Source organism: Peromyscus maniculatus, chromosome 7, assembly GCF_049852395.1.
Source record: "Peromyscus maniculatus bairdii isolate BWxNUB_F1_BW_parent chromosome 7, HU_Pman_BW_mat_3.1, whole genome shotgun sequence".
Taxonomy (NCBI): Eukaryota; Metazoa; Chordata; class Mammalia; order Rodentia; family Cricetidae; genus Peromyscus; species Peromyscus maniculatus.
The window spans coordinates 96,850,053-97,093,693 of NC_134858.1; the positions used below are offsets into that span (position 1 = coordinate 96,850,053).

Sequence of the window (243,641 nt, forward strand, 5' to 3'; positions counted from 1 at the left end):
CTCACATAGGCTCACTCTGATCTTTCCTCCTTTGTCACAGCTCCTTTTCTAACTCCAGAGTGACTTGTACCACACCACCCTTCCTTTGAGACATCGTCTGCCTGTGTAGCCTAAGCTGGCCTCATTGCTCTTGCCTCAGCCTCCTGGGCAAGTTTTAGTTTTCCGTGTGGGTCACCACACCTGAGTTCTACTCTCTCTCAAGGACTCTGTGACTGTGCTGGATCTAAGAGAGAACCAGGAGCGATCTCTCTTTGTTAAGGTAGCGATCAGCTACCTTAATCCCAACTGTAACCATGATTTGCCTTTGCTGTTGAATCTAATACACCCACAGATGCCAGAGTTCAGAGCAGGGTGTCTTTGGGGGTGATCTCTCTGCATATTAGAGAAAGTGATTTGTTCTGGGGTCACAGTGAATCAGCAGCACAGCCGGAAGGATTCCCTCACGCAGTTTGACTCTAGCCTACACACACAGACGCAGTTTGCTTCCAGCATATATACACATACATACATACATACATACATACATACATACATACGTGTGTGCGTGCATGCGTGTGTGTGTGTGTGTGTGTGTGTGTGTGTGTGTGTGTGTGTGTGTGTGTAAGGGTTTCATGTGTCCTAGAATGGCCTCAAACTTGACAGGGCTTGATGACCTTGAACTTCTGATCCTTCTGCCTTCACTTCCTGAGTGCTGGGATTACAGACATGCGCCACCGTACCAGTTTATGTAGTGCTGGGGACCAAACACAGGGCTTCATGCATGCTAGCCACATGGCTCTACCAATTGAGCTACATAATGACCTTTTTATTTTATTCTTTAAAATTTTTTTACTTTTTAAAAATTTATTTATATATATGGGTGTTTTGCTTGTGTGTGTGTGTGTGTGTGTGTGTGTGTGTGTGTGTGTGTGTGTGTGTATTATGTGTGTGCCTGGTGCAGAGGCCAGAAGAATGTGTCAGATCCCCTGGAACTAGACAGTTGTGGGCATCCATGTAGGTGCTGGGAGTAGAACCCAGGTTCTCTGGAAGAACAGCCAGTGCTCTTAACTGCTGAGTCATTTTTTCCAGCTCCATGTTATTCTATTTTTTGAGACATGACCTTACTCTTTAGTAGGTTGTTTATGTAGCCTAAAACTTGTAGCAATCCTCCTGCCTCTGCCTCCAAGAGGCAAACCACCATGCCCAGATTACAGCCCATATTTTTTACATCTTTATTCTGTGCTTCCAGAACGTATGACGATGATATAGTGTTGGGATAATTTATTACAGCTTACACAAGACACCTTCTAGTTTCCCTCTACCCTTCATTTCACAAGCTATCATGAAATTCTCTATTACAATTTGGCTTCTTTCAATTTGCTGTTGAATCTAGAGTCTAAGGCCAGCTGGCTTGGGCTTAGACCCCAGAAAAACCATTCATTTGCAGTTTAGTTTTGGAATTTTGTGTGTTTGTTTTTTTTTTTGTTTTTCAAGAAATGGTTTCTCTGTGTACTTTTGGTGCCTGTCCTGGATCTCGCTCTGTAGACCAGGCTGGCCTAGAACTCACAGAGATCGCCTGCCTCTGCCTCCCAAGTGCTGGGATTAAAGGCTTGTGCCACCACCACCCGGCTGGAATTTTTTTTAAAGACAGGCTCTCTTATGTAGTTCTGACTGGCCTGGAATTCTTGGCCTCAAGATCCTCCTGGCTGTCTCCTGAGAGTAGAGACTAAAGGTGTATGGCACCACACTTGGCTTGGATAAGTTACTAAAGCTCTTTGTGCCTCTGTTTAGATAGTTGTAATGTAAGGAAAATAATAGCATATTGTAAGGATAAAAAGTCATACTTGGAATGCATAACCATAACCATATTTGCATTTTCCCAAGGGCTACCTACCCAGATCGCTGCTCTCTCTCTTTCTCTCCTTCTTTCCTTTCTTCCCTTCTCTCTCCCATCCTTCCTGCTTTACTTGAGAGCCAGGGTCTCACTATGCAGCCCTGCTTGCCCTGGAACTTGCTGAGCCCAGACTAGACTAAAACTTGGGGTGATTCTCTTGCCTCTGCTTCTCATGTGTTGGGATTACAAGCATGAGTCACTGTTGTGCCCGCCCACATTGCCTTTTTTTCCCTTTGGGTTTGGTTCTCAGTATTAAGAAAAATGTCCCCGAATTCTGGTTTCCACATATGCCCATGGAGCTCAGACCAGGACCAGCCTTCCAGATGGGCCAGGTCAGGCAAAGGGAATAGAATTTGCAAAAGCGATCTTTAGATCTTAGGCTATACTGATCCTGCAAAGGGGCAGCTGCTCAATGCGGCCCCATTCAGGTCTGTGTAGGCCACTCTGAAGGCCGTGTTCTAAGTTTCACACTGTGAGCGAGGCTACAGTGAAACCCCAAACTAGACCACTCCATGTGTAAAAAGGAAAGCTCATTTGGGGACTCAAACTTCTGGGCTCAGAGAACAGTGGGTGGCTGGAAAAGCCTTGTCACCTTGTCAGTTTTAAGGGGACAGACAGGGCCCATCAGAAGGAGAGGAGCAGGCAGGACAGCCTGGGAGTTAGCGTCTGCTGTTTGGGCTAATAGGCAGCTAGAGGCTTTTGTCCGAGGTAGTTGACAATTGGGGCAGATAAGCGAGGCAATGGTTTTCCTGTTAAAGAGAAACCTGCCTTAGGAGAGGAATGCTGAGTTTAGGTTTCTGTTTACACAATAACAACCTTCTGTTTATCCAGTCCGAGTCCTGCCTTTCAGGACATTGTCACCAGCACTGCCATTTTTGGGGCTTGCCTTGTACCTAACTGATACCACTGCAGATCTGCCTTCAGTGGCCTTTTAACCTCCTCTTCATCTATGGTCACCTAGTGAAGCTGTCACAAGGAATACAAAGGTTCAAAGATGAGACGTGTCCCATCCCCATGGGCACAGCATTGGCAGGAAGGCCTAGTGGCACATTTTCTCAGGGCAAATTTCACAATCAATTTGATCCTTAAAGAAAGTTGTGTTCAATTTTATAACAATTTTGGAGAATATGATATCTTTGTAGCTTCAGTATGTCTTATTAAAAAAAAAAAAAAAGACATTTGGGCAGATAGCATGTATCTTTAATCCCAGCACTCAGAAAGGTGCAAAAACTTTCTCTGTAAATTCCAAACCAGTCATGGGTTTTAGAACTGCAGGAATTACATAGTGAGACTGTCTCAAGAAAAATAAAGAAAGAAAAGAATAGATAAAAAGAGCTTGGAGCTGGAGAGGGCAGCCCAAAGGCAGAGTGCTTTCCCTTTCTCTTTCTTTCTTTCTTTCTTTCTTTCTTTCTTTCTTTCTTTCTTTCTTTCTTTCTTTCTTTCTTTCTTTCTTTCTTTCTTTCTTTCTTTCTTTCTTTCTTTCTTCTTCTTCTTTCTTCTTCTTCTTCTTCTTCTTCTTCTTCTTCTTCTTCTTCTTCTTCTTCTTCTTCTTCTTCTTCTTCTTCTTTTTCTTCTCTCTCTCTCCTTTCCTTCCCTCCCTCCCTCCCTCCTTTTTTTTTTTTGAGTCATAGTTTCTCTTTGTAGTCCTGACTGTCCTGGAACTCAGATCTGCCTGCCTCTGCCTCTGAGTGCTGGGATTAAAGAAATGCACCACCACCACCAGGCTAGGGCAGAGTGCTTTCTGTTACACAAGAAGTTCTAGGGTCAGTCCCTAGCATGACCACCCAAGCTACAAAAACATGTTCTTTCTTGGATCAGGTATAGGTTTATATAAAAACTGTAGATTGTTCAGAGAGATCCTAAACACAGCATTCAAAATCCTACTAATCCTTCTGTTTTGAGACAGGGTTTTACTAGGTAGCTCCTGCTGGCCTAGAACTCAATCTGTTGTCAAGGCTGGTCTTAAACTTGCAATCTCCTGCCTTAGCCTCCCAAATGCTGGAATTATGGGTAGGTGCTATTGTGCCTGGTTATTAACCTTATGTTATTCAGGCATGGTGGCTTAGCCTTTAAACAAAAATTTCAGCATTGAGGGAGGCTAAGGCAGAAGTTCAAGGTTATCCTCAGCTACATAGAGACTTGGAGGCCAACTTAGGCTATATAAAACCCTGTTGAAAACCTCAAATAATCCTCTCCAAAACCAACAAAACAAACAGAAACTAACTTTATGCTAGTATGGCACATTTTTCTAACTAACAATAAATTGGTATTGGTGTACATCAATTTAGTTTATTCTGATTTTTCTCAAGTCCTCTTTCTGATCTGGGGTCTCATTCAGGATACTGAATTTCCATTAATCCCTTATGTATCCCCAGGCTTCAGTTGGCTGAGACAGCATCTTCCTTTCCTTGGGATAGATGACCTGGCAGTTTTGAGGAGTCAAGAGCTTTGGGACTCTTCTCTTGGAGTCTGTCTAAAGTGGTTTTCTTGTTTAGACTTGGGTTATAGTTTTTTGAGGACTATCACAAAGGTCAAATCTCATATTCACCATGTCATGTCAAAGAACATACCATCAATATGACTGTATTAATCAGGGTTCTCTAAAGGAATAGGACTGATAGAATATGTATGTATGAGTGTGTATATATGTACATATATAATACAAACATATTATTATGCATATATTAAATACATACATATATATATTTATGTATGTATGATTTATGATGGTGACTTACAGGCTGTGGTCTAGGTAGTCCAACAATGCCAATCTACCAATGGAAAGGCCAAGATCTCAGTAGCTGTTTAGTCCACGAGACTTGAGGTCTCTACAGTCCCAATCTAGTGTTAGAGCCCTGGAGGATTCCTATATAGCTGCCGGTCTTCAATCTACATTGGAATCCTGAAGAAATAGGTTCTGATACCAGCACAGGAATGCCTCAGCAACAGAATAGATGGACTTGCTATCAAGAGTGAGAGCAAGCAGGCAAAAAGCAAAAGCTTCCTTTTTTCCATGTTCTATTATCTGGGCTACCACCAGAAGGTGCGGCCCAGATTTAAGGTGGGTCTTCTAACCTCAAATGACACAATTAAGAAAATACCCCACAGGCGTACTATCAGTTTGGGTTTTAGTGACTCCAAATACATAGTCATGTTGACAGCCATGATCAGCCAGCATAGTGATCTGGATGCTGGTCTTGGTCACCTGTCCCCTTCTTGGCTTTTGCAAGGTTTTCACAGTAAAGTAACTTGCAGTCTTGACATAGAGTGCTGTGGAATAATCCTCTTGTACACTGGAAAGATTTATCACTGGAATTGGTTTAATAAAACACTGGTTGTCCAGTAGCCAGGCAGAAAGTATAGGTGGTGTGACCAAACTAAGGATGATGGGAAGAAGGGTGGAGTCAGAGGATTTGCCAGCCAGACACAGAGGGAGCAGGAGATGAATGTGCCATGCTAATAATAGAGGTAGCACCACGTGGCAGAGTGTCAATAAGGAATATTGGCTAACTTAAAATGTTAGAGTTAGTAACAAGCCTGATATTGACCAAGCATTTATAATTAATATAAATCTCCGTGTGGTAATTTGGGAAGCAGCTGCCGGGTATTTGAGAACAGGCAGCCAGGACAGGAAACATCCGTTTACAGTAGTGTATGCCTGTAACCTTAGCCCTAGGGAGGCTAAGACAGGAGGATTGTGGGAAATTGGAAACCAGCCTGGTCTGGATGGTGAGTTTTAGGTCAATTGTCTTAGAACAAACAAAAAGAGCTGGTATGTGGCTCAGCTGGTAGAATGTCATCTAGCACATCCAAGCTCCTGGGTTTGATGCCCTGTGGTGGCACATGCCTGCACTCCCAGGACTTGGTGTAACAGGCCCCCAGACCCTAGCACAACTGACACAGAGATGGAAGTGGCGTTTAGCCTTGGAATCCAGCACATAGACAGTACCACCTGCTAAAACTCCAACAAAGCCCTAATCCATCAAAGGCCACAGTTCTGGGAAAGTACCTAAATGTACTAACCTTGCTTTTTGTCTTCTGTAGTTCTGCTCCTGGCTACTGTTCTTACTAACTGAGGTGTGTCCACCCAGATGTGGGGTTTGTTTTTAAAAGTTCACCCTGAGAAAGACTCAGGACTGCACTCGGGTCCTGAACACCCAATGTAGTCACTGGCTGGCTAATAAAGACTTTCTATTGGCTGTCTGAGTGGTCTTCTCTGGTGGATACCTCACAACATTTTGGGGTATAGACAGGGGGACCAGGAGTTCAAGGTCATCCATGACAGAATAATAAATCTGGGGCCAGTCTGGGCTACAGTGTACTCTGTCTTAAAAACAAACCTTCAAACAAAAAGTTACTTCCAAACTCGAAAGACCCATTGTTCCAGCCCACACCGCAGGCAGGGGAGTCTCTTTCTACCTCCTTGAGGGATATGCCTGTTTCTCAGGGCTGTGGTAACAAGATGCCACCCTGGTGGAGAAATTTGTTCTCATGATTCTAGTCACAGATGAAACCCTTTCAAACCCACCCCTACAAAAAAACAACAAAAAATTTTTCCTATAAATTTGAAATGTTTGTATATTTATTGTATTTTTATTTATTGATAAATAAAATGTATGTGTATTTATTGATATTTTACATTTTCCACAATTTCTTTCATAATTGAATTATTTTATTTTGAGACAGTATTCTAACTGCATAGCTCTGGCTACCCTGTGTAGACTGGAACTCACTATGTAAACCAGGCTGGCCTTGAACTTGTATAGGTGCTTGGCTTGCATGTATGTCTGTGTACCATAAGCATACCTGATATCTGTGGAGCCCGAAGAGGGTATTCAGCCCCTCAGAACTGGAGTTACAGATGGTTGTTAGCTGCCATGTGGGTGCTGCATGTGGGTGCTGTGTCCTCTGGAAGATTAGTCGGTGCTCTTAATGGCTGAGCCATCCCTCTAGCCCCTTCAATTGAATTATTTTTAAAGAAGATTTCTTGGGGCTGTAGAGATGGCTCAGAGGTTAAGAGCGCTGGCAGGTCTTCCCGGGGTCCTGAGTTCAATTCCCAGCAACCACATGGCGGCGGCTCATAACCATCTGTAATTTGATCTGGTGCCCTCTTCTGGTGTGTAGGCAGAATACTGTATACATAATAAAAAAAGAAATCTTTTAACAAAAGATTTCTTTTTAATTATGATGGGTATGTGCATTGTGAGTGCAGGTACTCAGGGAGTCTAGAATGGGGTGTCAGATCCTCTGAGCTGGAGTTAGAGTCAGTTGCGAGCTGTCCAACATGGGTAATGGAAACATGGGTAGTGGAAACCAAACTCTGTACTTAGAACACGAGCTCCTAACCCCTGAGCAATCTCTCCAACCCCCTAAATTATTATCATTTAAAAAATATTTATGTGTGTGTGTGTGTGTGTGTGTGTGTGTGTGTGTGTGTGTGTGAGAGAGAGAGAGAGAGAGAGAGAGAGAGAGAGAGAGAGAGAGAGAGAGAGAAAGTGTGCGTGCATGTGTGCTTGAGTGTGTGTGTACCACACACATGCAGGTACCCTCTGAGGTTAAAAGAGGGTGCCCCTGGAACTGGTGGCTGTGAGCCCCCAATGGTGTTAGGAATTAACTTGTAACATTCATAAGAACAGCCAGTGTTCTTAACCACTTAGCAATCTCCCTAGCTCCTTTATTATTCTTGTTCTTGGTTTTTTAGGATTTTTTTGTTTTGTTTTTCTCTTTTCTAGACAGGGTTTTCCTGTGTTACAGTTCTGGATGTTCTAGAACTTGCTTTGTAGACCTGCCTTTGCCTCCCAAGTGCTGGAATTAAAGGCATGTATCACCACCACGCAGCTCTCGCTCCTTTTTTTTTGTTGTTGTTATTTTGTTTTTTTTTTTTTGAGACAGGGTTTCTCTGTGTTGCTTTGGAGCCTGTCCTGGAACTCACTCTGTAGCCCAGGCTAGCCTCAGATTCACAGAGATCCACCTGTCTCTGCCTCCCAAGTGCTGGGACTAAAGGCGTGCGCCACCATCGCTCGCCTTTTTTTTTTTTTTCTTTTATGTGTATTGGTGTTGCCTGCATATCTGTGTGAGGGTGTCAGATCTTGGAGTTACAGACAGTTGTTAGCTGCTATGTGGGTGCTGGCAATTGAACCCGGGTCCTCTGGAAAAGTAGTCAATGCTCTTAGCCACTAAGCCACCTTTCCAGCTCCTCCACTCCTTTTTTATTAGCTAAAATTTCCCCTGTTTATTACTTTAGTTTTCTGTCTCTTAGCTCGACTAGAAGTTTTCCCCTGATAGTGCATGTGTAAACAACAGTGACCAGAATCGTTAAACTACTTGCTGTTCAGTTTGCCTGTTTTGATATCTGTTTTAGTTTTTCTTTTGCTATGTATGGCAAGAGCAACCCTTACTGAAGGTATAATTCAGCTCTCTTAGCAGACTTTTAGGGTAGAAGCCTAGGAATAGCCAGTTACCCTAACACACAATTAAAGAGATGAATAGTGGTGAAGGGTACTGAAAGGAGGTAGAGTTAATGGGACTCGTGACCTCGTGTCTGCCCTCAAGGGACTGTCAGGAACTTTGTGAGCTTTAAGGCAAGGCAAACAAAGGAGGTGGGTGGAATATGCACAGACCCAGAGACTGCTGAGCCTCTCTCCTCCAGATCATCTCACATGTTGAAGTTAATGCTATAGGTACCTGGAGGGATCGATGAGCTCATAAGAGGCTTCAACCTGGCTATCATGGCAACTGTCCTCATGGAGTGGGTGGAGATCTGTCCTGCAGGGCTCACCGATGTTTGGGGGCAGTTTTGGTCCCTTGTCATAAACATTTTCATCCGTGAGTTCTGTTACTCACAGAATCCAAGGTAACAGCAGCAGAGAGTGTGACTCAGTGTGCTAGTTACTTTTCTTGTTGCTGTGACAACATTCCTCACAGAAGCAACTCAAGGAAGGAAGAGTTCATTCTGTCTCATAGTTTGTGGGTGCATCCATCATGACGGGGAAGGCGTGAGGTGTCTAGTCACCATGTGGGTCCTGGGACCTGAATCCTGGTCTTCTGTAAGAACAACAAGTGCCCTTAACCACTGAGCTATCTCTCTGGTTCCTGGAGTTCCCTTTCTGTGTAGCTCCTTCCTCTTTGGGATTCTGACTCACTATATCTACCTTCTCAGACTTCCTGAATTCTGGTTTCTTTCTTCCCAGCTCCCTGAGATAGTCATGGTCTGCTGAGGATAACTCTTCCTGCTCTAGGTTCTAGAATCCAACTTAGTAGACATGTAGGGCAGTTAAGAGACTCACCCCTTTATGTCTGTTCTTTCTGGGATCACAGAGCCATGTTGGCTTTTGTGGAATATGCAAGGACAGAAGTTAAATGTGCTTTGTCCAGGTGGATTGTGAAAGGCAGGAGAGGATAAGTTTTAAAATTAAACTTGTTTTTCCTTATATGGTGATGATGTGTATGTGTATTTTGCTTACATTTATGTCCATGCATCATGTCCATGCCTAGTGCCCTTGGAGGCTGAAAGATCCCCTGGAACTGGAGATACAGTCAAGAGCCACCATGTAGGTTCTGAGATTCAAACCCAGTTCTTCTGGAAGAGCAGCCAGGATTCTTAACCGATGAGCTATCTCTCTAGCCCCTATATTTGTGATCATGCATATGTGTGTGTACCTGAGTGTGAGACTGTGCACATGCATTTGCACATGGCCTTCAGAGGCCAGAGTTGCGGGGCACAAGATCTCCTGGGACTGGAGTTACAGGCAAGCCCGAGCCACTGATGTGGGTGCTGGGAACTGAGCCAGGGTTCCCAGGAAGAAGAGCAAGTGCTTCACTCCTGAGTCATTCCTCCAGCCCCCAAAGGAGTTTTTCAAGTTCATGTTGGAAGCAGAAGATCCATCCTCACCTTCACTATTTCCTTCCCCTCATCTTTCTTCCACTCCAATATCATCCTCTCTCCCTCTGCCTGCCAATCCAGATGTAGAACTCTCAGCTACCTTTCCAGCACCATGTCTGGCTACATGAGGCCATGCTTCCCACCATACTGATAGTCGACTAAACCTCTGGACTGTAAGCCAGCCCTAATTAAATGTTTTCCTTTGTAAGAGTTGCTGTGGTCCTGGTGTCTCTTCACAGCAATAGAAACTGCTGGGGATGTCTTTCTGTTTGTTGTGAATGTGTTGCTCTGATTGATTACTAAATAAAATGCTGATTGGTCAGTAGCTAGGCAGGAAGTTTAGTATAGGCGGGATAAGCGGAGAGGAGAATGCTGGAAAGTGGAAGGCTGAGTCAGGAGATGCTGCCAGGTGCCGCCACCATGAGAAGCAAGATTTAAAGTACCAGTAAGCCACAAGTCACATGGCAACTTATAGATTAATAGAAATGGGTTAATTTAAGATAATAAGAACTAGATAGCAAGAAGTCTGCCACAGCCATACAGTTTATAAGTAATATAAGTCTCTGTGTGTATACTTGGGTCTGAGTGGCTGCAGGAGCCAGGTGGACACAGGAAAACTCCAGCTACAAGAAATCCTGACTAAGAGTGGGGAAAGCATGAGGTTTGGTCACATTGCATCCATACTCAGGAAGCAGTGAGAGATGGGTACTGGTGCTACTTTTGATTTCTCCTTTTCATCTAGTCTGGGACCCAGCTCACATTTAGGATGAGCCTTCCAACTTCAATTAATTAATCCAGTCTACAAACTTCATGGACGTGCCCAGAGGTCAGTCTCCTATGTGCTTTTTATTATTTTCCTGGATGATTTTAGGTGATGTCAAGTTGGCAATTATTAACCACCCTCATTGTCTTAGGGTTTTTATTTCTGTGAAGAGACACCATGACCACAACAACTCTTTTCTAGAAAAACATTTCACTGAAGGGGCTCACTTAGAGTTCAGAGGCAGTTCATTATCATCATGGCAGGGAGCATGGTGGTGTGCAGGCAGACATGGTGCTGCAGATTGAGAGAGACCAGCTCCCTCATTTCCCCCCAGGGTACTCTTGAGGAGGGAGAAGTGAGAAATATGTAGATAGAAGTATAGAGGAGAGATACAGTTAGAAAACACAGAATAGCTGGGAGGGGGGGGGGACCTGGATCCTAATCCACTGGTCCTTTCTGTCTCTACTAAAAGGCTTTTTAAAGGAACGCCGAGGGGTGGAGCAAAAGACCTTGCCCCAGCACAGCCAAGTGTAGACCATTCCAGACACCTGGTGACCATGCACATGGTCAAGCCATCCCCTAATGCAGCCCTACTGTGTAAAGCAAGTTCAGATCTCACTAGAAAACCTTTATGGGCTCCCACAGCAGGAGTAGCTGGGAGGCCTACATCTTGCAGACAACAGGAAGTCAACTGACAACACCAGGTGGTATCCTGAGCATAAGGAACCTCAAAGCCTGCCCCTACAGTGACACACTTCCTCCAACAAGGCCACACCTCCTAATAGTGCCACTCCCTATGAGATTATGGACCAATTACATTCAAAGTTTGAATGCACCACACTCAGGAAGAAAATGTAGGCCAAAACAGAGCTGGAGGTGCTAGGTATGGTGCATGCCTGTAGTTTCAGTATTTGGAGAGCAGAAGATCACCACAAGTTCAAGGCCGGCCTGGTCTACAAAGCTAGTGATTGGGTACAAAACTAGGAATTAAATGTAGGGGGAAGAGGTTGGCCTTGACTAGGGGGAGATGAAAATTCTCTGAATTTGGGGCTGTGGATTATTAGTGAGCCTAATTGTCTCAGCTTTTTTCTCTTCTTCCTTCTCCTTCAATGCTTCTTGAAGACAATCTCTCCAGGAGACTGCACTGCTCCCCTCAAGCCCTCCCCAGACTTGCAGATTTGGGGCTTCACCCCTACACTCTATCTTCTCCCCTCTGACCTATGTGTGGAAATGGTCAGAGGGCTTCTTCTGTCATGGCATGCCCTACTGAGCTGTCTCCCTCGATAGGCCTGGGGTTAATCATTCAGAGAGCAGCCATGCACAACCTCCTTTCTTTTCCTTTTCATTCATCAGTTCATCTTCCTCCAAGTTGACACAGTCTTGCTACCTAGGCCAGGCTGAACCTCTTTCTGCTGCCTCCCAAGCGCTGGAATTAAAAGCACATGCCACTACCATAAGATTTTAGTGTTTTCTAACTTTAATTTGCACATAGTAATTGGACATGCTTATGGAGAGTGGTGTGACATTTCAGTACAATGAGTAATAATCAGGTCAGAATAACTGACATTTCCATCACCTCAGATACCACATTTGTTTGTTGGGAACATTCAAAATCTTCTCTACTAGCTATTTTAGGTAAAAAGATAAAAATAAAAATCATGTGTTAGCTGTAGGTTAATTCAATATCACCGAAAGTGGTGACAAGAATTCTGGCTTGTTTTACCGTTATCTAGATAAAGGTATGCATAATCCTATTACCTGTCAGCTTTAAAAGTAGGTACATCCAAAGAAGTATGCACCTATGTGAACCAGGAAATAAGTGACAAATATAGCAACTTCCCTTGCCATTGCCCCAGCCTAGAAATGCTGTGTCCCACAGGAGAAAGGATATATAAATTACAGGATGTCCATAAAATAGTGCATTGTACAATGGTCCCAACAAATGACAACAGCAGCTACATCCCCATGGTAAACCTTGAATGCATTGTATCGAGTGAAAGAAGACCAACCTCCAAAGTCGGCAACGTCTTTCTAATGTAAGGAACTAGATGACTGACCGGAGAAGGGCAGAGAGGGCGGAGGTCCTGACCAGCAGGGAACACGTAGGGCTACGGATATGTGGGCACTGTTTTGATGTAGGCTCGAGTCACATGGCTGTTTGCACTACAATCCGTTGTTATTTGTATGCTGTTAGTGGTTTATGCACTTTGTGCCAGCTGCTATTTTTCACAACAGAAAAAGTGTACTTGGTGAGTTCCAAGCCAGCTAGAGGTACATCGTGGGTCTGTTTCAAAAAACAAAACAAGCCAGATGGTGGTGCCTTTAATCCTAGCACTGGAGAGGCAGAGGTTAGGAGGATCTCTGAGTTTGAGGCCAGCCTGGTCTACAGAGTAAGTTCCAGGACAGCCAGAGCTACACAGAGAAACCCTGTCTGGAAAAACCAAGAGGAAAAAAAAAACACCCAAAAATCTTTTAGCTATTTTAGGGTGTGCAGTGAATTAATTTGTATTTCCCTAATATGCTACTTTTCTGTTACTGTGATAAATACCATTTCCACAGCTACATCCAGAAGGAAGAGTGTATTTGGGCTTATGGTTCCAGAGGGAAAAGAGTCCATCTGGTAGGGAGGCATGGCGGCAGGAAGGCACAGTGTGTGGAACAGGAAGCTGAAGGACCACATGGCATCCAAAAGCACAGAGCAGAGAAAGCAAACCAGAAGTGAGGGAGTTTCCAAACTTTCAAAGCCCACCCCCAGTGATAACTTCCTCCAGCAGGGCTGGACCACCTACATCTCCCCAGACAGCACCATCAACTGCTCAGATACCACAAGCCAATGGGAGCAAGCCAGTAAGCAGCACTCCTTCATGGCCTCTTTATCAGCTCCTGCCTCCAGGTTCCTACAAGGCTTGAGTTCCTTCCTTAGCTTCCCTCAATGGACTATGATTCAAGATATATAAGTCAAATAAGCCCTTTCCTCCCCAAGTTGCTTTTGATCATAGCAATGATAATCTTAATGAAGACAAGTTAATTTAGAGCCCTTTAGATATATACTCAAGAATGGCACAGCTGGCATATGATAGCTCTATTTTTAGATTTTCGAGTAATCTGTGCTAACTGCTGTTGTATAATATTTTGTGTTCTGATAAATAAAGCTTGCCTGGCAATAAGAGGGTAGAGCTAGCCTCTGGTTAACCATAGAGGCCAGGCTGTGGTGGCACACACCTTTAATCTAGCACTAGGGAGGAGGAAGCAGGAAGATCAGGAGTTCAAGGCCACCCTGGGTTACACAAGATTGAACCAGTCTAAAAGAGAAACAGAGCCAGTTGGTGGTGTCTCACACTTTTAATACCCAGCACTAGGGAGGTGGAGACAGGAATACAAGGTGAGTGGAGACAGGATCTCAGTCTCATTCAGTCTGAGGATTTGTAGAGACGGGCCGACCCATTGGGTCTGAGATTTTGTAGAGGTACGAAGTCTCTGGTGGCTGGCTGCTCTGCTTCTCTGATCTATCAGGTTTCACCCTAGCATCTGACTCTGGACTTTTATTGTTAAGTCTAAATAGATCCATGCTTCAAACTACATTCTTGTCAGCTCTGTAAAAGGCTTTGGATCCTTGACAGTATATGTTTCCCGTGCTGAGATGTGAACCCATGGCCTCATGCATGCTAGGCAATTGCTCTACCACTGATTTATATTCTCAGCCCATTTGACAGGTTTTTTGTTTGTTTGTTTGTTTGTTTGTTTGTTTTGTTTTTCTTTTTTTTCTTTTTTTTACCTGATGATAGCCATTCTGACTAGGGTAAGGTATAATCTCAATGTCACTTTGATTTACAATTCCCTGATAGCTAAATGTGGTAGAATATTATTTTAAGGTATATTACTTTTGTTTAAGTTGCATTTGTTTAACTCTGTGAAGCTGTGTTACTGTGCCTGTCTAACACACCTGATGGTCTAATAAAGAACTGGTCAATAGTAAGGCAGGAGAAAGGATAGGTGGGGCTGGCAGGCAGAGAGAATAGATAGAGGGAGAAATCTGGGAATGAAAAGGATTGAGCAGCCAGAGAAGGAGGAGAATGGGAGAAAAAATTTCCCAGCTATCCATTTGTGATGGTTACCTCTAGTTGTTAATTTGACACAATCTAGGATCACCTGAGAAGACAGCCTTAATGAGGGACTGCTAGATGAGGCTGGCCTGTGGGCATGTCTGTCGGGAGTGATCTTGATTATATTTATTAATTAAACAGGTGGCACCAGACAGGGGATCTGGAACTTCGTAAGTGTTGAAAGTGAGTTGAACACAAGCATGCATGCATTAATCTCCTCTCTCCTTCTTAACTATGAATAGGATAAATATTTTCCCCTCTAAGTTGCTCTTGTCAGAGTATACTATCACGGCAACAGGAAACAAAACTAAGATACCATCTGACAGGAACTAATATCTAGAGTATGCAAAAATATTAAAATTAAACATCAAAAAATCATCCATACATGGGCTAATGGCTTGAACAGACAGTCTCACAAGAAGTAAAAGTGGCCTACAGATAGATGAAAAAAACATTCAGCATCCTTAGCTGTTGTTGTTTTGGCTCTTTTTTTGGTGGGGGGGCGCCACCCAGCTCCCAAATATTCTTACTTATGAATGCCTGGTCTCAGCTTGGCTTAGTTTCTAGTCAGCTTTCCTTAACTTTAACTTATCCCATCTACGTTTTGCCCCTGGGCTTTTCCTGTTCTCCTTCTGCATCTTACTCTTACTCGTGGCTTGCTGTGTGTGTAGCTGGGTGGCTGGCCCCTGGAGTCTTTTGTGGATCCATATGAGTTTTAGATTTTTTTCTTTTCTATAAAGAATGCCATTGGACTTTATTGTTTTTATTTTTTCTCTTTCTCTCTCTTTTAAAAACTATATATATATATATATATATATATATATATATATATATACTTTATATATAATTATTTGGTTTTTTTTTTTTATATTTTTTTTTTCAAGACAGGGTTTCTCTGTGTAGCCCTGGTTGTCCTGGAACTCACTCTGTAGACCAGGCTGGCCTCAAACTCACAAAGATCCACCTGCCTCTGCCTTCTTTGTGCTAGGATTAAAGGCATGCGACACCATCGCCTGGCTAAAAATTGTATTTTTAGACAGTCTCATGTGATCCAAGGTGGACTTGAACTTACTGTGTAGCCAAGGATAACCCTGAGCTTTTGATCCTCCTGCCTCTGTCCTCTGAGTGTTGGGATTGCAGGCATGTACCACCAGGCCCAGTTTGTGCCATTTTGGAGACTGAACAGGACACTGTGCATTTCAGACAAGTACACTGTGAACTGAACTCTGTTCCCAGCTCCTCCTGTATTACTTCTGATGATACAGTAACTTTCACAATGTCCATTCTGCTGATTTATAAATAGACACAGATATTTCCATCTTTAAGTCTTTCACCAATCATTTCAAGTTTTCATTTAGAGGCTATTCAGCTCCTGAGGTAGGTTTATTCCCAGGGACTTCTTGAGGCTTTTGTGAATAGGATGGCTTTTCTGATTTTTCTTTTCTTTTCTTTTTTGAGACAGGGTATGAAGCCTTAATTGGCCTGGAACTCTCTTTGTAGACAGAGATCCCCCTGCCTCTGCAACCCCAGTGCTGGGATTAAAGGTGTGCGCCTCTGTAGCAGGCCTGCCTTCATACATGTAACTGTGGGCCTTCCTTTACTGTGTTTAGGATTCCTTGAAGTGTTTCTGCAGAGCTGGCTTAGTGATCACAGGTCGCTTTATTTGGGGTTATCTCAGTGCTTTTAATTTGCCCACCCATTTGAGAACACACTTTTGCCAGACATAACAGTGTTGTGGGGGCAGTTATTTAATTTCAGGGCATGAAAGATCTCATTCTCTGTGTTCCTGGGCTTTAAGATTTTTGGAGAGAAGTCTAATGTCATTCTTCAGAGTTTGCCTCTGTAAGTTTAAAAAGGCCTTTTTATGTGCTATTCATGTATTTTTAAGTCATATCACTTTAAGTATAAGGTGATTTTAAAGTATAAAATTGTGTGTAAAGTTCTCTTCTGTTTGTGTCTGTTTGGGACACTGTGTCTCTTGCGTTTGAGTGTCCATGTCTTTCCCCAAGTTTGAATAATTGTCTGCTATAATTTCTCCAATTGTCCGTGCCTCTGGTTTGTATCCTAGCACCTCTTGTACCTCATGGGTTCTTAAGTTTGATCTTTTGACCATGTCCTCAGTGTTGGCATTCTGGCCCGCCCCTTGGGGACCCGCCCCGAGTAAATCCTCCTTTAAGGAAAGACCCCTCCCTTCTTCTTCCTCTTCCCCTTCCTCCCTTTCTCGCCATGAGGTACACACACCTCTGCTTTCCCTCTTTCCCTTTCCCTTCCTTTTCTCTTTCTTTCTCTCTCCCTTTCCCCCTATTTCTCTCTCTCTCTCTCTCTCTCTCTCTCTCTCTCTCCCTCTCTCATAATAAACTCGCCACATGGATGTCCGCTGTGCCCACATGGCATGCCTCAACCCGCCACAGGGCACCTTGGTCCAAGGCCTCCCATGCGCCGTATCATTACACCCAGGGTTTTGAAAGATATGTTCATATTTGTTTACTTTTCCCCCATGATTTGTCTCAATATAATATTTTCTCAGTTTCATCCTCCATCTCTAATCTGCATTCCTCGGCTTGGTCTGCCCACTGGTGATGCTTGCCACTTTGTTTTTATTTGATGAAGGCTTTCTCTTCCAAATGTATTTTGTTTTTCAAAATATGGATTTTATTTTTGTTCATGCTACTGAAATTCTCATCCACGTTGCTGACTTCATCATCTACTTTATCATTTGACTTTTTTTTTTTTTACTTCATTTAATTATTTTTGTTTGCTTTTTGAGACAGGTTCTTGTGTAGCCTAAACTGGCCTTGGACTCCTTCTATAGTTAAGGGTGACCTTGAACTTGTGATTTCCCCTGCTCTCACCCTCTGAGTCCTGGATTATAGGCATGTTTTTATGTGGTGCTGAGGATTGAACACTAGAGCTTTGTGCAAGCTAGGCAAACATTTAACCAACTGAGCCACACACATTCCAGGCTGTCAACCGGGAGTTTTAATCCTCTTTGAGGACATTATCATTTTGAAAACTAGTTGTTTTTGTTGTAGTTGTGGGTATTTTGAGATAAGATCTCACTGTGTAGCTGGCTTTGAATTTGTAGCAATCCTGGTGCTGGGATTATACAACCAGACTTTTAGGTTTTTGTGTGGCATGTCTACAATTTCATTATCTTTGAATTCATGCTGAGACAAATTTCAGGCCCAGTATACACTGAATCCACACCAACACACTGCTTTTCATTAAAAACAAAACTGAAACATGAGTCACCAGTTAAAACTACATTCCCACAGTGTGATCACAGGAAGATGTAATCAAACTGTCCTCCTGCTGTGTGCTGAGTTGGTGAGACTTGGGGAGGGGTGGGGCAGGAATCACAGGCTTTGATTCTAATAGCTAGAGCTCAACACAAAATGTTTTTGTATTTTTTTTTAATTGTTGTTTTGGATGTGATGCAAGACACTTTTGTACCAGATAAAATACAGCCATTCAAAGAAAAAATGTAAGCAAACCACAATATCCAAAGACTTGAAAACAAATGCAGCTGAGTTTGATGTCCCTTGGCTTTGAACTTTGTCTTCTCCTGGTTTTCAGGGGCAGCAAAGCAAAGAGAATAGCAGTTGGGTTTCTTAGCAAATTTGTTTCTTAGAGGCAGATTCACATGTAACCCAGGCTGTCCTTATTTAATATATAGCCAAGGATAACCTTTGACTCCTGATCCTCCTGCCTCCACCTCTGGAGTACTGGGGTTATAGGCATGTGCCATGATGCTCAGCTTGGTAAACATGGATGTTTTTAGTATGAGAGAAAGTATGTGAGTGTGCATGGTCAAGTGTGTGTGTGGATGTGTGTAAAGGTCAGAAGACAAGCTCAGGTGTCATCCCCAGGAACACTGTCTGCCTCCCTTGAGACTGGGTGTCTCATTGCCCCAGAGCTCATCAATTAGGTTAGACTGGCTGGCTAATGAGCTCCGGGGAATTTCCTGTCTCCATCTCTCCAGCCCTGGGATTTGAAATGTGCCAGCACACTGACGGTGATGGCTAATTTTAGTTGTCAACTTGACTACATGTGAAATAAAACCCAACTGCTGGGCACACCTGTGAGGGATGTGCTTTCCTTTTCTTTTCTTCCCCAACCACCTTTTTAAAATTTTTTTTATTTTATTTTAAGATTTTGAGACAGGGTCTCACTGTATAGCCCTCACTGTCCTAGAACTCACAGATATCTGCCTGCCTCTGCCTGGGACTAAAGGCATACACCACCACACCCAGCCATGAGGGATTTTCTTTCTTTCTTTCTCTTTCTTTTTCTTTCTTTCTTTCTTTCTTTCTTTCTTTCTTTCTTTCTTTCTTTCTTTCTTTCTTTCTTTCTTTCTCTCTCTCTCTCTCTCTCTCTCTCTCTCTCTCTCTTTCTTTCTTTCTCGACTTCCACTTTTTTAAAATAAAGATTTATTTATTTATGTATTTTATGCATGAGTGCTATCTTCATGCACACCAGAAGTGGCCATCAGATCCCATTACAGATGGTTGTGAGCCACCATGTGGTGGCTGGGAATTGAACTCAGGACCTCTGGAAGAGCAGCTAGTGCTCTTACCCGCTGAGCCATCTCTCTAGCCTGAGGGATTTTCTTAATCAGATTATTTGAAGCAGAAGACTCATCCTAAATCTGGGCCATGCTTTCTGGTGGCAGCCCAGGACACCAAGCCAGGCAGTGGTGGCGCACGCCTTTAATCCCAGAACTCAGGAGGCAGAGCCAGGCGGATCTCTGTGAGTTCCAGACCAGCCTGGGCTACCAAGTGAGTTCCAGGAAAGGCGCAAAGTTATACAGAGAAACCCTGTCTCGAAAAACCAAAAAAAAAAAAAAAAAAAAAAAAAAGGACACCAAGTGCTGTCCTCCCTTTCTCTGGCAAGTTTATCTCTCCTGTCTCTGTGGCCAGAATTAAATAAAGCTTCTCCAGGTTTACAACACAGACTGAAGACCAGCAGCTCTCCAGGAATCCTCCAAGATTAGTGTCCAACTGAGGAAGGGGAGCTTTGTGGACCAAACAGCCTTGGAATTCTAAGCCTTTCTGTAGTCAGCCATCACTAGACCTCCCAGACCACATCCTGTGAAACAGTCTAATAAATCTTTTTAATATATATGGTCATTCAATCAGCTCTGTTCCTTTAGAGAACCCTAATACACTGATTTTTTTCTTGTGAGTTTTTGGGGATTGAACACGGGTCCCCCTGAATGCAAAGCCTACTCTTTAACTAACTGAGACATCTCCACAGCCCTGATGATTTTTATGAATGTTTTGATGCAGGTGTGGGGCTCCACACCTGTCATCCCAGTCCTGGGGAGGCAGAGGTTGGAGGCCCAAGAATTTAGGGTCATCTCAGGTGTGGTGAGACTCTGTCACTCACAAAAGTTTTCGTAGGGACTGGGGATATGATAGTTGGTAGGATGCTTGCCTTGTGTGCATAATTGCATGATGTCATGGGCTGAATGCCCAGCAACACACACACACACACACACACACACACACACACACACACACACACACACACACACACACAAGAAAAGATTTTGGTACAGGTAGTATTTTGAGCAGATTATTGTGAAGACATCAAAATAAATGAAGTTAGAGAAAACCAGTGGCAAAGGCTCTCCACGTGTCCCTTTTCTTCATGTGTGCTGGCTCCTTGGCTTAGGCCTGCACAAGCCGTATCACCCTCTCTTGTCTCCTGACCCCCCGGTTCCTCTTTCCTGGTGTTGGAACTTGGGTCTGCCTCATGTCTGCCCAGTCTCTCTTGGATCGCTGTCAGTTCATTACAAAGTATTGAAGAGCGCGGGTGGTCATGTCTGGAAACCCTGAGTTTCAACCCTTCCTAGGCTACCACTGAGCAACTCCCGGAGCCTGGGGCGGTGTCTGGACAGGTGCTGCCCAGCAGAACTTGGGGTGGTGATGGACATTGTCTGCAGCTGCATCATCCACAGCACTAGCCACTGGCCTCAGGTGACTGTTGAGTACCTGGAATGTGGCCAGAGTTGCTGACTGAACTCTTTTTAATTAGCATAGGAAGTAATGAGTTTTATTATGGCATTTTTACCCACAAATGTCATTATACCTTGTTCTCTTTTGTTTCTCCCATTTCTCTGTTCCACCCCCACACCCCGCCACCCCCTCTGATTCCCTGCTCTTCCCAAGTCCCTCCTCCTCCACTTTCCTCTTTTTCATCTTCTCCTCCTCTGCCACCCTTTTTGCTTGTTTTTGAGACAGGGTCTCACTGTGCTGCCCTGACTGGCCTAGAACTTGCTATGTAAGCCAGGCTGGCCTCAGACTCACTGAGACCCACATGCCTCTCTCTGCCTCCTGGGTCCTGGGATCAAAGGTGTCATCCCTCTCAGCTGTGACTCCGCTTCTTAAATCCCTACGTAAATTGTTTAAGGTTGCTTTGGTTGAAGTGTGTATGAAGAATCTCATGCTCCTATATGTGACTTCCACAGGCAGAGGGTGTTTCATGGGAGCCATGTAAATTTAGTTAAAAAAAAAAATACTCAAATGGGGCTATGGAAGAATTTTAAAAATTGGTACAGAAATTAATTACTTTAAAAAACAAAACTACAACAACAACATCTGAAGTCTAATTCCATAGACTCCACTTGAAATTTTCAGTGCTTTGAGCATGAAATTGGGAGAAATAGGCAGTAAAAATAACCCACTTAGCAAGAAGCAGTGATCCTTCAACCCAGCAATACTGAGGTAATACAAAGGGGGTGCACGCGGTCCACTTCACTCAGGTTGGGCTCTCCCACACCGCTCTGCAGAGTTCAGCGCCTCTGTCGACAAGCTAAGTGCTCTCATGGGTGGTTTCTCCTCTGAGCAGACTCAAGAACAAAGCTCCTTGTTTCAGCTCCCAAGCACGGAAAGACTTAGAAAGATCGGGAGGGAAACAAACCATGCTGGAGCGTTAACCATGCTGCCTCTTCGTGAGTTTGCCTTGGGGGGCTCTACTCTGCCACAGAGACACCCACTCTGGTGCCGAGCTGACAGGTGGGTAAGTGCTGACTTTGAAACCTCGCCTGAAGATGCATCCGGTTTGATGCAGCCTGGCATTCTTGCAGTAAAGCTATTTTCTTTATGTCTGACATGGTCACTGTGAAGCCAAGTGGCTGTGGCCGCCGACACAGTCTCTTGGTTGGAAGGTGATGAAATCAGTAAACAAGCAAAACAACAATAACAGAACCCTGGATGTATCATTATGAACCACCTGCTTTAATGTAGAGGCAACCTACCTGCACAGGAGAAAAAAAATGAAGACATGCTTATTTGTAGAAACACATGGGATACAACACTGCGCTTCGAAGAAGATTACTGACGTGCAATGTCCTTGATTTGGGTCTCTACATTATCTTCCCTTTAAATTTAAAGCATTTTCACATCACTTAAAAGATGAATTCTGGGGCTGGAAAGATGGCTGAGAGGTTAAGAGCACTGACTGCTCTTCCAGAGGTCCTGAGTTCAATTTCCAGCACCCACATGGTGGCTCATAACCATCTGTAATGAGATCTGGCACCCTCTTCTGTATACATAACAAATAAATAAATATTTTTTTTTTAAAAAAAGATGAATTCTGGGGCAGCAAGAAGGCTCAGTGGAAGCTTGCTGCCAAGCCTGACAACCTAAGTTCAGCCCTCAGAGCCCACCCGCTGGAGGAGAACATCAGCTCCAGAAAGCCCTTCTCTGAACTCCACATGTGCATTGTGGCATGCAAGCATGCACTCAAACACCATGTAAGTAAAAATTTTAAAACTGTAACTTTTAAGATCCACATGATTTTTTTTTTTTCTGACCATTGGAATATTACAGTTTCAAGTAACAAAAGATAAAAATAAAAACACTGCAGACTAAATCTACCAGTATGTACAGAGTGAACACATTTAATTACCGCAGCCATTAGTAAGTCCTCTTCAGCTCAGAACTCATTAACGAGCAGTCACTGAAGGCTCTCTGGGATCTCCCTGTTATCCACAATGAGGGTGTGGATGATCCCTTCTCTCCTCTTCCCGCTGCTGACGGCCTTTATGTAGCAGTCATGGCTCCCAACACTGAAGTGTGTTTCAGTCCCATCATCTACAAACTCGCCCTAGGACAGCAAGGGGGGAAGCATCAGTGTTCCAGAAATCTCTTTGTCGGGGCACTAACACCATCTAAAATGGACTAGTGGTATAATGAGATAATATGTTGGTAAAAACATTAAGCGTTGTAGGCTCAGCATTTCAAACTTGTGTTTATACACCTTTATGATTCTGTTATAAATTGAGAGTTCCTTTCTTTCCTTGTAGTCATTCATTGTTTTGATTTTTGAAACAGGGTCTTACTCTGTAGCCAAGTTTAGGTTAAGCCAGAACTCACTGACCTCAATCTCTGGATCCTCTTGCCTCCACTTAATTCTGTCATTACAATGACTTTGATAGAAGTACTCTTATTATACCCACTTTACAGATGAGAAAACTGAGGTAGATGACTTGAAAGTGCCACTCTGCAAGGAGACTACTGTGGTGATATTTTATTTGTGCTCTAACAAATAAAGCTTGCCTGGAGATCAGAGGAAAAAGCCAGCCACTATATTAAACATAGAGGTCAGGCAGTGGTAGCACATGCCTTTAATCCCAGCACTAGTTAACCATAGAGGTCTGGAGGTCTATACAGACACATAGGAAGTGATAGAGCTGGGCAGAAAGAGGAAGTGATGTAGCTGGGTGGAGAGAGGAAGTAAGAGGGCAGGGCACAGAAAGGTATATAAGCGTGAGTATACAGGAAGTCGCTCTCTCTTGGGCTGAGGATTTCCTAGCAGTAAGAACTTGTGGCTGGCTTGATTTATCCCTCTGATCTTTCAGCTTTCACCCCAATATCTGGCTACGGGTTTTTTTTAATTAATAAGACCGTTTAGCAATTCTTGTTGCTAAATTCTTGTTGCAGATTACTCTGAACCAGTTCAAAATTCCACTTCCTTTGGGGATATAAGGTGGTTTATAATAAAATACACGCTTAGCAACAAAAACCCGACACCACTAAATCTATTGAGCACTTGAAATGTGTCCACTTAGAAATGAAATCCATAGCCTAAGTTTAAAATATATACCTGATCTGAAAGCCAATGTGAACCTATGAGTGTACATAACTCACTAGTAACTTCCTTTGTTGATTACATGTTAAATTTTAATTCCTTCCTTTTGTTTTTTGAAATAGAATCTTATTTTGTGGCCCAGGCTGACCTATAATTAACTATATGTGCCCTGGAACTCATAGTAATCTTCCTGCCTCAGTGCCCTAGTGTTCTCCCAGCCAAATGCTGGCTTTGCAGATATGAGCCTCCACCCTTGGCTTAATAATCTTGATAAATTGATTTATTAAACATTAAGATTAATTAACTTTATTTTTTTTAGCATGCCTGCTAAAATGTTAAAATCACACAGGAGACTCAATACTCATGGTTCACATTCTATTTCTGCTCAACAGCACGAATCTACAGAAAGAAGATGGGAAAAAACGGTGAAGAGGGAAGAAGAGCCTTAGAGTAGTGGTTCTCAACCTATGGGTTGTGACCCAGTGGGAAGGGGCTGAACAACTCTTTTCATGGGTGTTGCCTAAGACTCGTGGAAAACACAGAGCTATGCATTATGGAAAACACAGAAATTATGCAGTAGCAAAATTACAGTTATGATATAGCAACAAAAATAATTTTACAGTTGGGGGTCAGCACACCTTGAGGAAGTGTATTAAAGGATTGAAGCATTAGGTTGAGGAGGCCTTAGAGGATAGACAGAATTCAAGGAAACAGTGACCAATGCCTTAACACTTGTCTGTGCACAGGCTAGGGAGCTCACTTAGCATGTATAACATGCTGGGTTTGGTCTCAGCACTGAAAAATCAAACAGGAAATACACACACACCCTCCTCCACCCCCGTCCACACCCCTTGACTATGAGCATCACGGAGGCCAAGCAGCTAGAGCTCTTGAAGGGAAGGGAGATATACTGAGCACTGACCCAGGCACATCTTTGGGTGCAGAGATCCCTACCATGTTTATACTGAGGCTTGGAAAACGCTTTTGGAAGACAGAACAAGGGTTAGTCACACAATCCTGGTAAGTTGCTTCTTGGCTACTTGACAAGCATAACTTTGGTGCTACTGGTAGGGGGCACTTGGTTGTTGGTGTGTACAGACTGGGGCAGGCTGCTGGACTAGCTCACTATGCACTCTGTTCTTCAACTGGACTACAGTTACAAGAAGGAGACAACCAGATTACCAAGGACTGTTTTCCACACCAGTTTCCTGTCAGTTCCTATGGAACAAAGACATAGGTGCTGTGGATATCGCTCTGTATAAATAAAATGTTGATTGGCCAGTAGCCAGACAGGAAATATAGGTGGGACAAGCAGAGAAGAGAATTCTGGGAACAGGAAGGCTGAGTGAGGAGACGCTGCCCGCCACCGCCATGAGTACCAACATGTAAGATACTGGTAAGCCATGAGCCATGTGGCAAGGTATAGATTTATAGAAATGGGTTGATTTAAGATATAAGAACAGCTAGCTAGAAGCCTGAGCCATTAGGCCAAAGAGTTTAAATAATATAAAAGTCTATGTATTTATAAGTGGGCTGCGGGACTGCCAGGGCTTGGTGGGACCCGGAGAGAAACTCTCCAGCTACACATAGGTATGAACATGATTTTTACCATATTTAAAACCGCTTTCCCCTCAGTGGTAGGCAGGGAACCCTGAAGCTTCCACATGTTAGGTGAGTACTTTTCCCAAGCACTGAACCACACTCCCAGCCCTTAAAAACACATCCTTAATCCCATAAGAGCACATTCTTTTCAGTTGTCCCAGAGAATTCCTCGAGGGTGGAGGAGATGTGATTGCAAAGTGCTGACTATCTAGAGACTTGCAGGGGAGGCATGGAGAAGGAGGACCACAGGTCTGTTGTAGGCCCAGAGCAGGTACCTGACCACATGCAGGGTAAGGACCGCTCTTCTACAGGGGCCATATGGGCCTGGAGAGCTCCCTGCACCTCTGTACAAACAAAGCTTCTCTCAAGCAGGTTTATTCCGGGGAAGGGCTTAAGTTCTGGAGATAAAGCCCCAGAGACCAGGTTACACCCGCCAGGCTTAAGAAATGAAAAGGCACCCACTTTTGTGACTGTGGATTCCTACTTCCTCAGGGACAGAGAATTATGAGATCCAGTAGATTCGAAGTGATCAGCTGAGTAGTTCCCCCCAAACAACCTTTCCTCTCAGCAGCACCTTAAACTCTCCTTCCTACACCCGTAGTGGGAACAACCACACCATGTGACGAGAGAGAAGGTGAGCAGAGAAGAGAGCTAGCTGCTCACCACTGCCAACCTTGGTGTTCCTCCCTGGAGCACAAGCCTGAGCGACAAGGACAGCATTTCCTGTGTGGCCGGAAGACCTCAAGACCCAGGGAATTTCCTCACAGTGACTTCAGCTCCTGGTCCTGCATTCCCTGTGCCACCATGTTAATTCATTTCTGCTTGAAATTCACTCCTAAATTCATTTCACTCCAGGTCACAGGGATGCTGGCCCCCGACAGCAAAGCTGAGTACTTTGGAGCCTGGATGGCTTTTCCAGGATGCTTGGTCTCTGTGAGCGGGGAGTCTCTTTCCTCCTACCTTGACAACACTGGTCTACAAATTTCACGTGTCTTCTGGCATTTGTGACAGTGCCCTTTTGTAGTCTACCTCCACGTCATCTGACACTGTGTACATCGCTACTTCTTTAAAAAAAAAAAGCAAAACAAAATAAAACAAAAAACCCTCACTTTTTGGAAGGTACCATGCACTTTGAGGATATGTGCAAAGCCTTCCTACCCAAGTGTTATCTGCGGTCAGCAGCACTGGCAGCACAGAGGGTTGAAAGCCTATCATCAGCTAGAATTTGCCTATCATCAGCTCCCAGGGGACTGCTACACATGATTTCTAGAGGAACAAACACAGGAGGACAGCAGCTCTTGGGGGAAGGAACCTTTTCATGTGAACACTTGTCAGGATAAAAGTCTAACCAGGAGAGACAAGGTGTGGAGTGTGTGGCTGTGCCAGTTCAGACTGCAGATTGTCCCCAAACGCTCACTGCCCCAGGGACTGTCTGGAAAAGATTTCCAGAACTTAGAGTCAAAAGCAATTCCTATGATTTTTGGTTTACGAACATTACCTTGGTTAATTAGAAAATCACCAGAATTAGCACTTGGTTGTGGTGGCTCGCACTCGCACCCCTGATGTTGAGTAGGCTGAGGGGGGAGGACTGAGTTGGAGGTGAGCCTAGGCTACACATGCTCTAGGAATGACTACAGGCCGACTTACCGCTGACTCTATTATTTCACCGTTGCACCACACATCCATACTGTTTTTTTCTGTAAAAGTAACAACAGTTAAATGTCATAATTCTATAGTCAAAGTGAAGTTGTTGTATTTGTTTTCATTTATATGTGTATGGGTGTTTTGCTTGCATATATGTTTACCACATGTGTGCCAAGTGCCCACAGAGGCCAGAAGAGGATGCCAGATCCCCCTTAAATAAGAAAAGAAATACCATGATGGCACATGCCTGTAACTCCAGCACTCAGGGTATGTTTTTGCTTTTGCTTTCATCTTGGAACTGGGGATCCAACCCAGGGCCTTGCACGTACTTGGCAGGTGCTACACCACCGGCCTACATCTTCAGCCTTATGTTTTGTTTTGAAATTCTCCTTTGAATTGGCCCTTAACACCCTTCTTTGTTAAATAACGAGAGAAATAAAATTCTTCACATGTTTATGTAAAAATAAATTATTCTCCTGACAAATAAAACAAAACAAAAACCTTGAGGGTTAATTGACTATTGAATGATAATCTGCTCACATGGATGCATGAGAAAAAGAGAGCTCATGCATTCTTTCTCCTATTCAAATCTCCCACTTAACTTTATGGAGAGAATAATTAAATAGTCACTATAAAAATCTAATATGGCCTGCATAGGGTCAAGCCAGATGGGGTTGCAGAACTGAGAGGGGGAAGTGGACACAATCTCCCATCCCCAAACAGGAAGTGATTTCCAACTAACAACTGCTTACAAAGAAAAAAAAAAATCAGTTTTCTCCCAATGGCGTCTCACTGGCTGTATAAACCACACTTAAGGGCAGGCCCCACAGCCAGCAGTAGACAATCAACACAAAACATACTCAGTGGTGTTCTTATAGATTTGTTGTCTCATATTGCTTTGTCTGGGTTTTTTAAAAAATCTTACAGTCTTTTGCTTGTATACTATGGCTTCCAATTTTGTGTTTTTATTGATTTTGTTTGTGTGTTTCTCTATGTGTGTGTGTTTATTGTGATTTTTCCAATTTTTAAATTCTGCTTTGTTTGTGTTTTTTATTTACTTATTTGTTTTCTAAAGAAATAAAGCATGGAGTTGGATGGGTGGGGAGGTAGGGAGGATCTGGGAGAAGATGGGGGAGGGGAAACTATGATCAGAATATATTGCAGAATATATTTTATAAATTTTCAATTAAAAAAAAAAATCCTGGGGCTGGAGAGATGGCTCAGAGGTTAAGAGCACTGGTTGCTCTCCCAGAGGTCCTGAGTTCAATTCCCAGCAATCACATGGTAACTTACAACCGTCTGCAATGAAATCTAGTTCCCTCTTCTGGCCTGCAAGGATACATGCACGCAGAACACTGTATGCTTAATAAGTAAATAATTCCTTAAAAAAATCCAGCCCATTCTGCAGGAACAGCCCCGACTCACCCAAAACAATTCTAAAGTTCTCGCCATCCAAGTGCAGTACCCAGGTGTTGGTGGTTTTTGATCTGTTCTCTACATACTTTACGAAGCTTTTCCTCTCAATTTCCAGGATATATTTAAAAACATAACCTTTGTCAGAAAGTATATGTATGGTGGCTTTGGTTTTTGCAGCTCCAACATAGAAGGTTTCTTTGCCCACCAAATTGAACATCCACTCTTTTCTTATCTCTTCCTAGATGATAAATTAGAATAGATTAAAATATACAAATAGAGGGAATTTTAATATTTAACATTTAAGAAATAATAAAAAACTTCAAGGTGTTTGTGGTAGTTTTGTTTTGTTTTGGTTCGGTTTTTTGAGACAGGGTTTCTCTGTGGGACAGTCCTGGCTGTCCTGGAACTCGCTTTGTAGACCAGGCTGGCCTCAAACTTACTGAGATTTGTCTGCTTCTGCTTCCTGAGTACTGAGATTAAAGGCACGTGCCACTACCTCATTGTGGTGGTTTGAATAAGAATGGCCCCTATAGGCTCATACATTTGAAAGTTTGGTCACCAGGGAGTGGAACTATTTGAAAAGATTATAAAGTTTAGGAGGTGTGGCCTTGTTGGAGGAAGTGTTCACTGGGGGTGGGCTTTGAGGTTTCAAAAGCCCAAGCCAGACTCAGTGACTCACTCTCTTCCTGCTGCCTGTGGATCAGGATTTAGAACTCTCAGCTACTTCTCCAGCAGCATGTCCTGCCATGCCTGCTGCTATGTTGATAATGGACTAACCCTCTGAAATGGTAACGAAGCCCTAATTAAACACTTTCTTTTATAAGAGTTGCCTTGGACATGATGCCTCTTCATAGCAATACAACACTGACCAAGACGGTGATTAGAAGCCAATATTATTTGTACTTTATGAATTCATCATATCAAGTTTTTGTTTTGTTTTGTTTTGTTTTAATCATTTTTCTGTGTGTAGTGGCACCTAACTTTAATTTCAGCACCTGCGAGGCAGTTGAAGGTGGCTCTCTGTGAGTTTGAGACCAGCCTGTCTGCACAGTGAGTTCCAGGCCAGCCAGGGCTACTTAGACTCTGTCTGAAAAGAAAAGGCCATTTTAAATTTAAATACCAGGTTTCATATTCTTGTATGTAATTATTCTCCTGTAACTACCACTAGATTGCTTTATACAGAAAAACAAATAGGTGAAAAACATAACCGTTGTCAGAAAAAAAGCCCCAACTTTATGTATGAAGAAGTTACAAATTACACCAATAAAACCAAGTTTTGGGGCTGAAGAGATGGCTCAGTGGTTAAGAGTACTTGCTGCTTTTCCAGAGGATCCAGCACCCACATGCTAGCTCCCAACTGCCTATAACTGCAGGCTCAGGGGATCTGATACCCTATTCTGTCCTCAGAGGACCCCAGGCACACATGTGCTGCACTCACAAGCATACGGGCAAAACACCCTTACACATACAAATAAATAAAAAGCTTAAGAAAGCCAGCTGGTGTAGTCTTGCACACTTTTAATCCCAGCATCGGGGAAGCAGAGACAGGAAGCTGTCTATGAGGTCTAGACCAGGCCTGTCCAAATAGCCAGTGGTAGGATAGCCATAGAGAGATCCTGTCTCAAAGAGAGAGGGAGAAAAGGAGAGCAGGAGAAGGATGAGCTCTCTGTAGCACATTTTACAAAGTCACATTATGTTTCCCTACCTTCCCATCCACATATACAACTCGTTTTCCTGATGTGGTCCCATGTTCAAATTCAATCTTGTGGATTCCATCACTTAATATAACATCCCAAACAGCTACAACATCTGTCAGTTTCCTTAGGCTATAAAGAGGGCAAAGGAAATAAAAATGAAGCCATTAAAATGGGCTAAAACAGTAATGGAATAGCCAATTCATCTTCTTAAGATTTTTCTTTTCTTTTTCCCCTTTCTTTTTCTTTCTTTCCTTCCTTCCTTCTTTTCTTCCTTCCTTCCTTCCTTCCTTCCTTCTTTCCTTCCTTCCTTCTTTCCTTCTCTCTCACTCTCTTTCTCCTTCCTTCCTTCCTTCCTTCCTTCCTTCCTTCCTTCCTTCCTTCCTTCCTTCCTTCCTTCCTTTTTATTCTTTTTTGGACAGGGTGCTAAGTATTCCAGGCTGGCTTCAACTTACTATATGAGCCTGATGATCGAAGTTTGACCCCGGAACCCACGTAAGTGTGGAAGGAGAGAAATGAAACCACAAAGTTCTCCTCTGACTTCCACATGTGCTTCATAATACACACCCCAATACACATGTTCACACATCATTTAAAAAAAGTCTGTGGTTTTATGGGATCTGCAGTGGCTGTGTTCTTTATTTATTCAAAGTCATGTACCATAAATGTCAGCCTTCAGCTTTTCAAGTCATTGCTTATTTGAACCTGTTTTCAAAGGATACTGTCCTAGGCAGGCATGGTGGCACATACCTGCAATTCCAGCATTTGGGAGGTAGAGGCAGGAGGCTATCAGGAGTTCAAGGAGACCATGTCTAAACCAAACCAAACCAAACCAAACCAAACCAAACCAAACCAAACCAAACCACAACAACACAAAGACATTGCCCTAGCCAGTGGATGCACTGAAAAGCTGTAGTGTGCTCTGGTGATGACTGATGCAGTGGCTGGTGGCCTTGCCCTCCATGGCAAGGAAGACCTAAGATTACTGTGCAGAGTGACACCCTGTTGTTGCTGGGCACCTGGTACGGCCTCCCTACCATGTGTGAGAGAGATGAATGCTCCGAGGCCAGCCCCAGTGCCCTGGCTCCTGTTGGGTGGGATCTGCAAGCCCCGAGACAGGAAGAGTGCCAAGTTGTCTCAGTGTCCCCTGACCAATGCATATCTCAGTGGTCTGTTTGTTTCTTCTATATTCAGATACACTGCTGCTCTGGAATGAACCGGTAAGAGGCCCGTGGGAACCTACTCCATCAAGTTCACTGGGACCACAAGTGGCTTCTGGTACAGGAACGGAAGAATTGATCCTGACCTGTGCTGCCCCCAGCACACCAGTTTGAATGGCAGGAACAAAAAGAGACTCCATCTGTAAGCCACTACCCTTCCGCCTGGCAAAGGCCAATAATACAGGACCAGAAGGAGGCTGTCGATTGCCCTTTTTAAAAATTTTCTAAAATCTTCTCTTTAAATGCATTTATTTCAAGTATATTTTAGGCCCCCCACCTCCTTTAAAAATGTAATAATTAAAACAAACGACCAGGGTCTTGTGCATGCCAGGCAAGCACTCTAGTACTAAGGTATATCCCTAGACCTTTTGGGATGTTACTTTGAGATACAATCTCTCACACTTTCAGGGGTTTTTAGACAAGTCCCATGCTAGAGTCCAGGCTGGCCTCAGCTTCCTCAGTGCTGGGATTGCAGATGGAAGCCACCATTTCTGGCTTGGTTTTTCTTTTTCTTTTTTTCAATCTTTTATGTTTTCATCTTATTATTTTTCTTGCTTACCTTTTGTCTTGTTTCATATCTTTCAAAAGATTTGTTTATGTGTGAGTGCATGTGCATAAGTATGTGTGAGTGTGTGTACCTGTCAAGTGTCTCCTGTCACTTTCTATTTCTTTGAGGCAGGGTCTCTCCCTGAACTTGGATCTTGTGTTTTCTTATCTAGTAGAGAGCCAGCAACCCCCAGTGACCCTCCTGTCTGAGCTAGGGTTAAAGGCATGGGCTAGATGCCTGGTTTGTTACCTGGGCGTGGGGATCGGAACTCTGGTCCTGATGGTTACACAGCAAGTGTTCTTAATGGATGAGGCATCTCTCCACCCTTATTAGTATAAAGGGGACATATAGGCACAGGTATAATAACAGTGGGTGACTTTAATCAACCCAACTCTCATCAGAGATCATCCAGACTAAAAAGCATGAAGCTTCAGAGTTAAAAGGCACCATAGATCAAATGAACTTTAGAAACATCTATAGGTATTTCTTTAACATCAGTGGAATACATTTTCTTCTCAGTAGCTCATAGAATTTCTTTAAAACTCCATTTTCTAGGCCACAAATCTTAACAAATACAACAGAATCGAAGTAATTTCTTTTTATTCTATCAGACCACAATGAAGTAAAACTAGGAATAAGGGATAAGACAAGAGCAATAGACACTCTTTTTGGAGACAAAGTCTTCTCTGCAGCCCAGCCTGCCGAGAACTTACCACGCAGCATTTCTGCCGACCCAGTCTCCACATGCTGGGACTACAGGCGTGAGCGAACACATCTGGCTACCACGAGTACAGTCTTGACTATGTACTGGGTCATTGATGAACTCAAGAAAGAAGACCTATGTCAAGCGTGCCTGAAATCCCATCATTCAGAAGGCAGTTAAGAGCACTTGCTGCTCTTACTATTTGATACCCAGCACCCACATGGTGGCTCATAACCATCTGATGCCCTCTTCTGACTTCTGTGGGCACCAGGCACGCACATATATACAGGCAAAATGTTCACACACATAAAATAATCTAAACAAAATTTTAAAAAGAATTGATAAATGGGACTTTGTGATATTAAAAGCTCTGCACAGCAGATGCTGCAGCAGGGGAAAGATATGGACCAGGGGAGAATATCTACCGGAATTTCACCCAACAGAGGATTAATATCCAGAATATATTAAGTTTTCAATAGAAAAATCTAAAAGACCAAATAATCCAATCAATAAAGGGGAAAAGTAGACAATTATCAAAATACAGGGTCTAAAAAGTGTTTAATAGGGCCAGGCATGATGGTGAACACCTTTGTGACTAGTGCTGGCCAGGCAGGCTACAGACTGAGACTATCTGAAAGAGGGAGAAAAAGAGAGGGAGAGAGGGAAAGGAGGGAGGGAGAAGGGGGGAGGAGGAGAGAGAGGGAACACAATAAATACTGGTAAAAGAACTGTTATTGGGGATGTAAGGTAATGCAGCCACCACAGAAATCAGTATAGACTGTGGAGGTACTCCCCCCCCAAATAAAAACAGCAAAACAAAATCCCCCAAAACTATGTAGCTATAGGACTAATTATATACCTGAAGGAATTAACTCAGCATATGCTAGACATACCTATACACCCATGTTTATTTGGGCACTTGGTACAATAGTCACTATATGGAATAAGCCTAAGTGCCCATCAACGTGTAAATGGATAAAGAAAATGAAGTCTACATAAACACAGTGGAGTATTATTTATCCATGAAGAAGAATGAAATCATGCTGGTCCCAGACAATGGATAGGATTGAAAAAACAAAAACAAAAACCACAGGCTGAGGCAGAGAAACCACACCCAGAAAGACAGATGTTACATGTTGAATCTAAATTAAAACAAACAAACAAAAACCCAAAGCAAAACATAAGGCATGAAAGCAGAGACTAACTGGGAAAAGGAAGGGGACCAGCAGCAATGTTAATGGATGGGGTGGGGATGGAGCTCTGGGGAGGGATGGTCAAAGCCTTAATGCCCGCTGCTGGAGTCTCTTGATAGGGTAACGCATAAACCACAGGGAGGCAAGTTGCCTGGCCCCAGGGTCAGATGCTACAGAGGTGTGGGCATGGCCACCATAGATGGAGGGCTTCAAGCCGTCCTCTGCCCTGCAATCTGGGCTGTGGCCTCACCTGTGCATTTGTGGCCTATGGATCACTTTGCAAAGCAGTGTGTTGGGTCTGATTCCTCAGACGGCAAAGCCTTGCTCCTGCAGCGAGCTTGCGGACTGGAAGCTCTGGAAACTTGCGCGTGGAACAGTACAGGCTGCCACTCGCCGTCCTGCGTACTTGACCCTGCCGGTGTGACTGTTTAATCTAATGCTTTATTCTCTGCACAAGCTTTCCTCACAGCCTGGACCCCAGACATCACCAAGTCCCACCCTGTGAGCAATGCCCAACAACAAACGTTGCTAAGAGCGGTCTTCACAGGGTGCCTGGCTCCGTTGCTGGGGTAAAGTTGGTGGGCAAAACTCCGGGTCCCGTGCTGCTCTGAAGCCCGAGGAAGGTAAATCTGCTCGTGACATTGGTTCTCAAAAACTACTGGCATCCCCTCCCCTCCTTTTTTCCCCACTCCCCATCGTGGTACTGGAGATTGGGCCGATGTTCGCTGTCTCATAAATTGCCCAGATTGGCTTTGAACTAACTCCGTAACCCAGACAGACCTCAAGCTTGCAATTCTCTAGAGCTCATTCTTTATTTCTTTAAAAGTCCAGACTACTTAAGGTGGATTTTGTGCCCACATCTCTGTGTGAACTAGCCCTTGCCTTCTCTTTATTCCCATCCTTAAGGATGCAGGCAGGTTGCTTGTTGCTAGATGCGTTCCCAAAAGTCCTTCCCTCTGCCCCGACACATCTTTTCATCCATTCTCTGAACTTCCACTGTGTCAGGTAAGTTGTTTTTCTAATGTCTTTTATTTATTTATTTTTAATTTTAAAAATAGAGTCTTGGTGGCTGGAGAGATGGCTCAGGGGTCAGAGCACTGACTGCTCTTCTAGAGGACCCAAGTTCAATTCCCAGCACCCACATGGCAGCTCACACTTGTTTGTAACTCCAGTTTCAGGGGACCCCAACACCCATGGCAAAAACACAAATGCACATAAAAAATTATATATGTGTGTGTGTGTGTGTGTGTGTGTGTGTGTGTGTGTGCATATATATATGGTATTGGCCACCATGCCTAGCCAATCTTATTTAAAAAAAAATCGAGTCTTGCTATGTCATCCATTCTGACTTGGAATTCACTATTTTTTTTCTTTTTTTCTTTTCTTTTTCTTTCTTTTCTTTTTTTTTTTTTTTTTTTTTTTTTTTTTTTTTTTTTTTGGTTTTTCGAGACAGGGTTTCTCTGTGTAGCTTTGCGCCTTTCCTGGAACTCACTTTGTAGCCCAGGCTGGCCTCGAACTCACAGAGATCTGCCTGCCTCTGCCTCCCGATTGCTGGGATTAAAGGTGTACGCCACCACCACCCGGCTGCAATTCACTATTTAACTGGGGCTGGCTCAGATTCTTCATCCCGCCTTAGTTTCCCCAGTACTAGGATTACATCTGAATGAAGAATAGGCTTGGATAGTATTAGAGCTCAGGACATACCACCCCAAAAATATTACTGTACGAGAGTAGGGCATTCTGAAGATGTTTTTGGCATATTTTGAGCTGATTTTTGTATGTCTGTTAATTAAAAAAAAAATTACCGGCATAGCCACCTTATAAAAGTAATGAATGGTCCCCAGACAGTAGGCCCAACAACAGAATAGACACATTTGAAGGGACTGAGGGCTTCTGAGGGCTGAGCAGATTTGAGGGCTCTGGTCATCTTAATGCTGGTTAATGCTGGTGTCGTTTCAAAATTTGCACGTTGAAACCTGACTTCCAACGCAAGTATTAAGAGGTGTGGCCTTTAGGAGGTGATTAGGTCACAAGGGCTCTGTTTTCATGAATGGGATTAGTGTCTTTATAAAAGATGTGACAGGTTCCTTTTGCCTCTTCCACTGGGCGTATGTTTTGGAACCAGGTCCTGTTCTGCCTGGCTCAAAATATGCCCATCACTGAGATGAGTTTTGTCAGAGATGATTCTAGAAGCGTATGAAAACGAGAGGGCAAATTTTACATCTGCCTCCTTGAGTATATTAGTGACCAAAGTGAAGCAAACAACTTTTTTGGTTCAGGAGGGAAATGCTGACTTTGGCTCAGGATTCCAGAGGTGCCAGTGTGCCACGGCAGGGTCAGTGGGGTGGATGGAGCACTTTACACCTTGGTCTCCAGGAAGCAGAGCAGGCAGCTCACATTATGACAGACTAGAGACAGAGAAAAGAGGGTACAGGAAGAGGCCTGAGCAAGACAGCATCCAAGGACATGCTCCCAGTGACCTACATTCTCCAAGTAGGCTCCATTTCTTATTTTCCATCCCCTACTGATAAAACCATGATATACTGTGAATCATCGGGGGATTATTCCACTTATTAGGTCAGAGTCCTCATGATCTACTCTGGAAACATCATCACACTGAGAGTTGCTTCACTAATTCTCTAGGCATTTCTCAGTCCAGTCAAGCTGACAGTGAAGATTATAACCATCACAGAGAAGACAGGGTTTAGGAATATTTATAGACTGGAGCATGGAGAAAAGAGATTAAGGGCTAGGAAGTAATTGGTGGTTTAGGCCTTCATGATCAAACTTTAACAAGTACAATGTTTGTGATCAAACTTGAACAATTACAATGACCCAAATGTCAGCTCTGAAATCGGTGATTTTTTTTTTTTTTTTTTTTTTTTTTGAGACAGGGTTTCTCTGTGAAGCTTTGCGCCTTTCCTGGATCTCACTCTGTAGACCTGGCTGGCCTCAAACTCACAGAGTTCCATCTGGCTCTGCCTCCTGAATCCTGGGATTAAAGCCATGTGCCACCACTGCCCGGCGAAATTGGTGATTTTTAAAACCAGTTAAAAGCATGCAACCAGAAGCACATGAAGTAGGTTAAGTCTAGAGGGTTTAGTCTGCAATTAAGTAGGTAAAACAAGTGAGGCGTGAAGAATTTGGTTTCATATGGATGCAGAAATAAGGCACCATCTTTGAAATAGGCCAAACAAGTCCTCTCTTGACTCTCAATCTTCTGGCACTTTGGTCTTGGACTTCTCAGCCAGAACAAAGCAACAATTTCTGTGGTTTAGAGATTATCTAGCCAAAGAGTTTGTTATAGGAATCGGGATGGGTCCCATCTTCCAGTTTATTTCTGCAGCATGATGATAATGTATAGAAAGATTGTTCCAACATTTGGATTGATACGGCAGATAAACTTTAGAGGTGGTAAGTAAGTAAAGTCTGGGAGAGAAGACAGCTGACCAGAGGAAACAATCTATTGATTAGGTTAACAGATCTTGAAGACGATATGACTGAATTCCTCAGCAAATTGTGCCACAGAGATTCTGCTGGGAGAGCACTGCTTTGCACCTCACCTTGCACTGAGAGAGTCCTAATGAGGAAGACTCCACTGCAGCCTCTTCTTTGTTATTTGTTTTTATTTATAGATCAGAGTTTGTAATAAATGATTCCGGGAAGAATGAAAAGGGGTGGTGGTATACAGAGTGGAAGTTTCCAGAGCTGGGACAAGGGTGGCTGATCCCCCTCCCCATACATAGTTGTTCCTACTGAACTCCTTTTTAATCAAGTCCTTAATTCTGAGAAACAACTCTTGAGTTGGGAGGACTAGGAAATCCTGTTAGTGAAGGATAATATTTTCTCATAAAATTCCAGGAATCTAGCTACCTTTTATAAGACTACTAAAACAATCTGTGAAGTTCTTGCTATGTGCCTCTAGTTCTCACAGCAGCCCAGTGATTATATTCATTCTATTTTACACAGGGGCCCTAAAGCCCTTCAGAAGGTACAGGCTTTATATTTGGAGTTAGGCACATGGGATTTGGAATGTTTATATTAAGAGAACACATTTGTAGAAAAATATTGAGCTTGCAGAAAAATTTGGCCTTAATGCTTGGGGTTCATCACCCAAGACACACTGAAATCTGCACTGGAATTGGACAAGGTGACCCGGGGCTCCTCAGCTAGCTGATTCCTCTCCCCATAGTTTCTGGTATACTGGATTTGAGGAATCATCTGTGCTGTGTTTAGTATCTGTTCCACAGAGGCAGGACAGCTGTGGGAAGAACAGTCACTTCTTACCTGCCAGGACTACATGGCAGGAAATCATGTCTGAACAAAGCACCATGAAAGGTCTTGAACTTAAATATGAAACATTCTTGTTGCGGCTGATTGAGCTTTTGACTTTGTTCTGAGTTTCAGATTGCTTCCTTGTTTCTCGGGAGGTACCCAAGGGCTGTTCATCTTTAGAAGCTGCCTCTCACCAACACATGCTCACAGACACTACTGCCTTAAGAGAGAAGCTGGAAATACTTCCGTCACAATAGGGTATGTTTTTTCTGGAGCCTCTTTTTGGAATAGGTTGGCTGATTTTTCCAAATGTATTTTTTTAAATGGAGAATAAAATAAAAGGAAAATAACTATATTAGATGCCCAAGTATTTCAATTTTTTTTTTTTTTTACTATTACTCTCCCAATATTGGCTATGGACTCAAGGAAGAAGCATCACCACGTTGGAAACCACTTACAATTATGGTGCCCCTCCCCCCTTCCTTTCTGGAACTCAGGCTTTTGTCATTTGTGCATCTCCCAGGCAATGACTGATCAGGAGGCATGGTGTATCTGCAGATCTGTCTCAACAGAACAAACAAAAACTAAACTGGAGAAGTTTCTGAGGGAAAAGGAAGTATGTGGTTCTGGTTGTTCCTCATAGAAACTCATTTTAGTATGAATTTATCATGTTTACAACAGCAGAGACTAACTGGACCCTTTGAAACCTATTGAACCACTGAATTAACCAGTCTTAGAAGTCCACGCCCGCTGGGATTTCTGCTTTGTGAACTAAATCAATTGCTTTATTGTTTAAGACAGTTTAAATTAGGTTTTCTATTCCTGGCATCAGAAATATTTATAACCCAGGGATGTTTTGCCTATAGATGCAGTTAGAGCAGCTGGACTCAGAAGAATGGTAAAGTCACCCTATTGTTCTGGAAAAGCAATAAGATTTGTATTAGGGAGTAGAAAATGAAGCTCTGCCAAGCCCCTGTTAGTGTGACTACCCAGATATAGAAAGGGATGGGGAAGGGAGGAGGCAGGGATAAAGAGAGTTGGGACATGTTTGCAGGGATCTATATAGTTCAGACTCACAGTGGTTCCACCTGGCTTGAGAGCAGTGTTCTCTAAGAGATGTGCCCTTAGAGAGTCACCTTAGTGGATGTGTTAGGTCCACGGAGGCCCTGATGGGACTTGCATTTCCACAGACCTTTTGGAAAAGCCTGTTGTCAATAGCGACACCATGTGGCTATAAGGTGCAAGAACAATGATGTTAGAGCCCTGAAACTTGAGAGGTCTTCCTTCAGGTTTGTGGAAGGTGGACTTTCCCTTACATATTTTGGATTTCTTAAGCTCTATTAGTTTTTGAAGATAGTGTAGAGGGACCATAATTTTATTTTTTCTTTGAGACAAGGCCTCATGTAGCTCCCGGTGGCCTTGACTTTTGCTTTGTAGCCAGGGATGAACTTGAACTCTTGTTCTCCTGCCTCTTCCTCCTAAATTCTTGGATTACAAGCATGTGCCACCATGCCTGTCTTAGGCAGTGTTAAGGATCAAACCCAAAGATTCGTGCACTCTAGGCAGTCCACCTACTGAGTTACATCTCCAGTTACTGTTCCCCACAAGGTTTAGAATCAGTCTTAATTATATCTCAGTGGGCACTTCTCCCTCCCGGCTACACATTAGAATCACTTGGGGGAACCTTACAAACTCTGGACACGTGGGTCTCCCATTCCAGAGATTTTGATTTAATCAACCTGGAGGCCCGCAGATCAAGTTTTCAAAGCTTTTCAGCGGTTCAAACTTGAAGCAAGGGTTGTGCCTCCCTGGCCTTATGTAATCCTCCTTTCCTCTCCTGAAGCCGCAAACCCTTTACTAAACAGGCTTATCAGTGTCTAACAGGAGTCCACCTCCCTAACTAGACTGAGCATCTTCAGTCGGGCAGCTCAGTGCTTCATAGACATTTAAAAATGTTCATGGAGAAGATGAAATGCTATAAAGAAACGTTGACTGGAGTCACCCAAATGCCAGCTTATATATACACTGTTCTTAGCTAGGTCTGGAGAGTCAAGCGTGCAGACGGTTCCCGGTAAGGGCTCGCAGATCTGGCTTGAGAGGGAGCTGTAGTGAGCGCAAGCATCCAGTGACGGCGAGGCTGGCCCGGCCTCACTTTCGCTTGCGACTGCTTTGTGTATTTCTAGCTTCTCCCGGATCAAAACGAGACTCCACATTGGTAACCGAGTCTCTACCCGAAGGTGCGTCCTGGGAGTGTGTGAACTAAAGACCTGCCGCAGCAAGACTGTGTGGGTGGGAAGCCACGCCTCCGTGGGCGGAGCCAATAATAGAGCGCGGCGCGGACCCCGCCTCCCTGGCGCGCCAGGTTGGGTCTCCCGCCCCGCTGGGAGGCCATCGACTGCTTCGGTTCGATTGGTCAGCCTGGCCGCGCTAACGGTCGCGGAGGCGGGGCCCCGGCCGCGGGGCGGGCGCGCTGCAAGCTGCAGGCGGCGGCTGAGGTGAGTGGCGCTTGGGGTCGCCGAGGGCGTCGCGGGGTTCCCTTCTCAAGAGCACGCCCAAAGGTGTCCTCTCCGGAGCCCCGAACGTCTCACTGGCCAGCCAGGGTCCCCGGGGCGGAGTCGCCCCGGCTGCTAGGTGCGAGCTGGGAAGCGCGGGTGCAGGGGCGAGCGTAGACCACCCTACCGGAGCCGGTCCGACCCTGGTGCAGCTCGCTTCCCACTCAGCCCTGGAGCCCCGGCTCCTGTCCGAGTGAATGAGGTGAGCGACCGGCTAGGGGAGGCAGGAACTGGAGCTTAGACTCGTCCGTAGCACCGGCTGGGTTCGGGGTTAGTTGGAGGTCCTCGGGGCTGATTCGCTCCCGCTCGCTCTGCCGCGCTGTCAGGTGATAGCGATTTGGAGCCAAGTGCGAGACCGCGGAGCAAGGGTAGGTGTGTACACCTCCCTCCTGTCAGACTCATTACAAATTCGGGGGGGGGGGGCGGGGACTGAGCCTTTATGTAGAATCCACGTTGACTAACGTGAAAGATACCACAAAGCCTAATCAAGATTCCCATTACCATCCACACAAGCCACGACTCCGGCGTAGGGAACAGAGGACACCCTCAGGTGTAGGTCCTTGCCTTCCACCTTGTTTGGGACAAGGTCTTTTGTTTTTCTGCGTCCTACCCGGGACTAGCTAGGAGAGCTGCGGTTAAATCTTCCCTCCATCTGGCCACGGGAGTGCTGCGATTACAGAAGTCTTGATTTCTGTGGATTCTGGGGATTGTGTCTCAAGCTGCGCCTTTACCCACTGGCTGTCTCTCTAGCCTGCCCCCTTATTTGTAATCATACCTTTTAGCGCGGCAGGCGTTGGTTTCAACCTTCTGCATTGCATGGACTTTGGTTTTTACTCTATTGTTTAATGCACCTGCTCCCCCAGCTTCCCTTGGGAAAGGAATTGGATGAGACTTCGTGCTGCTTGCTGTGTTGATGAGGCAGGGTAGCAGGCAGTTTTTGCCTCAGCCCAGGACAGGCCAGTTCTGGCCTTTCTTGTCATCTGGGATGGAATGATCTGACTGAGATGATCTCCAGGCCTAACTCCCTTTTAAATTTCAGAACAGTAAAAAGCAAGCTGCAATATTATTGGAATAGAGTTATTTTCTCTTTAATTTTTGTGCAAGGTCTCATGCAGCCCAGGCTTGAACTCCGGATTTTCCTACTTCGATCTGAAATGCTGGGATTACTGCTAAATGCCACCACACTCAGCTAATTGTGTGTGTGTGTATCATACACACACACACACACACACACACACACACACACACACATATATATATATATATAAAATTTTTTGAGACAGGGTTTCTTTATGTAGCCTTGTCTGTCCTGGAACTAGCTTTCTAGACCATGCTGGCCTTAAACTCCCCGAGATCTGCCTGCTTCTGCCTTCCAAGTGCTGATTATAAGTGTGTACAACCACTGCCTGGCTATAAATTTTTAATGTGTGCTGTGTTTTAACAGATCCCCAGATGCCTACAGGGCAATTTAATGAACTGTTGGGAAGCATGAACTGTGCCAAAATATACTTTCCCCCACATGATGACTCATACTTGTAATCCCAGTGCTTGGGAGGTTGAGAACAGTGGATTCCTGAATCCAAAACTAGTCGAGGCTTCTTAGTGAGGTCCAGGTCAGCCCATGGCTGAAGAGTAAGACCCAGTCTCAAAAAACAGATACATACCTCCAGTTTTTAGGGTTTTCCCCCTCATTTTTCTTTTTCCTTTATCTTGATTCTTTTTCTCTCTTCTCTTCCTCCACCCCCTTCTTTTTTCTTTCCTCCTTTCTTTCCCCCTTCCATCTTTTTTGTTCTTCTTGAGACAAGGTCTCACCATGTAGCCTGGAACTCACTTTGTAGACCAGTTTGGCCTCAAGTTCACAGAAGCCCACCAGGATTTGCCTTGCAAGTACTAGGATTAAAGGCGTGAACCACCATAACCCACTAAAAACTTGTATTCTTTTTGATTATGTGTGTGTGCATATGTGCAGGTGTCCATGGAGAACAGAGAAGTTGGATCTCCTGGAGCTGAAGTTATGGGTGATTGTGAGCCACATGATAAGGGTACAGGGAATTGAATTCTGGTCCTCTGGACGAGAGTACATGCGCTTAGCCACTGGGCTATTCTTCTAGCCCTCCTTTTCATTTTTTTTTTTTTTTTTGTGTGTGTGTGTGTGTGTGTGTGTGTTTTTGAGACAGGGTCTTTCTATATAAGCCCTGTCTGTCCTGAAACTCACTGTGTAGACCAGGCTGGCCTCGAACTCACAGAGATCCGCTTGCCTCTGCCTCCTGTGTGCTGGGATTGAAGGTGTCTGCTGCCATGCCTGGCTTCTTTTTCTTCTTGGGATAAGGTCTTATAATGTGTAGCCTAGCCTTGGTCCTAGGATGAGTTTTTCTTTCTGAGATTTCAGGGTTTTAAATCTGTGTCCTGTTAATAGCCTGAGGTGGGGAAAAGACTACTGCAAATTATTGGCATATTTGCATTAATAGGTAATACTTTCAAGGCTTTGGTTAGTTTGTGGTAGTAGTTTGAAATGTGCTCCTGAGAACGCTTACAGATTTCAGTGTGACTAAGAACAGTTACAGAACTCAGAATCCTGGGGGAAAGCTTGGTCACAGGTGCAGAAGTACTTACTGCACTTCCTGCTCTTACTTGGTGTTCTCAGTACACTTGCCAGTAAGAATAACTCCACTTGAAGCCACAAATCAGAATGATGGATTTGGATATCCAGCCCATGTTTCAACAAAGCAATGGGAGGAAGGATAAGAGAAAAACAAGGGGAGGAATTTGATGAAGAACTTTGCACCATTCTTGTTACTGCAGTGTTTTTAGCCTTTGGTTCCATGGCTGTCTGTACCGTGGACACCTGCCTTGTTAACAACATAGGATCATTTTTAGTGACTGGCTGAATATTTTAAAGGCTTGTATCTTTTTGAAATGTAGATCAAGATCCAGTTTCGGACATGCGACTCACTGGGTGACCATTTTATTGAGATCAACTTGGATGACCAGGTGTAAACTGCAAGAGGAATCACTATGACTGAGGTATGGCTAGTATAATGGATGACTCTAGATTTTTTTTTCCCATTCAGGGAGATAGCAAACAAAATTTATTATTGGATATTGTGCTAGATGATAAGTTACATGTTTTTTTGTTTCCTTCTGACTACCTACCTGATAATCCTGCCAAGTAATATTCATAGTTGAAAGTCAGTAAGAAAACTGAAGTTCAACAAAGTTCAATAGACATCAACCCTGTCCTGCTGTGATGAGTGAGCACTACTCAATGCTCTTCGTGTATCTAGTGTTCTAATCTTTGCAAGACTTCTGTAAGCTACCTTTCCTCCTCCTCCACCTCCACTTCTTCTGTGAAGAAATCAAAGCACAGAGGGATTAGTATTCCCTGGTTGTGTAACAGAATCCCCAGGCAGTCTGGTTATATGCTAGCTTTGTTTTGGTTAGTATTGCTTTGACATTTTTTGTTTTGTTTTGTTTTCTGTTATGATTTGGCAAATCTATCTCAAGTGGCTAGATGGGAGCTCTTTTGCTTATATAGAAACCTTGGGTAGGTAAGAAGCAGTTTCCTCAGTGTTGGTAGCCTTGAGTTTGAGCCCTGGACTCTAAGCCTTGAGGACTAGAGGCTTAGGGCTCCAAGTTTTCAAAGCCTCAGAATCCCAACACCTAACAGCTACCATTATAGCTCTTGAGCTGTGGCTCTTAACCTGTGCTCTTGAACACTCCCAGTACCTGGACCTTGCAGTCCTCATGGCCCCAGCTCCTGCCTTCAGTTCTTCCTAGTCTCTTGACTTTGGCACTCTTGCTTTTATAATACACCAGTATCTTTTGTGGTTTTCATATCTTGCAAAAAAAAAAAAAAAACAATTTAAAAAACCAGATAAAAATATTTACTTGTTTATTATACGTGTGCCCACATGTTTATGTGACTGCACATGTGGAGATCAGAGGACAACTTGGTTGAACAAGTTGATTCTTTCCTTCTACCATATGTGTTCTGGGTACATGGACTCAAGTTGTCAGGCTTGGCCTCAAGTGCCTTAACTCATTGAGCCATCTTGTTGACCCCTAAGTTGCTTTTGTCAGAGTATTTTATCATAGCAACAGGAAAAGAAACTAAGAGACCAGTCATAGCCCACAGCTGCTGCACGATTTCTAGATCTGTCAATCACAAACCTTATATGTGCACCAACCATAATCCTCGATTAGGAACCATTCAAAAGCCGTATGTTGCACCAACCACAGCCTCTTTGCAATTATCCTGAGTGAGAATAGCTGCGGGCTAGTCAGAGTCATCTAGAGCTGGCCAAGGTCCTCTTGCCTGGAGTGCAGTCTTGAATAACCTTCTGAGGAGGGTGTTGTGATTTTAGAAAGGCCTCCAGAAGCAGGGGTTGAAGCGTTGGCAGCATTTGGTGGTTATAGTGTTGTCATGGTCTTTGCAATGGAATAGTTCCTTCAGAGTGACTGGACTACTCATAATAGCTTGATTGCCCTGACAAGTTCAGGTGGTCTTCAAAGATGAGGGGTAACTCCCTACTCAAGGCAGCTAGGCACAAAGGGTTTGACAGCTTGTCAGTTGAGAGGTGGAGTGGTTCCTTGCTAACTAAAGGAAACTTAAAGGATGCTTATAATAAAGACCTATCATGAGATTAACTTTCTTTCATTCTTCCTTTTGTTTGGTTTTTGGTTTTGGTTTTTCTTTTCTTCTTCTTTTTATTTATTTTTTTTTTTTTGGTTTTGGTTTTGGTTTTGGTTTTTGTTTTTCGAGACAGGGTTTTTCTGTGTATTCCTGGCTGTCCTAGACCTAGCTCTGAGACCAGGCTGGACTCTGCTGTTGTGGGATATTTGACTGTACAGTGAAACCCAGGAGATTGTATTAATAAAATCAACCTTGAATCAGGGGCCAGAGCCAGCAACTAGTTGACAGGAATCAGCTATAGAGTATGGAGACACACAGGAAAGAGTAGGGAGGGACTTGGAGTTTGGCAGTCTTTTTGGTTTGGGACAGCTGCCAAAAAGGAAGGTCAGCTGGTTCCTTCTTAGCCACTCTGAGTTAGCAGGTTTTCACCTCAGCATCTGACTTTCAAGTTTTTAATTGGTAAATAGAACAATAGAGACTTAGTTAAAAACTACGGGGTGGCAGAGCTGGTACGAGGCCTTAGGGCCACAGATGTAGTTAAAATATCAGTAGATTAAGATGCAGGTGTAAGCTGACAGAAAAACATTACCTCCCAAGTGCTGGGATTAAAGGTATGTGATACCACTGCCCAGCCAACTTTTTTTTTCTTCAAGACAGGGTCTCATGTAGTCCCTGATGGTCTTGAACTCACTATGTATCAAGAATGACCTTAAACTTCTGATCTTCCTGCCTCTACCTTATGTGCTGGGGTTACAGGCATGCTTTGATATGGGAAAGTCATATCAAATTTTATTTATTTATTAATTTTCATAATAATGAGTTTTTTTTTTAACCAATTAGTTATTTTGCAATATTAGGAATCAAACCCAGAATCTTGCACATTCTAGTGAGGCATTATACCTCTGAGCTATGTTCCCAGCCTTGCTTCCTGATCTACTGAAGGCGTTTTTTTTTTTTTTTTTTTTTTTTTTTTTTTTTTGTTGTTGTTGTTGTTGTTGTTTAAAAAAGTTATGATAGATGCAAGCATATTTGCTGGGCTTTAGTTGATTACTGTGATCATCATTTTTAAAGTTCAGATTGTCTTATTTTGGCTAGTGGGAATCTATCCAATAAGATTACCTATTTTTTTAAGTATGTATTTTTATTGTTAAATATTTTTTCTTTTGTTTTTTTGAGACAGGGTTTCTCTATGTAGCCTTGACTATCCTGGAGTGTGCTCTGTAGACCAGACTGGCCTTGAACTCATAGAGGTCTGCCTGCCTCTGTCTCCTGAATGCTGGAATTAAAGTTGTGCACCACCACTGCCTGGCAGTATTTTATTTTCTAATACAGGGTTTGACTATGTAGTCCTGGCTGGCCTGGAACTCACTACATAGACACAGACTGACCTCAAACTCACAGAGATCCACCTGCCTCTGCCTCCTGTTTCCTGGATACTGGTATTTAAGGTGTGTGCTACCATTGCTGGCAAGATTTAATTTTAATTGTGTGTGTGTGTATGTGTATGGTGTGTAGGTAGGTAGGTAGGTATATACATAGAAGTGTGAGTACCAGAGGAGGCCAGAAGAGGACACTGGATATTCTGAAGCTGGAGTTACAGGCAGCTATGTGATCTGGGATGGGTTTCTTGGAACTGAACTTGGGTCCTTTGAAAGAGCAACAAACACTCTTAGCCACTGAGCTTTTAGGCCAAAAGAGGGTGTTGGATTCCTTGAAGCTGCAGTTACAGGTAGTTGTGAGCTGCCTCAGTTCCCCTGGAAGAACAGCAAGTGCTCTTGACTGCTGAGCCATCTCTCTAGCCCTAGCAATATGTTCTTAACTGAGCACATTGAGGAATGGGCCAACCCCTATGTGAGTATCTATAGTCCCCCCTGATTAAAATCCACAAGGTCCCTCTGTTTGAGAAAGATATTGCTTTGACAGTGACTCCCATAATTTCTTTGCCTGTTGTAGGTAATAACTTTTTCTCTACTCTTTTTGTCCTGGCTGTACTTATTTTGGCTTTGCACTCAGAAAGATGTGAACCCACTGTGTTTGGTTATAGAAAGACTTATTCATTAGAAAGAAATGGTACTTGTGACTTCTTGGCAAGGATGCTGTCTTAGGGTTCCTATTGCTGTGAAGAGAAACCATATCCATGGCAACTCTTGTAAAGGAAAACATTTAATTGGGATGGCTGGCTTACAGTTCAAAGGTTGAGTTCATTATCCTCATGGTGGGACATGGCAGAGTGCAGGCAGACATGGTGCTGTAACTGAGAGTCCTGTATCTTGTAGGCAACAGGAAGTGATCTGAGGTGCTGGGCATGCCTTGGGCATACATGAGACCTCAAAGCTCACCCCCACAGTGACATACTTCCTAAGATCTCTTTCCTAATTCTTTAACCTTGTCCCAAGCATTTAAAGCTGCTAAATGGCATAGCACCAAGGTGTGATTATCAAATTCAAGCTGCCTTTGTAACTCAGCATATTGGCCTTCACTTGGAAACTGATCTTGGAAAATATTAATACCTCTAGCCCTATTTCATTGTTCTATGGCCCTAGCTTACTCTTTTCATCATGTTTGCCATTGTAACTGAGGACCAGCTTCCAATATTGCTGTTGCCAGATCTTTCCAGTCTTGGGGGATAATTCTGTTCTGAGTTGTCCATGAATTTAATATCTGCTTCACATAGGGTTAATGAATACCATATGAAGTGACTGCTTTCTTTCTTTCTTTTTCTTTTTTTTTTTTTTTTGGACTTTTTTTCTTTGTATTTATTTTATGTTCAATTTCTTTCCACACCACACATTTTTTTTTCTTTCCTTCTCCTCTGCAGTATTTTTTTTTTCTTTTTTTTACCATTCTTCCCTTCTGGTTCAGAGGCAACCTTTGACTTTTCTGGGAAGATCATCTGGATGTGACAGCAGAGCTCAGGTGTGGGGGGATCCCCCCAGGAGTCCTGTGGATGCCATGACACATGCTGGGTGCTCTGCTCACCTGGAAATGTCCTATGAACCAAGAATACCAGTGGAGAGCTAGTCGTTGTGCAGAACACAAACAAATTGTCAGCTGATTCATCTTGTGGGACTCCTGGCCTTTTGTGGTGTTTGAACCATGGTAACATTTCATCAGTTGCAGAGAGTTTCAGCAAGTCAGGCCGCTCTTCTTAGACTGAAGGGAGCTCTGTCCACTGGAGGTCTGTTTAGTGCCTCCTTCCAACTGCCAGTGTTGCGGTAACGCCCTCGCTACCACCACCCGTTCACCATGTCCGATCGAGGGGCTTTTTCTTTTTTCTTTAAAATGCTGGCCAGCCTTCCAAGAGTGTCCATCAGCTTGTCCCTTCTTTCTCGGATCTCAGTAGGGACTTCCATTTGTTGGGGTAATGCCCACGCTACCACCACCCGTTCACCATATCCGAGCGAGGGGCTGTGCATTAGAAAATAAGAGACAAGAGACAGCGGGTCATTCGCCTCAGCAGAATGCCGAATGCCAAATGCCCGACTGCTTTCTTAAATCTCCTCAAATCTAACATTTCTATAGGGTTCCATTTAATTTCTTAATGACCTTGGGGGTACCTGATATCTCCTGGTAGTTCTTGTATAGTAACTGGATAAACTGAGGTTGGTTTTCTAACAACTGTAGACGAAATTCTAAACAGTTTTTGTAAAATAAGAAACACAGAGCCAAATACAGAGGAAACAGCCAAAGAGATCAGAGCAATAGCAGCAGCTTCCCCCGAGAGAGAACTTCTTCCTGACTTGTCTTTTTATTGCCTTTCTGTTCTGCCTTCTTATTGGCTCTAAACTCAACCACATGACTTCCTCGTCACTGTCTGTTTATACAGACCTCCAGGTCTCTATGGTTGGTACTGGGATTAAAGGTTCGTGTCACCACACTTGGCTGTGTCCTTGACCTGCCTGCCATGTGATTGGTTTAAGGGCATGTGCTACCACCACCTGACTCATCTTATGGCTCACTTTGACCTCTGATCTCCAGGCAACTTTATTTATTAACATACAAATAAAATCACATTTCAGCACAAATAAAATATCACCATAAACAACCCTGGGCAGCAGCACCCTTTTACAGTTTTATCATGCGGTGGTGCAGTAGGTTCTTATCTAAATTCCTCTGTCTCTCAGTATTTTTCTTATTTTCATTTATAAGTATTTTTATTTTTATGTGCATTGGTATTTTGCCTGCATGTATGTCTGTGTGAGGGTTTCAGGTCCTCTGGAACTGGAGTTACAGTTGTGAGCTGCCATGTGGGTGCTGGGAATTGAACCCAGGTCCTTTGGAAGAGCAGTCAGTGCTCTTAACCTCTGAGCCATCTCTCAAGCCCCATCATTTATAAGTCTTTTATTTTATCAGTCCACTTTTCATATTTGGAACAGTTATTAAACCACTTTTCATATTTGGCACAAAACCCACTATGGCTATTAAGGATAAAATATGATGCCAGGCGGCGGTGGCACACACCTTTAATCCCAGCACTCGGGAGGCAGAGCCAGGTGGATCTCTGTGAGTTTGAGGCCAGCCTGGTTTTCAAAGCGAGTTCCAGGAAAGGCGCAAAGCTACACAGAGAAACCCTGTCTCAAACTCCCCCCCCCCCCCCCGCCCAAAAAAAATGAAGTATCAGACTGATAGTAATTATAATTGGTATTATCTCAATCTCAGTTAAGTCATTTATCTTTTCATTTTCTGCTTCTGTTTTCAAGCCATCTAAAGTAGCACTATGCAGGGTCCTAACACCCTGTATTATGGTATTTCTCACACTTAACTTGGGAAAGATTTTTCCTTTTAATGTTATTTAACTCTCTCCTTGAGGACTTCCCAGATGTCTTACCAAATCTCATGGCCTCTCAGTTTGTCTGCAGCTGGTGTGGTTTCTCATTTGTGTGGTTGTGCCTCATGATGGGTACCAACTGTTGTTTTTTAACAAAAATCTCAATTGTTCGATTTTTTTCAGTCAAGACTTGGGAGCCAGATGCTAGGGTCAAAGCCTGCTAGCTCAGAGAGACAGATAAAGCACCCAGCTGACCTTCTTCCTCAGCTGACATCCCCAAAGCCTCCTTCTCCTAAACGTCTCATACCAGACTCTCCCAACTCCGTGTCCCTTCCTTCTACTTCCTATGTGTCTATCTGTTCTTCTGACTCCCTCTTACTCTCTATGGTTTTTTTCTTAATCATCCTATGTTCATTTCCTGTCAACTGGTTTCTTGCTCTGTCTCTTGACTTATGGTTGACTTTATTTAATCTTGTTTACAATATTCAAGCAGAAAACTCTTGGATTAAAGGTATGTGCTAGGGCTGAACCACACAACTAGAAATGGGTTTTTCCAGTAAATAATGCAATTCAGGGTTCATAGTGTGATCAAATATCCTGCAACACATATCACATACTTCCAACATATAATGGCACAGAATATGCATTACTATTCCAAAATGTAGGGAAGGGAGCATAGTGAGGAAATACTGGACCAAACCAAGAATGAAAACCAGCTGGGCAAACTTCAAACTCTGTATCTCCATGTCTGATGTCAAAACACTCTTCAGATCTCCAACTCCTTTCAGCTTTGTTGACTGCAACACACTTCTTTCTCTTGGCCTGGATCCACTCCCTGTTAGCAGCTTTCCTGGGTAGATATCCCATAGCTCTGGCATCTCCAGCATCTTGGGGTCTCAGAGGGAATCCAGATTTCAACTTCACAGTTTCATGTAATGGCTTCTAGGCCTCCATTCAGGAACACCCTGACATATGCTTGGCTTCCGTGGCTTTCCTTAGTCGCATGGGCAAATCCCATAGCCCCTTTCTTCTATCCTTGATTCCAGAACCACGTGAGCTACCAAGTTCTGCTGCTTAGTGGAGCTGGAACATGGTCCCCTTGTTTAATTACATCTTCACCAACTTAGTCTTTTATTACCTAAGCTTGGCTCCTGAAACTTGCTCTGTAGACCAGCTGGCCTGGAACTCAGTGACCTCTCAAGCGGAGAGTGCTGGGATTAAAGGTGTGTACCATCACAACCAGCTCTAAGTCTTCCTTCCTTTAATTCCTTTTCACAAGTTGGAAACTTATGGGTGGGATCTTGCGGTCCCCACTCCCTTTATTCCATTTCTTTCTTTTTATTTGTTTAAGGATTTTTAAAAAATGTATGTGTATTGGTATTTTGCCTGCACGTATGTGTGAGGATGTCAGATCTTGGAATTACAGACAGTTATTAGCTGCCATGTGGTGCTGGGAACTGAACCCAGGTTAACACTTATTATCACATGACAGAGTCTGTACTAGGCTGTTTTGAGATTTCCTCTGCTAATGGAATTAATCCAAAATTCTTCACTTTAGCCTCAGGCAGGCTCTTCAGACAAGGGCAGAAAGCAGCCACATTCCTTACTAAATATCACAAGAATGATCTCTAGGCCACATATTAATATTCTTCTTCTCTGTGACCTCTTGAGCAAGGTCCTCACAGTTCATCAAATCACATTCAGCACCACTGTCTTCCATGCTCCTAATAGTGTGGTCCATTAAGCAGTGCTTAAAGCTTCTCTAACTGAAAGTACCAAAGTCTAAATTCCTCCAAACAAAATACATGATATGGCCTATCACAGTAATACCCCAGTCCTTGTTAACAACTTTTATCTCAGTGTTTCTGTTGCTGTGAAGAGATACTGTGACCATGGCAACTCTTATAAAGGAAAACATTTAATTGAAGGGGCTCACTTACAGTTCAGAAGTTCAGCCCATTATCATCATGGTGGGCATGGTAGAGTGCAGACAGACATGGGTGTTATAGCTGTAATTGAGAGTCCTACATCTTGTAGGCAACAGGTAGCGATCTGAGGCACTGGGTGTAACTTGGGCATATATGAGACTTTAAAGCGTACCTGCACAGTGACATACTTCTTCCAACAAGACCATATCCACTCCAACAAAGCTACACCTCCTAATAGTGCCACTCTCCATGAGATTTGGGGGCCAATTACATTCAAACTACCACAAATGCTTATTAACTCTATGATTTAAATCTGAAAGTAGTCTACATTTTTAAGAGGTAGAAAACAACAAGTACCCAAGCTACGATTTTGTCATTTTCCTTAATTTGTCTTCAACTTTGGAGGATCTCATTTACTTCTGCCAAGTGCCTGGAAGTACTATTAATTCAGGCTATGTCAAGGGACTGGACAATCTAGAAGAGGGAAGCCAGGTCTAGGTTAGTGGAGAGCTTGTTCCTTGGTTCACCCTTACCCTGAGAGTTAAACTCTTATAAGTCACAACTTTAAGTTTCCTTAGCTCTTGAGTTTTATTGAATGTCTATAGAAGAAAAGTAGCTTCTGGTTTTTGTTTTATTGTATCTTATAATCTCTTTCTCCACCCTACCTTTTTTTTTTTAAAGACAGGGTGTCTTGTTGGCCAAAGTGGGCTTTGATCTTGCTATGTAGCTGACCCTGAACTGTTTCTCCTGCCTGTACCTTCGGAGTGCTGGGATTATAGGCTTTTATCATGCTACCCCCCACTTAACGCAGTGCTAGGGACACAACCCAAGGCTTTGTCTGTGCTAGACAGGTATTGAGTGAAGTCCCTGAGTGAGTGAAGCCCTGAGTGAATGTGTATTTTGACATGAGCAAAAAGCCTGTTGAGGACTTGGAGACCAAATGGCCCATAGGAAATAGGTACCTCTGTTATCCTTGTGGGTCAGGCTAAAGAGGGTGGCAAAGCTTTCTTTGGGTGTTAGGAGTTGTAATGCTTGATTATGAATGAGTAATCAGTGTGCAATGACTAGCAACTGGGGCATCCTCCTGTATCCTTGTAGGCTGAAACCACTTACCTACAGCTAACCCTTCCCCCTGCGCTGTACCTAATCAATGCTCTGAGGTTCCAGGTTGTGGTAGTAGTACTAGAGAATCCCACCAGATCCTAGCTTCATTGTATGCATAGCTGTGTGTCTATCCTTTATTTCCTCACTACCCCTAGCCAGGTTTCCAAGACTCAAGTCTTGAGTTGAGGTTAAGGCAAAGCTAGCTACATTTCTAGCCTACTTCTTTTCAAGGACAAGTTTCTCAGCAGACCTATAATGCCTGGTTTACATATCATCTGGGAACCTGGAATGATTCTAGTAGTGACAGCATCACTACCTTCTCCCTCCTTGGCATGTGTAGTTGATTTGATGGTGCTTATAATTACTGTGCCTGCTCAGAAATCTTTCCTGACCTGGTCAGTTCTCCCTTCATACTTCCTGCTAGCTAGGAAAAGTTAGAAGTTCTAAGTTAAGCAATTTCTAGTATGATGCTAATGAATATGATTTTTCTTTTGCCACTGGAAAGTTTTATCTGTGTATTAAAGAAATCAAGGAATTCTTTTTCCCCCTAGAATGGTAATCTTACAAGAGTGATGATAAAGTAGACTATGAACTTTGTTTTTTGATTGATTGTTTTTTTGTGGGCCAAACAGAACCTCTGGTTCCTGGTTTCTGATATACTTAGAAATAAAGACTGCCTAATGAAGTGATCCTAGTCTCTCCTTGTAGCCCAGTGAAGGATAACAGTTCAAGAGCCTCACAATCTTTACAAAATATCTTGTACTGGGCATGGTGGCACATGCCTGTATTCCCAGCACTAGGCATGCTGAAGCAGGTAGATCTCTGAGTTCAAGGCCAGCCTGGTCTACATAGCAAATTCCAGACAGCCAGGACAATATACAGACACCCTGTCATTCGTGTGTGTGTGTGTGTGTGTGTGTGTGTGTGTGTGTGTGTGTGTGTGTTATTTCTCTCATTCTTTATATGAAAAACTAGAATGCTGTATTCCAGAGAGCAGTGCAAGATAGGGTTTATTCAAATAAATCTTGTATAAGCATACTATCTATGAAGTAAATTTTGATGTAAGGATAGCCTAATTTGCTCTGTAAAAATATTGGATTTTTTTCTTTTTCTTTCTTTTCTTTTTTCTTTTTTTTTTTGAGACAGGGTTTCTCTGAATAGCCCTGGCTGTCCTGGAACTCACTTTGTAAACCAGGCTGGCCTAGAACTTGGAGATACACCTGCCTCTGCCTCCCACGTGCTCGGACTAAAGATGTACACCATTACCACCTGGCTGTGGATTCTTTTAAATATATTTAAGTGTAAATATTATTTGTTTTGCGACAGGTTTCTACATTGCCCTAGTTGTCCTAGAATTCACTGTGTGGACCCGGAAGGCCTTGAACTCAGATCTACCTGCCTCTGCCTCCCAAGTGCTGGGATTAAAGTGTAGCACCACACTCAGTAAATATAGAGTGTAAGCATGAGGAGTAAGAAGGAAAGAGGCTCTCAGGAAAGAGTAAGATATACCTGAGAACATGGGTGTGGGTTTGTCTGAGAATGTGGACCTGCATATAATTTCCTTTAACTTTGTAGTTAAGAATGTCTTGGAAGTTGTGCTCCTCCTACCTCCACCTCCCACGTCCTGGGATTATAGGCAAGCACCCCCACTCTAGTTTTATGCAGATTTGGAGAATGAACCCAGCACTGTATGTGTGATAAACAGGCACTCTACCAACTGAGCTACATCCCCAGACCTCATTAACTTCTGTTGCACTTTTTCTCTTTCCCTTAGGGAACTCAAATTTTTTTATTGCCAACCTCTTCTTTGGGTTCTACAAAAGAAACGATGCCTCCAGCAGCCTCTAAAGCCCAGGACTCCAGTCCATTATCAAACAGACTCCTGATTGAAAAACAAGTAAGTGTAAAATATTTTAGGGCACTGTTTTTTCTCAAGGTATATGCCAAAAGAATGCTAGGTGTACACATAGAAAATTCTGGGTCTGGAGAGATGGCTCAATGGTTAAGAGCACTGACTGCTCTTCCAGAGGACCCGGGTTCAATTCCCAGCACCCACATGGCAGCTCACAACTGTCTGTAACTCCAGTTCCAGGACCCGACGCTCATGGCAAAACACCAATGCACATAAAATAAAAATAATTTAAAAAAAAAAAAAAAAAAAAAAAGAAAATTCTGACATGATTTTTTTTTTTTTTGCACTTATTTATTTTTGAATGTGGTGTACATGTGGAGGCCAGAGGAAACCTTGCAGGAGTTAAGATTTTCTTCTTCCACCATGAGAATCTTGGGACCAAACTTGGATTGTCAGGCTTGGTGGCAAGCATCTTTACTCACTGAACTTCTTGCTGGCCTGAAATTCTGACTTTAAAAAGATTGTTTGGTGGGATTGTCAGATGGCTCAATGGTTAAGAAGGGTATACTGCTCTTCTAGAGGAACTGAGTTCAAGTACAAGCACCCACATCATGCAGCTCCTAACTACTTGTAACTCCAGCTCCAAGGAATTCACCACCCTCTTCTGGCCTCTGCAGGTACCTGCTGCACTCACTTGAACATGCTGTCCCTCACTCTACCCCATCCCCAAACACACACACACACACAAGTATGTGTAATTAAAAATGAATTTTTTTAAAAGATTGGATAAATAACTGAAGAAGTATGGATTAAAGACAGTCCAGTATCTTTTTGTTTGTTTGTTTGTTTTTGTTTTTGTTTTTTGAGACAGGGTTTCTCTGTGTAGATTTGCGCCTTTCCTGGAACTCACTCTGTAGCCCAGGTTGTCCTCAAACTCACAGAGATCTTCCTGGCTCTGCCTCCCAAGTGTTGGGATTAAAGGCATGCTGGGATTACAGGCGTGCGCCAACATCGTCCAGCTCTATCCAGTATCTTTATTTCTTTAGCTTCCTCAATTTTATCAGTCTCCAGGAAGATTTGACATATAGCATTTTCCTTCTTTTTATTTATTTATTTATTTGTTTGTTTGTTTGTTTGTTTTTCAAGACAGGGTTTCTCTGTAGCTTTGGAGCCTGTCCTGGACTAGCTCTGTAGACCAGGCTGGCCTTGAACTCACAGAGATCCACCTGCCTCTGCCTCCCGAGTGCTGGGATTAAAGGCATATGCCACCACTGCCCGGCTGTGCATTTTCCTTCTTATTTGACAGTTTGAACTTTTTATTCTACTAATATTACCAGTACACTTTTTTGAAAATGCCATTTCCAGCATTTTTATTATTTATTATTTTTAAGATTTTTTTTTTCTGAAATTTTTAATTAATTTTTTTTATGTATTTTACATACCAACCTCTTCTCCTGTTCCCCCCCTCCCCTCCTTTCTACTCCCCTTCCTCAATCCACTCCCCAGAAAAGGTAAGGCTTCCCATGAGTCAACAAAGCATGGCATGTCAAGTTGATGCAGGACCAAGCTCCTACCCGCTGCATCAAGACTGAGCGAGACATCCCACCATTGGGAATAGGTTCTAAAAAGCCAGCTCAAGTGCCAGAGACAGATCCCTGCAAACAGACCAAACTCCACAACTGTCACCCACTTATTCTTATTGTCCTGATTATATAGGGGCATGGGGGACGTGTGTATATGGTTTCTGTGGAGGCCAGAGGCATCGAATCACCTCTGGAGCTGGAGTTACAGGCAGTTGTGAGGCACCTGGAATCCTGCCTATACCTCCTGCCTAGCTATTGGCTGTTTAGCTCTTTATTACACCAACCACAACAATACATTTTCACACAGTGTACAAATATCCCATAACAGTATGGTCATTTCTATGGTGCCAGCACAGGTGGTGGGTGGCAGATGGGTATAGAGATAGGAAGATTGCCAGGGTTTGCTGGCCACCAGCCTAGTTCAAGGTTTAGTACAAGACCTATGGTAGAAAGTGATAGAGAAAGACATTTAATGTCTTCCTCTGACCTTCACTTATGTACACACTCATGTTCATACAAAATACAAGAGGCGTCAGATAACAATGTGTATTGTTTGATCATATGCAATGTGTGACCATATTAAGGCTAGAACCTTTGTTTTTAATAAGTTTAGTGGACAGGCATTCTTTGAGATACCCACACAGTAATTTTTTTTTTTTTTTTTTTTTTTTGGATATCAGTGTTAATTTTAGTCCTTCATCCACCAAAGTAGTTCAGCTATGTGATCAGAAACCTTAAGAATAAGTGAGAAAAAATTGTGTATAAGAGAAAAGAAGGGGAGGGGAGTATAAGTCATAAAGAAAGATGTCTTTGGCTGTGAGTCATCATGCTAGGAAGCTATCATCAGGGTAATTTATTCCAGTTTTTCAGTTAATATTCTTTTAAAAAATTGTATGTGTGTGTGCCTGAGTATATATGTATGTGTAGGAGCCTGTAGAGGTGAGGTCAGAAGAGGCGTTGGATCCCTTGGAACTGAAGTTACAGATGGTTGTGATCTTCCATATGGTGCTGGGAACTGAACCTGGGTCCTCTGTAGGAGCTGTAAGTGGTTTTAAACACTGAGCAATCTCTCCAGGCTCCCTCACTCCTGCCCCCCTCCCTTTTGAGAGACTCTCTCAAAGAGTGTCTTTGACTATATAGTCCAAGCTGGCCTTGAATTAAAAAACAACTGTCTGCTTCCTGCCTTCTGAGTGCTGGTATCAAAGGTGTATGCCACCATGCAGAGAGTTGGTAAGTTCTTTTAAAAAATGATTTAAGAATTTATTAACTAGTATTTGCAGTTTATAGTTTATTTACTTTTGAAAAAAATTTTTCTTTTTTTGAGACATGGTTTCTCTATGTAGCTCTGGCTGTTCTGGAACTCACCCTGTAGACCAGGCTCGAATTCACAGAGATCTGCCTGTTCCTGCTTCTTGAGTGCTGGATTAAAGGCATGTGCCACCATGCCCCACTAAAAAAGATGAAATTCTTAAAAATTTGAACTTGAACAGAAATGAAACAACTTTAAAACCTTTAAAGGTGGAGCTGGAGGAGTGGCTCAGTGATTATGAGTGCTCTTGGAGAGGACCCTGATCAGTCCAGCACTACATCAGTACTCACAACTGCCTGTCTCTGCAATTCCAGGGCATCCAGCGCTCTCTTGGCTCCTTGCCCATATGGTTTACATAAAACTTATTCAAGCACACACATTCACAAAGTAAAAATAATAATCAAGTCTTAAAAAAAAAAAAAAAAAAAACCTTTAAAGATGTATTAGTAAAACCAGACTGTAAAAAGAGTCACCACCCTTATGGTGCTCACAGCTGTTTGTAACTCCAGTTCCAGGGAAGTCGATACCCTCTTCTGGCCTCTTTAGGCATCAGACACAGACATCCATGCAGGCAAAACACCCATAAACATACCAAAAAAGAAGATATCTTTATGTTAAAATAATAGAGCTCCATATTGTATTGCCACCGGATAGTTCTTGGGTACTGGGTCAATGGGCAAAAAGCAAGCAGTTAGATCTTCAGTTTCAGTCTCTTGTTTGCTCTTGTTTCTGGAATTTCCTAGTCATCTTATTGGGTGCCTAAGCCAGATGATAGAGATGGTAAGCCAGTATTTACTCTGCTCAGCCTTAGGAGTAGACAGATTCTCAGCTGATGCACCAGCTGCTTTTATCTCTGTGCTGTTATGGTTCAGAGTTCTCTGGGTATCTGCATGCATAGTTGAAGTTGCTGTGTGTGATACCTATGTTGAAGTGACTGTTGGCATTAGGTCTCATTTCTTTGATTTCCCTTGTCTTTGTTGCCTTCTTCCACTTTGTCTTTGGTGAAGAGAATCATGGTCTGTAACCCCATACATAGTCTTACTGGTCTGTCTTGCTCTCCTGCACCCTAAGTGTCAACAACCTCCCTCACTTTTTTCCTGCACAGGAGGGTTTTGGAATACTGTGGTTGACACCCATAGGATCTTGTGTAATGAGGTAGGAACCTTTACCTGAATTGTTGTGCTTTCTGATCCCTCCTTCTTTCCCAAAATCTCACTGTTCTGGTAATTGCATGGAGGACCCACATGAGGTGGATATAATCTATAATGGTTACTTCCTGTCTTGAACTGGAACTCCATAGGGCCTGTAAGGATAATGGAATTTTCCCAAGTTCCTGCCCTGAGAAAATTCCTCCCAGAGTCCTGGGAAAGACGCTACATATAGCGTGGGATATCTGAGGGAAAGGAATCCACGTACACTATGCTCTTTTGTCCATTAACTTTATTCCTCTAAGGCAAAATTTTATCTATACAGCTTCAGCCCTGTCCTCACATTTAGCTCCTCTCTTTGCCCAGTTTTCCTATCCTAATAGTTTTAGTAAGCTCCTATGCTTTTGAACTGATCTTCATCCTCTGTTCCTTCATCCTCCATCTATCCTTCCTGGCTCTTTATCCCTGGCCCTGATAAACTCTATAAGAGATCTGTTTTACCCTCTACAGAACCTCTGTCGTCTTCTCCTCTCTCTGGCCACAGGGTTCTGTGTCTCTTCTGGAATTCTGCTCCAGTCCTTACTGTACCTGGTTATGCAAAAAACCCTATTGTCCTCAGTCAGTTGCCTTGGAATGCCACTAGGCTTGAAGGCAAGAGACGTATGAACTTCATTTGCACAAGAAGCAAAGCCATGCATGTAGAGCCTGCTTGTCTTCTAGGCTCATCGGGGAGTTAGTTACCTAGAAGTTCCGCAGGTCTGAGAAGCTTAGCTGTTTGCCAAATGGTCTGTAGTATTTGGGCACACAAGAATTTCATAGCAGAAGACAGCTGAAATATTAAAAACTGGATAACACCAAAATATTCCATAATAAATGGCTTGCCTCTAGAACAATACCTTGAAATTTCTTGGTATAGCTTTAATATCCAGCTGAATCTCTATATTATATTCTTGTGGCCCACAAGAGGTCTGTAACATCTGCTGCTTCCCCACCCTTTCCTTTAACAAAATCAAACTTGAGTCTCTACTTCCAACACTTCTTCAAGGTTCTTTTTGAGATTGTTCTTCTTTATGGCAGTCTGTGGGGCACACACATCATCTTTGGTGTATTATCCCTGTTGATGAAACTATATCTATTTCTTTTTGTTTGTTTGTTTTTGTTTTTTGAGACAGGGTTTCTCTGTGTAGTTTTGGTGCCTGTCCTGGATCTCCCTCTGTAGCCCAGGCTGGCCTTGAACTCACAGACATACGCCTGGCTCTGCCTCCCGAGTGCTGGGATTAAAGGCGTGTGCCTGGTACCACCACCCAGCTCTGTATCCATTTCTTAAAGTGAACTGATTTGCCATCCCAGTGCCCTTTCCCCCTTGTTGATGCATGCATAGCTGCTTAAGGTGCCCAGCTTGGTGTCTGAGGGTGCAGAGGCAGAAATGGCTGCTGGGCGTCTCTTTCTTGCTCTTCAGGGTTGAGGTGATGGTGATTGGGGCAGGCTGTAGCAGCTGTGGCTTCTCTGGGGGCATGGTAATTAAGAGACTGGAGGCCTAGGTGTGGCTGTTCAGAGATCTCCCTGGACTCCTGTTATTGATCATAATTGTTGGTCAGTCAACAGAGGACATATATCAAATACCACAAGGCTTGAGGGCATTGAGTGACTCTATGCTGTGTTCACAAATGCCTTTCTTGCCTGCTCTGGGACTTTGAGGATAGCACCTTCAGAAGCAAGAAGAGGGACTTCCTGAAGTGGCCCAGTCTTGTCTGAATTCACAGTAAGCAAGATGATTTCCAGGAAGTATCCATGAAATTTCTAACTATCACAGAACATTAAGGTACAGGCTATGGGAGAAGAGAAGGCAGCACCAACATTGGCTGCTTCCAGTTATGCTTGTTCAGTGGGCAAGGACTCGGGGGGAGGGCTCAACTGAGCTCCTTCTGTAAATTCACAAAAAGATTACTCTGATATTAAATTGTAGTGAAAACAAAATGGACTAAAAAGCTGATGTTATTCTATGTTGGTGGAAATGGGAGGAAAGAATGAGTCCCCTGAAGCAGGAAGGGCACAGCTAACAACAGTTCTGTGGCCTTGACCCAGTTGGCCACTCATGCTCCATTTTTACTTTCAGTGGCCTTGGGAAGGTCTGACTCTATGTTTTCTTCCCTTTGATACTTGCTTGCAGATTTCACCAGCTGTCTACTTGACCATCTCTGCTTTTCTCATTTGTCTTTTTCTTGAGCTTCAGCCTCTGCTTTGTGCGTGTCTTGGCATCTCTTTCTTTTCTTTTAATGTACAGCTCGGCAAACGGTTTCGTGGTTTGTTTGTATACTGCTTGTTTGAACAGTTCAGGATCATCCTCTGCATCTGTAGGCTTTCCTTCCTTTAACTCCTGCCTCTTAACAATGTGCTCTCTTCAGCCTGAATTACATTCAGGGCTATCTTCTGTTCCTGATGCAGTAGCCCACTTGTAAGCTTTGCCCACAGCTTCAAAAGCCTTTTGTGCACCAACAGCAGCATCTTGATTTTTGTCAGGATGTACCAATATTATACAGCTGCAAAAACCTCTCTTTTATTTCATTATCTGTCACTTCAAGAATAACTGGAAAATCTCAATTGGGTTCACATTAAAGAGAAACCTGAACAGGTCAATCTCGCAGTGTGATTTTTGGATGTAGAACTTCTCTTTCTATTTGTTTAGCCTCACTGTAGAAGATCATAAAAGCCTCTCCTGTGCTACCTGCCCGGAGCCCTGCTTCTTTGGAAGCTACCATATTCCTGAAGCTGCTGTTTCCCAAGTCCAGCCCTCACATGACCTTGATTTCCTGTTTTCATCATTGTTAAAGGGATACTTGGTTCAGAGTTGACTAGTTTTAATTTTCAGTTGTGTCCTTTTTATAAGTAACTGTGTTGCAGCTCTGGGTTTGGTCCCAGTTTTGGCACCAAAATGTGAGTTTCACAACTCTGGGGGAAAGGTATCCTGACTGCTTGGGGAGTCAGGTGATACCTTGAGCTGCTAGGACAGCTCTGACGGCTGGAGCTGCAATGAGACAATGAGCCCTGGTGGGCGAGGTATCCAGGATGCTTTGAGCTGCTAGGACAACTCTAATGTCTGGAGCTGCAATGAGGCAGCCCAGCCCTGGGAAGGGAACACATTCTGACTGCTCAGGAGAGTCAGACTTGGAGCTGCTAGGACAGCTCAGCAGGGAAGGGTATCCTGACTGTTCAGGAGTCAGGTATACCTGGTGTGGTGGGGGGATGGTCTTCCTGCAGGATATGGCAATCCTGCTCCTCTCCAGGAGAGCTGCTGCAGCTGAGCTTTGCTCCACCCCCACTTAAGGGGGCTTCCTAGCAGAGCTCTGCTTCTCCAGCCTAAGATGTTGCTTCTTTTGCTTCACTCTGTGAAAGGGGAAACCCCTGCAGAAATATAGCCATTTCCTCTGGCTCCGGAGAAAAGTGTTACTTTTTCAGCTCTCCCTTGTTTTGTCCACTGAGGGATGTCTCAGCAAGGATCTTCTCTACACCAGTGGATGAATATCTTCACACCCAAACTCATTTGAGGAAGAGATTTATTTGGGAAGGAGCCCAGGAGAGTGGCTGCCTTTACCAGGGTGGAGAGAACAACCCACAACTGACCAGGCAGGGTGGTTTATATAGGATCTCTTGGGGGCAGAGTCAACCAGGGATTCGTCAGTTTTGTGGGCTAGGGGCAGAGATGGCCCTGATTTCAGAACCAAACTGTGTTTCTTTCACTGGACTTTTTTAGCTTTTTGACACTAATTCTAAGGCCAGGGCATATTTCTTTCACTGACTCTGATTCTAGGGACCAAGAGTGTTTTTTGGTACTGGTTTCAGAGTCAGGGCATATTTCCTGGGTTCTGGGTTTGGGGATAAAAGTATTCATTTCTCTGGCTCAGGTCCCAGACCCAGGCTGTGTTTCTTTCCCTGGTTCTGAGCTGCAGTATCAGGGTGGGTTTCTTTTTTTCTTTTTTTTTTTCTTTTCTTTTCTTTTCTTTTCTCTCTCTCTCTCTCTTTTTTTTTTTTTCCCCTGAGACAGGGTTTCTCTGTGTAGCTTTGGAGCCTGTGTAGCTTTGGAACTCACTTGGTAGACCAGGCTGGCCTCGAACTCACAGAGATCTGCATGGCTCTGCCTCTCGAGTGCTGGGACAGGGTGGGTTTCTTTACCCAGCCCCTTTTCCCTTTTAGTATGGCCTGATCTTATTCAATTACTTATCTATTTCACTGAAATGACCAGTTTTATTTTAATTTACCCATGAAGGCCTACATGTGAATATTTTGTATAATGTAATAATTTACTCATTTGCATACTTCTGTTGCTGATTTTAGTAAAAACAATAAATCTTTTAAAAATATAATTTGGTACATAAAATTTCATATTAAAACTAGGCATGACATACATCTTTTATTCCAGCACTTGGGAAACAGGCAATCACATCTCTTTAAGTTCAAGGCTGACCTGGTCTACAATTCCAGTTCCTGTCCAGCCAGGGCTTCGTAGTGAGACCCTGTCTGAAAAAAAAAAATTATAAGACCCTTTGAATGCTTGCTGGTCCATTTCCACAGGATCCTAGTCAGTTTATAGCATCCATATCATATGGCTTACAAATTCCAGGGACTGACACCTTCTTCTGGTTTCTGCTGCACCTCAATTTAATGTACTAATACCTACATATAGACAAGCACACACATACATCTAAAAATCAAAAATCTTTTAGAGGAAGGTTGTTTTCTGAAAATATAGGAAATTATATTGAAGGTTTTTCTTCACATCTTAAAGTTGTTCCTTTTGCTCTACTGTGATTATAGCAGGAGGAAGCAGAATGGGAAAGCGTAAATGGGCTGTTGATGACGCATGGCTTCAAACCTTTGTGTCTAGTCAAAAGAACCGATCTCAAAGGTAACTAGACCCTTTTCTTGCTCTGTTAGGTACAAAGCTTATTTTTCTTTGAAAAGTGTTTATCTTAAAATGGTCTTACTTTCTCTTTGTTTTTACCATTTCTATAATATACATTACAATGTAGATCTCATCGTTTTTGACAAACAGTCATCACAAAGAATGAGGCAGAATTTGAAAATGTTGATGGAAGAAACAACACGTCAGCAGAGCATGATACGGGAGCTCATAGAGAAGAACCAGCAGCTTAAGTAAGACAGTGGGCACGCCCCAGGATTGTTGGCATATATTCTAAACACAACTCCCCGAAGAGGATCCTGAAATTTCATTGTACTTATTTATTTATTTATTTTTCAGTTTATTTTACTTCTTATGTGTATGGGTGTTTCTGTCAGCAATGCATATAAGTGTACTGTGTGGGTGCCTGAACCTACAGAATTGAGAAGAGGGCATCAGATCCCCTGGAACTGGAGTTATGAATGATTGTGAACTACCATGTGGGTGTTGGGAATCGAACGTAGGTCCTCTGGAAGAGCAGCTAATGCTCTTAACCGCTGAACCATCTCTCTAGCCCCCTGAAATTTCATTTTTATTAAATGTAAAACATAAAAATACTTTTACAAGTAAATGGGTAAAAATTTAGTTGACTTTCAGTAGCACTTAGCATTGATGTGTAATGGTACCCTCTCTTCTATTACTTTCTCTTATCAGGTAGATGAGATTGGGTGTGTCAAGGGGCACAGCTACAAACCTGTTGTTATAAGATAGAAGTGTGGAGGCTGGGGTACAGCTCAGTGTTAATTATGCTAATGTTTGATCCTCAGTACCAAAACAAAGTAAAAAAATTAAGAATGTAGAGACATTTTTGGAAAGTAATCTGTTATACGGCATATACAATCTGATTTAATTTAACATTGAGGGAAGGAATTGTGTCTCTTAATTAGAAATGAACTTCAGCTAGAACAGAACCGAGCGGCACACCAGGAACATCGAGCCAATGACCTGGAGCAGATTATGGATAGCGTGAAATCCAAAATCGGTGAATTAGAAGATGAGTCCCTAAACAGGGTTTGCCAGCAACAAAACAGAATACAAGACCTTCAAAAGGAGCATAAACTGTTACAGGTATTGTATTGACTTATATATTTTCTTATTTGATGGTTAATATTGAAAATTCTTCATAGTCCCAGGTAATTTCCATGTTGCTTCCATGGTGTATGTCTGTGACAAAGGTCAAGGAAATCCAAATGCTTGAGGTATGTGGAAAGATGGTTAGAGGAAAACAATTTACGTTGGCATAGGACAGTAATGTTAATAGGTGAGCTTTTCTACTTAGCACCTCATTTTGAGATTTGTCTATAAGGCTGCATGTTATAGTTTCATGAGTATCCCTAAGAGATGCATGTGTGTGTCTATGTGAGTGTATGCCACATATGTATGGGTGTCTTTGAAGGCCAGAAGAGGATGTTAGGTTTTCTAGAACTGGAGTTACAGGAACTTGTGAGCTGCTGCATGTGGGTGCTGGGAACTGAATTCACATCCTCTGGAAGAGCAGGAAGTGCTCTTAACCACTGAGCCCTTCAGCATCTCATACTGCACTATTGCATAGCTCATTGTGCCTGCACAGGGATTTTCCTACACTTGTAAATGTCTAGCAGTCTACTTTATAGCAACCATAGTGTCATGTTTAGAGACATAGTATACTGTATATGGGTATCAATGTCTGTATAAATCTCATATTGCCCTGTAATGAGCTCAGATTTCATTGTAAATGTCTCAATCTCTATGTACATCCCATAATGAATATTGTAGAAGTCATAGTTATCTACAAAGAACCCCTAAAAAAATGTATACTTTATAATGTCATAATACTCAGCATACAACTGTTTCCCTATATTAAGCATATATTGCCCTAGACACAGCTCACAGTGCCTTCATAGCCCATAATACTGTTTGGAGTTTATGGTATTCTATATAGATCTCACAGTGCACCTGTATGTGGGACATTTTCTTAATTAGTGATTGATGTAAGAGGCCCAAGCGTATTGTGGGGGAGGCCACCCTTGGGCTCATGATCCTGGGTAAGAAACCATGCTGAGCCAGCCATGGGGAGCAAGCCAGTAAGCAGAGCCCCTCCATGGCCTCTGTATCAGTTCCTACCTCCAGGTTCCTGCCCTGTTTGGTTTCCTGTTCTGACTCCCTTCAGTGATAGACTATGATGTGGGAATATAAGTCAAATAAACCCTCTCCTCTCCAAGTTGTTTTTGGTCATGGTGTTTCATCACAATAATAGTTACCCTAACCAAGACAATAGAGCTTACTGGAAGCCTGTACAGATCTCATATTCACCTGATGGAGCTTAGAGTGCTCTGTATAAAGGGCATAGTGCCTGCTTAGAGCTCATAGTATCCTATACAGAGCTCATCATGTCTTATATGGAGTCATAATGCTCATGATTATAGATCCTTTTCCACCTGATGAAGGTTCATATTGGAAATTTATTGACTCCATGAAGTCTTATATAGAGATCATAGTTCTCATTATGGATCTCAGTGCCCTATATAGACTTTTAAGTGGCCTGTATAGATACCATATTTCTCTTTATGTGGTTATATTACCTTATACTATGTGTAATAAAGCCACATGAGCAGATAATAGTGAATTTTATACAGAGCATAGGTTACCCAGCCTGTGAGCTTCTGGGGATCCTTCTGTCTCTGTTTCCCATTTTGCCATACGAACGGTGGACGTATAGATGAGTGCTGCTGCACCTGGCTCTCTGCGGGCTTGGGGACTCAATGCAGGTCCTCCTGCCTGCTTGGCAAATATTTTACCCATTGAACCCTTACCTCAGACATATAATGAAAACTAAAACACTGAAAAAAGAAATTGAAGAATACACTAGATGATAGAAAGACTTCCTGTTCAGTTTATGGATTGGCAGAATTAGAAAGTGGCTATATTACCAAAAAACAGTTTCTATATCCCCATCAAAATTCAAATAACATTCTTTACAAAATTGAATAAACAGTTCTAATATGCATGTGGTAGCATAAAAGGCCCTTGATAGTGAAAGCAATTCTGAATGCAAAATAATAATGCTGGTGATAGTATTACCCTGGTTTCAAATTATAACTACAAAACTGTAGTAACAAAAACAGTTTGGTACTGTCACAAAAATATGTATATCAGTGAAATAGAATAGATAACCCAGAAATAGACTTATACCCAATTGAATTTTGGGCAAAGATGCCAATTACATACATTGGAGAAAGAGACAGCGTCTTCAACATAGTACAGAGAAACATGATATCCATATGTAGAAGAATGAAACTAGATCCTTATCTCTTATCCCATACAAAAGTCAATTCAAAATGAATCAAAGACTTTAATAATCTAAATTGAAACTGTTAGAAAAAGAAACCTTAAAAGTAAAGACATAGGCAGGAACTTTCTGAAAAGGACTCCAATAGTTCAGGAAATAAGAGCAAGAATCGACAATAGAATTGCATAAATTTTCAAAGCTTCTGCGCAGGAAAGGAACCAACCAACAGGATGAAGAGACAACCAATAGAAGGGGAGAAAACTATACCAGCTGTGAATGACTATCTAGAATATATAAGGACTCAGGAAGGAACGGTGTCACATGTCTTTAATCCCAACATTCAGGAGGCAGAGGGAGGAGTTCTCTGTGAGTTCCAGGCTAGCTAAGGCTACATAATGAGATCCTTTCTCAAAAAAGCACAACAAAAAACCAAGCCCAAACAGTCTAAATAAGTTGATAAATAGGCTAATTAATGAACAGACTGTTCTCTAAAGATTGAAGTACCAGTGACCTGTAAATAGACAAATAATGGTCAACACCCTTAGCAACCAGGGAAATACAAATTAAAACTACATTGAGATTCTATCTCACCCTAGTCACAATGCCTATCATTAAGACAAGTAACAACAAATGATAATAAGAATTTTGGAGAAAAGAAAACCCTTACTGAAGGGAGTATAAATTAGTCCAGCCACTATAGAAATCAGTATGGAGGTTTCCTCAAAAACCTAAAAATAGAACTAACTTATAACCCAGTTATACTCTTCCTGGGTATATATTCCGAAGACTAGATTCATGATCACAGAGACACTTGTACATCCATGCTTACTGCAGTAGTACTCATAGTCAAGCTATGGAATCAGTCAAAGTGTCCAAGAGATGAGTGAACTAAAAGTGTGTGTGTGCATGCGCATGCATCTTGAAAATTGAAGCCAGACTAGGGGAATAAAGAACAGTGGGGAAGAGGAAAATAAAGATACAGAAGTGAGCATGGTCAAAATACATGGTATACAAAGATGTTCTTGTGAATCTCATCACTTTAATGAATATATGCCAAGAAAAATATCAACTTCAATGATTACTTCTAGATTTTGAAGAACTTACATATTGAGGGGAGACTGGCATCCTCATCACTTAGCTGTAGAGGTCATGCTTAGTTTCATGGAAGGCCAAGGCAGAGGATGAATTACTACATATTTCATGTTCACTAGGAGATGAAATGTTACCAGTAACTGAGACTATTTCCTCTTTGAGGGTTGTTAAGTATCAATGAGTTTGACATTTTGAGCAGATGACCATGTGCTTAGCTATGAGTGTTAGGTTTTGAAAGTGATGTCTTTTTTTTTTTATAAATCTAAGGCACATACTGGTTATAGACCCTATTCTGAGTTTATAGTCTCCCCCATTGCCTGGATGTCTAAACTGACTACGTCATTTGCAATCTAAAAATCATTAAAAAAAAAATCTTAATTTTCATTTGTGATTCTCTGTCTCTGTCTCTCTCTCTGTCTCTCTCTCAATCTCTCTCTCAATCTCTCTGTCTCTCTGTCTCTCTCTGTCTCTCTCTCTCTCTCTCTCTTTGGTTTTTTGAGACAGGGTTTCTCTGTGTAATAGTCCTGGCTGTTCTGGAACTCAGTCTGTAGACCAGGCTGTCCTTGAACTCACAGATATCTGCCTGCTTCTGCCTCCTGAGTGCTGGGATTAAAGGCATGCACCACCGCCGTCCAGCTGTTTTATGGTTCTTTTAAAATATTTACAATATACAATTCTCTTGATTATTATTTTTATCTCAACTTATTATAAGGTAGGCATGGTAGTCCACCGCTATAACTCCAACAATTAGGTGGCTGATAAAATAGGATTGCAAGCTGGAAGCCAGCCTGGGCTATGTAGAAACCTGGTTTCATAAAACCATTGAAATAGAAAATCACATTACTTTATAGAGATTCTTAAAATCTTTATTTATTATGAAGTCTTGAATGCATATAGTTGTCATAGTTTCTTCATTTTATAGGTTTTTCACATTTGTGACATATTAATATTTCTTGCATCAGTTTTTAAACAGCCTTGATGAGATTATTGAATGAAACAACTCAGTGGAGATGGTGACATGGATAATAATAGAACAGTACGTCCTACATGTATAAATATAATTATGGATTTACAATTTGCTTACAGATGAAATGCCAGCACTATAAGAAAAAACGAATGGAGCAAGAAGAGACCATTGCTTCTTTGCAGAAGGATATCTACAGATTCACCAAAGAGGAAGAAGAGCGTGTTATCACTCAAAACAGAGTGTTTGCCTATCTCTGCAAGAGAGTTCCTCACACAGTCTTGGATAAACAGTAATGCCCAGTACATAGGATGATAATAGAACTAGGTTGATTATTTTTCAGCTGATTTTATCTTGTCAGTTCCTTTATCTTTTGCTAGAGAAGTCTCATTTTCTTTTGATTTTTTTCCAGTTTACATGTGTGTGTGTATGTATGTATGTATGTATGCATATGTGTGTGTGTATAAATGTAATTTTTTCTTAGAGTATTTTGAGAAATTTATTTATTTATTTATTTGGTTTTTCAAGACAGGATTTCTCTGTGTAATAGTTCTGGTTGTCCTGGAACTCATTCTGTAGAACAGGCTGGCCAGGAACTCAGAGCTCTGCCTACCTCTGCCTCCCATGTGCTCAGATTAAAGGCATGCACCACCACTGCCCAGCTAAATTTAATTTTTTTTTCATTTTAAATATTTTGTTATTTTAATTATGTGTGTATATGTGTGTGTGTGTGGGGGGGGGTATGTGCGCATGAATGCAAGTGCCCACAGAGGTCAGAGGTGTGAGATCTCCGGAGCTGGGGTTACAGGCAGCTGTAAGCCAACTGATGTAGGTGCTGGGAATTGAACTCAGGTACTCAGGAAGAGCAGTATGTGTTCTTAACCACTGAGCCATCTCTCTAGCCCTAAACTGCACATTTTATTTTATGTGTATGGGCGTTGTGCCTGCATGTATGTATGTGCACCACATATGTGCCTGGTGCTGATATGGTGCCATATCTGCAGTGGCCAGAAGAGGGTGTCAGACACCCCTGGAGCTGAAATTACAGACAGCTGTGAGCCATCATGTAGGTGCTGAGAATCAAATCTGTGTCCTCTGAAAGAGCAACCGGTGCTCTTAACCACTGAACCATCTTTCCAGCTCCTTAATGAATGAATTTAGATATTTTAAAAATATTAACCATGAATGGGTATGGTGGCATATGCCTTTAATCTCAACACTTGAGAGGCAGAGGCAGTTAGATCTTGGAGTTCTAGGCTAGCCAGAGCCATATAGTGAGTCCCTGTCTCAAAAAAAAAAAAAAAAACAAAAAACAAAAAACAAAACAAACAAACAAAAAAACCAACAAAAAAAAACCCCAAATAAACAAATTAAAAAAATGTATCAGTTTTGTTTTTGTGTGTGTGTGTTTGTGTGTGTGTGTTTGTGTGTGTAAGAGAGAGAAGGAAATGGGAGAGGGGAGAGAAAGAGTGTGAGAGCACCTGAGTATATGTATGTGCATCATATGTATGCAGGAGACTTCAGAGATCAGAAGAAGGTGTTGGGTCCCCTGGAACTAGAATTCCAGGCAGTTGTGTGAGCTACCATGTGGGTGCTGGGAATCAAACCCAGGTCCTGTGTAAGAGCAACCAGTACCCTTAACCACTGAGCCTTGGGCAAATATTTCTGTGGCAAATTGCCAGAGGTAGGATTATTGGAGCAGCAAGAATATGTATTTAAAAAAATTGAGACATATTTAAATATAAATTAATATATACGGCTTAGTGTAACACTTGTTTCTGGCAAGAATGATTGAAAAATTTTTAAGTTTGCCAGACAATCTGTACTTACTTTTTAAAAAGATTTTATTTTTACTAATGTGTTTATATTTATTTGAGTTTATGTGCTTGTGAGTGCAAGTATTGCCAGAGACTAGAAGCCTCTGGAGCTGGAGTTATAGAAGGTGCTGGGAACTGAACTTGGGTCCTCTGCAAGAGCAGTATACACTTTATTTCATTTTATTTTATTTTGTTTTAGGGCTGGTGGGATGACTCAGAGGTTGGGAGTGCTTACTGTTCTTGCAGAGAACCTGGGTTCTATTTTCAGCACCCAAATGATGGTTCACAACTGTCTAGCTCCAGGGGATCAGATGCCCTCTTCTGGCCTCCATGTGCACTTGAATACAAATTGTACATACACACATAAATAAGTATTTTTTTTTTCAAGACAGTGTTTCTTTGTTGTAGCCTTTGCTGTCCTGGAACTTGCTCTGTAGGCCAGGCTGGCCTCAGATTCATGCAGATCCACCTGCCTCTGCCTCCCAAGTTCTGGGATTAAAGGCATGTGCCACCACTACCTGGCTAATAAATCTTAAAAATTTTTCTATGTATGAGTGTTTTGCCTATATGTATGTGTATGTACCACATGTGAGCCTGGTCCCTGTGGAGGCCATAAGAAAGTGCTTGATCTCCTGGAATGGAGTTATGCATGATTGTAAGCTACCATGTAGGTACTAGAAATCAAATGGGTCCTCTGAAAGAGCAGCCATTGTTCTTAACTATTGAGCAATCTCTCCAGTCCTGGAGTATGCTCTCTTAACTGCTAAGCTATCTCTCTATTCCCAGTCTGTGCCTACTTTTATCATTATAATTTGAAATTATATAAAAGAATAGTTAATACTACCTTTTGAAAATAATTTAACATGTTTTTTGTTTTTTAGATTGCTTTGTCTAATTGATTACTATGAATCTAAACTTCGAAAATTCCATGCACAAAGGTATAAATAATATAATTTTAAAGTAATTCAGGATGAATATTATCCAGGAACAAATTATGTTCTGGAAGTCTGTATATCATTATGAAATTCTTTTTTAAATGTAATATTTTGTATCCTCCAAGAAGTTCACATATGCATACTGTCTTGGGGTTTGTGATGCTGTGAAGAGCACATGGTGATGGCAGCAGCTCTTATAAGGAAAACATTCAATTGGGGTGGCTCACTTACAGTGTCAGAGGTTCAGTCCATTATCGTCATGGTGGGGAGCATGGCAGCGGGCAGACAGACATGGTGCTGGCTACACCCTGATCAGAAGGCAACAGGAAAGGAAATAGGCTATGACACAGGGAGTATTTTGAGCATAGGAGAACTCAAAGGCCCACCCTAACACTGACACACTTCTTCCAATAAGGTCACACCTACTCCATCAAGGCCATAACAATGTCTCCCTTTGTGGGCCATTTTCTTTCAAACCACCACACATACAGTGTTTTATTTTTGTATTTTTAAATTTTTTTTTGCCTATGGTGTATGTTGGAAATATTTACCCTCCATTTCTTCCCAACAAATTTTGGTTTCCCCTCACATCTTCATGCTGAAATTCTTTTAATAAAGCTCTATAAGACTGTATTTTACTGCTTTGGTAAATAATAAAAGTGTTATTTCCTTTTATTTTGTTGAAGCATTATGTTATTTAGCCACTGGATAGTAAGTACATTCATAAAGTATATAGACATAGTACATTGGCAGAATAAAACCTAGTTATGCAAATTTAATACACCAAAGATAGAATGTCAGTGAAAAATTGGCATATAGCTGGGTGTGGTAGTTCATGCCTGTATTCCTAGCTCCCTGTATAGTAGTTAGAACGTTGAAGAAGTAAAGGAAACAGGATAGCCACAAGTTTGAAGCCAACCTGGGCTACATAGTACATCCCCAGCTGGCTTGAATTAGAGTGAGACCCTGTCCTGATACTGTACTTGGGAAGATGTGTATTAATACTCATGTAAGTAAATGTAAGGCATAATGGTGTGTGCTATAATTGTGAGGCAGGTGGGACAGTGTGTGTGTGGCAAAAGGAGAGAGTAGTGAACGGTAGAGGAACGCGTAAGATTTGCATATAGACTGCAGAGTTTTCAAAAACAGATAAGATAAAGGATTTTTTGGTTAGATGAATACACTAGCAGGAAGAGTAGGTGTATTTAGGAATGCTAAGTAATCTAAGAAGCACAGGGTAGATGAGGTGTGCTGTGCACTGTGTATTGTTACCCAATTTCACTCTACACTTTTTCTTGAAAATTTTTTTAATGAATTGAAAGTACTAGAAGGAATAAACCATATGCACAGTGTATTTTTTTTTTTTTTAGACCTGGAGTGTTCTATTTGTGTTTTGTTTGTTCATTCAAACAAGTGTTTTTCATCGCCTTTGTGTCCCATGACAAAGTTTTCTGGTCCTCACACATTCTAAGTAAGAGTAAACAGAGCACTCTTAAGATTAGGTAGTGCTGTGCTGTGATACTATTTGCTGTAGACCAAGTAGGAAGTTGGGGTTTTTAAATTCACGTTTAAGTTATTAAGAACTTACTAGATTGGCTTAATATTTGCTAGCTGTTGTTTTCTTTAAGGATATATTTCCATAAGATGCAGTGTGTTTGTCTTCCCACAGGCAGTGTAAGGAAGAAGACAGTCAGTCAGAAGAAAAAGACTACGGAAACCTGGATGCCTCACCAAGTTATAAAAGCCTTCTGATGGTATGGAGACAGAGAACTGATGAATACCTTTTTATAAAGCATTTTATAAATCCCCTAGGAGAGTTACTTATTTTACTGTGAATTGCATTGCAGTCATTACAGAATCAACTCAAGGAATCAAAATCCAAGATTGACACACTGTTAGGTGAGAAGCTGAGCCTCCAAAAAGATCTGGAAAACAGGTGAGAGAAACTATTTTTCTTTACCTTGTAGAATATTGGAGGAATGATTCTTGCCCTCTTACTCAAAAACTCAACCCAAGTACTTGACAATCCTGTATTCCTTTTGGTTAGTTGTATTTCATGGCAAATGATGAAAGGAATAGGAATCTTTAGGCAAGCAAAGGAAATGAGAAAATAGGAATCCATGTTGAGGGTAAAACTGGGTAAGAACTTTGAGGAGATTCAGGGTTTTCTTGTGTTTGTGTGTTTATATGTGTGGGTACAAATGTGTGTGCAGTTGGGTGTGCATGTCTATGCTCATGCATGTGGAAACTAGAGGTCAGCCTCAGATGTCATTCCTCGGGATCTGCCCACCTTGTTTTTTGAGACAGGATCACTTCTTGAGACATACCTGGAGCATGCCAATGCCCAGGTTCAATTCCCAGCACCCACATGGCAGCTAACAGCTGTCTGTAACTCCAAGATCTGATACCCTCACACAGACATGCGTGTAAATACCAATTTTATTTGCATACCAATGCAAATAAAAATAAATTATTTTTAAAAAGGATCCCATCTTCCCAGATATGTCTAGGTTTGTGTCAAGCTGACAGAAGCCAGCCATTACAGAGGATGATATATTCACCAGAAACAAGTTACATATTAGCACAAAAGTGAATAAAGACTTTAAATATGAAATTATGCAGAATAAATCAAAATGCCTACCTAGTAAATACCTAAGAATTAAGGATTTTCATAAGGGGCTGGGGAGATGGCTCAAGAGATAAGAGCATTGGCTATTTTCCAGAGGAACAGGGTTTGATTCCCAGAACCCACATGGTAGGTCACAACCATCTGGACTCCAGTTCCTGGCGATCCATTGCTGCCTTCTGGCATCCACAGGTACCAGGCACACATGTATATGGATGCAGGCAAAACACCTATACACATAAAATTTAATTTAAAAGTAATTTTAATGTTTATTGATAACACAACAAGATTTATTTTTTGTTTGCTAAATATTTTTATTCTTTTCAATAAATTTAATGTATTTATCATGATTTCTTCTTTACAGGCCCACAGAACATGAATTAAGACTTTATAAACAGCAGGTGAAGAAACTGGAAAAAGCCCTTAAGAAAAGCATCAAGTAATTACATTTTGTCAAAGTTATAGCTTATAGTTGGGTCCTGTATTTTCTTATTTGTTTTTATGTCTGTGCGCTGTTGTGTATTATAATAAAGCAGCCTTGGCTTGGAATTGCCAGACTGATGAGAGATGTGATAATTATAAGTATTTTTGAGCCAGGCATGCTAGCATGAACCCATAAATTCCAGCACTGTGGAGGCCGAGCAGGAGGATCACAAATATGAGGCTAGCCTGGGCTATGGAGCAAAGCTCTGTCTCAAAAAAACAAACATAAACAATAAAAAGGGCTATTTCTGATTCTAACAGTTTAAAAGCCATTTGGGTTTGGCTTTATTTTTATGTTATATATTCTTGAGAATTTCATGCATTCAGATATTGAAATACAATCATATACATTATTCCCCCTTTACAACTCCCTTCTCCTTCATGTGTCCCCCAACTAACTTTGTGCTTTAAAAAAACAAAACAAAACAAAACAAAACCTGCTAAGTCCAGTTGGTGGTACCTATATGGGCATGGGTTTGGTTTGTCCACTGAAGCATGGAATCTTCTTGTTGTCCACATCCTCAAAAGGAATGATTCTCTCCCCAGAATCCTAACTACCAGTAGCAGTAAGAGGTGGGGCCTGGAGATCCTCTAGCTTGTCTATGCTGGACTCTTGTCTGGCTTAATTTTATAACCACAGGTGCTTTGAGTTCCTAACTGATCATGTCCAGAATAGAGAATTTCACAGCACCTCTCCATCATCGCCTGGCTCTTCCATTCTTTCTGCCTTGTTCCTGGAGTGTGGGAGTGTGTGATAGGGCTGGGCATTCAGTCTCTTATTCTCAGCACTTTGGCCAGTTATGTTTCTCTCCATTGACTGCTGCCAACTACCAAAAGAAACTACTTTGGTCAAAGCTGAACGCATCCCAGTTTTATAGGTATAAACATAGATATTTAGACAGCATTTTGACAGCAAGATCATTTATCAAAATAACAATGACAGGCTCTACCCTAAGGCCTATGACTCCTGAGTCATGGACTTTTGATAAGGATTAAAGTATTAGGCATGAAGTTACCTCTTGTGGAACAGGCCTCAAATCCAACCAGGAAGCTGTTATCCCATGCCACTGTTGAACCAGCAGACTTATCTTCCCTGGTAGGTCAGTGCTGCATCATTCAAGGCCCAGCACTGGTTAGCACTGACGTCGTCTCTTTTTCAGAAGCCTACATAGCACCTGTGGCTCTATGAAAGCTAGCCTGCATTAGGAAGTTTCCTGGTTGGTCTGAGCTTTTTCTGTATGTCCTGCAGTCAAAATGTATTGTGTCTTCAGCAGGAGGGTTTTTAGGATCTTGCCAAATAGTTTAGTGAGTAACCAGGGGCTATGAGCATAGCCTGTGTTGTTTTGGAGGCCTCTAGGTCCTCTCCCTGACCATTAATTCCTAGAAAGTATCCCATGTCTTCTAAGAATACACCCATGTATTCCAAGAGTGTCATGGTCCACCCATGCAGGGTATTTCCATTTAAAAAAATTTTAAGTTGTAATTTCAAACCAGCTAGTAGGCTTCCAAAAGGCTTTTTCATACAGCTTTAGTTTTAGTTAACTTGTTTTCTCTTTAACCCTACCTCCATCCCTACCTGACCCCTTAACACTCAGTAATTCCTCTCTTCTTTTATTTCACATATAATCCTTTTGTCCCTCCAATTTTAAAAACTGGGTTGTAAGGTAGTAGACTTCCATATGTGTTTTCATGTACCCTTTACTTGGGTCAGCCTTCCTCTCTAGCTCCTTGGCACTCCCATATGTGTGCCCCTCCCTGATGAAGCCTGTGTGCCCCCATTATTCCACCTCTCTACTTTCATTTCACCTATGATCTACTGTCTTCTTTCCATTAATGTGTTTCCTTCAAAAGACACCTTTCTAGTTTTCTGGCTTCCACTTACATTTCAAGTTAAATACACAGAAGGTTTGAAGTTAGGAACTGCATATGAGACAGAACATATAACACTTGTCTGCCGGGTGGTGGTGGTGCACGCCTTTAATCCCAGCACTCGGGAGGCAGAGCCAGGCGGATCTCTGTGAGTTCGAGGCCAGCCTGGGCTACCAAGTGAGTTCCAGGAAAGGCGCAAAGCTGCACAGAGAAACCCTGTCTCGAAAAACCAAAAAAAAACAAAAACAAAAACAAAAAAACACTTGTCTTTCTGGGCCTGGCTTGACTTTATATTCACCTCAACTGAATAAAGAAAAATAGGAAGAAAAGAAAAGAAAAAGATTGTAATAGAAAATTATCGCTAGAACTGGAAGAAATTGCAGATAGCAGAATCTATTTATTAGAGCTAGTCACAATATGAAAATTTTTATGCTAATTTTTGTGCTAAGAATTGAACTTAGGGCCTTGAGCATGCTAGGGTAAATGCTGTACCACTGAGGTGCCTCCCCAGCAAGATCTGAAAATCTTAGTAAGTTTTGTTACTTAAAAACTAAAAGTACCAGAAAAACACACAGTGTACCAACCTATCTACCATCTTTTTGTTGTTGTTGTTTTGTTTGTTTTTTTTGAGACAGGGTTTCTCTGTGTAGTTTTGGTGCTTTTCCTGGATCTCGCTCTGTAGACCAGGCTGAGCTCGAACTCACAAAGATCTACCTGGCTCTGCCTCCCGAGAGCTGGGATTAAAGGCATGAACCACCGCTGCCCGGCCCTATCTACCACCTTTAACTCTTTTTTCCTGCTTTGAAAAGTGAGGTCTCGGGGGTATTTCAAAATGATTTCAAGTAGTGATTCTATTTCCTTAAGATTATCTATGTGTATTCTTTGATTCAAAAGACTAGGACTTAAAGTAATTTGTGACGCTTTGGGATGGATTATTTTGAAAGCTGTTAGTATCTGCATTAAATTTGCTAATTCACCTGTGTTATTAGTGTATATTGTTTCAGTTTCATTTCCAGTGATAGCTGCTCTTTCTGCTCTTCATGGTACACTGTCACAGGGAAAAGGCAAACAAGGCAAGGAGAGAGTCATCGTGTATCTATTTACATTAAGGTTGGGGAGAAAAACTAAACAGAAGTCTAGGGGAAGGTTTGGAAAGGTTACATTTATTCAGTAAATATCCTTTCCTCCTGTTGCTTGGTGATCTGGCTTCCCAGGAGTACTTCCTAGTATCTATGGCATTCTAGACATTGGAGTTACAATGCCAAATAAAAAAGGTCCCTGACCTTGTGGAGATGGCATGAAGGGAGGATGATCATGAAAGAATGGACAAATAAGACAATTTCAATACAGCATAAATACAATAATAATGGTGGTGATAATAAGGGCTAGAGGGATGGGTTCAGTGTGTAGAAGCACCATACACCTTATTATGGTGTGTAGCAGTAGAGTTGTTCTTTCACCAATTAAATAATTGAAAGGTGGTAAAGGATTCAAAGTGTAGCAGAGCTAATGTTTTTATCAAAGCAAAAGTAGCAGGTGAGAACAGACTCTTCAAAAGGAGAGGTCCTGGAGTCTGGAGTCTGCAGGCTATCTTTGGTAGTGCTTGCTCTTTTGTATTGAGTCAATTAGCACCTCCATTACCAGTTTGGCTGGAAGTCTCTGACAACACAGGATGGTTTTCAGCTCAGGAATTGGGTGATGGACTTCCATTAGTTGGGGCTCTGGATCCACAAGGTATTGAGACATTGCCCATGTACCTTATACTCTCTGCACATGTCTTCACAAGTACCTGTTCTCTGATGTGAGGCATACTGGAATAGAAAAGTTAATTTTTGGCTGTGGCCCCTCCTCTACAATATCCAACATCCATTTTAGGATATGCCAATCTAACATTATCCAGGGCTCCTCTTCCCTCACTGTCTACCTAACAAGGGAACTACCTAACTCCTACTTTCTTCATTACCTGTTCTCAGGAGGGGATTGGTCATTGCTGCTTCCAGCTGACAGAATGGGCAGAGTTATAAAGCAGCAGTCAGGGTCCCTCCAGAGGAGACCTATCTAGGAGCCCATAGCAGAAAGTTCCATGTAGTGGTGGATCATCCTTTGTTTTAGTTCCTGGTGGTGATAGCTTTCTTTTGTTGTCCTATGTTCATGGTATTTGTGGTGGCATCTAAAATCTATATTAAGTAAGATTAAGAGCATTATAATGAAGCATCCATTGTATCTCAGGTAAGGTCATTGATAAGGGAAATATACATGATAGCTAGCCCCAGAACCTTGGCGTGGTTGGTCATGGGTGGGTGTTAGAGTAGTTAAAAAATCATCTGGAAGTAAAGCAGAGTGATTTTAGGAGTCATCCTGAATTATGGGACAAGTGCACCACAAACTAAGGCAGGTGCAACAAGACCAGTGAGATACAAATGAAAAGCTACAGCAACAGTGGTACCTGTACGTGCTGCTGTTTTGCACTCAAATGAGTTTATCTTTAGTTGGAAGGTGATTGAAGAGCAGCTTAAGGTCCCCCAGTGGCTCTCAGGAGTAACTGGAATGAGGTAGTCTTGGTCTCAGGATCCACTGCTAGCTTAGAAGTATCAGGAGAGGCAGTCTAAGGCTTGAGACTCATGTGAGGGATCCATGCGTTCTGTCCTGCTGTTCATAGGTGAGGATAGAATAACAGGATATGGGTGAGCGAGACATCTATTGTCATCAAGAGTTTTAACTAAGTCCCCAGGGTAGAAGGGAGATCTCTGTTGTTTCTCTTGAGAGAACCCATCTTGAAGTTCTTGACAGTATTTTCTGGGATTTTGCTAACTGGATAACATGGGAAATTAGCTTGGCCATTTCTGGGTTCAGCACCAAAGCACTGGTAAGAAATGGCCTGCCATATAGTGCCTCAAAGAGGGTTTAATTTTAATTATAGTGATGAGCCCATCCCTAGCTTCTGGTATTAAAGAATATTGCCTTTGATGCATAAAATGGAAAGGGTCTCTAAAATGAATGACCATAGGAATGATGGTCCTAGCCTTCCCTAATAATTCCCCATTTGTCCATGCTGTTTGAACAATTTGGATTCTATTAGCAGCAGACAATAATGTTGTCTTGGGGAAAGAAGTTTTACTTTGACTTTGGCCAGGAGATCTCTTTCTAAAGAGCAGCAGGAGTTTGGGGGATTACTAAAAAGAAGTGACAGGCAAGAGGTTGGGTAGATAATGCTTAAAGGGCTGGCTCAATAATCCCCAACTAATAGCTTTTTTTTTTGGAGGGGGGGGATCAGAGATGAGAAAGAATGGGAGGACTAAGAATTTTGGGTTCCTGTGTTAATGAATTGATTTGACCTTCCTCCATTGTAAAGAGTTCCCAGGACTCTTCAAGCTGGATTGATCCTTATTGATTGGGAGGGCATCTAATCTAGTGATCACCCTTACAAAGAGGTCCTGGGGGAGGCTTTTGTCTCTGAGAGCATTGTCAGGAAATAGCCTTCCTGCCTGCATAAGAAATGCATTCCTAACATACCTACTTGTGTTTCTTGAGGATTCACCTGCATGGCTATCAGCAGTTTCCCATGATGTTTATCCTTTTTGTATTTCCTCTTGGTCCCATTTATAAGAAAATTAATGTAGTAGTTTGGATGAAAGTATCCAATGGCTTGTCTGATTCAATCACCAATTTTTGGAGTTATATATATGGCTAATGAAGTCAGGCATTTATCATTTTGGATGATCTCTGCCTGTGATCCTGGTTCTATATTAGTATATATTTTATAGTCTCTTGAAATCTTTGGAAGAGCATCATGGGGATCTCCTTTCCTTCTAACATACTGTAGTCAGTTGGGAATAATTTTAGGGCTTAATTGCTGACTTTCTGAGACTTTCTAGGCTGCAGTAAAAGAGCGTCCTTAAATCCATTCATTCCTCTGATCCTCTGGATTGAATTTAGGATTGGATTAGAACTGCCTCATCACCAGTGGGAAAGTTGAGGGATATCATTCTTTCTGTGGAGGTATAAAAGTCATTCCCAGCATGGATGTCCTAATCTATCACTCATCTCTCAAGAAATGTTACAGTTTGTTCTAACAACAGCATGCCAAATCATAAAGTTGGTTTACTCGTCAAAGGTTTGGACATACTGAACGGAGCCATCAATAAAGCTCCCCAGGTCTCTTTTAGTTCAGACAGAGAAAAGGAGCCATGCACATAGGTTGTCCCAGATTTCCCTCTGTAGATCTGCCTAATTGAAAACATCTCTTGTGGAAGAAAAGGGGGCAATGTACTGTGGCTGGCCACCAGGGGGACAGTATTTCCACACTGGGGAGGGGTCTGGTCTCTCTAAAGGGCTGCAGATTGGGATGAGTAGTCAGAAGACTTGAAGGGGTGGAAACAGTCATGTTGGGCAGTTCATGAGTTTGGGGATTTGGATACTTTGTAGGAGGTTAAGACTTGTTTCTTGCCCTCTGGCTCCTTTTTGGACTAGAACATTCCATAGCTAAAGTATAGGGTACATTTTACATGATTGGGCTGATTTAGGTGATCCTTCAAGTAATAGGACAATTTAACCTACGGGATCTCAGTTCTTTTTCTCTCTTGCTTGCAAAACAGATTGAGTGGAGTGATGGTATTGTAGTTTAAACTGCCTCTGGAGGCCAGGATTCCCAGTCACTTAGTTAGGCCTGGGTAAGGGAACCTTTTCCTTAAGACTCTGAGGGTCAGTCTTATCCAGTTTTTTAGGAAACACAGCAGGGAAGAATTTGATGTGATTTTGGATAGGGTCAAATCCATCTGAAAGCAACAGCAAAATGGGAACATTCCTCAGAGACACCTCTCTTCTAACTCTGCCCTGTGCCTGGAGGGATGCCTCTGGCCTAGGAGACCCCTCATGTTTTTAGAAATTACTTCTAACTTGTGATCTATTGGAAGGAACTTTTCCAGGGACAGTATGGATTACATTTTATATAATGCATATTTAAAGTTTGCATACATGTGCATGAACACATATGAGTAAAAAGAGGTTTGGGGGAGGCCGGCTGGATCATTAGCTTAAGTATTTTAATCTATCTAAGAAAGCATTTTTTTTTTTAATCATCTTGACTTTTTTCCCCTTCTTTAGATTACAAGAGATTATTGGTCAAAAAAAGGTTGATGACATGGAGAAAAAAGATGAGCCCCCCAAAGACAGCCGTCAACAGGCTCTAATTGATCAGAGATACTTTCAGGTATTGAATAGCTGATGAAGAGACTGGTGTTTGTGATGATTTTTTGTTTTACTGCAGTATAATTCATTATCATTTGGTGAGAAATATTTGTACAGACAGCTCTTGGGATCTGTGATGCTTACAGATGCCTAAATCTGTAAAATCCCTTATGTAATGGCATTGTGTTGTAGCTTAAATGTGAAATGTCCCCTATAGGTTCATGTGTTTGAACATGTGATCTCCAGCCATTTAGAAAGGTTGTGGAGCCTTTAGGAGGTCAAGCCTTGCTGGAGTCCCTGGGATCAGGCCTTGAAATTTGATAGCTTGGCTCCACTTCTTGTTTACTCTTTACTTCCTGAGTATGGATGCAGTCTCCAGCTCTCGCCACCATGCCTTCCCTGCCTGCTGCCATGTTTTTCCATGGACTGTATCCCTCTGGAACTGTGAGCGAAAAAGAAACTCTCCCATAAGCTGCTTTTTACAGGGTATTTCATCCCAGCAACAGAAAACTTAAGACACATAGTGCAAGTAAATTGGTTGCAAAAAGTGAGTTTTGCAACTCTGTGTGTTTGGTGTCCCGGGTTTTGGCACCAACAAAACCCGGGACACCAAATTTTTTAAGTAAATTGGTTGCAACAACTCTGAGGGAAGGTGTCCCAACTACCTGGGGAGTCAGGCAACACCTTGAGCTGCTTAGGACATCTCTGACGGGTGGAACTGCAAGGAGACAGTTCAGCCCTGGAGGGTTAGGTTCCTGGACACCTTGAGCTTCTCAGAACAACAGCTCTGCCCTGAAGGTATCCCGGACACCTGGAGCTGTTTAGTACAGCTCTGACAGCTGGAACTGCAAAGAAGCAGCCCAACCCTGGAAGGGAAATTTTTCTGACTTTTTGGGAGAGTCAGGCCTAGAACTGCTTCAGCAGGGAAGGGTATCCTGACTCTTCTGGGAAAGTCAAGGTATACCTGGTGTGATGGGGGATCTTCTCCTGGAGAGCCTCTACAGCTGAGCTTTGCTCAGCCCCCACTTAAGGGGGCTTCCTAGCAGAGAGCTCTGCTTCTCCGGCCTAAGATGTTGCTTCTTTTGCTTCACTCTGGGGAAGGGGAAGCCCCTGCAGAAATGTAGCAATCTCCTCTGGCTCCCAAGAAAAGTGTTATTTTTCAGCTCTTTCTTGCTGTGTCCACTGAGAAGATCTCAGCAAAGATCTTCTGTTCAGCTCCTCCTTGTTCTGCTCTTTCAGCTCTCCCTTTTTTTGTCCACTGAAGGATGTCCCAGCAAGGATCTTCTCTATGCCAGTGAATGAAGATCTTCACACTCAAAACTCTTTTGAGAAAGAGATTTATTTGGGAAGGAGGATTCCAGGAGAGTAGCTGCCTCTACCAGGGTGGAGAGAACAGCCTTTTTTTCTAACTGACCAGGCAGGGCAGTTTACACAGGAATTCTTGGGGGTAGAGTCAACCCTTGGCCCAGGGTTCTACTATCCTGCTCTGTGATTGGCTGGTTTCACAAGTCAGTTGGCCAGGGGCAGAGATGGCTCTGATCTGACTGAGCCAAACTCTATTTCTTTCTGCCCTGATCTGGGCTATCTTTCCCTAGTTCTGGGCTCCAGGGTCAGGGTGCGTTTTTTTAGCCAACCCCTTTTCCCTAAACATAGTATTTTCCTATAACCCACACACATCTTCTCTATAATAACTACTGTTATAATAACTATAATAGTACAGTGTAAACACTATGTAACTATATTGTTTAAGATTTTTATAATTCTTTACTCTCCCAATTTAAGCTATTTGCCCTTTTATTGTTCCACTTGTTGTTGGTGGTATTATTATGTAAGTGAATCTTCAAATCTTTGCATGTCTTTGATTTGGTTGAAATTATCTATGTGATGTAAAAAAATAACCTACTGGTTTTATAGACAGTTTATTGAATAGATGAGCAATTAAATCTAGTAGTTTATTGTATGAAGTTAGCTTGCACTTAAACATTTTTTGGTTCCCCATAGGTTTTTGTCTGTCTGTCTCTTTGTCTGTCTGTCTGAGACAGGGTTTCTCTCTGAAGTTCTGGGCTGTCCTGAAACTTGCTATGTAGACCAGGCTGGCCTCAAACTCACAGATATACATCTGCCTCTGCCTCCCAAATGCTGGGATTAAAGGTGTGCACCACCATACTTGGCCATAGGCATTAAAATTTGAATTTAATGACTAACATTTTAAGCACTAAGAGTGTATTTTTAAAGTCCTTTAGCTCCTCGTGTCAGTTAGCAGAGCAGAAGTACATATGAGCGTGTGCCCTTTGATGAGCCACTTTTCCCACCCGTCCTTGCCTTGCTCAGTCATGCTTGTTCTACTTGCCTTCTGTACACATTGCAGTCGGCAGTCCCAGACAAGTGTTTCCCTCTAGTTTGCTGACACGACATTTTTGTCATATGTCATTTTCTGTTCATGCATACATTTCTTTCTGGATTCTGTAGTCTGTCCCATTCCTTTAGTGATTCCAAGCTCTTCTGCAGCTTTATAGTAGGGTTTTATATTAATGTGAATAAATTAAAAAATTTTGAGCCCATTTGCTCTTCTGGATGAACATATATTAAAATAAAATCCCATTAGGATGCATTGAAATGTGATTTTTTATTAATATTTGAGAAATGATAATTTATAATTTTTAAAAATATTTTTATTTTATAATTAACTTAATTTCACATATCAGCCACGAATTCCCCCGTCCTCCCTCCTCCAACCCCCTGGCCCTCCCCCCAATCCACCCTCCATTCCCATCTCCTCCAAGGCAAGGTCTCCCCTGGGGAGTCAGCCCAGCCTGGTAGACTCAGCTGAGGTAGGTCCAGTCCCCTCCTCCCTATATCAAGGCTGAGCAAAGTGTCCCAGCATAGGCCTCAGGCTCCAAAAAGCCAGCCCATACACTAAGGACAGGTCCCTGTTCCACTGCCTGGGGGCCTGCCAAACAGTTCAAGCTAGTCAACTGTCTCACTTATCCAGAGGGCCTGGTCCAGTTCCATGGGGGTTCCTCTGCCATTGGTTCACAGTTCATGCATTTCCACTAGTTTGGCTATTTGTCCCTGTGCTTTTTCCAATCATGGTCTCAATATCTCTTGTTCATACAATCTCTCCTCTCTCTCGCCGATTGGACTCCCGGAGCTCCACCTGGGGCTCGGCCATGGATCTCTGCATCAACTTCCATCAGACACTGGATGAGAGTTCTATCATGACAGCCAGGGTGTTCGGCCATCCGAACACCAGAGCAGGTCAGCTCAGGCACTCTCTCGACCATTGCCAGTAGTCTACAGTGGAGGTATCTTTGTGGATTTCTGGAGACTGTTGGTTCAGCTGTAAAGAGTGAGCCAAGCTAGGAAAATGTTAGCAGCTACTGGATTGTATATGTCGGCTTGATTGGGCTATACATTGCCCAGATACTTGGTTAAACAGCGTGCCAATGAGTGAATTGGTAGACGATAGATTGTCCTCCTATGGTAGGTGGATTTCATCTAATCGCTTACAGAACAAAAAGGCCCAGGGGGGATTTCTAATGCATGCTTTTAACATGCTTTGTTTGGTTTTGGTTAGTTCTCCTACCTTTAGATTTGAACCAAAATTTCAGACTTCTAGGGCTTTGGGACTACAGTTCTGGGTCTCCTCTCAAATTGTTGACTGATAGTCATGGGGTTCCATTAATTTCATGAGCCAATTCCTTATATGAAATCTTTTTTTAAAAATATAGCCATCTCTCTCATATGTGTGTATTGCATTTGATCCTTCAAGAAATTACACAGCGTCCCCTTATCTATACACAGGAATACACTTTATGTTGGTGTTGTTTCTCTGGCAAAGCCTAGAACACTGTTTAACATACACACTAAAGTTTTTGTTTAAGATGTTGGTTGTTGTTTGTTTAATTTTGTTTTGAGACAAGGTTTTACTATGTAGTCCTGGCTGGTTTGGAACTTGCTAGCCAAGCTATACTTGAACTCCCAAAGATTCTCTTACCTCTGTCTCTGGAGTGCTATGATTAAGGGCATGTGCCACCATGCCTGGCTTATTTTAAATGTTTTATAATGAAAAGTTGGGCGGTTTAAAACAATCCATTCAAACCTCAGTCAAAAAGTATTCTAGCTTATTCATACCTAACCTGTTCTATGGTGTGGCCAAGGGGTGTGATCTGCTTGTTCTCATCACTCCATTGTTTCTTCTGGTCCCTACTAGTTTGGCATTTCAAGGAGTGGCAGTCAAGGGTAGATGGTGGGTGAGAAGAGAGTTTGAAGGTGCCTTTCTTTCTTTCTGGTGCTGCTATATTATAGCGCCGGTGCCCTTGGTGGGGCTGACGTCCAACTACGGCCTCTGCTTTTCTTTCATGGAATGTGTATGTGTGCATGTACCTGTTTAGTTCTCTCCTTTCTCCTAAATAGGGACCTTTAACAACACAGCATTTATTTTGTGGGCAGTGCATTTTACCACTGACTTCTTATGAACTCCTCTTCTCCCTTAGGTACTGTACTGCTGTGGTCCTCCAGCCATAGACAATTTCTTTTTTATTTTCATGAAAGTAAAGCTTATCTCTCTTGCAATGTTTTCAGTTGGCCTGAGTCTATTCTTACCCTATCACAAGAAAAAGGGGCAGGTTTCTCTTGCTGTTCCTTTCTTCTTCTCCATTGTGGTGGTCACAAATGGCCTTTTATCTTTGCTATGTGACAGACATCTTCTAAAACTAGTGACTTACAGTGCCCTTTAATAGTGTCATGCTTGGACAGTAGATAGTCCTGTTAATATTGGTGATAAGTTGATGGTGAATCATTAGAGCTCTTCTTGTGGCAGTTGAGTGAATTTTTGTCTCAGTGATGGGAATGGATGGGCCTGCGTAGTTCGGCCTGGACTTGGCCACATGGCCGCAGCAGAGTGTAAACAGTGATCTAGACTACTTAAGAACTTTGCCCCGCTTTGGCCAGTTGTGGTGGTGCACACCTTTAATCTCAGCACGCAGGAGACATGGGCAGGTGGAACTCTGTGTGTTCCAGGCCAGCCAGAGCTGTTAATACTGTCTCAAAATCCTGTCTTGAAAAAAACAAAAAACTAAACAAACTTTTTTAAAGACCGAAACTGGAATGGCATTCTTTTCAGTAAATTCTGTGGATCAAAGCAAGACCCTAAGACCAGCCCAGATTCTCTACATTTTGATGGGAGAAACTACAAGTCATGGTGCAAAGATACAACAAAGCAAGGACAAGAAATAGCTGCAGTCCTCTTTATAAATAACCTCAACGTGTGCATACATGTATCTAAATCTGATGTGAGTGTCATGAAATTGCCCTGTGATCTTCTGAAGCTCAGGTAGCATCAATCCCTGTGTCTTTTAGTTCACCTACTACCTTTCTGACATTCAGTGTTGCTGAAAAGAGGACTATCTCCTTGCTTTGATTCATAACTTGGAGAAGAATATTATTTTTTCAATTAATTGATATTACTAGATGAGTTTATAATAGACATGAAATGTTGAAATACTTAAAAATGAATACGAAACAAAAACGTCCTTATTAACAAACATGAGAAGTCAGATTCTCAGAGCACCTGCCTGCTGTAGCTTGCTTGGGCAGACAGGAACAGCAGTGTTTCCTCCCAGCCCTAGAAACTCTGTGCAGACACTCGCAGAGAGTCCTGTCTCGGGGATTTGTAGCATTTGTTAAGAATTATTGGACTGGCTGGCCAGGACGTCTCTGTAGAATGTGTGGGGCTTAATTAGTAACTATCTTTACTTTAAATTTCAACTGAAGTTGTGAAACAAATAGAAAGCTCCCCTTAATACCATACTTAGCTTAAATATGAGGAGACAGAAATAGGGGAACATTGAGACTTAGATAAGGATGTCTAGTCTGTGTGGATTATAATTATTGTGTGTGGATTATAATAGATAGTAGCTGTTTTCAAACCTAAATTATTAAAATTTTATTTAGTTTTCCTTAGAATTTGTACATCTATGCTAATGAGATTGCATTACCACAATATTTATGAATGTCTGAAAATGATGTGCACTCCTGTTTCACATACCTCACTGTGTCAGACTCAGACATTTGAACTACAAATACTGTCCATGTTTACAGGTGCTGTGCAGCATCAATTCAATTATTCACAATCCTCGAGCTCCAGTAATTATTTATAAACAGAGCAAGGGAGGAGCCCAAAACTTCAATAAAGATATGGTTCAAGATTGTGGATTTGAACATCTCGTTCCTATAATAGAAATGTGGGCAGATGAACTGACATCCTTAAAGGTAAGTGGTTGAATATTCTTTACATGTTTTGAAAACGTTGAACCTGGCTTTTGTTGTTCTTTAACTATAAAGCTAACAATACTTTTCTAAAATTGGAGTATTGCTGCTTACATATTTTGTTCTGTTTTGTTTTTGAGACAGAGTCTCACTATGTAGTCCTGGCTGGACTGAAACTCTCTATATAGAGCAGGCTGGCTTTGAACTCACAGATACCCACCTGCTTCTGCCTCCTGAGTGCTGTAATTAAAGGCGTGCACAACTGTGCCCAGCCTTACAAATTGTCATCCTGTGAGTTTGTTGTTATTGTCAAGCTTGCCTCCTCTAAAGTTCCACCATAGAAAACTTTTATTAGACTTCCCTCGTTGAGAATCTGTAGTGGATCCTTGTTTGTGTGTCTCGGCTCATCCACATCCTGCCATCTCCCTCCTCCTCACACCTGTGCTCACACCTGTGCTGCACACTTCCTGACCGCGGCACGTGCTCAGATGCAGTGTCTCATCCTTATTTTCATCTTAACTGGGAATATTTTTCCTGTCTTCACATTTTATTTTTCTTTCTCAGAACTGAGTTTATTTCTGTGTTTGTCTAATTGCCGGGGAAGGTGACAGTCAACTAGCAACCAGGAAATTAAATGTATTCACATTTGATTTATAGATCATTGTATATTCTCTATTGTGTAACTTGAGTTTATTACATTTTTCTTGATTGGTTTATTGAGAAGTGATTTGCTATAAAGCTAATAGTATTGCATTTCTGTGCCTTTAAAACTTTAGATTTTTTTTTAATAACTAATATCATACAAAATCCTGCTATAGTTAATGGAGATAGGATTTATCGATAGTATTTGTCAGCATTTTGTCCTAATACCCAAAGAAACTTGTTAAGAGCAAGTGACCTTCTTGGGAACAAAAAGTCTTATTTGTTCCTATATGCCTCAAAGATCTTCATGATACATTAGTGCTCAATTAATATTTATTCAAATTATCCAGAATAATTATAGCCCCAGTCACCTAGAGGTGGGTTTTTTTTTGTTTATTTGTTTTGTTGTTAGTCTTTTTTAAAAAAATACTTTATTATTATTATGTATATTTCTTTTTTCTTTTTTTAGTTTCTCGAGACAGGGTTCCTCCGTGTAACCACTGTGGCTGTCCTGGAACTCATTTTGTAGACCAGGCTGGCCTTGAACTCACGGAGATCTGCCTGCCTCTGCCTCCTGAGAGCTGGGCTACCACCTAGTGTTTTTGGTCTTTTTGAGACAAGGTCTCTATTATGCAGCCCTGGCTGTCCTGAAACTCCCTGTGTAGACCAGGCTGTCCTCAAACTCACAGAGATCTGCCTGCCTCTACCTCCTGAGTGCTGGAGTTCAAGACATGCACCACCACACCTTTTTAAATTTATAAAATCATATCTGTATACAACTCATGAAAGAATCTTGGCAGTCAGCCTAACTTTTATTTCCCTTTTTCTTTAAGGTTCAGACAAAGCTACATAATATATAAGCATTTTTGATTGAATGACAGTGCTGGATTAATTAATATTTTATATGCCTGAATTTCTCTAGTTTGTTTCTCAGAAAAGAGTGAAATAGAGATGACTTGTGGAACGGTGGCATTTCCCACTCACTGCTTGGCAGAGAGTTCTCTCTGCAGAAGATAATAGTGCTAACCACTTTTCTCCTTCTCAGAGGAGTTAGACTAGAAACAGCCCTTGCCTTCCCAACAGAAGGGAAAGACTAGATGAGAAAGTGACAAAGGAAGAACCAAGTTCATCGACACGGTCATTTTTCTATGTGAGATAATAGGGAAAGTGTTACAAAAATGTGAACATAAAGTCAGACCAATTGAGAGACAAAAATATGACATTTTAAATAAATATGCAGTATATTGTCAGAAAAAAAAAGAATGTCATAAAGATGGACACCTGTGGTGAAGTACAAGCCAATGATATGGATGACTTGTACTCCAGGAGACAGCTGGTAGAAAGGAGATCACTGATTATAGCCCCCACAAAGGCTTAGCAAGAGGGCTGAGTTGTTGCTACTGTGTAGTTTTCTGAGTAGGAGGAGGCAAGAAATTAGAATATTGTAAGGACACTTGAGGCAATTGGCTAGAATTAGTTTCTTCTGCCATTAAAGTAGTTCATGGCCTTTCATAGTGTTTCTAATATTTACAATACAGATTCAGGAGCCATCTTAGAAAGTATGTGCAATCCTTTGATGCCTCTATGGAGAGTTCTTTATAATGTAGAACGTTCTAGTTGGGACAGACATCTCCCCAGTTAATATTTTTTCCCTTAGGTCTGATTCATGACTTAAAAGAGAACCATGCATTTGGGAGATAAATAGAAAAGAAATGTAGCAATTCATATTATAGAATCCTACATGTTTGCCTATTTATATTTTGAGACAGGCCTCATTATACAAGCCTGGCTGGCCTGGAACTCACATGTAGGCTGACCTTAAATTCACAGAAGTCTACCTGCTTCTGCCTCCCATTCTGGGATTAAAGGCATGTGCCACTAGGCCTGGTCTTATTATATGTTTTATTTTCAATTAGTATATAACCATACTCATGTGTGAGGGGTAGCATAGGTATTTCAACACATACAGTGAGTAGGGTCGGTGTTAAGAATATCAAAAATTCTTGGTCATTTAAAAATAGTTAATTTTTGTGAGCTTTAGTTACCCTACTATGGTATAGAACATCACAAATTATTTCTCTTATCCAACTGCACCCTGTGACTGTTACCCATCCTGTCCCATTCCTTTTTACTCAAACCCTTCTCAGGCTTTGGGAACCACTATGAGACTAACCTTAGAAACTCTGACCTATAAGTAAGAACGTGGTATTTATGTCTATTTTATTTCACTTAACATAATGTCTTTTAGTTCTGTAAATGATAGATGTCATTCTTTTTATGGTTGATATCCATTGTATACATGTGCATGTTTGTATGCACACATACATACACTATTTCCTTTTAGCCATTCATCTGTCGTTAGACACCTACATTGATCCCATATCTTGGCAATTCTGAATAGTGCTTCAGTAAACATGTGAGACCTGGCATTTTTTTTGACATATTATAGTTTCATTTTATTTGTATACATTCCCAGATGTAGGATTGTTAGGCTATGTGGCAGTTTTATCTTTAGTTTTTTGAGGAACCTCTATTACTGTTTTACATAATGGCTGTAAAACTTTCATTCCCATCAATAATAAATACAGGGGATTCTCAAAAGAAGTCAGTCACACATGGCCACTTACAAAATTTCATTTACATGAAATGCCAAGTGTAGGCAAATCCATAGCAGCAGGAAGTGGATTAGTAGTTATAGAGGCTGGAGGATAATAGAAAAGGACTTTGAGTGGGTGTGGGGTTTCTTTTTTTATTTTTAAAATGTTTTATGTGTATGAACATTTCCCCGCATATGTGTTTGTGCACCACATGTATGTCTGGTTCCTGTGGAGGTCAGAAGAGGGTGTCAGATCCTCTGGAACTGGAGTTATGAATGGTTGTAAACCATCATGTGGGTACTGGGAACTGAACCTGGCTCCTCTGAAGACCAACAAATGCTCTTACTACTGAGCCATCTCTTCAGCCCTGGGTGTGGGAGTTCTTCTTGGAAGGTGGATAGGTTCTGAAATTAGACAGTGGTGGTGTTTGTACCACTGTGAAAAGATGAAAACCATCAAACTATGTACTAGTAAAGGTGAATATTATGGTATGTAAATTTCATCTAAATGTGCTACAAAAATATTTAAAACCTAGGTTAAGGATATGCCTCAATGGTAAAGTATTTGCCTTGTATTTATGAGGGAAGGCCTGGGTTATCTCCAGCACTGATAAAAATAATTTTAAAAAACAATGTAACTACTTAGGTAACATTATTGCTTAAAGCATCTAGACTTGTTTTATATTGACAATGGTATTAAAATATACTGATAATGGTTATATAGCCATGTATTTTTAGACCACCTTGATTACTATGTTATTAGTGTTACAGTACAAATTATTTTATAAACAATAATGCATGTGCTTTCTTTTGTTGTAAAGGGTTTGTATAAGTCCTTAAAAACGCTGTCTGCAGAACTGGTACCTTGGCATAATTTAAAGAAACCGGATGAAAATGAAGGTGTCAAAGTAGAAGATCTGTTGTTTATGGTAGATACCATGCTGGAAGAGGTTGAAAATGAGAAGGAGGTAACACTGATACTTACATAACTGTTTCCATCTTAAAGGCTTATATTAAATATTTAATATTATTTCAAGTTGTGAGCTATCTTTTTCACCTTCTCCTTATAGAGCAGCAACATGCCAAACTTTCAAACTTTGCAAGCTATCGTTTCTCACTTCCAAAAGCTATTTGATGTGCAGTCTTTAAATGGAGTCTACCCCCGAATGAATGAAGTGTATACCAGGCTTGGAGAAATGAACAACGCTGTGAGAAACCTCCAGGAGCTCTTAGAATTAGGTGATGACCCTTGCCATTTTGGCACTGATTTAAGAACTGTTCCTAGTAAATTAACAAAAATTAGGTGTGGGTTTTGTTTGACTTGTTGTGACAGTGTTGCTTTGCTCTTACTGTAGCCAAAGCTGACCTTGAACTCCTGATCTTTGTCCTATACCTCCCAAGAGCTCAGGTTGCTGGTGTGTACCACCATACCCCACAAAAGTCCGTTTGATTAAAAAGCAAAACAGCAACAACAAAACCACAAAAAACAGGGGTAGGGATATAACCAAGTTGGCAGAGTACTTGCCTAGCATGCATGAACTCTGGGTTTGATTCTCAATACTGCATAAACAGGGCATGGTGGTGCACCTATAGAATCCTTGCACTCAGTAGATGGAGGCAGGAGGATTAGAAGTTCAAGGTCAGGGTCTGGAGAGATGGCCTAGTAGTTAAGAGCACTTGTTGTGAAATTTTTAGGACTGGAGTTCATGTCCCAGCACCCCTCTAACAAGCCAGACATCTCCCAAATCCCTGTAACTCCACACAGAGTTACAGAATCTAACTCCCTCTTCTGGTTTCCGTATGTGCAAAAGTACTCGCACACACATACATACATACATACATACATGCATATACTCATCCATACACATGTGCGAATCTTTTTTTTTTTTTTTTCCAAACAGGGTTTTTCTATGTAACCGTCCTGGCTGTCCTGAATTTCTATGTAGACCAGGATAGCTTCAAACTCAGAGATCCACCTGCCTTTTACCTCCCAAATACCGGGATTAAAAGTGTGTGCCATCACTGTCTAGCAAATCTTTTTCTAAAAGTTTAAGACCCTGGCTTAAAACAACAAACCCCAGGGTTGGGAAATGACTCAGTGGTTAAGAACACATTCTTTGCAATCATGAGTACCAGACTTATGATTCCAAGCCAGACATTCCACAAACACCTGTTACTCCAGCTCTGAGGAGAATGGAGACAGAATTGTTTAGGCCCACTGGCTTCCAGCCTAGCTAAGAAAGATTCCAGCCTAGCTAAGAAAATGTGAACTCCAGGCTCAAGGAGTTAGTGTGTATTAAAGAAATAGTCAAAGGGTGATAGAGGTGAATACCCACTGCTTTCTTCTGGCCTCTGCCTTTTCAGAGGTACACACAACCATATAAACGTGTGTAAACAAAAAAAAAAAAAAAAATCTTAATTCCTTTCTCCCACCAAAAATAGAATTAGTAACTGAAGTAGGAAATGTTAAATGAGTATAATGATTTTGGAAAGTCTTTTTTTTTTTTTTAATATGTTTTCATTTCTCTTTTGCAGACAGTTCATCCTCATTGTGTGTGGTGGTCAGCACAGTTGGAAAATTGTGTAAGATAATTAATGAGGATGTGAATAAGCAGATTAAACAAGTATTAGGACCTGAAGACCTACAAAGGTATTTGTTAGAAATGTATCCAATATGCTTGAAGTGGTGAAAAGTAAAGACTTTCAAAGCTTTACAAATTACTTATCAGGAGTGATAATTTTTTTTTTTTTTTTTTTTTTTGAGACAGGGTCTAGGTGTCCTGAAACTCTATATAGACCAGGGTGGCCTTGAACACAGAGATCTGCCTGACTGCTGGGATCAAAAGTGTGTGCCACTATGCCTTCTAAAAATAACTTTATAACCGTAAAGAGTCATCCACTCTTGGAGATAAAGAAAATGTCACATGTACTCAAGATAAAAATTGTTAGGGCCTATAAACTCACATAGGGCAGTTGAGAACTCTAGCAGAAACTCACTCCCAGGGGAGGTTATATGTAGAGAAATTTAAATCTTTATAATCAATTCTTGAGTTGGATTATAACTTATAATCTGTTTCTGGGACACTACAAAAACTACTGAGTAATTAGTAATCAATTTTTTTGTTTAGATATAAATATTAAGGATTTTTAAAAGACTGGGCACCATTAATATAAAATGTAATATTTAAAAAAATATATATTATGGGGCTAAGGTAGATATAGAGCTCAGTGATAGAGATTGTGTTTACCGTGCATGAAACTCTGGCTCTCTCTCCAATAACTCCTACTCCAAAATAACCCCCCTGAGACATTGTAGCTTTCAGCAACTTTCAGCAACTAATTTGATACTGCAAAATATAGGGAAACACACACACACATATCATCATCATCATCACCACCACCACCACCACCATCCATATAATTCTGAAATTTTCCCTGGAAGAACCTTTATATAATCTGGCAGTTGAGTCTTTTCATATTTTTTTTTAAGATTTATTTATTGTGTATACAGTTATACAGTGTTCTACCTGCATGTCAGAAGAGGATATCAGATCTCATTATAGATGGTTGTGAGCCACCATGTGGTTGCTGGAAATTGAACTCAGGACCTCTTGAAGAACAGCCAGTGCTCTTAGCATCTGAGATCTCTCTCCAGCCCGAGTCTTTTTGTATTTAATGCTTTTCACTATTGATCTTTCCCCTCCTTTCCACTGTTTTACTGACCACTGGTATTTAATGTTTAGTAGCATACTGGGTAGAGAAGCCTATTTTTAGCAAATGTTCTAAAGATGCTTTTTAAAAAAAAAATAGGAAAATGGTATTAGATGAATTAAGATCTTAAAAAGAAAGGATTACTGTAATTGAACATTAAGTTTATATTCAATTTAACAGGACCGTTTCTTCCACTTTGAAAATGTTCTGTCTGCAGCTACCTGTTAACAATCAAATGCAAAAAAACCTAAATTGGAAACTTTTGTAAACTGTGTCTTTTTTTTAAATAGCATTATCAACAAATTAGAAGAACATGAGGAGTTTTTTCCAGCATTTCAAGCTTTTACTAATGATCTTCTTGAAATCTTAGGTAAGACCTGTTGATGGGGGCTAAATTTTTCATCTTAAGATGTCAATGGGTATGACAGAAGGGTGTTCATTAGATAATGGGTTTATGTTTACCTTAGGTGTTTGGTGGAAGTGTCTAGAAAGTTTTAACTGCTTTGCAGGAAAAGTTGGTTAGGATTAATTCACAGAATAGAAAAAGATATCCTATAAAGAGTTAGGAACTATCCTTTTCCTTTCTTATTAAATATTTTATTTATGTGTATGACTATTTGCCTGCATGTATGTATGGACAGCTGCCTGTGGAGGCCAGAAGAGGTGGCCAGATCTCCTGGAACTAGAGTTACAGATAGTTAATTCTTGTTGGTGCTGGGCACTGAACCCAGGTCCTCTTACAAGTTACAGCAAATGCTTTTAACTGCTGAGTCATCTCTCTCTAGCCCTGTGAGTCTATCTTGTTTTGGGACTTTCTCATGAGAAATGGCATTATTCTGTGAGACTCGTGGCTCTGTCATTGTTTATAAACAATGGCCAAGCAAAATAAGCTAGGAAAATGCAGACCCTGCCACTTGGAACCTGTTAGTAGGGATGGTATCTGGATAAGGGAAGGTATTTGCTTCCTCAGTGAGCAGGAGCTTTAGAAAGTGAATTCTGGCTTAGGATCACTGAAATCTGATACCTTAGAAGAAAAATCAAACTCAGGAAGAAGCCGCTGAAGAACCTGAACTGCTTTGTCTGAAGATGCAGACCTGGATCAGCCGCGTCCCTATGCTTTGTTCTGGAGTGCCACACACCTCTAACTGAACAGATCTCCCAAAAGAAGGCCTGAGAGCACTCCACTCTGAAACTAAATCAAGAAGGAACGCTGTGTTCCTTCAGAAGAAATCAATTCCCAAATCCTCAGGTGGAGGGTGCATGTTGGGGCCCATGTTGGCTTACTCACATAGCTGTGCAGATTTAAGAGGTACCAAGAGATCATAAACACGGCCAACTGGATGCATTACCAAGACTGTGCTGCTGATAAAATGAGTGCCAGAGTTGAGGGGACATGGCAGATCCCTACGAAACACTGGTGCAAAGGAGGCACTGGTCATCTGCTGTGCTTGGAGAAGACTCATGTGCACGAGAGCACTTACTGCTATTGCTGCCCTAGGGTTTGAATTCTACATGTATAGACTTCCTTATTTTTATGAACTTTGAATAGAGAAAAGTCACTCTTTATAACTCTTTGTCTCTTACAGAAATTGATGACTTGGATGCCATTGTACCTGCAGTAAGGAAATTAAAAGTACTTTCATACTGAAAACAAATCAAATCCTTTTTACTGTGTAAATTGTATTCTTAACATTTTAAGTATTTGAAAGGACTGATCCTGAAACAAGATTCTAAAATGCATCAGCTCTCAGAATTCATCCTTACCATTCGGTCATTATCAATACCTATAATTTTCATTTTTTGATTACTTAATAGAAAGTAACTGTTAAGTTATTAAATTAGTAGATTACCTTTAGATCCCTTAATCATTTCCTAAGCAATGCTTGAATGTTTTAAAATGTAATGGTTATTTTAAGGAGAGATTGTATATAACAAAAGAGACTCAGGGAGAGATTGCAAATTATAGAACATTGCACTTAAGTTCAAGGTTTAATTGCTTTCTAAGCCCAATCAATAGGAAGCCACTGCTTTCCAGGCGAATATTAATGGACATATTCTATTAAGATACCTTTCAAAGCAGAAAGAAAAGATGCTGTCTTTGTATTAAGATAGGAAGTTAATCATGAGGTGAAATAGATGATTAGGTAGACATCTTTTAGAGAAAATGTATCTTTATTTGCAATACTGATGTAATGTACTTTTATGAATAAATAAAATCACAAATAAAATTTTTGTAAAGAATTTCCAAATGGAAGTGTTCTTAGTGACTTACTTGTATTGCTCATAAATAATGAGTCATATTATCTTCCTAGGCTGAGACTTCCTTGGGCCATGGATTCCTCCTTACTGCATTTTACATAAGAGTCCTATTCTTACTGCTTTCTGCTTATTCTCTATCTCTATATTCAGTATGGTGGGGAGCAGTGTTCTGTATGACATCCATGAACACAAGCTACTCTAGGCTACCCTGTGTCCTCCTTTAAAAATGCCATTCTTACTGGTTGATATGACTTATTATTTCTAGGAAACAGCATGGGAGTATGGAGAGTGCCAAAAAACAGGTATCCAGATCCCTTTGATGACATAAAACAATACCTTAGGTTCTTTCTTACTTTAGAATTCTTTGCTTTGTTAACCTGTTGTTAAATTTCTAAATCCTAACCCAGTGGTTCTCAATCTTCCTAATGCTGCGACTCTAATACCGTTCCTCATGTTGTGGTGATCCCCAACCATAAAATTATTTTCATTGCTACTTCACAACTGTAATTTTGCTACTGTTATGAACCATAATGCAATTATCTGTGTTTGTTGATGGTCTTAGGCAACCCCATGAAAGGGTTGTTTAACCCCCAAAGGGGTCGTGACTCACAGATTGAGAAACCACTGTAACTAACACATAATCAATCTATAGAATGTTTTGGTAGATTTGTTAGAAAAAGCATTTGGTTATTTATTCTGAATTAATAAAATTACTCTTAAGAAATTTCTGTGAGGAGGTTTGGAAGTCTTTTTAAAAAATTTTAAAGGATTTACTTATTTTTTTAAGTGTGTGTGTGTGTGTGTGTGTGTGTGTGTGTGTGTGCGCACGTGCACATGCATGTGTTGAGTGCAGGTGCCCTTGGAATCCATAAAGGGGTGCTGGATGCCCTGGAGCTGGAGTTACCCGCAGTTGTGAACAGCTCAATGTGAGTACTCGGAACTGAACTCTGGTCTGAACTATCTTTCTAGCCCGAAGGCTGGAAGTCTTGACAATGTGTGTAATGTGTATGTGTGCATGCACATGTTTGAGATGGGTTGTCCTGTATTCCAGGTTGGCTTTGCACCCACTATAGCCAAGGCTAACTTTGAACTCCCGAACCTCTTTCATTCATAGCATTCCCAAGTCCTAATGTTATAAGCTTGTGCCACCATACCTGGCCTTAACAATATTTGGGACTAAAAGAAGACTTTTAATCATAACTTTTAATTATAAGTTTATAACGGGGCTAGAGAGATGGCTCAGCAGTTAAGAGTACTTATTCTTGCAGAGGATCCTAGTTTGGTGCCCAGCACCCATGTTGGGTGACTCACAACTGCCTGTACCTCTAGCTCTAAGGGGGTCCAGTGCCTCCTGCCTCAGGCCTCCATGGGCACCTGTACTCATAAAAAATTTAAAAGATTATTAATCTAAATTGTGGTGGCTAGTTTTAATCTCACAGTTAACTTTTGGTTTAAAACAGAAGTTTTTAAATCCTTTTCCAGAGGACAGGGGGGTTTTGGAGGCGACTTGAGGGCCATTAAGGACAGTCATACTAATGCAAATAGTTTTAGACCCTTGTTGTCATGTCTACCTTTATTCAATTTTAATTGTTTAAAACTATAGAAGTACTACAGTGATTTCTGGTTTATATACAGAGCTATCTAAATATAAGTATTCAAAACATACTTGTTTGGAGACAGTTTTGATGTATAATTAACATAAGAACTATGCGTGAAGTCTACAATTTGGTAAATCCTGGTGCATCCCGATGTTTGCAGTGCTGCGGTGGTTTGAATGAGAACATCCACCATAGGCCTAGGATTTGAACACTTGATCCCTGGTTGGTGTCACTGTTTCGGGAGGTTGGGGAACCTCTGGGAGGTGGAGCCTTCCTGGAGGAAGTGCATCACTGGCAGCTTTGAGTATTTCTAATCTTGCTCCTTTCCTGTCCGTTCTCTCTGCTTGTGCTTGCATTTTATGATGTGAACTCACAACATCCTGCCTGTTGACACCATGACTGCTGCTGGCTGCCGTGCTTCCCCAGACAGGGCTTCTCTGTGTAGCTTTGGTGCCTGTCCTGGATCTCGCTCTGTGGACCAGGCTGGCCTCGAACTCACAGAGATCTGCCTGCCTCTGCCTCCTGAGTGCTGGGATTAAAGGTATGTGCCACCACTGCCCGCCTTGAGCTCATTTTCTAAGTACATATAAATAGAATTGATAAATTATCTTAATATCCCTCTTTATTGCTATTCATGTTCACTGTCTTGACCGTGATTTTGTTCTTTTTTTGTTTTCATTTATTATTGTTGTTTTGTTTTGTTTGAGACAGGAACTCACTAGGTGGTCCTGACTGACTTGTAACTCAGATCTACCAGCATCTGTCTCTTGAGTGCTGGAATTAAAGACATGCACTACCATGCCTGGCTCTGTTCATTTTTAAATTACACTTTTTAGTGTGTTACGTATGTGTGTGCACACACATGTACCACAGTATGCACATGGAGGTCGGAGGACAGCTTGCTGTCAGTTCTCGTTCCACCTCGTGGGTCTGGGTACCGAACTCAGCCATTACCACCTGAGCCATCTCGACAGCCTGATTTTTATCTTAATAGCAACTAATTACTTTATTGTACTAACTTTTAAAATATGTATAAATTATACTATCAAGTGTAATTAAATGGTTGTAAAGTCAACACCCATGTAACAACCAAGAAATAGAGCAGGTGGATGGCTATCTCACACTTCCTAAGATCCTAGAGGTCACTGTCATCCTGACTTTGTTGTTGTTTTGTTTTTTTTTGAGACAGGGTTTCTCTTGTAGCTTTGCGCCTTTCCTGGAACTCACTCTGTAGACCAGGCTGGCCTTGAACTCACAGAGATCTGCCTGGCTCTGCCTCCTGAGTGCTGGGATTAAAGGCATGCGCCAGCCACCACCACCCGGCCTGACTTTTTTTTTTTAATAATTGATTTATTTTTATGTGCAACAGTGTTTTGCCTGTGTGTGTCTGTGTGAGGGTCTCCTGGAACTGGAGTTACAGACTTTTGTGAGCTGCCATGTGGGTGCTGGGAATTGAACCTGGGTCCTCTGCAAGAGCAGTCAGTGCTCTTAACTACTGAGCCACCTCTCCAGCCCCCATCCTGACTTTTATGTCATTCACTTCCTTATTTTTTTTTTTTTTAAAGAATTGGGAGATTTTCATGAGCATGCCTGAACCAATATATTTGCCTCTTTTTATAAAAATGTAGCTATAGCATCCATGCTATTATTCAGTGTTCCTTTTGTTCAATGTTATGATTGTGCTGGGCATCCATGTACATTAGGTCTAGGCCATTTGTTGACATTGCTATAGCGTATTCACCTTTCTGCTGTGCTGGGGATTGGCACTGGAGTGGTTTCTAGGTCTTGGCTATAGTGAACTGTGCTGCTGTCAGCACGTGTCTTTATACACACGTGCAAGTTTTCTAGCATGTCTATCCCCAACCAAAAATGCTGGATCTCAGTGGCAATTGCTTCTGTGTACATAGGGAAAAAAAAATCAGTATCTACCCTGAACTCTATACAGCTCCAAATTAGGGCCGCATGCTTTCTTGTTCTCAGTATAAAGAGGGGAAGTCCCTGAACTGGGTTAATTAATCAGTGAGATACACTCAGCTTATTTATTTATTTATTTATTTATTTATTTATTTATTTATTTATTTATTTATTTATTTTTTGTTTTTCAAGACAGGGTTTCTCTGTGCAGCTTTGCGCCTTTCCTGGAACTCACTTGGCAGCCCAGGCTGACCTCGAACTCACAGAGATCCGCCTGGCTCTGCCTCCCAAGTGCTGGGATTAAAGGCGTGCGCCACCACCGCCCGGCTACACTCAGTTGAAAAGGAGGGGGATATATGTCATCTACTTTAAAAGCTAATGGTAAGGCAAAGGCATGCAGACTCAGAGGAAGGCCTCGTCCCTTTACCATAAAGGAATGTGCTATTCATCCTAGGCCCAGGCCCTACGCTGCTGCTTTCATGTCATCAGTTTCTGAGTGTTGGAGTGGGAGAGTGGTTCAGGAACTTCCTGTGAGCACTGAGTGAATGGTTTAAGTTTTAAAATTCCCTTCAAAAATACTTGAGACAAACCAAGTACTATACTGTATGGTACCCAACCCTTTGACTCACCCTGATTGTTCTGAGGAGGGAAGGGATGTTGGCAGTGGAGGGCCTCCTCACCTTCTTCCACAGCTCTTGTGTACTGTGTTGGACTTGGTGGCTGCAATGACCCATGGCCAGGCTGAAGAAGAGCACAGAAGTTCCCAGTGGACATATGGCCTGGGGCTAATTGAAAAATGGGGCTCAAGGAATCCTGAAGATCAGCAGGAGAGGCATCTGGGATGGCTCTCTTCTGACCACTGGTACCTGGTAACCCAGAACCAAATGTCATGTGGTATGGAACTCTGGGTATCTGGGGGAGATTCTCATGCTGGCATCTATCCCACTCTGATGTCATAGACCTTGCCATTATCAGTACAAAGTAAGTGATGTTGAGGCTTAACATGCTTTCCTACTCAAAGTCTCCTTCCTCAGCAGGGTGCCGTCTAATCCTCTTGGCACAGTGTCCAGCACTCTGAAGTGCCTGGTGCATCTCAAACCTCTGAAGCTTTCCTTGCTATCAGCTGTGCATCACAGGAGTCGCTGCCTTCTTGAGGACCTCTTACACCTTGCATAGCAGCAGCTCATTCACTGACCATTCCAGCAATTCCCTTCTATCTATTTCTTCTCATATTCTGTCTGCCTCTCAGGTAGCTCACTGTGTCCCAAGCTGTCTACAAAATCTTGACAACCTCAGTCCAGGATGGTTTTTATCAGGTGAACCAGTTGACGACAGGCTTTCTTTAGTTCACTATTTGATGCTATGGCTTCAATATCCTGCAAATGGGAAGAGTTTAGTTCATCCTCAGGAACCTCAGCCATGGTCAAGAATCAAACCATTTATTCTCCAAGTGGGCTGGCAATAGCACCCACCAGCTTATGTGTGTGTTACCCTGCTGTTGAGTCTTCTACCTGACCAAAAGCAGCTCCAGCCAATGCCACTGAACTAACTTTACAGCTTGCTGTCACTCAGCAGAGGTAAGCAATCCAGCCTAACTAGTCATCTATTCCTCCTGAAACTACCAACAGAACTATAGACAACCCCAAAAGAGAGAGCCAGGAGCAGGAAAGTACCCACATCCTAAGAAAATGGGTGAGTAGCCTTGCCTCACAGTAAAAGTCTTTGCTTAGAAATTGGAATCGTACATGTATAAATGAAATGGTCACAGGTCTCACATATTCAGTCAGCCACTAGAAGCCTGCCTGTCCAAGCTGACACAGTTCCTCAGCTCTCCACAGTCCCAGGCCTCTGCACTTAGCTGCCTGATTTGGTTTCCAGCCTAGCTGATGTCAAACGAGAACCTGAGATGTCTGTCTATCCTTCTGTGTATCCTTGTTGGTTGGAAAGTGGTAACTGTTCTAGGAAGCAGTTTCCTTTCTACTAGACCTGTGAAAAATCTCTAGGGAATTTTGGAAGTACCTTCCAATTCTTCATCTTTCCACAAGGCTTGAACAACATGAGGGCAAACATTGCTAGAAGAGCCACCTTCTCAGAATGAGGCCCTCCAGGGGTTCCATGGTATCTATAAGCAGATGGAATGGAAAGAAAAGAATGTTCCTATCCACTTGGTACCCAGCTTCATTCTCTTGAGAGTTCTTGGTCTACTGACTTGTACTGAATGTGCCTCACTCTGATCAGCATTCTCATCTCTGTGTGGTCCTGACTGCTTGGAGGCCATGACTTGGTCCTGTGGGGTCATGTACATATGGCCAGAGTGCTCTGGGAGGATCCCATCAGAAGCAGCCTCTGCTGAGTCCATGTCCGGAATGAAAGGCCATGATGTGCTTATTTTTTGCAAGGCGACTTCTTGTGGGTTGTACGTCACAGATGTATGTTTGGATGCTTAACAGGGGTGGAAACTCCTCCATGACCAGCACTCAAGCCTGAGCTCTATAAGAGCTCCCTTGGCTCTGCCTTCCCTCACTTAGAAATTATCTTTTCAATTTTGATTTCATTTTTCAATTGCCGAGAGCTACAGGTGATTTAAAAATATTTGTATTCAGCAATCTTGCTAAAAACATTCTGGTCAGTTCTAGAATTCTAGACCTTTGGATTATTTTAGATTTTACATGCATGATATCCTCTGCACTTGTATGCTGATTTTCTAGACTATATGTGTATATATGTATATATATACATATATGTATACACACACACACATACACACACACACACACACACACACACACACACACACACACATCCAGAATGTCTGAGTTGTAGGGAAGGTGTTGTGTGTAACTACTTGGGCTACATAATGTGCAACTTGAGGCAGCACCATTTTTGTGGATAACAATGTGAATGGAGACTTTAGTGATTTTTCAGTTACCAACATTAAATATAAAAGTGGTTTGTGTTACACAGTTACTTCTTCTTTGCCTCACAACATAGGCTGCAATGTGGGGTTGAATAGAAGCATCCTTTTCTTAACATGTTGTCTGCTACAGTTCATATAAATAGAATAGAATAGAAAGTTTTCTTGGGCACATCGCTTTATTGTCTTTGTTTTAAGTGGTTCCTATTGAAGCAACATATATAGCTGTGCTTTTATTTCAAATATTGTTTCCTAGTCTAGATTTTAAGGGTGTGCTTTATTGTGTTACAAATGAGATCTTTTGACCATCCTCTTTATATTTTCTATTATGTTTTTCTTCATATTCCTCTCTCCTTATTGGGAAGTGGTTAGTTTTTCTTCATAAAATCTTCTTCACTACTGATTTGGAAGTTTCATATTTCAATTGTGTTTTGGTTGCTTTATTTTGTTGGTCATCATAAAATTTTGAATATATACTTTGTTATCCAATAGACAGAAGTCACATTGTGCATGAAAAATTAATATAAGAATTGCTAACTAGTAAAAGGTGTTTGACTACTAAAAGGGGAAGTGGTAAAGGAAGACTCTTAAGGGTACTGAGCAACTTGAAAACTTGAGAAAGCAGATACTACCTCCAGAGCTAAGGAAGAGCCGACAAGCAAGGAGCTCAGCAACATAGCTAAGCACCTCTGCTGGGTTGACTCAGACCTCAGGGGCAGCTGCTACAGTACTACTCCATCCACTTAGCTAAGAAACTGAAGATAGTGGACTGTTGCTAACACAGAGGGCCATGGCTGTGGTGGCAGAACCTGAAAGCATGGGCTACCAGTAAATTATGCCCATAAACCATTCAGCTGAAGAACACTGCTCATCAGAAGAAAAGCTTGCTATTGCAGTTGCCCTCCATTGCCCTCTGTTGTTCAAGTCCAGCATCAGTGCTACTTTAGAGATGATTTGAGGCTGAAAGGTAGAAATAGCTGACCTGACCACCCTCACATTGAGAACTTATCCTCTTAGGCTCTGCTCCCACAGCCAAGGCCTCTGTGTGAGCAATAGCCTGCCAGATAGCCATGTATGCCTGTTTTAAGATGTATTTCTAATTGTGTATACATGGAAGTTGTGTGTGTGTATGTGTGTGTGTGTGTGTGTGTGTGTGTGTGTGTGTGTGTGTGTGTGTGCGCGCGCACGCGCAGGTGAGTCTAGTAGAGAGAGGGTGTCAGATCCTCTAGAGCAGTGGTCCTCAACCTTCCTAATGCTATGTATGACCCTTTAATACAGTTCCTCATATCGTGCTGACCCCAACCATAAAATTCTTTTCATTGCTACTTCAGAACTATAGTTTTTCAACTGTTATGAATTGTCATATAAATATCTGTGTTTTCTGATGGTCTTAGGTGACCCCTGTGAAAGGGTCATTTGTCCCCAAAAGGGTTGTGACCCATATGTTGAGAGCCACTGCTCTAGAGCTTATAGAGCCACCTGTGAGCTCTGGTCTCTGTAAGATTATGTGCTCTTACTGCTGAGCCATCTCTCCAACCCTAGTTTTATATTTTTGTTTGGTTTTTGAGACAAGGTTTTTCTGTGTAGCCCTGCCAATCCTGGAACTTGCTTATAGACAAGACTGTCCTTGAACTCACAGATCCACCTGCCTCTTTCTCCTAAATTGTTGGATTAAAGATGTACGCTGTCATGCTTGGCTCTATTTTTATGTTTTACTTTATCTGTAGTTTTTCCCATGAGGACTTGAATACTTTGTCAGCCTAATTGGTATGTTGCCCTTCTTGCTGATACCTTGTGATCATCATTCAGTTTGATATTCCCTAAGCTTCATGTCTGTTAATAGCAACCATAAGTGTGAGTTTTGTGCTTGGTTATCAAGGTTCCACAGGGTTGCAGGTTCTAAATCAATTTTCTAGTTTTGGGGTGTTTTTATACCAGCTTGACTGTCAAACTTTACACTCTAATAGCAGAGATTAGCTGTTCTTCATGCTGCTGCTAACTGGTCCTTGCCCTCATATGGTGCCTCTCCTCTGATGCATACTAAATTTGCTTTTCATGCTGTAACCTCCTTTAACTCCTGCACACTGCTTCAGTTTTTTCTCTTTATATTGTCACTAGAAACTTCACCTGTGACACTTTTAAATGAACCATGTTCATTGTTTAACTAGGTGTACTTGTTTGAGAATGTCCCCCCATAGCCTTAGATGTTTAAACTCTTGGCCACCAGTTGGTGGCGCTGTTTGGGAGGTTTAAGAGGTGCAGCCTTGTTGAAGAAAGTACTTCACTGGGATCCAGCTTTGAGAGCTTAAGGCCTCAACCTACTTATAGTTCATTATTTCTGGTTAGTGCTTTCAGTCCAAAAGTTGAACTCTTAGTTTCTTGTTCCTGCAGCCCTGCTGTAGCCTGTCATTACAGAACCCTCTAGAACCATTAGCTAAAATGAACTCTTCTTTAAATTGCTTCATTCATGGTGGTTTATCACAGCAACAGAAAAGTAAGGAATATACCAGTTCTTCATGGGCTTGAGGGATGGTAGGTTTTCCCCCATCTGCCACCATCAGTTTTGGGGTGGCTAAAATTTATATGGTACATTCTTTTTGGTGCTTTTCCCTTCTGTTTAGGAAGAAATAACAATGTCATCATGAGGTAAGGTGGGTATCTTTTATTGTGAAAATTTGTTATTTAAAATAGAAATATCAGGCTGAGGAGTTGGCTCAGTCATAAAAGGGTTTGTGTTGCAAATACAAGGATCTGAGTTTGAGCCTCAGACCTCAATGTTAATAAACAATAATAATGATAATACAAATAATAAAAACAGGTATGGTGGTGCATCTTGTGTTCCCAGCACTGAGGAGGTTGGAGATTTGGACCCCTAAGGTTTACTAGCCAGCCAATCTAGCCTACTGGATGAGTTCCTGGCCAGTGAGAGATCCTATCTCAAAGAAAAAAGGGGGAGGGGCATCCTGTAGTCCCTCTTTTCACACATATAACACACACACCCACACTAGAAATATCTGCAAAAACTTTATTATTCATCAAGTAGTCTGTAGTTCAATTGAGATATAAACTAAAACATACATTGTAGTTGCTTAGCATGTGACCTAGTAGAGAGCTTGTAAACACCACCAAGAATTGTTAAAATGAAAGTGCTACACAGGAAGAGGCCATTGCAGTAGGTTATGGAATGGCCATTGGAAAAGACGACACAGCATCTGGACTGCTCTGTTCTCAGGATGCTGCTGAACACACATCTGCACAGCAGCAGAAACCAAAGACCAGGCTAGCTCACATTTGATAGGTGAGTTAGAGCTATGAATATTACACACTATAATAAATAACAAATAACCTACAAGTTAGAGTGAGCAAACACTACTATCTCCTTCGTTGAGGCAGAATCCTGCTATTTAACCCAGGTAGGCCAGCCTCAGCCTCCCAAGTGATAGGATTCCAAGTGTAAGCCACCATAACCAGTTGGAATGTTGCTGGTTTTTTTTTTTTTGTTTTTTTTGTTTTTGTTTTTGTTTGTTTGTTTTTGAGACATGGTCTCACTTTGTAGCCTTGGCTAGCATGAAACTCACTTGTAGACCAGGCTGGCCTTAAACTCACGGAGGTCCACCTGCCTCTGCCTCCCAATGCTGGGACGAAAGGCGTGCGCCACCATACCCTGCTCTGTTGCTGTTCTTTAGATCGTCAGAGAAGAGCCTGTGAGATGATTCAGTGGGTGAAGGCTTTGCTGAAGGCCCGACCAGACCTCTGTGAAGGTGTTAGAACCAACTCTGTCACAGTTTCCTGTAACCACCACACGTGTGCCGAGATCCATGTGCGCCCCCTGCTTACATCGTACTCAGAATAATAATAAATAGAAAAGAAACACATCATTGAAGACAACAGGAAGCGGCAGGGAGTGTCGCCTGAGTGAGTGAAAGATGAGGGCATGACCTTGACAATCACCCAAGAAACAGAACAAAAGTCTGCTCTTACAAACTGAAATGTGTAAAAGGCACTTTTTAAATATTCGATTTACATATTTTCCTTTTAACATGTATATTTGGGCGACCCAGCCATCTCTTAGAACAGCAGGTCTAAGTTCAAAGTTGTCTAAGGTAAATACAAAAAGCCCCCTTTTCTCCTAGACTGTTCTGCGGCCTGCAGCACCCAGAGTTCAGATGTAGACCTGGGTTTGTGGCTAGGCTTCAATTCCCCAGAGGTTTGTCCCTAAGCCTTCCCAGAGTATTTAACTTGGGATACTTAAGGATATCACTCTAACATTGTTGCCCCTAGAAAATACACTGTAGCTTCAAGTCAGAACCAGGGGCAACTGTCTAGGCTTACAAACATCACAGGCAGCAGCTAGAAGGGCTTTGGCAGTGTTAAATCTGGGCAGTTTTGAGTTTGGTCACTTTTTATTTCCACAAAAACGTGCCCCTCTTTGGTCAGAACTGCCCAGGATGCTCTAAGATGCTCTAAGAACAACTACCCCAACCCTGGGATGGAGACAGGGCATTTTTCTTGCATACCTTCTGGCAAGTTCTAAATGAGATGTGAACAATTACTTATCAAGGTGAAAAGTCAGTCACTACTGAGGTTTTGGTACCTCATTAGATACAAATACCATGATTTCTTTTTGGATTTGAACTCATCAAATTAACAGAAATAGTTCTTTTACATGACCCCTGCTTTACTACCCAGTCATGCAGTCCATACAACATACACTCCCATCAAATGTATGTTCTTATTTCAATAACAAAATACACACATACACTCTCTAACATATTGGTGATAACAGCTCATCGTCAGCTTCTGGGCTGTCCATCTGGAGTCAGCTCATACCTGTAAGACAGTCGGGTTTGGACTTGTGTTAGGAATGAGAATGTGCGGCTGCAATAAGACAAGCAGCATGGTCTCTATGGAGACAGCAGAACCAACTGTCTGGGAACTGCTGGTCAGGATTAATTCTGCAGTTACAGAGGGCTGCAGGCAGACCTGTACAGTCTGTAACACCCGAGGAAAGGCATCACTCTCTCCTTCTATTGGAACCCAGAGCATCTGAAACAATCCTGAAAGGGAGAGAATTCTGGAGACCAGGGCAGCTGCCTGAGATCGCATCCTCTATAGTTCACGGTGATAATGAAAAGGCACACTTACCACTGTGAAAAGCCCTTAATCAGATCTTCTTTTGATAAGTCGATCAGCACCTAAACAACCACAAATATTAGCACCATGTTAAATGGGAACACTCGGGTAAACTGGGCTGAGTGTGAAAGGTCTCAGCTTTCAGCTGGTTTTTTTTTTTTTAAATGTATCCTTAGAGAAATACACACACACACACACACACACACACAAAATAATATATAATTGTACCCACACATGCCCCATTTCCCTCCTCTAGCTCCCACTAGAGCACTGCCATATGTCCACATCCCAGCTTCATGTCTTTTTTTTTTTTAATAACGCACTAAATCCAATTAGTGCTGTTCGTATGTGCATAGTGTGGAGCAAAGGCAACCTACCAGCGGCCATGCCCCCAAAGAAGAAGGAGTCCCCCTCCCCGAGCAGCTACTGACTGCCAGCAGCTCCTCAGCTGTGGGTGGAGTTCTCTGAACCCCTCCATCCATCCATCAGGGTATTTTCCTTCATCATGGAACCTTTCCAGAGAGAATGCAAGCACTAGCCTAGTGTTCTAGAAATAACTATTCCTACCCAGCACTAGGCAGGCAGAGGCAGGTGGAACTCTGTAAGTTTTGAGGCCAGCCAGGGCTATGTAGTGAGACCCTGTCTAAAAAAAAGAAAATAAAAGAAGCTGTTCCTGTTTGGGACACAAATTTAAGACATTCAAAGAATATCTTCAAGAATTACAGATATTTTAACTTTCAAGTTTATTTATAAGTATTATAAAAAAAAATGTACCCATAAAAATGAGCATAATACCATCTGCTTCATAGGCAGAAACTGTCAGTTTCATAGAAGTAGGAGTTACAGAGATGAATACAGAAGGTAGTTATTAAAACGTAACTACAGGGGCTGGAGAGATGGCTCAGTGATTAAGCACTCTGGCTGCTCTTCTAGAGGTCTTGAGTTCAGTTCCCAGCAACCACATGGTGGCTCACAACCATCTATAAGATGATATGATGTCCTCTTCTGACATGCAGGTATACATGCAGAGCACTCATGTATAAAATATAAATAAATAGTTGAAAAAAATTTTTAAACATGTAACTAGAGTACTGTATGAATGCCATGGAGGAGTCTTCTTGGTACATTCCTGGGATTATATTTCCTCCTATTTTAAGTGAAATTCTGTTACCATAGAAATCTTGATCTAATGCAATCCAAGTTTTATTTAATGATCTATTTATAAAAATAATAGGTAATACCAGAGTAGATGCCACATACTTACAGAATATTGAATTTGGATATTCTCAAGATAGTTAAAATAATGTCTACACATCGGTTTATATTTCTGTGTTAGGTTGGAAGCATGTGAAAACAAAGTCCTTTCAAGGAGGCTATCCCTCCTTATGGCCGGCTCTAGTAGGAGCTGGAATGATTCCATCAGGTGTTAGGACACAAGGAAATGACAGCTACTTACTTTCCCCAACTCCTTTCTTCTGTGTGAGCCAAGAGGCCTACTGTTTTTCACTGCAACATCCAGTGACCTCTTCTGTACTTCTTCCATGGGAACAAAAAATTCAAATCTTTAAAAGCCAAAACATTAAAAATGAGATTTACATGTAGTCACTTTTGTTGAAAACATAGTGTTTCTTCCACTTCCCACTAAAACCAGAGCTGTCAACACTTAAAAGTGACAGAATCAGCACTGGCTCCTATGCTCACGGTAACATGTCATCTAGATCCTGAAGTGTCGAGACTGCCTGTGAGGAGCCTCCGAGATGGCTGTTTGGAGTGTGTTGCGTCCCGACTCTACACCAAGTGCAGTTTTACTGTTCTCCTCATGTGCACCAGCCAGAGGAACGCCTCACCCCGCTCTTCTGACCGCAGAGGGCAGGATGCTTAGGAGGTAGGCTTGCTGGAGTTGCATGGAAAATGACGGTGTCCCTCAGAGGCCTGTGTACCAGCCTTGTCATAAACAGCCTCCTCAGAAAGGCACCTGGAACCTTACTTCTAGGTTTCTGTTTAGGGTGGGGTTTACTCACTCTGCCTTCAGATAACCCTGGCTTTCATCTTGTAATTTTTAGAGAGAATGACTAACAGATTGTCTTCATAGTCAGATGTTCCCTCTGTGTTCTTTGTAGCCATTTTAACATCTTTGTATAGTTCTTTCAAGGCAGTGCCCACTTATATGGCTATGGATGGCATGCCGGGCATAGTGTTCAGTGAATGTTGGATGAGCTTTCTTGCAGTCTTTCTTGATGAGGGTAGACATAGACCAAAGAGGACTTGGTTTCAGCCTTTCAGAGTAGTTATGATTGATTAGAGTAAGAGGAAAACAAGTCATGTTCCAAACCTGACTACAAATGTCTTGTCTTAGGATTGCAGAGGAGGAGACCAAGAATACAATGGTTCAGTGTTTAAGAGCACTTGCTGCTTGTGGTGGTTTCACAGAAAATGGCCCCCAAAGGGAGTGGCACTATTAGGAGGTGTGGCTTTGTTGGAGGAAGTATGTCACTGTGGGGGTGGGCTTTGAGGTCTCCTATGTTCAAGTTACACCCAGTGAGACAGACCACTCCTGTTGCTTGTGGCTCAAGATGTAGGACTCTCAGCTCATTCTCCAGCACTGTCTGCCTGCACACCACCATGTGGCACCATGATGATAACAGACTAAACCTCTGAAAATGAAAGCCACCTCAATTAAATGTGTTCCTTTATAAGAGTTGCCATGGTCATGGCGTCTCTTCACAGCAGTAGAGACCCTAACTAAGACACTGCTCTTGCATAGGACTGAAGCTCAATTCCCAGCATCCACATCAGGTGGCTCAAGAGCATCTATAACTACAGCTCCAGAGGGTGCAACACCCTCTGCTGGACTGTGCAGGCACTACTACAGATGTGGAAGACACATAAATAAAAAGAATTTTAAACCGCTTGCTACCACTGGACTCTATCATCCAAAGCAAGAATGTGCTGAGAGCCTGCCTATCAGTTTGTCCTTAAAGATGTAGACAAAGAGAAAGGATCTCTTTTGCCTGCCAACTTTGTTATATTTCAGGAGGGAAGACAGGCCAGAGATCTGAGAGTATGCACCATTCCACCACTGTGAACATCTGAATGTTTATCCTCTTAAGAACAGCAAATGTGAGCAGCTTTGATCACATTTTTTGGATAAACTACCCTAGCAGCCCTTTCTTCCCACTAAAAAGTATATAGGGGCTTTTGTGAGGTCAGACCACATTGTCCTGTTCAGCTCAGCCCCCAGGTTTCCCCCACCTCACCCCCGATCTGGCAAGCTCCAGCATACTGCCAGTGTTTGGTGCTCAGTACTATGAGAATAGGTGAGGTCTGCTAAGCCCTGTCCTACTCACGTCTCATCAAATAGAGGCTCCAGCGTCTTCCGCTTTACTGAGGTCTTCTTCCGACTTGCCCACCTCCTTTCTGGCAATAGGTAGATTCGAACATAAGGATCAGCTCCACTGCTGGTACAGCGTGTCAGGTTTCTGATATGCAGAGAAAAGGGGCCCCTAAGTACTCATTTGGGAGAAGGCTGTACCAGCCACTGGGGAGTAGATGGGCTAGAGGACTAAAATCCTCTGTACTCAAAAGGCAAAAGCCAACAGAATTGAAGAACAAGATATCAGCTGTGGTTTTGTTTTTTGAACACACACATTTTTGTGCTGTCTGGGATAGAGCCAAGTATTTGTACTCAAGGAAGTTGGGGGTTCCTGCTTAGAAAGACCTACTTGCCATTGGCCACCCCAAGACAATATAGATGCTCTGAGCAAAGCCCTTGACTTTTCAGCCCATCAGTACCAACAAAGAATGGCCATTCCACATACCCCTTTGGGGATTTTTGCCACCAATGGCCTGTAGGTCCTTAAATGACATTTTGGAATACATGGCTCCTGCCATCACCCTAAGCAGCCCTGCCATATGGTCACCTGATACTTCCAAAGGGCCTCCCCAGTCCCAGAATCTCTTTACCTGCACCTGTTGATCAGCACCCTGAGACAGTGTCGAAGACACACATAGCGCACTGTGAGCTGAATCTCACCCAGCTGTCGCTGACTAGGATCCCCATCTCTGTGGGGGGAAAAAAGGCTTGTCACAGTAAGAACTGTCCCTCTCCTTCACCTGAAGATGGAGAAGGATGGTCTATGTGAGGAACACAGACTTGTCTGGGTCAATAATTCTCTTCAAGGTTCCATCCAGTATTCAGTGTAATTGTCCTACTTCACAGCAGAAAGCATAAATAAACCCTGGAATGGACTGGCCCTTATGTCATGATTGCTTGTGGGGCTTGAGGGAATTGGGATTTTATAATGGTTTCTTCTGTCTTGTAGGGTTATAATGAAGACTGAATTAAATCAGATAACATGCTAAGTCCATAGGAAGGACTTAATAAATGGTGGCTACTTAATGTAAGTCCACATTTCTAAACTCTTCACGTTATCCCACTGCACTCAGAATTCAGGAAAAGTTTCTATGAAAGGAATCCTAACAACTGAAGTCATTATGTAGCCAGAGCTGTAGGCAACAGAAGGGCTCTCGCCCTCATCCTGTGTTCTTCCTATTAGTCCAAGCTGCCTCTTGTAAAGACATGTTGTGAGAAACCTGAACATGCTCAGGTCTGTAAGTTCCTATCTACTCTTCCATCCAAGGACCTACTTTTCATGCAAGTTATATTAGAAAAGATCAAGCAGAGAGATGCATACTCAATGTTGAAGCTGACATCTGTCATGTCAAAGCAGGAAGAGGCCAGGGAGTTGAGTGAGGACATGCTGGGAGCCAGCCTTGTTGGTGGCCATGCGAATGGGAAGGCAGGGCGGCTCATGGGTCTGGGTGACTTGATGGGCCCTGGAGAGTGGGGGCCTGGGACAGTCAGGAAGATGGTAGCTGGGGTCCTCTTCTTCCCCATGGACTCACAGAGTCCTTTGGCACTGTCCTTGCCTTTGGACTCCAGGCCTGTCTCTTGGGGCTCAGGCTCATTGGTTGTGGTGGCAGTACTGGTGGTATCAGGGCTCTTGGAGGCTCCCTTGATGTCAGAGGCGAGGTCCGAGGCACATGTCACATCAGCAAGGCCTTCTCCCTGGGCTGGGGCCTTGGGATCCTGGTGGGTGGCCACCTTCTTGATGAACAGCGGGCCTTTCTTTACAGCATCAGGTCCAGTATATGGGCTTCCCAGTTCTCGCTCCTCCACACGTAAGAACTGGAAGCAGATGACAGGGTTGTTTGTAGGCGGGGCCTACCACCTTCCTCCTTCCCCTTTCTCCTCAGCTGTCAATCAACAGGCCCTTTCTAGGGAATTCTGTTTCCAGAAATGAATATGGGACTGAAATCTCTTCAGTAAAAAAGTAATCTAGAATAAAAATTCCACTGAGCAGCAAAGACCAATTAACAAGAGGTGTCTGTCTCAGCTTGGATTCCAGTTAGAGGGAAAGTCTTCCCCAAACTACCATCTATAGGACCATCCTCAAGAGTTTCTAGTTCATATTCAGACTACCTATGGGTTTTAAACCCATTAAATTAACATAACAATGGATTTAGATTTGTAGATGCTGTGGTACTCTGCTGGAGACAAATCTAAACCTCCCCAGCAGAGAGCAGCCTTGATCTAGGTCATCAAGGAACACTGATCACATTCATGAAAGCCACAGAACAGTCACTCTGAAAACACAGACAAGAGATAAGCAGCAAAATTCATTGCCAAGATCCTTTTGTGGATCATAGTGTAAAGACTGGGTTGTGGTTGTAGACGATGTGACTCCCTCAAACCTTTTTTATGATGTCATGTTATTCATCTAACATGGAAAAACATTTTACTCCCAAACTCCCAAAATCTTCAGACAACAGAATTAACAGATTACAATGTAAACATTTCAAATGACTAAGGATGGAATGGGAATGTAGACATAAAAAAGACCAGGTGGATTTGGAAGAGAGGAAATTAAAGATGGAAAAAATAATCACTATTAAAATAAAAACCATACTGAAAAAGTAGTAAGCCAGACATAGCAAAAGGCGGTGATAAGGAAGATGGTTCTGAGGAAATTAGCTGGGAAGAGAAGGTAAAGTTGAGGCATGGATCAAGGCTAGAAGAAAAGTCTAGAATGGAAGTTCTAGAAGGAAGGATTAAACGGATGGGAGAGTCAGTGTTTGAAGCAACAAAGAGATGATAGCTGATACATTTTTATGAAAACATCTCTTGGCCCCAAAGAGACTGAACTTTTGGCAGACCTCGCAGCAATGTTAATAATACCCTTGAGATCGTTTAAGGCTGTACTCAACCTGCTATCCAGCTGTGCACTCAGCCTGTTTAAGTTTTCGTCCCTTAATGCAACATAGGAAAGAACTCTCTGAGGTTATCTTTAATGTGTTAACCCAATGCATAGATGAAGAAATAGACCTCTCTCCTGACTGCTGCAGTCAACAGATACTCAGTGCCGAGACCTGCTCCACCCCAGCCCCCGAAACCCCCAACACACACACACACACACTGAGAAAGCAGACATTTACCCGAAGCACCAGCCTCATAGAGATGAGGCTGTCCAGGCCCGAGTGATCCAGCTGGAAGCGCTGCTCGAGGGTCAGGTCAGCACAGGGCAGGATCTGGCACAGAGGAAACTCCAGCACTCCCAGAGCACACTCCAGGTCATCATCCAGCACCTGGGCAGTCACAAAACCAGGGCAGAGCTGAGCCCACTGTGCCACCACTGCCCTCTGGTCCCAGGGAGCTTCAGTCAGTATGCACTATGGGGCAATTAGCCTCTGGTGCTATTCGGCAGACGGGAATGGCAACAGGCCAGACCTTGTACCTGCCTGGAGTCGAGGGAAGGGAGTGACGCAGAGTAGAGGTGATCATGGTCTGCACGAGGCCAGTCTGGCATGCACCCAGAGCCAGCTGGGCTTTGTGCTGCTGTATGGTAGGGCATTTAAGCTCAAAAAAGATCCCACCCAGCTTGACCACGTGTAGGTCATGCGCTCTGGGGCGGATGGTGGCTTTAGCCTGTCTGCTCATGTGAAAAGGAGGTCATTCTTCTGCAGAGCTTCTGTAAGGGTTCAACTCTAGCCCAGGACCCCTCATACTATGTAACTGTACAGATCACTGCGAGGAGAACTAAGGGAAGTCATGGTTTGTCTTCCACGGTCTCCTTTGTGACGACCTTGGGCACCAGGCTCAAGGGGCTGAGGGGTCGTGGGGCCTCATACCCTCCCACACACTAGGGTGACTACTGGTGGAACTGCCCAAGATACACAGGACACTCTCTCCTGTCCTCGGCCTAGACAGTTCCCAAGTGTCCCCAGAGCCCAGCTTCATGCAAACCTTCAGGCAGAGCTGCTCGGCTTCCACGCTGTGCACAAAGAAGGAGAACACCTGGTTCCATACAGGGTCCTTGCTGTGGGGACAGGTCTGAGGACAGCAAAGGAGAGATCATCTGAGGGCCGGGCTGGGCATACTCTGCTCGGTGTGATCACCAGCTGCCACAAGGAGCCAGGGGACAGTTTGTGTGACATAAAAGGCATGGCTTTAGACCCTGCCCCAAGGCAAACCCTAACTCTGCTGCCCCATCCTTGGTGGCGTCACTTAGCTCTGCAGTGTTTAGTTTTTGAATGATAAGGCCACCTAGGGAGGGGATTCCGAAGGCTTACTAGGCATTCAGTGTGGGAGAGTCCTTTCACTCCGCCTCTTCTTAAAAAGGGGGTGGGAGCACCATTTCCTTATCTCAGGCCTACAAATGAACTGCCTTACCTTACTTGTAAAGGTCTTCTTGCCTACAGATAGCTTGACATATGAAGAAGGGTCTCTGCTGGCCTTATTCTGTAAGGGGGAAAACCCACAACGTTGAAAGTAACGTTTTCAGGGGGGCCCAAGACATCCCACCTTTCCCCATGCTCCCCCTTCCCCCAGGCATGTCAGTAGGTTGTAGGGCAGCCAGTGGCTCCTGTTGGGGAAAAATCTGCCTGGTGTCCAAGGCTGCACTATGTCATGAGCACTGTGCAGGACTACACCTGCGGAGGAACCCCCAGCTGCTGACCAAAGACCAGAACTAGAACAAACATGTCCAGTTCCACCTCCCACTATGCCCAGGCCCTCCACCTTCTGGGTTCTTTTTTATAAGATGGCAACCACTCTTGCCCAAACAAGGAAACCTGGAATCCATCACTATAGGACTCCAGGATAATGAATCACCAAGCCTAGTACCCTGCACAGTCGACCCAGACAGGCCCAGGCCGTAGTCACTTCAGGGAAAAGGAGTCAGGGTCTCAGCTGTATTCACTTACCTTGGCAAACCTGGAGAGTTTTTTGGCTCGGTATTCACCATTCAGGTAGTCAAAGGGGTTTCTCTGCGGCACAAGAATGGGGTTTAAGTAACACGTGGGCATCTGGCTGGGGTGAGCGTAAGGCAGACGGGCACCATGACTCACCGGCAGGTTGCAGGCATTCTCTAAGTAGACCACAAGGATGGCAGTGGAGTGGCCGCCATGGTCCTGCAAACAGACACTGCCCTCACTGAATACTCCCAGAGTCGGGAGGCAGGCAGGCAGGTTTTGGAAAAGTCTACCCTGGGCAGAAGGAAGCCAGCCAGCCCTCAAGCTAACAACCCAGTTCTACGTTGCCTGAGAACACAGCTGCGGCAGGCTAGGTTAAAGTTAGACACAGGGGCCGATGTCCCAATGAAATTGGGTTGCAGGCCCTGACACAGAGCTCTAAGAACCCCATCTTTCCTGAAAATGAAGTCCAGAGGCTGTTTACAGAGAGGAGCTGCCCTGGTGGAGAGAAGAGCCTGACTGACGTGTTCTCTAGGAGATGAGCAACAAATGGAGGCTCCCTCCCCCTACACACAGTAGGCAGAAGTGGGGTGTCTCCTCTCCTATCTCTAATTGAACCATCAGGCAGAAATGGCCTCTTCCTTCTCCTCCTCTGCCTGCACACAGTAGGTAGAAGCGAGTCTCCTCCCCCTGAGAATCCTTTGTGCGAGGGGGCCACTGCCACGCACTCACCTCCATCATCGCTTCCTGGTCCGTGAGCAGTGAGAGCCACTCCAAGCGCAGGTGCAGCCTCCCGCTGGTTGTGTCGTTCAGGACAAACCACTGTAGGGCAGGAGAAGGACAGGAAAGCTCAAGGACGGACATTGCCACCGAGAGTTCGGGACTGCTTAGTGTTGAGACTAGGGAGAAAGGTTAACCAACCCCACGAGGGCACAGCGGACTCAGCGGGACCGGCAGATGTGGGGTAGAAGTCGTACACTTGGGGAAAGGAAAACCCAGGTCCAGCCCACCTTCCTCTATAATGTGACTTCCCTTGCTGAGTTCCCTCAGTCTATGGACATTCCCCAGGGAAGCATCTTCTAACTCCAACCCTAGGGGGCTCCCTGCAGCCATCTGGGCCTCACCCAACTCTTGCCCTTAAGAATGAGTATGGGCACAGCCCTGCACAGAGGGGACATATCACACAGGGCTGAAGTGACCTGCTAGAGCCATGCACTGAAAGGGATGTCCCTGGAACCCCCCCCCCAGGGGGTACTGCTGGGAGGCGGGGTGGGGGGAAGCCACCTCTACCTCATCCACCACTCTGTTGGTCATGACATCTCCAAGGCAGATCTGCAGGCTGGAAGACAGGGAGAGGGTGAGCACAGCAGTGGCCAGAGCAGGCTCTGGGGTCCACACTGGACTCTGTCCTCAAATGACTGGATGTGGCCACCGGGACAGAGGTCTCATCCATCCCAGGCAAACAGTGGGGGATGAGCTCAAGAGAAGGGCTGGGCTAGCTAACCTTATGCTCCACTGGACTTCCACTGTGGGGGGGGGGGAGGGGAAGCGGCTCCCAGCCCCAGAGGGGACAAGCAGAGGTCTGCATTCATCACCTCTGGGGTTTTTCAACAATACAGCTGTTGGCATGTGGAGCGGGGTGATTCTCCATTGTGCAAAACTGCCCATGCATTACGGAATTTGACTTCCTACCTGAACCTGTGCCATCCGAATGCCTGAGGCATGTTTACAGCCAGATGCCTCTCTGGCTTGAAAACTGGCAGCAGTGCCCTGTAAGTGGCACTGACTGATGCTCTATGTATGAGGAAGCCAGGAACTCCCATATCACAATGTTCCCCTAGCCTATCTGAGCCAAACCCACCCTGCAGGTCCTGCCAGCCAGAGGGAGGAGGCAGTTCCCGCGTGACTCAGAAGTGTGCATGCATTCAGCGTGGACCCGAACTCAGCCCTGGAAGGCAAGCGTCACAAGCCTCACTTTCCACCTGCAACACTACGAAAACTGTAGTCCCACCACGAAGAAACTAGACATGATCAGCACCCGGTGGTGAGCTGGTCTTCATTTACTTGGTCATGTTTAAACTTGTTATAACTCCGCACTCAGGGTCACACACTGCCCGCTACAGGGGCATAGGAGGCGAGTTGTTTCTTCTCCCGCCTCCCGCTCTGAGGAACGAGCAGCTGTGCCACCCCCTCATGCTCCTCTACAGACACGGGCAAACATGCATCCTGGGCCCTCTTGTGGGAGGCCGGATCCAACTGCAACGTGTCCTTTTCTACTCAATAGCATACCGTGATGACCCCAGTCACTACACCAGGTCTACACCGAATTGTTTGTACAGAAAGGCAAATGTATTCAAGCATTCAGCTAGTGTCTTCCATGGGAGGGCATTATGTGGCCAGGGAGACTTTGGTAGTAAGTGTTTTAAGGGCTAGTGCTTTTATAGGTGGTTCCTCAAGGTGGAGCCTGTCTAGAATAAAAGAGAGTGAGATTCTGCCAAGCAGCCCCCCAGGGGTCACTTCCATGGCCTTGAGTTCTGGGTATCGGCACATGGGGAGTGATGAAGGCTCCTTGAAGTAGAGCGCCATCATCATGCCACCTGCACACTGGTCCAAATGGGACTCTCAGAGTGGACATGAGCCCTGGGGGTCCTCTCTGTACTACCGTTCTCCTCCAGGGCCTCGGCCAGGGCTGGAGACACCTGGGGAGTTTGTGCAATGCTGGAGCAGATTGCCGGGTGCAGTCACTCTTGTCACAGTAGCCATCGAGTTAGAGGTCACCAAGCAGTGAGGCCTGCACCTTCTAAATGCCCCCCAGGGTCCAGCCTTGTACCCCAAGCAGTGAAGAAGCTCCGAAGCCCAGATCCCCACTCCTCACCTGCCCAGGAAGTCATCCTTGTCAGTGTCCTCATCATACAGGTCCACCTCCAGGTCCTGGCCAGGCACTTCGTACACCATGAACTACAAGGACGGAGAAGCACCTTGTCCTGCAGGACTTGACTGCTGAACCAGACCTTACAACCCACAGACAGCCCAAGCCCAGCCTAGGACCCTGGCCTTGCGGGTGCCTCAGGGCTCTGCCTATCAGGAAGCAATGCCCCTCCCCTGCAGGCGAGCAGAGAGAGCCAGATACAGCACAAGTATGCTCCAGCATGGTGCCCAGAGGACACTGGCTGCCATCTGCTCTGCCTTGTCCTGCCACATTGCCCTCCCCCGGGGGCTGCGGGACACCAGGAAACTAAGCTTCCCTTTCTCATCCTGCTTCCACTGCCTGGGACCAGATGTAGTGGAGCATGTAGATGGTGTTATAAGGGAAGGGCAACTAGGAGGTGGCTCTGAAACATGTGGCTGACAGGCTGTGGGTTCCACCCATCCAGCAACAGGGGAGGCTGGGAGCTGTGGGCAGAACTGCCTGTACCCTGTTCTGGTGGGGGAAGGGCACTGACAATGGGGTCAGAATAGCCCACCTGTGAGCTTGCTAGACAGGGAAGCAAGAGTCACAAAGACCCACCTGCCCATTAGCAAGTCTCTCGCCCTACCCATGGTTTCCGTATTGGGCCCTGAGAGCCACTGTGCTCCTCACAGCCCAGGGTGAAAAGCTCACCTCAAACACTTCATTCCAGGTGGGGTTCAGGTTCTTGTAGATGGTCCTGCTCTGGCAGTGCTGCAGGCCGATGCTCACCTTGGCGTACGGGTCTGACTTGCCTCCCAGCCCCAGGAAGTTGTCCTTTTGGGCCAGCTTCTCGGCCTCCAGCAGATGGACTCTGATCACCCCCTGAGAAACACCCAAGCCCCAGGTCACAACTGCCTCCTTGACATGCCAGCCTCAAGTCTAGGATCCCAGGGCCAAAGCCACCAGAGGTCACTGCTGCCCCTTCCAGTCTAGACAGAGACGGTAGTCAGAGACAACAGTGACCTAGCCGAGGCCACACAGCAGCTGGTGGCAGGGTTCGCTGCTCTGCCCAAGGCTCTGGCCGTCCCACACCGTCTTCTCCAGACTTGACATGAACGGCTGGTTTGGCCGAGGGTGTTTCTGTTCCTCCTCCTTTCAGCACTGCTGTGAAAGTCGTGCATAAACTGACTGCCAGGGATCCTGCGGGCAGCACACTGTGGCCCTGTCTGCACTGCCGGTAGTTCCTATGTGTATGAATGCCTTAACCATCACCCACCACAGGGCAGGCCCTTCCCCCACACCCCCACCATTGAAAAGAAATGAAAAACAATTGGGAAAGTCGGTTCATGAGTCTTAGGGTATGCCTCTTTCCTAGAACAATACCTTTTAGAATATCAGTTACTACGTACACATTTTCTTTGATCTACAAAACAACTTTGGGGAGTCTATCCATGGGCACACGGGGAAAAACATAAAAAGATCTGTGCACAGGCTGCTCCTTGCACTATTGTTTGTAGCAGCAAAGTCCAGACACAGCCTGACTGTCCATCAACAGGGCTGGGGGGGGCAGTGACAGGACCTCCCACACTGAAGCACGTGCAGCCATCAGCAGGAATCTGGAAGGCTCTAGCTGTACTGTGGCAGCAGGATTCTGTGATATAGTTAGCCATAAAAGCAAGGAAGGGAAATAATACACTAACATCAAAGAAATGGGAGCCACAATAACTACCACTCAAGGCCTTTTCTACTGTAGAAGCTTCTTAAGACAGACAGACAGACACACACACACACACACACACACACACACACACACAAATGGAGTTACCCTATAACAGTACAGTGACAATGTCCCTACCATACTTCACAGGCCAAAATCCAGGTGCCAGGAATGGGTTACCTCTATTGGAATTGCTGGCCTCACAGACTCCCAAACATTACAGGCTATTGCCAGTTCTCTTGGTTACCCTCTAGAACTTGATAAGACCCTTGAGGTGATTTGAAAGAAAATAGCCCCCAAAGGGCATGGCACTGTTAGGAGGTGTGGTCTTGTTGGAGGAAGTGTGTCACTGTGGGGGCGGGCTTTGAGGTCCCTTTTGGTCAAGCTTCCTACAGTGTGATTTTCAGTTGACTTCCTGTGGCCTACATATCAAAATGTAGCCAGCACCATGTCTGCCTGCACACTGTCATGCTCCCCACTATGATGATAATGGACTGAACCTCTGAAACTGTGAGTCACCCCAATTAAATATTTTTTCTTTCCAAGAGTTGCTACAGTCATGGTGTCTCTTCACAGCAATAAAAACCTGAATTAAGACAGAAGTTAGTACCAAGGACTGGAATATTGATGTGATAGGCCTGACCATTGTTTGGAGGAATTTGTACTTTGGTGCTTTGAGTTTGGAAAGCAGTGGGGTGCTTTAAGCACTGTTTAATGGGACATATAGTAGGAGCATGGAAGACAGTGGTGCGAAGAGTTATTTGAACTATGGGGGGCTCACTCAAGAGGTTTCAGAGAAGAATTTTAGTATATTGCCTAGAGATCATCTTTGGTGAAGAAAATGGCTGCCTTTTCCCTTGTCCAAAGAGTCTGCCTGAGGCTAAAGTGAAGAGTTTTGGATTAATTCCACTGGCAGAAGAAATTTCAAAACAACCTAGTATAGACTCTGTCATGTGGATATTAGTGGTAACTCTAATGAAGGTTTATAATGAGGAGGAGTAAGCCAAGCAGGATAAATTACAAAAAGTAAATTTTAAGGAGAAAGAGCACCAGGAAGTGGAATGGAGCTGAGTCCTGTGTTCAAGGAGATAAAAGGATTAAGGAATGAAATAAAGGGAGTGGTGACCTCAGGGCAAGATCCACCCAGCTAAGTTTCCAACTTGTGGAAAGAAATTAAAGAAAAGCTTAGAGCCTGGTGTGGTGGGGTACAACTTTAATTTTAGCACTGGGAAGGCACAGGATGTCAGATCACTGAGTCTGTGATAAGATAAAAAGGGAGATTATGGAATCTACTTTTAAAAAGGGACTACTTGTTTTAAATAGGATAAGTAATGAAATTTTTTTTGAGTTTATCAAATGTTACTGGACTGGACATTGTTACATATTAATGGAGTTTTTTTGTCTGAATCTATCAAATGTTAATGGACTAGACATCGTTAATGTAATCTTGACTGTGTATATTGTACATACTTATTGGATATAGTTTTTCTTGTAATAGTTATAAGCTTTTTTTTTAATTTTAGACAAAAAGAGAGGAAATGTGGTGGTGGTATGTTCCCCAAAATATTGTGTACCCTAATAAACTTATCTGGGGTCAGAGAACAGGAAAGCCACTAGATACTTAGGATAGGCAGTGGTAGCACACACCTTAATCCTAGCATTCAAGAGGCAGAAATCCATGTGTTCAAGGATACAGCCAAGCATGATTACTCGTGCCTTTAATCCCAGAAAGCGAACCTTTAATCCCAGGGAGTGAGGCAGAAAGCAGAAAGATATATAAGGCGTGAGGACCAGAAACTAGAAGCATTTGGCTGGTTAAGCATTTTAGGTTTTGAGCAGCACAGTTCAGCTGAGAGCCATTTGGATATGAGGACACAGAGGCTTCCAGTCTGAGGAAACAAGATTAGCTGAGAAGTTGGCCAGGTGAGGTTAGCTGTGGTTTGTTCTGCTTCTCTGATTTTCCAGCATTCACCCCAGTAACTGGCCTCAGGTTTGATCTTATTAATAAGACCATTTAAGATTCCTGCTACAAGTCTGAGGCCAGCCTGGTCTACAGAGCAAGTTTCAGAACAGTAAAAGAAAAAAATCTGGTGAAGATGTAATTGGAACAAGGGAGACATGTTTCAGCCCTAGCAAGCGGCAGAACTTGGCAGCTTCGGCCATGTGGTTCTGGCTTTAGAGTTAAGAATAGAAGAAATCATGGAATAAGGCCACTGAGGCCAGGAATGTGTCAGGGGCGTCCCTGAATAGAGGCCTAGTAGAGAGGCCATTGTGTGAAGCTGTGAAACTGAAGCCTGGACTGCCTTGGAGCACCCAAGATGTTAGAGACATGGGCTACCTGCCGAGGAAAGCTGCTAACAGGGAGTGGAACCAGCCCAAGAAAAAGAAGTGTGTTGCAGTCAACCCTGAACAGAGTTGGAGATCTGAAGAGTGTTTTGACATAAGATGTTGAGATGTAGAGTTTGGAGTTTGCCCAGCTGATTTTTGATCTTGCTTTGGTCCAGTATCCCCTTGTTATGCTCCCTGAGTTTTGGGACGGTAATGTATATCCTGTGCATTATATGCTGGAAGTATGTGATCTGCCTTTTGATTTTACCACCCCCCCCGGGGGGGGGGTATAGTTAAGAGATTGCCATGCATCTTAGCCATACGTCTCAGAAGAGACTTTAGACTTTGAAACAAGTTTGAGACTGTCATAGACTGTGGGGACTTTTGAGGTTGGACTGAATGCACTTTTTGCATTATGGTATGACTATAAGCCTTTGAGGGTCAGGGAGTGAAACTATTAGGAGGTGTGGCCTTGTTGGAGGAAGTGTGTCACTATGGGGGCGGGCTTTGAGGTCTCTTTTGCTCAAGCTTCCTGCAGTGTGACTTTCAGCTGACTTGCTGTTGCCTGCAAGATGTAGGACGCTCAGCTCCAACACCACGTCTGCCTACATGCTGCCATGCTCCCCATCATGATAATGGACTGAACTCTGAAACTATAAGTGAGCCACCCTGATTACATATTTTCATTGTTAGAGTTGCTGTGGTCCTGGTGTCTCTTCATAGCAAACAAAACCCTAGCTAGGACAACCCTGTTGCAGAAAATATCATATATGAGAGTCATGGAACATGGAGAAAGCAGGCTGGTACTGAACAGGAAGCTTCATTTTCTACTGGCTAACTTTCATAGTGCTATCCATGCTACTGAAGGAGAAAAGCAATCAGTTTTCCCAGCTCTGAACCCTGAAAGCTACAGTAAGGACTGGCCTGGCAATACATGGCCACTGGTGCCAACAGTGTCACAAATATCATAGGTGTAAACCACCCACTTTCTGACTGAACTTAAAGGCCACTCCACAAGATGAAATCCATACCTGGGACCATGATTGGTTTCAAGACTCTATAGTTAGACAGGCCATGGCTCCAGGGGACGATTCTGCTAAATGAGTATAGTATTAAACCTACTCCCAATGACTTGTTATACTCATATATTAGAGCATCTCTCGGCCCTCATCAGAGAAGCTTCTTTTTGCAGTAGATGGTGATTACTTAACACAGAGACCCACAACTCACCAAGGTGCAGAAAATGAGAGTCTAGAATGCTCAGCCCTAAATGGGACGTCTATACCACAACCCAGCTCAGGGATCATTGTGGAAGAGGAAGTGGAAAGATTGTAAGAGTCAGAGGTGATGGATGACCACAAAGAAACAGCATTTTCCAGACATCACGGGGAGCTGCACATATGAACCCACAGTAATGTGACAGCATGTCCAAGACCTGAGCACGCTCAAACCAGACAAAACTCCAGGGAGACAGAAAGGCAGGTTACAGCCCCTGGTAGGTTAATTCTCCTCCTAGTAACTATCGATTGCCAGGAGCTCCTTAGCTGGGAGTGGGCCTTCATGGCTTTGGTGTCCATCCCCCCTCTCCAAAATACACTATATGAAATCCTCAGAGAACTAACCAAAATCTAAAAAGAAAAGTAAATGGGGACTATGAATATAAACAAAGATGTACACACATGACTATGTGTGTGTGTGTCCACATTTACTAACGCTCAAATACAATGGAAAGAAAACCATTACTTAGGTGGGGGGGGGGGGGGGTCAGGGGTTGGGGGAAAGGAAGAAGAGGTCGTGAGGCTCCTTAAGACACAGTTTTGGTATTGGCCTCTAGAAACACACAGCTACATTCCATAATTGTAGAAAATTGAAAAGTAAAACTTGAAGATAGAGAACAGAATGAAATAGATGTACATATTCATGACCAGTTACCAGAAACACACAGAAGCTATCCCCAAAGAATTCTAAATGTGGCAAATTGTCAGGCCATGCCTAGTGGAATATTCACGTTTTGGGAATGACATGTTTTTAGGAATTCTTACATGAGTGAGACGGTGTTTACATTGTTACGGGGCTGCTGCATATGCAGTGTGGATGAAAGCCAGTGAGCTGCCATGGGAAGACGGGGCGTCCATGCTGCCTCCCCAGCCACCCCATGTCCCCGAACTTTGTGCACTACAGTATGTGTCTGGCTGAGCATGAGCAGAAGGTCTGAGGCTTTTCACCTGGCAGAAGGTAAAATGGAGATGTTTTCCTCTTCTAGAACCCCCTAACTACAGCCCCTTAGTGCTACTTTTTGTAGGGCAGCCACAGGGCAATCTCCAGGGGCTTCGTGGATGGACCCCAGGAAGCTGGGGAAAATGGGCTCAGAACCCAAAGAATTCCCATCCTGGTTCAACCAAGAACCTTCCTTCTCTGTAGATCCCAAGGTCCTTTCCACACTGAACAGAGTCAAGGGAGCCTTCCTGAGAGAGGAAGGGGGACCTCAGGTGTCATGGAGTGCTTACCCACAGTTCCAACTGTAAGCTACACCGGGGACAGGGACATAGTAAAACTACATGGGTGCTGCCCCTTCCCACCCTTCCCAGCCTCTGTGGCACCCTGTGAAATGGGTTGCCATGGCCTCAAAAGAGAGCATGAGGATTGCCACCAATGAGCACTGTACAGAACCCAGCCCTGGCCAGCATCCCTCCTCAGTGGCCCGATGCTCTGGAGCCAGCCCCCAGTACTCACACAGGGCAGAGGGAAGCGCAGGTTGGTTACATCCAGCCCCTTCTTCACAGGCACAGTCACACGGTTGGGCAGCACCAGGTGGGCAGCGATGAGGTCTTCCAGCAGGCTGTCTGATACCTCACTGAAACATCGGGCACGGCTGGCTATGGAAGGTGACATTGCTTCCCCATGCCACCTGCCCTTGTACCCACCCTCAGTGCTGGCACTGAGTCCAGCTTGGCAGAAGGCTCCACCAGAGGCAACGCTGATCTCTTCCTGACCAGCTGCTTGGCACAAAGCAGATATACATTCCAAGACGTAGACATAGTGACTCAAGGAACAGCATCCTGCTTGAACTCCCCCCTCCCCCCAAAAAAAGGCCCTGCTTTGTTCCCAGGCAACACAGAGCACTTTAAGTACAGATCCCAGAGCCTAGGTCAAGATTCCCATTCATACTCCCTGATTCCCTGCCTCAGATGGGTGTCCCCATCCCTTGACCTCAGCGTCCTGACACAGGGCTGCTAACGGCTGTACCTGCAGGCGATGTGAAGAGAGTGATGGGTACAGTACTGAGAACAGCGCTGAGGCCACAGGAAACAAGACCTAACAGCTGGCCACTGAAGCCTTTCTCTTCCTTGACCCTGGCGACATTCTCTATTCCTTGACTCACTTTCCCCCACAAGAGGACAGTACACAGAACAGGACTAGCACACAGTAGGTGTGCAGAAAGTCTTCTTTGAATAACAGTGCATGACTGCTTCAATGGGACATCTTTATCAACCCCCTTGCCAAAGTTCAGGGACCATCATGGAGGAGGAGGGGGAAAGACTGTAAGAGCCAGAGGATGGGGCAAGTTAAATGCCGACCCCTGGACGGGACATGGTGATCATGCTCATGAACTCAGAGTAGCTGTGGTTACCTGCACAGGACATACACAAGATCAAAGCAGCCAAAATGTGAGCCTAAAGGGGAGGAGCTCTCCAGGCCTCACCAATAACTGAGCATCTACTGGCAATGGACAGCTGCTGGTAGAGGGAGACCCATTCTTGAGGGTGTGGCCACTGGTAGATTTTTCCATGTTTCAGTAGATGGATCCACAATCATGCACATATAGTCAGCATTAATTGGACTTCATAGGTTATTTAAAACACAAATAAAAAGAGGACATGGAGTGTTGGGGGGCCGGGGAGAGTTAGAGGAGGAAGCGGATGATGGATAGACTTCATTGTATGCATGTGTCAGAGGGGACATCCCCAGTGAGCATATGTGTGGCCCTCCTTGAGGCCTGGAGAGAGAGCCGATAGCCTTCCTGACCAGTCCAGCTGACCCTGCCTCCTGGGAAGGAAAATCCAATGACACTGGCACCCTCCTCTGCTCCTTGAGGGATGCCTGGTATCTGAGGGCTGCCTGCACCTGGCCTGGGGAGCTGGGATCTCCCCTAGTCCTGCCCTTTCTCGCTGGCCTCTGCTGGAGAAAATGCCCCTTCCCATCTCTGTGCATGTCAGCCATGGTCACAGGGGCCCCCTGGGCTTCTCACTACACTGGAGTGGGGAAGGGTGAAGAGTGAAGACACTCACCTGTGTTCCACACACAGTATGATTCTACCACACATATGTGCGTGTGCTCTGGGAACCTCAAGACAAAGAAGGCCAGCTCCTCAGTCTAGCACTGAGCAAAGCTCTCAACAGGAGTGTATACACCTGTCCACAGGTTAGCTTTCTCCAACCACTCATGAACACACACACACACACACACACACACACACACACACACACACACACACCCTGGTACTTGCCCCCTTTCCAGCTTCTTATGCAGGGGGGAGGGGATGTAGCCTCTGTGCAGCTCACAGCACTATTAGGACTCCAGGGAATGCCCCCACCCTCCTCTACGCACCCAGGCACTTACTTGATACCTGGCATGTCCAGCAGGTTGGTCAAGCCTGTCCAGTTGATCTGCAGGTGCTGCAGAGGGCAGAGGGCAGAGGGAGGCTGCTTGGCTCAAGGAGCTGGGAACCCAGGGCTGACACCTTTTCCAGACTCCTCATACCACCCAAAGGGAGACCCTGTATGCTGGGGTGCCCCTGCTGCAGGGTTGAGGTAGAGAGGATGTCTCTCAGCCTGCCAAACCTGCCCTGGGGCATGGCAGAGTGTCCTGGGTAGCTTTGTCAACTTGACACAGCTTAGAGCTACCTGAGAAGCCTCAATTGAGGGATTTCCCCGACCATACTCATTGTAGGGGGTATCTTGATTGTTAATTGATATAAGAGGGTCCAGCCCACTGTGGGTGACACTATTCCCTTGGCCCTGCTGTATAAGAAAGCTAGATAAGCATGAGACTAAGTGAGCTAGCAACCATCCTCCATGGTTTCTGCTGTAGATCTCTGCTTGAATTCCTGCCCCGACTCCCCTCATTGACAGACTGTTACCTGTATGCTAAAATAAACCCATTCCTCCTCTAAGTTCTTCTGGTCAGTGTTTGAACACAACAGCAGGATGAAACTAGAACAAGAATCCAGCCCTTAGTTTCGGCTGCTCAGGCCTGCTGCTTCATGCCAGGCCCACCCTAGAAGGGGGCTGTGCCACCTGGCCAGGCTGGCCTCGCCTCAAGAGCCCAGGTTTGTCTCAGCTCCATTTCTGAGGCCTTGTGACCCTCTTTCAGCTCAGTTTCCTCATCATGGGCAGAGCTCAGTCTAACTCCTTGGGTTGCCTTAAGGACCAAATTAGGTTTGGGCCATAGGAGTCCAGCTGTGGTGGGTTGAAGCAATGTCCATTCTCAGGGTAAATCCCAGTATGTAAGGTCCAGTGTCTGCTTATGGAGAGCACCAGGCCATCCCCAGGTTTTGGACTCACCGGCTTTTGAAGGAAGAATATGGTCACAGCTCCCACAAAGGGCTTGTCCACCAGCAGGGGCTCCAGGATGATACGCAGGGTGCCCTGCAACTGGTAAGCACAGAGAGCTGTGAAGGACCGAACATCTTTTCATGCCTGCCACTCAGCTCAGTCCTTTGGGGGCTTCATTATCACTCATGCTACCTTCCCTCACCATCAGGACTACCTGCCTAGGTCACTTGCTATCACTGAAGGGACCACAGTCCATGTCCAGTGGCCCGAACACAGCTATGACCTCACTGCTGGCCACCAAAGGCCAGGAACTAACTGCACTGTGGTGTGTGGGCAGCTGGGGTGGCTGGGACCCAGAAGTGCCTTCCAAGTCTGCACACAGCTTCTACAGAGGGGTATTTCCACCTCTCAGGCCTGCCTGGGTCTCAGCTATGGTTCCCCCTCACCTTCCCAGGCAGACAAAACCTTTGGAGACTGGACATACGGGTAGCTCTAGAGCCCAAGGCCCAGTGGGTTAGTGAAGCCCAGCACCACTTGCTATGTGACCTCACAGCTGGTCCCATGTCACCAGCCCATGTCTGGTACCATTGTGTCCTTCACTGCAGGTTCCGGTGTGAGCTGATTCCACTTCCCTGAGCCCACTGCGGGGACTGGAGTAGCAGTCATGGCATCCTCACTCACCTGGATGCCGTTCACACCTGCTCGGATCTTCTGAAGCTCCACGCTGATCTCACAGTCCCCAATGTAGCTAAAACAGGGAGGGTGAAGGAAGAGGAACGGGAGCGGGCGGTTGGTTCTACTGCTCAGAGCAGGCAGGAAACTTGCCCAGTGATGCACAGCCTCAGCCCTCGTTGCTGGCCATCAAGTCTCGGTTATCACTCAGCATGTCACTTTTCCCATAGCCTCAGGTTTTCTTGGTCCCTCCCAGACTCCTGCAGCTGGATATCCTCTTAGGCATATCCCTACTTCTGTCTAGGAAAGCAGTGTTCTGTGGTACAACTTAGCCCCAGGGCACCCAGGGATGAAAAGTGTTGCTGGAGGGCTTCTCTCCAGGTTCCCCAAGCCCTGCAGTCCCACAATCCACATATAAAATAATCACTCAGACGCTTATATCACTTATAAACTGTATGGCCATGGTAGGCTTCTTGCTAACTGTTCTTTTATCTTAAATTAACCCATTTTTATAAATCTATACCTTGCCACGTGGCTGGTGGCTTACCAGAGTCTCTACATGCTGCTTGTCCTGGCGGTGGCTGCAGTGTCTCTCCTCAGCCTTCCGCTTCCCAGAATTCTCCTCTCTCCTTTTCCCACCTACTTCCTGCCTGGCAACCTACTTCCTGCCTGGTCACTGGCCATCAGTGTTTTATTTATATATAGAGCAATATCCACAGCAGAAAAGGCTGGACTTCTGGTAAACATACTGTTCCTCTACTACTTCTGGATTCCTGACCAAGCGCACACATGCACAGCGCCCCCAGCTTCATCCTGCCATCGCCCCTAGTTGTTGCTAGAGGTGGGGTAGGTGGTAAAGCCTTGGAGACAGGACCAGCCCCTGGCAGGTGATGGGCACTAAGGAGCCCAGAATGGGTGCCTTTGAGGGAAAGGTCAAGAGACTGCCACAAGTCTGAAGGAAGCTAAGGGGAGATGATTGTCACACACCTGCACATATAGGCATATGAGCCTATTGTCACAGACCACAGAACTCCTTGGTCAGCACGTAGAGGCAGAACAGTGTGGCCGGGGTGCCAAGCACCACCTGAGAGGCCGAACTATTCATGTGAGGGTCTTGTGACAGAGTGTCTGGGGCCAGGGGCACTTTGTGGTCCGCCACCAACCCAACACAATGGAGACGAGAACCATCGTTTCTGGCCAAGGAATGTGAGGCTCTGGGAAGGAATGACAACCACAGGGGCTAGTCCTGTCCTCTAACTCACTGCCAGCGCCCCAGCACCTCTGGAGAGACTTACTGCTTAAATCTCCCTTCCTGGCCCGTCAGGAGCCTCACGGGAAAGGCACGCCCACGCCCAGTGCAGTGCGCAGCCCAGGGAACGGCCACTCAGAGCTCTCCCTCTCGTTTTCCTGACGTGCCAGAGGCCAGCTCTCCAGACGGCCTCTCAGCTCTGTGCTCAAAGCTCCCTGGCCTCGCCACAAGTGCCTGCCTCCTGGCGTCACCCCGGCTCCCTCTAGCCACCTCCTCTGCAGAGGCTGCGCTGACCCTGCAAGTGGCCCAGCTGTGGCTTGCAAGATGCCAGGCTCAGGCTGAAGAGAGAGCCAGGGCTGGCTACTTGGGGCCAGTCATCCCCCATCCACTTTTCTGTACCCCACCTTTTCACAAAGACCTGGGTCTCAGCACAGAGGTGCCGTGGCCTAGGAAGGCTTTTGTACCCCAAATCAGTACGTACACAAGCCACTCCCTCTTCAAGCTGCTGTCTAGAGGTGCCCTGCCTGTCCCCCAAGACACCAGGACTCACCAGATCTGCAGGTCCAGGGTCACTTTCCTCCGGTTGCATTTGTCCGTGTGTGCCTTGACGCCGTTCACCTTGGGGCACTGCGGAAGAGGACAGAAGGGCCGTGGGTCCCCTTCTCGCTTTCCCTTCCCGTCATGGCTATTTACCAGTATCTACTCTATGGGGCCTTAGCCTGGAGAAGACATGGGGCAATGGGACCTAGCTTGGCCTCAGATGCCCACAGCCTAGCCCCACGATAGCGGAATGGGAGGAGTCAAACAGGGAACAGCCACTCCTGTGGGGGGAGGGGTGGGGAGTAGCAAGGTCTCCTAAAGAGAGTTTAAGGGGAGTGTGGCAGATGAGGAGGAGCTGGCCCCACATGGTGACGGCAGGGTCACTGACTCAGGGATCCCATCCCTTCTGTTTCATCTCCCCTCTGCTCACTGTTTTCTCGGGTACTCTGGTTAGGACTAATCAAGAGTAAAAACTAAATTTCATTTGCACCTGAATTAGTAATATGCATGTCAAAATGCTGAGATGAAAAGTTCACTGACATCTGCTATGTAGTTTGGAGTGCATTTTAGAGAAAGATGGATATAGAGACAGATGCATGGATATATAATAAATCAAACACAGCAAGATATCAACATCTGTACAATTTATACAACAGATCTGTGATGCTCATTGAATAATTCATTAAACATTTTATAAGTTTGAAAATTTTCACAATAAGTCATTGGAAAAAATTCAAACAATTCCACAAGGAGGATTCCATTAAATTTTCTATTTACTCCACAGAAAGCGGCATTTTAAAATGTATTATTGGGGCTGGAAAGATGGCTCAGTGGTTAAGAGAACTTGCTGCTCTTAGAGAAGACCAGGGTTTGGTTTTCAGAACCTATACAGTGGCTCACAACCACATGTAACTCCAGTTCCTTTGGCACGTGTGTGGTGCACACACACATATACAAAAACTCTGAAAATGTACCATCCTTTGAATAGATTCTCAGAATATGGAGTTCATTAAAAACAATGTTTTTTTCTGCACCTCTGATTTGTTTTCTCACATCTAATTAATGTTCATTTGGTATTTTAGACTTTTTGTGGTACCTGGAATTGAACCCAAGATCTTCCATGTGTTAGGCAACTTTTAATTTTACATTATTATTATTATTATTATTATTATCATTATTATTATTATTATTGGAGTTTCTAGAATTGTAAAAGTTGGAAAGGGCACACACAGCCGGGCTCTGCCCTGGCTCACTGAAAGTGTGGTTTGGGGGAGGGGTGCTATGCTCAGGGACTGCTGGGAGTAGAGGATTGCCTGGCACCTATGAATGTTCAGCTACACCAATACCTCATCTTCAGGGACAGGTATTAGGGCACCCACTATATGCCAGGCAGGATAGACCTGGTTCAGGCTCACAGTTGGACAAGGGCACTAGACCAGAACATGGCTTCCATATGTGGGACATTGTTCACACAGCTGTAGAGGCCACCTGAGGTCTGGTCTGTTGTTCATGCCTCACAGCAGCCCTTAGAAATGGGTCCCTTCCTTTTACATGGTAGGAAACTGGAGCTTAGACAGGGTAGGTCACTGACCCAAGGGCGCTGTGGCATAGAGAATGCTAAAGACATTGGCATATGTGACAGAAGAGGGCATGCCTGAGCCTGTGAAGGTCCTGGGAGAACTCCACAGTCAGTCAGTCAGTGGAGGGAGGGGAAATGGGAGGATGAGGAACAGAGAGCAGAGGGGCAAGGCCAAGAACAGAAGGCCTTGAAAGGACAGGATGGGGAGTAAGGCCAGGCACCTGCAGGGCTAGGACATCTGGTCAACCTCCTGGGGTCAGTGCCCAAGGAGTGGCCTGGTGGCGTAGGCTCTGCTCTAAGCTCAACAGTGTGAAATCCCTCTGCTCTGCCTGCCAAGTTCTTCAAAGGCAATTCAAATAGACGTCTTTCAGGATGCCTATGGTCTCCATAGAACAAGCGTGAGCTCCTAATACCCTGAACTGCCATTGTGTGTGGCACTGTCAAAAACCCCTAGGCAGAGATCACAGGTGACACTTGGGGTTAGCAGTTACAACTTGTTCATCTTTCTATCCATCTGGCTCCCTCCATGCATGTTTCTAAAATTTCTAGAAAAAGAGGAACTATTTCCCTCAGCTTCTTTCTGCTCTCTGGCCCTGGTTTCCTTGGACCCTGGAAAGCTGGGTAGGAGGACAGGAGGCAAGAGCTGTGCACTGGGGCGGACAAGCTGGGAAACCCAGGCAGGGGCTAAAGGTCTCTGAGGCCCAGTGGGGTCCTCAGAATCAAGTGACTGTCCTGGGTGGGAGGAACCAGGAAGAGAGGACAGAGAGAAGACTGCCCAGCAACTCCAGGCCGACCTCACTGAGGCAGCACCAACCTTCTGTCCAAAGTAGAGCTTGGTGAAGGTGAAGGTCCTGAGGTGGACACTCTTCTCTCGGATCTTGGGCTCTAGCTTCTCCCGGATCTTGTTCTCCATGATCATGCTCAGGTAGGGCCAGATCTGCGTGATGATCTGCACATAGGGCCAGAGGCCCGTGGAGGTCAGGTCTGGGGCCCAGACTGCAGATCCTCTGCACCTGGTCCCATGGGTGGAGTTCACATTCTTCCCGTTGCCTGCTCTCCAGCCTCCCACCTACCCATCAATCCATTCTGCAAACACTCAGGACAGCAGCAGATCCCACCACCAGGCAGAGGTTTAGGCATATTTCACAGCCTAACATGGAAACACACTTCCGTTTAAGTCAGTAATACAAAGCCCTAAATACACCCTTGCTCTGCATTGCACCTTATATACAGTAACAGATGCTAACATTTTAAGAAAAAATGACGAGAGAAGAGATTGATAAATTGTTTCCTGTGGGTATAATTTCTACAAGCCAGAAGAGGCAGACTTTGGTCCATTTCTGCACCAGGATGAGTCATAGGGCTGGTCTGAAAGTCATGTGTGGGACCAAGTTCCTCATGATGCCAGGGCCTTATGTGCCCATGCTCTAGTCCTTATGCAAATACCAAGTGTACTTACATAAACCCAGATGGTCTAGCCTACTACACACCCAGTTGATTGGTACAGCCTGTGGCTCCTAGGCTACAAACCTGCCCAGCGAGTTACTGTGGTGAACATTGCAGGCAACTATGACACAGTAGGCGGTGTTTGTAAACAGAACCAAGCCTAGAGAAGACGTGGCTGAAACTCTCAACTGGAAATGTTCAGCTCCAGTTACAATCCATGGGACCACTGTAGTATTTTGGTTCATTATTGGCAAAAAATGATGTTGTGCAGACACGACTATGCAACGATCAAATTTTGCCAAAATGATACTGGCACAATATTTTTATTTTTTTATATCGTGTGTGATATGTATTTGTAAGCATGCATGCGTGCTTGCACTATAACGCTCATGTGGAGGTGAGAGGACAATTGCAGGAGTCTGTTCTCCCCTACCTACCATGTGTATTATGGGGATGGGCAGGCTACCTCACTGGCAAGGCACAATGTTTTTAACTGACCTCTGGACTATTAGAGTTTCCTTTTTACCAGTAACGTCCACTTCCCATTGCAGCAGGGGTGAAGTGAAGACGTTGGGCGGCAGGGGCAAGTGACAGCAGAAGCGGGGGCCGTGGGCTTAAAGGTGCCCCCCCCACTCTGCTCCTCCCCATAATCATGGCAGAGCCTGAAGGTGATGGGACCCAGGGCTCATCCTTTCTCAGAGGTCTCTCCCACACCATCTTCCTGTGTTCTCCGATGCTTGTGGCATCACCCTCATGTGCAGTTCACCTCCACAGCTGCCTCCGTCCTCACCCTAACAACTGCCTCCATGGCCATGCGGCACTCAGTGAAGGTTCAGCCTCTGCAGTAATCAGGGCCTGGCTGGCGCACACAGGAAGGGCTCTGTGGAGTGTGTCCCCAAGGCCTGGTACCCAGCTCTTCACCCCAGAACTCGGGTCACTCTTCAAGCAGTGTGCTGTTTCCTCTAAATTCTACCTGGAGGCCGGGGCAGTCTTTGATGCACTTGGTAATGACATTTGCAGGAATGTGAAAATATCAACCGTGGATCAACAGCTGTCAGGAATGCCAACACCTGACCTAAGTGCGTTCTGCTGTGGACCGAGTCTCCTCCCAGGCTTAAGTCTGAGTCAGGAGCCTACGGGTGCGGGCTGCAGGGGACCCCTCACAGATCAGGCCAGGAGGGTGGGACCCAGGCTTCTCATCTGGAAAGTCAGGGTTCCTGATGCAGAAGGGTCAGAAGGCAGGACACGGAGCAGCTAGCCAGCACAAGGGGGATTCCCTTAGATGATCTTCCTCTAGTCACAACAGTGACATCATTGAACCCATACTCACCATGGGCTTGGGCAGAAATCATAATCACTCCCATTTTACAGATAAGGAAACTGGCTCAGAGATGTTGGGCAAATTGCCCGAGGTTGCACAGCAGTGGTTTTGTAGCTGCACTGGGAGCCACATGGAATCCAGATGCTGTCTAATTAGTGTCTTCCTTTCCTTATAAAATAATCTTGAGAAGAAGGAAATAGGGTTGTTCTTTTCTCTATAAATTTTCTCTGTACTTAAAAAAAAACTTTTCTCCTCAGTCCAGATATTAATTTAAAGCTTATTTAAAGGAAAAAAACCTTTAAGAAAACTCCTCTGTGAATGAACCAAGGCAGGAATGTGTCACTCATGCTCGGCAGTGGAGGGGCATCTCTGCCCATCCCTGGCAAGGGAAGTCCAGGCTGAAGTTTGGGTCTGCACAACACTCCTGTCGGGGTTGCTCGGGGACTCCCATGCTGAGTAGCAAACGGGCTGCAGATGAGGACGCCCAGGGCCTCAATGAACCCAGCTCTTCCCGCCCACCCACGGCCTTACCTTATTGGCCCACTCCACACGCTCCACATCTGGGAAGTGTATCTAGAAAAGAGAAACCCCAGAGGGAATTAAGGCAGGAGCCACGTGCCCCCAGCAAGAGGCTTGGCAAGCTTGGTCCTGCTGCCTGGAAGGTGGCTCGGTGAGTCCCCACCCCTGGCTTCTGGGTAGGTCACCAGGGTGCCCTCAGCATCCACTGCACACCTGGTCCTGCTTTGATTTCACAGGAGAAGCCAGCTCCACAGCGCCTTCTAGGAGGAAGACAACCCCACCCCCAGCCCGCGGCTGCTTCTCTTCCCTTGGTCTCCAGTCCAGCTATGTGGAGCTCTGGAGGCTGCTGCTTTGCACATGCACTGGGCATCCCCAACTCCCCGGGGTTAGTAAGCAGGTTTGCACCGTACAAATTTCATTTATTCATTTCAAGGAGGCAAGTGATACACTTTATGTTATAAAAAAAAAAAAAAAAAAAAAAACATAGCCGGGCGGTGGTGGCGCACGCCTTTAATCCCAGCACTTGGGAGGCAGAGCCAGGTGGATCTCTGTGAGTTCGAGGCCAGCCTGGGCTACCAAGTGAGTTCCAGGAGAGGCGCAAAGCTACACAACAGCAGATGAAGAACTTAGCTAAGTAAAGAGAAATTCAGAATTTTATCTGGAAATGCCGCCACTCAGTGACAGCCACTTTTAACAGGGTGCCATTTTCGATGGCCACTGGGGGATGGCTGTCATGAAATCCCTGTCCTCTCTCCTGTCCTTACTCTCAGGAGTCCCACCCAAGCCTCCCTCTCTCCAGGAAAGAGGACCCTCAGGTCTTGTCACACAGCCGCCTATATTCCTCTAGGTCCCAGCCATTCTTCCTGCTTCTGGTGAGCCAAGGGGCCAGTGGGGATAGAGGGCCATTCCTGGTGAGCCAAGGGCCAGCAGGGATAGAGGGCCATTCCTGGTGAGCCAAGGGCTAGCAGGGTTAGAGGGCCATTCCTGGTGAGCCGAGGGGGCAGTGGGACTAGAGGGTTCCAGGCTGCAGGCTAACGTCCATATGATTTGCCTCAACCCTCATGGTATCCCCTGCACCTCTCAGTCCAACCACCCACCTTCCCACAACGGTCCTGCACATGCCAGTTCCTGGGGTGTCAAACAGCCCCCCTCACCCACCCCTGTTCTCTTGTTGTTTCTCACTTCTGGGTTCCCAAGGTAGAGGACAGATGTCCCTCTTGGGTGTCTGATGGTTCTCCAGTGTAGAACTCAGTGCACTGTATGACAGCCCATTGGTCTCCTCTTCTCTCCTTAGCAGCCTGGAAATGTATGGCTCCCTGCTGCAGCCTGCCCCTAGCATAGGAATGTCTAATAAACATGGAATGGAATGACATGGAAGAACACTGAATGAATGCATGCAAGCATGAAGGTAAGCTTCTTGCTCTCCAGGCTCAGGCTGATGAAGGAAACAGGTGAGAACAGACCACCTGGGCATGGGGTCAGGACTGAGACAGGAGGAAGGGACCAGGAGAGTTCAGCTTCAGTCGGGTCCTTACTGGCACAACTTCTTTGCTGGACCATTCCCTCTCCATCCCAAGCTACCATACTTCCTGCTCTGGCACACTCTGGGTGTGGATCCTTCCACATTCCCGGCCCAGGTGGGTCTCCATCCTTGGGAGCTGAGCTGTTCTGCCTCTGGACCCTGGAGGCCGATCCAGTTTGGCAGGTCCAACGCTGGCCACCCGTGGGAGCTGGTCAGATGTCGATTCCTAAGGCTGGCACCTCCTGAATCAGAGTGTGTTGGGGCGGGGCCCTCTGACTTATTTTTAACAAGTTCCTGGGGTGATTCTGGAGCAGTCAGGGCTGGCTGTGAGATATCAATGCACAGCCCACGCTTTGTGTTAAGGTGACCCACACCCATCCTGAAAGAGTAGGAGCAGCAAAATGAAGTTGCCATGGTCTCTCTCAGCTTACCAAACCTGCCTTTGAGGCTCTCTACCAAGAGGCTTCTCCACCAACGGTTTGAACCCCCACCAAGGACAGCAATTCAGTCTAAGAAAAAAAGACCACCATGGTGTCCAGTTTGGCACATGCTCCTAGAAGCCTCCTCAGCCTGAATCGACCCTGGAGAGCCGACACACAGGAGCCGATACTCTGTGCCCAGTGAACAAAAGACAGAAGTCTAACACTAGCAAGCTCTGATGTGGGAAAGCCAGCCAACCTCTTTCCCCGTCTTTCTGAAGAAGTCTCTACCCATGCCAAATTCTCAAGGCTATCCTGTTTTTATCTGTGGCTTACAGAGATCTAGATCTTTAACTCTCCTTGGAAATTTTTTTAATAGGGTAAGATAAGGATATCATTCTATGTTTCTCTGTCCTGCTTCCCCTAAGGCAATCTTCCACGACCATACAGCAACCACACACACACACACTCACACGCACGCACGCACACGCACACACACACACACCCTTTCTATGCACCCTGGAGTGTGTTTCTAGTCAAGCTTCAGTCCCATTCGCTTTTTTGCCTGTTCACACTTTCAGTTACTATGTCTTTTCAAAATGACCTGCGGCAAAGTGATGATCCCCGGTTGCTTTTATCTTCCGGACTTATGTAGATATTGGTAATGCATTGTTAGTCAGCGCTGCATGACTGTGATAAAAACACCTGAGACATCCGCCTCACGAGTCCCAGTACACCGGTAACGTGCTGTACTAGCTCGCTTCCACTAAGCCTCCTCACTTTACAGGCTTCATCACCTTCCAACCACACCCCGATGGAGACCAAACTTTTGCCACAGGGCTTCGGGGGTGTCTACATCAAACCACTTCGGATCCTTGCTCTCCACAGGGACAGTGACACTGTGCCACAAGAAGTTCACACCACCGTTTATCACGTTCCTGTTTAGGATCATAAACCTTTTCTATAAAATTCTATATACTTTATCAGCTAACTGTGTGGGTTTTGCAGTTTAAAAAGTGTTTCTGAGAGACTTTGCTGACAATTTCGAATAATTCTAATTGTTCCTTGATATTCCTAGGTTATTTTCCTAGGTTATTTGTGTTCTCTCTCTCTCTCTCTCTCTCTCTCTCTCTCTCTCTCTCTCTCTCTCTCTCTCTCTCCAGGGCCTCATGAAGCCCCAAACTTGCTACATGGCTAAGGCTGGCTGTCAATTCCTGACCCTCCTGTGTCCTGTGTCCACCCTCCCAGGCCAGGCATACAGATATACACCACATTGGACTTTCTCCTGGGTCACTGACATATATTTACCGTCTCCAGTAGCATTCTTTATTTTTCTTCCTCGCTGTCCTTGTCTTTGTATATTCCCTGTACTTTGCCTAATCAGCCAGGGCCTGTGTTGATAAGCATCGGTGGAGAAATGGAGCATCTTTGCCTTGGCTTTGGCCTTCAGGGGAAGCTCCTGGGGTCTTTTTTATAAAACACATTTTACTGTTGATCTCAGGTCAGCACGTGTCAGAGTTGGGGAAGCTCTCCAATCTATGCACTTCCATTCTGCAAGAGCATTTAGGATGATATTCAATACCTTCTTATGTCCACTCAGATGATCATGACTTTTCACGGTTATTCCATGATTGTAGTCAGTTTAAGTGACAGTGCTTTTAAAACAGCCAGCTCTCACCCAACAAGTGGGGAACCACGCCTGATACTGGAAACACAATCAACTACCTGGAGCTGTGAAGTCATGGATCTTAGAGAAGAACCTGCAACTTAGCTAAACTGAACTAGACTAGACTAGACTAGACTAAACCAGCATAATCCCTAACTACATTCTAAATATCTGTCCTTATACCCACAGATACGTGTAGTCTTCACCCTTCATCAAGGAAACTTCTCTTTGCAGCAGATGGAGACCATCACGGGAAATCACAAGCACTCAAAATGTAGAGTTGTGGAGCCCAGTCCCAGTGGATACATCTATAAAACAACTCCTGCACTTAGTCAGCGGTCATTGCAGAAGAGGAAGGGGAGAGACTGTAAGAACCAGAGGATCAGGGAGTTTGCCTAGGGATTGTCTCTCCTGGAATGTCAAAAGCTACACCCATCAAGTCTCACCAACATGATTATCTAAACACAAGCTGAACAAGGACAACTCATAGACATGCTAAATTGGACAGAGGAAAGCCCATGATGTCTCCACCCTACCAAAGAACCACAGGCAACTAAGGAATGCTGGGAGCTGGGGAGATAGTCTTCCCCAGAGAAGATCACATCCACTGATTATCCAGTCAACTGATTATCCCTGAAAACATATACATACAAGAAACATTATACAGACTAAGAGGTTGTATTTATGTGTTTAGAAATATATATATATACGTGTATCTCTACACACACACACACAGACAGACACACACACAAAAACAACAACAACAATTAAAGAAAAAGAGGCTGTAAATTGGAAAGAAAGCAAGGCAGGAGAGGTACATGGGAGGGTTTGGAGTTGGAAGAGGAAAGGGACAAGGATGTAATTATACTATTATAATATTTTTATAATTATAATTTTTAAGGAGAAATAATTAAATTTAAAAAATTAAAGAAAAAAATCTAACTCTTGGGATAAACTCCTTTTGGTGTTATGTTTTACTTGTGCCTTATATTCATGGGATTCAAAGTGATGCCTAAAAATTTTTTTCTCTTTTTCTGTGTGTGTGTGTGTATGAGAGAGAGAGAGAGAGAGAGAGAGAGAGAGAGAGAGAGAGAGAGAGAGAGAGAGAGAGAGAAGAGAGAGAAAGAAAGTCCCAGAGAAGGTATATGTGTGCACATACATGCAGAAGCCAGAGGCTAACATCTGACATCTTCCTCAATCTCAAGACAGGGTCTCTCACTGAACCTGGAGCTCATTGATTCAGCTAGATTGTGGGTTCAGTTCCCAGCACCCACACAGTGGCTTACAACCATCCCTAACTCCCCCCAGGGGATCTGATGCTCTCTTCTGACCTCCCTGGGTACCAAGCACACAGATGACGCACATAATGTACATATGAAAAAAAACACATGTAAAATAAAATGAATTAATCTAATACAAAATAAATATATAGATTTGAGATTTCTATAGTTCCCTATCACTGTTTTCTATCATTTCTTTGTGGTATGAACAAAGACGGAACCTATTGGTAATTCCTCTGTAGGCTGGAACATGATTAATTTCTTTGACTGTTCCATGGGTGACTGTTATGAATGATGTCTTGCTAAAATGTTTTGCCTGGTGTTTACTTTTGGCTTGGCTGGCTCTTGTCACAGAGGGGTAGACTAGGATTTCCAACCCCACTGCTGGTCCATCTACTTCCTCACGCCAGCTGCCGACTTCGATTTCAGCTCTGTATTGTGCAATCACTGTGTCCATGACGACATCTAATTATCGCCCTTTATGAGCGTGTGTCAGCTCCTTGCCTTCAGACTTGCATTAAACTCCACTTTGGCTAACACGACAGCTGCTCTTCAAGTCTGCTTTAGTTGCCAAATTGCTCGGCTCTCTATTTTTCCTATACTATTCTCAACATTTAAAAAGAAAGATTTCGAATTGTGTAGATGTATGTGTGCAGGTGGAATATGTGTACACGGATGTCGCGTCTGAGGAGGCAGCAGAGAGTTGGGGTTACAGGTAGCTGTGGGCCACCGGACATGGATGCTGGGAACTGAGCTCAGGGGCCGTGCATAAACAGTAACTTCTCATAACTGTGGTACTCTCTCCAGCCCTCAACCTTTTTTTTTCCCCTCAAGTTTTTCTTTCATTAGCTTATGTAAAATAAACTTTGGAGCTGGCAGGATGGCTCAGTGGGTAAAGACACCTGCCACTAAGCCTGATGATCCGAATTCAACCTGAAACTCATGGTAGAAGGAGAGAACTGATTCTCCCAAGTTATCTTCTGACCTCCACAACAAGTTCACACATGGAGGTGGGGGGAGGGGGAGGGAGCACACAAATAAGTAAATAAATAGAAATGTAATTTTAAAAAGCCTCTAAAAAACAGGTTTCCGATGATATTTGTAATTGTCCTTGCTGTTTCTTTCTCTTCCTCCACAACCTTCCCTCCCTTGTGCTTGCTCACCCCGAGTCACCTTCACTTACATCACGTGTGCCTTTTATGTCCCCTCCCCTTTCTTAACCCTCCCGCTCCCGCTCATGGACTCCTGTCACAGTCTACACCTGCTCTCACAAACCTTCATTTGCATAAATACAAACATTGATTGTCAGGATCCACTCTGAGACAGCACGTGCTTTTTGTCTTCCTGAGACCAGGTCACCTCGCTTAACAGCTTCCAGTCCCACCCATGTCCCTGCAATTCTAATAATTCCATTTTCCCTAAGACCTGAGTAAAACCCCATTGTGTACATACGCCACTTTTTCCATATCCATCACCTGTCGGTAGGCTAGATGTCCAAGTTGGTTCCATTTCTTTGTGACTGCTCTCCCCTACCAGGAAGCCTTCAGACTAAAGACGGGACCTAGCTCTAAACCTGGTCAGCAGCGCCGATCCAGAATCTGGGGAAGGCCTGGGTTCCTGAGATGAACGAGCTTTTGAACCCAGTTGGGATCAGCCATTGGAAAGCTGGCTTTCCCAGGCAGCTTTTGCCAAGGTGCCGGCAGAGCTGACCAAGGAAGGCTAGCCAGGAAGTGGAGCACCAGCAGCCTGAGCACTTCGGTCACCATGGAAACAGCAGGGAGCCACAGCCCAGGCTCAGGAGCCATTGGGCACTCTCTTGACATGTTTAGGGGCAGCAGAACCCACAGGAAAACATCCCTCACCCCTGGGCCTTTTCACAGCAAGGGTTTCATGTGTATCTCCCCTGAGCTTGCTGAAGCACCAGGATAAGGTCTGGAGAGATGATATTTTAGTTTTTATTCTTACCTGATTCTCTCTCTCTCTCTCTCTCTCTCTCTCTCTCTCTGTGTGTGTGTGTGTGTGTGTGTGTGTGTGTGTGTGTGTGTGTGTACGTGTATGTGTAAAAGCCACATAGCGTGGTCTGGCAAAGAGACCCAATCCGAGCCTCTGTTTTGTCTTTTCTTACTGAGGAACAGAAAACAGCAGAGGAAGATGGCATCTCAGCATGAGACAGTCCTAAAACCACAGAGGGATGATAATATGCATTGTCTTTCTTTTATAGTTATGTAACATCCCTAAGTTCAGTCTCTAACAATGAAAACTGAAATTCTCCTTCACTATGCCCCCACTTTCTCATCTGCAGAATGGGTTCAATGCTGCCCCTTTTCGTGATTCCTAGACAGACTAAATGGGATAGTGCCTACAGGGTGCTCAGGACCCTTTATGACGTGGAGGAAGTACCCCAGAAGTGGCAACTGGTACCAGAAGTCATGAAAGCCTGTCCCTGGACTGTGTGTCCCCGTCTGTCCCACCCAGGATCCAGCTGAATATCCTGGCTGCTGCACTTTGAGGAACACCACTGACTGACAAGGGGAGAGCGGATAGAGAGGGGAGAGCACCCAGTTCTCTTAGAGGAGGAGACACAGTTGGTGGTTGCGCTCCTGGCTCTGCCCATTGGCTGAGAGATCTGTGCCCCAGACACACACACAGTCACTGACAGGCTAGCCCACAGCCACAAGGGCCGTAGGAAACCCTGCCCAATGGAGGTGCCACACAGTGAGGCCCGGCAAAGGGACCCAGTGGGAGCCTCCATTTTTTCTTTTCTTTCTGAGGAGCAGAGAGCAGCAGCAAAGGACGATGTCAGCTCAACGCGGGACAGAGTCCTAAAGTCACCCAACTTCTCCAAGGCTCCAGGAAGCTGAGTCTCCTGGATCATTCCGGAAATGTTCTCAGACATTTATATAAAATCAAAACTGGAAATTTCCTGGGAAGCTCCTTAAGCTGGGGGTCTCTGCTGAGCCCTCAGGAATTCTGATTCCGGAAGGCAGACCACGGCACCTTTACCAAGAGTTCCCCTGCCATGGCTCTGATCTTGGTGGAAGGCAGGAAAGAATGAGGAGGCGCAGCTCTCCTGACTGCGGTTGTGGGGGAGTCTCCTTGGACCCCAGAAGGAGGAAGCTCCTCTGCTGCCTCTGGCCATGGCTCCCTAGTCACTGCCTGGGTCTCCAGCTCTCCTGGGTGATACTGCTGTCACTAAGAGCTTCTCTGGGCCTCAGTTCGTTTACAAAGGTTCTTCCGGGAAGAGCTGGAAGGTAAACCCTGGAACATTAATGCTGTGATTTTGCTTGGCTCTGGGGCTGCCCCTCCACATGAAAGGTGGGATACCCCACCAGAAAGAACTAATGGAAAGTGTGGCCAAGAGCTTAGAGGAGCAGGCTCTGGCCCTGATCTTCAGCTCTGGGTTCTCACAGGGTTGAGCCTGTTCATTCCTGCTCCATCCTGTACCCGATCCAAGGATATGGAAGTGAACCTACTTCTAAGTGGGCCAGGGTGCTGGCCTGCTTCATCCCCAGAGAAATGTGTGCATTATCCCCATTGATGCGCCTCAGGCAAGAATGTGTCCCTAGAATAGGCCTGGTACATGGCCCAGCTACTAGGACCATTCCTGGGGTGCATTCGGAAGTCAGAAGGTCAGAGAACAATTTGAGGGAGTCAGTTCTCTCCTTGAACCATATGGGTCCTGGGAATCAAGTTCATGTCATGTGATCAAGCCTGGCAGCCTATGCCTGACCACAGGCTGGTATTTTTACCAATGACAGTTTGGCCAGGGACTAGAGGAAACAGGAGCTTAAAGAGAGAAACTAAGTCAGCAAGCTGAGGTTCAAGTCAAATCCCCAAGCAGACAGAGCCCACCTAAGACACTGTGTCCATCGTTAGGTAGAGATGTCTGAAATCTACCTTTAGGAACAATGAGGTTCCAAAGCAGTGAGGACACAGAGCCCGGAGTAACAGTTAGATCCCACCAGACACACTACAGGAGCTTTGGGCCACTGCACCCTCTCAGGAGGAGGCAGGGCACTGGAGGTGACATCACTTAAAGGACTTTCCTGTACACACACACACACACACACACACACACACGTAATGGCTCAAACTGATGCTGCTGCTACCCCCATCTCATGCTCAGATGAGACGAGACCCGCACATTTTGGGTACTGTACAGAGATGTCCTGCAAAGGCTGGCCCTCAGGCTGCCCCGTCTGGGACCAGAGGCCACACCCCAGGGGCTGATCCAGTGGCTTTCCTAGGAAAGCAATCCTCTTTTACTAATTTTTCTCACGAGGCAGCACAGTCTCCCCCTTTTTGTTAGGAGGCAAATATTTAGCCATGAAAACTACTTCCATTTTAACTTTTTGTTTTGAGACAGAGCTCACTAAGTAAGTCCAGGCTGGACTCAAACTCTCTGCCCTCCTGCCCCACCCCCCTTGAGTCCTGAGATTACAGGTGTGCGACACACCTGGCTGACAACTACTTTTAAATTGCCCCTTTCTGCTTTAAATTACCCTGCTAAACATGCTTTCAGAGAAATAATTGCCCTGCCAACCTGTCTGGCACTATCCTGTAATCCACAGGATCTTAATAACACACCCAGCTAGCAAACTGGTCTAAACCAGCTAGGCCCAACAACAGAAAGATTGATCAGCTGGAACTCCAATAGTGGCCATCAATGACCAGAGAGATGCCCAGCAGCTTGCTAAGGATTAGGGCTCAGAGCTGTCCACAAAGCAGGTTTTCTCATACGCAATGTGTACATGTTATGTGTGTGTGCATGTGCATGTGTAGGTTAACACTGGGTGTCTTCCCCACCTCTTTAAACTTGTGGATTTTTTAGTATTTATTTAATTTATGTGTATGTGTATGTGCCTGAATGCATAAATGTGCATAGTGTGCATGCTGGCACCCGTGGAGCTCAGAAGAGGCCTTGAGTCCCCTGGAACTAGAGTGGCAGACGGTTGGGAGCTGCCCTGTGGGTGCTGGTCACCGAACCCAGCTCCTCTGCAAGAGCAGTAAGCACTCTTAACCACTGAGCCATCTCTCCAGCCCCCACTTCATTTTTTGAGACAAGGCTTCTCCCTCAATCTGAGGTTCACCATTTGACTCCCCAGCAAGCTCCAGGGGTCTACCTGCTCCACCCCAGCACAGGGGTGACAGCCATATCTGCTGCCAATCTCAGTTTTTACGTGGGTACTGAGGCTCTGAGCTCAGGTTCTTATGCTTACATGGCAAGCACTTGACCTACTGAGCCATCCCCCAGCCCCAGAGCCGCTTTCCTAGGAGACCTCAGTGATAGTGTAAGTTGCTAGGAAGGTCTATGCTCTAGACAGGTTTGATAATACCTAGAGGTTAAAAAATATTATTTTCTTGCTCATTAGACTAATAAAGGCCGAAAAATAATAGTCACTGAGGCTGATGAGGCAACAATGAAGTGGATGAAAGTCCTTTTAAAATGTCCTTAAGTTTTAAATGGACACAGTATCAAACTGCCTTCTGTGTACTTATCTTTATACCCATAGCTCAGTAAAATTCTCAGCCCTCATCAGAGGAATTTCTTGCAGTGGGGAGCAGTTAATACAGAGACCCACAACTGTCCAAGTGCAGAGAGTGAGTGTTGCTGGAGTGCTCAACCTTAAATGGTCATCCACATCATCCCCTCTTATCCCCAGGGTTTGGGGACACCGCAGAAGAAGGGCAAAGGGATTGTAGGAGTCCAGCAGCGAGAGCTGCTGCACACGGTGTCTCTTGAACGTGACAGGAACACTGCCCTCAAAGCACACAGCCCCTGCGGTGGCCTGAACAAGACCTGCACAAGATCAAGCTGGTCCAAGCTGGCATGGATGGGGAAGGGGGTCAGGAATCCTACCCCTAGCTGAGGAGCCATTGGAAGTTGAAAGCTGCTGCAGCAGGCAGAGTTAGTTTGCTTCAGGGGTATTGGCATGCTCTAGTGCAGTAGTTCTCAACCTGTGGGTCGTGATCCCTCTGGGGGCATTGAATGACCCTTTCATGGGGGTCACCTAAGACCATTAGAAAATACAGACATTTACATTATGATTCATAACAGTAGCAAAATTACAGTTATGAAGTAGCAATGAAATAATTTTATGGTTGGGGTCAGCACAGCATGACCCTGTATTAAGGGTCTCAGCATTAGGAGGGTTGAGAATCACTGCTCCAGTGACTGGTCCTACAATCGTGTATACAGGCAGCACCAACTAGATTTCATGGCTCTCACATCTCATCAAAGAACTTTCTTTTTGCAGCAGACAGAGAAAACAAGCGAGATCCATAGCCAGATGGATCTTATGTAGAGAATAAGTGGCCATGGGTGCCAAATGGGACATCTATACCATGACCTAAGGCTCAGGGAACATTGTAAAAAGGGGGCAGGAAGATTGCAAGAGCCAGAGGACAAGGGCTGCTCCACGACAGTTTCTTCTGGACAGGACAGGGATGTTGCTCCCATGCCTGTCAGTAATATGGCTGCCTGCACAAGACCTGCAAAGAGCCAACGTGGATACAAGAAAAGGCCCAACCCTAGACAGAGAGCTAGAGGCAGCCAGTGGCTGCCGAGGGAGGGAGAACAAGTTTTGTTTTGTTCTTTTTTCTTTTCTTTTCTTTCTTCTTTTTTTTCCCTCAAGAATGAGACCCCAATCCTAAGGGATCAGCCTTAAACACATGCAAATAAAGGCAACACTAATTGGACCCATTAGGGTGTATGTCTCTGTGTGTGTGTGTGTGTGTAAGACAACGAGGTTATGAATTCAAGAGGGGTGTGGAGTTGGGGAGGGACAAGGGAGAAACTGGACGGGGAAGAGAAGCCCTGAGCCAGGAGCTGAGGGAACAGAAGAGCAGCAGCAGCCTTGCCTTAAAAGAGATTCAGTCTGGAGGAAAGTCAGACACACTCTGGAAGGTGCAAATCAGTGTGGGAGCGAGGAGGTGGGAGCACACTGAGGGAGCCTGAGCCCCAGAAGCCGGACCTGAGGGTAATTCAATGAGCTGGGCCTGCGGGTAAGCTGTGGGAGACTCAGACCGTAGGTCACAGGGAGAAACTCCAGGCAGTCCTAGGAACCTTAGCTGGCCATATGGGGCGGGGGGGGGGGGGGGGGGGGGGGGTGAAAACTCACCATCGATGTTAAAGAAATGGTTAAGGAACTTACGGTATAGTCACATCGTGGAAGGCATAGTTACTAACGGTGTTCTTAGACAGTGTTTGTGATAGGCTAAGACTATAAAAAATGATGGTGCTGGAGAGAACGGCTCAGCAGCTGAGAGTACCGACTGCTCTTGTAGAGAACCCAAGTTTGACCCTTGGCACCACGTGGTGACTCACGACCACTGTAACTCTAGTTCCAGGGGACCTGTCACACCATACTGATCTCCAAGGGCATTAGGCATGCACATGATACACATATATACATACAAGCAAACACACACATCAAATAAAAATAAATCTTCTTTTAAAAGAATATTTAAAAATAAGGAAAGGTACAATTGCTTTTAGCTTTCACATACCATCCATGCACATTAGGGTACACAAGTAGAGTCCTATATCTCCGAGTGGAGGACCCGTGTGTTTTCTAAGTATATCTTTTGTACCTTCCACATACATTTGCTTTCATAGCTAAGAAAGCCAGATTTTTGAACTAGTTTATAACCAGTATTAAAATATTAAGCAGTAAACACAAAAGAAAAACAAATAGTGAGTGACTACTTGAAAAAGTGTGCAACATCCTTAGCCATTGGGAAAGACAGATTAAAATTACTTCCAGATTCCACTGCATGCTACTCAGAATGACTGTCATCAAGACAAGTGACAAACGCTGGCACACGAGGATGTGGGGAAAGAGGAAACGTATCCACCGCCTGTGGGAGGGTAAACTTGTGCAGCTACTATGTAAATCAGTGGGAAGCTTTCTTAGGAAAAACTAAAACTAAAACTACCATGAGTGGCAGCTGTGACCTCTCCTGGGTCTACACCAGAAGTAGGCAGACCACAGTAATATTTGCCCATCTATGTTTATTGTTGCAGTGTTCACAATGGCCGGGAAATAGAATTTGCCAGAAGGACAGATAAAGAAAGCATGGTACATATGTGTATCTGCAGCCATAAAGATAAATTCAAGACATTTACAGAAAAATATGGAAAACATTATGTTAAGTGAAGTAAGCCAGACTTGGACAAATACCACAGCTTCTTTTACATGTGTAGTTTAGATTTAAAATTACACATAGGGTATATGTAAATGTATGTACTGGTATGTGTGGTCATGAAACCAGAAGGGGGATCATGGCGGGGGAAGAGATCTTAATGGAGTGGAGGAAAAGGGGATAACAGAACACACATGACATGGGAGCAGGGTGCCGGAAGTAAGGGAACCAGTGAGAGGGGAGCAGGGGCCCCACGGGAGGGCAGAGGGCAGGCAAATGACGAGGACAAAGTAGAATGACACATATAATAAAAGGACACAACGTATTCTAACCTTAAAAATCTGAAGAAAAAAAACTTTGAAGGGGATTTTTTTTAATTAAAAATAAACATGTGCAAAGGGGTGGGTGGGGGATTATGGGATTCTGAAATGGTCCAGAGAAGTTCCTGGGTTTCAAGGACAGATGTCACATAGGCTTCTTGGGCAGGAGTGGCCCTGTCTTGGTGCAGAGATAGAGTGTGTGAGACCTAGACCCTGGGTCTCTGTGAGACTAGAGGGCCAAAGCTCATGTCCTCAGTTGGAGTACAGGGTGTGTCAAAAAACGTTGCTTTGTCCCTATAGCAGGTCCCATGGGAGTTTGGGGGGCGGGCAACCAGGCATATCTTTAATCCTGCCTCAATATTTACTGAGGAGGAGGAGGAGGAGGAGAAAAAATTTAGTACCTCTGGTACCTGTGAGCAGCTCTGTACTGAAGTTCTAGGTTCCCAGAGATTAGAAATCCCTGGGGCTCAGCAGGGAGGAGGCACTGTGTGTGCAGGGAGGAGGTGAAGATGAATCTACTACCGTTTGGATTTGAAGTGTCCCTGAATAGGCCCACGTGCTGGCGGCCTTAGTCTCCAGGGCAGCAGGGTTCAGAGGCGGGGCTTTGAGGAAGTGACCGGATCATAGGGGCTCTGACTTCAGGAATGGATTAATCCCTGGTAGATTCATAGGTGACATTACTGGGAGATGAATGGAAGCGTTAGGAGGCGGGGCCTGGATGGAGGAAGGAGATCACTGGAGGCATGCTTTGAAGGATGTGTATTGTCCCACCCCTTCCTCTCAGGGTGAGTAGCCTATGCCACAGGCTCCCACTGCCAAGATATACTGCCTAACCTTTAGCCTGAATTTCATGGATCCAGAACCACTGAGTTAATGAGACAAAATAAAACCTTCCTCCAAAAACTGTTTCCTAAGGTGTTTGTCTCAGTGATAAAACTACCCCGGAAAGGTAGGCGTGGGTGCTCAAACCCTGTTCACCAGTACAGCTGGATTGTGGCCCTCACACTGCAACCCTCACAATGCTTCATGAGGAAGCTCATACTTCCTAGAGTTACCAGGGACATTCCCACAGACGTGCCACCTCTGCTTGCTTCTGGGGTGCTGCATCAGGAGCCTGAGGAAGTTAGCAATCAGCTTCCGTTCCTCTCAGTCCAGTGGGGAGGGGCCTGCAACAGGGGAGGGCAGGGGCTCTTCCCACCCACGGCACTAATCTGCCTCTACCATGTGACCTCCTTGTCACTCAGGTCTTCGGGCACCCGCTTGCAGGAGAAGTTGCCCCAGACACTCCTGTCCGAGCATGAATCAGGACTTCTAAATGAAGGCACGGGCAGTCTCAAGTGGATTTGAATTTTGTGAAATACTGTCTTAGAATCTGCATCTTAAGTGACCAAACCTGTGGGAGGCTTTGGGCCCAGGGTCCCCCACCCTCACCACAGTCCTCAACTCTACTCCATAGTGCCTCTTCTAGGAAGGTTTTCTGGGCCATTCCCCACCTGCTCTAGATCCCTCCCCGAAACTGCTCAGAACTTTGGACTTCTGATATGTCTTAGAATAGATTGTTCCCTGGGCCTACGTCCCCCCACTGCGTGATGGTTCCTCAGAGGCAGAGACCATGGCACACTTAGATCTGTGGCTCATCCTGCAGAACTGGGCCTCCACATTGCAAGCCCTCTATAAATATCTGCTGACTGAGTAGAGGATGAACACACAGATACCTGAAATCCCTGTGCTGGGCTTGGAGGAAAAGGACACACACACGCTGTCACACTTATTGCCCAATCCCGGCCTAGGACTTGGTAAGCCCGTGAAGCATCACCAAGACATGAAACAGAGACACAAAGGACACGACTTAGCCCTGCTTCCTCTTCTCTCCTGAGGACAGGCCCAACTCCAAATGTCTTGTATGACTTCTTAGGGCTGTGGACAGCCCCCTGGTTCCACATGGCCCTCAACTGCTTCCATGGCACTGGCTGCAACATCAAGTTTGCAGGCTCATTTGAGAGTGCCCAGGATCACTGCATTGACTTCCTCTCATTAACAGAACCATCAGGGAGGACAGGGAGGAGTGAGTCCTGGCCGGGGGGAGGGGGGGAGGGGGGAACGGACGACGGCTCCATACTCCTCCCACAGTAAGAATGCCTGATGGTCAGCCCCAGAAAAAGCAGCACTCAGGCCCCAGTTGTCTGTCTGACTGGCCAGCAGGGATGCCGACGAGGGACAATCCAGCGATGATGATGCTGCCTCCACACATCCATCACTTTGAGTGGGTGGGTCGTCTTCCCTGGCTCTTAAACGTTGGCATCCCCAGTCACATGGAGAGTGAGTAAGAAAGATTAAGGAATAGGTCCTGGTGGGGGTGTGTGAAAGCAGAGACAAGCTGACTTGGGGTTGGTTCATGGCTAAAAGGCGTCTCCAGATGGGCATCTCCTACAGGTTCATTATTTTCAGAGGCTCAGAGGCCCTGAGACAGGTATACCCTGATGAGTGCTCGCAGACCTCCAAGTCTCCGCCTTCTCCCTCTTCACACCGGCACCAACCTGCCAGCAGTCCCACAAGGGTTAACTGTCCCCGACAAGGCTGCCAGCTGATTGCTATCAGCTGGCAGTAACAAGCTGAGCTAGACCCAGAACCACAGACAGACAAACTGCCAGTGTTTCCCACAGCTCTTTCCACTCTCTCCCCTGCCTCAGGCTGTTTGCCTACCAACCGGCTCTCATCCCTCACACACCTCATCAGACTGGGAACCAGGGGAGGCGTTCACCAGATCACTTCACTCTTTACCAAAGCAGAGCCAAAGTAAATACCTGATAAATACGGCCCATGAATGGCTGAGTGAATGCCCTGGAAATGGGGGGACCAGTGAAGGCCCACTCCTATGCTGTGGTGACTGGGGCAGGGTGGCCGCGGATGCTGACCCCATGGAGAGTCTTGAGGACAGAGCGAGAAGGCCCTGCTCTGAAGGCCACTGGATGACGACTCACTGTGGCACTGCAGCTGGGATCCCCAGAACCACAGGGCAGGCCCAGCAGGAGCCTGGCAAAATGAGGTTTCCCTGAGGTTCTCTGTGCACCCGTCCCCTCCTTCTCCGCTGGCTGCAGTCAGCCAGTTCCCAAAAGATACATTTCCTACTTCCTACAAATGTAACACTTGTCCATTAGTTTAACATTGGGCAAAGGTCCTCAGGAGGCTCAGAAAACTGAGGATCATAAGGCAACAACTCGTGATTGGACCGAACAAGTGCTTTATTTTGGTAGTTTTGTTGAGATAGGGTCTCATGTATCCTAGGCTGGCCTCAAACTTGCTATGTAGTTAAGGCTCACCTTAAGGTCCTGATCATCTTGTCTCTATTTCTAGAGTGCTCAGACTTTTATAGGTGTGCCTGGGTCTGGACTTGGGGTTTTCAAATATTTAATCATTACAACCAACACATGGAGACAGAGCTTTGGGGGTTAAGCCAACAGTGTGAAGGGTTTCCTGCTTGTTTTGTGTTACCCTCCACACTGCAGACAGGGCTCCCTCACTCCTTGGGTTCGTAAGTGGTATGTGCTCCTATTCTGAGGCAGGAAAAGAGGAAGTGAGCAGAATATTCAACCACACGGGCCTCAGCTTTCCCACCTCGTCCCCCTTGAGGCTGGTCAAAGGGCCACATTTGCATCAGGCTGTGCATCCTTCCCAGGTGTTCATGGGAAAGTAAGCTCTTTAGCCTTGTTTCCCAGGGTCCCCAGGCATGGTGATGACCCCCCAACTCTCTAAGGCAGAAAGCACCCTGGACCCCTAGGTTTGTCCCTCACTCTAGAGACCACAAACAGCTATCGTTCCTCTCCAGGTCACTCCTCATCACCTCCTGCTGTGCCCACTACTGCCAGGTTCAAATCATTTCCCCAGGTGGGTTGTCTACCCGGGCTTATTCCTTCCTCCTTTCTGTGGTGTCTTTCAGACCTTTCCATGGGCACCTTACGAGGGTTACAGCCTTCAGAATCTGACCCTGTCTCTCTCAGCCCTGCCCATCAACTCTGACCACACACGTTAAATAGGCCATGCACACACTGCTCCTCAGGGCGCCCAGTCCATCCCTCTAGGCTACGTTCACAAGTCTCTCTAGGCCTACAGAGCCCAGCGTAGTATCACCACCACAATCCCAAAGCTTACCTAGGATCTGGTTCTCAAAGTCAGCCAGCCACACCAGCCAAGGGAGTCTAGAAAACCCAGGCTGAGGTTAGACCTTTCCTGAGACCCTCTAGAAGGCAGGAGGCTGCAATCTAGGGACAACCTGATGTGAGAGTCAGTAAGGTGTCCACTTCAGGCCTCTGACCCCCTGATGAAACTATTCAGGCTCTTGCTTTTGACTTACCCAGGACCTCCATAATAATTTCCTATCATGTGCCAATCTCCCGAGACTGGCATCTCTAAGACACCATCATCTTCCTCTGTATGCCCCATGGCCAACTAGATCAGACCTGTTCCCATGGCTTCTACTCTAGGAACATCCTAAAGTTTCACAGTGTGTACTCTTATCAGCAAGCATTGGGGCCCCTCAACCCAAATACATTTATTTATTCATACATACAAAGCCTTGGTGCTGATCTGCATATTAATGCTAGGGGATAAATTGAACCTCCTCTCCCAAAATTTGCATGTTCTGTCCCCCCAGGACCTCAGAATGTGACTGCATTTAGAGAAAGCCTTGACAGATCTAATTAAATTAAAATAAGGTCATTAGAATGGACTTGAATGCCATGATTCCTGTCCTTGTATGAAAAAGAAACACTTGGAAACAGATACATGGAGGAGGAGCCTATGAAGACAGAAGCCATCCAAAAACAGAGAAGAGAGCAGCCACAGAGGAAATGGACCCTGAAGATATGGCTTCATCTTGAACTCATCGCCTACAGATTATGAGACACTAACAGACTATGTTTCTGTTGTTCAAGCCACCACGTCTATGGTACTTTGCTTTAGCAAACCACATACAGCAAGACTTAATTTCCAAATGAGTATCAATGGGCCATTCTAACGTTTTCTTCTCAAAACCCCGCTTTAGAGGCTACTATCTCAGGCAGGTACGCGGCACTTAGGTTTAGCTGGGTTTTAGAGTTCAGGCCACATGCAAAACATGCAAGCCAGAGGAAACGAGGAAGGAGTTTGGGACCTCTGCACAGCTCTCCTGTGAGCCTGAGCTACAGGGAAGCAATCTGAGGAGCAGAAGCCCCCAGCACCAAAAGGGACAGATCTGTCATACAACAACCCTTGGAAATGGACTCCTTTGGACTTCCAATCCTAAGGATTGCCCAGTGTCCGTAGGCCCCACTCGAGGAGTTAAGCTGCGGGTACAGAACTTGTTTTTAAGTGAGCCAGGTGGTTCTCAGAACCAGATGCATTTGAGAAACCATAGCCAGGCCAGCCGCCACCAGGAGGCGGGTTTGTCCCTGGACTGCGAGCGTACACAAGGCCTGCGCATCCCCATGGCATAGGGAGGGAGAGGCCAGTGGTCCGTGCTGCATCCTGGCCGGGCACCTCCAGCCTAGCGGATCACTCCTGCCCGCCCTCAGCTGAAGGCAACCAGAGCCAGCTGCTCCTGTCGCTGCTGTGTGTGTCCATCTATGTGTCACGCCCTGCGCTAGTTCTTTAAATCAACAAGCGAGTGAAAGAAGCGCCTTCTGTTTCCCAGTAACTTTGCGGAGTCCTGGACGCCCTGTTTTTTACTCCTGGGTGTGGCCCGCCCCAGACTCTTCTCTGATGCCGCCGAGCTCTCACAAGAAGCCCAGGTATGCCCCTCCCCCCAGCGCCCCCTCCGAAGCCCACAGCCCTCCATCCAACCAGGCTCACCCAGGCCGGCAGGTGCTGACCCCGCAGCTCGCGGCTGATGAACTCGCGCTCGTGCTCTAGGAATTCGAAGGCGGCCTCCAGACGCCCCAGCTTCCCGCGGCGGTTCCGGCGCCACCACATCCAGAGCAGGGCGCCAAGCAGCAGCCAGGTGACGCTGAGCCCCAGGTAGCCTGCCAGGTAGACCGGCGCCAGGTAGAAGAGCACGCGCGCCACGAAGCCGTAGAGCTCCGGCAGCAGCTGGCCCGACAGGCGCAGCTCTGGGTTCCGTGCCCGCTGACCTCTCTGCCGGGCGTCGGGGCTGCGGGGAGCCCTCGGGGCGCAGGGCTCCTCCGCCTGCATCTCGCGGACGCCGGCTTGCCCTCTCCAGAAGCTTCACCCCAGCTCAGGTTGGAGCACTCCTATGCTTGGGCACATCTGTCCTCACCGCAGGAGGACTCCGCCGCGCGCCGCTCCTGCTCTGCCAGCCTCTCTGCGCTCGGAGCTCGGGTTCTCCCCGGCCCTGGACAGCTGAGTCTGGGAATAAGGCCAGCTGGGTGGAGCTGTAGCAACCTGGGAAATCCGGAAGTCTCCGCCACCAGGGGCGGGCCCAGGTGAAAGGGGGCGTGATCATCTTGATGTGGCTTTGAGGGCACCCTGGGATCCCAAAGTTTGTCATAGATATCAACAGTAGGGGTGCAGCTGCCATTTGGGATGGGCTAAATGCTGCTCTACGAATGGGCCCAACTGGCTTACCATGGATAAACATCACCTAAAAACTGTTCCATAAACACAGTATTATCTGGACTTGTCCCTGGGTATTACAGACCCTTCACAAACCAGGTCATCACCAGGGTGGACCTAACTCTGAGTCTGGGACCTCCAGCTGGTCTTCAGAGTCTGCGATGCCGCTCTCTTAAGCTATCTGTTAAGCCTGGACTCAGCCTCCAGCTCAGTCAAGCTGAACTTGGGACCCTCCTGTACCCCTCATCCTCAGCACCACTTTCGAAACCCTTTCTAAAGGGGAGTCAGTCAGTCTGGGTCACCATTCCCGGCACCCAGAGCTTCCAGGAGCCTGACCATCTTCACTCATAAGTCATTCTCTCTCGGTGCACCCAAAGAAGGCAAGTAACCCGTGAGTGGAAAAAGAAAGAGGAAGCAAGCCCTGAGGTGCTTGGGAATCAGTGCAGCCCACAGCTTCCTCGTGTCTGAACTATCAGACCAAGAGGAGCCTGGATCCCTAGGTTCAGACAGTGAGTCACCTTGTGGATGGCACACATCGTAGGCCATACAAGAGATCATGGCAACGACCAGATGGTGAGACAGAAGTGACAGCAGTACAGGCTTGATCTGAAGTAATCTCCTTCTCTTTGGAGATTGAAAGGCTCAGCCCAATGAACCATCAAAAGATGACGGCGTTCTCTTTCTTGAACCTCCCCACCTCTCTTCCCTTCCTCCTCCCTCTGGATAAAATGACTTGCTGCAAGGGGTCATAGAGATGGCCCCTTGGTTAAGAGCATTTACGGCTTAGGCAGAAGACCCTAGTTCAGTTACCAGCACCCACAACAGGCTCACCAAGTTCATATAACTCCAGCTCCAAGGGATGGCCTCACTTGCTCCTGCATTCATGCGCACACCGACACAAACATACACATAATTTAAAATTAAAAATAAATCTCAAAAGAGGTATTTGTTGCAGTAAGGTGTTACACCAAAGGGTGTGTTCCTGGAGGTAAACATACCCAGATCCTCCTCTTCCCTTCTTGGCCTTCCTGGCCCCAGACTGCTCTGGAAACCAACAAAAATTCTGCTCCTTCTAGTGCCTTTGAAAAGCCAACTATATTCAAACCTTATTAAAGTTTCTGAGAGTCTTACAGATAAAGGCTGCTGAACACAATGTCCCCCAGTGTTTCTCCAATTATTTACTGCAGAACCCATTGTCATGACATGTCTCTTTTGGTTGGTCCAGGTCAACAGAAGCTAAAGACATGAGGATATGTATTAAGGATATAGAGCTGTCTCCAAGAACTTGAGGTAGAAGGAACTCACAGAATTCATAGATTGGGAAATTACCTGCCAGCACTCTGCTCCTCACCCTGTAGAACACTGCACTCCCCAGTGTCCAGCTCCTCACCCCTGTAGAACACTGCACTCCCCCAGTGTCCAGCTCCTCACCCCTGTAGAACACTGCACTCCCCCAGTGTCCAGCTCCTCACCCCTATAATACACTGCACTCCCCCAGTGTCCAGCTCCTCACCCCTGTAGAACACTGCACTCCCAGTGTCCAGCTCCTCACCCCTGTAGAACACTGCACTCCCAGTGTCCAGCTCCTCACCCCTGTAGAACACTGCACCTCCCCCAGTGTCCAGCTCCTCACCCCTGTAGAACACTCTGCCTTCCCCAGTGTCCAGCTCCTCACCCCTGTAGAACACTGCACTCCCCGTGTCCAGCTCCTCACCCCTGTAGAACACTCTGCCTTCCTCAGTGTCCAGCACTGTAGGCAGAGGTCCAGAAACAGTGCCCAGTCCTGCTTAGACCGCCGAAATCCTCAGGGAAAGGATGCACTGCCATTCCCGACCCCCTTTGCTTTCCATGCTGGCCAGGCCCGTGCTGTTCCACCTGGCTTAGCATGTCTACAGAGAGTGTGGGAGGGCACACACATGAGGGAGGCTTGCGGTTGGAAGAAGTATTGGTTGTGTGTGGAATGGACACTCACCAAGACAGGTGTCCAAGGGGAGGCCTGTGGACATCCTTTGGGATGCCACTGCCATCTGCATTCTTCTCTCTGTTCCTGAAGACACTAAGTTCATCCTACACCAAAGCTTTCGGATTCCTCTCCCCAGAATGGCCGCCTCCTGAGTCTTCCATACAGTATGTTAGAGTGGTGAGAATGTTAGTAGACTTCTTTTTCTTTTCTACTAAACCCTGTTTATGATGCCAATAAATTACTTTCATAAGTTAACTATATGAGACTATCGAGAATATTGCATCTAAAATCTTATCTCCCCCTGCCCACCCTGGGTCAAGTTTGTGCTGAGAACATGGCTGATGTTCCTTCTCTTCACCTGGATCTTGTTACAGTGTCCCACGAAGGCCTTCTGGGGATTGGTCACAGCACACTCCAGGGAGAATCATACCTTCCAGAGCTTGTGCCTGTGCTCATTTGAGAGACCATCACACTATCCACCAGCTCCTCAGAAAACAGCAGCGTAAATGGTAATTGGCTATTGTTATAGCTGAGGTGTGGCCTCCCAAAGACTAAAGACCTAACCCTGGGTGAGGGGAATGTTCCTACTTGGAAATAACCATTACACTGAAATCAACTCAGAATCAGGCCAGCATATGGTAAACTCTAAATCCAATGACTAGTACCCTTTTAATAACAGGGAAATTTGGGGATGGGAATGAGACTCAGTCAATAAAGTGCCTACTGTATAGACATGAAGACCTGAGTTTAGATTCTCAGCATTTATGTAAAAACATAGGCACAAGCAGAAGGAGTCTATAACCTTACTGTTGCGGGCAGGCAGAGACAGGTAGGTCCTTGAAGCTCAGCCAGCCTAGCCAAAATCAGGAGGGAGGGCCAGGAACAGCAGCACATACCTTTAATCCCAGCATTCCAGAGGCAGAAGCAGGCAGATCTCTGTGAGTTCAGAGCCAGCCTGGTTTATATAGTGAGTTCCAGACCAGCAGCACTATATGAGGCCCTGTCCCAAAATAAATAAATAAATAGACAGACAGATAGATAAGGTGGAAAGTTATCAATGAAAACAACTTAACTCTACCTTTTGCTTCACAGGCACACATGCGCAGGTACACACACACAAATAATTACACATACACCTCCACACACCAGGGAAATTTGTGCATAGAGACACAAAGGAAACATTGAAAGGGAAGCCACATGGAGACTAAGGTTAGGCTGGAGTGATGCAGTTAACAAACCAAGGAACAGATGCTGTCAGCACAACACAAGATAAAAAGCGAAGAACGAGACCCTGGTCCCAGGCTACCAGGGTCTTACAACAATATTTAAGGCTCCTAAATTGTGTAACTTTGCAGCACAGTCCTCTGAAAAGGGCACAGCCACTTACTAGCTGCCAGGGACTGGTCCAGGCACGGGAGGTTCTAGATGAATGGGATGGAGAAGATGCTGTCCCTGATAGATGACCCACAGTAAATATGGGTAAGGGAAAGGACAGTGAAGCCTGGGTGTGAGCTAGAGAAGCTGGAACAGAGAGCTGCTTTAGCCAGACTGACTTGGAAACGGTTCCTCTTAGAGCTAGCATTTGAGTTGAGAACTAAACACGAAATATGAGTAAATGTGTACATGCAAGCCCGTCATTTAAAAACCTTCAGTGTCTTATCAAATTGTCTCTCCACTGGAACACGAAAATAAAACATCCCCCGTCACGTGTGTGTCCTTAGTTTTGCATCCTACACGGGCCTGCTTCTTTGTGGTGTCCTCACGGTCAGGCCAGGCCTCCTTGAGGACTGTCGTGTCTTGGTGCCAGGGTATCAGCTTAACTCCGGAGCCAGCTGGGGAAGAAGGGTCTGGACGTGCAGGGCTAAGTCCGAGTTCTGGCGCTTCCGGACTCTGGGCCCATGGAAAAGATCCATGATTCTTTGCTGCTCTGCTTCCTCATCCTTTACGTGGGAATGATTGTAAAGCTTGAGTCACAGGGTGGCTGTACTGTCGAGAAGCCGTGCTGTAAGTAAAGCGTGCTGGGCCTACCGCACAGCTGGGGAAGTTGGCAGGGGAAACTTACTTTGTCTGAACTGTTTGGTTTTTGAAACAGGAATGCATTTGTGTACACTTTTTCACAGTTTTTAAATTGAGTTAAAAATGCACAGAATACAATATTTACTCATTCAAGTCACTTTTACATGTTCTGTTTGAGAGAGTCTCCTGTAGTTCTGTCTGGCCTTGAACTCCCTTTGTAGCTGAAGGTGACCTTGAATTCCTGATCCTTCTGCTTTTACCTCTGATGACTGGATCCCAGGCGTGCACCACCACAATCAACTTATGCTGTGCTTCCGAGTGGGGGATGAGGGTGGGGGTAGGGTAGGGGGACAGAGGGGTCAAACCTAGGCCTATGACCCACATCCTCAGCCTTTACGTGGCTTCACCTGGTATACAGAGCTCTTGCGCTGTGGTTCAGTCATCAGCATATCCAGTCTCCACGACTCTTATCATCTTGTAAACCTAAACCAATTATACCCACTACAAAAATGAATCCTCATCCACCCCATTGCCCAGATCCTGGTGTCAACAACTTTCTGTCTTTGGGACTCTCAAGGAGCTAGGTGCCCTGTACTAAGAGAACGCTTTCTCTCTTCTGTGACTGGCTTGTTTTGCTCAGAGTTCATTCATACAGTACTGGTGTCAAGAAGTCCCCTTGATATAGTGTTTTGTGTTTTGAGATTCAGTTTGACCATATAGCCCAGGCTGGCCTCAAACTCTTGGATTTAAGACACCTCCCCACCTCAGCTTCCTGAGTAGCTGGGGCTCCAGCATGCTCAACTACACTCAACTCGTCCTTCCTTCCTGTTTTATTATTATTATTATATTCTGGCCTTCCTTTTTTAGAAATCTTTTTTTTTTAATTTTGTTGACAGATTTTTCTTCAGGCTGCCAGCTCACAAGAAATGACACAGAGACTTATTAATTATGAAAGCTCAGCCTTAGCTTAGGCTTGTTTCTAGATCATATAACTCTAACCCATTTCTATAAAAATACCTGCTGTCATGTGATTCATGGTTTTACCTCTCCTTATGCATGTCCTGCTTCCTCCTCATCTAGCTGTCAATGTCCCTTTCTTCTTCTCAGAGCTCTCTCTGTCCGGAAGTCCTGCCTATACCTCCTGCCTAGCTATTGACCGTTTAGCGTTTTATTAAACAATCACAGCGATATATCTTTACACAGTGTAATAAAATATATCACAACATAATTTTTATTTTATATGCATTTGGTGTTTTGCCTATGTGTATGTCTGTGTGCGGGTGTTGGATCCTGGAGTTACAGACAGTCATTGTGAGCTGCCGTGTGGTTGCTGGGAATTGAACCCTTGTCCTCTGGAAGAGCAGTCAGTGCTCTTAACCACTGAGCCACCTCTCCAGCCGCAGCCTTCCTTTTTAAGGCTAATAGTTTCAGTAAACTAATTATAGCTTTCGTTTCTCAACCCACTCGCCTAGCTAATGTAAATGTGTTCTAGTATCCTCAACTCTACACTGCAGGGGCTAAAATAACTGTTGAGGTTCTTCCTGTGGCTGGGAGCAAAACTGACCTCAGTCAGCAGCCCTGGTGACCAGCAGAGACTCTCTGTTTGGGGTCCCTCTCACACACAGGTGTCAGAGATGGGGCTTTCCATTTCCCACTGTCTAGGCTTCTCTGTTTTCCAGTCCGAGCCTGCTGCGCAGCTGAAGATCGCTCCTCGGATCCCTGAGTAACTGTTAGGACCCGTGATTGTGTCCCATAGATCCCCCCAGAGCTGCAGACACCAGTGTGCTGTGTCCAGGGTTAACTGTGTCCAGTGGGGAAGGCCGTGGGACTCTCAGGGAATCCATACAGACCCTGGAAGAATCTGTAGCCACCTTTCAGAGCTCTTCGAACTTTTCTGTTCTAAGAACAGTTTCATTTTACTAATGAAGGGAATAATGAAGTCCTATTCAATCTAATATTAAAATTCTTAACTTCTGTCTGATTTAAAGTCCCCCTCTCTTTTTGTACGACCACCAGCTCAGAAATACGGGGACATTGGCTTCCCCTCATTCCTAAGTGTTGTTTTGGAGGCTACAGTAGTCATGATTCTCTGGAGAAATAGAACCAGCCAGATATATAGAAATTCATGATCAGAAATTCATCCATGTGATTATGGGGCCCTGGGGTCCCACGATCTGCCATTGGCAAGCTAGGCACCCAAGAAAGCCAGGTGTGTGGTACAGTTTGAGTCTAGTGCCCTGTGGACCAGAGGATGTGATTCTCAGTCCAAGGGCAGCAGAAGACAGATGTTGTAGCTCAATAGTCAAGGGAGATTAAGGTCTCCTTCGTCAACTGCTGGGGCTCTTCAGCAAAAGGCCATTTGTTCTGGTCAGAGCATCAAGCCCAGGCTAATCTCTTCCCAAATCCCCTCACAGAGATACCCAGAGATAACATTACAGCAAATGCCTTGGTACCCTGTGATCTACTCAAGTTAACCCCTAAAGAGAGAGCAGAGATGAAGAGTGTGGTTTGGTGGGCTGTGGTGTCATTGGTACACTGCATTTACAAGTTGGGGTCACCCAACCCCCAGCACAGGCTCTCTTTCCTGCAGACAATGCCTCCTCCAGTTCTCAGCGAGGCTTTCTTTCTGCCTCCCTGCTTTTTTTTTTTTTTTTTTTTTTTTTTTTTGCCAAAGTTGGTGATTCCCTCATAAGTACCCCATCTTATATGGGGTTCCCCCCCCAACTCACAGGAAATATGCAAACATCATGTCTCCTGCTTAAGAACGCCTTCACAAAGTATGCCGCTAGACAAGGGGGGCTCTGGGCACCCTACCCAGTCAGAACTGCTTCCTGTGGCCTCTGCCTGGAAGACCCCTTCACGACCTCCTTCCTTAACTGGAGGAGGAAAGAGAACTCAGTCAGGCTGGGAACCTGTGCTGGGTGGCAACAGTTTCCAACGACCTCATGACCTCTCTTCGTCAGAAAGGAACCTCTTGGTTTCTGGTAGTGGTTATTTAAATGCATATTAATTACACAAAATCATGATCTGCATTGTGACATTTTAATACATGCACAGGATGTACTTTGGTAATATTCTCTGCCCATCTCTTCCCGTGTCTCCTTGGTCCCCTCTGCTTTTCATCTTTTTTTGTGCCACACAGGAAAAGAACACGCGGAATGTTTGCCTGATTCAGGCACATTTCACTTAACATGATGACCTCCAATTCCATTCATTTTCTGGCAAACAATACAGTTTCATGCTTTATGGCTGAATGATGCTCCATTCTGTAAATGTTCATTCATCTGCTGGTGGACACTCAGGCTGTCTCTGTAACTTGGCTGATGTAAACAGGGCTGCAATAAACATGGTTATCTCTATTGTAGGCTGACTTTGATTCCCCCGGGAGCATACCCAGTGGTTGTATAGCTGGGTCACATGGTAGTTCCACTTTTATTTTAAGGAATCTTCATATTGATTTTCATAATGGACTAATTAAAATCCCCATCAATAGAGTATAAAGGCTCTTTCAGTCTCCACATCTGACAGCATTTATTGTTGTTTTGTTGGGGTTTTTGTTTGTTTTGCTCTTTTTTTTTTTTTTTTTTTTTTGAGACAGGGTTTTTCTGTGTAGCCTTGACTGTCCTGAAGCTTGCTCTGTAGTCTTGAACTCAGAGATTCACCTGGCTCTACCTTCCAAGTACTGGGATTAAAGGCATGTGCCACCACTGCCCTGCTACAGCGTTTTTGTTTTGTTTTGTTTTTGTTTTTGTTTTGTTTTTTTTTTAATTTATTTATTATGTATACAGAAGAGGGTGCCAGATCTCATTACAGATGGTTGTGAGCCACCATGTGGTTGCTGGGAATTGAACTCAGGACCTCTGGAAGAGCTGTCGGTGCTCTTAACCTCTGAGCCATCTCTCCAGCCCTTGTTTTTGTTTTTTGAGACAGGTTTTCTCTGTGTAGCTTTTGGAGCCTATCCTGGAATTTGATCTGTAGACCAGGCTGGCCTTGAACTCACAGAGATCTGCCTGCCTCTGCCTCCAGAGTACTGGGGTTAAAAGCGTGTGCCACCATTGCCTGGCTAAAATAGGTCCTTCTCTCACTCTTTTTTTAAGATCTATTTATTTTTATTTTATGTACATTGGTGTTTGCCTGCATGTATGTCTGTGAAGGTGCCAGATCCCCTGGAACTGGAATTACAGACAGTTGTGAGCTGCCATGTGGGTGCTGGGTATTGAACCCTGGTCCTCTGGAAGAGCAGTCAGTCCTCTTAACCTCTGAGCTACCTCTCCAGCCCCCTTGTTTTCATCTTTTTAATGATAGCCATTTTGACTGGGGTGCCACGGAATCTCAACATAGTTTTGACTTGTATTTCCTTCATAGGAAATGTAAAGATGTTGAACGTGGGTTGGCAAAAGGGCTGAGTAGGTAAAGACACTTGCTGCCAAGCCTGATGAGCTGAGTTTGATCTCTGGGACCCAAATGGTAGTGGGAGAAAACTACTGAAAATTGTGTTCTGACCTTCACCGTGGCAAGTACACATTCATCCACAAACACACAAATGTACTACCAGATCTCACAGGTGTTGAACTTTGTTCAGATATTTACCATTTGCATTTCCTCCTTTAAAAGTGTTTGTTCAGCCACGTGTAGTGATGCTTATCTGCAGCCTCATCACCCAGGAAGCTGGGGCGGGAAGATCAGAATGCAAAACCAGTCTAGGCTATGTGGGAGAGACCTTGCCACCAACAGATGGGCCAGGTCTGTTCGTTTCATTTGCTCATTCGTCACTCGGGTCGAGCATTCCTTTGGTGTTCCACTTTTTAAATCCTTTCCCTGCGCTGGAGGAGGATCCCTAGCAAGGGTTTTCTCCCATTCTGCAGGCTGCCTCTTTACTCTGCTGACATTTCCTTTGCCAGGCCATGCAAGCCCTTCTTACACTGACCCAACTCCATTTGTCAGTTTGCTGTTATTCCCCAGACTGTTGAAGGCCTATTCAGGAAGTCGTTGCCTATGGCTCTGTTTCCAAGTGTTTCCCTTGTGTGTTCCTCCAGGAGTTTCCAGGTTTCATGTCTTGATCCATTTTGAATAGATTTTTTTTTCTTGCTGTAATCCTTTTCCTTTCTTAAAGACCGATCACAGAAAATACAAACAAACTCCCCCTCGGTTATTTTAACTGCCAACCCCTCCTTCCCACTTTTTGAACTTGCTTCTTGTGGCACTGGCCGAGCCCCATGCAGCCCAGAATCATCACTTCCCTCGGACATATTATCACTCAGGTCACTTCCATCATGCCTGTGGATGCGTTTGTCTTCATCAATGTCCAGTGACTCGTTTTCAGCCAAAGTGATAGGAGGCGAGGCCGTTACGGTTGGTGATGGGACCGGAGGCAATGGTGACGCCGGTTCGGGTGCTGAGGCTTTCACAGGGACACTGTCTGGGTTCTGCTCAGTGTCCGCTTCCATTTCACAAAGCCCAGCTGAACCAGTCTGACACTTAGCATGTAACGTTTCACCACTTGACCCATTTGAGTTTTGTTCCGAGGATAAGACACTGGTAGATTCCTTGGGAGCAGCAAGCATAGCTAGACTCTTGCCAGCTTCCTCTGTTCCCACTTTCTTGAGAGGGGCCATTTTATTTCCTTCCCCATCAGAGCCAATTTCTTGGTCCTTGGGTATCTCGTCTCTTCTTGAGTTTCCCTTTGGAAGATCCTGTGCGCGCCTGCTTCCCTTCAGAAGCTGGTTATCTCTAACAGGCACTAAGCCAACTTCAATAAGGACTTGCTCCTGCTGCACCACCTCACTCCGCATGCCTGACCTCTCCTTGGTACTCTCTTTTCAGGGAGAAGACCTTTTGGTGACTGGTTTCACTTGAAGAGGTGGCTCCATGACAGCAGGAGGCTCCTTCTGAACAGATCCCATGTGAGGAGGCCCTGTCTGAGCAACCTCCACCTGAGCATGGTCCAAAGGACAAAGCAGCCTCTTCTGACAATGTCCCTGCTGAGACTCCATGGGAGGAGGCGGCTCCATCTGATCAGGCTCCATGGGAGGAGGCGGCCCCATCTGATCAGGCTCCATGGGAGGAGGAGGCTCTATCTGATCAGGCTCCATGGGAGGAGGCTGTTCCATCTGAGTAAGCTCCATGGGAAGAGGCTGCTCCATCTCTGGAGGCTCCGTGGGAGGAGGCGACTCCCTCTGAGGAAGCTCCAGGGGAGAAGGCAGCTCCCTCTGAGCAGGCTCCAGGGGAGGAGGCAGCTCCCTGTGAGGAGGCCCCAGGGGAGAAGGCAGCTCCATCTGAGCAGGCCCTGTCTGAGCAATATCCATGGGAGAAGGAAGCCCGGGCTGAGTAGAGCCTGTAGGGGTGACCACCACCTGAGTGAGCGCAGGACCGGAAGAGACTTCCTCCTGAGCCAGCTCCATGGAAGGAGGCTCTGCCAGAGCCGTCTCCTTCTGCGTCTCCTGAGCAGGTCTGCTGCCTTTCTTACTTGATTTACCTTTTTGAGGTTTCTTCTTTGCACCTTTTTTAATGGAAGTATTTTGCTTTTTATTGTCCCCCTTAGTCTCCTCCGTCTTGCTGTCATCCTTTGGCACCTCGGTACTATTTTTGGATTTTTTTAAATGGTGTCTGGGTATGTAGCTCAGGATGGCCTTTAGCACACTATATGGCCTAAGCCAGATTCAAACTCATAGCCTTCTTTGACTCAGGCTCCTGAGTGTCAGAATTACAGGAGTATGCCACCATATCCAGCACTGAGAGTGCATTTTATACAGTATGTGAGACGGCTCTATGTTCAGTCTTTTCTATACGGAAACCCAGTTTTCCAAATACCATTTATGAAAGAGGCTGACTCTTCTTTACTACGTTTTGGCTGCTTCATTGAGAATTAGATGGCTGTAGGTAGGTACTTGGGTTTGTTTATGGGTTTTCTGCTCTTTTTCCGTTGGCCTCTATTCCTGTTTGCTTTTCTATTGTGATAAAAACATCTGACCAAAAGCAATTTAAGGAAGGGAAGGGCTTATTTTAGCTTACATCTCCAGACACCAATCTATCACTGAGGGACGTCAGGGAAGAAAACAGGCAGGCACTGAAGCAGACCCCACAGAGGAACGCTGCCTTTGCTTCACTGGCTGGCTTGCTCAGCTCGACTTCTTACACAGCTTAGGTTTATCTGTGAGGGATGGTGCCACCCATAGTGGACCCTCCTCAACAATTACCAAACAAGACGATTCCTCACAGACGTGGGTACAAGCCAACCTAACTGAGGCAGCTCTTCAGTTGATGTTCCCTCTTCCCAGGTGAGTCTAGGTTGCATCAAGTTGACAATAAAAACCAAACAGTGCCTTGTGTGCATGCCAAGGTGACACTGGTCTTCCTATTACAGTTCTGTGGCATACTTTAAAATCAGGCATTACAATACATCCAGCATTGCTCTTTTGCTTAGAGTTACTTTGGCTCTTTGAGGCCCTTGTGCCTCCATGTGAATTTCACTTTTTTTTCTAGTTCTGCAAATTATTGGGATTTTGATGGAAATTTCATCAAATCTGCTAAGATCACATTTAGTAATGTAGCCATTTTCACAATATTAATTCCACTGATTCATGTCATTCCATCTTATGTCTTTTCTAACTTTTTTCTACAGTTTTCATTAGAGAAATCTTTCACCCACATTGGTTAGGTTCACTCCTACATGTTTTATTCTTTCTGAGGCTATTTTGAATGGTGCTGTGTTACTTATTTGGGTCTCAATGAGTTTGTAATTGGTACATTTGGAAGCCTCTGGATTTTTGTATGTTAACGCTGTATCTTGTTATTTGACTAAACTTCCTTTTGAGGTCTGGAAGGCTTTTGATGGACTCTCTAGGTCTTCTATGTTTTAGCATCTGTGAGTAGCGGTGTCTGACTTCCTCCTCCCTCGTTTCTACCCTTTTCATTTCTTTCCCATGCTTTATTGCAGTGACTAGACCTCAAGCACTACACTGGATATTAGTGACAAGGCACCAGCACCTGTTTTATTCCTTGTTTTAAAGGACCTGATTGTAAAGGTAATACTTTCAGATTTTGCCCATTCAGTGTGATGTGGTCCACAGGTCTTCATATATAGCTTTTATTGTGCACTATATTACTTTTATTGCTTTGCATATGTTGAATCATCCTTGCATCCCTGGAATCTGATCTTTTTTAAAATATTAAAAGGGGTTTTATAGAGATATCAACAAATACAATGTTTAATTTATATGCTATGACCTTTCTAATGTATTATCAAGTTTGGTTTGTATTTTGCTAGGATTTTTGCATCTATGTTCATCAAGTACATTGGTCTGGAGTTTCCTTTATTGTCACGTTTTGGCATTAGGTCAATGTTGGCGTCATAGACTAAGTTTAGAAGTAGCCACTCCATTTCTAGTTTATAGAAAGCTTGAGGCATATTGACTTTAGTTCTTCTTTAATAGTCCAGTAAATTTCAACAGTAAATTTTTCCATCCAGGGATCTTGCTTGTTGAGAGACTTTTAATTACTACTTGAACCTCATAACTTGTTATTGATCTATTGAGGCTTTCTCCACTCTCCCGATTCAATTTTGGCCGATCATACGCACTGAGAAACTTATTCTTTTCTACCCGATTTTCCAAATTATTGGAGTGTGAATTTTCAAGATAATTTTTAATTATTCACTGGATTTCACTGGGGTCTGTTGTAATACACACACACACACACACACACACACACACACACACATAGACACACACACACACACACACCCTTCCAACACTTCAACTTGAAATATTCATTTTTCACTGAAAATAACCCACAACAACATACCCTAATGAATTGACTAGAGCCCATTTAAATAGGTTTTGAATTTGTTCCTCAATTTGTCAGTCAATCCAAACACATGACTATGCTTAAACATCAAGCTGCATTGATGAAAACCTGACCAGCCCATGCTGCTATTCATTGACAAATGCAACTTTAAAGAGTTATGTTGCTGGAGGGCTTCTCTCCAGGTTCCCCAAGCCCCGCAGTCCCACAATCCACTTATAAATAATCACTCAGATGCTTATTATCACTTATAAACTGTATGGCCGTGGCAGGCTTCTTGCTAACTGTTCTTATAACTTAAATTAACCCATTTTTATAAATCTATACCTTGCCACGTGGCTGGTGGCTTACCAGAGTCTTTACATGCTGCTTGTCATGGCAGTGGCTGCAGTGTCTCCCCCCTCAGCCTTCTGCTTCCCAGAATTCTTCTCTCTCCTTGTCCCACCTACTTCCTGCCTGGCAACCTACTTCCTGCCTGGTCACTGGCCATCAGTGTTTTATTTATATAGAGCCAATATCCACAGCAGAGTTAGTTTAGTTATTATTGTATGGGTGCATGATGGGGGGCATGATGCTGCAGTGCATGTGTGGAGGTCAGAGGACAACATCTGGGAATCAGTTCTCCTCTTCCACTGTGGGTCTGGGGCTCGAACTCGGGTTGTTAGGCTTGAGTGGCAAGCACTTTTATCCACTGAGCCATGGTGCTGGAATTCATAAACAGAATCTTAAGGATTCCACTAAGAACTTCTTTATCATTGAGAACAGGCATGTTTATTATAAACCGAGAAGGCTTGGTACTTCATAGCAGAACTGACCACCAGTACATGCAGAGGTACCTTTGACGGTCTCTCGTGTTACACAGAAACAGGATGAATAAAGGACCTACTTGTTGATGCAGCAGGATTCAGCTACATCCTTCTGGAGAGGGGGATTACTTACGTTGATTTTCATTTTATGACCATCATCTGCGTGAACTCTTCATGATTCACTGTCCATCTCCATCAGCTTCCTTGTCTCTGATGATTTCTCATTCTATTGGCTTTGCTATCGCATCTCATCACATGACATAGTTCTGCTGCACTGGTGTAAGCATTTCCGTCACTGCCAAGGACTCCGAATGCCTCGAGGTTCTCTTTTTTCTCTGTATCTTTTGCTTTTCCAGCTGTCATAGTAAAAAAAAATCTGAGAAGTCCACGGTGCCATTCATTATCAGCATCTGCTTCCTAGATCATATCCTGCAATTCAGCCCCTTTTGGGTTTTGACCATGTGACCTCGTGACAGTTGGCGGTTCCTTTGTGGCAGCTGCACCATCGCTGTATTTACTGGATCTGGAGAGAGTTTCTTTGTTGGATTCTTCTTCAGCCAGCTGATCAGCCCTGGAGATAGGGGAGGATGGAGGAGCTAAGAGTGAGGGTGGCTGTGCCAGCAGCAGGTATATGATGGTGGACATCTGTGCTGGTGACGGGAAGACACAGGGTCCGGCTGTGTCACTCTCTTGTGCTGTGCTGCATCCTGACCCCCAACAGCAGCACAGAGTCCCTGAGAATCCCAGCACTATTCTTTGGTGTTGCTGGTGATGGTGGAGATGGAATCCAGGGACTGGCGCATGCTAGCCAAGCACTCTTCAAATGAGCTACCCCACTCTTGAAATGCGGACATGGCCTTCCAGTGGCCTGGCGGACAAACAGGGTCTCTCTTGGCATGGGAGCTTGATCTTGCATTGGGTCCTCTGCTGAGAAAAGGCTACTTTTCATGTCATCATAGCTCCTTATCCTTTTAATAAACCGCCAGGTTTGTTAGCATCGAGTTCTACTGTTAGTATTTATTTTCTGAGCTTTCAAAAATTATATTTTAAGTAATTTATTTTGTATAAGTATATGTGTGTGGACCCACATGTGGAGGTTTTAGGGCAACTTAGAGGAAGGGGTTCTCCCCTTCCCATGTGGGTCCTAGGGATCAAACCCAGGTCATTGGGCTTGGTGGCAAGTACATTTATCCTTATGCTGGCCTGATATCTATTTTTATAATGGAATTTCTCATTTACTCTTTCTGCTTGTTTTGCTAGATTTCAGTATGAAGCTGTTTCTCATTTTGTGACATTTTGAGAGGCATTCCCTCTAGTCTGTTAGTTTGAACTGGCAGGAGATCTTTAGGAAGTAAAGCTCAGCTGCAAAACCATCTAGGAATGATGCTTTAGAGTGTGATAAACCTTTAACAGGATTCCTGGGCTTTCCTAATGTTCTTAACCAGTCACATTTTCTCGCTCTTTCTGGGCCATGTTTTGCAGCATACACCTTCCCAGAGACCCCTTCCTCTCCCTGTAGATTCTTAGAAGAATTACCATGAAGGAACACAGTGATGCTTCTGCCTTGTTCCCCGTGGCTTCCATAACACATTCCCAGTGAGGGCTAAGGGCAGCGGCAATTTGCTTCCCCGACGGTGGTCAAGGCCAGACATGCCAAGTCCAGGTGCCAAAAGGACCAGTTATTTGTTTTTCTTTAAATGATTTTGGTTTTATCATTACTTATGTGTACATATGGACATCTGCATGAGTATATGCCACATGTTTGTGGGTGCCCAAGGAGAGTAGCAGAGGTCACAGGAACCCTGGACCTGAAGAGTTACAGACAGTTGTGAGTCACCTGATGCAGACACTCCAAACCAAACTCAGGTCCTCTGGGAGAGCAGCAAACACTCCTAACCACTGAGCCATCTCTCCAGCCCCAAGGCTAGTCCCTTCTGGGGCTCCAGTCTGTTCCCACCTCTCTTAGCTTCTAATGGGTCTGGAATTTCCTGGGGTTCCCTGACATGCAGATACATCACTGCAATGCCTGCCTGACTTTACAAAGCCCTTGTCTCCAATCTCCTCTCCCGTATCCTATAAGAACAGCAGTCATTGGACTCGAGGCCTCCTTGAAATGCAGATGCACCCATAAGATCTTCCATTGCGTCTACAAAGACCTATTTTCAAATAAGGTTACATCCACCAGAGGTTAGGAAGTGGGCATATGTTTGGCGGCCTGTAGTAGTTTGACTATGAGATGTCCCCACAGGCCAATGGGTGGACGCTTGGTTCTGAAGTGGTGGGCAATGTTGGGAGGGTCTAGGCACTTCAGGAGGCGGCAGCTGGCTGGAGGAAGTAGGCCACTGGGGGCAAGTCCTTGGGGACCTATCTTCCTTTTGCCTCGTGTTTGCCATAAGGTGAGCAGCTTCTACCACACACTCCCTGCCATGATGTACTGCCTCACTACAGGTCAGAAACATGGGGCCAGGTGAGCATGGCCCGAATCCCCTGAAACTGTGAACGAAACAAGTCTTCCCTGTTTTCTGAATCACTTTTGTCCTGCATGTTGTCACAGCAAGAAGAAAGCTAGCCACCGAGGGCTGCTGTCCAACCCACAAGCATTTGAATTTAAAAAGAGCCAGGGACCAGGGATACAGCTTGGTCAATAAAGTGCTTGCTACACAAGCATGAGAACCTCAGTTCAGATCGCCAGCACTGATGTAAACATCTGGATGTGGTAGCTTGTGTCTAGAACCCTGCTGCTGGGGAGTCGGAGTCAGAAGGCTCCCTGAGATTTGCTGGCCTGCTCAGTGTAGCTGGACAGGAGAGCTCCAGATTCAGGGAGAGACCTTGTCTCAAAAAATAAAGTAAAGACTGGGTGGTGGTGGCACACACCTTTAATCCCAACACGTGGGAGGCAGAGGCAGGTGGATCTCTGAGTTTGAGGCCAGCCTGGTCTACAGAGGAGTTCCAGGACAGCCAGGGCTACATAGAGAAACCTTGTCTTGAAAGAAAAACAAAACAAAAAATGTGAAGAACAACTGAGGTAGACACCCAACCATATAGCCTCTATATGGACATGGACATGTGTGTACTTGTATGAACATGTGTCTATACATACACATACATAAAAATAAAATAAAAACCTGTATTGAAGCTTCTAGTCTGGTTAGAAGATGGCCCTTGAGCCATTTCTCAGACACTAAGTCTGTCTTTCTCTCTTAGGACATGTGTGCTGATTTGAGGGACAGTTCTGAGCACTTGGAAACCTTTCTTGGAAGTGAGCAGTGGGAAGGGACCCCCGTGACACTTCCTACGGGAGCTTACCTGGAGATTTTACTGTGAGCTTCCGAAAGAGTAGATCTGTGCGCCTCCTTCCTCAGGGCATCACGCCTCTCCCTTCCTCACCTGCCTTCTCTCCTCTCCCCTCTCTGTCTCATTGCGACCTCCCCCAGCCTTGAAGGGACAGTATCAGAGCAGGATCACATTATCTGATCATTTGTGGAGTGGGCTGTCATAAGTCAGGGCTCTTCGCTAAGCAACCATAGCAAAACAGGACATCTTCATCAAGATTGAAGGCTAAAACCACAATAGTGTTCTGTACGATTATGGAAAAAATGCTTAAAGCTATGTCAGACGGGGCAACACATCCTGGCCAATTATAAGTTAGACTGCTGGGGTGTTACAGAGCAGATTCACCTGTCTGTGGAAGGAATCGTGCAGATCCCAAAGACGGGCCCTGTGCCACTCCAAGGGTGCTACCCACCTAGCTTCCCAGACTCACTCCAGAGACTAGGGTGCAGTGGGTCTGGAGAATGTCCCAGGAATGTGGCCTTTGTACCAGGACTGCACTTTGAAGGCTGCTGATCCAGACTCGGACCTTAGGAATCTTTCTCTAAAGCCCCATCCTCGGAAGTGGCCCGCACCAAACACTGTGAAATACTGGGTTCAGAGTGTGCAAGAAACCAAAGGTCAAGGGGAATTTGGAGCTGTCGAGGTGGAGGAGGGGTCATCTGACTGAGGAAGGCTGAATTCAAGGAAGATGCTTTTTCCACAAGTGGAATGTAGAATTGTGTGAACAGAGCCAAGAGACAGGCTGCAAGTCTTTCTTGGGGACCTCAGGTTCCTTGAGCCTACCTGGAGAGCTCAAGCAGGTGGAGAAGTCTCCAGAAGGCATATGAAGTCAACTGTGAGGGACTGGAGCTGGTCCTTAGGCACAAAGTGTCCAGAAGAGCCAGGCTAGCCTGGGGTGGCAAAGTTTAGTTCCAGAAGGCTGATGGACCGGCCCTTGGTCTGGCGATGTGACAAACATTTGCTACATACATGGTGGACTTGAACTCCAAATGCACATTTCTCTGGTACCAGCAGCCCTAGAAGGTTAGGAAGTCCCGTAGGGCATGGGCAAGAAAGGAAGTAGGCAAGCTGAGGTTCTTGCACGATTGCGACACCTTGAGCACTGCCTCGGAGCGGAGGGAAGAACTGCGGTACTCTGGAGATGGAGCCACAAGGCTCTTTTTCGCTCTACGATGGCGCCCTCTGGTGGTGAAGAGGGGCACCGGCCCAGCTTCCTGGGCTTTCTTAACCCGCCAGAGCGTCAATAACAGTGATACTAGAAATAACAACTACAGGGTGCTGAGAAGCTTCGGGGGCACATGACCAGCATAGTGCGTTAGGTTCTTAGAAAGCATTAACTTGTTTAAGCCCCACATTAACACTAGATGTGAGTAGTCATGTGACTCCAGTCTCAGAAGAAGGAACCCAGGCCCATAAAGTCATCACAGCTGAGCGTATGTCCTCTAGTGCTATTTTGGGGTTGGCAAGGAATGGAATCAGATGCACCGAGGCTCCCATTTAGCTTTGCCACTACTAGGTTTGTGACATCTGGGGACTCCCAGGTCTTTCAAAAGAGATTATAACCCCCAGAGCTGGGAGAATGCTGGAAATGAAGCTTTTAAGATATCCACCAGCCTGTTATATTGATGTAGTAGTTAGCTTTTTAACCATCCCCAACCATGGTTCCCTTAGGTCCCTGACATACTTTGTTTTAGGAATGCAAAGACCATATTTATTAACTGTGCATCTCTGATTATTTACTAGGCATTTGAGGGGTAGAAAATTTTAGTCAGAAACCTAGATTTTACTGGATTGATTGATTGATTGATGACTGATTGACGACTGATTGATTTGAGACAGGGTCTTGCTATGTAACCCTGGCTTGCTTGGAACTCACTCTGTGGACCAGCGTGGCCTCAATCTCAGAGATCCGCCTGCCTCTGCCTCCTGTGTGTGCCACAGCACCCAGCCTACACTTTATTTTTCTAGACAGACTCCCCACCGCACCAGGAGCCCCACTTCAGCTACACTGGCTGGCCAGTGAGTTCCCAGGATCCTCTTGTCTCTGTCCCAAAGACAAACTGAGCACAGTTCCATCAAAGATCACTCTGGAAAACCAATGAATTTCGTGGGATTCCTTACAGAGCTTAAGTGAGGTGTTACTTACAGAGGTGTGGACGTTCTTCCTTCAATAGGCCACACCTGGAAGGTCTTTACCCGGCAGGGATGAGGGCTTCCTGTAGCCACATGGATGGGGTCCCTTCCCCCTTGGGCTTCCCTGCCTATCTACTCTAGCTCCTCTCCCAAGGTCACGTGCAACTAAAGCAGCATAGCATACAGCAGGTGGTAGACAGCTCAGATGGGTCTTGTGGCCTTCCGCACCCATCCATGAAGGGGTATAAACAGTTAACAAGCCAGCTGGGATAATCCTTTTGCAAGAGGGTGCAGCTGAACTTCCCAAGATGGCGGCTAATTGGCTCAGCAGATAGTTATGCACAACACATACACCCCCCTCCCCACTTTTTACATGGGTGCCAAGGATCCAATCTTGGGTCCTCATACTTACAAAGTGAACTTTTTTCTTTCAAGCATCTCACCTTGTATCCTGAGTTGACCTGAAACTTGTTGTATAGCCCAGGTTACTCTCAAATATATGATCCTCCGGCCTGGGATTATAGGCATGCATACATGCCTTTGAATTCACTTTGTAAGGAGAGACGGCAGGAGCTGAGCCCCAGGATCCAGACAAGACAGGGCAACTGCTTTGGGGTCTGGGGAGTACATATTGTTTTCATCCTGGGATCCTGGCTGGCACTTAGAATTTCCATGCATCAGTCGTTATTCTGAAAACATATACTAAATTAAAACTTGGCAATAGCCTTGTAGCCTTAAGAAGCATCCTTATCATCAGCTAAAGTGTGACGACCAAGCTGAGACATGGGGAGGTTGGGCCACTTGGCTAAGGTCACCAGATGGTGGCATAGCCAGGCTAGACCTAGGCAGCCTGTGCACTGGCCACCACCCCACACGCCCCAGCATCAGCAACACTGGGGACTCAGCAACGCCAACCACAGAGGGAACCAAAAGTCTGGGCTGAGTGGAGAGAGAGGAATGGCCCTGTTGACAAACAATGGTCAGAGTGCCTTGCATCCCAGGTGCCGTTCGAGCTAGCAAAGGAGCAGAGCCAAGCATGTCGTGGAAAAAGGTCAGCTGAGAGGCCATCTTAGGGCCTGCGCGTCCTCAGCAAAGCTCAGGGGTGGTTATGAGGGTGGGTTTTCTTTGTGGAAACTGAGGCAGGAGCTAACTTGAGGGAAGGGGCTGTGGGATAGAGGCAGATTCAAAGGTGACCGTGAGATGGTGACCTTGGGAAACTACTTGAAATTTGCAGCGACCTTGGGTCTGCCACAAGCTAGGGGCGCTGGGGGCAGAGAAAGCATGTTTCCGGGGGATTGGCTAACTTACAGTTCTCAGCGGCTCAGACGTGGCATTACCTGTTATTTTGTTTAAAAAGCAAATGAAAGCTGATAAATCCAAGCCGGCTGGTGGTGTCACATGCCTTTAATCCCAGCACTCCAGAGGCAGAGGCAGGCAGATCTCTGTGAGTTCGAGGCCAGCCTGGTCTACAGAGTGAGTTCCAGGACAGCCAGGGTAGTTACACAGAGAAACCCTGTCTCAAAACAACAACAACAACAACAGGCGGCTAAATCCTGTCTGCGTTCTAACTACCCCCACCCAGAGGAGAGGGTGACAGTTGGTAGGGCTCTTGGCTATGGGTGGCTCTCTAGGCAGAATGCCAGAGGCCTGGAACATGTTTACGGCCCCTGGACCTCACTGATAATGCCATTCACTGGGGCTTCGCGACCTGGACAGTCTGTCTTGGTTGGCAGGACAGTGAGAGGGACAGAGCTGGAGGTGGTGTCCAAGGCCACGGGGAGGGCTGCCCTGGGTGGAGGTCCAGCGCAGACACTGGAAAATGACTGTCACTGGGGCTCAAATGCTGTCATGAGTCACTCAGGGGGAAGTTGGGCTGCATTCAGCTCCCTTGAGAAAAAAAGCAAGGAAGTGTGACACACATTGAAAGCGTTCCCTCCAACCCGGGTGAGATTGAAAATGGGTGTGGGGAGACAGCCTGGGCTAGCTCCATTTCCAGGCTGGCAGGGTGGTGGGGAACAGAGCATAGGCTTCAGGGGCAAAACCGGGTGCAAGTCTAGGCTCAGTCACTCCTGCCTGTCCCTGGCCTGTGGCACCTATGTCCCAGGGTGGTCATGAGGACAGGAGGTGGGTGCAGAAGTGGGACCGTGCCTGGCTTACAGGAAGTACAGCACAAACAAGCACTCTCCCTGTGTGTCCCGTGGGTTTGCTAATTCACGGTTCTCAGACAAGCAGCATTATCGTTACCCAGAACCTGCTTTAAAAGCAAATTAAAGCTGCTAAATCCTAAGCCTGTGTGCCAAAAAACCCCTACCCCGAGGAAACAAGGACAGTTGCTAGGGCCTGAAGACCGGCAACTAATTCACAGGGTTATTAATAATTCATAATTATTAGGATTGTTACTCGAGAACAGGATGAACATTTCATTCTTAACACTCGGGTAAGCTTGGCCGAGACCTGTGCTAGACCTCATGGCACACCAGCATCCAGAAAATTCCTTGCCTGAGCAAACTGGAAGCTTTAAGTCTCATTTCGCCCTAAGAAGAAATTGTGGGATGTGGCTTTAAAAAAGCAGCGGCACCAAGAGGGTCTGAGGGGAGGGAGCTTGATGTGGGGGAGGAGCTTAGCTGAGAGGGTCTGGAGGCCTGGGTGGTGGCCTTTGAGAGGCCATCTCAGGGCCTACGAGTCCTCAGCAAAGTTCAGGGGTGGTTATGAGGATGGGTTCTCTTTGTGGAAACTGAGGCAGAGGTTAACTTGAGGAGAGAGGCTGTGGAATGAGGCAGATGCTGAGGTCTCTATGAGATCGTGGCCTTGGGAAACTGTTTGAAATTTGCAGGGACCTTGGGTCTGCTGTAAGGTGTAAGAGTGCCACACTTTATGGGGCAAAGGAGGCACATTTGAACTACGATGGCTTGCGTTTTAAGGCACGGAGGACAATGACTATCTGTAATAATCACTGATTTATTTTATAAACATTAGGCATCACCATTGTGCCACCAGTTTCTTCTCTAGGCCTAGGGACATAAGAATGTAAGGAATATAGATAAACAAATGAACTACCACTGCGGTTTGTGAGCAGCCTCAAAGGGGGGCCGCTGTAACGCAAATAAAATAGTTGCCTTTGGAGCTGGGAATCTAGGTCAGTGGTAGCATTCTTGTCTAGCATGCACAGGTCCTGAGTTCAATTCCCAGTGCGTGCGCGCGCGCACGCGAGAGAGAGAGAGAGAGAGAGAGAGAGAGAGAGAGAGAGAGAGAGAGAGAGAGAGAGAGAGAGAGAGAAGCACCGTGGAGAAGGAGGTAGGTGAGTCATGTGGGTCACACACTTGGTCATGAAGGGGGAACTGGAGAAAGGCAGCTTGACCCCTCCCCTCCTGCAGGATGTCGTGGGAGGGCCTGCAGGGGCAGAGTTGCTGGGTCTTCACTCCTTTCATTTCCCCTTCCTGTTCTCTGAGGCTGTGAAACTGCCTGAAGAGCCTGGCGTCGGAGAGAGAGCTCCCAGGCCGCTTCATCTTCGCCCTGAGCAGTACCCTCAGCTGGGAGACTCCGACAGCACGTGAGTGTCCTGAACCTGGAGGAGTGCACGCACAGCTGTGGTTCTGCATATGATTTCAAGGTGTCCGCCACCCCACCTGTAACCCCATGAAGTCAAGGTCAATAACTGTAGATGAATTTCTTTCTTTTTTCTTTTTTGGTTTTTCGAGACAGGGTTTCTCTGTGTAGCTTTGCACCTTTCCTGGAACTCACTCTGTAGCCCAGGCTGGCCTCGAACTCACAGAGATCCGCCTGGCTCTGCCTCCCGAGTGCTGGGATTAAAGGCGTGCGCCACCACTGCCCGGCCGAATTTCTAAACAGTCTTATTAAACAAGAAACACAGAGCCAAATACAGAGGTGAAAGCCATAGAAATCACAGAAATAGTAGTAACCGCCAACTAACCTTAGCTCACCACACTGCCGTAGCTTCCCCAGAGAGAACCAGCTTCTTCCTGTCTAACCTGCGCCTTTATTGCCTTACTGTTCTGCCTTCTCATTGGCTCTTAGCCCAGCCACCTCACTTCCTCTTCACTGCCTGTCTGTACAGACCTCCAGGTCTCTATGGTTGGTACTGGGATTAAAGGCGTGTGTCACCACGCTTGGCTGTGTCCTCGAACACACAGAGACTCTGCCTGCCATGTGATTGGATTAAGGGCGTGTGCTACCACCACCTGACTTTTGTTTATGGCTGGCTATCCATGTCCTCTGATCTCCAGGCAAACTTCATTTATTAACGGACACATAAAATATCACCACATTTCAGCACAAATAAAATATCACCACAAATAACCCTTGTGCTGGGGTCTTTGGTTCCAGAGGTTGAGGGGCCCTTGATAATTAGATGTGGGAAGCAAAGAGGAATGACCTGAGCATCACCACCCACTGGGACCACAGCTGCTTTGCAGATAAGAACAGCCCTGCAGCTGTTTATTTCTAGCTTTTACTCTTTACCCACTCCTGTCTCATTTGGTGATTTGCAAACTGTAGGGAGCATTGGAGTACCATGAAGGCCTTGTCAAATACAGAGGTCAGGGCTTCGGCTCAGCAGGCAGTCCGGGGTGGGGCAGGATAATGGACAGTTCCAATCATTAGCCTGCTGATGCTGAAGCCACTGCCCTGGAGGACACTCTGAGAGCACTTATCCAGGATCTCTCCTCTGTTCTTCAGCCCAGGCATAGGTCTCAGAACCAAACAGAAAGACGATTGTGTGGGCGTGGTCGGCTGCACCCTGCACTGAAAGCCCGTGTAGTTTCTTTGCTTATTGTGAACTCAGCCCCCCTTTTATGCTTAAACATTCACCTAAGCGTAACGATGAGCTATTTGGCATGATGTTGGAGCCCCAAAAGCTGCAGAGAATGAAAATCCTAGGAATGAGAGCATCTGTCACTTGCATAGAGTGTTCTACCCTTTATTTAGACGCTTGAAGAATTCCCAGCTTGGATGGCAGATGGTGAGATTTCACTTATCTGCAAGACCATTGACTTCTTGTTGTTTTGGGGGTTTGGGTTTTTTTGGGTTTTTTTTTTTTTTTTTTTTTTTTTTTTTTTTTTTGATTTTTTTGTTTTTTGTTTTTGAGATAAGGTTTTACTCTGTAGCCCTTGCTGGCCTGGAACTCACTGTACAGACCAGGCTGGCCTCTAAACTCAGAAGTTTACCTGGGCTTCCTGAGTGCTGTGACGAAAGGCATGCACCATCACAGCTGGCCATTGCCTACATTTAAAACACAAACCCAGAGTAAAACAACAAAAGCTGGGAGCCATGTCTGCAAAGTCTTCCTGTAACTGATGATTACACTCAATGCCTATGGGAGGACACTCCTGAGTTCATGCTGTCGCTAGGCAGATCTTGCAGCGGTTTTCAGTCCGGCCTTCCCCTAGCACAGTGGTGCCAATGCTCAGCCTTCCTAACGCTGCGACCCTTTTATACAGTTCCCCATGTTGTGGTGATCCCCAACCATAAAATTACTTTCGTTGCTACTTCATAACTGTAATTTTGTTACTGTTACGAATCATAATGTAAATGTCTGTGTTTTCTGATGGTTGTGGGCAATCCCTGAGAAAGGGTCATTCTCAACCCCCAGAGGGGTCATGACCTGCAGGTTGAGAGGATATGGTGGAGCTTGGCCCAGAGGCAGTGAACCTGGGCTGAATTTCTTCTAGGGCAATGCTGCTCAAGTCATTGTGCACACGAAGCCCCGAGATCTTGTCTAAGACCTTGGGGTTGAGAACTGGAAGCAAGGAGCTGGGTGAAATAGTCATGACGGGTAGTGGTCAGGGATCCCATTTTGAATATAAGAACCATTTCCCACAGAAGACAGAGGGGCAGGTGGCGTGCGGCTGAGGAAGTGGGTTCTACAGGAGATGCCCCCATGGCCACCAGTGGGCTTCCTCCATACTTGAGGTTTGGCTAACCCAAGGTCATGCTCTGGAAGAGTTGAGTGGGTAAAGGACTGAGTGATAGATTCACAACACGCCCCCACGGTTGGGCATGCCCGGCGGACCTAGACACTTCCGCCTAGCCAGCGTGACCAGGACCCCGTGGCTTTGCATGGTTTCGTAAAAACCATGTGATCGATGCGCATGCGTGGAGTAGCCACATGAGCCTGTGTATGCATGCGCCACCCAGCCTTTATAAGCGGGCGCCATATTCCCGGCTTCCCTCCTTATGCTCATGTGTCTTTCTAACAGGCCTGTCACGTCTGTCTCTCTCTCTTATCTTAATAAAACTCTTGTTAGTGGATTCTGTCATGTTTCATGACATTTCCTCGCAGGGTAAGAGCGCCGCCAACTCGCTAACACCGAGGAATCACAAAACGAGGCGTATTTGAACAAGAGGAAATAAGACAGCATTTCTCTTTGTTTCTTTATTAATAAGTAGAGATACACAAAGACTCGATAAAAAGTTACATAAAAGGCTCAAGCATCATCAAGATGTCCAGGCATCACTCATTTCACAACAATGGCCACCTGCTAATACTGTCACTCAAAGGGCTCAGTGTTTCAAGTATCTGGCATTCTAGGTAAACCCCAGGCAATGTGGAGTCTCCACCCAGGTGGGCAGCTAAAGGAAGGGACCCCTCTGTGGCTCTGGACTTAGCGTAGCAGGTTCCAGGGGCTCTGAGGTTAGAGCTGGCATGGGTCAGTGGGTCCCATCTCCTGGCAGGCTACACTAATTCAATCAGGTACTCTCCACAGCAAGAGCCATGGGGAGGTGGGAAACTCCTAAGGGAAACATCCGGATGTCCCAAGTGGCAAAGTGCTTGTGAAGGAAGTAGCTGTGGCATAGCCCCATTCTGGGGGAGAGGGGGAGAAAAGGAGGTGTCAGAGTAGTGGGAGAAAATCGGAGCACACAATAGAGAGGCAGGGATGAGGGGATTCCAGGGAGTGTCAGAGGATATGATGGGAACACAGGTTTCTGAAAAAACTAGAGGGAGCCTCAGAATGACTACAAACCCACCTCAGTCCTGGCCAACCAGGTTTCCAGGCTTTCCCTGTTGGCTGGTGATGGAAGTGCGCTGAGCTTTCTTTATTTTACATGGCCTCTCTGGAAACTCTGTCGAGGGGCTCACTTCTAATTCTGGAGCGTTACCTACCCATCTCACTTATGGGAGAATGGGATTCTGGGAAATGAAAACTTACCAGGAGCCCTGAATCAAGAGACTGCAGAAAGCCAGATGTTAGCCAGTTTAGGACGTGGGCAGGTTAGAGTGGAGGCCCTGGATGATGGGCCTGGATGCTCTGCCTCTTCCGAGAGGGGCAGGAGCGCTGGGAGCCTCCCTTCTAGTTACCTGTGTGACTCGGGGCTTTGGTCCAGGCAACTGCTCTGCTTCCGGTGAGAGCCCCTCTCAGCCCAGTGGAGACGTAGCTCCACAGAGGCGGGGCGTGCTCGAGGCAGGTGGTAGGAGATGGGGGGCTCTCTGGCAGTGGCTGCTGCCCTGAGTGCAGAGCCTTCTGACTCAGCATCCTGTGCAGAGCGCCCTGACCTCGCTGCTGTCCTCTCTCCGGGTGGCAGCAGCTATGGTGCGACTCAGGGCGCCTAAGGCTGGAACGAGCCTGGTCCTTCTAGTGTTGAAAAATTCGTAAGTATTACAGGATCTGGGAAATGGTGAGATACCTCATTTGGAATGTTCTTTGGTATCCTTTGTAGGAATAGAAAAAGTGGGGCGGGCTGGCAGTTTGACAAGCACGAAGTTTGACCTCTCGCTAGCAATCATTTCCTCCTGCCGCAGAACTGTCCCCTCGATGGGGCCCTCTGTGATGATGACCCTGTGCGTGAACGAACACCTTAGGACTTTCCGGACTGCAAAGGAATCACGAGGTGGGACATCCACTGGGTGCTCACTTTCCTTGGATTTCTTTCCATGACTTTCATTCTCCAGGGTGGCCCAGCCACCTGGCGAGGATCCTCTGTTTTGCACAGTGAGCTGGCAGATGCGCTGCCTCCTCTTCTGACCCTCCCACAGGGTGTACTTCATTCCTGCTGTCCTCTCCATCCAGTTCCTAGCTGGAAAAACCCAGTCTTTACCCCACCAGCAGAACCAGAGAGGGAGGGGTGCATCGTGGGGGGGGGGGTGTCCCTGCTGAAATAAGTGTCTGGACCATGTCATCAGCTCACTTTCCTTTCCCCTTTCATCTGAGACAGAAGAGGGCGATGGAGGTGTGCACCAAAAGAGCCCTATGGCTGATGCCAAAAGGCGTTTACTCACTGGCTGGGCTTATAAAGGTGGCTGGTGGTCGGCTGACTCAGAAGGAAATGGCTTCGGGTCCCGGTGCTGCGGTGATAACAGTATTGCGTGCTTTCAGTTAAGAGCAAGCCTAGAGCAACAGCTTTCTGGATGGTGTCACATTCACCTCCTTGCACATGCCGCTGTGTTTGTGTCACAGGTGTGAGCAAGCAGGAAGGGACACATCTGAGAAGCCCAGGGCCCTGTCCACATCTGAACACAGAATCTACCCACCACCTAAAAAGTAAATGAACGCTTTTGCAAAGCCAGCCACTTGCCTCACCCGCTCTCAGGATAAGGAAATCCCCTCTGGGGTGAAATGGTCCCAGCTAGCTCTCACTTGCGTGGCTGTGGGGGCAGGGGTGGGTAGCAGTGAGGGGATTTTCTTTTCTAATCTCTGCTTTTTCAACCACACCGAAGTCCTCCAGATAAATCCATCTCCCTCTCTCCAGTCTCTGGGGTCTGTTTGCTTCTGGGTTTAACTCCGCCTCGGGCTTCCGCCAAAGCCTCCGCTAACTTCCGCCATCCCTGTTGTTCATCCTGGATGGAGTTTGGCACTGCTAAAATCTCTCAGTTAAAAAGACAAGAGCACTGTTCCAGACGCTAGCGGAGAGGTCTGCCGAAGACTTCATCAGGCAGTGGGCACAGACCTCTTTAATAAAATAATCATTACTCAAATAATTTAAAAATCTACAAAAAGACATCAGAGCTCAGACACTGGGGACAGGGCGGGGGAGGAAGCTTGTTCATGGCTTGTTTGGTACCTTGTGTGTGGATCAACACTTCCCCAGCAAACCAGCCCTATGTACTTAAACAACACACCCACCAAGAGGCTGGGAACTGGGCTTAATCAACACACACAAGGAAGGGCTTGGAAGCTGTGGCTTGTCTCCTGGGAGCAGTGGCAAAGCCAGACTCTGTCTGCTCCTGCCCATCCTCCCTCGCTTCCTTCCTATGCCCAGAGCCAAGGGCTGTGGTTAGAAATGGTTCTCAGTGCAGTTAGGCAGTGGGCCGGTCCCGGGGGCTGGCAGTCCATGGTTGCTCTGCCCAGGGTCTCAGGCAGTCACAAGATCACACACTGAAGTTTGTGAGTGCCAGTGGCCCGGTCTCCTCGCCATTTTGTTTTCTTTTTCTTCTTCTGGCTTTTCTCTGGAATCTGTTGCCTGGTGAACAATGAAGGACGGAAAGACAGAGTCAGACCAAGCTTTTCCTCCTCCTCTGTCCCCTCTCGATGACGCCTGGGTTGGAGGCGAAGAAGGCCTGCTCTGGACAGGCCTAAGGTGGAGGGTGCTGCTGTCCCTGGCCACCCACGGAGACCAGGCTGTGAAGCATCTCTTAGTGTAAGAAGACTGGGAGAGGAAGGAAAGGGGACCCCAGAGTCACCTGACTAGAAATCAGTGACACTGGTTGCTGGCCAGATTTAGTTAGATCGTAAGCTTTATAACGGAGTTGGCTTCTGTTTTTCTATTTTTCATATCTTAGATAAAACAACTGGTCAACTGATGTTCTGCGAACATTTCCTAGGTCTAGAGGGTGCCTTTGGTACCACCGGTCCACAAGCAACACACGGCAGCTCGGTGAGCACCTCCCTTCCAGCACACCGGACTGCGAAAGTAAACACCGAGTCAGAGCTGCACGGAGGACTAATGAGAGGTCAGGCTGGGCGGCCTGAGGGCCTATGGGCGGGGTGTGCACACGGCAGGGGACCAAGAGGTGCCGAACAAGGGGCACCATGACAAGGTTAGGGCTGAGTCACAGCTGACCAGCAGCCGCTGAGTCACCCACATAAGGTGCTGCAGACGGGGGTTTAACTGTGGGGAACAGTAAAGGTTTAGAATCCTGACTGGATGGTGGCAGGGAACACAGCCAGGAGGCCACTTCGGTCATCCGACATAAAGTGAGTAAGGTCTTAAAGGAATGGTCGGTCACGAGTGTGTCTCCGGGCTGCTGCTGGCACTTCAGACCCACAGGCTGTCAATCTGGGAACACACACACACACACACACACAGTCAGTCTCTCTCTCTCTCTCTCTCTCTCTCACACACACACACACACACACACACACACACACACACACACAGTCTCTGGAATTTGAGCCCAGGAACCGTAATTGGTTGCTTTGGGGCACAGAAGGCAGGGCCTGGTCTTCGCTGTGTAGGATATGTTGAAAGCTCAGGGTTCTGAGGGTACCAGACACCTGATCTCCACAGCATGCCTACAGCCTCCACACCACCACCCCATTATATCTGGGGGCGGTGGAGAGGTGGAGGTAAAGGGCAGGAGGAAATGCAAAGAGGTACAAGAAATGGCCAACTATAGGCTTGGAACTGGCCAGGCTCCTGGCCCAGCACAGGAGCTGTGTTCCTCTTGTATCCAGTCACAATATGGCTTGTCCTCTCACCACAGAGGCCACCAGGGAGGGCAGAGCTGTCAGAGAGGGTACAATGCTTACCTAATCACTCTGACGAGGTCATGGAAGGCTTTGTCCACGTTGAGAGGCGGGTCCTTGGCACTGGTTTCTATATATGGGATCTGGAAGGCAAAATGCATCTTGGTCAACCTGGCACCGTGACCCACAAAGCCCTCTTCGGACAGAACCCCCACAAGGCTCTAGGACTTCTTTCCTTGTCAGGCTGGAGAGTATCACTAATGGCTTTTCTAACTCCTTCATGTTCTCTACTCACAGAGATACTTAATAGCTCCCCAAAATAGAATCGAGATAGTCTTTTTCCACTCAAGAACAAGCTGTTTCGCTTCCCACACTGCGGCATACTGTGATCTTCTTCATTCCTCTTTTGGGGGTGACCTCTGACCTTTTCCCTGGGCTCCTGCAGTGTGACCTTCAGTGGGTAGGCTGAGGAGAAGTGTGCTGTGAAAAGTGCTCTGGACCTTGGTCACCCTGTTCCCTTACCCCCAGCTCTCCAGCCCAGCCCCACTCTTGCTGGCTCTGTGTCTATGAGCCTGGGGGCTCAGCAGCCACCTTTACCCAAGGTGACGGGGAGGAGCCCGTGGGAGCTGTGACTGCCACCTCATGGGCCACATCCATGCCATGCCTTGGACAGGCTGAGTGGAACAAAGGCTCTGGGAGGTTAGGGTACAATTCTGGGTCCCAGATAGGTACCCCAGGGAATCAGGAAGTGCTCATCCCTCCACATACTAACATGCACTGGCCTCCTGGATGGGGAGGAAGTAAGATGGCTGAGGTTAGACCAAAGGACTTTGCTACTTTCCATAACATTTATTTTTGCTGATCACAGACTTAGTGCCTTTTATTCTAATACATTGAAAGAAGCTAACTACAGTGAAGAAAATAAGTTATTGGTTCCTCAATGCATGGGGAGAGTGGCAGAGCAAGCTGAGGGGTTCGAGCCGTTGGTGGGAAGCTCCATGAGTTACCATCATGTGAGGTCAGATGTCCACACACTGCAGTGGCCCCAAGCACAGGTCTTAGTGTGGTGAGAGACACACAAAGGGCCCGGCTCAGGCCTTCAACATTTATTTGAGCCTCTGATAACCCTCCGCAGTGGGATGGCTATTTGGCTTCCCACGTCTCCCTATTCCTGACTTTGCTGAATTAACCCTCAGAGGTGAACGCCATCCTGCAGCATGAAGCAGAGCTCAGGATGACATGCTTGCAAGAACTCCACATTGCCAGGCCAGTGGAGAGTCAGTGAGAGCCTTCTACTTCCCGACTTGGCCTCCCATGGGCAGCTGGGTGCTGTGTCAGCTTTGGAGCTTCTTGTGAACTGGACACCATGTTTAGTCATGGCAGGCATCCCGGATAAGGACCAAGTAGAACTCTACCTATGGATCAGGACATCGGGAAGCCCTGTACACATGCAGAAGGGAGGCAGGAAACCACCTCCAGCCAGAGCCCCTGGGCATCCCACACTCTCGGGAGTTCGGCAGTCCTCAGCATCTAGGGGACTCAGAACACATGGACCCGTCTTTCTTTCTCTCATTCCATACCCAGTCTGTGAGCAAATGCTGCTGGTTCTTAGAAGTGCAGCCCAACTCTTGCCGCCCTCACGCACTGCTCAGCCTCATGTGGGATGCCGGGCATTCCCTGCATGATTCTGTTCTTCTTTCCCAGTGGACTACCCTCAACATGTCACAGGAGAGAAGCTGCTTGGCCACATGTCACACCTCTCTCTGAACCATCCAGTGGCTTTCCTCCTCTGCCTCCATAAGAGCCACGTCTCCTTAAGTCACTTCTCTGACTACTCCCCTGCATCCACCTGCTTAGCCACAGTGGCTGGTTTGCTACCTTGCAAACTCCAATCTCAGGGCTTTTGCACAGATGATTTCCTTTGCTTGGATGTTCTTTTCTCAGTTATCTGTCTGGCTGTCCCTTTGCCTCCCTCCTTAAGTCCTTGCTGAAATGGACCCACCCCACCCTCTTCCCAGTCCTGATCTCCCTTCCCTAGTTTGCTTGTTTCTAAGAATGTGTCAACTTCAGACAAACTAATTTACTTTGCTTATTGCCTGTCTCCATCATAAAGGTAAGTACGGAAAAGCAGGACCTAGGATGATAGAATTAATAAAGAAATAAATACAGAAGACATGCAGGCAAAACGAGCTCCCAGCATGCCTTTCTCTACATATAGGGTAGGCCAGTAGGCAGAGATGGGGCTACCTTGTGAGACTTTCTTTCCAGCTAGCAGGCAGGACCCCAGGAGGCCAGTACACTATGTCAATATGGGACTGGGGAACAGAGACCTGACCCAGAACTATCCAGAGAGCAAGCACATTGCAGTGAACTCAGAAAGCTCACATGCTTGTGATAGGGTATAGCTGGAACAACCTGTGTTAATGTTTATCAAGTGGGGATAATGATGCCTATGGCTGTAAGGGTAGAGGACTTGATATCCATGCTCCCCCAGTACAGTCCTGGGCGTGGGATGGGCTCAGTGAACAGAGCAGATCACAGTGATTCAGTATCACCAGGTGCTGGCTTGTGAGGCAGAGGAGCTACCACTTCTGCACAGCCCCATGCTGAATAAATATACAGTACCTCAGCAGAGCAGCCTTCAGCCTGGAGTACACCAATACCACAGCTTCTGGGCTACTCTGAAGAAAGCTTTCCACCCCCCACCCCAGAGCCTCTTAGGGCTGCAGAGGGTGCTTTCTCACTGGCCTGCTGCTCATTTCAAATAATATCCCTTCACATCGCACCCTGTGGCCTCTCTTCAGAGCCTAGTGCACAGGAGGAGGCCTTAGACCAGCACTGCAGGAGGGATGACATATGAACTTTCACACATAGCCCTGAGGCCCCAACACACACACACACACACACACACACACACACACACACACACACACACACACAGACATGTGAACACACACACCTACATTGTGTTTGGTCGCCATTTCTTTTCCTTGCTCCCTGGTGATTTTCCTCAGATGCATCAAATCCACCTTGTTGGCCACGAGGATCATTGGGAATGACTCCCTGGGAAGCAAGAGAACAATAGCCAAGTGAGATTCATCCTCCTGCACCACCAACTCAAGGTGATGCCAACTGGACCTTATGCCATGCCACCCCCTCAGTGGGTCTCCTCTCTTCCAGAGGAGACAAGGGCTTGAGGAGGAGGAGCCTGGGATCTGTTGCAAGGCTAGTGTTGAGGCTGGCCTGAGGCTGTGGGTGAGGGGCTGAGGGGCCTGGCTTCCCAGACACACTCCTCCGCTCTCCAATGCTCTGATATACAAACCATGCAGGGTTATTGCAGCCCTCAGGCAGGACACAGGAAGAGCACCAGGGACAGTGGCTGGTACTGCACAAATGGCAGCTGCAAAATCAGAATGGCTCACAGAAGAGGAAGTGAGGGATAGAGAGGCATGCACCATAAGCATCCCACTGACATGTGAGTCAGGCAAAACATCAGCCCCATGGCATTCTGGGCAATATTAGATATTTTCATATATATATATAACCTGTAATTTGAACCCCCCCCCAATGCTACTTTTTATTTCTTTGACTAGCAAGTAAATTAAGATTTCCCCACCCCTGGACCACTTAGGGTGTCTCTTTTGAGGTCCATATAGCCATGGGCTGAATGCACATCAATCCAAGGCTGTTTGCTCTGCGTGCACGTGGCCCTCTGGCAGGTGAAGTGACAAGTCCTTTTCTGTGGAATGGTCATTGACTAGATTTCTCCATCTTTATTGGGATTTCATCAAAGCTTGCTGTTTTCCTTCATTTAATTTTTCCTTCTGCATCGCTTCTTTGACTGGCAGTGTTAGATGGGCTTAAGACAGACACTAGGTGATTTAATTATGTTACAGAGTGTGAAGAAAAAAAAGCCTTTAATGAACGACTTGTAAATCTTGTAGTCAAATGCAATTTAACCAATTTCAGTGTGTTCTGGAGGAGAAATTCACTTTTCTTTGTATATAATACAATTCGGTTAAATTGGAGTTGGAAAACAAAGACGTTACCAATGACTCCTTTAATGAGAGATAGTTTATGGAAATGAGAGGGGCATGGGACTTGGAGCCTTGGGATCAGCTTAGCAACCAAGAGTCAGGGGAGACCTTAGAGGAAATAACGGGAGATCTGTAGGGGGAGAGAGGGGGAGGGAGAGAGAGGAGGGAGGGAGGGAAGAAGAGGAGGGGGAGGGGAACAGAGAAGAGGGCAGGGAGGGAGAGGGAGGAGTGTGCTTTCAGAAGCCAGGAACAAGAGTAGAGAGGCCCTGCCTGCTGCCCTCACCTGTCCTTGACACGCAGAATGAGCTGGTGGAAGCGGTCCACGTGCTCGAAGCTGGCCTTGTCGGTGACGGAGAACACGATGAGGAAGCCATCCCCAGTGCGCATGTACTGTTCCCGCATGGCGCTGAACTCCTCCTGCCCAGCCGTGTCTAGAACTGGAGAGGAATTAGGTCACTCCGGGGCTGCCCTTGGCTCCACCGCAGCCACTGTAGACTGTGGAACCCCAGGCGACCGCGGCAGCTCAGCCCCAGCTGTCCTCACAGGACTTGAGCCACCTCAGGGGCTGCTTCAGTGAAAGGCTCTGCCTGGCTCATTTCGGCCCCTGCGCTCACTGGACCACAATTCTACGGCCCAAGGACAAGCCTCAGGAAGTCAGAGATCAACTTTCCCAAGTCCCTCTGGGGAACCCCAGAGCTGGGCTTGGATTCCTCATTCAACCCTTACAAACTGGGGTTCCCTGGGGGTGTGCCTGATTCTCAGCACCTCCATTTCCTCCTTCACATATATAGAAACAGGGCCTCCACCTTGAAGCCCTCAGGTGGGGAGAACGCCAAAGAAACCAGCCCAGTCAAGAGGGCCTGTCTGAGCCCTGTGTGGGCAGACACCATGCAGGCCTTGAGAAGGGGACAGCCTCCGGGAATCAAGGTCCACATCCGAGGATGGCAATGGCAGGGAGGGGCATCTGGGGCAGGAATCAGGTGGAGCTGGGGAGCTCTGCCACCCTCACCCCTCCCACTGCCTGGACCCCTGATGCTCACTCCTCCTTCCCTGACATACAGTGCTCCTGTCTAGTTGAGACCTAACCCCAAAAGTACCCGCGTTGCATGTGAATAATTAAAGGAGTGTGAGACCAGGCAATTTTGTCTATTAATTTAAGAAATATCTGAGCACCTACTATATGCCAGGCAGGTTATAGGACCTTTGGTTACAGAGTAAATGGGGTCAAAATCCAGTAGCGAAGCAGATAAACAATTGAATGGCTGATATAACTTTACCAGAGGTAAATACATAGTATAAGGGTCAGTCTAGTTAGCTGAAGGGTGGTTGCAGCCTTTGTTGTCCTTCTGGATAGGTCAAGAAGCTACCTCCCAGTAGGTGACCTTTGAGCAATGACTAAATCAGAGCCACATGACCCCAGGGGCATCATTCCAGCAGAGGAACTACCCAAAAAAACTCAGAGGTAGAGGTGTGGCCAACAGCTGATGGGCTGGGGGCTGAGGGGCAGGTCATGAGAGTCTGTTACCCTATGCCCTTCCTCATCCTGAGCATGATGGGGCCCAGTGGAGAATGTGGGCTAAGACATGATCCAGAGGACATTGTGAAAAGGCTAGTCCAATGCTAGGGGGTCAGGGGACAAGCCACCAGTGGGGGCAGGGAGCTTTAGGAGGCTTCCGGATAATCCAGGCAAGATGTGATGGGCAGTGGCTGGACCACGGCTGGGAAGAGCAGCGACAAGATGCTGAACACTTTCTAAGACACAGCTGCACTGAGGATGCCGCTGGGCCCTGAACTGAGCAACTGAAGTAAGGAAGCAGAGCTGGTGGGACTCGGTTTCTCACACGACCTGCATGAGAGGACTTCATGCAACCTCTCAAGTCAGATCCTGACGAGAAAGAGGGGAGAGGTGGACAGGTGAGAAGGAAAGCCACAGAACAAGGAGTCTGGGGACCCCAGGATTCTACTCCTAAGGTAGACTGGATTCCTCTTGTTCTGCCTTTTGTCCTAAGTAAAACCTACTCTAACTGGCAATCAAAAGTGCTATGATTTGGCTTATGTGCATGGGAAGAGATGAATTTGAGAGCGGAAGTCATGATACTAATATTGTAGTTAATATATTCACAGACTTTAAGGTATATACTATCAAAAAAAAAACCTAGAGATCATTCAAAAATTAAAACTCAGTATGAACCTGAAAATAAAAGAGACTCCCCTGAAGCCAGACATGGGGGCATACACCTGTAATCCCAGCACTTGGAAGGTGAATGCAGAAGGAACAGGAGTTCAAGACCAGCCTATGCTACATAGGGAGTTCAAGGCCAGCCTCGGCTACAAGACAGTCTATCTTCAAAACAACAATAACAACACAAAAACCCTCTGGAAAGAGAAATGCTCATATCTGACATTGCAGGAACATTACCATGCTTTCTAAAAGAATTCTTGGAAAATATAAGTCATTAAAGTGAAAACTAAATCTGTGGAAGAGAAAGTTGAGTGCATTATATATGGTAGATAAGCAAACATTTGAATGAAGAAAACACTTGTTGCTCAATTAGAAGACTGGAAGCCAGGCTTGGTGGTCAGGTCTGTAGTTGGAACTTTTCCTGTGTCCTACTGGTGTAGTTGGCAGGATAAACACACAGAGGCTTATATTAATTACAAACTGTTTGGTCTATGGCTCCGGCTTATTGCTAGCTAGCTATTACATCTTTAATTAACCCATTTCTATTAATCTATGTATCGCCACATGTCTGTGGCTTTATCTGTATTCCATTACATCTTGCTCCCCTGGCGGCTCTCAGTGTCTCTTCTGACTCTGCCTTCCTTCTCCCTGTCTCTCTGCTTGGATTTCCTGCCTGCCTCTAAGCTGCCTTGTCACAGGCCAAAGCAGCTTATTTATTAACCAGTGGTAGCGACACATATTCACAGCATATAGAAAGACCATCCCACAGCACGGGTCTGTTCTCTCTGCTACTTATGAGGCTGAGGCGCTAGGATGGAAGGCCCTGCCTCAAAATAAATGGTAAAAAGGGAGGCTAGGATATAAAAAAAAAAATTGTTGGGAAGAGGAGGGAAATACTCATTTAAATTTTTTAAATTATTTTTATCTTGGAGAGTGTGTGTGCGTTTTGTGTGTGTGTGTGTGTGTGTGTGTGTGTGTGTGTGTGTGTGTGTGTGTGTGTATTGGTATGTTCACATGAGTGCAGTACCCAGAGGCCAGAAGTAGGCATCAGATCCCCTGGAGCCTAAGTTACAGGCTGTTGTGAACTCCCCAACATAAGTGTTGGGGACTCAACTCAGCTCCTGTGCAAGAGCAGTACATGCTCTTAACCTCTGAGCTGTCTCCCCAACCTCCATAATTCTGGTCTTAATGTGATGTCCTTATTCTGGCAATGGTTAAAGGAGATTTAACCATGCCTGAAGTTTCCTTTGTTTGGGAAGAGGCTACAGCTCCTGATTATATCCTGATGCTGATAGAAAAATACATGAAGGCATAGTCTTATGTCTATCTGATACCTCTGAAAAAGAGAAGTAAAACCTCAGACTTCCTAGTCGTTAGAAGAGCTAGAGGGAGAATAAAGCATGGGGGTAATATGCAACAAAGCAAACCAAACCTAATACAAAGTAGCTATGAAACAAGATGGCAGGAATCAGCCTATCAAAATGTCAACGACATTCTTCAGAGAACTAGAAAAGAATCCTAACACTCCCATAGGAGGCAGCTCTCAAAGGTAGAATGGGAAAGTGTACGTTATCATTGACAATGAGGGAAATGAAAATCAGGCGTTTACTGAGATCCTCTTACCCCAGTCAGAACGGCTGTCACCAAGCAAAAGGCACCAAACGCTGGCAAAGATACCAGGAAACATGCACACTGCTGTTGGAATAGAAACGGGTGCTGCCACTAGGAAAATCCATGGAAACTGTTCAGAAGTCTAAGAAGGAAACTACGGCATGGCTCAGCTATATCACTCCTGAGTACATGCCTGACCGAGGCTAACCACCACCACAGGACCACTTAGGCATGAAGAGGAACGGAATGCTGTCGTGTGCAGAAGAGTGCAGAAGTGTGCAGAAGAGTGGAAGCAGAAATCATCCCCTTAAGCGAAATAAGCCAGATTCAGAAAGATGAATCTATGTGGAATCTATATTAAAATCTATATATGAATCATATGTGGAATCCATATTTCAAAAAAAAAGTCAGGAGTGGTGTCACACTCAGGAGACAGGCAGGAAAACTCTGTGAGTTCGAGGCCAGCCTGGTCTATATGATACAGCGATTCTATCAATGTGTGTGTGTGTGTGTGTGTGTGTGTGTGTGTGTGTGTGTGTGTGTGTGTGTGTGTGTAAAGGAGACAATTTGGAAAGAGAAAAAAGATAGGGGTGGGGACAAGAGAGGATAACGGGAGTAATTATATACATGTATGAAAGTGTCATAACAAGGCCCATTATTTTTTTTACAATATATACTAATAACATTTAAATAATAATTATAGAAAATTATGAGTGATCAAAGCACACAACCTGATATACCAGTAATTGAATGTAAAACTGAAGACACAAATGACTGAAGTTATTCTCGGCCTGAGGAGACATGCACCCGGGAGGAGGAGGTGATGCTGAGCTGGGCAGCCTCTGCTTTGACACACACACCTGGAAACACCTGGGACAGACCCCAGCCGTGTCCTGAAGGTACCCAGCCTATGCCCTCAGGAAGGTAACTGCCTGCTTTCCCTCTGCTCAGGAAGGTAGGAGGCCTCTGGGGACAGAGAGTCTTACTCATTGTGGGGGAAGAGGGGTTCTGCCGGTGTGTGCAGACGCAGGCTGAGCGAGGAGGCAGAGTCTAGAGATGGAAAACACCAGTGCAGCGGGATCTGGTGGAGGCTGCTCTAACAGCTAGTCCCGCATGCTAGCGTTACACAAGTCTCAGGGGGTGGGCAGCCAGCACAGAAGGTGTCTCACAGCCAGGGTCTCTGAGGCCTGTCAAGACTGCCTCCTTTCCTTCTTCCTCCTTTTCTTCTTCCTTGTCCCCTTCTCTTCTTCCTTTTCCTCTTCCTCTTCTCTCCCCCTCTCCCTTCCTCTTCCCGTCTCCCTCTCCATTCCGCCCCCCCCCCCCCCCGCTCCTTTCTTCCTCCTCTTTATTCATCTAGATGTGGGTCTGGCCACCTGGATTCAGACGAGCTGCCCAGATTCCAAACACATGCTGAAGCTATGACTTCCAACATGGAAGCCTCTTCCTCGCTGGCTGTCCAGGCTGCCGTTGGCTCGGTGGCAGCCCTCTGAGGTCTCCTCCATGGGGTGGGGGGGGTGTCTCATCTCTGACCCCCATCTCTGAAGCCTTCCTCCAGTGTACGCTCTCCGTTGTTCATCTCTGTGTCTCTTAGCCTGGCTCAGCGCTACGCTCTGCAGTGGAATAGCAGAGACCGAGAGCCAGGCACTGTTCCCTCAGGTCTTCCCCCAGACACAGCTCCAAAGAGGACTCAAAAAGGTGCGCAAAAGTACAAGGTACACCCCCTGACTCAGGCAAGAAATGCCCTGACCTTGGTGAAATGGTCCTTTCAGCTTAAAGGAAAAGTGCTAAAAACTGACTTTTCGACTTTCAGTGATGGAGGAAACAAGGGTTCCAGAACACAGAACAATAAAGACAGTGACTTCTAGAGGTGACACATCTGCCGGACCCCATCCAGAGATTGCTGCCTTCCCGCACTCCCCATGCCTGCCATGCAGAGGGAGGAGGATGAAGCCTGTTTCTCAGGCAAGTCAGGTAGGGAAGCCTGTGCCTTCCTCGCTCTAGGTCTGCATTAAACCACATCATCTCACCGAGCGTTCAGTGACAGGCTCGCTCCTTCTTGTCGGAACTGTGCGCACTCTCTGGGTCGGGTGTCTAACAGGGCAAGACCCGGTGCCTGGCAGCAAGGCTGGGTGCACCAACCATGCACTGTCCCCAGAAAGGGGATTTTTTTTTTTTCTCATTTGCAAAGCACTGGCAGGCTGTGAAAGCCAGGTCACCTGGGACGCCCTCCAGGGAGGGAGCCTCCAGCTGGCTCCCTGGCCCTGGGGGAGGGTTCCCTTTGGCAGTCACAGCAGCTTCCTCAACAAGATGGCTAAAGCAAGCAATATTCCACAGCCGCCAGCCCCTGGGGACGCCTGTTCCTGACGCCACGCTATTGCAGCCATGGTGCCTGGAGAGAGGGGAAGGTGGGGAAGGTGTGTGTGAGGCCCAAGATCCCCTGGCTTGGTGTGCAAATTGTAGGTGTGAGTGCCCATTCTGGGAAGATGCTCCATGACTTTGCAGAGTTCTCAGAGGAGCCGGGGATATTCATACTCTGATGCTGCTCTCAGCGACGGGAATGTTAACAGTTTGAATATAAAATATGTTGAAGGCTTGGCTCCAGCTGGTGGCTCTATTTTGGGAGGTGGTGAAAACGTTCAGAGGTAGGGCCTAGGTGGAGAAAGTAGGCCACAGAAAGGACTCTCGTCTCTGGCCCCTTTTCTCCTTCTCTCTCTCTCTCTCTCTCTCTCTCTCTCTCTCTCTCCTTCCTGGCAAACAGCTTCCTACTCTATATATTCCTGCTATTGTGATGTTCTGCCTTACCCTAGGCCCCGAGCGATGGAGCGGCCAGAGTGCCGACCAAACCCTCTGCAGCAGTGAGCAGAATCAGCCTTTCTTCCTTTTCAACTGTTCTCTCGGGTATCTGTCAGTGACGAAAAGACTGACGGACACAGAGGAGAATTATAGAGGGCAGCAGAGGTCTCAGTGACTTAGCCAGAGCTCAGGAGCATCACGGGAACAGAATGGAGCCTGGAAGTGGCCCTGGTAGTTGGGAAGAAAGGAGAGACACAATGCTGGCCCACAACCCCATCTCACAGCTACTCTGGGAGGCCAGCCGTTTAGAGGTTAAGAAACTGAGGTAAGCTGAGGGGGGAAAGCTTCAGGCTGGTGTGCTAATGAGCCATGGAGTAGGTCGAACTCTATTCCTTATGACTACCTGCCTATGAGTGAGATGCTAACCGCAGCATGGCCAAACCTGGTAACAGGCAAGAAGAAAAGGAAGGGTAAAGACAGACACCTGAGGCTGGCGTCATGGAAGGCTTGAGGCTCTACTTCCTATACCCACTCCCAGTTGGCTCCATCACATTCCCCCCAGATCTACACCTGCCCCTGGGCAGACACGCAGACCTGGGAAGAGAAGACACAAGGATGCGCTGGCAGTTCCCTTTTTAGCAGAGTCCTGAGCACTAAGGAGTTTAAACACAACCAGCACCAACTAGTTTCCTGTTCCCCTGTTACCACTACTTCCTTTATTCTCACCTCCACTCTCATCTCAGAAACGAAGCCTACTCACAGTTCCCCCCAAAACAGCTCACCTCAAGTCTGTGGACCCATCATGCACTGCTGGTGGGATGTAATGTTAAACACACGACCCCAAGCAGTGCACCTAGGAGAACTGAACCTTGAAGTCCACACAAAAGCATGCAGCTGAGTGTTCCCAGCGACACCATCCATGCAAGAGCCAAGAAGTGAGGACAGCCCCAGGAACCAATGACAGATTGAGTAAAGCTGTGTATCTATCTGTACACCAGCATGTCACCCACACATGAAAGAGAAGAATCTAAATGCCTGCTGCAAATCACTGAGCCTTCCAAGCACTGAAGCCACTCATAAAAGACTCACGCTGTACGATTCCACGCATACGAGACCTGCGAGCACATAAATACACGGGGACAGAGAGTAGACTGGAGGGTTTGAGGTCTGGGGGACGGAGGATGAGGAGTGGCCGCTCATGTATGAGTGCTTGTTGGGAGATGGAATCGATGGCTGTAATTCTAGTGATTAATAATTTGTGAATCAATTGGTGGTTTATGGACACACACAACTTTGATAGGTATGCTAAAAACCACAATTATTTCCCTGTATCTTCCCCCCCCCCCCCCCGGTGTGTGTGTGTGTGTGTGTGTGTGTGTGTGTGTGTGTGTGTTTTCCTTTTTTTTTTTTCTTTCGTTGTTTTGAGACAAGGTTTTTCTGTCTAACAGCCCTGGCTGTCCTGGAACTCATTTTGTAGAGCAGGTCTTGAACTCACAGAGACCCGCCTGCCTCTGCCTCCCAAGTGCTGGGATTAAAGTTGTGCGCCACCATGCCCAGCTGTGGATTATACCTTAATGAAAAATATATGAGAAAAAAGTCAGCCTCCCTCCCCTTCTCTGAAACCCATGCTCCACCCCTCCTCCCTGATGGTGGATACCTGTCTATGTGTCTAAGTCCATCACTTCCTCTAGGCAACAACTTGATTCTACTCTTTCTATGAAAGGCAGCTCATATTTGACGAGTCCAAAATTGGTCTCTCGAGTCCCAGTCCCATTCCATAATTTATTTTCTCTTCCCCCATCCCATGTCTATTCACCATCCACAAACCCTGTGGTTCCTCCTCAAACTATATCTGGAATTTACCCCTCCCCCACAGCCCTAGGCCACCACCTCATCGTACCCCACTTTTATCCCTCTACACCTGAGCCAGAGCAAGCCTGAAACCATCCGTCAAGTCACATCCCTCCTCTGCTCAAAACCATCAGTCCCATCCAGTCACCTCCTCCACTCACCTACGAGTCTCCTTTTTATTAGCTGTGCAGAGCACCTGCGTCTACTGCAAGACGAGTTCATCTCATCCTTTAGCTCCCTGCATCCCACCTGTCCTGGCAGAGCTGTCAAGGATGAGCAGGAACAATCTTTGCAAGGCCCTTAGCTTGGCTTGGAGCCAGCAAGGAAAGTCTGGTCAGTAGCTTCTGCTAGCACAGCCCTAAGAGCCAATCACCAGCAAGGAAGGATTTAGCTATGCGAGAGCTCTCTACCTGCAAACCCTGCCCCAGTACTCTGGACATCAAGGAGCTCCAGGCCATTGGAAGCATTTGTGCAGGGATGGCTCACATAGCCAGGAGAAAGGGTCATGTACAGACCTGCAAGGCTGGATTCATCACCTGAGGCCAGGGGCCACATTTGCTCCCACAGGGAAAAGGGGAAATTCCCCAAGTCCCTGTCTTTGGGAAAGAGGGCAAAGGGTAAGACAGGCCGGCTCTGACTGGACTCGGTTCTTGGTCAGAGAGCATTTGTTGTGCCCACTCTACTGCTGGCCATGGGTGGCGAGCATAAATCACCACGGGACTAAAGTCCTGGCCCAGAAAAAGCTCTCGATAAGCATTCCAGTTCCTTCCTGCCCTTCCCATGTCCTCCTCTCTTCCTGCTCTCCAGAAAGAATGTGGATTCAAATGTTCAGGGAAAATCCAGGTCCAGGCCCCCAGAGAAGACAAGAGTACTTGTGTCTAGTTTTGGGGCTGAAGCCAGTGTGGAAATGTCCTGGCTCCTGAGGGTGCCAGAGGACAGACGGCCAGGCTTTCACTCTTCACAAAGCCAGTCCTTGCTGAGGAGACGGCAAGGAACAGCAGGTTGTGTGCCTGGGCCTGAGAGCTCCTGGGCAGGAAGGGGTCTGGAGAACAGCTCTTCGCTGTTTTGTGGCCATGGAGGCTCCAGAGGCTGGCAGGGAAGAGAGTGAGTTGCAGCCTCGTGGGGAGGGGAGGCCAAGGAGCACTTGCTTGTCTTGTAAGTGGACAGAGGCGTGTGTCCACAGCTATTCTGCACACTCAAAGCTTCTGCCAAAGTAGAAGTCAACATGAGAGGGTGGAGAACACGCCTGGCAGGGGCAGGAGGCTGAGGCCTGGCTCTGCCATGAGCCAGGTATGGTTCCAAGCGCATTACTTCTCTACCTGCATCGGGTGTAACATACGGGGGTGGACATGAGGAGCTCAGCAGCCTCCAGGCTCTAACCCAGCAGAACCAACAGGGACACGGCAGTGCTGAGGCAAAGAACTGAACAGAGGGACCCAAAGAGAATTACAGACCATTCCTAGCAGTCAAAAGAGGACTTCCAAGGCCCAGGTGTTTATTGTCAGAGGGAGCGACACCAGAAAGTGGCACACGGTGCAGTGAGGTATCATTCGGCTTTGAAAAGGAAGGAAAGCCAGTGCTAAGTGAAGCTATGAAGGAGTCAGATATGAAAGGACAAGTATACAATCCCACCGATCCTTAGCATGTGACGAGGCATGCAGCTGGCCACATTCAGGGACAGGAAGTAGAATGGTGAATGTCATGGACAGGGTGAAACAGAAGTCAGTGTGTAACAGGTAAAGAGTGTCTGTGGGGAGAGATGAAAAGTTCTGGAAATGGGTGGTGAGGATGGCTACAGAGCAAGGATAATGAACTGAAGAGCATACTCCTGTACATTTAAATGTAGTTCCAATAGTAGATTCTATTATATATGTTATATAATATATTATATATACCTATATGTATCGAGAGAGAGAGAGAGAGAGAGAGAGAGAGAGAGAGAGAGAGAGAGAGAGAGAGAGAGAGGAGAGAGAGATAGGTGTCAACAGAAAATCTCAAGCATACAACTCTGTTTAGGGCTTCCTGATTCATAAACTGAGAGAATTGGAATGAAGTGAGCCACACAGGTACGAGTCATGGTAAGGAAGGGTCCAAAGGCAGAGACCAGAAGAGAAGCCAGCCAGCCGGGAGGAGGCACTGAAGAGAGACCTGCAGTCGAAGGGTGGGCAGACTGTGCAGAGGAGATGTCCCCAGTCCTGACCGTGGGGTGTGAGATGAGGGTCTCAGGCCCTCGTGGGAAAGAATTCAGAGCCAACTTGCTCCAAAACCCAGGGGTACACAGACTTGGGATGAACTGACTTCTCTTTCCATTCTCCAGGTTCTGGGAGGACACTGAGAGTGTGGCTCCTTGAAATAAAACAAGAAACAGGTTTGTCAGATAGCAAGAAGCCTGTGGACCTCCTTGGAGCAGAACCTCCCAGGGCTCCTCCTGAGTGTGCCTACATATGTGATCACAGCCATTGGAGGCAGAGCATAGGAAGACGGGCCAAGGGTGGGATGGAATCCTGACAATCCAGCCATGTACCTTCTCCCTGGGGGTTCAACTCCCACTCCCAGGAGGCACCAGAACTGGCTATCACATTGGAGAAGATTCTCCTGCCCAACAGATGATGCAGCCTGTGGTGGTCACTGGGTATTTGAGCCAGTGCTGAGTGTCAGAAGCTCAATGTATCAGTCAGTCACTAGCACTGTGACCAAGTCTCTGAGAAAACCAACTCAAGGAAGGGAGGATTTATAGTTCACTGACCTTGGTTTTGTTGATCATGGGCCTGTGCTGAAATCAAACATCATGGCGGTAGGACTATGTGGAGGACAAAGCTGTTTGTCTCCTGGTGGACAGGAAGCAAAGAGCAATGGGAGTGGGGGCTGGAGACTAGGCAGAACTTTCAAAGACATACCTCCTTCCAACAAGCAGCTCTCACCTCCAAAAATATTGTCGCTAGCTGGTGGCCAAGCACTCAACACATGAGCCCATGGGAGACATTCTGTATTCAAACAATTACACTAACCCTATTTGCACCTGCAACAGCAGCTACCATGACAGTGTTTGTAAGAAGTAAAGAGTGTGTCCATGGACTTTCCCGAAGTAATGTTCAATGACATCATCACTACCATGATGATTCCCAGCCTCCCCCCCCCCTCCCCCATCACTGTCACTACCATCGTTGTTCACACAGCCATGCTTTTGTCCTCCCTCAGCCTGGAACAGGGGAAATCAGAATCCAGAGCACCTGGATATTGGCTAGGTGTGGAGCAATTGAAGGCATCTACCCCCAGGCTTGACACATCTCTAGATGGTAGCCAGCAGGGAAGCAGGACCTCAGGGTGCTGGTTGCCCAGGAAAAGCCTTGGCCCTCCCAGGCTTGCAAACCTCCCCAAAACAGACTGGCCCCCGAAAGGTTCAGTGTTATGCCCAGGCCTGAATGTAACAGGCCTCTGATTAAGGTTCGCTGTAGAAGGGGGTCATCCTTTTAAAAGCCGTACTCAGGGGCAATGTTTTAAGCCCTTTTTTTAGTGGGAGATCTCATGCTGCAGAATGTGGGCACCTAATATCTATCCTCAGGGATGGCCTAGGTGGGTAATGCCATACGCTAAGTGTGTTGTCTTGTTTGACGTCACCTTGACATGAGCTAGAGTCGTCAGAGAGGAGGGAGCCTCAGCTGAGAAAATGCCTCCATAGGACTGGACTATAGGCAATTTTTTATAGTGATTATGGAGGGCCCAGCCCATTATGGGTGGTGCCATCCCTGAGCTAGTGGTCCTGGCTTCTATAAAAAAGCAAGCTCAGCAAGTGTGGGGAGCAAGTCAGTAAGCAGCACCCCTCCATGGCCTCTTCATCAGCTCCAGCCTCCAGGTTCCAGCCCCCATTGATTGTTCTTGTCCTGACTTCCTTTGATGATGGACTGTGATGTGGAAGTGTAAGCCAAATAAACCCTTTCTTCCCCAACTTGATTTGGTCATGATGTTTCATCATAGCAATAGAAACCCTAAGACACTAAGTCAGGCCTGGTGTCACTGATCCAAGCTTCTAAAGTAATGCCGCAGCCATGTTTCCCCTGTCTCTGCTGCTAAGAAATGTTATCACAAAATCTAAAAACACTCTGGAAAATACTTTTTCCCCCTCAGAAGCAAATGCCCAGAGTTACTTAGAAAAACATTAAAGAAGCTTACTTGGCAATAAAAAGAAATAGCATTAACTGAGCTTGTACAAAGCAGTGTTCTTTTCTGTATGTATTATGCAATATTTGTCTGAATGTTTTCTGTGGAACACAGCCCAAAATGAAGTGCCAAAAGTGGTTCCTTGGGAAATCCTAGCAATATACTCTACTAATGTACTCCTAATATACACTTGTACAGTAAAGGGTTTTATAAGACCTGCAGTATAGAAACTTATTTCTACTTATTTAACCAGTCTATCCTAAGGTATGATATATAATCCAATAAATAATGCCTGCAATTATTTTAGAAGGTGAAAACTGGGTGCAATGGCATGGACCTTTCACCCCAGCACTCTGAAGACAGAGGCAAGCAGAGTTCAAGGTCAGCTTGACCTACATAGTGAGTTCTAGGCTAGCCAAAGCTACATAGTGAGACCTTATATAAGAGAGAGAGAGAGAGAGAGAGAGAGAGAGAGAGAGAGAGAGAAGAGAAGAGAAGAGAAGAGAAGAGAAGAAAAGAAAAGAAAAGAAAAAAAGCAACTGAACAACAGCAAAGAAAACGCATTAATGGGGTCCTTGAGATGGCTCCGTAGATGAAGGCACGTGCCTGATGATCGACATTGATCCCTAGGAGCCACATAGTGGAAGGAGAGAACCAATTTCTACAAGTCATCCTCTGACCCCCACACGTGTGCTGTAGCCAAGGAAAGCACTCACATGCGTGTGCATGCATGCATGCACTAAATAAAATGTAACAAAGAAAGTGCATAAATGTAATTTTTTTGTTTTAATAGTTATGAGTAGTTTTTTTTACTAAGAATTAAGAAAACAAAGAAAATAATGTAATTAATCTCGATCAAACCTGTTACTGCAATACATTGTTCAGTATTTGATAATTGATTTAAAAATATGTACTGAGAGAAATAATAGGAGTGTGTGAATACTAATGCAGATGTCTTGGTCATGGAAGATGTCACCAATAAAGTGACATTTAATAGGCTATGAATATAGCTCAGTTGATAAGGTACTTGCCTACTATGCCCGAAGGACTGGCATATATATACCTATAATCCCAGAACTCGGGAGGCAGAGGCAGGAGGATCAGAAACTCAAGTTCCACCTCAGCTGCACAGCGGGTTCAAAGTTAGCATGCCATACATGAGACCTGCCTTAAAACAAAAGGCAAAATCCTAATGAATTATTTCTGCAGTATTACTTTCATACTAAAGTTAGATAAATAAATTATAATTTAAAAATGGTCTAATATCCCTCAAGAACATAACATTTCCCCTGGCAAATGGAACAAAATTTTTTAAATAATAAAAACTAATTATTAGTAGTACTTGGGAGGCTAAAGTGGAAGGATTACTGAGCCCAGGAGAAGGAGACTAGCCTGGGCAGAACAGCAAGACACTCCTCTTCAAGGACATGAGAACAAGAGAAACACAAGTCCAAAGTAAGAAAAGAAGAAAGAATAGGTATGAGTGAAAAGTGGGTCTAAGTGCTAGAAGTGAATGGGTGTAATGCTAGAAGGGGAGAAGACCACATGCAAATTCCTGAGTAGGGACATACCTGTCTACCTGTCGCCCAGTGAAATGATCAAAACCTCAGGCTGCAGACAAGTCCCCAAAGGCTGGTGTGTTTTATGTATGATGCGCTTCTCATACCATAACATGCATCCCTCCAGTGAAGGATAAGGATGCTGATAAACGGTATGCAGGTGCCCGGCACAAGGTCCTGACGGTCTCAAGGTGCAGTGCAGAGAGGAGAAAATCAGGAACGATGAAAGCCATTTTAATATGACTGGAGGGCCAGTTGCCAAGAAGCCATATCAGTCCTAAATGTCTATGAAGGGACAGCTGTCAAGAGGATACATCAGTTCCAAGCATCTATGCATTTAACAGAGTGTTTTAAAAAATGCACCAGGCAAAACCCCAGCAGAAAATAAGGAATTTACAATTACACCCTGACATGCAACATACCCCTCTTAATAAATGACAGAACAAGTGCTCAGAAAACCAATGAAGATACAGAAGACTCGGACAACATTATCAGTCAGTGTGATCTGTGAGGCACTCACAGAACATCCCACCCAGTGATAGCAGACTCTGAGAACATCTATAAAGACAGCCCATCTTCTGGGCACTGAGACAAGCCTCAAAAAAAGACTTCAAATAATGTACTCTATGTTCCCTGACACACTGGAATTAAAGATCGAGAACAGAGAGATCTCTGGAAAAGTCCCAAATTCTTGAAAACTAAGTAAGATACTTCTAAATAACCTATGGGTCACAAAAGAAATCTAAAGAAAAATTAGAACTTGATATGAATAGAAATTAAAACATAGGCCAGTTGCAGTGGCTCATGCCTTTAATCCACCCAACATTTGGAAGGCAGAGGTAGGCAGATCTCTGGGAGTTGAAGGCCAGCCTGGTTTATACAGTGAGTTCTAGAGAGCACTAAATAGTGAGACCCTGTCTTGGAAAAAAGGAAGGAAGGAAGGAAGGAAGGAAGGAAGGAAGGAAGGAAGGAAGGAAGGAAGGAAGGAAGGAAGGAAGGAAGAAAGAAAGGAAAACATATGTTACAATTTGTGGGGCACAGCTAAAGGAGTAATTCAGAGAATTTTATAGTGCTAAACAAATATCCCAAGAAAAGAAAAAAAATGACTCAACAACTCAGCTTGCACTTTAGGCACTGAGAGCAATGTGGAGCACGGTGGTGTGTCCCTGAGTCTTGAGTATTTGGGAGGCTAAGGTGGAAGGATCACTGAGCCCGGGAGAAGGAGACTAGCCTGGGCAGAACAGCAAGACACTCCTCTTCAAGGACATGAGAACAAGAGAAACATAAATCCAAAGTAAGTAAAGAAGAAAGAATAGGCATGAGTGAAAAATCAATGGAACTAAATGAGAATACTCAATGGGTGTAAGTGCTGGCTCTTTGAGAAAATCGATACTTATAAAACCCAACCCTGTCTGATCAGGAAAAGGAAAAAAAAAAGATCCAAAGTTAACAATATCGGGAATGAGAGATGACATCAGTGTAGAATCTACAAGTATTGTAAAGATAATAAAAGATACTATGAAAACCTTATGCCAATAAGTTTGATAACTCTGATAAATGGAACAATTTTTGGTGGGGAAAGGGAGGTTTCGAGACAAGGTTTCTCTGTGTAACAGTCCTGGCTGTCCTGGAACTAGATCTGTAGACCAGGCTGGCCTCAAACTCAGAGATCCACCTACCTCTGCCTCCCAAGTGCTGGGATTAAAGGTGTAAGCCACTACCCCCTGGCAAATGGAACAATTAAAAAAAAAAAAATCACAGACTACCAAGTTTCACTGAAAACTCAAGAAGTGACTCAATGATCCTACGTCTATTGAAGACATTTAATTCATAGTTTAAAAGATTATCCATAAAACTTGCAGTCCAGAGAGTCTTGTCAGTGAATTCTACTGAACACGTAAGAAAGAAATTAGAAGAGGTTTACTTAAACTCTCCTAGAGAAACTGAAAAAGAAGGGTTAATTCCAACTCATTCTAGAAGGCCAGAATTACTTTCATACTAAAGTTAGATAAATAAATTATAATTTAAAAATGGTCTAATATCCCTCAAGAACATAAACCGTTTCTGTATCAAATTCTTTCCAACTGAAGCCAATGGCACATGAAAGGACAGTTCATCATAACCACGTGCTGTTTACTTCAGGGATGAAAAGTTAGCTACGCATCAGGGAAAGGGCCAGCAAGATGGCTCAGTGTCGAAAGGCACTTGCTACCGAGCCTGGTAACAGAAGTTCAAATCCCAGGACTCACATGATGGAGTAGAGAATGGATTCCCCCAAGCTGTGCTCTGACCTCCACATACAGGCTCTGGCACGTGCCCCAGTCTCCCCCAACACACACACACACACACACACACACACACACACACACACACACACACACATACACACACACACACACACACACACACACACTAAATAAAAGTAAGTAAAATGTTTTCAAAAATTAGGGGGGAGATTTAACATAATTTGTCACATTAGCAGACTAAAAAAGAAAAGCCATGTGATTATCTCAGCCAGAGAAGGCATTTGACAACATCTGACATCTGATCCTGACTGAAAGACTCTGTGAACTAGAGGAAGGAGCTTCCTTGTTCTGACAAAGGGCATCTCCACCAAATAAATATATACTTAACATCAGATTGATGCCAAAAGACTGAACACGTCCCTAGGATAAGACGAGGATGCCTGTTCTCACTGTGACAACTCAGCACAATACTGGAGGCTTCAGTCACTGAAATAAGGCAAGAAAAAGAAATAAAGGCCATCAATCGGAAAGGAAAAGATAAAACTGCCTTTACAACAACATGATCATCCATGCAGAAAGGAATCTCATAAAGAGCCACTAAAGCTAATAACCAGTGGGTTATATGACTAATATATAAAAACCAATTATATTGGAGGAGGTCAGGAGGCACAGGGAATGTGTATGTGGGGGGGGAGTAGATTTCAATAAAGTATAATGACATATATGTGTAAAGTGCCACAATGAAACCCATTACTTCATAAGTTATCTTAAACTCATTTTAAAAATTAGAAATTGTAGCCAGGCGGTGGTGGCACATGCCTTTACTCCCAGCACTTGGGAAGTAGAGGCAGGCTGATTGAGTTTGAGGCCAGCCTGGTCTATAGAGAGAGTTCCAGGACGACCAAGGTTACACAGAGAAACCCTGTCTCTAAAAAACAAAACAAAACAAACCCTAAAAATTAGAAATCATTTATACTTATATATTCTTGCAGCAAACAATTAAAGCTGAAATTAAAAACATTTATCATAACATCAATGCAGATGTAAGTATAAATCTGACAAAATGTACATAAAAGACCTACATATTCAAAAGTACAAATCAATTGAGAGATCAAGGAAGACCTAAATAAACGGAGAGAGACAGTGTTCACAGGTTAAAAGGCTCAGCATTGTCAGCTAAGACATCAGTTCTCAAGACTGAGGCTATGGTTCAGGACTATGCCACTTGCCTAGCATGTGTTAAGGCCCCAGGTTCAGTACCGAATACTACAGAAATTCCTTCAGGTTGTACACAAATTCTACACTATCCCAAGCAATATCGGAAATTTTGCCTGACTCTATAATTCATATATTCATTCTCATGGCTTGACTACTAAGCTGGTTATAAAGCTGTAGCTGTTAAGGCAGTGGTACGTTGTCTTACATCAGATCAAAGACAGACTACGCGGGGAATTGGTTCTCACTACTGGGACAAAGTCAACTGGGAGCTGGAAGGAAGAATCTTCAACAAGGAACTCCGGGAGATTTGTTCCACCCCCATGCCACATGCAAAGTGTACAGAGTAGAGAACAAAATGTAAATGAAAAACCCAAACAATTAAACTTCCAGGAGAAACCATGAGAAATGCTGTCATGACCTTGGGTTAAGCAAAGATTTCTTAGACAAAATACCGAAAGCACACTCTGTGAAAGAACTAATAAACTGACGTCATCAAAACAAAGACATCTAGTCTTTGAAAGAAACGGTCAAGAGGATGGAAAACAAGACACAGGCGGAGAAAAATATTTGCATTTATCTGAAAGAAACTTGTGAGTCAGCAGCTTTCCAGGCTCTCCTCTAGACCAGCATCTTGTGATTAATGGGCTTCATTCAGGAGAGAGATGTGGACAATAGAAAATCATGGCCAGTGGGAATCTAGAGCAGTGCTCTCCAGCTTCAGCAATCCTGACAGGGTGTGCTAAAAACAAGCCATTGCCCTCCATCCTTGGAGTTTCAGAATGAGAAGGGACCTGGGCACTCACATTTCTAGTACGCTCCTTGACCACCACACTTCGAGAAACACTAACTTTGACCAGAGTAGAAGTACAATGCCAGATGCAAGATCCCCCAACAAAGAGACACTTCCTAAGTCAATGCTGGTTATTTGGAAATCATTTTTCAGGTATTTTGAGTACCTCCTATTCTTGGGAGCTCTTTCTCAGTTTTCCTTAATAAAATCTAAAAAAAGAAAACTTCTGCTTTCCCACTTGCATTAGCTTGAAACTTCTGTGCCTGCTCATCAGAGCTTCTACTCCAAGAAGCAATTCCCAGCACAGCATTTGTGAGCTGGCAGGATTCTAGCCCTGCCTCTTCATTCACTGTCCACTTTTGTTACCACTAAGGTCTTTAAGCACTCTACCAAGACCTGATCTCAATCTAGAATTCCCCCTGGAAGATTCATACTGCCTTATAGCAACCATTCCATAATAACAGCAAGCAGGAAACCATGTTGCTCCACTAAAGCCTATCAAATTTCCCTGATCCTCCCCATGTAATAAATAACCCACCCCACAGGCTGCCATCCGGTCTTACCATCCAAAATGGCCCACTGATTGTCAATCTCTGTATGCTTCAGGTACGAGTCTTCAATGGTGGGGTCGTAGTCAGGCACAAAGATCTTCTGGAAAAACTGGATGGTGAGGGCACTCTTGCCCACACCTCCGTCTCCCACCACTACCAGTTTATAGGTGGGGAGGTTGTCACTGGGAACAGCGCTGGTTGCCATGCTTCTGGTGGTCAGACCTAGGGAAGAAAGACACATGGAATGAGGCAGGGGGTGGTCTTTCCCTCTTGAACTAGGGCAAAATATTCATGGGCTTTCTTACCTGAATTTGGGGGAAATATTCATGAGATTGGTTCTTATAAAGGAACACAAACTCCCAAAGGTAGATGTGAAAGTGAAGCAAGGCAAAACAACGTGTGTCACACACGGTCCTACTACCCAGAGACAATTGCTGTTCAAATGACCTGTTCACCATTATTGACTGCACAGCCACTCCATGCCAGGTCTGGTCTGATTCACATCACACCACTGGTCTTTAATGAGTACAGCTGCGTCAAGGGAGTTCCTCTACACCTAGCCTCTGCCCCAGAGCTATTCACGTAAGCAAGAGAGCTCTGGGCCGAGCAGGGACAGAAGACACAAAAGTTCACCTTTCCCACATCAGCCCTTATCAACTAGAACATCTCTTATCAATTGGAATGCTCTGCTGAGAAAGAGCTGAGGCCTCGGAGCCCGGAGGACAGAAAGGCTGTTCGAATTTCACACGCCTGTGCTCTGGGAGACCCCTTCCAACTCAAGTCTGCCATCCTGGCCTTCCATCTTCTCGTGCTTTATCATGCTACAGTCATGCTGGTATTAAAGGCAATCTCATCCATCCATTTAAGCTGGGACACAGGGAAGGAAGGAGGGGATGTTGTGGTGGTTCTCAGTCAGGGACAGTTCTCTTCCCTACCAGGGTATCTGCAGTGTCGGGGTATCTCTGGGTATCACTAGCACCTAGTGAGCAGAGGCCAGGGATGTTGCTTAATATTCTAGAAAGCACAGGCCGGCCCTCCCCAGCAAAGACCTGTGGGAGGCAAGAAGCTCCCAGCTAAGGCAAAGGACAGAGCTGGAAATGGGGGTGGGTTCAGGGTTCTGAAGAATGATGAGGCCTTCACAGGCTAAGACTGACTGTGACAAGGTGACAGAGAGAAGTGAAAGGTGGCCTTGGAAAATGCTGTCACAGAGCGCCCCAAAAGAGAGGCAAGCAGGGGTCATGGAAGGAATCCTCGGAAAACCAGGAAAGAACACAGTGCAGGCTGGCAGCAGAAGTCACACACGGGTAAGGAAGAACGATTTGTAAGAAAGAGCCAGAGGTGGTGGCTGACTTCAAGGAGTGCATTTTCCAGACACATTGGAGCAGTTGCACACATGAACCCACAGCATAGCGTCAACATGCACAAGACCTGCACATGCTCAGGCCAGGCAAAATCCCCGTGTGGAGGGAGGCGGGGGAGGGGGGGGAGTGGGTGCCAAATTCCACCACTGGTGAGAAACTATTGGCATTTGACAGCTGCTAGGAGGAGAGTCAGCTTTCTGGCGAGCTGACCACACACTGGGGCAGACACCATGCCCGAGAGTAGTTGGGGGGCACAAGCCGGACCAGAAAGAAGAAAGAGGAGGAGGGTGAGGAGGAGATGCTCAAAAGCTGGGTGGGTAGGAGGGGAGGGTAGAGAGGGTAAATGTGGGAGGAGCAGAGGGGGAGCAGGCCTTCCTGCTGGAAGGCCACTCCCAGACAGCCTAAAACACCAATGCTAACCACCAAGGGAGTAGAAGCTTGCTCCTGTCTCTGCACAGATGAAAACCCCCCGGTGCTGCTTTGGGGAAGAGAGAGGCTCAGGGGTGCAGCTGGTAGAGAAGGGTGGGGAGATAGCGTAACCCCGAGGACAAGGGCCTGGGGTTCCTGCCACTACCACTGTGCCCTCCAACCCCACCCTGAATCATAGTTTTCTTCTATACCAGACTAGCGGCTATTTTGAGAGGTTTTTTTTTTTTTTAATAATTATTTTCATCTCTACAAGGTCTTCAACTCTAGGCTGTGACAAAAAGGGTGTTAACAAAAATGTGGGTTATGTGGCCATGTTGATTTGCATGTGGCTAAAGGACAGGGCTGCTGCTGGATCCTCTGCAGTCACTGAAACCTGATGTTGACATTTAGGACTCCCCCAGAGTGTAGGGGAAGTACGTGCTCTTTTTTTTTTTCAGGCAGGAAGAATATAAATCTGCTGAAGCTGGGCTGGGAATATGCTTTCAGAAATGGATCAAAATAAAAAAAAGGGTGCACCCTCTTGTATACTCCGTCAGGTGAGAATTTATTGCCTTAGCCTTCCTGCTCCAGGGATTACAGGTGTGCACTAGCAAACCCTCTCACACACATACTGACAAGCAAACATAGAAACAAAACCAAAACAGGATGGTTAACAAACCTAGGAACAGTTTTATACTCTATATGGAAAAATACCAGACCTCTCAACAGCAAAGGTGTGGGGCCGCTATCCCAGGAAGGCGCGCATCCATGATGGCTGGCCCAGAGGTGGATCCCAGCACAACAAGGCTTGATTTCCTTTATCTGTTCTCTCTCTGTCTCTCTGTCTCTGTCTCTGTCTCTGTCTCTGTCTCTCTCTCCTCTCTTCCGCACGCACGCACGCACGCACGCACGCACGCACACAGTCAACCCTCCTTACCCATGAGTTCCATATTCATAGATTCAGCCAACCATGGGTTGTAAACATTTGAAATTTTATTTGGGGGAGGAGTCTTGAAGATCTAGAATGGCCACTCTGATCTTTGTTGGTAAGCACGATGGAGAATCAGGTGCCCATGTGGCACTTAGGATGGGCTGAAGGCCTTGGGTGGGAAATCACAGGTTTTTACACGTTTAACTAGCAAACATGGTCAGTGTTTCCAGAAGCTGGCAGGCAGGCTCCTGGGAACTGTCAACAGCGCTAGAGAAAAGACCAAAAACCGACAGCCCCTCAAACAAAACCAACCAACCGTTACTGTGAAAAAGAAACTTAAAGCTCCCTTCCGGCTTCTGATGACACCTGTCTAGAAACAGAAAGGCTCCTCCCCTCCAGTCCTCTAGACTGTGCGGCCAGCCTGACTGATGCTGACCTTCTCAAGGAGAGGCCTTGAGAAGCTGCTGCACCCGAAGCCCCCTTGGTCTAGGAGGACTGCACTGGGAATATAATCTGTTGCACTCTTCATCCAGCCTTCTCTCAGCGCTGGATGTTGGATTTCCACCCCTGTATCACAACACAGCCATATAGTCTGTATATGCTATAGCAAGAAAACATTTCTGCATGTGAAAAAAATTATTTGAGGCTGGCTCTGTAGCTTGGTTGGTAGAGTGCTTGCTTAGTATGTGCTAAACCTCTAGCACCCATAAACTGGATGTGGTAAAGCATGCCTGTAATTCCAGCACTGGCAAGGTGGAAGCAGGAAGATCAGAAGTTTAAGGTCATCCTTAGCTACATAGTAAATTGGAGGCTAGCCTAAGATACACGAGACCCTGCCTCTAATTTTTTCTCTCCTGACATGTGTAGACATTTTTCTTAGAGTTATTTCTTTTTTTTTTTTTTTTTTTTTGTTTTTTCGAGACAGGGTTTCTCTGTGTAGCTTTGCGCCTTTCCTGGAGCTCACTTGGTAGCCCAGGCTGGCCTCGAACTCACAGAGATCCGCCTGGCTCTGCCTCCCGAGTGCTGGGATTAAAGGCGTGCGCCACCACCGCCCGGCTTAGAGTTATTTCTTAAGCAGTATGATATCATTATTTATGTAGCATATTTATTGTATTGGGCACGTATAATGCAGAGGTGATTTAAAGTGTATGGGGAGGTGCTATGACATTTTATGTAAGGAATTTGAGGATCTACAGATTTAGGTATCTGCCAGGGAGGGGTCTTGAAACCGATGCCCCACCATACCAAGAGATGACTGTAAAAGATTTGCATAGTGTGACAATCTGACAGTGTTAAAATGTCCCTCACAAAATAAAATGTTCAGGGTACCTGAAAATCTTCTTTCTACTTTCATTTAAGTTCTTTGGGGTGGAGTTGGATGTGGCTGCAGCCCCAGAACCAACCATGAGCTACCGCTTCAGTTGGCTGAGCCACCACATACAGGGGCCACAGGAAGGACAGACATCCTCTTCTCTGCCTCCGGGTCAGCAGGGCCTGATGCCACTGTCCCTCATTAATGACTACTGTCCTCTCCCCGGTGGACAACGATGCTAGGCCAGCACTCAGGTGCTTGCTGGGGAAAGAGACACTTTTCCATCCTCCTCTGGAAGCCACATGAGCAAGCAGCAGTAAGCAGTTGGGGAAGGGTGAGGAAATGAACCACTTCTGTGGACTATGGTTTTCAAAAGAACACAAGGTAAGATGCACACTAGCAACAGAGGACAGACACAAGCTTGCCCTTCGAGTCAGAGTTCAGACCACCCACAGCAAAAGCACCTGGGGTCTTGCTATAAACAGCCTCCCTTTGCTACGGCAGCTGGCAGGAAGTGGTCAGTTGAGGGGCCTCTCCTTTTTATAGTGCTCTGACCTCGGGACTGAAGCGCCCCAGGCCACAGGGAACCGCATCAGGTCAGGGCTCCTTTCTCTTGGACTTTCCTTCTTACTAGGACTCGGTGGAACAGGCTCACACTGTATCAGGCTAAAAAACCCTTTTCATAGCATCCTCAGCTGATGAGTCAAGTCCGAACTCCTACACTGAGCATTTAATTACAACCCATCATCATCAGCCCTCAGTAACCACTCCAGCCACACCTGGGCAACAGCCACACTCTGCTCTCACCCCAACTAGCCTTTGCTCTCCCCGTGTGCCATATGTATATATATATGAATGTCCACTGTACACAGAATGGCAATGTGCAGAGGGGGCACAGAACAGTCTAGTGAGCCCAGGCCCAGGAGTCACTTCCCAGGGGAGACACGGCCTCCACCTTGTGCTCTGAGCCCCATGGTCCCCACACAGAGGCCACCATCACACTTGGAATCTTCTACACATTTATTATGCACCCAAGGGCATGAGCTGCCTTTGTTGCCCTCCATCCTTACAAAGCCTGGCACAGAACAGGCTGAATGCACCAAGGCTTAAGCACTGGCATTCCCAAAAAGTTACACAAACTGCCAACCTCCAAGCTGGCCTCAGTACACACAGGACTAAAGGAAACCCTCTCAGCCAGGCACTGGGACTGTGTCAAAGGGGTCGGATGAACACCACAGTTGGGACACTTTCGGAATAGGTGGGAGACAAAAGGAAGAGGGTGGCTGGAGAGATGGCTCAGTGGTTGAGAGCACTGACTGCTCTTCCAGAGGACCTGAGTTCAATTCCCAGCACCCACATGGCAGCTCACAACTGTCTGTAACTCCAGTTCCAGGGGAATCTGACATCTTCATGCCAAAGCACATAAAATAAATTAAAACAAAACAAAACAAAACAAAAAAACCAAAGAGGGGACTAGCAGGACAGAATGGATCAAGAGAGCCCCCAGTACAGAAGTGGTTTTGACTGTGTATCTTCTCCAGGGGGGCATGCTTTTCACCCAGAAAAAAAAAAAATGGATCAAATGTCTTCGCAAAAGGAGTCATGAAGATGTTGGAGTACATGCCACACTTGTACAAAATAAGATGGTCTTGTATGGTGCAAGGAAAGAGATTCTTAAATGCCACTCAGAAGCTACTGCAAAAGTCATCAAGGGGCAAAAAACTGTTGCCCTGGAGCCGTGGAGCAAAATGCTTATATGTGTAGTGCTCCGCTCTGCTTCTTGTAAAAATCATTGTTGGAATGTTTGTTCTTCACTTTGGGGGATCATAGGTGGCCCCTTGAAGGTAGGCAGGTAGCTTAAGACGGGCATGATTTCTCGTCACATTTTGCCATTCATCTTCTGTTGTGTCTCTATCCATTGACCAGTTGTTATAACCTTGGGCAAGCCACGTTTCGTGACCTTGGGATCTGCTCTAAGCATGAACTAAAAACGGCATGAAATATGCTGAGCTCAGAAAAGGCACCCAGATATTTCCTCTCTTGCCTGTTTATTATGCTCCCAGAAGCCAAAGCATCCCCACCTCAGTCATGTGATTCCCAGCCATGGCCTCTTCCCTCATTTGAAGTCCCACAGCCACCTCATCTCCATTACAGCCAGATGATGCAGGCCTATGTGGGAATGTCGCCCATTATTTAGGGCATTGTTTCCATGGGAAAGGCTCTGAGGTTCCAGCTCCCTCCACATAGGAACCAACTTTTGGAACAGCAGCCATTTGGCAGTGAAGACAGCTGAGCTGGTTCCCATGGTAACCACTGCTCCCAGAACCCCGCCCAGCCCACAGGCCGCACCAGCAGTCTAAACCATTACCCTCACTGGAAACTTCCTCCTAAAAGGCAATGTTGCTTTTTAAAACGATTTTATGTAAAAAAAAAAAAAAAAAAAAAAAAAACAGGCATCTTTAAATTGAGAAGTAAGCCTTTTCTTTGGTTGCCATTTTTTTTTGTCCCCTCTACCCCTCTTATGGAAAATAACATCTTAACATGAAATTATTTCCTGAATTCCAGAACCACCTCCCCAAGCAGATCCCAAGCTCCATGAGGACAACAGCCACACCTTCCCATCGCCTCCCAGGGCTGGAGGGCTCTGTGCATTCAATGGCCATCCCACCCTGCCCCAGTCAGCCCTTCTACCCTCCCGAACAGCTCTGGTGCCAGGAAGGGACACAATGCCCCCTTTTCCACAAGAGGCAAGCTCATGCCCCTGAGAAGCAGGGATTTGGATGGTGAGCCTAGCATAACCTCGTCATTTAACAAATTTCAAAGTATGGTGGGTACAGGGGGGCTGTAGAGATGGCTCAGCAGTTAAGAGCACTGGCTGCTTTTCCAGAGGACCCAGATTCAATTCCCAGCACCTACATGGTGGCTCACAACCATCTGTGACTCCAGTCCCAGGAGATCTGATGCCCTCTTTTGTCTTCCTCACGTGTGGTGCATGGACAACAGTGCAGGCGAAACTCACACACACACACACACACACACACACACACACACACACACACACACATAAAATAAAAGTAAATCAATAAATCAAAGTGTGGTGGGTACGTCTGAGAAAAGCCAAGGACAAGCTCAGTGGCTGTCAGCATGGCAGCCTAGGGGGTCAGCAGCAGTCTTGACTCTGTAGCCAGGCAGACGATGAAGCCCCACGAGGAGGTTTCTCAATCTGTTAGACCCTCTGTTTCCCCAGTTTAAAAAAAAACAAAACAAACAAACAAAACAACAACAACAACAACAAAAACAGGAGAACAAGGGCCCGGTGGAAATAACATGGAAGGAACCCGAGCAGAGGCACATAGGCAGTGACTGGGGAATTGCCTGACCCTGCTTCCTCTTCCAGCCTACTAGGTTCCAGTGACTTAGTTCAATTCCTTGCCCAAGCATGAGTCTGACTGAGGGCACCCCCACACAGGGGTGAGGGAGGTCAGGACGCCAGTCTGCTTCCTTCTTCCCAGGTTCTAGAGATCCCACAGAACTTTTTTTTCCCAGAAGAATAACCCCAAACCACTATCCACTGTTCAAGAGAGCTTTGCATGCGGAAAAAAAAAAAAATGGTGCTGGCGGTAGACGCTGTGCACGGGTCCAAGGAGGTCCCTGGCCACCCACTGACCTCACCTAGCACTGCTTTCAAAGCAATGTCATATAGTCCTGGTTGCAGCCAACGGTGCCCAGAGTGGTAACAACCGCCGTTCCTTAGTGGATCTTTGCTGTGGCGTGAACAGATACCAAAGGTTGTGCTTAGAATTGCCATGCCACATGGCCCCTGACCTTGAATTCATCTGCAGCATCACACAACTTCACCTGCTACTGTGAGCTCTACTCTGGGTATTGTCCATCCCGGGGCAGCTTCCCTGACACTGAAAACAAGGCCACAGACTGTTAAGAGGCCAGAGCCAGGGTGCAAGTACCCCAACGCTGCTGCCAACTTCAGTGAAGATCTGGTCCTCGCCGTTCTGCTAGCTCTCCATTTTGACACTGATTATTTTAAAGATTCCTCCTGAGCCCAGCAGTTGGGCTGGAGTTTTCTAAGTAAAGCAGGCTCTCTCTCTCTCTCTCTCTCTCTCTCTCTCTCTCTCTCTCTCTCTCTCTGTGTGTGTGTGTGTGTGTGTGTATGTGTATGTGTATTCATTATTAATGGCGCTCTTGTGAGAATGCATTCACATGGAGCTGAATCAGTCCAGGGAAGCTAATCTCATCTCTGTGATGTCTGGGTGTGCCCAGCACTGGGGGATGAGGACACATTGGGGGAGCAACCCAACCCATACGGAGGAAATGGCTCTGCATTCCAGGAGCTGCCCTTCCCTTCTGCACAATTCCCAGAAATGGGATGCTTCCCCCAGCTGCTGACCTACAGACTCTAAGTAATGCAGGGCCCACCAGGAGTCTAGGGCACTTGGCACCCCTCCCAAAGACTTACCCCCTTCTCCTTTGTATGACATCTGTGCCAACTCAGCCAGCACTGTCCCTGGACCACTCTTCACCTCTAAGCAGCCACCTCTGCACCCAGCTCCCTCCATTCCTACAATGTAACCACCAGCCAGCTATGTACATAAACGCTTGCCACAGAGGACTTTAAGCCCAAGTCCATAGACAAATGTGTGGCTGAGTGTTGCTCCTTCCCGGGGCCATGGCAGATGCCACTGACTGATGGTGGGCCCCTTCCTTCCTCTTAGAGTCTTTTCCTACCTAGTGCTCCTGACAGGCAGACACGAGGTGATTGACATAGGTAGAAAATGGTTTTGGCGCCCCAGATCTAACCCACTGTCCTTCTTGTTCTCTCCCAAACACCTCATGCAGTGGTTATCCTTTTTCCTGGGAAGGGCCCAGGGTCTTCAGGGGCATCTCGCTTGGTCATCTTTGGACAATTCTATCACTGTCTTCTGTTAACAGCTCCTCTTTTCTGCCAATATCTTCTATCCTCAAGAGAACCAGAAAGACAACACAGGACAGAAGCAAGGAGAGAGCCCTCGTACCTGTGTTCACCCTGCACCTTAGGTTTCTTCTACCGTAACCATTCACACATGGGTCTGACTCACAAGTCTAAGGTGCCTTCCGGAGAGGACCTGGGCACTCGTCTACCATCTGGCACTGACTCTCTGAGCAGTGTGCAGAAACCTCTGGCTACCGTCATGACAGCAAGGATCCTGTCAGCAGCCAACACTTAACACAAACAACGTGTCAAAACCACCGGGAGATTCTGCCATTCAAATAACTCATTTCATTCTCAAGTACTGATTTGATGACCCCAGTTTTACAGCTCTAGAAACACAGGGCCAATGAGATGGCTCAGCGGGCAAAAGCATCCGCTGCCAAGCTTGAAGACCCGAGTTCAGTCCCTGAGACCCACATGGTAAAAAGAGAGATGACTTTCACAAGCTGTCCTCTGACCTCCACACACAATCGATGGCGTGTGTACACACACATACATGAGCTAAACAAATAAAGAAGTAAATGCAATCTAAAATTAAAAACAATTGAGACACAGAGAAGTTAAAATAACTCCCCCCCAAGGTCTCCCAGCTAGAAAGGAGTAAAATGACTCCAGAGACAACTCCAGCTCACCACTCTGGGTATCCTCCTGTGGCTGGCAAGAGGATGGACATATGTGTGCAAAGTCAGGCCAGGGCAGAGAGAGCAGATGCAAGCATGTTGGAGAGCGCACAGCAATGAGCTAGGGAGGTGGTGTCAGAGTCAGACACACCAGGGCCGAATCACTGGCCCCACAAGTGGAACAGCAAGGCAGGCCGGAGCAAATGCAAGGACCTCCAGACAGGCACGCGCGTGCGTGCGCACACACACACACACACACACACACACACACATACACACACAGACACACACACACACACAAGCCCACCTCCCCACTCCAGACTGGGACGAAGCCTGCTGCACAGCTCTGGTCTCAGCAGATACCTTGTGGACTGGAGCGGAAGTGGAAGAAACTGGACAGCTCTGAAACCTCATTTTGTATCACTCTCATATGGGCCCTGCCCCCAGCCCACCCACATTCAGAGTTGCTGCTTCCAGGAGGCCTGGGGCTGGCCCCTTACCTGTAACTCCAGACTAGGAAGCTGGTGCCATAGGGTTAGAAGTCCGTAACCTTAGGCAGTCTTCACCCTCTGGGAAAGTGGGCACAGCAGCAGCATTTGGCCTCACGGTGCTAGGAGGCACTGCTTGTTTGTTTGTTTGTTTGTTTGTTTGACCCAGTGTCTGACATGGAGTAATTCCCTAGGAAGCATCAGGTCATCTCCATCATCAGCATCCTTCAAACCCACTCCAGTCTCTCCTCCTGCAGGAAGAACCCCTGCTCCTCCCAGGCCCTCCCTGGGCTCAGGGATGGCCTGCGAACTAGCAGATCAGGCCAGGGCAGCTCAATAGAACTCACTATCCCACTGCCCAAAGGTTCTCGTGGTGGTCTGTGCTAGCTGCATTGCTGAACCTGAGCTGGAAGGGAGCATCCACCTCAGCCTGCAATGATCCGTACAGCAGCTCCCTAGCACAGCCAGCCCCCAGGTGCCCACCCACAGCCTGACAGGAGCCACACCTTCTTCTGCGTGTCTCCGAGAGTTCTGGGGACAGCTGCTCTCACTGCAGAGCACACAGAAGACAGCACAATGTTAGGGGGTTCAGCACTCAACAGTATCTCCCTCAAGATCTTAAATACCAGTGTTCTCTACCAGAAAAACAAGGCCTCTCCGGGTGTCTTGCACTTTGGAGAGTATATCATTGGGAAGATTAAAAACTGACAAGCCACAGGACCTAAAAAATGGCCAAATTACCCCTGAGTCCAGAGAAGAGTGGACTGGGTGAGGAAATAGTGCAGCTGCCTTCTCAAGGTTCACATCTGCTCACAGTCTGCACACTGATACTGTAATGTAAGAGTCTTTAGCCACATGGGGAAGGGGGAGGGGTGCTGGAGAAGTCTCCCTGGTAAAGGTAATGCCAGAAAGGCGCCTTTCAGACCACATAGATATTAGTCAGGTAAACAATAAGAACAAGCATGTCCCAGGTGAGGAACAGAAGCTGCAAAGCTGTGAAGCTCAGAAGTATGAAACCAAGGGCACAGTGAGGGCTGTAAGCCGTGAGACGTGGCTGAGTGTAGCATGCAGCTGTGATGAAGGATGGGAGAAAAACCAGGGATCTGCATCTCTGCACCTTTACACTCAGCATGGTGCAAAAACAGCATCCAGTGGCTGGTTCCAGAAACATCCGACGCTAAGGGAACCAGGGGCCAGGGCTGCAGGGCCAGGCAGGTGAGGTTGTGGCGAGTCTGCACATGCTGGAGGCCCACGGATCCTCTCTACCCGCAGGCCAACACCTAATCATGCAATTAAGCTGGCTGCGTGGCTGCCGAGTGCCACAGGGCCTCCGACTCACTCACTGTGATGGCCACAGGGAGATTACACAGTAGGTAGGTCCCAGCAGAGTCTGCGAGAGGCGGGGTAGATTGCATAACACAAACTCAAAAGAACTGGAAGCCTAGAGCAGAGGGGGGCAGGGTTAGGGAAAGATTAGAGTCCAGACAGAGGGCGAGGGGGGGGGGGGGAGAGACAGGTAACCCAGGCGAGGTCCAGTGGCAGAAACCAGGGGAGGGCTGCTACCCCATTTTATCAAAGGGGAGACAGAGTCAGAGATGCCGAGGCATTTGCCCAAAGGCACATGGTAGTAAAGGGAGAAGCCGAGGATTGGCTTCCAAGCCCTGGCAAGCTGCAAGACTACAAGTTTGTGTCACTTCCCAGAGCTGAGGGGTTGATGGGGGTCTCAGTGTCTCAGGGTCTCAGGATCCATGCACCTTTAGGCTATGGGTCTCACCTGGCCTCTGGAGCCCCAGCTCGGCTTCTCTCTGTGTCCCCAGTACCTCATCGAGGACAGGAGGAATGGGAATCAGTCCAAAGGTGGGGAACAGAACCCCTGCACAGGGCAGGTTTTGTGAAGGCGGGGCTCCAGTTGGAGCAGCAGCTGAGGGGAGAGGCAGATGTGATTTGCTTTGTAAATCCTTGTTCTCAGTCCCTGGAGGTAGGGGTACCAATTAATATTTTCCTAGTGCTGGGGCAGGTCTCACCCGCACCGAAGGGACAGAATTTCTTCAGCCTACCTTAGGAATCTGCATGTGACTGGGAAAGGCACCCTGATGCATACTGGGGTCCCCATACTGAGGGCCTTCCACGCCACAGTCAAGCACGCTGCAGTCAGGCACGCTGCAGTCAAGCATGCTGCAGTCAAGCATGCTGCAGTCCTGCCCCGCCTGCTGCTCTCCCTCAGCTGAACTCCCTCATGGGTCTTTTTACCTCTTCACTGCTAACCCCACAGCTGAGTCCAGCTCAACCCTGCACAGGCTAGATCCAGCTACCACAGTGGTTCTCAACCTTCCTAATGCTACGACCCTTTCCTACAGTTCCTCCTGTGGTGGTGACCCCCCCAACCATAAAATTATTTTTGTTGCTACTTCCTAACTGTAATGTTGCTACGGCTATGAATCGTAATGTAAATATCTATGTTTTCTGATGGCCTGTGAAAGGGTCGTTTGAACTCCCAAAAGGGTTTGTGACAGGTTGAGGACCACTAAGCCAGCGCCTCTTCCCGTCCACTCAGGCAGCCCCCTGCTCACCTTTACACGCTAAACTCACTCTCTCCCACTTTCTTCCTTCGCTTCATCCACTCAAATTCAAAACTAAGGTCCAGGACCTCTGCTGCATGTGGCTTCCCCACATACAGTGGTCCCCACACAGTGGCTGCAGTCTGCTCCCAGCTTGGGCTCCCTCCTCCAGCACTGTCCTCCCAACTCTTGCTCTTTAGCTGCCCTTGAACACAAAGACCCTCCCGGGAAACTGTGCATGAGAATCTTCTAGGCTTCCCCTCAGCTGCTCAGCACCCCTTCCCCCATACAATCTCTGCTCCCACTAATTCCCAGCAGGGTGTCCTCAGCGGCAGGGACAGTGTCCAGACTGCAGGGTGCTGGTGCCCATAGGCAGCCTTCCATCCAGAAAGGACCTCCAACTGAACTCCCTCCAGCACTCTCTTTGAGGAGCTGACTCTGTCTTCACAGGCCCTTCCAAACTGAGCCTCAGAAAGGCTCTTTCTCAGAGTCCCACGGAGCCCCTTGTTTCAGTCTATGGAATTTCAGGCAGACTCCCAGTGGCAGCCATTATCCACTGACCCCCAGAAACCTTCAAGGACAGGGTTCTATGGCTTGGTGCATATCTAGCTGAGGTCTGACCACAAAGCTCTTCCTTGACCACATGGCCATCCTGCCTCCTTTAAGGAGCATGTCCCTGCATGTCATGCCTTCGATCAAACTCCTCTGCTAGCATCGAGAAGTTGGCTGAAGGCAGACCCTCGGTGACTCTGACCCAGCTGACAGCTGCAGCTAGAGAATGTCTATATCAAGGCAGATGTTTTGTTTTGGTCCATTTCTGAGACAGGCTCTCACTGAACGGCCTCGGCTGGCCTGGAGCTGGCCATTCTGCCTCTGCCTCCCAACAGATAGCTTACCTTTTTAGAGTAACCAGAAGTCTGGGTTTTTGTATGAGAACTCCAGATTTTGAAATACTGACCATTGGGGCTGGAGAGAAAGCTTAATGGTTAAGAGCTCTTCCAGAGGACTTGTGTTCAATTCCTAGCACCCACATGGCAGCTCAAAACTGTCTGTAACTCAAGTTCCAGGGGATCTGACACCCTTACAGAGACATACATGCAGGCAAAACACCAATGCACATAAAATAAAAATAAATAAATTAGAATACTGACCATCAGTTTAAAAGGTTTTCATTGTATAAGCCAAACAAATGACCCCCATACCTCATAATGGCTCTGCCCACCCCCCCATCAGTGGCTACCTCACTAGCTCTCTTCAGCATGTCCATAGTCCTAGGGCTGTGGTGGCCTGGGACAGATGATTCTTTTCACTGCTACCCTGACCTGGATCTGGCTGCAAAAGATGAAAGCTGTGGAACTGACCCCATGCAGCGACAGGGGTTCCTCAGCCTGAAGGGAAATTTCCAGGGCGTGTTCTCCACAGAGAAGGCACACAGCCTGCCGCAGGAGTGGCTCAGACCCAGGGAGGCAGAGGGCAGAAGGCACATTCAAAAAGGATTTTGTTTTCCTCATTTATTTTCAAAACATTAAACACCATTATCAAAGAATGTGAACATGTTTTTATGCTTGACCAAAAAAGAAAGAAATGGCGACTAGGCTCTTCCCAGAGGTAGGGTGAGGCAACCTAATTTCCATTTTTAAAGAGTAACCAGATGGATGGGCCAAATAAAGGGGAAACTTCCTGGAAATGAGCTGGGCATGGCAACCAACGCGCTAATGGGATTTTCCTGCGTGCAGGTCTCTGGAGTGGTACCCTGAGGAGGACCAGCTAGCTGTCTGGCTCTGAGCATCCAACCAGGGCTCAAGGCAGGGCAGGGTGCTTTCTCAGCGACTCTTCCAAACACAGGATTTTAAGCGTTCTAGCTGAAAAAGCAGGGGGCCATTTGCTACATCTTACCCTAGAACACTATGATTTTCTCTGTTTTTCCTCTGCCTTCCTAACCAAGCTGATCTGATTTGCAAGGGAGAGGAAGAACAGGCTGACTGCTCTAGACCCAAGGGCAAGACTCAACCAAAAAGGTCAGCACTGACTGGGTGGCCAGTCACTCACCCTCTGCTTCCTTGAGTTTTTGTTGTTTGTGGTGATATTGTGTCCTGCAATATACTGTGCACCCTAATAAACTTACCTGGGGTCAGAGAACAGAACAGCCACTAGATAGACATAGAGGCCAGAAAATGGTGGCACACACCTTTAATCCTATCATTCGGAGGCACAGATCCATCTGGATCTCTGTGACTTCAAGGCCACACTGGAAACAGAGCCAGGCATGGTGGTACACACCTTTAATCCCAGGACTTGAGATATCTTGTCTTGCTTAGAAAAGACACACACCTTTAATTCCAGGAAGTGATGGCAGGAAGCAGAAAAGTATATAAGGCGTGAAGACCAGGAACTAGAGGCTTTTAAGCTTTTAAGTTTTTAACAGTTCAGCTGAGATCCATTCAGGTGAGGACTCAGAGGCTTCCAGTTTGAGGAAACAGGATCAGCTGAGAAGTTGGCAAGGTGAGGTTAGCTGTGGCTTGCTCTGTCTCTCTGATCTTTCGGAATTTTCCCCAGTAGCCAGCACTGAGGTTTTTTTGTTCTGTTTTGTTTTGTTTTTTATTAATAAGACCATTTAAGATTCGTGTTACAGTTGTTATTTTGTTTTTTGAGACAATGTTTCAATATGTAGCCCTAGCTGTCCTGGAACTCACTATGTAGACCAGGCTAGCTTCAAACTCACAGAGATCCACCTGCCTCTGCCTCCCAAGTGTTGGGATTAAAAGTATGTGCCACCACACTTAACTCCCTCTGCTTTCTATATAGCATTTCCATTAAAAAGTCATTCATCTAGGGGCTGGGATTGTAGTTCAGTCGGCAGAGCGTTTGCCTAGCATTCATCAAGTCCTGGGTTTGATCCTCAGCACTTCATAGACCACACAAAGCAGTTTACACCCATAATCTCGGAATTTGGAAAGCAGAGACAGAAAGATCAGGAATTCATGGTCATTCTAGGCTATATAGCAAGTCTGAAGTCAGCCAGGGATACACAAAACCCTGTCACGGAAAAAAGAAAAACCAATCTTGCCCCTCTGCTAGCTCTATAATCTTCAGCAAATTAACAACTGTGCAAAACTGTTATTGGTGAGTGACTGACAGCGGCAACCAGCTGGAAGAAGAACAAGGCTGAGGCCTGTGGCCAGGAAGTATCATGGTAACACCTGTTCACTAAACCCCAGCCACATTCTAAGCCCCATGATATACTTCCCTGATTCCTAATGTGTCTTGAACTTGGTGACATTCCAGTTATGTCCTCCCAGAGCACCGTGCTATCTACCTTGACCACATTTCACAGGCTGGTACTTAATGCTTAGTTGTACATGACGTCCTGTAATTCCCCCACTCCATGGTCAATGCACATCCCTGCAGAGCTCAGTGAACATCTGTGGACCCATATCATTTCTGCTCTGCTCAGTCACTCTATAGAAAAAAAAAATCCACTCCTGGTTTGGTCATTAGGAGAGACAGCCTGACTTTAGAATTTACACTAGCCTTAATGGTGTCAGTAACCATCCTATACCATAGTAGTAGTGTTCAACTGTAGGTCTAGGATACTAAATTCTGTCTAAAGGAGCTCTTTAATGGGCCTTTTTGGATCTAAAGGGCATGGCTCAAGCTTAGTCTAGAATAGACGGTCACCACAGCTCTGCAATCAAGTGACAGAAGTGTGGAGTTGTCAGCTCTGGGAGGAAGTGTCCGGGAAAATGGATCCCTGGGAAATGGTAGTAAACTAGATTTGAGAGAGAGACAACCACTGGAGAAATTCTCCAAGGGAATGACCCAGCAAGAAGAGAATGAATGTCCCTCAACGTCACCTTCGGCTCTTTTCTCAGCCGTGGGCAAGCCCCTTTCTCCTAAGCTCTTGGTGGGATAACACAGTAGTAGGTCTTAGGGAGTCAACACGCCAAGCCTGCTGTGCACACAAGGGCAGAGCAGGTGGCTGGCACTGGAGCTCAGACAGCCAGCAGGCATGGTCCTCACCCTCAAACCCTCAGAAATACCGTGGGTATCGGGGGTTTTCACTGATGCTCAGGCAACTTTTTTAAATGTCACCCTTAGAGAACTTTGGTAAGGAGCAAATCCTCCAGGAAGAACTGAGAAATACTGGGTACCTGTCTCCCCACACATGCGGCATGGAGGCCTGACCCAGGGAGGACGGCAGACAGGAGGGAGCTGGGGCATTTCTTCTATTATGTGTGTGGAAGGGAGGCTCCCAGAAGGAGGAGACTCGCTTAAGATCACACAGAGAGCAGCAGAAATTAGAGTCGGGACTCCCGAGAAAGGCAAATTAGAGAGTCCCTAAGGGTGGGGCGCCTGCTCTGAAGCCTAGTTGGGTGGCCCCGGACCCCTGCTTGGCACTGTTGGAGACCCTGCCTAGGGCAAAACCACTCCACCCTGTCCTATTCCATTCCACCCACGCGCGGGCTCTCTCCAAACCCTCTGCCCGTCTTTCCTATTCACCCACACCAACCCTAAATAGAAGCACCCCTGTGAACCGCTTTCTCTATTAGAATGGTTATTTTGTTAAGGTGCCAAGTGACCAGTTCCTGCACCCCTTTCCATCCTTCCAGCCATCCCCAGTTGGAGTCCAGAAATAAAACAAAGGCTTTGTTCCTTTATTTTTATTTCCTCCATAAAATCTTAAACATGCAGGAAACACCCACCTAGTCCTAGATAAGTGGACTCGGGCCACAATCCACGGAGGGTGGGTGGGTGGAGCTTGGGTCAGTGAGTGGAGTGGACAGGGGAGGCTGGGGAGCCAGCTGGCCTTAAATGCCAACAGGGTACCTGACCTTTGTGGGCCCTGGTTTCCTCGGCGGGAAAAGGGCTTGGTGTGTACAGGGGTAGACCCTCCCACTCTCTGCCAAGAATCTCAACTGAGGAACGTGGGTGGGGAAGGACGGCCGAGGGGACATATCCTATACAAAGTTTTAAAAAACTACATGTCCCCAAGGCACTGGGAAGTGTCTCCACCCTTCTTCCCTCATCTCCAATAAAGCAGGTTTTGAAAGGGCACACGAGAGGGGCTATTTCGGACTTTGGGCATGATTCCTAAGAGGAGAGCACTGGCTGAGAAAGACGCATTGCCCTGATCACGCCACTGAAGCTTCATTTCCCCCCTGGTGTTAATTAAAACATGAATGGGTAAATCTGTGATTATCTAAAGGGGGAAAGGGTTCCAGAAAGTGTGTTGAAATTCTAAAGGATAAAAAAAGAAGAAAAACCGTAAATACCTTGAAATTAATTCTTCTTTTGAAATGAATGTAATGCCTTTGGGAGACAAGAGCCTGCCCCCAACTTTCCCCTAAATGATCAGCTCTTAAAGGGTTAGGTAGCCCCCTAAGTTCCCTTCAATTCCTGGTGATTCTACCAATTCACACATAGCGCCACATGACTACAAAAAAATATATGTATATATATATATTTTTTTTTTCGAGACAGGGTTTCTCTGTGTAGCTTTGTGCCTTTCCTGGAACTCACTTGGTAGCCCAGGTTGGCCTCGAACTCACAGAGATCCGCCTGACTCTGCCTCCCGAGTGCTGGGATTAAAGGCGTGCGCCACCACCGCCCGGCCAACTACAAATATTTTTAACCTCAGTGCTTGGTATACACTGTGGGCAACCCAGCCCACGATATGTGGTGTGGGTTCTTGTAAACCCAAACTTTTCTTTAGAAGTTGGGTCTGTAAACACAACACACTCACATACTTCTGTATAGCCCAAATAGAACTTAGTTCTATAGTATATGTAGCTGTTCTCACTGGTACCACTTGCATAACAGGACAAACCCTAGGTCCTTCTGAGGTCTCCAGTCAGCCTTGGCGACATTTGTCATCCCCATCAGATGGAGAAGGCTCCAGAAGTGTGACCCCTTGCTGGCAACTCAAAACAAGGTGCTTCATCCTTACCTACTCACAATGAGGATTTGAGGACCACCCCAGCTGCCTGCAGCACATTACAAAACCAGTTCAAATCTCAGCCCCCACCAGTGACACATTGGGAAAAAAAAAAAATCTGCCAGTGAGGAAAGCCTTCCAGAACCGTCTGCCTCGCCACAGCACAGCTTTATGAAGCAGCTGTCTGCCGTTCTTACTCAAGCCCAAGCTGACAGCTAACAGCCTGTGGGTGGGAAGAAGAGGTTGTCTCCAGTTGCCACCAGGAGCTTCTACCCTCCGCAGCTGAAGAGCTGGCTATCCCTGCCTGGCAGAGAAGAGACTCCCCGGGGGCCCGTTCTAAAGGAAGAATGGGAACATGCAGACTTGGGTATCAGAAAGTGCCTGCACTGGGCCTGCTGCTTCCTTAAAGCTAGTCCTGTACTTTTGTTTGTGTGGCTTTGCGTTTTTTTGAGACAGGGTCTCTCTACAGTGCCCTAGCTGTCCTGGAACTCACTAGTAGACCATGCTGGCTTTGAATTCACAGACCTGCCTCTATCTCCCAAGTGCTGGGATTAACATTGTGAGCCACTATACCTGGCCTTATACTCTTGTTTTGAGACAGGGTCTCATGTAGTCCACACTGGCCTTGAAATGTAGCTGGGATGACCTTGAACTCCTGATCCTCTTGCCTCGACCTCCCAAGTGACAGGAGTACAAGCATGCACCTCTGTGCCCAGCTTACTCCTACAGTTCAGAATAGACAGTGGACTTTTTCAGTGATTGTTTAAGATGAACGTCACAAATCAGCAGATTCTAAAAAGAGAATCATAGCTTTTCTGTCTTTTCCAAACCACGCCTTCTAGTCTCCAATTAAATTACAGTTGGGTTAGAACTAAATTTTGCTCCAAAACCCAGTGATCAAGACAGATGTTTGTAAGGACAGATGAACGGATGGATGGTTTGAAAAAGACCTTTGAGAAAGCCCAACAGTGCACACCACCTTACTTCCCAGTGTGGTCACATGAGGAGAATGGAGTTTCTATCAGCATCCTCAGTGGAGGCCTCACTAGCATTTTCAGTGGGTTACCTGGGTATGAGGTCTCACTAGCAATTTGGTGGATTACCTGGGTATGAGGGCAAAGAGAGGTCTAATACCTGGAAACCAGACACAGCCCTCAGCAGGCTCACACTGGGCCCAAACTCACCAAGCCAAATGACCAGGCTCTGGTTTTAAGTCCTGTGCTGCCATGGGAAGGGTCAGGTCCATATAAAACAGTCACAACTATTCATTCTGAGTCATGGTGTTCATTACATTATCCTTTACATTTTTCTTTTTCAAAATTAAAACAATAAGGTGAGAAAGTGATTTAGGGGTTCATAGGTGGCTGTAGGATTAATGGAGTCAGGGTTACCACCATTCAGTCCTCTTTACCCTCACAAATCAGCCACGGGATTACTTTTAACGTTTCTGCTGCCTTCAGTGTTTTCACGCAAAAGGTATTCCACCCACTCTCCTTAAAAGGCCCCTGCCCCATGGTACTGATTATTGTTGAATCAGACCTCATAGCACCAGCAGAGAGGGGACTGAGTCGTTTGGTCCTCCAGCTCCGGGAAAGGCAGATGCAGCAGAAGTAGCATATGCTTGAAATAGAACGTGCTCAGACTCCTCCCTGGCACAGCATCTCTAAGCTCATGACTATGGAGACCTGCTTAGCCTTCCCGAATCCCAGTTTCCACAAGCGCAAAAGGCTCACAGCACCCAGAGGTTCAGGGACCGCAAACAGAATGTGGACAGGACAGGGCAAATCCACGGTCTTTGCCCAAGGGAAGATGCGTAGGTAGATGGGTGGGCAGGTGAATCAATGGACAGACAGATGGATAGGTGGGTGAATGTATAGATGGCCATACAGATAGGATATCTTTAAACCAAGCCACTGAGGAGTTGAAGAAAGCAAAATCGCCCATTCTATACAGCACACGACTGTGAGTGGTTTGTGTGGGACAGGGCAAGGGGTGAAAGGAAAGACTTTTGAAACGATGGGCAAATTCCCTAGTGGGACAGGCTAACCTGATGGGCAATGTGTGCCCTCTCTACAAAGGTCCAGCTGGAGCCAAAGCTGTCACAGAAGGAAGGGCTCCTCTCTGAAAAGCTTCCTAGTCTTTACACAGGGGTCAGCTTCCCACGGGGGCCATATCTGTACACTGACAAACTGTTATTAATCTTTACCTTTAAAATATGCTTTTTAGCCTGGCGGTGGTGGCACACGCCTTTAATCCCAGCACTCGGGTGGCAGAGGAGGCAGATCTCTGTGAGTTCAAGGCCAGCCTGGGCTACAGAGTGAGTTCCAGGAAAGGTGCAAAGCTACACAGAGACACCCTGTCTTGAAAAAAACCAATGTGTGTGTGTATTTTTTGAAGTACTTTATTTCTTAGGAAAACCTTTTCTTTTCCTTTTGTTTTATGCGTTGACTTATTTGCTTACGGGTGTGTGCATGTGCATGCAGGAGTGAGAGGACAAACTGCAGCAGGGAGTCTATCTATCCTTTTACCATGGAGGTCCCAGGGTTGAACTCAGGTCAACAGGCTTGGCATCAGGAGCCTTTACCTAGTGAGCCATCTCACCGTTTTTCAGACAGTCTCTTGTAGCCCAGGCTGGCCTCAAACTTGCTATGTACCTTAGGATGACTTTAAGCTGGTCTTCCTGCTTCTACCTCAGGTGCTGGGGTTATAGGCTTGTATTACCACACCTGGCTCTTAATTTGAGCAAAATATCCATTAAAAAAAAAACAAGTCTGATATGATGCCTGCTTGTATTTTTTTTAATAAAGCATAGCGACAACTACATAACTATTCAAATAAGAGATCTGTCTGTACCACATCTTATTACCTCTCCCATCATGATGAGAAATGGTTCTGCTGGGCGTGACTCTACACTAAAGATTCGGGAGGGCCCGCTGGATCAGGATTCTGTTATTTGAGGCGGCTACCACCCTGATTATGCTCTTCTTCTTGTGGCCCTCTCTAATCTCCCAGCATATTTCTTCTAATTCCCATGACAACCCTGGGCAGAGAAGCCACAGACAGGACCTGGGCCTGTACAGCATAGGACCCACCCAAGCCCTCTAGACAGTCTCAGGGGACCAGGACTGAGCTTAGAGCTCCCTATCCTGCCCAGGTTAGCCCATCACTCCTTGTTGGAGAATCAACTCCATTCTTGGCGGTCTCCAAAATCTCTCTAGTGGAACAATCCAAACATAAATTGTGACTTTCATCCACTGAGAGGACGCTTCATGCCAGGCTCTCCAGACAGAGAATAAGCCCGTCTGAGACCCAATATATGTCACCTTAGCTGTTGAGGATGACCCATATTTTCATTTTGGCCATCTGGCTAGCCTCAAACCCATCCAATGAAGGGGCCAGGCATACAAAAGGCCAGGTTAAATTCACATGGCCACTCCATGACTCCTGTGAGAAGAATGCCTGAAGAAAATGATCTTGGAGCCCATAGGCCAGCTGAAAGGTTCACTGGGGAGTGTGGGGTGCGGAAGGCAAGCCAAGGAGGGCTGGTGAGGTGACACTCCCAAGGAATAAGAATGCTACCTAGAGGACAAGAGACACCACTGTGGACTGCTGCAGGGAGTGACGGGTTCAGCCTGGCCTTGGGCTTTGCAGTACAGCTCCCTTTCTGAGAGCCTTCCCGGGTAGGCTACAGGCTGAGGACTCCTATCTTACCTCAGCCTGCTTAGGCAGTATCTCAGCCTCTGTCCTTTCAGGCTGCTCTAGAGAAGAACAGAACCTGCCTGGGGACACACACCAGTCTCCAAAAACCACCACCAAAGCAATGGGCATTAGACCAGGAGGGTCAATCCGTGGCTCATTTTCAGAGATTCCTAACTGCCCCGAATCATATGCTCGGACTGCTAACCTTGTTAACATGCTAACCATGCTTCAAATCATCTAAGAAACTATCCTCTGGGCGTGTCTGGGAGGGTGTTCTGGGACATGTTTAAGGTAGTGGGGATTACCTGCTCTGAGTGCAGGCAACACCATCCCATGGGCTGGTGCCCCTGAACTCACTGAAGAAGGAGGCGGCAAGTGAAAGGCACCATTCCTCTCGCCTACTCTCTGACTCGGATGCAGTGTGACCAGCCATCTCCTGTGCTCACCATCCCAACTAGGAACACTCTCATCAGCATCTCCGTCAGGAGGGGCTGTATTCCCAGACTGTCAGTCAAAAGGAACACTTACATATGTTGCTTGGTCAGGCATTTTGTCACAGTGACAAGTGACATAACCAACACACACGCTCAACTCTGCACATCAATGTCTTCTGACGTTCTCATACACGCCTTTTAAAAAGCAGCATCTCCAGATCATGAAAACCACGACACTAAACTCCAGAGCCTCAGCCTCTTTGGCCACCTGTCCCACACAACAACATGCTGGAGGTGTACAAGATCTCACAGGAGCCTGGGGGTGTCTTTGGCAGATCTGAGCCTTGCCAAGCCTCTTGTTATTGGAGTTTTGCTGCTTGCAGCCTGATGCATCCCTGAGGATTTGGACCATAGGGCCTAGAGGCATCATATAAACTATGAGGTAAGGCTTCAGAGTCTATCAGCCAAGCGCTCTGCTCAGCATCTGTATAATGGGCACCTGCTAGGTGCTCCAAATTGCAAGGAGCTCACATTTAGTTCCTTCCTTTTTCCCATCTCTCTATAAAGACGATGATACTGTATACCTGGCTCATGCCCGCACTCAGACCCTCTAGACATTAGAGTGCATTCCAGTTTTGCACAAGGACCTAATTCCCACTTAGTACTGTTTGTACAAACTACGCAACACTCTGGAGCAGCGTATTTTCAGGTACTTCCAGGGTGGCACATTGCTCCAGGGTATTTCATCGGTAGACAAGATTATACTGACAACCACATGCGTCGAATACAGCATAGAGCTCACAATTTCCTGAGAACTCGGTAGATCCAGGAGGCTGGTAAACACGTCATGTTAGGACCAGTCGCCCAAAGGGCTCGATTCATTAAAGTCCTCCCTAGTCCCAGACGATCACTGGAGATCAGGGACCAACCTGGAAAAGGTGAGGTGGATTTGTCACTTTATAAAAGAGTGTGAAATATCTAAAACTAGTCAAAGTTACATTTGTCACCCACAAATCATAAATGCAGCCAAGTGTAGTGGTGCCTGCCTTTAAGGCCAGCACTCAGGAGGCAGAGGTAGGTAGATCTCAGTAAGTTCCAGGCCAGCCAGGGCTATGGAAATTGCTTTATGCAGGAGCAAGCCAACAGTTCTAGAAGGTAGTCAGTCACCTGCCTCCCCTGAGGGCCTTTCCTCTTCATAAGGCAATGTCAAGGTCACATCTGGGGGTGGCAGTTTCCATCAGAGCAGGGGACTTGCTTAACCTCCCACTGCAAAGAGACTGACCTTGAAACCCCACAGCAAGAGAGCCCCACACCACCCACCCTGGCAGAGAAAGGCCAAACCGTGCCATAAACCACAGACAGAGATACTGCCTGCCTGCTGGGTAGTGTGAGCAGACCCATGAGTAAACACCGAGGCCTGAGCAGGGGACATGCAATTTACAGGAAATTAGGAGATTTACGGAATGTTAGCAGCTCAAATTTCTTCTCTGGGAAAAGGGACAGGAGAAACTCTAAGAACTGCCTCAGTGAAAGCGCTTTGTTCAGAGCTAAGCCCTGGCATGTGCCAGTTATTAATACACACAGCCGCCACCTCACACTTCAACCCACCGCTGCAGGATGCGGGGACTGCGGCGCTAAAAATGCACAACACAGTCTTCACTAGCCTTAAAACTCAGCACCGTAGACCCCCACTCACAACAGGCCAGAACAGACACGGTGTCGAAAGCACAGACTTCAACACAGTCCTGGGTAGGTTGTCTATCCACTTACCCTTTTCTGGATTCCACCATAGTAACATCTTTCTGGCGGCGCCCTTTCTGAAGACGGACAAATCCCCATCAAGTACCCAGGGTCTTTGTAAGCTTTGCTTTTAAGTGTCCTCTGTTTACTCCTTAGTCCAGGCAGACCTCTAGAGGCCACAGTTCTGAGCCCCACCAGTCTGCTCTTTAATTTGGCCCAAAGGAGCAAAAACCATTGTAGCCCAAGGAGGTTCCCCACCACCAGGAGCTGTCCCAGCGCTTAGGTCAGAGCCCAGGTGAAGCTGTCTTTGTCCCCTCGCCAGACTGCTTTGCCCCAAGCCCCAGGCTACCTCAACTCTGCAAGGGTTTCTAAATGGATGTCAAGAGCCCACGCAGATGCTCACATCTGCTCTTCTAGACAATCTTCCTGGATCTCCTACCCTTGAGTAGGGTCTCTTGAGTTCTCCCACTGACCACACTGGGCTGTCACTCAGTTTGTGCCCCTGCCTTCCTGGTGGGACAGGAGTTGGCACTGAGTTTGACATACAGTGGGGCACCGGGCCGCGTCACTTTAGCGTGAGCACAGGCCCCAGTTGTGATCAGAGCCCAAGCAACCCGAACCCGGGGCGCAGTCAAGAGTTGTTTATGAAGCAAGTTGCCTTTCATTATCCACATGAATGTACCACCCCTCCGCAGATCCCTACCCTGGTTAACGCCATTTTAAGCCAGGAGAGTCCCACCACCCCGCCGCCCACCTCCCCGGCCCACCTCCCCGCCAGTCCTTACCCGGGCAGCCGAGGAACCCCGGGGTGACTACAATCAAAGGAGTCTGTTTGACCGGTGGCCAGGCCCTCCCCACCGAGGTCGCGGTGGCGGGCGACTTTACCGCACACCGTTACGCTGGGGTAGCTGGTGGGGGCAGAGGCCACGCACAGCCAGAGCCAGGCGCCCGGGTGCAGCGCAGCACGGCGAGCGCCGAGCGGGCCACACCGCCGGCCACACCTCCAGCCCCGGAACAAAGCGCCCGCCGGCCTCGTCTCCGCGGGGCTGCCGGGCCGCTCACAGTGCGCTCCGGCCCGGGCTGGGCTCCGGCTCTCGGCCGCCGCCTCCTCGCTCGTACCGGGAGGAGGGAGCGCCGCGCCCGCGCCCGCCGGGCCCCGTGCCGCCCGCCGACTGACGGCTCCGCGCCAGCCAGCCTGGCCGCTGCCGCCGCCGTCCCCGCCCCGCCGCCGCCTTAAAGCGACCGCGCACCCCGCGGCTCGAGCGCCTTCCAGTTGGCCTCGACGACCCCCAAACGGCGCCACTGCGGGCGCTGGGACAGCTGGCATCAGGCAGGGTCCCTCGGCCTCACGTACTCACCGCACCGACCCGCAGCCCGGGCGCCGCGGCCGCCGAGCCTGGGACAACCTAATGGGAATTCGCCCCGGGCGACTTTAAAAGAGTCTGAGCTCCAACCTTTAACTCTCGGTAGTGGCCGCCAACTTTGAGACCTGCGGATGCCTCCCTAGTCCTAGAGGACTCCTGTCAATAGAGTCCCCAGATCCCCAGGGTTCTGAGAACCTGCTAGGTGGGAAGTTTCAGGCCTCAAAGTTCATGCCAATTTGCTAGCGACCCGGACAGGAGGCGACAGCATTTCGTTGTTCCACTCGGTAGGAGTCACCCCCCACCACACACCCTTTCACAAGACTTGAGATCTACGATCACATAACGCTGAATGTACACTTTTAAATCGTGCATTTCGGTGAGGTTTTGGTATATTCACAAAGTTGTGCAACCATAGTTATTATCTAATTCCAGAACATTTTGGTCACTACCCCCTTTCCCCAATAAATAAAAACCTCTGTGGGTAGCCTTTCCTCATTCTCCCGCCTCCTATCGTCTAGAAACCTCTAATCTGCTTTTTGGCCTCGGTGGATTTGCCTATTCAGAACATTTTCTATAAATGGAGTCATACCACATGTGGTCTCTGTGACTGACTTCTTCCATGGTGTTTTCAGGCTGGATGTATGTGATCCAGTGTAGCAGAGCCTCAGACAGACTCGTCTCCCACTGTATGTATAGGAAGCATTTTGTTTAGCTATTCATCAATCGATGGTTATCAACGTTTCCACTTTGGACTGTTCTGAATAAAGTGGATAGAATGTATTATGCAAGTCTCTTGGATACACCTCCAGTGGGACTGCCAGGTCATTAGTTAACTCTTTTTTGGGGGAATCTGTCTGTTTCCAAAGCAGCCACAGCATTTTACTTTTCAACTACTGTCTCCACATTCTTCATGTGTGTGTGGACATGTACATGGGTGTGCATGCGCTTAAGCATGCACACATATGCCTGTGGAGGACAGAGGACAACATTAGGTATAGTTCTTTGGGTGTTATTCACCATTTTGCTTTGTTTTGACGTTTGGTCTGGAGGATTGTGGTTGTTGCTTTGGGTTTTATTGTTTATTTTAAGGCTGGCTGGGCTGCAAGCCTAGGGGGTCTGGCTATCTCTGCCTCCCTCCCCAGGTAGGGAAGGCCTGAAGTTAGACAAAGCTTTTGTTCTGTTCTTATTTTTGCCAAAACTTGTAATTGTGTGTCTTTTAGATAATAGTCCCACTAATGGGGTAAAGGGGCCTCTTGTTCTAAGTCTCAATGCTATTTCATGTTCTGTGTGTGTCTGTGTCTGTATCTTTGTCTATCTCTGTGTGTGTGTCTGTCTCTGTGTCTCTCTGTCTCTCTCTCTCTCCTGAGATAGAGTCTCTATTACCTCCACATCCACTTCAGGGTCATTTCTGAGGACATTCTTTTGTAAATGGGCCTTGATGACTTGGAGGTAGCTTTACACTTTCTGACCGGCCTTACCATTTTGAGTGTTTCTCCTCACCCCAGGCCTCAGGGGACCTCCCAGCAGCCCAGACTGAGCTTCTGCCTAGGGCAGGCTTCTGAGTATTTCTCCTCACCCCAGGCCTCAGGGGACCTCCCAGCAGACCAGACTGAGCTTCTGCCTAGGGCAGGCTTCTGATGGCCTCTCAGCCACCAACCATTTGGTGAGAGCCATGTAGTCCTTACATCCATACTCCCATCTGCTGCTCTCAAAGCCCAGGTGGCTTTCAAAAGGCCCAGGACATGGAGAACTCACCAGATGCCACTGAAAGTGTCTTTTACGGCAGAAGGGGGTAAATGAAGTGGTTGGACAGGGACCTTGAAGGTTAGAAGTCCACCTTGACTTCCCATCTTTCCCTGACACTGCCCTTTTCTCTCATTTTTATTTGCCGCAGGCCTCAGGGAAGGTGGGCAGAGGGTGCTCCATAAGAGTGGAGTTATAGCTATCCGGTTTCCATACAGAAATCCTTCTTGTGTCTCCCCAGAAATGGAACTTACATAGTTTAATTGTTATATTCGGGGGAGTCTTCAGTGGTGACTTTGGAACATTCAGATAGTGATTCAAGATGGATTATCTCATTTAGGCTGCCCGCCCCCCTCCGCGCTGTCCCCCATCCCCCCCCACCCCCCCACCCCCCCCACCCCCCGCCACTATCCCTTGAAGCCTGAAATAAAGCTATGGCTTAGCTGCTGGTGAACAGTCTTTTTAGAATAGGGTGGCTGAGCAGCAAACGCAAGTTCTGAGAGTTCATTCAGGAGGAACTGATGGAGTACCCACTGAGTGCCAGGCTTAGAACAGGGACCTACCTTCCAGTCGAGGACTAAGTGGTGCTGGAGAGAGATTTGCAGGGCTACGTGGGAGCCCAGAGAAGAGCTCCTAGCCCAAGGTGCAGAGGGAGCAAATGAGAGCTGATGAGCCAGGTCAGAGGTCAGGGATGGGGGTGGGGGTGGGAACTAATCCCACAGCTGGGCTAAGAGACAAAGCCTTGTATACTTAGGCATGATTGAGCCAAAGCCTTTAAAACTGTTTCAGCAGACATGCATGGTTGATCAGGTGTGACTGCAGCATGGCACACCAGACTTCTGGCCAAGGACCTAGATAGAGCGCAGACCAGATTTCATGCCTTTAGGTCCAAGGCCAGCCAGTGGGCCAGGAGCCAGTTCCTGGAATAGAATAAAGGTCAGAGCTGCTGGGATGATATACAACGAGACCTCCCCAGTTAGTGACGAAGCAAGTATGCAGCACTCACTGCCCCAGAGAACGCTGGATGCTGTGGGTCAGAACAGGCCGGAGGTAATGGATCAGTGAGTAACCTGGAGTAGGCTGGGGCCTTCAGGAATGGAAACGACCCAGGTCCCCATTGCTCCGTCTTCCTGTAGACTCCAGGTTCAGTGTGGTCTCGGGGGATAAAAGCAGCTCTGAGCTTCTGAGCACCCACATGTGATGTGCCACCTACTGGTTATGGTGATGGGTCTATGGACCTTCCAGTGGCCTGTGCAAAAAGCCTTACCTGCCTTGGTCTAGATGTAAAAAGGTTGTAGGTCCATTCCCATGCAGCCTATGGCCCTGAAGATAGGTTGCCCTGCCTACTGTACTCTTCCATGCATGTGGCCTGGACAGGCAGGTCACTTGTGAGCATTTAGTGCTAGAGAAGTAAGAAGATGAATAAGAAAATGGTCTTTGTTCCAGGTACAGTGTCTTCAGGCTGTGGCTAGAATTAAATCTTTTGGTGACCCAGAAGCATCCACCATAGGTTAGCAAAGGAGGTTTGTGGAGCCCCATGCTAGTCAACCCATAATAGTTAACCCTGGTTTTTCTGCTGGTGCAAGTTCAAGGTGGTTCATTCTCCACTTACAATGTATGTATCATGAATCTTAAAGAGTCTTTATTAATAAAACAAACCTGAGCCAGGTATTGGGGTGAGCACTGCGAGATCAGAGAGACAGAACAAGTCACAGCTAACCTCACCTGGCCAACTTCTCAGCTGATCTTGTTTCCTCAGACTGGAAGCCTCTGTGTCCTCATATCCAAATGGCTCTCAGCTGAACTGTGCTGCTCAAAACCTAAAAGCTTAACCAGCCAAATGCTTCTAGTTTCTGGTCTTCACGCCTTATATACCTTTCTGTTTTTGCCATCACTCCCTGGGATTAAAGGCTCCCTTTCTGGGATTAAAGGCGTGAGTCACCATGCCTAGCTGTATCCTTGAACACATGGATTTCTGCCTCTGGAATGCTAGGATTAAAGGTGTGTGCTACCACTGCCTATCTTAAGTATCTAGTGGCTTTTCTGTTCTCTGACCCCAGACAGGTTTATTAGGGTACACAATATTTTGGGGAACACAATACCACCACAGATATAGCATCAAGAACTGCCAAAATCTGCTTTCAGAGTTTCCATGGCTTTTGCTGATCACTATTCACCCCCTCCCCCATTAGGAATGAAGCCTCACAAGAGTTTCTTTTGGGACATTCACAATCCACCCCTCCCAGAGGTGCCCTCTTGCTCTTGGGGTATTCACAATCCACCCCTCCCAGACATGCCCTCTTGCTCTCTGGAGCCAGAAGAGCAGTTTCCCATGAATCTTCCCACTCACCACCAAACTTCTCCAAAGGGTTGCTCCTACTCAGCTCATAGACTTCTTTGTAGCAGTGTTTACCTTTCTTTCTTGAAACTTCTAGTCCAGCAACTTTCAATTTTAGGGGTTGCAACCTGTAGGGAGAAATAGATCTTTGCACTGTGAATCGGAATACACACACTACATGCACATACACAGAGAGAGACAGAGAGAGAGAGAGAGAGAGAGAGAGAGAGAGAGAGAGCAAAAGTCTCCTCAAACAATAGTTATCTTTATAATGTGTGGTACCTCTGATAGATCCCATTCTCTTCTGTGTCATTAAAATGCCATATTTTGACAACCAGGACTGTAAATTAGTGGTATTGCTGCAGAATGTTTCAAGAAAAGTCAATAGAAGATTTTGAAACACATGCTAATGAAAATGGTTTGAGACAAGATTGGGTTTTTAAATATCACAATTTCTTCTTCTAGGTGAGTGTGAGCAGGTGTGGATCAGTAAATTCCAGTCACAACAGAAGATGAGGTTTCTAACTGCCTATTCCCATCCCCTTATCTAAAATATCGGCCAGTTTAGAGTACCAGTTAGTGATTGTTTGCCCAGGAGGACCTATGAGAGAGGAGATAGTGATGAGCAAAGCTTTGCCACGTCATGACAGGATGGTAAGTGAGAACACAGGAGACCTTACACAGCTAATTTCCTCTGTGATTGCTGAGTTCTGGGCCAAAGAATGTGTTGAAGAAAACAGGGTGAGGTGCTGGAGAGATGGCTCGGCAGTTGTTGCTCTTGGAGAGGACTTGGGTTCGATTCTCAGCACCCACACAGTGGCTCACAACCATCTATAACCCCAGCATAACCCCAGCTCCAGGGGATCCCTTCCTTTGACCTCTGTGGGCAGAAGCACAAATGCGGTGCACAGACACACAAAATACCCATACACGTAAGATAAAGAGAATGAAATCTAGAGGAAGAAGAAGAAAACGACCTAGAAGACGACAGTAGCAGAGGTTAGGCTTCCCTAGGCCCCCAGTGTCTAGAAAATAAGGACTTCCCAAGAAGTAAGGGCTCAACAGAAACACAAAGTTAGCTCCCACTTCAAGACTCTGAACAGATTTTGAAGTTCCATGGGGACAGAGCCTGGACACCTGGCTCAGGAATGCCTCAAGGGCCGAACAAAAACTCCATTGAAGATAGCAAGACCCTCAAGGCGCTTAGTTAAAACAAGAATAAAAACCCAGTCCAATCCAGTTTAATCCTAGATTTATGCAATCATTCCTCATGCATCTGCTTAACTGAGGAAAAGCAGAATATTCTTCTTGACAAATTACACACAATGTCTGCAAATAGTAAAGCCATCAATAAATAAGGTAACCAAAAGGAGTGCAGGTTCATATGCAGGTGAGTGGCAAAGCATGGTCTTCATGTGCATGAGGTACAGGTGTTGTGTTACAGTCTCCTCCGAGATTAAAATGCGCCATCCTGCAGGGGAGCTCCTTAAGTAGTGAGGTAATTAACTAAAAAAACAGCCTCACGAAGTCCCTGAATCTGACCAGATTCACTAGGCCCCCTCCATACCGGGCAGGGCAGAGCCAGCTGCAAAGAGGACTTTCAGACACAAGGAGCTGTAAAGGAAGACTGAGACCAGACCAGCTGCCTGGAAAAAGTAGAAACACGTGGAGCTGCCTGGAAGAGGTTTGGACCAACTGCAGCTCCTGGGGAGGACACTCTCCAGCCCACTGAGCTGTCTGCAGGCTGTGCGGTGTGCCCCAGGTTTCCCAGCTGTGTGGGCTGTCACCCATGCTGGGGTGGGTCTTGGTGATGCACTTGTCTTTGAGTCATGTCTGTCTGCTCCTGTCAGTGACCCCTCACCTGTGTTCCTGTAAGTAACTCCAGTAAAACTCATCGGTTCACCAAGTTGAACTTGGGTGGTATCTGTACTTGGGTCTGTCATGAGTTCCCTATCTGGGGTAAGTAGACGAGTGTGTTTCATCTCCCCAGGAAGAGTTTGGTCACACGAAATCAGGGTTCAACTCTTACAGACAAAAAACAAACAAGCAACAACAGTAATAACTAGAAGTGTAAAGTGACGTGAAGACATAACTGGTCAGCAAGAGACTACAGTCTAAGCAGACCAAAGGTTATTCAGATGCCATTATTGGTGGACAAGGACGTTAGAATAATGGGGTGTAGAGGAACTAAGCCTCGTTTTTAATTTAAACTAGTATTTTATTTAATTTTTTAGATTTATTTTTATGTTTATGAGTGTTTATCTACATGTATGTAGGTGTACTATGTGTGTATGCCTGGTGCCCAATGAGGTCAGAAGAGGTTTATCAGAGCTCCTGAAACCAGAAATACAAAAGAAATTGTGATCTGCCATGTGGGTGCTGGGACCTAAACCTGGGTCCTCTGCAAGAACTGCCAGTGCTTCTAACCACTGAGCTACTCCAGCCCTGGAACAGGGTCTCTGACATAACTGGGGAAAGTGGGATCTGGTACATCCACGATGAACCTGGGTTTACTCAAGACACAGAACCACACGATGACGTGGCCAAAGATACCTTAATGTGCAGAATAATTAAGCGCAAGAGATTTCTTAACCCTAGGAGAGAGAGAACTCTAAGCAAGAGAGCCATAGACGTAGAGGGGACAACATTTAAGGCAGAGGTTGTATGGCCAAGACAGAGCAGAGATGGCTAAGAGGCTGGCCTTCCGCTTCTAACCCCTAGGCTGGGCTCTAGGCCTGGCTGGAGACAACACAGCCAAACCCACTAGATGACGAAGTTTGCTGAATGTCTATGAAGGTGAAATTCAATAGAAAGTGTTCACCCGAGGATGCAGAGGAAATCCTCACAGGAAGGTGCTATACTACAGAAGTTTCTCCAGAACTTTCCACAGGAATGATGCACTGTGAGTTGACCTTGGAGGAACCTGCCCACAGAGATATACCATGTGTTTCTGATTGCCACACGTGGCATGAACCTGCCCAGCAGGCACATCATCATCAAGAAGAGGAATATCTTATCCAGGGGCTGCTGCTGGTCCTTATGTCAAAGTTTAATGTTGTGCTAGCTAGCAAAGGAAACATTATCAAAGCTGACCAGACAATTAACGGTGGGTTGAGATACATAGGCAGTAAACTGGTAAAAGGCACAGTTGGCTTTGAAAAATACCCGATAGGATCTATGATGGGTAATCAATAGAAGTGCCTCCTGACTCAATACTTCCGCTCCCAGGTCTACATCTAAGAAAGTGCAGACAGGTGTTCACCAGGAGATGAGGAGATGCACACAGGAATGCTGAATCTGTTTTACACATAGTAGCTCCAAACTAGAGATAACCCAAATGTTTCTTAACATAATAATGATTTTTTGTTTGTTTGTTTGGTTGGCTTTTTTGTTTTGTTTTTTTCAACACAGGGTTTGAAACAGTCTAACAGTCTCTGTGAAACAGCCCTGGCTGTCCTGAAACTCACTCTGTAGACCAGGCTGGCCTCAAACTCATAGAGATCCCCCTGCCTCTGCCTCCCAAGTGCTGGGATTAAAGGCATGCACCACCACCACCCGGCTCACAATAATGAATTCTTTAAAAATGTGGTTAGTTCAGATAGTGGGATACTATACCACAATAAAGAACAAAGTGGAACACAAATAAACACAAATGAAACCTGCAGAGACGGCCGTGAGATGCAAGGACATCACCCGTGAAGCCCAATGAAAATTAAAACCAGGGAGCTGGAGGGGTGGCTTGGCAGTCAGAGTGTGTGCTGCTCTTGCAGAGGACACAAGTTCAACTCTCAACACTTAACGTCTGCCTCCCATCCACCTGTAGCTCTAGCCGCAGGGGATCTGACACCATCTTCTGGCTTCCATAGGCACCTGCACACACACACACACACATATATATGTGTGTATATATATATATATATATATATATGTATATATACATTCCCTAC

At 45.8% G+C, this 243,641-nt stretch overlaps 4 protein-coding genes and 2 pseudogenes across 20 annotated transcripts; 1 reads left to right on the forward strand and 5 right to left on the reverse strand.

Moving 5' to 3' along the window:
- Positions 1-22,501: 22,501 nt before the first annotated feature.
- On the reverse strand, positions 22,502-101,952 carry LOC102906586 (fas apoptotic inhibitory molecule 1). 3 transcript variants are annotated; one of them, XM_006975145.4, is made up of 5 exons: positions 44,290-44,360; positions 30,085-30,205; positions 28,389-28,617; positions 26,967-27,016; positions 22,502-22,733 (listed from the first exon to the last, which is right to left on the reverse strand). In XM_006975145.4, exons 1-5 carry the CDS (start codon positions 44,307-44,309, stop codon positions 22,584-22,586), a joined length of 570 nt encoding a protein of 189 aa, XP_006975207.3. In that variant the 5' UTR covers positions 44,310-44,360; the 3' UTR covers positions 22,502-22,583. The 3 variants fall into 3 exon arrangements, with proteins under 3 accessions (XP_006975207.3, XP_042137412.1, XP_042137413.1); XM_042281478.2 differs by lacking the exon at positions 44,290-44,360 and adding an exon at positions 33,987-34,153; XM_042281479.2 differs by lacking the exons at positions 30,085-30,205; positions 44,290-44,360 and adding an exon at positions 101,706-101,952.
- Cep70 (centrosomal protein 70) lies at positions 34,287-119,410 on the forward strand. Of its 12 annotated transcripts, XR_013052899.1 has the most exons (22): positions 40,367-40,506; positions 43,486-43,587; positions 54,771-54,893; positions 63,701-63,791; positions 63,916-64,039; positions 64,733-64,913; positions 69,292-69,461; positions 71,868-71,924; positions 73,591-73,675; positions 73,769-73,857; positions 74,912-74,986; positions 82,003-82,108; positions 88,189-88,359; positions 92,416-92,562; positions 92,665-92,833; positions 94,130-94,244; positions 95,596-95,675; positions 97,830-97,866; positions 107,677-107,905; positions 110,842-111,008; positions 113,446-113,523; positions 119,242-119,410. XR_013052899.1 is itself a non-coding variant. In XM_076576888.1 (20 exons), exons 4-20 carry the CDS (start codon positions 43,579-43,581, stop codon positions 96,951-96,953), a joined length of 1,854 nt encoding a protein of 617 aa, XP_076433003.1. In that variant the 5' UTR covers positions 34,297-34,359; positions 34,643-34,741; positions 38,144-38,269; positions 43,486-43,578; the 3' UTR covers positions 96,954-97,045. The 12 variants fall into 12 exon arrangements, 11 of the variants coding, with proteins under 11 accessions (XP_076433001.1, XP_076433003.1, XP_076433002.1 ...); XM_076576888.1 differs by lacking the exons at positions 40,367-40,506; positions 97,830-97,866; positions 107,677-107,905; ... (1 more) ...; positions 113,446-113,523; positions 119,242-119,410 and adding exons at positions 34,297-34,359; positions 34,643-34,741; positions 38,144-38,269; positions 96,892-97,045; XM_076576886.1 differs by lacking the exons at positions 40,367-40,506; positions 97,830-97,866; positions 107,677-107,905; ... (1 more) ...; positions 113,446-113,523; positions 119,242-119,410 and adding exons at positions 34,287-34,359; positions 38,144-38,269; positions 96,892-97,045.
- LOC121830954 (dnaJ homolog subfamily C member 8 pseudogene) lies at positions 60,795-61,740 on the reverse strand (annotated as a pseudogene).
- Positions 108,683-156,857, reverse strand: Esyt3 (extended synaptotagmin 3). Its single transcript, XM_006975143.4, has 23 exons — positions 156,368-156,857; positions 137,202-137,243; positions 134,718-134,852; positions 132,335-132,411; positions 130,545-130,611; positions 129,873-129,962; positions 128,929-128,984; positions 127,042-127,162; positions 120,975-121,145; positions 120,249-120,331; positions 118,664-118,712; positions 118,106-118,195; positions 117,530-117,592; positions 117,386-117,448; positions 116,853-116,921; positions 116,427-116,513; positions 115,619-115,768; positions 113,818-114,311; positions 113,087-113,185; positions 112,471-112,602; positions 110,580-110,685; positions 109,136-109,185; positions 108,683-108,820 (listed from the first exon to the last, which is right to left on the reverse strand). Exons 1-23 carry the CDS (start codon positions 156,704-156,706, stop codon positions 108,784-108,786), a joined length of 2,670 nt encoding a protein of 889 aa, XP_006975205.2. The 5' UTR covers positions 156,707-156,857; the 3' UTR covers positions 108,683-108,783.
- A 9,149-nt stretch (positions 156,858-166,006) lies between these two features.
- On the reverse strand, positions 166,007-181,926 carry LOC143274408 (RE1-silencing transcription factor pseudogene; annotated as a pseudogene).
- Positions 181,927-182,516: 590 nt separating this feature from the next.
- On the reverse strand, positions 182,517-236,369 carry Mras (muscle RAS oncogene homolog). Of its 4 annotated transcripts, none has more exons than XM_076576893.1 (6): positions 236,203-236,369; positions 209,789-209,998; positions 191,101-191,254; positions 189,744-189,843; positions 186,844-186,923; positions 182,517-185,554 (listed from the first exon to the last, which is right to left on the reverse strand). In XM_076576893.1, the coding sequence occupies exons 2-6, from the start codon at positions 209,979-209,981 to the stop codon at positions 185,455-185,457; spliced, it is 627 nt and encodes a 208-aa protein (XP_076433008.1). In that variant the 5' UTR covers positions 209,982-209,998; positions 236,203-236,369; the 3' UTR covers positions 182,517-185,454. The 4 variants fall into 4 exon arrangements, with proteins under 4 accessions (XP_076433008.1, XP_042137415.1, XP_006975204.1 ...); XM_042281481.2 differs by lacking the exon at positions 236,203-236,369 and adding an exon at positions 235,608-235,794; XM_006975142.4 differs by lacking the exon at positions 236,203-236,369 and adding an exon at positions 235,035-235,375.
- Positions 236,370-243,641: the final 7,272 nt, after the last annotated feature.

Coding starts and splice junctions, on each gene's coding strand:
- Mras (XM_076576893.1), bottom strand. CDS start 209,981: ATGGCAACCAGCGCTGTTCCCAGTGACAACCTCCCCACCTATAAACTG. Junction 186,924..189,743: donor AAATGGCGACCAAACACAAT/GTAGGTGTGTGT, acceptor TTTGCCTTCCAG/ATCCCATATATAGAAACCAG. Junction 185,555..186,843: donor GACCTCGTCAGAGTGATTAG/GTAAGCATTGTA, acceptor ATTGTTCACCAG/GCAACAGATTCCAGAGAAAA.
- Cep70 (XM_042281472.2), top strand. Junction 64,914..69,291: donor AGGAGCATAAACTGTTACAG/GTATTGTATTGA, acceptor ATTTGCTTACAG/ATGAAATGCCAGCACTATAA. Junction 82,109..88,188: donor TTGATCAGAGATACTTTCAG/GTATTGAATAGC, acceptor CCATGTTTACAG/GTGCTGTGCAGCATCAATTC.
- LOC102906586 (XM_006975145.4), bottom strand. CDS start 44,309: ATGAGGACTGCAAGGTCCAG. Junction 28,618..30,084: donor TTGTATATGTGGATGGGAAG/GTAGGGAAACAT, acceptor TTTATCATCTAG/GAAGAGATAAGAAAAGAGTG. Junction 22,734..26,966: donor GTGAAATAATAGAGTCAGCG/GTAAGTCGGCCT, acceptor TTGCTGTCCTAG/GGCGAGTTTGTAGATGATGG.
- Esyt3 (XM_006975143.4), bottom strand. CDS start 156,706: ATGCAGGCGGAGGAGCCCTGCGCCCCGAGGGCTCCCCGCAGCCCCGAC. Junction 132,412..134,717: donor AGCTCTACTTTGGACAGAAG/GTTGGTGCTGCC, acceptor CCTCTTCCGCAG/TGCCCCAAGGTGAACGGCGT. Junction 112,603..113,086: donor GTGCTGATCAACAGGTGCAG/GTAAAGAGATTC, acceptor TCTGCATATCAG/AAACCTGACACGCTGTACCA.